We start from the raw sequence: 285302 nt of genomic DNA on the forward strand, positions 1-285302 counted from the left end.
ATTATAATTCATTTTAATGAACATCATCTTCTCCACATTTTCTGGATGTAACCTCGTACGCCGATTGCTGACAAGGTGAGCGGCGGCACTAAACACTCTTTCGGAGTACACACTTGTGGGAGGGCAACTTAGGTAGAATAAAGCCAGTTTGTGCAAGGGCCTCCAAATTGCCTCTTTTTCCTGCCAGTATAAGTACGGACTGTGTGACGTGCCTACTTGGATGCGGTCACTCATATAATCCTCCACCATTCTATCAATGTTGAGAGAATCATATGCAGTGACAGTAGACGACATGTCCGTAATCGTTGTCAGGTCCTTCAGTCCGGACCAGATGTCAGCATCAGCAGTCGCTCCAGACTGCCCTGCATCACCGCCAGCGGGTGGGCTCGGAATTCTGAGCCTTTTCCTCGCACCCCCAGTTGCGGGAGAATGTGAAGGAGGAGATGTTGACAGGTCGCGTTCCGCTTGACTTGACAATTTTGTCACCAGCAGGTCTTTCAACCCCAGCAGACCTGTGTCTGCCGGAAAGAGAGATCCAAGGTAGGCTTTAAATCTAGGATCGAGCACGGTGGCCAAAATGTAGTGCTCTGATTTCAACAGATTGACCACCCGTGAATCCTTGTTAAGCGAATTAAGGGCTGCATCCACAAGTCCCACATGCCTAGCGGAATCGCTCCGTGTTAGCTCCTTCTTCAATGCCTCCAGCTTCTTCTGCAAAAGCCTGATGAGGGGAATGACCTGACTCAGGCTGGCAGTGTCTGAACTGACTTCACGTGTGGCAAGTTCAAAGGGCATCAGAACCTTGCACAACGTTGAAATCATTCTCCACTGCACTTGAGACAGGTGCATTCCATCTCCTATATCGTGCTCAATTGTATAGGCTTGAATGGCCTTTTGCTGCTCCTCCAACCTCTGAAGCATATAGAGGGTTGAATTCCACCTCGTTACCACTTCTTGCTTCAGATGATGGCAGGGCAGGTTCAGTAGTTTTTGGTGGTGCTCCAGTCTTCTGTACGTGGTGCCTGTACGCCGAAAGTGTCCCGCAATTTTTCTGGCCACCGACAGCATCTCTTGCACGCCCCTGTCGTTTTTTAAAAAATTCTGCACCACCAAATTCAAGGTATGTGCAAAACATGGGACGTGCTGGAATTTGCCCATATTTAATGCACACACAATATTGCTGGCGTTGTCCGATGCCACAAATCCACAGGAGAGTCCAATTGGGGTAAGCCATTCCGCGATGATCTTCCTCAGTTGCCGTAAGAGGTTTTCAGCTGTGTGCGTATTCTGGAAAGCGGTGATACAAAGCGTAGCCTGCCTAGGAAAGAGTTGGCGTTTGCGAGATGCTGCTACTGGTGCCGCCGCTGCTGTTCTTGCGGCGGGAGTCCATACATCTACCCAGTGGGCTGTCACAGTCATATAGTCCTGACCCTGCCCTGCTCCACTTGTCCACATGTCCGTGGTTAAGTGGACATTGGGTACAACTGCATTTTTTAGGACACTGGTGAGTCTTTTTCTGACGTCCGTGTACATTCTCGGTATCGCCTGCCTAGAGAAGTGGAACCTAGATGGTATTTGGTAACGGGGGCACACTGCCTCAATAAATTGTCTAGTTCCCTGTGAACTAACGGCGGATACCGGACGCACGTCTAACACCAACATAGTTGTCAAGGACTCAGTTATCCGCTTTGCAGTAGGATGACTGCTGTGATATTTCATCTTCCTCGCAAAGGACTGTTGAACAGTCAATTGCTTACTGGAAGTAGTACAAGTGGGCTTACGACTTCCCCTCTGGGATGACCATCGACTCCCAGCGGCAACAACAGCAGCGCCAGCAGCAGTAGGCGTTACACGCAAGGATGCATCGGAGGAATCCCAGGCAGGAGAGGACTCGTCAGACTTGCCAGTGACATGGCCTGCAGGACTATTGGCATTCCTGGGGAAGGAGGAAATTGACACTGAGGGAGTTGGTGGGGTGGTTTGCGTGAGCTTGGTTACAAGAGGAAGGGATTTACTGGTCAGTGGACTGCTTCCGCTGTCACCCAAAGTTTTTGAACTTGTCACTGACTTATTATGAATGCGCTGCAGGTGACGTATAAGGGAGGATGTTCCGAGGTGGTTAACGTCCTTACCCCTACTTATTACAGCTTGACAAAGGGAACACACGGCTTGACACCTGTTGTCCGCATTTCTGGTGAAATACCTCCACACCGAAGAGCTGATTTTTTTGGTATATTCACCTGGCATGTCAACGGCCATATTCCTCCCACGGACAACAGGTGTCTCCCCGGGTGCCTGACTTAAACAAACCACCTCACCATCAGAATCCTCCTGGTCAATTTCCTCCCCAGCGCCAGCAACACCCATATCCTCCTCATCCTGGTGTACTTCAACACTGACATCTTCAATCTGACTATCAGGAACTGGACTGCGGGTGCTCCTTCCAGCACTTGCAGGGGGCATGCAAATAGTGGAAGGCGCATGCTCTTCACGTCCAGTGTTGGGAAGGTCAGGCATCGCAAACGACACAATTGGACTCTCCTTGTGGATTTGGGATTTCAAAGAACGCACAGTTCTTTGCGGTGCTTTTGCCAGCTTGAGTCTTTTCAGTTTTCTAGCGAGAGGCTGAGTGCTTCCATCCTCATGTGAAGCTGAACCACTAGCCATGAACATAGGCCAGGGCCTCAGCCGTTCCTTGCCACTCCGTGTGGTAAATGGCATATTGGCAAGTTTACGCTTCTCCTCCGACAATTTTATTTTAGGTTTTGGAGTCCTTTTTTTTCTGATATTTGGTGTTTTGGATTTGACATGCTCTGTACTATGACATTGGGCATCGGCCTTGGCAGACGACGTTGCTGGCATTTCATCGTCTCGGCCATGACTAGTGGCAGCAGCTTCAGCACGAGGTGGAAGTGGATCTTGATCTTTCCCTAATTTTGGAACCTCAACTTTTTTGTTCTCCATATTTTATAGGCAGAACTAAAAGGCACCTCAGGTAAACAATGGAGATGGATGGATTGGATACTAGTATACAATTATGGACGGACTGCCACGGTTAGGTGGTATAAAAAAACCACGGTTAGGTGGTATATATTATAATAATAATACAATTATGGATGGACGGACTGCCTGCCGACTGCCGACACAGAGGTAGCCACAGCCGTGAACTACCGCACTGTACACTGGTTGATAAAGAGATAGTAGTATACTCGTAACAACTAGTATGACACTATGACGACGGTATAAAGAATGAAAAAAAAACCACGGTTAGGTGGTATATATTATAATAATAATACAATTATGGATGGACGGACTGCCTGCCGACTGCCGACACAGAGGTAGCCACAGCCGTGAACTACCGCACTGTACACTGGTTGATAAAGAGATAGTAGTATACTCGTAACAACTAGTATGACACTATGACGACGGTATAAAGAATGCAAAAAAAACCACAGTTAGGTGGTATATATTATAATAATAATACAATTATGGATGGACGGACTGCCTGCCGACTGCCGACACAGAGGTAGCCACAGCCGTGAACTACCGCACTGTACACTGGTTGATAAAGAGATAGTAGTATACTCGTAACAACTAGTATGACACTATGACGGTATAAAGAATGAAAAAAAAACCACGGTTAGGTGGTATATATTATAATAATAATACAATTATGGATGGACGGACTGCCTGCCGACTGCCGACACAGAGGTAGCCACAGCCGTGAACTACCGCACTGTACACTGGTTGATAAAGAGATAGTAGTATACTCGTAACAATTAGGATGACACTATGACGGTATAAAGAATGAAAAAAAAACCACGGTTAGGTGGTAGGTATATAATAATAAATAATACAATTCTGGTCGGACGGACTGCCTGCCGTGTGCCGACACAGAGGTAGCCACAGCCGTGAACTACCGCACTGTACACTGGTTGATAAAGAGATAGTAGTATACTCGTAACAATTAGGATGACACTATGACGGTATAAAGAATGAAAAAAAAACCACGGTTAGGTGGTAGGTATATAATAATAAATAATACAATTCTGGTCGGACGGACTGCCTGCCGTGTGCCGACACAGAGGTAGCCACAGCCGTGAACTACCGCACTGTACACTGGTTGATAAAGAGATAGTAGTATACTCGTAACAATTAGGATGACACTATGACGGTATAAAGAATGAAAAAAAAACCACGGTTAGGTGGTAGGTATATAATAATAAATAATACAATTCTGGTCGGACGGACTGCCTGCCGTGTGCCGACACAGAGGTAGCCATAGCCGTGAACTACCGCACTGTACTGTGTCTGCTGCTAATATAGACTGGTTGATATTTAAAGAGATATTAGTAGTATACAACAATACTATACTGGTGGTCAGGCACTGGTCACCACTCCTGCAGCAAAAGTGTGCACTGTTAATTAATATAATTGTACTCCTGGCTCCTGCTAACAACCTGCAGTGCTCCCCAGTCTCCCCCACAATTAATTATAAGCTTTTAATTTATACATTGATGACTGTGCAGCACACTGGGCTGAGCTGAGTGCACACAGACTGAGTCACACTGTGTGACTGACTGTGCTGTGTATCGTTTTTTTTTTCAGGCAGAGAACGGATATAGCAGAGAGAAGTGAACGGATATATTATATTAAATAAAAGTTAACTAGCAACTGCACTGGTCACTGACTGTGGTAAACTAACTCTGTCTGCGACTCTGCACAATCTCTCTCTATCTAATCTATCTATCTCTATTCTAATGGAGAGGACGCCAGACACGTCCTCTCCCTATCAATCTCAATGCACGAGTGAAAATGGCGGCGACGCGCGGCTCCTTATATAGAATCCGAGTCTCGCGATAGAATCCGAGCCTCGCGAGAATCCGACAGCGTCATGATGACGTTCGGGCGCGCTCGGGTTAACCGAGCAAGGCGGGAAGATCCGAGTCGCTCGGACCCGTGGAAAAAAAAGTGAAGTTCGTGCGGGTTCGGATTCAAAGAAACCGAACCCGCTCATCTCTAGTCCCTACAGCGCATGCGCAAGTCTCCAAAAAAATGGCGCCGCTGACATTTTTCCGGAGATCTGTGCATGCGCTGTAGACTCTGGCACTGTGCCAGTGTCTCTAGTGCTCAGACAGCGTGCTAACAGCGCTGCTGCGGCTGCCGGCTACGGGACTCGGGAGAGGAGGGCACCTACACCTGGACACCAGAAAGGTAAGTTTATAAAAGAAATTGGTGCAGTGTGTGCGGTGTGGGCCCCCTCTGGACCCAGGGGTCCGTGTGCATCGCACACACTGCACCCATTATAGATACGCCACTGAGCTGGGTGGCTGGTACTTTATCTCCGTCCATCTCTATCCATCTCTATCCAAGACTTGGCAAATAGACCCCTGAGATAATTAACAATATTAATCTCCTCATAGGATACTAGTAGGGACTCACAGATCCCAACAAAGTTACCCTAAAAAGAGACCTGTTATTTCAAGCAGCCTTCAATAATAAAATATTGTACAGAAGGATTAAGACACCTCAGTCTGAAAGGTCATACAAACCTTTGTTAATTCAAAAATTAGAGTAGATCGACTCAGCTGCAAATCTAGCAATACACAACAAACTGGTCTGCAGGCGCTTGTATAAACTAGTGATGAGCGGGTTCGGTTTCTCTGAAACCGAACCCCCCTGAACTTCACCTTTTTTACACGGGTCCGAGGCAGGTTAGAACCTTCCCGCCTTGCTCGGCTAACCCGAGCGCGCCCGAACGTCATCATCCTGCTGTCGGATTCTCGCGAGATTCGGATTCTATATAAGCAGCCGCGCGTCGCCACCATTTTCACTCGTGCATTGGAGATGATAGGTAGAGGACGTGGCTGGCGTCCTCTCCGTTTATTGTAGAAGTTGATTGGTTTATTTCTTATTTGTGGGGAGGATTGGGGAGCAGCTGTTAGGAGGAGTACAGTGCAGAGTTTTGCTGATAAGTGACCACCAGTTTTTTTATCCGTTCTCTGCCTGAAAAAAACGCTCCATACCATATCTGTGCTCAGTGTGCTGCATAATATATCTGTGCTGAGTGCTCACATTGCTTAATTGTGGGGACTGGGGAGCAGCTATAGCAGGAGTACAGTGCAGAGTTTTGCTGACAGTGACCACCAGTGTACGCTGTCTGCCTGAAAAACACTCCATATCTGTGCTCAGTGTGCTGCTTTATTGTGGGGACTGGGGACCACCAGTATAATTAATATTATATAGGAGGAGTACAGTGCAGAGTGCACTGCTGTACCTACCTCTGTGTCGTCATCCATTAAGTATACTATCCATCTACATTCTATACCTGTGGTGCATTTTAGTTTTGCAGTTTGCTGACACAGTGTCCACCAGTATACTATATATACTATAGCAGTACGGTAGGCCACTCCTGTACCTACCTCTGTGTCGTCACTCGTCATCCATTAAGTATACTATCCATCTACATTCTATACCTGTGGTGCATTTTAGTTTTGCAGTTTGCTGACAGTGTCCACCAGTATACTATATATTAGTGATGTGCACCGGACATTTTTCGGGTTTTGTGTTTTGGTCTTGGGTTCGGTTCCGCCGCCGTGTTTTGGGTTCGAACGCGTTTTGGCAAAACCTCACCGAATTTTTTTTGTCGGATTCGGGTGTGTTTTGGATTCGGGTGTTTTTTTCAAAAAACCCTAAAAAACAGCTTAAATCATTGAATTTGGGGGTCATTTTGATCCCATAGTATTATTAACCTCTATAACCATAATTTACACTCATTTTCAGTCTATTCTGAACACCTCACACCTCACAATATTATTTTTAGTCCTAAAATTTGCACCGAGGTCGCTGGATGGCTAAGCTAAGCGACCCAAGTGGCCGACACAAACACCTGGCCCATCTAGGAGTGCACTGCAGTGTCACGCAGGATGGCCCTTCCAAAAAATACTCCCCTCCCCAAACAGCACATGACGCAAAGAAAAAAAGAGGCGCAATGAGGTAGCTGTGTGAGTAAGCTAAGCGACACAAGTGGCCGACACAAACACCTGGCCCATCCAGGAGTTGCACTGCAGTGTCAGGCAGGATGGCCCTTCCAAAAAATACTCCCCAAACAGCACATGACGCAAAGAAAAAAAGAGGCGCAATGAGGTAGCTGTGTGAGTAAGCTAAGCGACCCTAGTGGCCGACACAAACACCTGGCCCATCTAGGAGTGGCACTGCAGTGTCACGCAGGATGGCCCTTCCAAAAAATACTCCCTTCCCCAAACAGCACATGACGCAAAGAAAAAAAGAGGCGCAATGAGGTAGCTGTGTCAGTAAGCTAAGCGACCCTAGTGGCCGACACAAACACCAGGCCCATCAAGGAGTGGCACTGCAGTGTCACGCAGGATGGCCCTTCCAAAAAATACTCCACAAACAGCACATGATGCAAATAAAAATGAAAGAAAAAAGAGGTGCAAGATGAAATTGTCCTTGGGCACTCCCACCCACCCTTATGTTGTATAAACAGGACATGCACACTTTAACGAACCCATAATTTCAGTGACAGGGTCTGCCACACGACTGTGACTGAAATGACTGGTTGGTTTGGGCCCCCACCAAAAAAGAAGCAATCAATCTCTCCTTGCACAAACTGGCTCTACGGAGGCAAGATGTCCACCTTATCATCATCGTCTGATTCATCACCCCTTTCACTGTGTACATCCCCCTCCTCACAGATTATTAATTCGTCCCCACTGGAATCCACCATCTCAGATCCCCGTGTACTTTCTGGAGGCAATTGCTGCTGGTAAATGTCTCCATGGAGGAATTGATTATAATTCATTTTAATGTACATCATCTTCTCCACATTTTCTGGAAGTAACCTCGTACGCCGATTGCTGACAAGGTGAGCAGCGGCACTAAACACTCTTTCGGAGTACACACTGTAGGGAGGGCAACTTAGGTATAATAAAGCCAGTTTGTGCAAGGGCCTCCAAATTGCCTCTTTTTCCTGCCAGTATACGTACGGACTGTCTGACGTGCCTACTTGGATGCGGTCACTCATATAATCCTCCACCATTCTTTCAATGGTGAGAGAATCATATGCAGTGACAGTAGACGACATGTCAGTAATCGTTGGCAGGTCCTTCAGTCCGGACCAGATGTCAGCATCAGCAGTCGCTCCAGACTGCCCTGCATCACCGCCAGCGGGTGGGCTCGGAATTCTTAGCCTTTTCCTCGCACCCCCAGTTGCGGGAGAATGTGAAGGAGGAGATGTTGACAGGTCGCGTTCCGCTTGACTTGACAATTTTCTCACCAGCAGTTCTTTGAACCCCTGCAGACTTGTGTCTGCCGGAAAAAGAGATCCAACGTAGGTTTTAAATCTAGGATCGAGCACGGTGGCCAAAATGTAGTGCTCTGATTTCAACAGATTGACCACACGTGAATCCTGGTTAAGCGAATGAAGGGCTCCATCCACAAGTCCCACATGCCTAGCGGAATCGCTCTGTTTTAGCTCCTCCTTCAATGCCTCCAGCTTCTTCTGCAAAAGCCTGATGAGGGGAATGACCTGACTCAGGCTGGCAGTGTCTGAACTGACTTCACGTGTGGCAAGTTCAAAGGGCAGCAGAACCTTGCACAACGTTGAAATCATTCTCCACTGCGCTTGAGATAGGTGCATTCCACCTCCTTTGCCTATATCGTGGGCATATGTATAGGCTTGAATGGCCTTTTGCTGCTCCTCCATCCTCTGAAGCATATAGAGGGTTGAATTCCACCTCGTTACCACCTCTTGCTTCAGATGATGGCAGGGCAGGTTCAGGTTTTTTTGGTGGTGCTCCAGTCTTCTGTACACGGTGCCTGTACGCCGAAAGTGGCCCGCAATTCTTCTGGCCACCGACAGCATCTCTTGCACGCCCCTGTCGTTTTTTAAATAATTCTGCACCACCAAATTCAAGGTATGTGCAGAGCATGGGACGTGCTGGAATTTGCCCAGATGTAATGCACGCACAATATTGCTGGCGTTGTCCGATGCCACAAATCCCCAGGAGAGTCCAATTGGGGTAAGCCATTCTGCGATGATCTTCCTCAGTTGCCGTAAGAGGTTGTCAGCTGTGTGCGTATTCTGGAAAGCGGTGATACAAAGCGTAGCCTGCCTAGGAACGAGTTGGCGTTTGCGAGATGCTGCTACTGGTGCCGCCGCTGTTGTTCTTGCAGCGGGAGGCAATACATCTACCCAGTGGGCTGTCACAGTCATGTAGTCCTGAGTCTGCCCTGCTCCACTTGTCCACATGTCCGTGGTTAAGTGGACATTGGGTACAACTGCATTTATTAGGACACTGGTGACTCTTTTTCTGACGTCCGTGTACATTCTCGGTATCGCCTGCCTAGAGAAGTGGAACCTAGATGGTATTTGGTAACGGGGGCACACTACCTCAAGAAATTGTCTAGTTCCCTGTGAACTAACGGCGGATACCGGACGCACGTCTAACACCAACATAGTTGTCAAGGCCTCAGTTATCCGCTTTGCAACAGGATGACTGCTGTGATATTTCATCTTCCTCGCAAAGGACTGTTGGACAGTCAATTGCTTACTGGAAGTAGTACAAGTGGTCTTCCGACTTCCCCTCTGGGATGACGATCGACTCCCAGCAGCAACAACAGCAGCGCCAGCAGCAGTAGGCGTTACACTCAAGGATGCATCGGAGGAATCCCAGGCAGGAGAGGACTCGTCAGACATGCCAGTGACATGGCCTGCAGGACTATTGGCTTTCCTGGGTAAGGAGGAAATTGACACTGAGGGAGTTGGTGGTGTGGTTTGCGCGAGCTTGGTTACAAGAGGAAGGGATTTACTGGTCAGTGAACTGCTTCCGCTGTCGCCCAAAGTTTTTGAACTTGTCACTGACTTATTATGAATTCGCTGCAGGTGACGTATAAGGGAGGATGTTCCGAGGTGGTTAACGTCCTTACTCCTACTTATTACAGCTTGACAAAGGCAACACACGGCTTGACACCTGTTGTCCGCATTTCTGTTGAAATACTTCCACACTGAAGAGCTGATTTTTTTTGTATTTTCACCAGGCATGTCAATTGCCATATTCCTCCCACGGACAACAGGTGTCTCCCCGGGTGCCTGACTTAAACAAACCACCTCACCATCAGAATCCTCCTTGTCAATTTCCTCCCCAGCCCAAGCAACACCCATATCCTCATCCTGGTGTACTTCAACACTGACATCTTCAATTTCACTATCAGGAACTGGACTGCGGGTGCTCCTTTCAACACTTGCAGGGGGCGTGCAAATTGTGGAAGGCGCAAGCTCTTCCCGTCCAGTGTTGGGAAGGTCAGGCATCGCAACCGACACAATTGGACTCTCCTTTGGGATTTGTGATTTCGAAGAACGCACAGTTCTTTGCTGTGCTTTTGCCGCAAGTCTTTTCTTTTTTCTAGCGAGAGGATGAGTGCTTCCATCCTCATGTGAAGCTGAACCACTAGCCATGAACATAGGCCAGGGCCTCAGCCGTTCCTTGCCACTCCATGTCGTAAATGGCATATTGGCAAGTTTACGCTTCTCCTCAGATGCTTTAAATTTAGATTTTTGGGTCATTTTTTTACTGATCTTTTGTGTTTTGGATTTTACATGCTCTGTACTATGACATTGGGCATCGGCCTTGGCAGACGACGTTGATGGCATTTCATCGTCTCGGCCATGACTAGTGGCAGCAGCTTCAGCACGAGGTGGAAGTGGATCTTGATCTTTCCCTATTTTTTTAACCTCCACATTTTTGTTCTCCATATTTTGCGCACAACTAAAAGCCACCACAGGTATACAATGTAGATGGGTGGATAGTATACTATTATTACTTATACTTATGGACGACGAGTGACGACACAGAGGTAGGTACAGCCGTGGCCTACCGTACTGCTGCTTATATATATATAATATACTGTATAACGGACCTGGTGGACACTGTCAGCAGACTGCTAAACTAGTATGAAGAAAGAAAAAAAAACACCACAGGTATACAATGTATATGGATGGATAGTATAGTATTACTTATACTTATGGACGACGAGTGATGACACAGAGGTAGGTACAGCCGTGGCCTACCGTACTGCTGCTTATATATATATATATATATATATATATATATAATATACTGTATAACGGACCTGGTGGACACTGTCAGCAGACTGCTAAACTAGTATGAAGAAAGAAAAAAAAACACCACAGGTATACAATGTAGATGGGTGGATAGTATACTATTATTACTTATACTTATGGACGACGAGTGATGACACAGAGGTAGGTACAGCCGTGGCCTACCGTACTGCTGCTTATATATATATAATATACTGTATAACGGACCTGGTGGACACTGTCAGCAGACTGCTAAACTAGTATGAAGAAAGAAAAAACACCACAGGTATACAATGTAGATGGATGGATAGTATAGTATTACTTATACTTATGGACGACGAGTGACGACACAGAGGTAGGTACAGCCGTGGCATACCGTTCTGCTGCTTATATATATATATATAATATACTGTATAACGGACCTGGTGGACACTGTCAGCAGACAGCTAAACTAGTATGAAGAAAGAAAAAAAAAAACACCACAGGTATACAATGTAGATAGATGGATAGTATAGTATTATATTACTTATGGACGACGAGTGCACTGACGACACAGAGGTAGGTACAGCCGTGGCCTACCGTACTGCTGCTTATATAATATACTGTATAACGGACCTGGTGGACACTGTCAGCAGACTGCTAAACTAGTATGAAGAAAGAAAAAAAAAATACACCACAGGTATACAATGTAGATGGATGGATAGTATAGTATTATATTACTTATGGACGACGAGTGCACTGACGACACAGAGGTAGGTACAGCCGTGGCCTACCGTACTGCTGCTTATATAATATACTGTATAACGGACCTGGTGGACACTGTCAGCAGACTGCTAAACTAGTATGAAGAAAGAAAAAAAAACACCACAGGTATACAATGTAGATGGGTGGATAGTATACTATTATTACTTATACTTATGGACGACGAGTGACGACACAGAGGTAGGTACAGCCGTGGCCTACCGTACTGCTGCTTATATATATATATATAATATACTGTATAACGGACCTGGTGGACACTGTCAGCAGACTGCTAAACAAACTAGTATGAAGAAAAAAAAATACACAGGAGTGTTTTTCAGGCAGACAAACGTATACTGGACTGGTGGTCACTGTCAGCAAAACTGTGCACTGTACTCCTGCTATAACTGCTCCCCAGTCCCCACAATTAGGCAGTGTGAGCAGTGCACTCAGCACAGATATATCATGCAGCAGTGCAGCACACTGAGTGAGCACAGATATGGTGGTCGGAGCGTTTTTTTCAGGCAGAGAAACAAAGGATTAAACTCACTGGTGATATAATCAAAACCCTGCACTGTACTCCCTAACAGCTGCTCCCCGTCCCCAATCCTCCCCACAATTATAACAATGTCACTCTTAGTCTTTTCTATTACGGAGAGGACGCCAGCCACGTCCTCTCCCTATCAATCTCAATGCACGTGTGAAAATGGCGGCGACGCGCGGCTCCTTATATAGAATCCGAGTCTCGCGAGAATCCGACAGCGGGATGATGACGTTCGGGCGCGCTCGGTTTAACCGAGCAAGGCGGGAGGATCCGAGTCGTTCGGACCCGTGTAAAAAAAAGGTGAAGTTCGGGCGGGTTCGGATTCCGAGGAACCGAACCCGCTCATCACTACTATATATATACTTATAGCAGTACGGTAGGCCACTGCTGTACCTACCTCTGTGTCGTCACTCGTCATCCATTAAGTATACTATCCATCTACCTGTGGTGCATTTTAGTTTTGCAGTTTGCTGACAGTGTCCACCAGTATACTATATATATACTTATAGCAGTACGGTAGGCCACTGCTGTACCTACCTCTGTGTCGTCACTCGTCATCCATTAAGTATACTATCCATCTACCTGTGGTGCATTTTAGTTTTGCAGTTTGCTGACAGTGTCCACCAGTATACTATATATATACTTATAGCAGTACGGTAGGCCACTGCTGTACCTACCTCTGTGTCGTCACTCGTCATCCATTCAGTATACTATCCATCTACCTGTGGTGCATTTTAGTTTTGCAGTTTGCTGACAGTGTCCACCAGTATACTATATATATACTTATAGCAGTACGGTAGGCCACTGCTGTACCTACCTCTGTGTCGTCACTCGTCATCCATTAAGTATACTATCCATCTACCTGTGGTGCATTTTAGTTTTGCAGTTTGCTGACAGTGTCCACCAGTATACTATATATATACTTATAGCAGTACGGTAGACCACTGCTGTACCTACCTCTGTGTCGTCACTCGTCATCCATTAAGTATACTATCCATCTACCTGTGGTGCATTTTAGTTGTGCGAAGTAAATATAGTAGTAGGCCATTGCTATTGATACTGGCATATAATTCCACACATTAAAAAATGGAGAACAAAAATGTGGAGGTTAAAATAGGGAAAGATCAAGATCCACTTCCACCTCGTGCTGAAGCTGCTGCCACTAGTCATGGCCGAGACGATGAAATGCCATCAACGTCGTCTGCCAAGGCCGATGCCCAATGTCATAGTAGAGAGCATGTAAAATCCAAAACACAAAAGTTCAGTAAAATGACCCAAAAATCAAAATTAAAAGCGTCTGAGGAGAAGCGTAAACTTGCCAATATGCCATTTACGACACGGAGTGGCAAGGAACGGCTGAGGCCCTGGCCTATGTTCATGGCTAGTGGTTCAGCTTCACATGAGGATGGAAGCACTCATCCTCTCGCTAGAAAAAAGAAAAGACTTAAGCTGGCAAAAGCACAGCAAAGAACTGTGCGTTCTTCTAAATCACAAATCCCCAAGGAGAGTCCAATTGTGTCGGTTGCGATGCCTGACCTTCCCAACACTGGACGGGAAGAGCTTGTGCCTTCCACCATTTGCACGCCACCTGCAAGTGCTGGAAGGAGCACCCGCAGTCCAGTTCCTGATAGTCAAATTGAAGATGTCACTGTTGAAGTACACCAGGATGAGGATATGGGTGTTGCTGGCGCTGGGGAGGAAATTGACAAGGAGGATTCTGATGGTGAGGTGGTTTGTTTAAGTCAGGCACCCAGGGAGACACCTGTTGTCCGTGGGAGGAATATGGCCATTGACATGCCTGGTCAAAATACAAAAAAAATCAGCTCTTCGGTGTGGAATTATTTCAACACAAATGCGGACAACAGGTGTCAAGCCGTGTGTTGCCTTTGTCAAGCTGTAATAAGTAGGGGTAAGGACGTTAACCACCTCGGAACATCCTCCCGTATACGTCACCTGCAGCGCATTCATCATAAGTCAGTGACAAGTTCAAAAACTTTGGGTGACAGCGGAAGCAGTCCACTGACCACTAAATCCCTTCCTCTTGTAACCAAGCTTGCGCAAACCACACCACCAACTCCCTCAGTGTCAATTTCCTCCTTACCCAGGAAAGCCAATAGTCCTGCAGGCCATGTCACTGTCAAGTCTGACGAGTCCTCTCCTGCCTGGGATTCCTCCGATGCATCCTTGAGTGTAACGCCTACTGCTGCTGGCGCTGCTGTTGTTGCTGCTGGGAGTCGATCGTCATCCAAGAGGGGAAGTCGGAAGACCACTTGTACTACTTCCAGTAAGCAATTGACTGTCCAACAGTCCTTTGCGAGGAAGATGAAATTTCACAGCAGTCATCCTGCTGCAAAGCAGATAACTCAGGCCTTGGCAGCCTGGGCGGTGAGAAACATGGTTCCGGTATCCATCGTTAATTCAGAGGCAACTATAGACTTGATTGAGGTACTGTGTCCCCGGTACCAAATACCATCTAGGTTCCATTTCTCTAGGCAGGCGATACCGAAAATGTACACAGACCTCAGAAAAAGACTCACCAGTGTCCTAAAAAATGCAGTTGTACCCAATGTCCCCTTAACCACGGACATGTGGACAAGTGGAGCAGGGCAGACTCAGGACTATATGACTGTGACAGCCCACTGGGTAGATGTATTGCCTCCTGCAGCAAGAACAGCAGCGGCGGCACCAGTAGCAGCATCTCGCAAACGCCAACTCGTTCCTAGGCAGGCTACGCTTTGTATCACCGCTTTCCAGAATAGGCACACAGCTGACAACCTCTTACGGCAACTGAGGAAGATGATCGCAGAATGGCTTACCCCAATTGGACTCTCCTGGGGATTTGTGACATCGGACAACGCCATCAATATTGTGCGTGCATTACATCTGGGCAAATTCCAGCACGTCCCATGTTTTGCACATACATTGAATTTGGTGGTGCAGAATTATTTAAAAAACGACAGGGGCGTGCAGGAGATGCTGTCGGTGGCCCGAAGAATTGCGGGCCACTTTCGGCATTCAGGCACCGCGTACAGAAGACTGGAGCACCACCAAACATTCCTGAACCTGCCCTGCCATCATCTGAAGCAAGAGGTGGTAACAAGGTGGAATTCAACCCTCTATATGCTTCAGAGGATGGAGGAGCAGCAAAAGGCCATTCAAGCCTATACATCTGCCCACGATATAGGCAAAGGAGGGGGAATGCACCTGACTCAAGCGCAGTGGAGAATGATTTCAACGTTGTGCAAGGTTCTGCAACCCTTTGAACTTGCCACACGTGAAGTCAGTTCAGACACTGCCAGCCTGAGTCAGGTCATTCCCCTCATCAGGCTTTTGCAGAAGAAGCTGGAGACATTGAAGGAGGAGCTAAAACAGAGCGATTCCGCTAGGCATGTGGGACTTGTGGATGGAGCCCTTAATTCGCTTAACCAGGATTCATGGGTGGTCAATCTGTTGAAATCAGAGCACTACATTTTGGCCACCGTGCTCGATCCTAGATTTAAAACCTTCGTTGTATCTCTCTTTCTGGTAGACACAAGTCTGCAGAGGTTCAAAGACCTGCTGGTGAGAAAATTGTCAAGTCAAGCGGAACGTGACCCGTCAACATCTCTTCCTTCACATTCTCCCGCAACTGGGGGTGCGAGGAAAAGGCTAAGAATTCCGAGCCCACCCGCTGGTGGTGATGCAGGGCAGTCTGGAGCGAGTGCTGACATCTGGTCCGGACTGAAGGACCTGCCAATGATTACTGACATGTCGTCTACTGTCACTGCATATGATTCTCTCACCATGGAAAGAATGGTGGAGGATTATATGAGTGACCGCATCCAAGTAGGCACGTCAGACAGTCCGTACGTATACTGGCAGGAAAAAGAGGCAATTTGGAGGCCCTTGCACAAACTGGCTTTATTCTACCTAAGTTGCCCTCCCTCCAGTGTGTACTCCGAAAGAGTGTTTAGTGCAGCCGCTCACCTTGTCAGCAATCGGCGTACGAGGTTACTTCCAGAAAATGTGGAGAAGATGATGTTCATCAAAATTAATTATAATCAATTCCTCCGTGGAGACATTCACCAGCAGCAATTGCCTCCAGAAAGTACACGGGGACCTGAGATGGTGGATTCCAGTGGGGACGAATTAATAATCTGTGAGGAGGGGGATGTACACAGTGAAAGGGGTGAGGAATCGGAGGATGATGATGAGGAGGACATCTTGCCTCTGTAGAGCCAGTTTGTGCAAGGAGAGATTGATTGCTTCTTTTTTGGTGGGGGCACAAAGCAACCAGTCATTTCAGTCACAGTCGTGTGGCAGACCCTGTCGCTGAAATGATGGGTTCGTTAAAGTGTGCATGTCCTGTTTATACAACATAAGGGTGGGTGGGAGGGCCCAAGGACAATTCCATCTTGCACCTCTTTTTTTCTTTCATTTTTCTTTGCATCATGTGCTGTTTGGGGACAATTTTTTGGAAGTGCCATCCTGTCTTGATTGACACTGCAGTGCCACTCCTAGATGGGCCAGGTGTTTGTGTCGGCCACTTGTGTCGCTTAGCTTAGTCACACAGCCACCTTGGTGCGCCTCTTTTTTCTTTGCATCATGTGCTGTTTGGGGACAATTTTTTGGAAGTGCCATCCTGTCTTGATTGACACTGCAGTGCCACTCCTAGATGGGCCAGGTGTTTGTGTCGGCCACTTGTGTCGCTTAGCTTAGTCACACAGCCACCTTGGTGCGCCTCTTTTTTTCTTTGCATCATGTGCTGTTTGGGGACAATTTTTTGGAAGTGCCATCCTGCCTGACACTGCAGTGCCACTCCTAGATGGGCCAGGTGTTTGTGTCGGCCACTTGTGTCGCTTAGCTTAGTCACACAGCCACCTTGGTGCGCCTCTTTTTTTCTTTGCATCATGTGATGTTTGGGGACAATTTTTTGGAAGTGCCATCCTGTCTTGATTGACACTGCAGTGCCACTCCTAGATGGGCCAGGTGTTTGTGTCGGCCACTTGTGTCGCTTATCTTAGTCACACAGCCACCTTGGTGCGCCTCTTTTTTTCTTTGCATCATGTGCTGTTTGGGGACAATTTTTTGGAAGTGCCATCCTGCCTGACACTGCAGTGCCACTCCTAGATGGGCCAGGTGTTTGTGTCGGCCACTTGTGTCGCTTAGCTTAGTCACACAGCCACCTTGGTGCGCCTCTTTTTTTCTTTGCATCATGTGCTGTTTGGGGACAATTTTTTGGAAGTGCCATCCTGTCTTGATTGACACTGCAGTGCCACTCATAGATGGGCCAGGTGTTTGTGTCGGCCACTTGTGTCGCTTAGCTTAGTCAAACAGCCACCTTGGTGCGCCTCTTTTTTTCTTTGCATCATGTGCGGTTTGGGGACTATTTTTTAAATCGGCCATCCTGTCTGACACTGCAGTGCCACTCCTAGATGGGCCAGGTGTTTGTGTCGGCCACTTGGGTCGCTTAGCTTAGTCATCCAGCGACCTTGGTGCAAATTGTAGGACTAAAAATAATATTGTGAGGTGTGAGGTGTTCACAATAGACTGGAAATGAGTGGAAATTATGGTAATTGAGGTTAATAATACTATGGGATCAAAATGACCCCCGAATTCTATGATTTAAGCTGTTTTTTAGGGTTTTTTGAAAAAAACACCCGAATCCAAAACACACCCGAATCCGACAAAAAAATTTCGGTGAGGTTTTGCCAAAACGCGTCCGAATCCAAAACACAGCCGCGGAACCGAATCCAAAACCAAAACACAAAACCCGAAAAATTTCCGGTGCACATCACTAGTATAAACTGGAGCTCACTAAAAATATGCACTCCAGCAGAAAGGTATGCCAGCCTCTAACAAGAAACAAAAAAAAACAAATACCCAAATGACGCTAAAGGTGTGTACACGGTGAGACAAATCTGTAAGATTTTGACTATATAGTCAAAATCTTACGAAAAGTTAGTGCATATCTCAAGGTGTTAGGCAGCTTGCGATACAGATTCGATCCCGATGCTCGCTCCCAGGGGCGGATCCAGAAGAAAATGACAGGGGGGGCACCATGGAAGGGGCAAGTACCAGGGCCGGCTCCAGGCATGTTCGACTAGAGCGGCCGCGCGGGGCGCCACTCTTATAGGGCGCCGCACGCTGCGGCCGCTCTATTCCTGCCTGGAGCCAGCCTTCAATCTGTGTGTCCCAGCCGCTTGTGTGCGCGCTATGCAGCGCGCTGTGCGGCACCGGCGTCTGACGTTAGACGCCGGCGCCGCGCAGCGCGCATAGCGCGCAGACAGAATCGTTCATCCGTCCGCCCACCCCGCCCGCGTCCACAGCAGTACTCCCGGCTCCCAGCACCGCAGTGTCAGTGACATGTAAGTTAAAATCTGGCACTGTGGGGTCGTTTATGTTTCTGGCACTGTGGGGGCATATCTGCACTGTGGGGGCATTATGTTTCTGGCACTGTGGGGGCATATCTGCACTGTGGGGGCATTATGTTTCTGGCACTGTGGGGGCATATCTGCACTGTGGGGGCATTATGTTTCTGGCACTGTGGGGGCATATCTGCACTGTGGGGGCATTATGTTTCTGGTACTGTGGGGGCATATCTGCACTGTGGGGGCATTTATGTTTCTGGCACTGTGGGGGCATATCTGCACTGTGGGGGCATTTATGTTTCTGGCACTGTGGGGGCATATCTGCACTGTGGGGGCATTATGTTTCTTGCACTGTGGGGGCATATCTGCACTGTGGGGGCATTTATGTTTCTGGCACTGTGGGGGCATATCTGCACTGTGGGGGCATTTATGTTTCTGGCACTGTTGTGGCATATCTGCACTGTGGGGGCATTTATGTTTCTGGCACTGGGGGCATTTATGTATCTGGCACTGTGTGGGCATATCTGCACTGTGGGGGCTTTTATGTTTTGTGGCACGGCGGGCATTTATTTATCTGGCACTGTGGGGCTATTTATGTTTTGTGGCACTGGGGGCATTTATGTATCTGGCACTTATGTATCTGGCACTGTGGGGTCACTGATTTATCTGGCACTGTGGGGGCATTATGTTTCTGGCACTGTGGGGGCATATCTGCACTGTGGGGGCATTATGTTTCTGGCACTGTGGGGGCATATCTGCACTGTGGGGGCATTTATGTTTCTGGCACTGTGGGGGCATATCTGCACTGTGGGGGCATTTATGTTTCTGGCACTGTGGGGGCATATCTGCACTGTGGGGGCATTATGTATCTGGCACTGTGGGGGCATATCTGCACTGTGGGGGCATTATGTTTCTGGCACTGTGGGGGCATATCTGCACTGTGGGGGCATTTATGTTTCTGGCACTGTGGGGGCATATCTGCCCTGTGGGGGCATTTATGTTTCTGGCACTGTGGGGGCATATCTGCACTGTGGGGGCATTATGTTTCTTGCACTGTGGGGGCATATCTGCACTGTGGGGGCATTTATGTTTCTGGCACTGTGGGGGCATATCTGCACTGTGGGGGCATTTATGTTTCTGGCACTGTTGTGGCATATCTGCACTGTGGGGGCATTTATGTTTCTGGCACCGGGGGCATTTATGTATCTGGCACTGTGTGGGCATATCTGCACTGTGGGGGCTTTTATGTTTTGTGGCACGGCGGGCATTTATTTATCTGGCACTGTGGGGGTATTTATGTTTTGTGGCACTGGGGGCATTTATGTATCTGGCACTTATGTATCTGGCACTGTGGGGTCACTGATTTATCTGGCACTGTGGGGGCATTATGTTTCTGGCACTGTGGGGGCATATCTGCACTGTGGGGGCATTATGTTTCTGGCACTGTGGGGGCATATCTGCACTGTGGGGGCATTTATGTTTCTGGCACTGTGGGGGCATATCTGCACTGTGGGGGCATTTATGTTTCTGGCACTGTGGGGGCATATCTGCACTGTGGGGGCATTATGTATCTGGCACTGTGGGGGCATATCTGCACTGTGGGGGCATTATGTTTCTGGCACTGTGGGGGCATATCTGCACTGTGGGGGCATTTATGTTTCTGGCACTGTGGGGGCATATCTGCCCTGTGGGGGCATTTATGTTTCTGGCACTGTGGGGGCATATCTGCACTGTGGGGGCATTTATGTTTCTGGCACTGGGGGCATTTATGTATCTGGCACTGTGGGGGCATATCTGCACTGTGGGGGCTTTTATGTTTTGTGGCACGGCGGGCATTTATTTATCTGGCACTGTGGGGGCATTTATGTTTTGTGGCACTGGGGGCATTTATGTATCTGGCACTTATGTATCTGGCACTATGGGGTCACTGATTTATCTGGCACTGTGGGGTCATTGATGCATCTGGCACTGTGGGGGCACTTATGTATCTGGCATTGTGGGGGCATTTATGTATCTGGCACTGGGGGCATATCTGCACTGTGTGGCCATTTATGTATCTGGCACTGCTGGGGGGCATGTCACGTGTAGCTGGCACTGCTGGGGGGTATGTCACGTGTAGCTGGCACTGCTGGGGGGCATGTCACGTGTAGCTGGCACTGCTGGGGGGCATATCATGTAGTGGATCTACTAGGCGTCTGTGGCTAGGCAATGTGTCTAACGTGCTCTGCCTGGCGCAAAGTGTATAATGTGCTCTGCCTGGCGCAATGTGTCTAATGTGCTCTGCTTGGCGCAAAGTGTCTATCGTGCTTTGCCTGGCGCAAAGTGTCTAACGTGCTCTGCCTGGCGCAAAGTGTATAGGAGGTTCTACCTGGTGCAATGTGTATTAGCTGCACTACTATGTGGTGTAATGCGAATTGCCACTATTCTGTGGTCATGCACCTTCCCCACGAAGCAACGCCCCTAAATTTTTGCAGCGCGCTTTCGGCGCGCACTGTCCCTGCTTCAGCATGTGGGTGGAGGAGCACCAAGCATTACAGTATGTACATAATTTTGCCCTCCTTACTTAAAAATGTGCCCTCCTTGTGATCAGCACCCTGCCCTAAAACGTGAACACTATCATGTGTAGCTGGCACTGCTGGGGGGCCTATTGTGTGTAGCTGGCACTGTTGTGGGGCATGTCATGTGTAGCTGGCACTGCTGCGGGGCATGTCATGTGTAGCTGGCACTGCTGCGGGGCATGTCATGTGTAGCTGGCACTGCTGCGGGGCATGTCATGTGTTGCTGGCACTGCTGCGGGGCATGTCATGTGTAGCTGGCACTACACTGGAGACATTGTGTGTAAGGAACACTACTGTGGCTGTTCTGCATAAGGCTGCTAATTGTGTGCATAGAGGGGGTGTGAAAAAATATATTTATTTATAGTTTAATAATATGAAGTTACGAGGCCACACCCACTTTCCCAGGAGGCCACGCCCACTTTCCCCGAAGCGAGGGGTTGGGGGCGCTTTTACATTTTCTCGCTCAGGGTGCTAGTAGGCCTGGAGCCGGCCCTGGCAAGTACATTTGCGTGCGGCTTATGTGCATGTAAGGTGGCGCTTTTTATACAATGCCCACAGTTGTAGCACTCATTATGCAATGTCCACTCTACTGGTAGTGCCCCTTATATAGACCCCATAGTAGTGGTGCCCCTTATGCAATGCCCATATTGCCCCCAGTAGTAATGTTGCCTGTCGTAATGCCCCCAGTCATTATGCCCCCAGTGGTAATGCCCCTGCAGTTATGACCCCAGTAGTTTACCCCCCCCCCCTTTAGTTTAGCCTCCCAGTGGTAATGCCCCCAGTAGTTTAGCCACCAGTAGCAATGCCCCCCTGTAGTTTGCCCCATTGTAGTTTAGCCCCTGTAGTTATGCCCCCTTGTAGTTTAGCCCCCAGTAGTAATGCCCCCAGTAGTTTGGCCCCTGTAGTTATCCCCCAGTAGTTTGGCCCCTGTAGTTATGCCCTCAGTAGTTTCACCCCCCTGTAGTTTAGCCCCCAAGTAGTAATGGCCCTGTAGTTAAGCCACCAGTAGTAATGCCCCTGCAGTTACGCCGCCAGTAGTAATGCCCTCCTGTAGTATGCCCCCAGTAGTTAGCACCTTTGTAGTTGGCTCCCAGTAATAATGTCCCCCAGTAGTTTGCCCCCAGTAGATGCCCCCCAGTAATAATGTCTCCCAGCAGTTTGCCCCCAGTAGATGCCCCCCAGTAATAATGTCCCCCAGTAGATGCCCCCCAGTAATAATGTCCTCCAGTAGTTTGCCCCCAGTAGTAATGCCCCCTAGAAGTTTGCCCCCAATAGATGACCCCCAGTAGTAATGCCCCCAGTAGATGCCCCCCAGTAATAATGCCCCCAGTAGATGGCCCCCAGTAAAAATGTCCCCCAGTAGCTGCCCCCAATAGATGACCCCCCAGTAGTAATGCCCCCCAGTAGATGCCCCCCAGTAATAATGCCCCCAGTAGATGGCCCCCAGTAAAAATGTTCCCCAGTAGCTGCCCCCAATAGATGACCCCCCAGTAATAATGCCCCCTACGAGTTTACCCCCAATAGATTACCCCCCAGTAGTAATGCCCCCAGTAGATGCCCCCAATAGATGACACCCCCAGTAGTATTGCCCCCTACGAGTTTGCCCCCAATAGATGACCCCCCAGTAATAATGCCCCCAGTAGATGGCCCCCAATAAAAATGTCCCCCAGTAGATGCCCCCCAGTAATAATGTCCCCCAGCAGTTTGCTCCCAGTAGATGCCCCCCAGTAATAATGTCCTCCAGTAGTTTGCCCCCAGTAGTAATGCCCCCTAGGAGTTTGCCCCCAATAGATGACCCCCCAGTAGTAATGCCCCCAGTAGATGCCCCCCAGTAATAATACCCCCAGTAGATGCCCCCCCAGTAAAAATGCCCCCAGTAGATGCCCCCCAGTTATAAGGCCCCCAGTAGTTTGCCCCAGTAGTAATGCCCCCCCAGTAGTAATGCCCCTTGTTGATGCCCCCCAGTAGTAATGTCCCCCCATAGTTTGCCCCCAGTAGATGCCCCCGCTGCATTAAGGAAGAAAAAAACATCATACTTACCGAGCCCACGTTCCCGCTTCCAGACCGCAGCAGTCCTCCTCCCCCCTGGGCGTCCACTCCTCAGTCAGCGCTATGAGAGAGACGTCATGACTGACGTCTCTCCCATAGCGCACGCCGCACAGTGACAGCGCCGGAAGCCGGAGCTCAGTACTGAGCTCCTGCCTCCGGCTGCCGCTGTGCAGGGAGACGGGCGCCCGCTGGTAACACAATCTCACCCGTCATCTCCCCGTGCGGCGCCGGGGGGGACGGGGGAAAGAAGGCCACAAATGACAGGGGGGGCACGGGCCCGAGTGCCCCCCCCCCCTGGATCCGCCACTGCTCGCTCCCGTGGGGTCGGTATCGCAAGGCTAGATAGACTGTGCAGGCAATGTCAATCTTGACTATCTAGTGTACTATCTAGTACAAGGTATAGTCAAAATTGGCACTTAGTCAAAATAGTACATAGACAAAATAGACAAAATCTCAAGCACAGATAGTCAAAATCTGTACTATCTGTGCTATCTGGGCTCTGGGGGAGTTCAAGGGAAATCGCATAGTCAAAATCGAACATAGCAAGGATCTCACCGTGTATACACACCATTAGTAATGCATATGCCAGTTCATAAATAATAAAAATATATTTATTGTGCTTAGTAGTATAAGTATTCATACACCTCCCGGGGGTGTTTAAAGATCTGTACACTTAAAATTACATAAAAACACAATGTTACTATAGAATAAATATGACAATGATTGCATAAAATGTATCACATACATAAAGTAATCGGCTTATATCAGAATAGGCGGTTGGTGACTTAAATTATATTTTTGGCTCAAATGTGTGGCGGCACATATAATTACCAGGTATGTTATAGCTGATGAGACTCTTAGTTCATGATAGTCAGTCTCACCGCACTTGGGGGGTCATTCCGTCCCGTTTGCACGCAGCGTTTTCTCTAATGGGTCTGGAATGCGCATGCGCTGCGGCCGCACTGCGCACTCGCGGACAACAAATAAAGCGGTCACAGAGGTGACCGCAAGAATATTGACAGAAAGAAGGCGTTCTTGGGATTCACCAGACCGTTGCCTGCCGTTTTCGGGGAGTGGTAAAGAAAACGCAGGCGTGTCCAGGAGAACGGAGGGCGGATGTCTAACGTCAAAGTTGGCCCCAGCATCGCTGAGATCGTCGCACAGGGTAAGTATGTCCAGGGCTAGTCTTGTTCTGAATTAATTTTTTTTTGCTTAGCAGGGCTGCACAAGCGATCGCAGCCCTGAAAAGCTAAAATACACTCCCCCATAGGCGTGGACTAGCTGATTGCAGCAGCAGCAAAAAGTTGCTGGCTGCGATCAACTCGGAATGACCACCTTGGTACCAGATATGTTGTAGCTAATGAGACTCTCAGTTCATGACAGTCAGTCTCCCCGCACTTGGACTAACTTTTTATCACAGGCAAGAACTGCTGCTACTGGTGGCTGACATTGACTGTCTTTGACACAAACAACATCGTTTTCATCAACATTCTCATTAGCATCAGATACACAAATATCCCCCACGTTTTGTTGCACTTCAACATTAGCATCCTCAATTTATTTTATTTTTTAAAACACTGACGACGCTTATAGTAATGGTGGCTTACTGGCACCTAGTGAATGTTATCTTTGACAGTTTTATTTTAGTTTGGGTAATAGCCCTTCACAAGTCTGACACAGTCACAGCAGTAGTGCCACCGTAGTGCTTACACCCCACAGCCCTTCACTGACATGGTCCTTACTGCTGCACCACACAGCCAATCACAGTCTGACACAGCCACAGCAGTAGTGCCACCGTAGTGCTTCCACCCCACAGCCCTTTACTGACATGGTCCTTACTGCTGCACCACACAGCCAATCACAGTCTGACACAGCCACAGCAGTAGTGCCACCGTAGTGCTTCCACCCCACAGCCCTTTACTGACATGGTCCTTACTGCTGCACCACACAGCCAATCACAGTCTGACACAGCCACAGCAGTAGTGCCACCGTAGTGCTTACACCCCACAGCCCTTTACTGACATGGTCCTTACTGCTGCACCACACAGCCAATCACAGTCTGACACAGCCACAGCAGTAGTGCCACCGTAGTGCTTCCACCCCACATCCCTTCACTGACATGGTCCTTACTGCTGCACCACACAGCCAATCACAGTCTGACACAGTCACAGCAGTAGTGCCACAGTAGTGCTTCCACCCCACATCCCTTCACTGACATGGTCCTTACTGCTGCACCACACAGCCAATCACAGTCTGGCACAGCCACAGCAGTAGTGCCACAGTAGTGCTTACACCCCACAGCCCTTCACTGACATGGTCCTTACTGCTGCACCACACAGCCAATCACAGTCTGGCACAGCCACAGCAGTAGTGCCACCGTAGTGCTTCCACCCCACATCCCTTCACTGACATGGTCCTTACTGCTGCACCACACAGCCAATCACAGTCTGACACAGCCACAGCAGTAGTGCCACAGTAGTGCTTCCACCCCACATCCCTTCACTGACATGGTCCTTACTGCTGCACCACACAGCCAATCACAGTCTGGCACAGCCACAGCAGTAGTGCCACAGTAGTGCTTACACCCCACAGCCCTTCACTGACATGGTCCTTACTGCTGCACCACACAGCCAATCACAGTCTGGCACAGCCACAGCAGTAGTGCCACCGTAGTGCTTCCACCCCACATCCCTTCACTGACATGGTCCTTACTGCTGCACCACACAGCCAATCACAGTCTGACACAGCCACAGCAGTAGTGCCACAGTAGTGCTTCCACCCCACATCCCTTCACTGACATGGTCCTTACTGCTGCACCACACAGCCAATCACAGTCTGGCACAGCCACAGCAGTAGTGCCACAGTAGTGCTTACACCCCACAGCCCTTCACTGACATGGTCCTTACTGCTGCACCACACAGCCAATCACAGTCTGGCACAGCCACAGCAGTAGTGCCACCGTAGTGCTTCCACCCCACATCCCTTCACTGACATGGTCCTTACTGCTGCACCACACAGCCAATCACAGTCTGACACAGCCACAGCAGTAGTGCCACAGTAGTGCTTGAACCCACAGCCCTTCACTGATGCAGTTTTATTAGTGCTGCAGCCCATAGCCCTTCAGTCTGACACAGCCACAGTAGTGTTTGCACCCTGCAGCATCCTGTGTGAAATGGCACCCTAACCATGAGGGAGGGACTTTTATTGAATTCAAGGAGACCCAATGCCATTAAGATAGCATGTTGTCTCTTTTTGGATTCCAAGCATGACAGGAAAACCCGAACACGGGCTCCAAAGTACTCAGATAAGCAAAAATTGGGTGGTTTCGGTTTCAGAAAACCGAACCCGCACATCTCTTCTTAGTATATTCACAACCTCACAGTGATACAGTTTGGGAATTATACTTACATTTTCTATAATTATAAACAAGGCTGTAACCAAATGTTGACCAAGATGGCACAATCCCGGGATGAAGGTCGGAGGGGCACCATAGCAAAAATCACAGCAGTCCTTATGGCCTGACAACCAATGAGACTACTCACAGAGGGGATGCAGTTAATTTACCAGCTGTCAGGATCCCAGCAGTCAGGGGACTGATGCCGGAATCCCGACAGATGGTGAAATGTCGCCGATCGGAGTCTCGATCAAAGCCCCGAATTCACACTTTGGTGGTGCTCCACGCCACCACCCGAGGGGGAATATAAGTGAGGGGGAATATAAGTGAATGGACAGAAGTCAAGACTTTAGCTGCTGCTGCATTCATAACTATGATCAGCAAATTAGAAAAAATACTTATAAGGGAAGGGGGGTAGTGTGACATATAATAAGAAGACACTTGTGTGTCATAATGTGAATTAGGGGAGTACACAGTGTGGCATATACTGTGAATTGGCAGCATGTACTGTGTGACAAAGGGCGAGATGCATCAAAGTCTATTTTACAATCAAACCTTTGGAAATGCAGTTTTCTGAGGTTTGGCTGCTTACCACATATGCACCAAGCTCCGGAATGTACAGCATGCGGTGGGCAATGTCATTGTTACATAGTGTTACCCTATAGAAGCCTATGGGCTTCTTTCTGTGTTTCCACCTGAGGGGGATCCCTCCCAACACCTTACCGGGAGAGCTGTCTTTTCAGATTTTCTTCAAGTATATGGCGTTAGAAAATGCCGTCATGCTTGGGATAAGTGGCGGGATGCATCACATGGAAAATGCAATGATTAATGTATCCCGTCCATCTAATGTGGACTTTTTTAAGTATCCTCACATTCTCTCTCAGTGGCAGAAGTGTTATAAAAGCATCTAAAGTAAAAAGTACTTTGCAATATTAGAGTCACTAAATCCTATGGGCAGTGCTTAAAGTGGTCGTAGAGAGGTGGTGGAACTCACCCCCCACCCCACCCCCCGGCGCCCATGCAATAAAGGTATTGCGCGTGCCGTAGAGACACGGCCCAAAAGGGGGCATGGTCTAAAAAGGGGCTTGGTTACACAATAGTAATAATGCTCACATTAGTAGCACCCCAATACACATAATGCCGACAGTAGTAGCATCCCATAATACACAATGCCCACAGCAGTAGCGCCCTTTTTACAATGCCCACAGTAGTAGTGCTCCTTATGCAATGTGCACTGTACTGGTAGTGCCCACAGTGGTAGTGCCCCTTATATAGAGCCCATAGTAGTGGTGCCCCTTATGCAATGCCCCCAGTAGTAGTGCCCCTTAGGTCCCCAGGAGTGATGCCCCTTATGAAGTGCCCCCTTTACAATGCCCTCATTAGTAGTGCCCTCATTAGTAATGCCCTTAATGGTAATGCCTCTGTGTAGTATTGCCCCCAGTAGTAATGTCGCCTGTAGTAATGCCCCCAGTCGTGTAGCCCATGTAGTTTAGTCCCATGTAGTTTGCCCAAGTAGTAATGCCCCCAGTAGTAATGCACCCCTGTAGTTATGCCCCCAGTAGTAATGTGCCCCTGTAGTTGAGACCCATGTAGTTTGCCCCCAGTAGGTTGCGCCAAGTAGTAATGCCCCCAGTAGTTTAGTCCCCAGTAGTAATGCCCCTGTAGTTATACCCCCAGTAGTAATGCGCCCCAGTAGTTATGACCCCAGTAGTAATGTGCTCCTGTAGTTATGCCCTCAGTAGTAATGCACCCCTGTAGGTTTGCCCCATGTAGTTTGCCCCCTGTAGTAATGCCCCTAGTAGCTTGCCCCAAGTAGGAATGCCCCCAGTAGTTTAGCCCCTGTAGTTATGCCCCAGTAGTTTTGTCCCCAGTAATAATGCCCCTGTAGTTATATCCCCAGTAGTAATGCACTCCTGTAGTTATGCCCCCACTAGTAATGTGCCCCTGTAGTTATGCCCTCAGTAGTAATGCACCCCTGTAGGTTTGCCCCATGTAGTTTGCCCACAGTAGTAATGCCCCCAGTAGCTTGCCCCAAGTAGTAATGCCCCCAGTAGCTTACCCCGAGTAGTAATGCCCCCAGTAGTTAAGCCCCTGTAGTTATGCCGCCAGTAGTAATGCCCCCAGTTGTAATGCCCCTTTAGTTATACCCCCAGTAGTAATGCCCCTGTAGTTATACCCCCAGTAGTAATGCGCCCCTGTAGTTATGCCCCCACTAGTAATGTGCTCCTGTAGTTATGCCCTCAGTAGTAATGCGCCCCTGTAGGTTTGCCCCATGTAGTTTGCCCACAGTAGTAATGCCCCCAGTAGCTTGCCCCAAGTAGTAATGCCCCCAGTAGCTTACCCCGAGTAGTAATGCCCCCAGTAGTTTAGCCCCTGTAGTTATGCCGCCAGTAGTAATGCCCCTTTAGTTATACCCCCAGTAGTAATGCCCCTGTAGTTATACCCCCAGTAGTAATGCGCCCCTGTAGTTATGTCCCCACTAGTAATGTGCCCCTGTAATTATGCCCTCAGTAGTAATGCGCCCCATGTAGTTTGCCCCCAGTAGTTTGTCCCAAGTAGTAATGCCTCCAGTAGCTTGCCCCCTTGTAGTTAGCCCCTGTAATTTAGCTCCCCTGTAGTTATGCCCCCAGTAATAGTCACACGTTTAAAAAACTAACAAAAAAAAACATACTTACCAATCCCCGCTCCCACTGCGATCCTCCTGGCGTCCGCTTCACTCCGCTCCCCAGCACTATGAGAGAGACGTCATGACGTCTCTCTTCATAGCGTGCACTGAGCCGGGAGCCGGAAGCAGGAGCTCCCTGTACACATCAGGTTAGGTGAGCCGGAGGAGGCGGAACTGCGTTCCGTCTCCAAGTGGAACTGACGGAACGCAGTTCCGCCCCGTTCCAGCTCACTTTAACCCCTGCCTATGGGGGTCTAAGCTGCCAGCAGGACCCCAGCCATTCACTTCATATTTCCATGCAACTTTGACAATCATATTTATGAGGCTGATTCAATTAGCTACAACTTGGACAAAAGTTACTAAATGCAGCTAAAAAACCCAAGGCTGCAAGTGCTGCTACTCAGTTAGAGAATTCGTATTACGTTAACATGGGTCACAATGGGAGTTTATGGGGATATTAGTTAGTACTAGTAGCCTCTATCTATGTGAAAAGGTAATAATGTTTTAAGGTAATAATGTCAGAATTTAGGGCCTAATTCAGGTCGCATTGCGAAATGTAAGCCACAGGACCCCCACGCGCACATTTGGTCCGCATTAACTGCAAACGCCTTTGCCTGATTGACAGGCAGAGGTGTTTACAGAGTGGGCAGGGGGTGGTGACAGATTATTTTCGTGTGCATGCGTGCTGATGGTGGAGGGGGGTGAGGTTGTTGTGATGTCACCAGATACTGCTAGGTAGCCCAACAATAGGGTCTTTGTTATGTCAGCAGTTACTGCTGGGTAGCTCAGCAATAAGGCCTTAGTGAAGTCAGGAGTTACTGCTGGTTAGCCCAGCAATAGGGCCACCTTTGTGATGTACTGTAGTTCTGCAATATGGCCTTTGTAATGTCAGCAGTCCAGCAATAGGGCTTTTGTGATGTCAATAGAACCTTTGTGATGTCAGTCATGTCACTGCTGTGTAGCTCAGCAATATGGCCTTTTTGATGTCAGCAGTTACTGCTGGGTGGCCCAGCCAAAAGCAGCATTTATAGATGATACGAGCAAGTTAGTAAAAGATAAAAACAGGGAAGGAGAAGGGGTTAGTGCAGCCCCCCAAAAAAATCTGCCCCCCCTCACCCCAATTGCTATCAAAAAAGTGTAATAGCCCTTCACAAGTCTGACACAGTCACAGCAGTAGTGCCACAATAGTGCTTCCACCCCACAGCCTACACCACGCTAAATGGGGTGTAGCCTAACTAAAAGGGGTGTGGCTTCGCTGCAGGAAACAACTACCTTATACCCCAGTTTTTTGCAACCTGCACGCCCAGGCATTGGTCACCACAGGAAAAATATAATACTGATTCATGCCCCTTACATTATTTGTATTTTTTTTTCTCCTTATAGTAATACCCCTTACACATTATGCCACACACTGTAATGTCCATTACACAATACGTCAAACACTGTAATGCCTCGACACATTATGCCAAACAATGTAATGCCTATGACACATTATGCCGGACACCGCATTACCCATTAGACATTATACTAAATACTGCAATGCCCGTGATACAGTATGCCACACACCATAATGCCTGTGATACATTATGCCACACACCACAATGCTGTTATACATTATGCCACACACCACAATGTCCGTGATACATTATGCCACACACCACAATGTCCGTGATAAATTGTGCCCCACAGTAAGGCATCTAATTAATTTTAAATTCCTGCTCATTGCCAGGGGTATCATGCTCTTGGTTCCATGCTCGTTGCTAGGGGTTTTCATGCTCTGGTTGTCATACTCATTGCCAGGGGTGTGTAATGCTTGTTGGGAGGGGCTTTCATGCTGTCAGTGTCATGTATTGTGTTTATTTAATTTTTTTATGTGTGAGTGTAAGCGGCGCTGTTACTGGGGGCAAACTACATGCGGGCTAACTACGGGGGGTGACCAACATGGGGACTAACTACTGGGGGCTAACTACATGGGGCTAACTACTGGGGGCTTAACTACATGGGGGGCTAACTACTGGGAGCTAAACTACATAGGGATAACTAATGGGGGCTAAACTACAGGGGGTTGAACTACATGGGGGCGAAACTACACGGGGACAAACTACATGGGAGCTAACTACTGGGGGCAATCTACATGGGGATAGCATGGTTTCATGGGTCGACTCCTTCAAACTACATGGGGACAGCATGGTTTCGTGGGTCGACTCCTTCAAATTCCTAGGGTCAAAAATTTCCCAAGACCTCAAATGGGGACCCAACATAAGCACTGTCGTAAAGAAGGCCAAGCAGCGGATGTCCTTTCTGAGGCAACTCAAGAAATTCAACATCCCGCAAAAGCTGCTGCTCATCTTCTACACAGCGATCATAGAATCGGTACTATGTTCCTCGATCACAGTCTGGTATGGAGCTGCCAATGAGAGTGACAGACAGAGGCTGCAAAGGGTGGTGAGGACAGCTGAAAAGATTGTTGGGGCTGACCTCCCTCCCGTCCAGGAATTATACCAGTCAAGGGTCAGGAAGCGAGTGGAGAAAATCGTGGCAGATTTGCAGCACCCAGGTCACAAACTGTTTGAACCACTTCCATCAGGCAGACGCTATAGGTCCATTCCCGTGAAGTCGACCAGATCCATTAAAAGCTTCTTCCCACGAGCTGTTCACCAGCTGAACAATATATAAAAAGTCCAACATGTATAATATGTCTAATATGTCGAGTCTATTGTACAGTTGCAACGTGCAGTATGAACCCATACGTGTAATGTTTGTAATGTATGCTACGTTTTTCCCTTTCTTATGCTATGCATTCCCCTTCATGTTGCTGCTTGGAGATGCACTGTACCGCGAAAAATTCCTAGTGTACGAGAGTACACCTAGCCAATAAAGCTGATTCTGATTCTAACTACTAGGGGCAAACTACACAGGGGCTAACTACTGGGGGCAAACTACATGGGGGCTAAACTACAGGGGGCTAACTACTAGGGGCTAAACTACAGGGGGCATAACCACATGGGGGCATAACTACAGAGCATTACTACTGGGGGCACTACTACACAGGGGAATACTTCAGGGGCATTACTACTGGGGGAATTACTACTGGTAGCACTACTAATGAGGGCATTGTATAGTGGGCACTTCATAAGGGGCATCACTCTTGGGGACATAAGGTTAACTACTACTGGGGCACTGCATAAGGGGCACCATTAGTATGGACTCTACATAAGGGGCACTACATAAGGGGCACCACTACTATGGGCGCCACATAAGGGACACTACCACTGTGGGCACTACCAGTACAGTGAACATTGCATAAAGGCACTACTACTGTGGGCACTGTATAAGGGAAGCTACTGCTGTGGGCATTATGTGTATTAGGGGTGCTACTACTGTGGGCTTTGTGTATAAGGGGCACTAATGTGTGTCATAACATGAATAAGGGACATTACTATGTGGTGTAATGTGAATAAGATTGTGCTACTGTGCGGCATAATTTGAATTGGAGATACTATTGCGTGACCACGCCCTTTTTGAGACCATGCCTCTTTTTTTGCAGCGCACGCGCAATCCCTTTATATCTAAGGTGCTGGGGGGAAGGTGCATTACACTACCTCTCTAGGGCCACTTTAAGCACTGGACGAAAGTTACTTAATACAGCTAAAAAGCACAAGGTTGGAAGTTTTTGCTACTCAGTTGCGTGTTAAGTTAACTTGGGTCATAATGGGAGTTTATGAAGATTTTAGTTTGAAGGGTTTTTTTGCATATATCAGCAAAAATGATTAAAAAAGTATTAAATAACAATATGACGATATGTGACTCACTTGATGCAAAGTAGGTGGCAGAAGGTTTGTCTGCACACCCACTGGATTTTAAGCGAGTATTGATACGACGTTAATCAAAGCGAAAGTTTGAAAATTCTTGTTTTCTCTATCAACTTATGAATTGTTATACACCAGTACATCCATAAGAGAGAAGCAAGAAAAAACGTCTTTTACAACTCCGGACTCCTTCTAGAATAGTAAGCATGGGTAAGTATACTGCAAATGAATATTTGCGGTGGAATTTACTGATTAGTGAAGGGTATATCAACGGAAGGTATGTTCCTTGATACTACAGTACCCAGTATTCCCAGATTGTCACCCTTTCTGGTACTGACCAGGCCCTATGCTGCTTGGCTTCCAAGATCAGACGAGATCGGGCATGTCCAGCATGGTATGACTGTAGAAAGTCAAGTAGATACCTGTCAGCGTATAGGAATAACCAATGCTTGAGCAAGTTTAAACACAATTGATTAGCGGGTCCGAAAAAGGTGTAGAAGGAATGATATTCCAAATTCCTTCAATATAACCCGACAGTATATCACATTGCTCTTGGATGAAAATTGAAACCAAAAGGGGATTTCACATAGACAAGGGTGCAAATAAACATCAGAACCATATGGTGACTCGTACCATGATATTAATGCTGGGGTGATTAACTAAAAGATAACGTTATCAAATGGCCAATTGCTCGCCCAAGATGTAACTTTCAAGAAAAACCACAGTATTAATGTGTGAAAAAGAGGGCCTCAAAAGACCAGAGAGATTTGCACATGAGAAATTCCCCACAAAAGAATTGTGGTGATACCAATACAACCACATGAGAAATTCCCCACAAGAGAATTGTGGTATAATGATACAGAAAGGGGTATGCCCTAATTGCTGAGGTATATCATGTAATTGACAATACAATCAAGGTTTGACCAAGAAATGGATCCCTTTACATCGACTTATGGATAAACAATAAATGTGTCAAAACAAAAGAAAATAATAATAAACACTTGCATAATAAAGCCAAGTACAAGCAAATTGCCAGGCAATAATATAGCTTGAGTAAGTGATATGAAAATAACAGATTCCAAATTAGAAATGAGTTGCTAAATACTTTGCAGAAATACCTTATGCTGTCTCATAAAAAAACATGAAATTTCACATAGAAGATTTTAGTTTGCAGCCCTGTCTATGTGAAAAGAAAGGAAAAATATTTGAAATGAGTGTCGGACTCGGAACTCATCCCTCCCAATAGATAATCATGCACTTAATTAGTAATTTTTCTGTTTTTCGGAGAGTGTGTGGGGTGGGTGGGGTGTGTGGAAGGAGGGAAGTGCGGCAAGTCATTCAATTTGCCAGGGGCTCTCAGACTTCTTGTTACAGAACTGATTATAAATGTATGGGGCATATGTATCAAAGCTTGTACAGAAATAAAGTGGAGAGAGATAAAGTACCAACCAATCAGCTCCTGTCAGTTTGCAGGCTGTGTTTGAAAAATTACCGCTAGGAGCTGATTGGTTGGTACTTTAGCTCTCTCCAATGTTTGATACATATGCTTAATGTAATCAGTGTCGGACTGGGGTGTAAAGGGCCCACCAGGGGAATGTAGTGATAGGAGCCCATGCTCAGGGGTGTGGCCATCCACCACAGAGGCTTGGCTAACTATTAGATATTGTATGATGTGGGCCCTTTTTTAAAAAATATGTTTATTGAAGAAATATAAACAATGTAAATGGTAAAGTTACATTTACAGACAAACATCAACATATATATACAAATCAGGTTGGCAAGTATACATCAATAATAAATAAATGACATAGCTCCACAAAAGGATATTTGTCACAGTGGATTACTTGAGATTCAAGGAAACAAAGATGGTGCATATCTTTTTAAAAAGGTGGGGAACCGTTATCTAATAGATAGAGATTATACCAAGAAGTAAGACGTACCATACCCCTTAGAAAATCTTTCTCCCCATCTGGCAGTGTAAGAACGTAGGGTAACCAGATATTAAAAAAAGCTGTGGGCCCTAGCCTCCAAATCCAAAGCACATTCTATCCATTCCATCTTATATACATAAAATAATCTTGGTAGCATAAGAGATATGGAGATAGGTGTGGAGTGGATCCACTGGGATAAGATCGTTTTTTTTGTTACCGCTGCTATTTTAGCTAGTAAAAGAGTCATGCCCTTGGAGTGTCGTGGTGATAGGGGTGAAGTGTGGAGATTCCATAATGCCCAAGGCATTGTCACAGTGAAGGAAATATGAAGCGTATTATTTATGTAATTTTGTACAACGTTCCAAAAGGTCTGAACCATAGAACTGGACCAGAGGCAGTGAAGGATATCAGCATCTGGCAGGTGGCATTTAAAACAGTTTGAGTCTACAGCAACCCCAGTCAGGAATCTTAGCTTTGGAGTGTAGTAGGCACGATGTAAAATCTTAAATTGCATCTCAGTACATGAGGAGGAGAGTAATTGTTTATTTAATTTGGTCGAGGCCGTAACAATAGATTGTAAGGAATTATTAGGGAGGGATTCCCTCCACCTCGCCATGCCAGTTGATAAGGTGTTATGGTCAATGTTTTCCCTAACCTGTTCATACAATAGAGAGGTAGGAAATGGGGTACCTAAACGTGATTTTATGAGAACATCAAATCTCAAGGAGGAGTTCGTATGGGTCAGTTCAGATAACAGTCGTGCAACAAAGCTACGGGCCTAAAAGTATGCAAACATTGGGATCTGGGCATCAGGAAATAGCTCTTTTAATTTCTCTAGGGTACGGGTGGTGGAGAGACTATCATCCAACAAATGATATGTCAATCGGAGTCCATGGAGATGCCAACTCTCGAAAATCACTGGAGGATCACCCTGTTGAAAATCATTGTTATGCAAAAAGGGCGAAAATATTGTACGCTGAAAAGAGAGTCCCAAGCGTTTACGGGACCTACGCCATGCCACACATGGACTATACAGCAGTGGGTTGCTTTTAACCTCTATAGGTAAAGAGAGCGGGGAGGTATGTAGAATAGAAATCAAGGAGCCCCGAGCAAGAAAGTCTTGTTCTATATTCAAATTGACAAAGGCTGAGGTCTCACCTATCCAATCAAGCGCATATCTTAGATTGGAAGCTAGTGCATAGTCTTGCATGTTAGGTAAATTGATCCCTCCCAAAGAAATCGGTTGTTGTAATCTAAAAAGGGAAATGCGAGGGTGTTTTCCCGCCCAAATAAATTTTGATAAGGCTCTATTAATAATAGTAACATCATTTTTGGTCAGTAAAAATGGTAACATCTGGATTGGATACAAAAACCTAGGAAAAGAGACCATCTTGAACAAGTGACATCTACCAATATATGACAGCGGTAGATGTCTCCATCGTTCAAAATCCGCCAGCATTTGAGCAACCGAATGGGTGTAATTAATCGTATATAGGGTGGTGGGATCCCTTGGAAAACGGAGACCTAAATACAGTAGATGGTCCTGAGCCCAACGAAAGGGAAAGGAGTCCCCCCAACCAGATTTAGCCATATCATGTAACGCTAGAGCCTCTGTTTTTGCAAAATTAATCGTAAAACCAGATATCAACTGAAAGTCATTCAGGATATGCTTTAAGAAAGGGAGGGATTGTTTTGGATTACTGAAATGTAAAAGTATGTCATCTGCATAGGCAGACACCTTAATCTCTGAAGCACCTAATCCAATGCCCTTCCACGCTTTCTCTCTGCAAAATACTCTAAGTAATGGGTCAAGTGCCAAATTGAACAACAGTGGCGAAAGCGGGCATCCCTGACGAGTGCCCCTAGATAATTTAAAAGGGGATGAGTTCAGGCCATTAATAGTCAAATAGGCTACCGGATTGGAGTATAACATATTAAAGACATTAATGAATTTCGCGCCAAATTGTTGGTTATGGAGTATGCGTGAAATATGTGACCAGGAAACCCTATCAAAAGCCTTGTCAGCATCACAGCTAACAATTATGGCTTCTCTATCGTTTAGTTGGTGACAATGATGTAACGCCGCCACCAGCATGCGCACATTGTGAACCGAAGTTCTGCCTTTAACAAAGCCGTTTTGGGCAGGGTGCAATATCCTGGGAAGAAAGCTCTGCAGACGCTGCGCCAACAATTTAGTAAAAAGTTTTAGATCCTGGTTTAATAAAGAGATAGGTCGATACAATTGTACCTGTGCAGGATCCTTGCCCGGTTTCGGGATTACTATAATTCTAGCCTCAGTGAAGTTTGAGGGGGGGTTTCCACCAGAAAGCATAGAATTAAATAACTTAACTAGATGGGGCAACAACTTGTCTGAGAGGAGTTGGTAGTACTCAGTCCCAAAACCATCGGGCCGGGGGACTTGCCTTTAACCAATGATTTAATTAAAAAAGATAGTTCTACGTCTGTAACAGGTGCCGTCAATAAATCTCACTCACACTCCGTAAGAAGGGGGGACTCCGCCTTGGCAAGGAATTGGTCCCCCTCACACGGAGAGTCAGGTGGAGAGTCATATAACAGCCGGTAATAATCTCTGAAATGATTGGATATCTCCAACGGTTCAGTAATCACCGATCCGTGTGGAGAGTCCACTCGCAATATACGGGTAGGGGCATTATATGAGCATATCAAGTTGGCAAGCAGTCTCCCTCATTTATTGCACCCGTGAAAATACTTACTGCGTTGAACGTCATGAGCAAATTGGGCTCGTTTAGTGCATAAAGTATCATACGCATGTTCAGCCTCCGAGTAGCATTGACGAGAGGTCACTGAACTCGACTGTAACATGTCAGCGTAAGCCGCCGTCAACAATGTACTATGTTTTTCAATAATTTGTGATAGTCGTTTTCGTTTCCTGGCCACATATTCCATCACCTGACCTCTAACTACTGGCTTCGCTGCTGCCCAAAACAGCTGAATATTATCTAAATGACCTGCGTTATCTTGTGCATAGTTACTAAAGGCAGTCTCTAAATGACTACGAGACTCAGCCGACTTAGCTAGGTAGGCGGGGAATCTCCAATTATAGGAAGTGAGTAGCGGGTCTGTGAGTGACAAGGTCACCCAGACCGGAGCATGGTCTGAAAGAGCGATGGGGCCTATACCGGAGTCCACCACTCTATGATAGAGTGTATTGGAAAGCAACCAAAAATCAATGCGTGAGGAAGTATGGTGGGTGTGGGAGTAAAAGGTATATTCCCGTGCAACTGGATGCTGGCATCTCCATGGATCACACAGCTGTAATGAATCTCTTAGAAAGGTTAGGGAGGAGACCTCCCCCTCCATCCCCTGACCAGAGGAGCGATCTAGGCCTCTCGCAAGGACACAGTTAAAATCGCCTCCTATCAGTATGTCCCCTTCCGCCCAGTCCTGTAACTTCGAATAAATATTTGCAAAAAGGGGTTAGTCGCACCTGTTGGCGCGTAAAGCGCCGCCAATGTATATATAGAGCCTAGAAGCGACAGTAGTCATAAAAATAAAACATAGGCGTGTCCAGCCCGTCCCAGCGAGCGGGCGGGAACAACCATGTGGGTACCCAGAGTGTCTTGCCAAACCTGTGTACAAATGTCTCATAACTGAACCATTAAACCAAATAATTAATCTCCAAAACATCTTATAACTTTTTTGAACCCAGGAGGGCAATCTATCCGATTGCCAAAGACAAAGACAATAGTTTAAAGACCAGAGAAGAGGGGATAGGGGGGTAGAGAACCTGGCATGAAACAACACACCAACAGTAGTAATCCAACCGTGATAGTAATGAGACAACATAACATTGCAAAGCCACTGGAGTGGCAAAAACTGTTGTGATAAAAGGAAAAAAGAAAACAAGTATACATTATAACCACAATTTCTGGTCCGCCACTCTTTATCAAACCCGGAGGTAGAGGCAGAGCGGGCAATAAGATCAGGAATAGTACTGAAAGACCTGAATGTGAATTTAGTAGGAAAATTGCAATATAAACAACGTTACTCATCATCAATCCTCGTCTGATCTCCTTGGTGAGAATCTGAGGGACAAGGAGTCCACAAAGTTCTTAGCCGCCTGGAGTGAATCAAAGAAATGGGGTTTGCCATTATGAAAAACACGAAGTTTAGCAGGATACAATAATGAGAATCGGCATCCCAAATCAAATAATTTCTTGCAGGTCGGGGTGTATTCACGTCGCTTCATGGCTACCAAATATGAAAAGTCTTGGAATAGGAGGAGTCTTACACCCTGATAGCGCAGGTCAGCATGTTTACGATAAGCCTCCAGTAGCTTCACTTTGTCGGCATAATTTAAAACTCGCATTATGACAGGGCGGGGACAATCTCTATTAGGCATCCTATCTGGACCGATCCGATGCACCCTTTCCACCAACAACGATGAGCCAGTTGGAACACATCCCAATTCCTGCGGTAGCCACTCAGAGACCAACAACATCAAATCCGCATACTTGACTGTTTCCGGCAGCCCTATGATACGGACATTATTTCTACGATTCCTGTTCTCTAAATCTTCTAGCTTGTCCGCCATTGACGATACCGACTTGTCTTGATCAGCAAGAGTGGCCTTGGCCATTGTGAGCTCGTCCTCCAAATCTGATATGCGTTGTTCCGCTTCAGATAGATGTTGATCGTGTTTGGTGAGTTGCGTAAGCGCCGAGTCAATAGAATCTTTGATCGGTGCTAATTTTTGGTCAAAGAGTGAAGCCAGGAGGGCAGTTAATTCTTGAGAGGTGAGCACGGTAGCTATCGCACCAGAAGCAACTTCAGGGATTAATCCACTTGCGGCGTCACTCCTTCGAACACCGGGGGAAGCGGGTAAAGCAGGGGACGGTGTGTCCGTACCGCGACCCTTCCCCGTCTGGCCCCCCCTTGTGCCTTTGGCTTGTCTGGCCATGTATTTATCCATAGCTACCACGGTCATGGATCAAAAAAAAAAAAAACTAAATAAAATAAAATAAAGAAAACAGCAGAAGAGTGTCACTTTCCAATAAGTAACGTTAGGCAGCCTGGCCAGCCAACAACTGCCGTAAGATAAGATGAAATGTAAGAGCCCCCTCCACCTCTTTCTCCTTCTTGCAGTGTCCCAAGCAGACGAGTGTAGCAGTGTCTGCAGCAGTGATGGGAGACTGCTGGTAGTCGGTGAGGGTCTTGTGAGGGGCCTCAGCCGAGAACCCCTCCCTCTTCTTGATATAGGCAGCGTCTGGGGGCCCCTCAAGGTCCTGGTGCACCGCTGGACCTCTCCCTGTGCCGGCCGGCGCGTTTGCGGTGAGGACCGATTTCGGGCTCCAGGCTGTAGAAATCAAGGCCGCGGCCTCCGACAGCGGGGTAGGCCGCAGCCCGCGGGCACTGACCACGGTGTTCTCCGGTCTCTCGCTACCGCCGCCGGACGCCTCGGACCTCACTGGCCCTGATGGAATGCGGGTATGGTGTCGGGGACCGCCGTGACTCCGCTCCCAGGATGGAAAAGGGAGATGGATTCCGGAGCACAGCGGCGGCACGTCTTCTCCACAAGCCCGCTAGGCCACGCCCGATGTGGGCCCTTTTATAAATAAATATAGTAAATAATGCCAGTGCATGCATGATAATGTACCAGATTAATAACAGCAAAGTACTGTAGTGAATACACCATAATTCTGTGCAGTATAATATAACTTATGTATAAAGGAGAGCAAAAGGATGGAATAGGACAGGAGAGGGTTAAACCCCTTAGGCTGGGGGTGGACCAGGGAAAACATCAGGTTTTAGTGGCCTATGGGTGCAGAGGATTGGGGTTGTCCCTGAGTTGTAAAAGGGAGCTGGCAGACTGGTTAGCTCAGTTGGTAGAGTGCTGGTCTTTCACCATCAAAGCATGCCTGTCATAGGTTTGAATCCCAAGCTAAGCTTGATATTTTACAAGGGTGTCCCATGGCGGGCGCAGGCGGCAATTAGCAGGGAGAGGTCCTGCTACTTGCTCTATCCAGGCTGCTGTGGCTGAGAAGACTGGGCCCTCCTGCTCCTTAGGGGTGAGGGGGGGTGCTAGACGCGGGCCTGCTAAGAGTCACCCTAGCGGCCGGGCTGCTGTTGGGCCGGTAGGTGGGCAGCACAGGCGTGGAAACGACAGGGCTGACGTGGCTGCCTGCTCTGAGAGGGCTGCGTCAGGAGCCGCAGTGGTTCCGCCGGTCCCTAGCGTTGACCCCTCGGTGTTGGCATCGCCCATGGTGGCGATGGCCTCAGCTTTGTTGCCATTAGCGGCGGCCATAGCTCAGGTTGGTCCGTATGCATCGGCCGGCTCCAGTGACTCGGCCTCTCGGCCTGATGCTTCTGGGGACGCTGTGGCTCAGTTGCTGAGGGCTTGCCAGGACATCGGTGCGGCGATGCTTGGTTCCGGGGCACCCCCAGCTGCTCCGTCTGCTTTGTCTAACCCCTTGTTTTCTGCGAGCGGTGCTTCGGCTACGGTGTTTTTCTTCTCTGTTGCAGGTGGTTCGAGCAATGCCAGCGGAGACACCGAGGAAAATGCGCTCCTTTCGTCAGAGTCTGGGTCGATGCAGGGTGATCCCCCCAAGTCGGATGGTCTGTCCGGTGCAGTTTCTGTTACTAGTCGGGGTTCGTCGACGTCCAGTCATTCTTCCGGTAGATCTTCGTCGACGGCGTCGTCGTCTTTATTGCTGGCATCCAACAGTACTGTAACTAGGGCCAAGAAGCGGGTGGCGCACAACACGCGGTGTGAAGCCCACAGGAGAGACGGTAAGCAGCAACGTTTGTCCTCTAGTGCGCGTCGGGCTACTTGCCAGGCGTGGTACGTTGCGACTACACAAAGGTGCTGTGGGGTCTTCGGGATAGCTGTCGGTAGCGGATAGGCAGGGGCGAATATGTAGACATGTTCACCCTCACCGATGAGACTAAGAAGGCTTTTCGCGCGGCTAAGGCGAAGGGTGGTATTTTGGTTGAAGCCTTCCGGTCGTATGATAACTGGCTAGCAGGTTTCTACATGTTTGCGGCTTGATATTGGGAGGATCAGCCGGGTGAATAATTGAATATCATTAGATATATTAATTTAGTACATGAGATGCAGCGCAAGTACAAAGGTACTGAATGGAGGGTCTATGACGAGGAGTTCATGCGTAAACAGGATTGCTTGGAGGTGAAGGACATCGGCTGCAAGGATGTGGAAGTCTGGTTAGATATCACGAGGTCGGCGCAGGGAAGTAAGGAAGCACTGACGGTGGCACCTGAAGTGCAAGCGGCATCCTCGGGCGCATTGCGCTTGTTATCCGATAATCTGCCGGCGCGGCACGTGGGTGAAGCGGCGTGATCAAGTTTTTCGTCCCCGTCAAAAGGCAAGTGTTATGCCTTTAACGACGCCTCTTGCACTCTAGGACAACAGTGTAGTTTTCAACACCTCTGCTTGCATTGTAATGGAGCACATCCCGCTTCCAATTGCCCTCCGCTAAGGTAGGCAGGGTTCCAAGCACAGTAGTAGCGCAAAGCCCAAGCAGGCAGGCAGCATTGTCCCGAAATAGGGCCCCCACCCCTGTCTGTTTGGCAGCCGTGGCCAAATGGTTGGAGTGGTATCCGAACCGGGTTGATGCCGATTTCGGGTTTATGTTTTGGTTTTCGCCTGCCAGTTGAAAGGGAGGTGGTTGTTAGTTGCCCCAAAAATTTGCAGTCAGCTCGAATTTCCTGAGGTTCTTTGGGAGGTTAGGCTAGGGAGGATGGCGGGCCCTTTTTCACAAGCTCCTTTGGAGAAATTGATTGTCTCCCCCGTGCGGTTGTTCCCAAGAAAGCTACTGGCAAGTTTCGGCTGATTCAGCATCCGGGGGTCGGGGTATAGTCCACTATCTCGACGATTTTCTTTGTGTGGGCCCCACGGGTTCTATGCATTGCAGCAGACTGTTGTTTTCCTTGCACGCTCTCTTTTGGCATTTCGGGGTACCGATGGTGGAGGACAAGACCAAAGGGCCGCATACGTGACTGTCGTTTTTGGGTATCGAAATCAATACTGTTGCAGGGGCTTGTCGTTTGCCACGGGACAAGGTGGTGAAGGTTTGCGATACAATTGCTCTGTGCTCCGGTAGGATGAAGGTGACCCTTCGGCCCTTGTTGGGCCTGTTGAACTTTGCCTGTCGCGTTATTCCCATGGGGAGGGTATTTTGCCGCAAGCTCGAGTGTGCCACGGCCGGGGTTGCCAAGCCGCATCATTTTGTCCGCCTTTCTTCTGAGATACGGAGAGACCTGTCTGTTTGGGTTTAATTTTTAGCAGATTTTAATGATGTTCCGATTTGGTTGGCCCCCGTCCGTCGACAACTATGAGCTGCAGCTTTTCACCGTCGCCGCGGGATCTTCGGTTTTTGGATGTTACCTGAACGGTTCCTGGTGTGTTGCACCTTGGCCTGCAAGTTGGCAGCGAAGGGGTCTCACGAAGGACCTTTTGCTGCTCGAGTTGTTCCCTATATTAGTGGCTTTGGAAGTGCTGCGGATACTTGCGCGAGTAGTGTTGCTTTGCATGCAGCGCAATGTGGTGTTTCAGGCTCGGCACGTTCCCGGTGTGGATAACGTAATCGCCTACGCCTTATCTAGGGGTCAATGGGATTGGTTTCGTAGGTTGGCTCCAGAGGCTGATCCGGTTGGTTTGCCCTGCCCCTCTTCTGTTTGGCAGGTTATCGTGCCGGATTAGAAGGTTTGGCTGCAAATTCACTTGCCCCGGTCACTTTACAGATGTACCAATGGACCTGGATGGAGTTTTCCTGTGACCAAGGGCCTCAAGGTGAGACCGGTTGCTTGCTTTTGCTGTCATTTGTTTGGAAACTCTTTGTGGAGGGTCGGTCGAGAGCAACGGTTTCTCTTAACCTTGCGGGGATTTGCTTTTTCTCCAAATTGCGAGGTATTCTGGATTATCCTAAGAGTTTCCTTTTAACTAAGGCCATGCAGGGTTGGGCGTGGATGGCGCCCGTTCCTCCTGATAAAAGGCATCCCATTGATAGCTCTCTGCTATCTTCAATCTTGGGAGCGGTTGCAGATGTGGTAGTGTCCAGTTTTGAGGCACTTTTATTTCGATTGGCGTTTTCCATGGCATACCATGGAGCGTTTCGGGTGTCGGAATTGGTGGCTTCGTCCAAACGGACTAACGTGACCATGTTGCGTGCGGATGTTGTCACGGGAGAGAGGTCCTTGCTTTGCAGACTGCGCCAGTCCAAAACGGACCAATTGGGTCAAGGTCGTTGGGTCACGATGGTACCCTCGAGGGACGACCAAGTATGTCCGGTGGCTTTGGCCAACATGTATGTAGAAGTACGCCCATCCTCCGGGGAGTCATGGCTTCTACATGCGGATGGTTCACCGCTGACCAAATATTACTTTGGCTGGATGCTCCGGCACTGTCTGGCTGGTTTGGGTTTTCTCACGGGGACTTCGGCACTCACTCATTTAGGATTGGGGCTGCCACCTCTGCCGCTCTGTGGATAAAATTAAGGCTTTGGGCCAATGGCGGTCGGCCAGTTATAAGCGTTACATTCGACTACTCCCTCAGTAGTTGTGCTGCTTTTTGTTCATTTTTGTTAATGTTTCTTGCTTGGTTTTACCTGTTTTAGTCTGTGGTGTTCACGTCTTGTTAGTTTCCCCATGTCCTCCCTACTCGGGGATTAGCTACTCGCCACTGTTGGCAGTAGGGGTCTGCAGTTCTTTAACAATTTTTTACCTGTACTGATGGACTGAATCTGGTCTGCTCAATTTTAATCTGGATAATTGGCTTTTTAATCATAAGTTTCTCAGCAGGTTTTTAAATTTCACCTCCAGCCGAGTTCACCTGTGTTTTCCCATCCTCTCCCCCCCCTACACACACACACACACACACACACACACACACACACACACACACACGAACACACACACACACACACACACACACACACACACACACACACCCTCCTTCCCTTTATTTTTATTTTTTCATGGCTCTTCCTCGATTGACCTGAAGCTTATTTTATGGAAATTTCCATCTACGCTATTTTTCTTTTTGGCAGATCCTCTATTAAAGTTATTGCATGCCTTTCCGTTACCTAGGCTTTGACCTATATTTGTACCCCAGATTTTAACTTTTGTTCTATTTTACCCTCAATTATAGGTGTGGTAACTGATGTTTCGGAGGTCTGGGTGGTCGGACACTCCTTTGTGTATTGGGCAGCTGAATTGATGGTTTCAGACGGGGCTCCATCTTTGGTTGGGCATGCAGGCGTCTGTTGGATTGGTGTGCGGGGTATGTTGTGGCAGGATTTGAAGCCCAAGCTGCTTGGTCAGGTGCGATTTTTTGGGTTACCTAGGATTTTGGTAATTCATCTTGGTGATCATGATTTAGGGAAGGTGTCCACTTTGCAGCTGCGCTTTGACATCAAACATGACATACTGCGCTTTATGGGGGCTTGGCCATCCTGTATGGTGATTTGGTCTGAGATTGTACCTCGATTGTTTTGACGTGGAGTGGTAGATTGCAGAGCTTTAGATGAGGCTAGAAAGAAGCTGAATTCAGCTGTGTCCAAGGTGGTGATAGCCAATGGTGGGTTTGTGGTTAGGCATTCTAGGATCAGGTTTAGATATTTTTACCTGTTTAGGAGGGATGGGGTGCATCTGACTGAGGAAGGCTTGTCAATCTTTGTTGAGGATCTATTTTCGGTGATTGCCGGTTTAGTTTAGGGGTATGGTGGCGGTGCATGGTTTCTGTTGTCAGAACCTCGCTTGTTGGCAGGAAAGAACGGATTATTACCTGTTGTTGGTTGAGTTTGCTAATTGTTTTGGGTGTGCTCACCTTCAATGAATGTTATAATATCTGCTGGATCACCTTAATGGGGGCAGCCTCACCACCCGGACGGGTGGGTAGTCAAGTGGAGGTTGAGTGGATACCTGTGTTTAGTATTTTAGTGTTGTGACTTGGCTGGGTTTGAATGGAGCTTTTGGTGTGGACTGTTACTGCCGTTCTTTCTGGCCACCATACTCTTAATTTCTTTACTCTACTTTATTAGATGTATTAGTTTACTACTTATAAGTAAATAGCTGTCAAGTTTTTCTGCCAAATTCAAGTCTCCGAGTCTTTATTTTAGATGTTAAGTATAATTGCTTGTCACTGAATGAGTTTAACTGGACGGCCCTCAGTCGTTAAGGGGTTTTGTATAATTCATGTGCAATCTAAAACCTGATCCCCAGAGGAAAGGGTGGGCCATCAGGCAGCATGACGTATGGGCACAACGAACGATGCAGTTTTGCACGGGGTCTAGTGATGCATTTCAGTCGCACTGGTTGCCCGCAGAGTGATTGACATGAAGTGGGCGTTTCTGGGTGTCAACTGACCGTTTTCAGGAAGTGTTCGGAAAAACGCAGGCGTGCCAGGGAAAAATGCAGGCGTGGCTGGGCGAACGCTGGGCGGGTGTGTGATGTCACATCCGGAACTGAATAGTCTGAAGTGATCGCAAGCACTAAGTAGGTTTTGAGCAACTCTGAAACGACACAAACATTTTTTGCAGGCGCTCTGCGATCCAACTGTACGCACTTCTGCTAAGCTAAAATACACTCCCAGTGGGTGGCGGCTAAGCGTTTGCACGGCTGCTAAAAACTGCTAGCGAGCGATCAACTCAGAATGACCCTGTCACGATCCGGGTATCTGGACGCCATTACCTGCCGTTTAGGTGTCTTCTGAGACTGGCCCAGCGTTCCAAATCCGGATCTCATCTGTGTCAACACTCTGCACATCCCTCCTGTCATTCTGAGACACTACCACAGCGGCGCCATGTTTGAATCCAACATGGCGTCTCCCGTCCTCCGCGGCCTCCGCCGCCGTTACTGTGTTATTGCTGCAGGTTCTCAGAATCATGTATCATGCCTGCCGCGGCCTCTGCTGCCCTCCAAGTGTCTCAGCAGATAACTATCATCTGGCGTCTCCTGTCCTCCGCGGCCGGCGCCGCCATTATCACTATGTTTGCACATTTCATTCCAAACCAGGTTTTCCCTCCAGGTTCCAGCATGGGCGCAGCCATGTTGGATTTGATCACATGCTCCAAATCCTCCAATCCACCGTTGCTGGAATCTGCATAATTGCCCAGCCAATGCCTGCATAGCAGCAGGTATAAGTATCCTGGGTCTGGGCCAGATAGATGTCAGTGCTTTGAATGTCATACCTTGTTCCAGTCTCTCTCTCCTGTGGCTTGTTTTTCCAGGTTCCAGTTCCTGTCTCCAGCATCCACAAAGAGACCCGCACCTGCTTTCCATCTTGCAGTGCAGCCTGACTCTACAGCCTTCCGTGGCTGTCCAGTTTCCAGCTATCTACTATCTGCTTCCAAGCAGCCAGTTTTCAACTGATTCCAGCTTCTACCAAACACCGGTGCTGATCCAGCGGATCCTATCTTACCAGCAGTATCCACTACCACCGGTAATCATCTTTCAGCTATTCTGTTTCTACGCTCCCTAGCATCTCACATCATTCACTCTGTGTTTTATCACCTGGCTGGTTCCATCCAGCATCCACTCCGTGACTTTAGTACCTGGCTGATTCCATTCAGCATCCACTCTGCATTTCATCACCTGGCTGATTCCACTCAGCATCCACTCCGTGTCTTACCACCTGGCTGGTTCCATCCAGCTGATACAGCAGCATACTCAAGTTACAGATTCACCTGCTACAACTACTGGCATGTTCCTCGGCTATTTCTACAACTACAACCAGGCCTGGTAAGGTGATTCCATCAAAGGACTTTTACATCTGTTCTAAACCTACCAGTGCTCTGAGAAACCTTCTATGGTTATGTATTCCAGGAACTGTGTTATTTGCCACTGTCTTTGCTAAACTTGAATACTGCTTGTTATCACACGGAGTCTGTTAATAAACTTTTATTTTGAATTTTAAACTGGTTGTCATGGTCACACCTTCGGGTAATCATTCTGCACTTACATGTCCAGGGGTCTGATTAAACCTCCCAGGTTTAATTTCATCTCAGCCCCTACAACTGAGGCTTCCTCTCGTCAGCCTAAACCCTCAGTTGTGACAGTAAGCACTGACCATATGAATCCAGCCGGAGACCAGGATCAAGCGGCTAGACCTATGCAAGAACTGGCAGCCAGACTCGAACATCAGGAGGCTGCACAAGGTCACATCATCCGCTGTCTCCAGGATTTCTCTACTCGGCTGGATGGGATCCAGACGACCCTCCGTGGACCTGACACGTCTGATGCGTCCACCACAGTGACTCCAGCTGTAACCCCACCCACCTTACCCATTTCCATACCACGTCTTCATCTTCCAACGCCAGCAAAATTTGATGGATCTCCAAAGTTCTGCAGGGGCTTTCTCAACCAATGCGGAATCCATTTTGAGCTTCAACCTGGCAACTTCCCCAGTGACCGTACCAAAGTTGCTTATATTATTTCTCTCCTCAGTGGCTCAGCCCTTGATTGGGCATCACCGTTATGGGAGAAGTCTGATCCCCTGCTGTCCTCCTATACTGACTTTATAGCATCCTTCAGGCGCATCTTCGACGAGCCGGGCCGGGTTTCCTCTGCTTCATCTGAGATTCTCCGTCTACGCCAGGGAACACGTACTGTGGGACAGTATCTTATACAGTTCAAAATCCTGGCATCTGAACTGGCCTGGAACGACGAGGCCCTGTATGCTGCATTCTGGCATGGCTTGTCAGAACGCATTAAAGATGAGTTAGCTACCAGAGACTTACCTTCTAAGTTGGATGAGCTAATTTCACTATGCACGAAGGTTGATCTACGGTTCAGAGAGAGAGCAACCGAGCGAGGAAGATCATCCGTTCCTAAATCTTCTGCTCCTCCTCCTCGTCAACCATCTCCATCCAAGAATGAGCCTATGCAAATTGGTCATTCCCGTCTATCTCCCGCTGAGCGCCGAAGACGCCTCTCCGAGTCTCTATGTCTCTACTGTGCAGCTCCGTCGCACACTATCAACGCCTGTCCCAAACGTTCGGGACTCCAGATCCTAGCTCGCCAAGGAGAGGGCCGGCTAGGAGTAATGATCTCCTCTCCATCTCCTCATGATTGTAACCTCCCAGTGTCGCTCCAAATTGCTCAACGTTACAGGAACGTCATTGCCCTCCTTGATTCCGGAGCAGCTGGGAATTTCATAACCGAAGCTTATGTTAAACGGTGGTCCCTACCCACCGAGAGACTGTCCTCGTCCATCTCTTTGACTGCCGTGGATGGCAGCAAGATTTTTGACGCAGTCATTTCCTTAAGAACTCTTCCAGTTCGTCTGAGAGTGGGAGTTCTTCATTCTGAGTATATTTCTTTTCTAGTGATTCCAAGAGCCACACATCCAGTGGTTTTAGGCCTTCCATGGCTCCGTCTCCACAACCCATCGATTGACTGGACGACTACGCAAATACTGGCATGGGGTCCCTCCTGTGCTGAGACTTGTTTAGCCAAAGTTCTTCCTGTTTGTTCTTCCTTCCCCAGGTCATCTGATGTTCCACCTCCTCCATATCAAGACTTCACGGACGTGTTCAGTAAAGCCTCTGCTGATATCCTTCCTCCTCATAGAGAATGGGACTGCCCAATCGACCTCATTCCAGGGAAGGTTCCACCGCGAGGCCGAACTTATCCGTTGTCTCTGCCTGAGACACACTCCATGGAAGAGTACATCAAAGAGAACCTGGCGAAGGGTTTCATCCGACCATCTTCTTCTCCAGCCGGCGCAGGCTTCTTCTTCGTTAAGAAGAAAGACGGTGGTCTGCGTCCGTGCATCGACTACAGAGGTCTGAACGACATTACTGTCAAGAACCGATACCCTTTACCCCTGATTACAGAGCTCTTTGATAGAGTTAGTGGTGCAACCATTTTCACAAAGCTGGACTTGAGGGGTGCCTACAATCTCATCCGAATCCATGAGGGTGACGAGTGGAAGACCGCCTTTAACACCCGTGACGGACATTATGAGTACCTCGTCATGCCCTTCGGATTGAGCAACGCTCCAGCAGTCTTCCAGCACTTCGTGAATGAGATCTTCAGGGACATCTTATACTGCCATGTCGTGGTTTATCTAGATGACATCCTCATCTTTGCTAATAATCTAGAAGATCATCGTTTCTGGGTAAAGGAGGTCCTTTCCCGTCTCCGTGTCAACCACCTCTATTGTAAATTGGAGAAGTGCATGTTTGAAGTTAAAACCATTCCGTTTCTAGGTTACATTGTGTCCGGTTCCGGACTAGAGATGGATCCTGAGAAACTCCAAGCAATCCAGAATTGGCCTATACCCTTAACCCTCAAAGGGGTCCAGAGGTTCTTAGGGTTCGCCAATTATTATAGAAAGTTTATACGAGACTTTTCCACCATTGTGGCGCCTATCACTGCATTTACCAAGAAAGGTGCTAATCCGTCCAAGTGGTCCGAAGAAGCTACGCAGGCCTTTCACCTTCTGAAGGAACGGTTCATCTCTGCACCAGTTCTGAAACAGCCCGACACCGACTCTCCTTTTATCTTAGAGGTAGATGCCTCCTCCGTTGGAGTAGGAGCGGTGTTATCCCAGAGGGCCAAAGATGGACATCTACATCCTTGCAGTTTCTTCTCCCGGAAGTTCTCCCCAGCTGAGCGCAACTATGCCATTGGCGATCAGGAGTTGCTAGCCATCAAGCTCGCTCTGGAGGAGTGGAGATACCTGTTGGAGGGAGCTTCTCATTCAATCACCATACTTACCGACCACAAAAATCTTTTATATCTCAAAGGCGCACAATGTCTGAACCCTCGTCAGGCCAGATGGGCACTTTTCTTCTCTAGGTTTGACTTTAAACTCCAGTTCTGTCCGGGTTCTCAGAATCGTAAGGCCGATGCCCTTTCCCGCTCATGGGAGCAAGAAAATGAGTCCGAGTCTGCAGACAAGCATCCTATTATTAATCCGTTGGCATTCTCCACGGTAGCGATGGACTCTACGCCTCCACCAGGGAAAAGTTTTGTTAAGCCAGTTCTAAGGAAGAAGCTCATGCATTGGGCCCATGCTTCCCGTTTTGCTGGACATACAGGCATTCAGAAAACCCTTGAATTTATTTCTAGGTCCTACTGGTGGCCAACTCTGAAGAAGGACGTTATGGAATTTATTGCCTCCTGCCCAAAGTGTGCCCAACACAAAGTCTCCCGCCAGTCGCCTGCTGGGCAACTGGTTCCATTATCTGTTCCCCGTCGACCATGGACCCATTTGTCGATGGACTTTGTTTCCGATCTACCTATCTGCAACAAGTTTAATACCATCTGGGTGGTAGTTGACCGGTTCACCAAGATGGCACATTTCATCCCTCTCACCGGTCTCCCGTCAGCTTCCAAGTTGGCTCAAGTATTTATACAAGAGATCTTCTGACTTCATGGTCTTCCTGAAGAGATCATCTCGGATCGTGGAGTACAATTTGTAGCCAAATTTTGGCGAAGTTTGTGTCAAGCCCTCCAAGTCAAGTTAAAGTTTTCCACGGCTTACCATCCTCAGACCAATGGTCAAACTGAGAGGGTGAATCAGGACTTGGAGGCCTTCCTCCGTATATATGTGTCTTCCTCTCAAGATGACTGGGTTCAACTCCTTCCTTGGGCCGAGTTCAGCCACAACAATCAATACCATTCCTCATCTTCTTCTACACCATTCTTCATTAATTATGGATTCCACCCTAAAGTCCCAGAATTCCAACCGCTTCCCGCAACTTCTGTTCCAGCAGTGGATGTCACCTTGCGTCAGTTTTCAAATAACTGGAGGAACGTCCGCGCAGCCCTGCTTAAAGCCTCATCCAGGTATAAGAAGTTTGCCGATAGGAAGCGTAGAGCGGTTCCTGCTCTCAAGGTGGGTGATCGTGTGTGGTTGTCCACGAAGAATTTGAGGTTGAGAGTTCCCAGCATGAAATTTGCACCTCGCTACATCGGTCCCTTCAAGATTGAACAAGTCATCAATCCTGTTGCCTACAGATTACAGTTACCACCCTTCTTGAAAATACCCAGGACATTTCATGTTTCCTTGTTGAAACCGCTGATCCTAAATCGGTTTCATTCCGCACTTCCTCCAGCTCCCAAAGTTCAGACTCAACGGGGAGTCGAGTACGAGGTGGCCAAGATTTTGGACTCACGTTTCCGTTACGGTCAGCTACAGTATCTCATTGACTGGAAGGGCTATGGTCCTGAAGAACGCTCTTGGACCAATGCCTCAGACGTCCATGCTCCTGCCTTGGTCTGAAATTTCCACTCAAAGTTTCCTTTAAAGCCTAAGAAGTGTCCTGGGGCCACTCCTAAAGGGGGGGGTGCTGTCACGATCCGGGTATCTGGACGCCATTACCTGCCGTTTAGGTGTCTTCTGAGACTGGCCCAGCGTTCCAAATCCGGATCTCATCTGTGTCAACACTCTGCACATCCCTCCTGTCATTCTGAGACACTACCACAGCGGCGCCATGTTTGAATCCAACATGGCGTCTCCTGTCCTCTGCGGCCTCCGCCGCCGTTACTGTGTTATTGCTCCAGGTTCTCAGAATCATGTATCATGCCTGCCGCGGCCTCTGCTGCCCTCCAAGTGTCTCAGCAGATAACTGTCATCTGGCGTCTCCTGTCCTCCGCGGCCGGCGCCGCCATTATCACTATGTTTGCACATTTCATTCCAAACCAGGTTTTCCCTCCAGGTTCCAGCATGGGCGCAGCCATGTTGGATTTGATCACATGCTCCAAATCCTCCAATCCACCGTTGCTGGAATCTGCATAATTGCCCAGCCAATGCCTGCATAGCAGCAGGTATAAGTATCCTGGGTCTGGGCCAGATAGATGTCAGTGCTTTGAATGTCATACCTTGTTCCAGTCTCTCTCTCCTGTGGCTTGTTTTTCCAGGTTCCAGTTCCTGTCTCCAGCATCCACAAAGAGACCCGCACCTGCTTTCCATCTTGCAGTGCAGCCTGACTCTACAGCCTTCCGTGGCTGTCCAGTTTCCAGCTATCTACTATCTGCTTCCAAGCAGCCAGCTTTCAACTGATTCCAGCTTCTACCAAACACCGGTGCTGATCCAGCGGATCCTATCTTACCAGCAGTATCCACTACCACCGGTAATCATCTTTCAGCTATTCTGTTTCTACGCTCCCTAGCATCTCACATCATTCACTCTGTGTTTTATCACCTGGCTGGTTCCATCCAGCATCCACTCCGTGACTTTAGTACCTGGCTGATTCCATTCAGCATCCACTCTGCATTTCATCACCTGGCTGATTCCACTCAGCATCCACTCCGTGTCTTACCACCTGGCTGGTTCCATCCAGCTGATACAGCAGCATACTCAAGTTACAGATTCACCTGCTACAACTACTGGCATGTTCCTCGGCTATTTCTACAACTACAACCAGGCCTGGTAAGGTGATTCCATCAAAGGACTTTTACATCTGTTCTAAACCTACCAGTGCTCTGAGAAACCTTCTATGGTTATGTATTCCAGGAACTGTGTTATTTGCCACTGTCTTTGCTAAACTTGAATACTGCTTGTTATCACACGGAGTCTGTTAATAAACTTTTATTTTGAATTTTAAACTGGTTGTCATGGTCACACCTTCGGGTAATCATTCTGCACTTACATGTCCAGGGGTCTGATTAAACCTCCCAGGTTTAATTTCATCTCAGCCCCTACAACTGAGGCTTCCTCTCGTCAGCCTAAACCCTCAGTTGTGACAGTAAGCACTGACCATATGAATCCAGCCGGAGACCAGGATCAAGCGGCTAGACCTATGCAAGAACTGGCAGCCAGACTCGAACATCAGGAGGCTGCACAAGGTCACATCATCCGCTGTCTCCAGGATTTCTCTACTCGGCTGGATGGGATTCAGACGACCCTCCGTGGACCTGACACGTCTGATGCGTCCACCACAGTGACTCCAGCTGTAACCCCACCCACCTTACCCATTTCCAAACCACGTCTTCATCTTCCAACGCCAGCAAAATTTGATGGATCTCCAAAGTTCTGCAGGGGCTTTCTCAACCAATGCGGAATCCATTTTGAGCTTCAACCTGGCAACTTCCCCAGTGACCGTACCAAAGTTGCTTATATTATTTCTCTCCTCAGTGGCTCAGCCCTTGATTGGGCATCACCGTTATGGGAGAAGTCTGATCCCCTGCTGTCCTCCTATACTGACTTTATAGCATCCTTCAGGCGCATCTTCGACGAGCCGGGCCGGGTTTCCTCTGCTTCATCTGAGATTCTCCGTCTACGCCAGGGAACACGTACTGTGGAACAGTATCTTATACAGTTCAAAATCCTGGCATCTGAACTGGCCTGGAACGACGAGGCCCTGTATGCTGCATTCTGGCATGGCTTGTCAGAACGCATTAAAGATGAGTTAGCTACCAGAGACTTACCTTCTAAGTTGGATGAGCTAATTTCACTATGCACGAAGGTTGATCTACGGTTCAGAGAGAGAGCAACCGAGCGAGGAAGATCATCCGTTCCTAAATCTTCTGCTCCTCCTCCTCGTCAACCATCTCCATCCAAGAATGAGCCTATGCAAATTGGTCATTCCCGTCTATCTCCCGCTGAGCGCCGAAGACGCCTCTCCGAGTCTCTATGTCTCTACTGTGCAGCTCCGTCGCACACTATCAACGCCTGTCCCAAACGTTCGGGACTCCAGATCCTAGCTCGCCAAGGAGAGGGCCGGCTAGGAGTAATGATCTCCTCTCCATCTCCTCATGATTGTAACCTCCCAGTGTCGCTCCAAATTGCTCAACGTTACAGGAACGTCATTGCCCTCCTTGATTCCGGAGCAGCTGGGAATTTCATAACCGAAGCTTATGTTAAACGGTGGTCCCTACCCACCGAGAGACTGTCCTCGTCCATCTCTTTGACTGCCGTGGATGGCAGCAAGATTTTTGACGCAGTCATTTCCTTAAGAACTCTTCCAGTTCGTCTGAGAGTGGGAGTTCTTCATTCTGAGTATATTTCTTTTCTAGTGATTCCAAGAGCCACACATCCAGTGGTTTTAGGCCTTCCATGGCTCCGTCTCCACAACCCATCGATTGACTGGACGACTACGCAAATACTGGCATGGGGTCCCTCCTGTGCTGAGACTTGTTTAGCCAAAGTTCTTCCTGTTTGTTCTTCCTTCCCCAGGTCATCTGATGTTCCACCTCCTCCATATCAATACTTCACGGACGTGTTCAGTAAAGCCTCTGCTGATATCCTTCCTCCTCATAGAGAATGGGACTGCCCAATCGACCTCATTCCAGGGAAGGTTCCACCGCGAGGCCGAACTTATCCGTTGTCTCTGCCTGAGACACACTCCATGGAAGAGTACATCAAAGAGAACCTGGCGAAGGGTTTCATCCGACCATCTTCTTCTCCAGCCGGCGCAGGCTTCTTCTTCGTTAAGAAGAAAGACGGTGGTCTGCGTCCGTGCATCGACTACAGAGGTCTGAACGACATTACTGTCAAGAACCGATACCCTTTACCCCTGATTACAGAGCTCTTTGATAGAGTTAGTGGTGCAACCATTTTCACAAAGCTGGACTTGAGGGGTGCCTACAATCTCATCCGAATCCGTGAGGGTGACGAGTGGAAGACCGCCTTTAACACCCGTGACGGACATTATGAGTACCTCGTCATGCCCTTCGGATTGAGCAACGCTCCAGCAGTCTTCCAGCACTTCGTGAATGAGATCTTCAGGGACATCTTATACTGCCATGTCGTGGTTTATCTAGATGACATCCTCATCTTTGCCAATAATCTAGAAGATCATCGTTTCTGGGTAAAGGAGGTCCTTTCCCGTCTCCGTGTCAACCACCTCTATTGTAAATTGGAGAAGTGTATGTTTGAAGTTAAAACCATTCCGTTTCTAGGTTACATTGTGTCCGGTTCCGGACTAGAGATGGATCCTGAGAAACTCCAAGCAATCCAGAATTGGCCTATACCCTTAACCCTCAAAGGGGTCCAGAGGTTCTTAGGGTTCGCCAATTATTATAGAAAGTTTATACGAGACTTTTCCACCATTGTGGCGCCTATCACTGCATTTACCAAGAAAGGTGCTAATCCATCCAAGTGGTCCGAAGAAGCTACGCAGGCCTTTCACCTTCTGAAGGAACGGTTCATCTCTGCACCAGTTCTGAAACAGCCCGACACCGACTCTCCTTTTATCTTAGAGGTAGATGCCTCCTCCGTTGGAGTAGGAGCGGTGTTATCCCAGAGGGCCAAAGATGGACATCTACATCCTTGCAGTTTCTTCTCCCGGAAGTTCTCCCCAGCTGAGCGCAACTATGCCATTGGCGATCAGGAGTTGCTAGCCATCAAGCTCGCTCTGGAGGAGTGGAGATACCTGTTGGAGGGAGCTTCTCATTCAATCACCATACTTACCGACCACAAAAATCTTTTATATCTCAAAGGCGCACAATGTCTGAACCCTCGTCAGGCCAGATGGGCACTTTTCTTCTCTAGGTTTGACTTTAAACTCCAGTTCTGTCCGGGTTCTCAGAATCGTAAGGCCGATGCCCTTTCCCGCTCATGGGAGCAAGAAAATGAGTCCGAGTCTGCAGACAAGCATCCTATTATTAATCCGTTGGCATTCTCCACGGTAGGGATGGACTCTACGCCTCCACCAGGGAAAAGTTTTGTTAAGCCAGTTCTAAGGAAGAAGCTCATGCATTGGGCCCATGCTTCCCGTTTTGCTGGACATACAGGCATTCAGAAAACCCTTGAATTTATTTCTAGGTCCTACTGGTGGCCAACTCTGAAGAAGGACGTTATGGAATTTATTGCCTCCTGCCCAAAGTGTGCCCAACACAAAGTCTCCCGCCAGTCGCCTGCTGGGCAACTGGTTCCATTATCTGTTCCCCGTCGACCATGGACCCATTTGTCGATGGACTTTGTTTCCGATCTACCTATCTGCAACAAGTTTAATACCATCTGGGTGGTAGTTGACCGGTTCACCAAGATGGCACATTTCATCCCTCTCACCGGTCTCCCGTCAGCTTCCAAGTTGGCTCAAGTATTTATACAAGAGATCTTCTGACTTCATGGTCTTCCTGAAGAGATCATCTCGGATCGTGGAGTACAATTTGTAGCCAAATTTTGGCGAAGTTTGTGTCAAGCCCTCCAAGTCAAGTTAAAGTTTTCCACGGCTTACCATCCTCAGACCAATGGTCAAACCGAGAGGGTGAATCAGGACTTGGAGGCCTTCCTCCGTATATATGTGTCTTCCTCTCAAGATGACTGGGTTCAACTCCTTCCTTGGGCCGAGTTCAGCCACAACAATCAATACCATTCCTCATCTTCTTCTACACCATTCTTCATTAATTATGGATTCCACCCTAAAGTCCCAGAATTCCAACCGCTTCCCGCAACTTCTGTTCCAGCAGTGGATGTCACCTTGCGTCAGTTTTCAAATAACTGGAGGAACGTCCGCGCAGCCCTGCTTAAAGCCTCATCCAGGTATAAGAAGTTTGCCGATAGGAAGCGTAGAGCGGTTCCTGCTCTCAAGGTGGGTGATCGTGTGTGGTTGTCCACGAAGAATTTGAGGTTGAGAGTTCCCAGCATGAAATTTGCACCTCGCTACATCGGTCCCTTCAAGATTGAACAAGTCATCAATCCTGTTGCCTACAGATTACAGTTACCACTCTTCTTGAAAATACCCAGGACATTTCATGTTTCCTTGTTGAAACCGCTGATCCTAAATCGGTTTCATTCCGCACTTCCTCCAGCTCCCAAAGTTCAGACTCAACGGGGAGTCGAGTACGAGGTGGCCAAGATTTTGGACTCACGTTTCCGTTACGGTCAGCTACAGTATCTCATTGACTGGAAGGGCTATGGTCCTGAAGAACGCTCTTGGACCAATGCCTCAGACGTCCATGCTCCTGCCTTGGTCCGAAATTTCCACTCAAAGTTTCCTTTAAAGCCTAAGAAGTGTCCTGGGGCCACTCCTAAAGGGGGGGGTGCTGTCACGATCCGGGTATCTGGACGCCATTACCTGCCGTTTAGGTGTCTTCTGAGACTGGCCCAGCGTTCCAAATCCGGATCTCATCTGTGTCAACACTCTGCACATCCCTCCTGTCATTCTGAGACACTACCACAGCGGCGCCATGTTTGAATCCAACATGGCGTCTCCTGTCCTCCGCGGCCTCCGCCGCCGTTACTGTGTTATTGCTCCAGGTTCTCAGAATCATGTATCATGCCTGCCGCGGCCTCTGCTGCCCTCCAAGTGTCTCAGCAGATAACTGTCATCTGGTGTCTCCTGTCCTCCGCGGCCGGCGCCGCCATTATCACTATGTTTGCACATTTCATTCCAAACCAGGTTTTCCCTCCAGGTTCCAGCATGGGCGCAGCCATGTTGGATTTGATCACATGCTCCAAATCCTCCAATCCACCGTTGCTGGAATCTGCATAATTGCCCAGCCAATGCCTGCATAGCAGCAGGTATAAGTATCCTGGGTCTGGGCCAGAATAGATGTCAGTGCTTTGAATGTCATACCTTGTTCCAGTCTCTCTCTCCTGTGGCTTGTTTTTCCAGGTTCCAGTTCCTGTCTCCAGCATCCACAAAGAGACCCGCACCTGCTTTCCATCTTGCAGTGCAGCCTGACTCTACAGCCTTCCGTGGCTGTCCAGTTTCCAGCTATCTACTATCTGCTTCCAAGCAGCCAGCTTTCAACTGATTCCAGCTTCTACCAAACACCGGTGCTGATCCAGCAGATCCTATCTTACCAGCAGTATCCACTACCACCGGTAATCATCTTTCAGCTATTCTGTTTCTACGCTCCCTAGCATCTCACATCATTCACTCTGTGTTTTATCACCTGGCTGGTTCCATCCAGCATCCACTCCGTGACTTTAGTACCTGGCTGATTCCATTCAGCATCCACTCTGCATTTCATCACCTGGCTGATTCCACTCAGCATCCACTCCGTGTCTTACCACCTGGCTGGTTCCATCCAGCTGATACAGCAGCATACTCAAGTTACAGATTCACCTGCTACAACTACTGGCATGTTCCTCGGCTATTTCTACAACTACAACCAGGCCTGGTAAGGTGATTCCATCAAAGGACTTTTACATCTGTTCTAAACCTACCAGTGCTCTGAGAAACCTTCTATGGTTATGTATTCCAGGAACTGTGTTATTTGCCACTGTCTTTGCTAAACTTGAATACTGCTTGTTATCACACGGAGTCTGTTAATAAACTTTTATTTTGAATTTTAAACTGGTTGTCATGGTCACACCTTCGGGTAATCATTCTGCACTTACATGTCCAGGGGTCTGATTAAACCTCCCAGGTTTAATTTCATCTCAGCCCCTACAACTGAGGCTTCCTCTCGTCAGCCTAAACCCTCAGTTGTGACAGACCCCCATTGAGTAGAGATGTGCACCGGATACTTTTCGGGTTTTGTGTATTGGTTTTGGATCTGGATCTCCTTTCTTTTTGGATCTGGATTGGTTTTGCCAAAACCACCCTTTCGGGTTTCGGTTTTGGATCTGTATTTTTTTGAAAAAAGCATAAAAACAGCTAAAATCACAGAATTTGGGGGTGTTTTTGTTCCTACAGTATTATTAACCTCAATAACATTAATTTCCCCTAATTTCCAGTCAAGATTGATCACCTCACTGCTCACAATATTGTTCACCAACATAGGCTAAAGCCTGGCTGGTTAAACTAAGCAACAGAGCAGCGGCACAAACGCACGGCAGTCATTTACAAATTAGTACTGTATTAGCAATAACCAATCAAACCAACTCACAAGTACTATCAATAGAATACAATCCAACACAGAAATTTCCTGAGAATCGTGTGTAGAATATCATTGATCTAAAGTAGTTACCAAACAGCAAAGAAAAAAAAACGAAACCATGTGTAAATAAGCAACAGCAGACATTGATACCCCCTACACGAGTGCACATGCCCCCAGCACATGCCTATCCTCAGTGCCCAGTCTGTACCTCCCTCTTGGGGGCCCTGGGTAACTGATGACTGGCACTCTGTGCCCATGTAAAGCCCCGATCAATTAGCCATTTTGTCGAGCAGCTCCCCAAAATCTCCCCAATCACAAAAAAACAGCATTCCGTATCTGCGTAGTACAGTGCAGAATACTTTGGGACACACAGTTAAATATTGTCCAGGTTACAGCGCTGGTCGGATACAGTGCGGGTCAGACACAGTGCGGGTTACAGCGCAGGGTGGATACAAAGCATGAAATATACAAGTCAGATAAATGGCGCTCGTGTGTGCGGATATTTCGTGTGGGCTGCAACCTGTAAATGAAGTACCTCCAAAAGACTTCGCGTAAACAATATTATTAATGGGTTTTTACAAGTGCGCCTGAAAAAGATTATGCCTGAAAATAATTGTGTCCTTGTCTCTTCCTAATTGATTGTACATTCAATATGATGGTGCTGCTAGACAATGAAAGTTATAATATAAACACTGACAATAGACAATAATGCTGAAATAAGATCGTGTTTTTTATTTTATGTTAATACACTGAAATGTCTGAAGCTGCAGGATATGGGGGGGGGGAGTAAAAGATGGGTGGAGGGGCGGGTTCCACTGTTATGGATGAAGCAGTGATAAAGTTCTTGAATGAGCAAAAAAGAAGAATAAAAGTGCTGATATTCCACTTCAATAAAGGTGGCGTCCCACCTCTGAGTGGATACTGTCTTGAATGGATAATGTCCAGAGCTATTCTGGAAGGAAGGAGTACACACAGTGGCGGAAGTACCGGAGTCAATGGAGTCGGTTGCCGCCGGGCTCCAGCAGTGAAGGGGGCACCTTCTCCATTGCCTGTGGTGCACTTCCATCACTGTGCACCAGCAACTTCCACTGTATGAGAAAAGGGGATGTGGGGTTTGCTAGCGCCCGAACCGACCGACACCCCAGCTCCCGAGTCCCGCCCCCAGACTCTGCGTGTTGATGGGATCTCTCCTGCTGACTCCCATGCTGCCCGGCTCTCGCCCGTGACCCCGGCTCCCGCCCCGATACTGCGGCTGGCCGGCTCCCACCCACTGACACTCCAGCTCCCGTCCCGACACCGCGGCTGCCCGGCTTGCTTCCGCAGACACACAGGCTCCCGCTGACACCGCGGCTGCCCGGCTCCTTCCCGCAGACACACGGAACCAACTAACGCCGCTTCCTTCCCCTCCACTGTCCAGGAGCTGCTGCAATGTGGGGAGAAAGTTAACTGGTGAGAAGAAGGGACTGACGACTGGAGGGTCGGGACAATGGCTGTTAGCTTGTAAATGTATATGTATATGTGTGTGTGTGTGTGTGCATTTGTACAGTACATATGTGGCTGTGTGCATATATGTATATATGTGATTGGGGTGTATGTGTGTCTGTGTATTTGTGTGTGTGTATTTGTGTGTGGCTGTGTGCTGTGTGTATATATGGATGCTGTATGTGTATTTGTATACATGTGTGTACATGTGGCTGTGTTGGGGGGGGCACCATCATCTATTTCGCCTCAGGGCGTCTACTATAAACTTACGCCCCTGAGTACACACAAGGGTGGAGTTCACATAGTCTGTGCGGAGTTCTCATTACTTACAGCACCAGCCCTACCCTGACCCCATACCGCCAGCGGCAACTCGGGGGTAACCCTTATTCTTCTTCTTTTTCTGGATCCCACCTATACCAAAGACATTTCACAGTTTAATTATAAGCTCTGGACATTATCCATTCAAGATAGTATCCACTCAGAGGTGGGACGCCACCTTTTCTGAAGTGGAATATCAGCACTTTTATTCTTATTTCTTGCTCATTCAAGAACTTTATCACTGCTTCATCCATAACAGTGGAACCCGCCCCTCCCCCCATCTTTTACCCCCCCCCCCATATCCTGCAGCAGCAGACATTTCAGTGTATTAACATAAAATAAAAAACACGATCTTATTTCAGCATTATTGTCTATTGTCAGTGTTTATATTATAACTTTCATTGTCTAGCAGCACCATCATATTGAATGTGCAATCAATTAGGAAGAGACAAGGACACAATTATTTTCAGGCATAATCTTTTTCAGGCGCACTTGTAAAAACTAGTGATGAGCACCGGAAATTTTTCGGGTTTTGTGTTTTGGTTTTGGGTTCGGTTCCGCGGCCGTGTTTTGGGTTCGAACGCGTTTTGGCAAAACCTCACCGAATTTTTTTTGTCGGATTCGGGTGTGTTTTGGATTCGGGTGTTTTTTTCAAAAAACCCTAAAAAACAGCTTAAATCATAGAATTTGGGGGTCATTTTGATCCCAAAGTATTATTAACCTCAATAACCATAATTTCCACTCATTTTCAGTCTATTCTGAACACCTCACACCTCACAATATTATTTTTAGTCCTAAAATTTGCACCGAGGTTGCTGGATGACTAAGCTCAGCGACCCAAGTGGCAGACACAAACACCTGGCCCATCTAGGAGTGTCACTGCAGTGTCACGCAGGATGGCCCTTCAAAAAACTACTCCCCAAACAGCACATGACGCAAAGAAGAAAAAAAAGAGGCGCAATGAGGTAGCTGTGTGAGTAAGATAAGCGACCCTAGTGGCCGACACAAACACCTGGCCCATCTAGGAGTGGCACTGCAGTGTCACGCAGGATGGCCCTTCCAAAAAACACCCCCAAACAGCACATGACGCAAAGAAAAAAAGAGGCGCAATGAGGTAGCTGTGTGACTAAGCTAAGCGACCCTAGTGGCCGACACAAACACCTGGCCCATCTAGGAGTGGCACTGCAGTGTCACGCAGGATGGCCCTTCAAAAAACTACTCACCAAACGGCACATGACGCAAAGAAGAAAAAAAAGATGCGCAATGAGGTAGCTGTGTGACTAAGATAAGCGACCCTAGTGGCCGACACAAACACCTGGCCCATCTAGGAGTGGCACTGCAGTGTCACGCAGGATGGCCCTTCCAAAAACCCCCCCCAAACAGCACATGACGCAAAGAAAAAAAGAGGCGCAATGAGGTAGCTGTGTGACTAAGATAAGCGACCCAAGTGGCCGACACAAACACCTGGCCCATCTAGGAGTGGCACTGCAGTGTCACGCAGGATGGCCCTTCCAAAAACTACTCCCCAAACAGCACATGACGCAAAGAAAAATGAAAGAAAAAAGAGGTGCAAGATGGAATTGTCCTTGGGCCCTCCCACCCACCCTTATGTTGTATAAACAGGACATGCACACTTTAACCAACCCATCATTTCAGTGACAGGGTCTGCCACACGACTGTGACTGAAATGACGGGTTGGTTTGGACCCCCACCAAAAAAGAAGCAATTAATCTCTCCTTGCACAAACTGGCTCTACAGAGGCAAGATGTCCACCTCATCATCATCCTCCGATATATCACCGTGTACATCCCCCTCCTCACAGATTATCAATTCGTCCCCACTGGAATCCACCATCTCAGCTCCCTGTGTACTTTGTGGAGGCAATTGCTGCTGGTGAATGTCTCCACGGAGGAATTGATTATAATTCATTTTAATGAACATCATCTTCTCCACATTTTCTGGATGTAACCTCGTACGCCGATTGCTGACAAGGTGAGCGGCGGCACTAAACACTCTTTCGGAGTACACACTTGTGGGAGGGCAACTTAGGTAGAATAAAGCCAGTTTGTGCAAGGGCCTCCAAATTGCCTCTTTTTCCTGCCAGTATAAGTACGGACTGTCTGACGTGCCTACTTGGATGCGGTCACTCATATAATCCTCCACCATTCTTTCAATGGGGAGAGAATCATATGCAGTGACAGTAGACGACATGTCCGTAATCGTTGTCAGGTCCTTCAGTCCGGACCAGATGTCAGCATCAGCAGACGCTCCAGACTGCCCTGCATCACCGCCAGCGGGTGGGCTTGGAATTCTGAGCCTTTTCCTCGCACCCCCAGTTGCGGGAGAATGTGAAGGAGGAGATGTTGACAGGTCGCGTTCCGCTTGACTTGACAATTTTCTCACCAGCAGTTCTTTGAACCCCAGCAGACTTGTGTCTGCCGGAAAGAGAGATCCAAGGTAGGTTTTAAATCTAGGATCGAGCACGGTGGCCAAAATGTAGTGCTCTGATTTCAACAGATTGACCACCCGTGAATCCTTGTTAAGCGAATTAAGGGCTCCATCCACAAGTCCCACATGCCTAGCGGAATCGCTCTGTGTTAGCTCCTCCTTCAATGTCTCCAGCTTCTTCTGCAAAAGCCTGATGAGGGGAATGACCTGACTCAGGCTGGCAGTGTCTGAACTGACTTCACGTGTGGCAAGTTCAAAAGGTTGCAGAACCTTGCACAACGTTGAAATCATTCTCCACTGCGCTTGAGACAGGTGCATTCCACCTCCTATATCATGCTCAGTTGTATAGGCTTGAATGGCCTTTTGCTGCTCCTCCAACCTCTGAAGCATATAGAGGGTTGAATTCCACCTCGTTACCACTTCTTGCTTCAGATGATGGCAGGGCAGGTTCAGGCGTTTTTGGTGGTGCTCCAGTCTTCTGTACGTGGTGCCTGTACGCCGAAAGTGTCCCGCAATTCTTCTGGCCACCGACAGCATCTCTTGCACGCCCCTGTCGTTTTTTAAATAATTCTGCACCACCAAATTCAAGGTATGTGCAAAACATGGGACGTGCTGGAATTTGCCCAGATTTAATGCACACACAATATTGCTGGCGTTGTCCGATGCCACAAATCCACAGGAGAGTCCAATTGGGGTAAGCCATTCCGCGATGATCTTCCTCAGTTGCCGTAAGAGGTTTTCAGCTGTGTGCGTATTCTGGAAAGCGGTGATACAAAGCGTAGCCTGCCTAGGAAAGAGTTGGCGTTTGCGAGATGCTGCTACTGGTGCCGCCGCTGCTGTTCTTGCGGCGGGAGTCCATACATCTACCCAGTGGGCTGTCACAGTCATATAGTCCTGAGCCTGCCCTGCTCCACTTGTCCACATGTCCGTGGTTAAGTGGACATTGGGTACAACTGCATTTTTTAGGACACTGGTGAGTCTTTTTCTGAGGTCTGTGTACATTTTCGGTATCGTCTGCCTAGAGAAATGGAACCTAGATGGTATTTGGTACCGGGGACACAGTACCTCCAACAAGTCTCTAGTTGGCTCTGCAGTAATGATGGATACCGGAACCACGTTTCTCACCGCCCAGGATGCCAAGGCCTCAGTTATCCGCTTTGCAGCAGGATGACTGCTGTGATATTTCCTCTTCCTCGCAAAGGACTGTTGGACAGTCAATTGCTTGGTGGAAGTAGTAAAAGTGGTCTTACGACTTCCCCTCTGGGATGACCATCGACTCCCAGCAGCAACAACAGCAACGCCAGCAGCAGTAGGCGTTACACGCAAGGATGCATCGGAGGAATCCCAGGCAGGAGAGGACTCGTCAGAATTGCCAGTGACATGGCCTGCAGGACTATTGGCATTCCTGGGGAAGGAGGAAATTGACACTGAGGGAGTTGGTGGGGTGGTTTGCGTGAGCTTTGTTACAAGAGGAAGGGATTTACTGGTCAGTGGACTGCTTCCGCTGTCGCCCAAAGTTTTTGAACTTGTCACTGACTTATGATGAATGCGCTGCAGGTGACGTATAAGGGAGGATGTTCTGAGGTGGTTAACGTCCTTACCCCTACTTATTACAGCTTGACAAAGGCAACACACGGCTTGACAAATGTTGTCCGCATTTCTGTTGAAATACTTCCACACCGAAGAGCTGATTTTTTTGGTATTTTCACCAGGCATGTCAATGGCCATATTCCTCCCACGGACAACAGGTGTCTCCCCGGCTGCCTGACTTAAACAAACCACCTCACCATCAGAATCCTCCTTGTCAATTTCCTCCCCAGCGCCAGCGACACCCATATCCTCCTCATCCTGGTGTACTTCAACACTGACATCTTCAATCTGACTATCAGGAACTGGACTGCGGGTGCTCCTTCCAGCACTTGCAGGGGGCGTGCAAATGGTGGAAGGCGCATGCTCTTCACGTCCAGTGTTGGGAAGGTCAGGCATCGCAAACGACACAATTGGACTCTCCTTGTGGATTTGTGATTTCGAAGAACGCACAGTTCTTTGCTGTGCTTTTGCCAGCTTGAGTCTTTTCATTTTTCTAGCGAGAGGCTGAGTGCTTCCATCCTCATGTGAAGCTGAACCACTAGCCATGAACATAGGCCAGGGCCTCAGCCGTTCCTTGCCACTCCGTGTGGTAAATGGCATATTGGCAAGTTTACGCTTCTCCTCCGACAATTTTATTTTAGATTTTTGAGTCCTTTTTTTACTGATATTTGGTGTTTTGGATTTTACATGCTCTGTACTATGACATTGGGCATCGGCCTTGGCAGACGACGTTGATGGCATTTCATCGTCTCGGCCATGACTAGTGGCAGCAGCTTCAGCACGAGGTGGAAGTCGATCTTGATCTTTCCCTATTTTTGGAACCTCAACATTTTTGTTCTCCATATTTTAATAGGCACAACTAAAAGGCACCTCAGGTAAACAATGGAGATGGATGGATACTAGTATACTTATGGATGACGAGCGACTGCCGACACAGAGGTAGCTACAGCCGTGGACTACCGTACTGCGTCTGCTGCTAGTATAGACTGGATGATAATGATATAAAAAAAATATATATATATCACTACTGCAGGACAGGTATATATTATATAATGACGGACCTGCTGGACACTGTCAGCACTGCAGACTCCTAAAGTAAACTACTAGTATGAAGAAGATAGAAAAAAAAAAAAAACACCACAGGTAGGTATACAATTATGGATGGACGAGCGACTGCCGACACAGAGGTAGCTACAGCCGTGGACTACCGTACTGCGTCTGCTGCTAGTATAGACTGGATGATAATGATATAAAAAATATATATATATCACTACTGCAGGACAGGTATATATTATATAATGACGGACCTGCTGGACACTGTCAGCACTGCAGACTCCTAAAGTAAACTACTAGTATGAAGAAGATAGAAAAAAAAAAACCACCACAGGTAGGTATACAATTATGGATGGACGAGCAACTGCCGACACAGAGGTAGCTACAGCCGTGGACTACCGTACTGCCTCTGCTGCTAGTATAGCCTGGATGATAATGATATAAAAAATATATATATATCACTATTGCAGGACAGGTATATATTATATAATGACGGACCTGCTGGACACTGTCAGCACTGCAGACTCCTAAAGTAAACTACTAGTATGAAGAAGATAGAAAAAAAAAAACACCACAGGTAGGTATACAATTATGGATGGACGAGCGACTGCCGACACAGAGGTAGCTACAGCCGTGGAGTACCGTACTGCGTCTGCTGCTAGTATAGACTGGATGATAATGATATAAAAAATATATATATATCACTACTGCAGGACAGGTATATATTATATAATGACGGACCTGCTGGACACTGTCAGCACTGCAGACTCCTAAAGTAAACTACTAGTATGAAGAAGATAGAAAAAAAAAAACACCACAGGTAGGTATACAATTATGGATGGACGAGCGACTGCCGACACAGAGGTAGCTACAGCCGTGGACTACCGTACTGCGTCTGCTGCTAGTATAGACTGGATGATGATATAAAAAATATATATATATCACTACTGCAGGACAGGTATATATTATATAATGACGGACCTGCTGGACACTGTCAGCACTGCAGACTCCTAAAGTAAACTACTAGTATGAAGAAGATAGTAAGAAAAAAAAACCACCACAGGTAGGTATACAATTATGGATGGACGAGCGACTGCCGACACAGAGGTAGCTACAGCCGTGGACTACCATACTGCGTCTGCTGCTAGTATAGACTGGATGATAATGATATAAAAAATATATATATATCACTACTGCAGGACAGGTATATATTATATAATGACGGACCTGCTGGACACTGTCAGCAGAATGCGTTTATAGAATAAAAACACCACACGACGAGTGTTTAACTTTTTCAGGCAGACAATCACAATATACTGGTGGTCAGTGGTCACTGGTCAGTCACACTGGCAGTGGCACTCTGGCAGCAAAAGTGTGCACTGTTAAATATGTACTCCTGCTATAACTGCTCCCCAGTCTCCCCCACAATTAAGCTGTGTGAGCAGTGAGCACTCAGCACAGTCAGATATACATAGATGATGCAGCACACTGAGGCTGAGCACAGATATGGTATGTGACTGTGTATCGTTTTTTTTCAGGCAGAGAACGGATTATATTAAATAATAAAAATAAATAAAACTGCACTGGTGGTCAGTCACTAGTATAACTATCAGCAAAACTCTGCACTCTCTGAGTACTCCTCCTAATGCTCCACTAAATCAAGTGTCTCACTCTCTATCTATTCTAAACGGAGAGGACGCCAGCCACGTCCTCTCCCTATCAATCTCAATGCACGTGTGAAAATGGCGGCGACGCGCGGCTCCTTATATAGAATCCGAGTCTCGCTATAGAATCCGAGCCTCGCGAGAATCCGACAGCGGGATGATGACGTTCGGGCGCGCTCGGGTTAACCGAGCAAGGCGGGAGGATCCGAGTCGCTCGGACCCGTGTAAAAAAAGGTGAAGTTCGGGCGGGTTCGGATTCCGAGGAACCGAACCCGCTCATCACTAGTAAAAACCCATTAATAATATGGATACAAAGCATGTTGGATACAATGCAGGTTACAGTGTGGGTCAGATGCAGTGCAGGTGGATACAGGGCAGGTCGGATTCAGTGTAGGTGGAATTCATTGCTGGTTGTATATAGTGCAGATCGCATAGAGGTGGTCATTCCGAGTTGATTGCTCGCTAGCAGTTTTTAGCAGCCGTGCAAACGCTATGCCGCCGCCCACTGGGAGTATATTTTTAGCTTAGCAGAAGTGAGAATGAAAGGATCGCAGAGCGGCTCCAAAAAAAATTTGGGCAGTTTCAGAGTAGCTCAAAACCTACTCAGCGCTTGCGATCACTTCAGACTGTTCAGTTCTGGATTTGACGTCACAAACACGCCCTGCGTTCTCCCAGCCATGCCTGCGTTTTTCCTGGCACGCCTGCATTTTTCCGAACACTCCCTGAAAATGGTCAGTTGACACCCAGAAACGCCCAGTTCATGTCAATGACTCTGCGGCGGACATTGCGAATGAAAAGCCTTGCTTGATCTTGTGTAAAACATTGGCTGTTGTGAAAGTACGTCGCGCGTGCGCATTGCGCCACAAACACATGCGCAGAAGTGCCGCTTTTTTACTTAATCGCTGCGCTGCGAACATTTTTATCTAGCGATCAACTCGGAATGACCCCCACAGTGCGGGTTGGATACAGTGTGGGTTGGATACAGTGCAGGTTAGATACACCAATAGTGTACTTACTGTGACAGAGAGTCCTCAGTGCGGAGTTATCAGCAGTGTCTTCGGTGTGGTGGTGCCAGCAGTGTCGACAGTGCTGGGGTGCCAGTGGTGTCATTAGAGCGGTAGTGCCAGCAGTGCAGGGGTGTTAGCGGTGTCCTCAGTGCGGTGGTGCTGGCAGTATCAGCAGTGCAGGGGTGCCAGCGGTGTTCTTAGAGCGGTAGTGTCAGAAGTGTAGGGGTGTCAGTGGTGTCCTTAGTGCGGTGGTGCCAGCAGTGTCGGCAGTGCAAGGGTGCCAATGGTGTCCTCAGTGTGTTGGTGCTGGCAGTGTCAGCAGCACAGGGATGCCAGCGGTTTCCTCAGTGCGGTGGTGCCAGCAGTGTCGGCAGTGCAGGGTGCCAGCGGTGTCCTCAGTGCAGTGGTGCCAGCATTGTCGACAGTGCAGGGTACCGGCAGTGCTGGCAATTAGGGAGTGCCAGCAGTGTTGGCAGTGCGGGAGTGCCAGAGATGTCCTCAGTGTAGGGGTGCCAGCAGTGTCGGCAGTGCGGAAGGTGTCCTCAGTGTAGGGGTGCCAGCAGTGTTGGCATTGCTGGCAGTGGGGGTGCGGCAGTGTGGGAGTGTCGACAGTGCAGGTTACGGTGCTATTAGCATTGTGGGGGCATCCATCATGGCCATTGTAGCCTATAGGGACACGCTGATTGGCTGAGAGCCGTGACAGACGGCTCTCTCAGCCAATCAGCGGTCTTCCATAGGTTACTATGGAGACCGGCGTCCGAGGCAAAACCTCAGGTTCCGACAACGGATGCTGAGGTTTTGCCTCGATTGGGGATCCGGGGCAGGCAGGGAAATCCGAGCTGCGACTTCCATAGGTTCGGGAGGGGGCGTGGGGGGGAGTAAGCCACATCCCTAATATTAAGATATGAATATCTAAACAATAACTAAAATGTGTTGTTGCTTATCACACTACATACTGATCATTTGATTTATTTTTTAAAGTAATGGCCAGGGGTGCACTTTGATGGGGTTTCCAGTGGTCCAGAAATCCCTCCAATTGTGAGGAATGTACTTCTTGGCTGGCCTCTTCTGCGGGACCAGCTATCGTACTGTATGTGGCTCACAAATTCTGATCTGTTCCTCAACCCTTCCATTTCCTCGGTGTGTGCCTGTCTACACCTTCTCTATCCTGGTGACTGTATTTTACACATTGGTCATGCAACATTTGACATACAGACCGTTCCAAATATTTAGTCCACTGGAGAGAAAGGCTACCTTCATGTAATGTGGGTGGGGTGTTTTCTAATTAAATCATTGGATGAAGGTGAGCACTATTAAGTGGTTGGCGGGGCTGTTTAATAGTGGGGTCATGAGATGGAGTAATTTGACTTTTTTCTTTTATTTGTAAGAGGCATCACACGGGTTCCATAGCACCATTCATAAGGGATAACATAGAACAAAAAACTAAAGTACATTAGATATGAAACAGTTACAGACTAGTTTAAAAATTGTCAGAGTAGCAAAATCGCAAAGACGGCAAGTAAATAGTACATAGTAAATTATTAAATAGTAAATAGAGCCTACATTCTAGGGGGCTATTAATTTAATGTTGTTTTGTTTTAGGGGCTTTTACAATAACTGAATGTTATGCTGAGTTTGGGAATAAGGAAGGATATGTGAATTCTAATTATTACTATCAGGTTTGTTTGTTGGTAAAAGATCTTCTGAGTAAAGGGCTAATTCAGACCTGATCGCTGCTGTGCGTTTTTGCACAGCAGGCGATCAGGTCTGAACTGCGCATGCGTAGGCACTGCAATGCGCTGGCGCGATGGTCCGCAGCGATGGGGAGCGTCAGGCAACGATGAGAAGGTGCGATAAATCCGATCGCACCGGCGATCACAAGAAGATTAACAGGAAGAGGGTGTTTGTGGGTGGCAACTGACCATTTCTAGGGAGTGTCCAGAAAAACGCAGGAGGGACCAGGCGTTTTGTGGGAGGATTCGTTCCGTCAGCTCCGGCCCTGATCATCGCAGCAGCTGAGTAAGTCCTGGGCTGTGCAGAGACTGCACAAACTGCTGTTTGAGCAGCTCTCCTGCACATGCGATCGCACACCTGCACAGCGAATTCCCCCTCCACCTGTAGGCGGCGACTACCTGATCGCAGGGATGCAAAAAACGCACCCTAGTGATCAGGTCTGAATTACCACCTAAATGTATCATTTTTTTTTATTACCAGAGATGTTTGGAGAAGAATAAACCTATTTAACACTATTAGTTCAATATTGGGGCTGGCTGGGGAGAAATCAGCCTAAAATGTGAATACTATTAATTTAAAGTTAGGGCTTCAAATCTCACTGAAATGCAATTAAAATCATTAACAAAAAATAATACAGCACCAGTTTTTATACTTACTTTATTGTTATTTTTTCATTTATAATCTCTATTTCGTCAATACATGATATTTCCAATAGGAGCAATTTTAGTGCATATCAATAAAAATGAATTATTTGACACTAGTATACACAAAATATAATATAAGGTATCTTCAAACACCACATTAACAACTCTTCTTTTCTTATTTGTTTCTATTTATAATCATGTGTACAGTACTCCTCTCTCTTAAAATTATATGTGCTCCTCTCTCTTAAAATCATGTGTACTTAGGAAGCTAGAAGTGACAAGTAATAATAGCAATGGTATTTATACAGCACTCTTTCTTCAGTAGGAACTGGAAGTAGGTTGTATTTGTTTAGCAGCACTTTAATAACACTTTACTTGCCGGCCAGACAGTAGCTACTGATATTAAGCCTTATTAGTAAGTAAAAAATAGGTTCTAACCTAACCATATAGTAACATACAAGTACTGTGACTTCGCAGGCTGTACACTACTGTGTATCAATAACACACATGCACTGTGAATACTGTGTATCCATAACATACAAGTACTGTGACAATGCAAACCGTACCCCACTGTGTATCCATAGCATGCAAGTACTGTGACTCTGCAGTGAGTGGTGATTTTTTTCAAGAAAGGTTCAAGTAAATAAATAATGCTTTTAAACTATAGTTTTTGTACAACTTGAGTGTGTTCATCGATATGGATTACAACGATCAGTCAAGAAAAGAGCAGGATGCAAATACTAATACTGCAGCTGCTGCCACCAGTAATGATGATAACAGACCTTCAACATCATCTACTAAAGCCGATGCCCAAGGGCATAGAGGGTTTAAGTCAGGGCATCTGATCTAAAAAAAAAGCAATATTTTAGAGTAGTAAATCTGGGTACACCCGTAACAATTTGTAATATGATGTAGTCATTCCCAGGGCATTCCTGATTGATCGAGCTGTGCGTTTTCAGGATATCATGCATGGCACACTCCCATGGGGTCATCTGTCACTTCCCCTGATCTTTCTGCATGTTCAAAGGATATGGGGAAGTGGCTGACAGGGGACAGGGGGCAGTATAGCGAGCAGTCATTCACCGGATCACCCCTCACATTGTCCATCGCATTGCTGGGTACACATCGTACTGTTTGTACCCACCTTAAAGAAAATAAAATGAATAGTTTGTGTAGAAAAACATAAATTTGACAACATGAAATTCACCACATGTAGTGGCAATTAAAGACTCAGGCCTTGGCCTCTATTCATGAGTGGTGGTTCTGCAACTGTCAGTGAGACATCTTCTTCTACCTCTTATGATGATGCAAGACCTTTTAACTCAGTCTGTAGAAGAGGTTTAAAAAAAACAAAAAACAACAACTAAGGCAGTAGAACAAACTGTGTGTTCAGAACCATCACACATTCCAGAGGAGAGTCTAGGTGTGTCCACGTTACTTATGTGTGAGTTTAACATTTCTCACACTGTCCTCATAGAGAAGCATCTTTTGCCTCCTTCCATAATTTCTGCACAATCTCCTCCATGTGAGGAGCAGTACAACGAAAGATGGTGATAAGGACATAATAGAAATTGGGGATGCTTGTATGGAAGTGGAAAAGGATGAGGGAGATAAGTCTGTTCTACTACTATCTGATGCTGAAGATGAGGATGTTGATGGTGTTTTTTGTGTAAGTCAGCCACCAGTGGCTGCAGTTCTTGCCCATGATAAAAAGAAATCCAATGTGATGCCTGGGCATAAGACCAGAAAAGCCACCTCTTGGGTGTGGAATTATTTTTACCCAAATCCAGACAACATTTGTTAGGGCATTTTTTGCTCCATTTGTGAGGCCAAAGTTACTAAAGGTAGGACCATTAGCCATCTAGGCACCTCCTGCATCATTTGCATCATTTGCGGTGAGTTCATGGAATTTAATTACAAAATTATAATGTCATTAACACCTTCATCGTTATAAAATTGTTTTGTGGGGGTCCATACAAACCAAGCACGTCAACCACAAAAGTGTCAGTCTTTGTCGCTGAAGTGCTAGGCTTGTTAAACTGTACATGTCCTTTTTAATATCAAACATAAAAGTGGGTGGGAGGGCCCAAGGACAATTCCATCTTTCCTTTTCAAAATGGTCTGTAATTATGGGGGGCATTAGGGATGGTCTTTTTTGTATAGATATTTGTATTGGTTATGGCTCTATTTTCATTATGGGCTGCATTTTTGGGGGCATTGGTAACTGTCTTATTCTTTTATTGTCTGTTTGCTGCTAGGCCTCACCTCACAGAGAATATAGACCCAGTTGCCTACCACAATTAATCATTTAATTAAAAAAAAATAATGCTCTTTTTGCTGCTAGGCCTCACAGAGAAGCGTTAATTCACATCAGTATTTTCCCTAGTTGACCATACAGTTGCCAATGCCTACCAATATGAATCAATTAATCCATTTTTTTTGCATTCTTCCTTTAGTTTCTTTTTGCTGCTAGACCTCACAGAAAAAAGCTCATTCACATCAGTCTTCCTTGGGGACCATTCAGTTGCCAATGCTTACCACAATCAATCAATCAATCAATCAATCAATCTTTATATTATTCTTCTTTTATTGTTGATATAATAAATATAAGTGTGGTGAATCGCCGTTGTGTGTTGTCATTTGCAAAAAAAGTGAAAAGAAATTGCTGAATTCATCAATATGGATAACGTGGACCATACAGTAGCCTACTATAATCAATTAATCAATCAATCTTTTTTTAATTTGTCTTTTATTGTGATTTTTCTGCTAGGCCTCACCTCACTGTCACTTAGCTTACTCAGCTAGCTAGCTCATTGCAGCCACTTGGCCTAAACTGAATGAAAACAATATTGTGAGCTGTGAAGTGGTTAAAATTGAGAGGAAATTACTGGAAATCAATGTTATTGAGGTTAATTATACTGTAGGAACCAAGAATGACCCAAATTATGTAGTTTTAGCTTTTTTTGTTAATTTTTGAAGAAAAAAAAAAGCAAATCCAAAACCAGTCACAACATTTTTGCAAAACCAAAACTAAAACTGGATGACTAATTAGAGCCAAAACCAGCAAAAATGGTCTGGCTCACAGCTCTAATTCTAATCCTTTCCCATTACACTCAAAATTTCAGTTTCCTTTTATGTTTTATGTACCAGGTAATGGCATACTTAGGGGCAGATGTATTAAGCCTGTAGAAGTGATAAAGAAGTGGATAAAGAAGTGATAAGTGAAAAGTGATAACGCACCAATCAGCTCCTGTCAAGTTACAGGCTGGGTTTGAAAAATGACAGTTAGGAGCTGACTGACTGGTGCATTACCACCTTCCATTATCACTTCTTTGTCACTCCTCCCACTCCTCCAGGTGGGATCCCGCCGGTCACCATACTGATTACGGTATCCCGAGGGTTTAGAATACCGGTGGAGGGGGGTGCGCAATGATGCCCCTTGCGGGCTCGCTGCCGCTCACCACAGGTTCTATTCCCACTCTATGGGTGTCGTGGACACCGACGAGTGAGAATAGTCCCTGTTAGTCGGCATGCCGACTGTTGGGATTTTGAGGGGTCGGGATGCAGGCGTCAGTATTGTGACCGGCAGTCTCCTGAGCACTGCTCACATAAGTACATCCCCTCCAGGCTTAATACATCTGCCCTACAAGACCTAAAAGCTGGGTATTAGTACCTAAAATTACTTATTTTGACTGTTAGAGCCTAAAAAGACCTAATTCTGTTACTTAAGTTAAAACAATATAAATTTACTGCGGAAATGTGTGGCACAAATGTGTGGCATAGTTTTTATATGTAATTCATAAGCGTGACCGCCATCTACCAAGATTCGTCTCTATGGGAAAGCCATGGGTCGCAGCCGCCCACGGCATAGCACATCATGTATCACGGGAGCGCACATCATGTATCACGGGAGCAAACGCTGCAAGGAAGTAGCAGAACACGTCTGTAATAAAGGCACAGTGGTTCAAACATATTGATAAGTTGCATGGTTTGTTTTATTTTCATACAATGTATAACTCACTTTAAAAGCCCTACATGACCAGGGTACTTGAAGCAGCTTCTGATGCCTTACTGTCCCACTCGATTACTACGATCTGTAGATGAAGCTGTGACGTGCGGTGGGGTGAGGCAGGTGAGCCTTTCCTGTCATAGTAACATTTGCACCAGAGTTTTGACTGCAAAAAGTATATGAAAAATACAAAGAATATGTTAGAAATATCTTCTTTGTATTAGTCTAATCATTTTTATAGTCAAAAGAAACTGTGGAGTAAATAGTCTATGGCAGTGCCTCACCTGCTTATCTTTTCCGCACATATCTGATTAAAACTCAACAAATTTCCTGGAGTTTATATTGTTGCACCTGTGTATAATGTCACATGTACTCTTTGGCTCATATATTGTGTATAAATAAATCTGGCTCTGGTACTAGCCAGTGGCTCCTCAACAATTTACCTCACTGCACGTCCCTGAGATGAAGGACTACTAACAGTACCTAGAATCTCCCTGAATTCATCAGGGGGTAGAGCTTTCAACTTTGCGTCTCAGACTCTATGGAACTCTCTACCCCGCACAGTGCGAGAAGCCTCCACTCTAGAATTCTTCAAAAATAGACTAAAGCCTTACTTATTTACTCAGCATTTCACTAATATCTACTGTTAAGCTTGTTTTGTATTTTGAGCTGTAAAGACAATTGTAAAACACTTTGAGCCCTGTTAGGAGAAAAATGCTATATAATAATAATAATAATAATAATAATAATAATAATTATTATTATTATTATTATTATTATTATTACATTCCTAAACTGACATTTTTAAATCCTATAAAACCCTAAAACATGGATTGAAAAAAACTAATTTTAGGTTTTTTAGATCCTTAAAATTTGAGGCCTAGATGTCCATGTTAGGCCTCACTTGCATTTGTTTAGAGGACCATCTGTATGGTAATATAAATGCACTCAATATGAGTATTTCCAGCACAATAGAGATATGATATATTGGTTCACAGTATGATCAGATAATTTAAGCTTCCAGCCCAGCATCACGGGTGCCCGGTTCTCCTGAGTCACTAACTTAGATGCACAGAGGCGCAGTAAAAAACCACACCTAAATAATCCTTTATAGGATGGCCGGACAGTAGCCGCCAGATTAACATTTATACTGTACTTCTTGTAAAATATTTTATTGTACGGTTGCTGTAAGGACCACAATGCATGACAGATCTTCTTGACAATCTTTATTAAGGCAGTATGCCCATTTAACATTAAATAACTGAATTCATTAAGATGTTACCACAGACTGTGTAAAGTCACATAGGACTCATTCTATGAAGAATGTGCCCGTACTGTGTTTGGGTATGTTGCCAAACTACACCTAGTTTCCAAGTGTACTGTAAGGAATGTGGGTGTGTCTCACCTGAGACATACTGCAAGCAGGCATTGCACCTGTCACACTGCTACCTGCGACCTGAGAGAGGCACACACAGGGACCTGTCCTTGGGACTTGTACAGAAGGAATGTGTATTTGTTGCTGTAGGATTGTGGATTAACCAGCTAGGATTTGCCTCATTGCTTCTGTTTTAAGGTGAGCAGGCTGGTTCATTAGTGTTATATCTTTCATATCGTCTAACACATAGAATAACCCCCATGCTGTATAAATAACAGGAGCACAATATCTATCCATCAAGGACTGTAAGGAAGATTTCTGGTTTCACTTAAAAGACTTCTTTTATCGTCTCCCTAAACTATTCTAAAATGTCAATCTGCGTTCCTGACATGATTCCTTACCTTGCAATACTCTATATTTACTAATGACTTGCTTGTCTATTTTGGTAGTGATTTAATTAACTATTGATTTAATTACCTATAGCAGCTCAGATGTTTATGTTATTACATATAGACCTGTTTACAACTATATAGGTTGTCTACTATTTCAGTCAGATTTACGCAACCCATGGCTCTACAACACATGTGGAACTATAAGTCCCAGCACATCATATCAGAGCACGGCATTCTGGGAGTTGTAGTACCAAAACAGATAGAGAATAACAGGTTGCCTTTGTATGTATGCCTTATAATGATGTTTGGCACAGTGGTATGTTCTGCACCTTGGCTATTTGTGATCCTATTGTGTTACTTTATTTAAATGTTTCTCCTAATTTACATTAACCGTTCTGTTTAACCACCTATTACCCATGTGTGTAATCATGGTTACTGCAGTTAAAATAACTCATTTCATGGTTTGTGAACAGATAAGATTTTTGTTGCTGATAATAATTCTGGTCCTGTTGAGTATTTTAGCTGTGAATACAGAAAGGGATATTATTACTGCAATTTTATGGCTTGTAGCTATGCCTGTAAGTGAAAGAGCAGATCTGTCACATGCAGTGATCACTGCGCTCACACCTAGTTCTCTGGTCACTTTGTTTGATCATACAGGCGCAGTTTAGTGTGCCTCAGTGTCATTTCCAGCTGATTCATAAAGGAAATTAGAGTTTCTATATTTAAAAACTGAAAGGTTATTAGGTAACAGTATTATGATGCTGTGATTATGTGCAGTTATATAGTGAACCTGTTATTTGTGTAAAATATGCAAAATGACCAATTCCAAGCAACGTTTTCAGGTTATTACAAAGTACTTTCACACAGTACAGTGTATATCCACCACTTTGTATTGTTCATTGTCTTTTCCTTTTCCTGTTGCTATATCATATACAGTGTTTCCCAAACCTGGTCCGCCTGGAATCCTGACACTGACAGTGCATGTTTTCCAGAAAAATATAGAAATAGAAATATGCTGATAATTATTTAAAATGTGTACTTGTGTGTGTGTGTGTGTGTGTGTGTGTGTGTGTGTGTGTGTGTGTGTACGTGCGCTAGCGTGTAGTGTGATTTGTATTCGTCTGTTTTTTAATGTTGGCATGTTTATTTTGCTAGTGTTACAAATTATTGATATGTTTGAAAAAAGCCATTAGTAAGGCAAATTGCACAGGTCAGTGATTTGGACTAAGAACTGTTCTACAGGTCTTGTTTACAAAGCTTACAGGTAGGGCTGCCGAGAGCAGCGACAGGACAGATTAAGGGGTGGGGTGAGGGGCAGAGTGGAAATTGATGAGGCATGTCCTCTCCACAAATTTCTGTTAGAAAGTATTATGCTTTGCAGCGCTGCATGCTGAAAAGGGGTCTGATTTGTCCTCCTTAGACACTAGGCAGATCCAGGAGTGGGTGGGAGGAGTGATCAGTGCAATTGTTCCCCTTCTCCTGTATCACTTGCCGGGTAGAGAGAGGAGACTGCTGTGGTAGCAGCTTCCCTAGACCCTCTGCAGCACGCACACAGCAACAGCGTACTGTGCAGCAACAGTCTTTTCACCCTCTGCCTAAAGTGCTACCGACCTAGGCCCCTGCCTGGCCCCTACAGCTGGCAGGGTCTGGGTAAGTAGTATTCGCACTCCCCCCCCCCCCCCCCCCCCCCTTCCCTCTCTGTGCCCCTACTAACAGGTTGCACACCTCAAAATGCCTTGCCTGATGAGTCTGGAGATGCCAGAGGGAAGTTCAGAGTGTGCAAGATGCTTGGCATGAGTGAGCTGCCAGGTGCCATACAACTCTACTAACGTCAGGTGTCTTTTTTTTTGTTGCCGAAAATGCCTCTTAGTTGCAGCTAAGACACAAGTGGAGACTGTGCTGATTAAATTGATATATGACACTGTATACGGAGCACTATGGAACAAAGCTGTGGCTGCTATATTGTATCACTTCGTATACAGATTCAGAAACTCAGTCGCACACAGGTATACAGGTGTTATATATCAAATTAATCAGCAGTCTCCTTGTGCATCCTAGTCGCATTGCGTTGTGGCTAAGACACATTTTCAGCAAAAAAGAAGCAAAAAAGACGCCCAATGCTAGAAGATTCTCACGCAACCTGGCTTGGCAAGAGGGGCTGTTTGGCATGACGGCAGCACAGATGTATGTGGACAAATGTGTATCTTAGATTAAAGAGTCTATTTACTAAGCCTTGGATGGAGATAGAGTCGCTGTAGATAAAGTACCAGCCAATCGGCTCCTAACTGGCATCTTTCAAACAGTCTGTGGCATAGCAGTTAGGAGCCGAGGGTATGGATCATTAGGTCGACCACACTTAGGTCGACAGTCAGTAGGTCGACCACTATTGGTCGACATGCATTAGGTCAACATGGTCACAAGGTCGACATGCGTTTTCTGACTTTTTTTGGTGTTTTTTTCTTCGTAAAGTGACAGGGCACCCCAATTAGTGCTTCGTTCGCCATGCTTCGGGCAAGGTGCCACGCTCCACTACCGCTATGCTTGGCACAGTTTACTATTCCCAATCGTAGTCCACGTGGATCATAAAGTAGGAAAAAATTCAAGAAATGGAAAAAAGAATGTGAAAAACTCATGTTGACCTTTTTCCATGTCGACCTTGTTCATGTCAACCTAATGACCATGTCTACCTAGTGACCATATTGACCTAATGTATGTCGACCAATAGTGGTCGACTTAATGACTGTCGACCTAAGTGTAGTCGACCTAATGACTGTATCCCGGAGTCGATTGGCTGGTACTTTATCTCCAGCAACTTTATCTCCTTCCAAGGTTTAGTAAATAGACCCCTTAGTGAACTATACGGACACAGGGGTCTATTTACTAAGCTTGGGATGGAGATAAAGTGGACGTTGATAAAGTACCAACCAACCAGCTCCTAACTGACATATTACAGGCTGGGTTTGAAAAATGACAGGAGCTGATTGGCTGGTACTTTATCTCCGTCCACTTTATCTCCATCCAAGGCTTAGTAAATAGATCCCTCATTTAGGAAAACAGTCAGATATTGCTCTTTCAAAATTGAATGAAACAAGAGTAATCTAGCGGCTGTTTAGATGAGGAATAGTGAAAATTGTAAGTCAGCCCCAACCGTGGAAACTATTTGGAACACAGTCAGGCACTGGCTTGTAACTTTTAGCATACACACGCATGTGGCCCCAGTTTTTTTGCCAGCAAACTACGACGGAAAAAGTAGTGTACTAAAAATCATGCAGGGAGTAAATTATACGTAACGCCGAGTCGCCGACAAGAGATGACGTTTGTTTGAAGAAAAAGAGAAAAACTTCTCTTCACTTTATATAAATATCTTCAGTGATTTCTCCAGGATTTTTCACGCCACTTAAATATGGTGATGACCTAAATATCACATTCGCCACAAATCTTATCCACTCTCGTGAGAAAAACATTTTTCCAAAATCTGCCATCCCCTTATTGTTAGAAATTATAGCCCAAATCTGTGTCTATGCCTTCCCTCACTGCCAAGACCTAAAATATGCTGTCCCAGCTTAATAAATACAGGTTGAGTATCCCATATCCAAATATTCCGAAATACAGAATATTCCGAAATACGGACTTTTTTGAGTGAGAGTGAGATAGTGAAACCTTTGATTTTTGATGGCTCAATGTACACAAACTTTGTTTAATACACAAAGTTATTAAAAATATTGTATTAAATGGCCTTCAGTCTGTGTGTATATAAGGTGTATATGAAACATAAATGAATTGTGACTGTGAATGTAGACACTTTGTTTAATGCACAAAGTTATAATAAATATTGGCTAAAATGACCTTCAGGCTGTGTGTATAAGGTGTATATGAAACATAAATGCATTCTGTGCTTAGATTTAGGTCCCATCGCCATGATATCTCATTATGGTATGCAATTATTCCAAAATACGGAAAAATCCCATATCCAAAATACCTCTGGTCCCAAGCATTTTGGATAAGGGATACTCAACCTGTAATCAGATCCATGGGGTGAATCAACCATAGAACATACTCTACACTGCTGCCATCAGTTCCTCGCTGTCTCCGCTTGCAACCTTCTGAACTCTGATTGGGGGATAGCCAGGCATCCACCAATCAGTTTGAAGAGACATTGCACCACTTGGATTCATGGATGGCCAAAGCCATACATCAATCTTCATTTAGTCTAATAAAGTTGTTTGCTTAAGAACAGGTACAGTATGTGACAGGCGGCTGGGAGACTTATTGAAGCCGGGGAGCTTCTTCTTCCTGTCTCTCAGCCTAAAGGCATGCAATGTAGCACGTGGCTGCAACCAGATGGCAGCTTTACACTGTAAAGAAATTTTAGCCACAGGGGCCGGTGCCATCCAGCACCCCCGTCCCAGCCGCCCCTGAACACAGTATAAACACATTCTGACTAAATGTTCTCCTGATTGAGTCCTTATTGTACATTTAACATACTGTACTTGTGACTTGCAAGCTGTTATGAAACTGCAACTCAAAGCATACTTTGTGTCAGGAATCGACTCACCACTGTTATGTCGGTCCGCCGGAGCGGACTCCGTCTGGGGTCACTGCATGTTGCTGTCACCTGTCGCCCTGCTCATGGATGTCGCCGCGGGCCTGGAGGCGCCTCTGGAGTCAACGGGCGTGTGAGTGCGCCGCGTCCCTGCCGGGCCGCGGCATGGGCGCCGCCATGACAGTATTCCCCAGTGTAAGTGCGGCGGCCAATCCGGAGCTTGGCCGCACCCCCTTGTCTCACTCCAGCCAATGCCTGCCGGTCAGGGGGTATATCAGGAGCTGCTGGGTGAGTCAGAGGTTGTCCTGAACTTTGTGTCACTCCTGCGACTCGTGTGTTTGGACCTGTTATCCTGTTCCTCCGTGTTCCTGGATACTCCCCTATGTCTCCGTGTTCCTGGATATTCTCCTGTATCTGCTACTCCGTGGAACTACAAGCACCAGCACCACAGCAATACCTTTCTGGCTTCACACCTTCCACACCTGCAGTGTGCTCCAGCCATCAGCAGTAGAGACTCCCTATCCAGGTGCATTCTAACAACTCACCTGTGATTCAGCCCGCAAGCTGATTGTGCTTTCCACCAGCACAGTGGACATTAACACCACGTCTCCTGCATTGCTACCAGGTTTGCTACTACTATTCCTATCTCTGCTGGCTCCACGTTTTAACCATTCCGGTTTCATTTCCATGCTACAAACTCTGCCATAGACTTTCAGTTTCAAACCATACTATTCCATTGCCATTACCATTGCCGTTACCATTGTCATTTCCATTGCATTCGTTTGTTTACTTTCTGCTGCATTATTATCTGGACTTTTCTGTTATTAATAAATCTACATTGTGCACATGCGCAGAAACCCAGTACAGCCTCCTCACTTCATTCCACCTACCTCCACTGACCCACTAGCGCCCCCTCCGGGGACACAAACAAAACCGTCTCTGACAGTAAGTTCAGGACCGATGGACTCGGACGGTGGTCAGAGTGTGGGGTCAGGGGCCTTAAAAAATCTGGTCTCCCGTTTGGATGGACAAGAGGTTGTGCAGCAGCAGATATTCCAGTTTCTGCAAGGGATGTCTTCCCGGATTGATACGTTACAACAATCTCTGCTAAGTGCGCCTGCACCTCCAGTTCCTGTTACCCCTGCACATGCCAGTGTTGGGGGTTCTTCTTCTTCTCCGGCTGCATCTGCTCCTGTATCTCGTTTGCACTTGCCTGTGCCTAGCAGGTATGATGGCAGTCCGAAGTTATGCCGTGGGTTCCTCAACCAGTGTGAAGTCCAGTTTGAACTTTTACCTCATAATTTTCCCACGCCAAGATCCAAGGTTGCTTATATCATCTCACTGCTCTCTGGATCAGCCCTGAGCTGGGTGTCTCCTCTGTGGGAACGTGCCGACCCGTTGATGAACAACTATGCCGAGTTTGTTTCCATCTTCAGACGCATCTTCGATGAACCGGGTCGTGCAACTTCAGCCTCCGCAGATCTTCTCCAGCTCCGTCAAGGGACTCGCAGTATGGGTCAATACGTCATCCAGTTCCAGACGCTAGCCGCAGAGATCCAGTGGAATAACCAAGCCTTAGTAGCAGCCTTCTGGCATGGACTCTCAGAGAGGATAAAAGATGAACTGGCAACTCGTGATATTCCTGAGCAATTACCCGAGCTAATCTCCCTATGTATCAAGTTGGACTCTCGCATCCGCGAACGCAACAATGAGCGTGCTCGTGCTGAGTGTCGCAAACCAAGAATGGTACCTCCTGTACAGTTGCAGCCTCCACCTTCTGATGAGCCTATGCAAATTAATAGGTCCCGCTTAACTGCTGAGGAGCGGTCAAGGAGACTCCGTGAGAGACTGTGTCTTTACTGTGCGGCAGTAGGCCACCAAATAAGTTCTTGTCCAGTGCGTTCGGGAAACGCCAGATCCTGACTTGTAAGGGAGGAGTCAAGTTGGGATCTTTCAAGCAAGCTCCTTCAACCCAAGATCTCATTCTTCCTGTGACCTTAGAGACGGCGGCTGGACTCCAATCTGCAACTGCGTTGGTAGACTGTGGTGCAGCGGGGAATTTCATCACTCAAGCTGCGGTAGACAAGTTTCATCTGCCGGTCTGTGAACTTTCATGTCCCGTCTACATTACGGCAGTAGATGGTAGCCGTATCTCTAAGGGGTATATCACTCAACAAACCAGGCCAGTGATACTGGGGGTTGGGTTCCTACATTCTGAGTTAATTAAGTTTTTAGTTATTCCACAGGCAACTCAGGAGATTGTGTTAGGTATGCCCTGGCTCCAGCTACATAACCCACAGATTGACTGGTCTACATTACAACTAACTGCTTGGGGGTCACATTGCCGTCAGTCTTGTTTAGCCCAAGTTGTTCCTGTCAAGACTTCTGAAATCAAGACCCCGCCTACTCTTCCTACGGCCTACCAAGACTTCGCTGACGTCTTCAGCGAAAAGGCCGCTGATGTTCTACCGCCCCATAGAGAGTGGGATTGCCCCATCGACCTTGTTCCTGGCAAAAAACCACCTAGGGGGCGCACCTACCCGTTATCTGTTCCTGAAACCGAAGCGATGAGTAAATACATCCAAGAAAATCTACAGAAAGGATTCATCCGTCCCTCATCATCACCTGCTGGGGCAGGTTTCTTTTTTGTTAAAAAGAAAGATGGAGGACTACGTCCATGTATTGACTACCGGGGACTTAATGACATTACCATTAAGAACAGCTACCCGTTACCTCTTATTACCGAGTTATTTGATAGGGTCAAAGGAGCCCGCATCTTCACCAAGTTAGATCTCCGCGGTGCCTATAATCTCATCAGAATCCGCAGCGGTGATGAATGGAAGACGGCTTTCAATACTCGGGATGGCCATTACGAGTACCTGGTAATGCCATTCGGGTTGAGCAATGCCCCAGCAGTGTTCCAGCACTTTGTTAATGAAATCTTCCGTGACGTTCTGTACAAATATCTCGTAGTTTACCTGGACGATATCCTCATCTTCTCTCAAGACCTCTCCTCTCATCGTCTCCAAGTCCGTGAAGTTCTCCGACGTCTTCGTGAGAATCGTCTCTACGGCAAGTTGTCCAAGTGCACCTTCGAAGTTGCCTCCGTACCCTTCCTGGGGTATATAATTTCTGGATCGGATCTTCAGATGGACCCGGCAAAATTGGAAGCCATTGCCAATTGGTCCATTCCGAATACTCTCAAGTCAATTCAACGATTCCTGGGCTTCGACAATTATTATAGGAAATTCATCCGAGGCTTTTCAACTCTCATTGCTCCTATTACCAGCTTAACTCGAAAAGGGGCAGATCATTCCAACTGGTCAGAAGATGCCCTGGCTGCGTTTCAGAAAATCAAGATGGCTTTTATGACCGCACCAGTCTTGCTACAACCTGATGTTAATAAGCCATTCGAGTTGGAGGTGGATGCCTCCACAGTAGGAGTGGGAGCTGTTCTCTCTCAGATAGGAGCTGACGGGAAGATCCATCCCTGTGGATTCTTTTCCCGCAAATTTCTTCCTGCTGAAGTTAATTATTCCATCGGAGATCAAGAGCTTCTGGCGATTAAACTGGCCCTTGAGGAATGGAGGTATCTCCTGGAAGGGGCGAAGTTTCCATTTAACATCTATACGGATCATAAAAACCTGCTCTATCTGAAGGCAGCTCAGTGCCTTAATCCTCGCCAGTCCCGATGGGCTATGTTCTTCTCCCGTTTTAATTTTAAGCTCCATTTCCGCCCAGGTTCTCAGAATACCAAAGCAGATGCCCTGTCTCGATCCATGGAATCCGAGGACGAGATGTCCGATTCAGCACCACGCTCCATCCTGGATCCTGTGGCATTTGCCTCATCACAAGTTTCTCCAGCTCCGCCCCCTGGTAAGATTTTTGTTGCTCCTGAACTCCGTTCTAAGTTGCTGTCTTGGGCCCATCAGTCTAAGTTTACTGGGCATCCTGGTGTCCTAAAGACTTTTAAATTTCTCTCCGGGACATATTGGTGGCCAAAAATGAAAGTTGACATCAAGGACTTTGTAGCGTCTTGTCCTAAATGTGTGCAGCACAAGACTCCTCGTCAGTCTCCAGCAGGTCAACTACAGCCATTATCCATCCCCAGCCGTCCTTGGTCACATCTGTCGATGGATTTCGTCTCTGACCTTCCCTCCTCCCAAGGATACAACACCATCTGGGTAGTGGTCGACAGATTCACCAAAATGGCTCATTTTGTTCCACTCCAAGGACTTCCTTCAGCTCCAAAACTGGCTCAAATCTTCCTGCGGGAGATTTTCCGTTTACATGGACTACCCACTGAAATAATATCTGACCGTGGAGTCCAGTTTGTGGCAAGGTTTTGGAGAGCTCTCTGTTCTGCCATGCAGGTCCATCTCAAGTTCTCGTCAGCATATCATCCTCAGACGAATGGGCAGACAGAGAGGGTAAACCAGGAGTTGGAAACTTTCCTGAGACTGTACGTATCATCTTCCCAAGATGACTGGGTGGATTTGCTCCCGTGGGCCGAATTCGCTCACAATTTCCGCTACCACACAGCTACTGAAACCACTCCGTTCTTCGCTGTTTATGGGCAACATCCACGAGTTCCTGATTTTCAAGACCTTCCTAGCATCGATGTTCCTGCTGCCACTACTGTCCTCAGTCAGTTCTCAACCATCTGGAGGAAGATTCATACTTCACTCAAAAAGGCTTCTGCTCGGTACAAATTCTTTGCCGACCGCAAGAGACGTGCAGTTCCCAGCTTGAAACCTGGGGATAAAGTCTGGCTGTCAACACGGAATCTTCGTCTTAAAGTGCCTTCGATGAAGTTTGCACCACGCTTCATCGGTCCTTTCTCCATCGAAAGAGTTCTAAATCCTGTGGCTTACAAGCTCAAGTTACCCTCTTCTTTGCGTATTCCTAATGCTTTCCATGTCTCTCTCCTCAGACCATTAGTCCTGAATCGCTTCTAAAGAGCTCTTCCAGTTGGCCCCAGCATTCCAACTCAGCGGGGCATAGAGTTCGAGATAGAGAAGATCCTGGACTCCCGTCACCGGTATGGTCGTCTGCAATATCTTATCGACTGGGCCGGTTATGGTCCTGAGGAGAGGAGTTGGGTGAACTCTGCTGATGTCCACGCTCCCAGGTTGGTCCGTGTTTTCCACAGGTCTCATCCTTCCAAGCCACGTGGGTGTTCGGTGCCCACCCATAAAGGAGGGGGTACTGTCAGGAATCGACTCACCACTGTTATGTCGGTCCGCCGGAGCGGACTCCGTCTGGGGTCACTGCATGTTGCTGTCACCTGTCGCCCTGCTCATGGATGTCGCCGCGGGCCTGGAGGCGCCTCTGGAGTCAACGGGCGTGTGAGTGCGCCGCGTCCCTGCCGGGCCGCGGCATGGGCGCCGCCATGACAGTATTCCCCAGTGTAAGTGCGGCGGCCAATCCGGAGCTTGGCCGCACCCCCTTGTCTCACTCCAGCCAATGCCTGCCGGTCAGGGGGTATATCAGGAGCTGCTGGGTGAGTCAGAGGTTGTCCTGAACTTTGTGTCACTCCTGCGACTCGTGTGTTTGGACCTGTTATCCTGTTCCTCCGTGTTCCTGGATATTCACCTGATCCTCCGTGTTCCTGGATACTCCCCTATGTCTCCGTGTTCCTGGATATTCTCCTGTATCTGCTACTCCGTGGAACTACAAGCACCAGCACCACAGCAATACCTTTCTGGCTTCACACCTTCCACACCTGCAGTGTGCTCCAGCCATCAGCAGTAGAGACTCCCTATCCAGGTGCATTCTAACAACTCACCTGTGATTCAGCCTGCAAGCTGATTGTGCTTTCCACCAGCACAGTGGACATTAACACCACGTCTCCTGCATTGCTACCAGGTTTGCTACTACTATTCCTATCTCTGCTGGCTCCACGTTTTAACCATTCCGGTTTCATTTCCATGCTACAAACTCTGCCATAGACTTTCAGTTTCAAACCATACTATTCCATTGCCATTACCATTGCCGTTACCATTGTCATTTCCATTGCATTCGTTTGTTTACTTTCTGCTGCATTATTATCTGGACTTTTCTGTTATTAATAAATCTACATTGTGCACATGCGCAGAAACCCAGTACAGCCTCCTCACTTCATTCCACCTACCTCCACTGACCCACTAGCGCCCCCTCCGGGGACACAAACAAAACCGTCTCTGACACTTTGCCAACCAAAGACTGTCAGGACATGCTGGGACATGTAGTTCAAAAACAGTTGAAGTAACAAAGGTTACTTATGTCTGCTATAAACTAAATATCAAAGCATTTCAATAAAATATCCTAAACCAAACAAATATCATATGAGGTTGATGCTAAATAATTTAAATAACCTAGCACACCCAGTGATTTGGTATGTTTCCAGGTATTACACAAATGCAAACGCTGCCTTAAAATACATCATCTTTATTTATGTTTTTTTCTAGCAAAACAATAGATGGAAACTACTAGTGCTAAATTTAATTATTTTAATGAGTTTTCAGGGAGCTATTTCTTGTCATTTTCAGGTCGGGACTGTGTTGTGTGTTACATACGAGTATATACAGTATAACAATCTCATAGCAAAATAAAAATTATGTATTGGTCAACTTTAAAGGGATTTTCTATCATTAAAATCAGTTTTACTAAATACTGTCTGTAACTTGCCTTACTATTAATAGTACATTCGCTGTAGCTGAAAACCTGAGCTACGCTAATTGTTCCCACCAGCTAAAGAGAGAGCAGAGCAGTTCCAGAGGTGATTGGCAGATGTTCTTATTATATATGAGTGCCAGAACCTTGCTAAATACAGCAATTAGTGGGGAAGAAGCGACCATGAAAGTACTATTAAGGCCCCCATTTATCAAGCTCTGGAAAGTGATAAATAGCACGGTGATAAAGGGGTCTATTAATGAAACAGTGAAAAGAGTGGAGAAGTGACCTACTTAAGTTTAGATATGGGGCCTGGCAATACACTTTTCTGCCTTTCAAATTGCATTCTCTGAGAGAACGATTCAGACTCTTTTAAATATTAACCATTTGTCTGGTGTAGATGTGACCATCCCAAATTGCACTTTCCCTGACAAAGGGGGTAATTCAGAGTTGATCGTAGATGTGCTAAATTTGATGTCACGCAGCTGCCGCGTCCCACCCCTCCAACAGCCCAGACACGCCTCCGTTGTCTGGACCGTGCCCTGCCAACAGCGTTCTAACGCTGTTGGCACGCCCGCTCCCACCCTGCGACCACCTCTACCTGTCAATCAGGCAGAGGCGATCACACCAGTGATTTACACCACAATTTACATGCAATTATCACTATATATTGAGACTGTAAATAGTATTGGAAGATGGAGCAAATTTTTCTTCATGAGGTGTCAGGTGTTTAACATATAAATAAAACGCATGTGAGCTGCATTAGACTAGAGACATATTTGCCTACTTTTGAAAAAGCATTTCAGGGAGACTGTGAAAGTAACACCTATCAGCACGGGCGTGCACGGCTACATCTGAAAGGCGTGTTATAAAAATGACTTACATCCAAAGGTAAATGAGCCCCAAAATTTGTAAGATCTACTTGTTGAAGAAAAGACACTGATATTTTTCAGGAATTGTTTGTGTATTGTGTTTTACAAGAGGTTCCATATACTGTAGGTGGCTAAGAGAAACCTTATTTAAAATGCATGTAGCCATGGGGATCATTGTGCCTTATAACAATGCAGGGAAATGGCGCTGATGAACTCCTTTGAATGTATGTATCTGCGATTTATTTATTTTTATCCCAAGAATGTAAAGTAAAATCAGGGAGATTGCTGGTCTATTCAGGGAGTGAGGGAGATTGCTGCTATTTCAGGGAGTCTCCTGCAGAATGAGGGAGGGTAGGCAACTCTGCTAGAGATCACAGTTATTAACAGAGAATGCAGCAGCTCAGCAGCACTCCAGAGATGTGGCATCTTAGGTATAGGATTAGCAGGGCCAGCTCCACCATTAGGCAGCTTTGGGCAGCTGCCTAGGGCGACAGGATAATTTTTTGGGGGGGAGGGGGAAAGGGGCTGTCCTGAGTCTGCTTATAATAAAATGAAGGATAACTTTGAGTAAACTTAATGCAGACGGCTGCTGTTGAACGTCTAAGATGCTAGCTCCACACTTTCACCTGAGGCTGGGAAGTGGGTATTGGTGTGTGGGTTGTTTTTTTTTTTTGTTGTTTTTTTGGGGGGGGGAGTGTTTAGACCTAAGTTTTGCCTAGGGTGGCAAGAAACCTTGCATCGGCTCTGAGGAGGAGGCTTGCAGTTAGAGAAAAACAGTAGGCAGTGGATTATGATGGAGAGCACAGAGGAGATACTAGCAATATGTCAATATAGAGAGTTTGTGACGTTAGTAGAGAAGCAGATGCCAATTGCACAGTGCAAGTCAGTGGCAGAACAGAGGCTTTACTTTATTGCTCTGCAGCATGTGAGCTTTTACTGTCTGTATATTTATAGGTGTTATGGCTGTATATTTATAGGTGTTATGTGTTTATAGTTGTGTTTATTAAGGGAGGTACGTGTGTACAGACAGCTTTCTATATGCTTCATGATATATCTAGGACTATGAACAGGGGTACAGAGAGGGGGAGGGAGGCAGGATCTACCTGGGCCCTGGACTGTTGGAGAGACCTGCGGTGGCCCGGACCAGCTGATGATGAGGACAAATCACCTCCTTTGTAGTGTGTGAATCCTATTTTCATTTTGATTTTTGTTTCTGGAGAGGATGTAGACATGTCTCCTGGATTTGGGATGCTACCTTAAGTGCCCAGGTCCCTCAGCTGTCTCAACAGCCCTGACATACAGTATATATACCTCCCAACATTCAGACATCTGAAATTGGAACAGAGTAAGCCACAAGAGGGGTAAGTTCTGTTTTGATTCCCACTAATGGGTGGTTAGGGGCCCCAGTGCATTGCTTTGCCCAGGGCCTACAATACTGTTAAGATAGCCCTGGGACCTACTGGGTCCTGATTGCACACCCCTAGTTATGACCCTGATGTATACTTATATACACCTACTATGCAGTATATTTCTGCACTTTACTGATACACATGCATCTATTAGTTCTCCAGGAAAAATAATTGAAGGGACTTCTACTCAACACTTGCATAAAAATCTAAGATTTGGGAGAAAAAGTCCACAGGAAGTGGCTGTTACTTATTATACCCCTGTCATCCTTTACTCTGTTTCTTCATATACCTGAGACTGTAAGCTCTCATAAACAGGGCTCCCTCACCTTATGTGCTTTTCCAGGGCCGTAACTAGGGGCGTGCAAGCGGTGCAGCATCAGAGGTCTCCGCATCTGGCAAGTAGGGTGCATAGAATGGCACCCTGCAGTCAGGATCTCTGGTGCAGATCCGTCCGGAGCATATTTTGGATGCACCAGGTAGGCATCCTGCAGTCCCTGCAGCCACCCGGATTGTCCTGAGAACACTCCAGGCAACGCTGCAGTTACCTGCCCTGGTGGCCTCTTCATGAAGTCACTGGCCCTGGTGGACCCGCATCCTGTGTGATACTATTGGTCAGGGGGTGTGGTCAATGGCGTGGCTGGCACAGGGCGATATACAACTTTGTTACAGCACTGTGATTTTCTTTCCCTCACTTATACCATCATCTCCTCCTCACTACCTACAATTGCACCAAACCTGCTGCTGCTTTGGGTACTATGAGTGCTGCTGCAGCAAATGTTTATACACCTTGTCCATGTCCTGCGATGTTTTGTGCTATAAGTCCCCTTTTTCTTGTTTTATTCATACTATTTCTGTTTATGTACTGAGTAAGGCGCTGTGGACCCCTTGTGGCACCATATAAATAAAGAATAATAATCATAACAATAATAATTAGAATTCTGTACAGGTCTTGCATTCCTGCCCATTCATCCTCTCTTCTGGTATGATAGATGACTAAGGTTCTGTCTACAAATGTAAGAAAGGGTGTGTCTGTTTACACAAATCACAGGTGCCCCTCCCGGACCATTTAACGTGTGCACATACAGTATATGTATGTGCATTAGGAAAATGAGGACTGGGATGTCATGTTGTCTAACCCAGTATGTAGCGTTAGTCTCCTAAATGGGTCCCCAATGCCACAGAGGACATTGCTGCATTTAGTTTTTGGTCTAAAGTTAACACAATGTATAAAGTGATTTGGTTTTGGGGAGCCTCGTAATTATTTAAAAATAAACCTTTTTTTAATTATTATTATTATTATTATTATTATTATTATTATTACACAGCTCTGTACAAAACAATATTTGACATTCATATTAGTCCCTGTCCCCATTATAGCTTACAGTCTTAAGGCACCCATGCATCAGCAATCAATTGGTGCGATTTGGCATTTTGCAGATGATTGTGTAAATACAACATCTCAGATTCCAACCAAAAATCAACTGGAACTGTTAAATCAGGTTGTCAACATGTTTACTTTCACAGATCAATTGGGGTTGTAGATTGTTAATGTGTGGAAACAATCAGCAGATTTGCAGACAGTTTCTAGTAAACTGATAAGCCTTTCAAGTTTGCCAGATCTGTATTTGAAAGTCACTGAAAATATCTGTAATGTATGGGCGCAGATTGATGGATTGGGGTATCTATAAATTGGGGGGGGGGGGGGGGGGGATATCACAGAATCTATTAATTGATTTTTTGTAATTGCTGATGTATGGGGGCCTAAACTTCCCTAACATAAACAGGAGAAAAGAAAGAAGGCTTCTTTTTGGTTCACTCTTAATTAGATTTGTAAGAATATAAAAAAAAAATAACTTTTAATGGAATATAGTTTAAATATTGTCACCAAAATTCATCCGAAAGTGGGACTCTAGTGTGCTGATTAGTCATGTGTAAATATACTTGTTATGTCTTCCGATGTATGAGGTATGGAATTATAAGAATGATTCATACATTTTTTAATGAATATCTACTTCTTGAATTGGACTGTTACGAATTTTGGTGACAATATTTTAACTATATTACATTCAAAGTTATTTTTTTTAATCTTCTTACAAATCTAATTAAGAGTGCGCCAAAAATAAGTCTTCTTTCTTCTCTCTTGTTAATGTATATATAGTAAGCAATTACTGACTTCATGGTGCACCACCAACGGATATGATAGAGACAGTGGGTCCAAATATCAATGAATTGTTGATTTTTGTCTACTATTCCTTATGACACTTTCTATGACCAGTGCGGAATCATACCAGCTTTGTATAAACCTCCCTAACATTCAAGCACACACACTAGGGTCAGAATCCAATTAAGTGATCATTATGTTCTTTTACCACCTTGAAATACTGAAATGAAATTAAATGCTACTCTTACCAAATCCTAGTTATATTTATGTTTGCAACTTTGCATGTGAAATAGGAAACGAAAGGAGAAGTCGCACAATGTAAAGCATTGGTTTAACCTGTTGTGAAGCTCTTTTTATCATTACTTTTATCTTCCATGAAGAGCAATTTAGGCTGTCATAGCGGCATTGGAAGAGTTATGCCAAGTTTGGGTCACAAAGTCTAAGATTGCATCCCCTTTTCTAAAAATATAAGCCTCTTCAGCATTGCCAGTGATCAGTCTACTGCTAGCCAGAGGTTTCTGAAGATTTGGGATCTTTTTGAACAATATCTAAAGGTCATGTTGGTCAATGTTTTATTTTGTCCAAGGTAGCATGCATTTCACCAACACAAAGAACTCAGCCAAGCTTCCCATGTAAGTGAAATTTTTGTAGAAATAATGAATTCATGGACAGCTGTACTGTAATCTCCCCCGGAGAGTTGTAGACTTTGTTTTACAGATGTGAAAGGAATTTATATTTTAAATGTATACACAACCACCCCCACACCACCGTGTGTGGACTGGTGTGTATACCCCTGGGCGCTGGTTCCTACCAGAAAGATGGAGATCAAATATCAATGCGGACTGCTGCTCCTAATAAAGGATAATTGCAATCCTCACAAAAACCAAAAGAAAACACACTGACTACAGGGGTGTGACACCCTGTAGAAAATCAAGAGCGCTGTCCGCACTGATAAAGGAGACTATTTACTATACAATTAAAATATTTGACAATAACAAATTGTTAACAATTTTTATTAAAAATGAATAAAATTAATTAAGTAGTACAACCTGACTGGCCTTCAATCAGCCTATATAATGCGTACTTAATATCATGATATAGACAATTCATATACAACCATTATTATGGCTATGTGTTACTGAAATTATGAGGCTTAGAATTTGATGCAACTAAAATTCATAATGTCCACTTGTTGGAAGATGAAAAGGCTATAAATGGCGTTCCAAACACTGAGTGTGTTTGGAGGTCCTCAGTTCTTTAAATGTTCCAATTTGAACATGTGTGCACACATATAGCAATTTAATGAATAGTTACCATCCACGGATATTATGGGTTCACCTCCAGGATAATGAATTAATGCTGTGACAGTCCCGAATTCAGAAACTCCCTCTGCTGGTGCTTGACCGTCAATTGCAGAATATCTATGTAGTATATTCGAATAGATCCACACTCTCAGCTGGTCTTTATCAAGACTTGATAAAGACCAGCTGAGAGTGTGGATTCGGGACTGTCACAGCATTAATTCATTATCCTGGAGGTGAACCCATAATATCCGTGGATGGTAACTATTCATTAAATTGCTATATGTGTGCACACATGTTCAAATTGGAACATTTAAAGAACTGAGGACCTCCAAACACACTCAGTGTTTGGAACGCCATTTATAGCCTTTTCATCTTCCAACAAGTGGACATTATGAATTTTAGTTGCATCAAATTCTAAGCCTCATAATTTCAGTAACACATAGCCATAATAATGGTTGTATATGAATTGTCTATATCATGATATTAAGTACGCATTATATAGGCTGATTGAAGGCCAGTCAGGTTGTACTACTTAATTAATTTTATTCATTTTTAATAAAAATTGTTAACAATTTGTTATTGTCAAATATTTTAATTGTATAGTAAATAGTCTCCTTTATCAGTGCGGACAGCGCTCTTGATTTTCTACAGGGTGTCACACCCCTGTAGTCAGTGTGTTTTCTTTTGGAATTTATATTTAGCTATTCTTTTATTGCAGTGGTGCAGTATAATTGAAATAATTACAGTTGCTAGGTACTAGAGATGCATATGGCAGTAGTCTGGGTCATGCATTTAAGGTTACCAGTATTAACCCACCCCAACCCATCCCATGCAAGTGACCATATATATCTTCTATCAATGCAAAACAAAAATGTGGGGCTTCAGTGGGTAAAGGAGTTATGGACACTGGATGATTGGAGAGACCATGCCTTGTTTCACAGTGATAATAGGACCAAGAAATTATGAAAACCAGATGAGGCCACGAACTATCCTGTTGGATATAAACAGTACAAATCGGGGATGGTGGGGTCATGTGTGGATTACGTGTCCGTGACAAACAGTGGCTCTTTTGATTTCAGTTGAGCACTGTTTAAATTCTTCAGGATATCTGAACATTGTTGAAGCTCAAATACATTCCTTCCTGGCAGTAATATACTCAACAGCAAATGGTCTTTTATAGCAACATAAAGCTCAAATCCAGGAAGCTTGCATAGTCATGCAGTGATTCTAGGACTGTGGCAGTGAATGAAGATGAATGTGAGTAGTCATTTCTACAGTCAGCAGATTTCAGTTCAATAAAGAGGAGAGAGCAGAGATCCTTCAGCAAGCACTTTACAAGTAGATGAGATACCTTACTGAGTCCATGTACTGCCCACTTCAGGCTCTTCTGAGGACAAATGGAAGAATCATTTGCTGGTCGGAAGATGTAAACTGGCCGCTCAGCCTACAGTGTGCTGACATGAAATGATTGGAATGTGAAGACGCATATGATTAACAACTCATGTTTTATGTTAGTGAATTGACATGATGTATCTTCATTAATATTAGTTCAGCCCTCAGAACAGCTGAGTGACACGTAGGCTTTCACGTGATAATGAATATGTTGAAAAGCTATTAGTTGCCTCATATATTAGATAGGAAATTGCTACAGGTACATGTTTGTTTTTCACAGATCTCCGGTAAGCAAGGTGGTGATTTCACGTGATATGGACTCAAACTATTTGATAATAATGTTTATAATAATTTTATTTATATAGGTAGGGCTTTTCTCCAAAAGGTGTCAAAAAACATATCAGATGCACCTGTTCCATTGTAAGATATTTCAGGTTTATGCTCTCCCCCCTCTAACTGCTCCCTGGACCCCTCCCCTCCCATCTCCTCCGCTCCCTCTCCCCCATTGCCTGCTCCCACCTTTTTCACCTCTTCAACCTATCACTCTCTACTGGTATCTTTCCCTCACCATTCAAATATGCTTTTGTCTCACCTATTCTCAAAAAACCCAACCTTGACCCTTCCTCACCCGCTAGCTACCCATATGCCTCCAAACTACTTGAGCTGCTGGTATTCAGCCATCTCACCAGCTACCTCTCTGACCACTCCATCCTTGATCCTCTTCTATCTGTCTTTCACACACTCCACTCCACTGAAACTGCCCTGGTCATAGTCACCAATGATCTGCTTTTGCCCAAATCCAGGGGTCACCTCTCTCTGCTCATCCTCCTGGATCTCTCTGTGGCCTTCTCCACACCCTCCAGTCAATTGGCCTCTCTAGCACTGTCCTTGCCTGGTTCACCTCCTACCTTGCTAACCGCTCATTCTCAGTGTCTGCCTCTGGCTCCACCTCACCCCCTTCCACCCTCCCCATTGGTGTACCCCAGGATTTTGTCCTTGGCCCCCTTCTCCATGTACACCTCTTCCTTGGGTGCGCTCATAAGCCTCCAATACCACCTTGCAACTATACCTCTCCACTTCCAATCTCTGTCCTCAATCCAGCTGCCTCTCTGCCATCTCCTCCTGGATGTCTGAGCGCTCCCTGAAGCTCAACGAGCGGTGAGGTGAATGGCTTGGCAGCAGAGCTGGTTCTAGGCATAGGCAAACTAGGCAAATGCCTAGGGCATTTGGTATGCCAAAGGGGCACAAGAAGCTTCTGCTGATTAAAATTATATGTGACATGCCTATATTCTGTGTGTGACTGCAGCTGTATCTGCATACAAAATGCTATGTTAATAGTGTGTCGCTTATGTGTAAGGGACATTATGTGTATAAGGGCATTAATAAAGGTTGGCATAATGTGTAAGGTGCATTATGTTTATAAGGACATTAATAATGTGTGTCATATGTGTAAGGGGCATTACTGTGTGGTATTATGTGTATAAATGCATTACTAATGTGTGGCATTATGTGTATAAGGTGCTCTACTGTGTGGCGTAACGTATAGAAAGGGCACTACTGTGTGGTCTAATGTGAATAAAGAGCAATTCAGTGTGATGTAATGTGAATAAGGGGCACTACTGTGAGGAGTAACATATATAAGGTGAAGTGGTACTATTGTGTGATTTAATGTGAATAAGGGGCACTACTTTGAGGAGTAACATATATAAGGTAAAGTGGTACGATTGTGTGATGTAACATGACTAAGGGACACTTTCGCATGATAAAATGTGAATAAAGCTGCACTACTGTGTGGCAGAGTTTGTATTGGGGGTACTATTGTGTGGCCATGCCCCTTCCCAGCAAGAACACGCCCCTTTTTGGCCTGTGCCCTGAATGTGCTCACTGTTCCTATTTAAAATATAGGGGCTAGGAGCACCAAATTGAGGACTGCTATGGGTGAGGGGTGATGGTGCTGGGAAAGGGGTGCAGGGTCAGATATGGAACTAGCAGCGGTGCTAGGGGGCACCAGCCAAAATCATGCCTAGGGAAACATAATGGTTAGGGCCAGCTCTGCTTGGGAGTCAGAGACAGACTTATACACAATTATGGCAGAGCCAGATGTATACACACAATACAGGTATATGAGCCCAAGGGTACATGTGAGCATTTCACACAGATGCAGCAATATATACTGCTGTAAATTTGGTGAGTTCTGATCAGAGATGTGTGGACAAGGTAGGCAGGGGAAGCACTGCCTCACCTATCATAGACCAGTATTTACTATAAAAATGAGTCTTGACTATAAAAATTATTAGAATAATACAAAGAAAATATTTATAATATCTTCTTTGAAAATTTTCATAGTCAAAACTCTGGAGTATAGTGGAGTATGACAGGAGAGTCTCTGCCTCACCGGATCGCACATCACTGCCGCGTATGTACTTAGAAATGTGGTCAGTATCACAAAGGACAGCTCTTCCAATTAGCGCTTCCCTTTGCAATCACTGATTAGGACCCAGGAGTCCTTTTGGGCATGTGCACAGTGATATGGCGGCCACGGGGGTGCTGGGAGGGATCCGACTGGTTCTCACTCAGGGCAGAATGTGGAAATAACCTTATATGCCTCTATCGGGTAACGCTAGTTACAGATGGCATTATTCACTGGCTCAAAGCTCTAAAATGCATCCTATTCACAAGCTTGGTACATACGGGAATGCAGTAAGAACTAAAAAAATAGGACTTTCTGAGTTTTTACTGCATTTTCTGCTTTAGTACATCCCGTCATTTAAGAGATCACGTGCACAGAAGTTTCACATTTCTTTATTGTTGTAATAAATGTCCCATATATAGTACAAGGCTATCTTGAAAACGTTTCTTCCTTAAGACATAATTTGATCGTGAAATAGTGTCTGATCGAAAGTTAATATTTGCCCAAAAATGTAATCTGTAGGCAATTCCAGTAGCACTTTCCTGGCTTTGTATCTTTTCGAAACACAGGTTGCAATAATATCAGATCACTATGAGCAAAGACTGGGGGTAAACTACAACTCAAATAACTTATGGCAGACATGCATGAATAGCAGCACTAAATAGCGTCTTTCTCTGTATGTACCTCAATAATAATACTCTCTGGCATGCAACTTCTTCTAAACTAAACCTCATAGGTACCATGTTGAATTCTCAAATACGGTATGTATGTTTGAACCTAATATATTTCATGGAAGCCACTTGTTTGAAAGCGTAATAATCCTTTAATCTGAATGTTTTCTAAGTGATCACTGTACAGCAGTGTTATCAGGGGAGAGTATTTATAAACTGATCAGCGATATAATCTCTTTGTTACGCATTTGCATGTTTGGCAGGCCTTCAGTCAGGGCCGGTTCTTGCCCTTGTGGCGCCCCGGGCAAAAGATAGGGCGTGGCTTAATACGGGGCGTGGTCAGTCACGCCCCCATTTGTAGCGCCGCTGAAAAGAAATGAAAAAAAAACAAAACAAAGTATACTTACTATACCCCGCTCCTGATTCCAGACCTGCAGACCTCTGCCGGCGCCGCTCTTCTCCTCGGATCTTTGGGAGAGACGTCAGTCATGACGTCTCTCCCATAGCACAGCATAGGCACTAGAGGTCAATTATGACCCCTAGCACCTGTGCCACAATGCTGTGCGGTGCGCGATTACGTCATTGCGCACCACACAGCAAAGGTCCTCTCCATGAAGGGAAACTAGACGCTTAGCGTCTGATTCCCTTCACAGCGGGGGGGGGGACCAGCGCCACAAAGGAAACTAGACGCGTAGTGTCTGGTTCCCTTCGCACAGCGGGGGGGAGGGCACAGCGAGGGGGCACTGCTGGGGGGCACACTGCACAGTGGCAGATCATGCCATGGTGCGGCGCTCTCCGGAAGGCGGCGCCACGGGCAAAAGTCCTGCTTGCCCGTGGCAAGATCCGCCACTGCCTTCAGTGTCCCCAATCCCGCACCAGAGGTATCTGGATGGGTGATAGACAGTCAGTAGGTTAGTCAATGCTAGATGGTCAACAGTCAATAGGTCGACACGGTCAAAAGGTCAGTGGTTAAATGGTTAATGTGGACTTATCTGCAAAACCATGTGCAGTGCAGTAGGCTCAGATGTAACATGTGCAGAGAAAGTTACATGTCTTACTCTCTCTGCACATGTTACATCTGCCCCACCTGCACTGCACATGGTTTTGCCCATTAGAGAAAGATTTCGCTGCTGCGATCAGGTCTGAATTAGACCCTCAAGTTGGCAGGGTCAAACAGCCGACATGCAAATGGTTGACACAGAAAAGTTTGACACATGTTTATACCTGATTGTTAGGATCAGTTGTTAAGGTTAGGTAATTGAGGGAGCATTAGATATAGCCTCCTAGAGGGGACGGTTAGGGGTAGGCACTAGATGGAAGCTTACGGTTAAGCAATAGGGGGAGGGTAAGGCTTAGGGCTAAAATAACAAAAAAATAAGTGTCAACCTTTTGTGTGTCAACTATTTGCATGTTGACCTTTTGACCTTGTTGACCTAAGTCCATGTCGATCATTTAACTGTCAACGTATTCTTATAATACACACTCATTAATTGACCCTTGCCATTGAAGTCCCATTCGTATACTCTAATTTCCAGAAAATGATAAATTACAAATACATTACGGAATGGCAAAGCAATAGAAGCAACCAGCACCTCTATGTGTAATGATCTGTCCTGCCATGACATTCAATCTGCAGGAATTTTTCTGGGATTTCACCCAATTCTTATTATCACTATCTAGCTGAGCCTGAGCCAGGATAATTGAGATCAGGAGATATCTCAGACACAGAGGTATAACATTGCATATATTGTGAATACTGAATATGAAACTAATCTGAAGATTTAAGTGATGAGTGCAAGAACTTGATTTGGCAGTTGCCACAGTAATTCAAGTTAATTGTTAAAGATATAGCAGAGCTAATTATTCTCTTTCTCACTGCATATATAACCCCAAAATATACAGGCTGTGCTGTCACTAGACATTTGTGGGGCTTTAGCAAAAATTTCACCCAAAAAATAGCATATACATGCATGGCACAGAGGCCCATGTCAGTAGATCATCGTCAGAGTGTCAGTGCTCTCATCTTCTGGTCCCACTAACAAGCTCCTGGTACGCTGATCCTGTTACTCTTTCATCTTCATTCCCGTTCCACCATCTACTACTGTAAAGCACCCATGTGCACTGTACATACATCACTATGTAAAGATTAATGGGAAAACATACGATATCCGGGCGGATGGGATGCCGTCGGTCACAGGAACGACACTGGCACCACGAAGTAGAGAATCCTGACAGGGGTCGGGTAAGTATGTATACCCTCCCCCCAGAGCCCTAACCCTCCCTTACCACAGCCTAACCCTAACATCCCCCCCCCCCCCCCGCCATCTTAACCCTAACTGGGTATGGGTCGTTGGGTTGACACAACTTAGGTCGACAGTCATTAGGTCAAGCACTATTGATCGACATGCATTAGGTCAACAGGGTCACTAGGCCGGCATGGTGATAAGGTCGACAGGTCAAAAGGACGACATGATTTTTTCCCCTTTTTTCCGGTGTCGTGTTCTTCGTAAAGTGATAGGGCACCCCAATTAGTGCACCACGTCCCCTCGCATGACTCGCTTCGCTCGTCATGCTTCAGGCAAGTTGCCTCACTTCGCAACAGCTGCATTCGGCACAGGTTACTATTCCCAATTGTAGTCCACGTGGATCCTAAAGTATGAAAAAGTCCAAAAATTGAGAAAAAAAAAATGAAAAACACATGTCCTTTTGAACTGTCGACCTAGTACATGTCGACCTAATGACCCTGTCGACCTAATGCATGTCGATCAGTAGTGGTCGACCTAATGACTGTCGACCTAATGACCGTATCCCCCCTAACCTGTGGTGCCTAAACCCAATCTCCCCTTCCTGCATGCTAAACCTAACCCCTTCAACCCCCGCAGCCTAACCTTAAACTTCCCTCCGCACAGCCTAAACCCCCCCTACACACACACACACACACACACACACACACACACACACACACACACACACACACACACACACACACACACACCCCCCTAACCCTAATCCTGCTTACTCTCCTGGAAGTTTTGTGAGACTCCCCTGCACCCTGGAAGATTAGACAGCTCTACTGCATCCCATCCGCTTTCTAGTGAAGTGAGAAGATTGGGGAGAAAATCACCATATTGAGGAGGTGGAGCTTAACAGATTGTGTCATTAAGTCCTTTGTCTGCAGTCATGTGTATCGCAGCATTTTTCCTGTGGTGTGGGTGGGGCCTAATGACATGACAGCCCAGCCCCGTCCCCTGAAAAGGCCAGCAGGGTCTCCTCTCAGGAGACTAAAAAAGTAGGCAAGTATGATGTCAATAGTGAAAATGGCAACATTAGGGTGGCCTCAGAAATGGACTGTTGACATTATGAGTATGTTGATATGCTCAATGATGAACATGTTGTCATGATCCATTATTAGCATCACAGGTGTATTACACATTAAAGGTGTTTAGAGTCATTGCCCATAACTGGTGCAAGGATTTATTTGAGTTCATTGAGCATTGAGCTACTGTAGCTCAGCTACACGTCTAATAATTGTGATCAGATCATTATAGGGTGTTTTAGGGCTGCACATGGGTTCATGTCAGATATAATTGCCAAATATAAAATGTAATATGACAATATGTGGGACTAGTTTTAGACTTTGGGGTCTATTTACTAAGCCTTGAATGGAGATAAAGTGGACGAAGATAAAGTGCCAGCCAATCAGCTCCTAACGGTCATGTCACAGGCTGTATTTGAAAAATGAGAGTTAGGAGCTGATATTCTGGTACTTTTTCTCCGTCCACTTTATCTCCATCTAAGGCTTAGTAAGTAGACCCTTATTTGTAGTCACTTTTCACTGTGCTGCTAAACAAGAAGTAGTTATTTTACCATAATGCAGGGCTCTAGCAGAATTGGTCACAAAATAGGCAGAAATTACTCCGAAATCTGAGCAGACAAAAATAGTTTATTTGCACCGATACACATGTCAAGATGCATCCAGTCCTCATTATCGCATGTATTTGTACATTTCTACCAATCAAAGAGTGACAGAATTGTTCCCATGAATTCATTATGTCAGTGTGGTACACATGCTGAGGAGGTGTATGTCATTTGTCACTTCTTAAAGGCTGATTACATTTCTAAAGTGGATTGGTGCTTTCTTCATCGATCGTTCATATATTACTCATACCTCCCAAATGTCCCAATTTTAGTGGGATGGTCCCATTTTTCAGGCACTGTCCTGCTGTCCCATCCACGGCCGTAGTTCCCCCTCCCTCGTTGTTCTGCTTAGGAGAGCACGCGCACAGCATCTTTTCACCAGAAGAGAGGGACTGGGGACAAGGCCAGCAGCTCACAGAGTGCTGGGTATGTCCCACAGTGACGAAAGCGAGGGAGTGGCTCATGGTTGTGGCATTGCCACCAGGCCACGTCCCCTAGCCATGTGGCCATACGCATCTGTCACTCTTTACATCAGCACAAAGGTGGGAGGTATGTATTACAGGACTTTGTGGAGTATTTACAATAAATAGTTTGCTACGTTCAATAGTAAAGGAGAAGGAAGATTATACTTGCTGTATTATACAGGGTTTTTTTTGTTTTTAAATTGGACCTAATAGAAAATGATTTTCACTGTAAATGATGTCTGGGTGTGAATATGCCTGACCTAAAACCTGGGACATACGCACCACTTCCCTCTCATATTCTGCCTTCCTACGTGGGTCTATAGTGGCATTCCATGATTGGTGATAATGTCCAATAAAATGGTCATCACTGTGCAGTGGAATGTATGCGTGAGAATGCAATCTCTGCATTTTCTGTGGTCACCCATAGCCAGAATGATGGAAGTTTTGTATGCAAGGTGCTGATAGGAGGGGCTGGGACAGGTGGGCGCTGCCTGCCACGATGGGGCCTCCACGCCCCCACACACTTGATAAGTAGTCACTTTAGGTCAAGTTCTTAGTGAATCAGATTCTCAGCTATTGCTGTTAGGAGCAGGAACATTGGAATGTACAAGCACAGATCAAAGTCGTATAATTCCTTTTTTAACAGACATCTACCTAACGTATTTATTAGGCTGAATGAGGTGTGCCAACTAGAGTTTCCAACTATTTACTGACTCACAGATTATTTCCTAATCTATTGTGCCATTATCTCAGGAAGTAATTAATATGCTCTATTAATGCTATAAAATCCTTTGTCTTGTTTATCAGTACTCACTACTATATTGTTTTTATACACTTTATACCATCTACTTAGGAATTAAATAAATTTATTTAGAAATATATACTTTACAATTTCTTGTTTCGTTTTTCTCACATGCATAATCTGTTGTCATTGTAAACATGTATTTGTAACTATATTTGTAACTTGTAAGCGAATTAGAAGTCTATTCACAAGAGTGAATTTCTTTACCATTTTTCGTTAAAGTATGTGCATTGCTAGTGGAGGCAGCCATTTTGTGCACTTTCAAAAAATACAGCCTAAAAAATCTAAATTGCAGTGTAGAAATTAAGCAAACAGTATTTACCATGGACAGAAACATAATAACCCACCCAAATCTAACTCTCTGCACATGTTATATCTTCCAACGCCCCCTCCCACCCCACCCTATCTCTCCACCGCAGGGCAACATGGTTTTGCCCAATCGCTAACGTTTTTGGTTTGCAAACAGAGCTGAATAAGGCCCTGAAGCAATGTTCATGAGAATGTGACTAGTTCATTGGCTGCATTTAACAAAACAGAAAGTAGTTCAGCCCAAGAATTGGCCGAATTGGCACCCCTGGTGTGTATACAGCACTAATCCTATATAATAAAAGGCTAACACTGCTCCTCACCTCTATGGGGGTAATTAAAAATCCAGTTTAAAAAAGTTGGGTAAATGATCTTTGTTTTATACAGAAGTCTTCCTGCATCAGTTTGACAGGAGGCTCCCATCTCTACTCTGTGCTGCTGGGGGACCCTGCTCCCTGAACTATCTAAATCTTTGTGGCTTTTTTGCTTGCCTCCATAATTACTATAGCATTATGAAACTGCTCCTCTGACATGTATCTCTTTTGTCATTAACAATCTGAGTACTCTAATCTCCCAAAATATGATGTGCTGCTGTGAGCACTCTGATGAACTGATTGGCTGCTGGTCATCTAATGATTGTAAAGTGGTTAGACATGGATGAGCAGGAAATAAAACATACCTCCCAATAATTACACACACTAAACTTAGACAAACCAATCTAATTATTGGGAGGTATGTTTTATGTACTAAGCCTTGGAGAGTGATAAAGTGGAGAGAGATAAACTAAAAACTAATCAGCTCCTAGTCCTAACTCATGTTTTTAAACACAGCCTGTAACATGGCAGTTACTTTACCTCTCTCTACGGTAGCACTCTCTAATAGGCCCTACACACTGGGCGATAATTCTCAAAGATATGAACAATCTCATTCATTAATGAACAAGATACCGTTCATATCTTTGAGTGTGGAGGCACCAGCGATGAATGATGCGCAGCCCCGCCCTCGTTCATCGCTGGTGCCCCGTCGCCTGTGCATGCAGGCCAATATGGACGATCTCGTCCATATTTGCCTGCACTTCTATGGAGCCGGGTGACGGGGGGAGTGAAGAAACTTCACTGCCACCCTGCCGCCGGGTCGCCCGTCGGCCGTATCCACCGCCGGGCAGCTCAGCGGCGGATCGCCCAATGTGTAGGGCCCTTAAGGCTTAGTACATCTCTCCCTATAACTTACCTACAGTTCCACGTCCTCTCTCCGCATTTCCATACAGTGAATGGCTGTCATCACTCTGATTGGTGGATAACTCCATCCAACTAACAATCAGCATGATTAAAGCCTTTCACTGTCTGGCTGCAGGCTGGGAGGCATATAGAGAATGCTGTCTGACTGCTCTGAGTGTGTAAAACTTACAGTCAGAGCAGCAGGGCAGCGTTCTCTACCTGCCTCCCAAGAAGCTCCGGAGGCAACAGCCCACACCTGCTTGAAGGTCCCTAGAATCATGGGGCCCTTGGTAGCTGACCAGTGGAAGTCTGTTCTGGGTGCAGGGTGTTTGGCGCAGGGTACCCCCTTGACCCATGGACCCGTGTGTTCTGCACATGCTGCACCTATAATATAGATACACCACTGAGTTGCGAAATATGAATAAAAAAATAAAATCAAAAGGAAATGTGACCATAGTCAAATATCTGTTAAAAACTTCCACAAAGTCAGATTGTATAAGTAATTATTATTAAAGCAACCTGGTGGTATACAATTTATTTACCTTTGTTTATAACATTTTGGAATATGCTTTTTCTATATAAATAAATTCAGAGAAATGTGCGTCTTTTCTTATCTGATCTGCGATGGGATGATCTTGTAGGAAATGCATAATGCTATCTTAGATTTCAAGAAACATAAAATAAAGCAAACATAAGTAGGCATGTTTCCACAGTGCTGGATTAACAACAGGGCAGCCGGGACTGTCACCAGTGTGGGGGTACTATGGCATATGGGGTTTCTTTGGCTTAATGTCCACTGGGGGCACTACCAGTGCTTGGAGTATTTATACCTTTCACTATTGAATAACATCACCCGCATATCATATTGATAACTTTATAGGTAGGAGTGCCCACAAGTTAATTGCCCCAGGGTCCTCACAATCCTTAATCCAGTTCCAGTTTTCCATAATGAAATTGTATGTTCTGAATTCTGCACATGCCTAACTGAAGTGGGTCTGGAGCTATCTGATAGAGGGTTCAGTATGATTTACCGGCGGCCGGGATGCCGGCCGTCATTATACCGACAGTGGCATCCTGGCCGCCAGTATGCCGGCAGCGGGGCTAGCGCAAAAAGTCCCCTTGCGGGCTCAGTAGCTTGCTGCGCTCACAACAGGTTCTATTCCTACTCTATGGGTGTCGTGGACACCCACGAGTGGGAATAGTCCTGTTGCGCCGGTATTCCAGCTGCCGGCATTGCTAGCTGTCAGGATTCTGGCATCGGTATCCTGAACACTGAGATCCTGACAGCCGGCAAATTAAACCTATACCCTAATAGATTACGGTCTGAATAATAGCATGGATGTGGATATAAATAGCCTATTTTGTTAATCTGTATTGACAAGTAACCTCTGGAAAATCTGCCATGGTTCTAAGTATTCAGAGTCACTCTGTTAGAAACGTTTATACACTTTGAGACATGCCACCTATGAAAAGAGCTGTGTGTCTGTCTGTCTGTCTGTTTGTCTGCCTGCCTGTATGTCAGTCCCTCCAGCCTGCGTCACAGCTGAGCTCATATTATTTCTTAACACCTGATGCCAACGTAGCTCCAGCATTGAGCTGGAATTTAAAGTCTAACTTCACGAGGCATAAATCTTTAACAATACCCATACCTACCTTTAATCAAGGTCTTTCTTTATGAGATCATCTGTGTTTGCCTCACTAACTATACAGGTATTTTAATTTGACAGAATTACAATACCGGTATAGGTTGTTTTTCCACGGCATAATCTGTAAGACTGTCATTATTGCACAGTTACTACTTATATGTAAAGTGTAATATATTCCAACTATCTGTTGTATGTCAACTTTGCAATTTGTATTTAGTTTGCATGGTTTTAATTATATGTATTGATGTATTATGCATGCCAGCTCTTTTGTATCTTGCTCTTTGCTGAGAACTACATAGGAAAACGTAGGGTGCTTGTCCAGTTGCCCGGAATTCCCCCTTCTCTTGGCCAGAAGCTCAAATTATGAGAACAATAGCAATAATATATAATACGATTACTACAGCTACCCCCACATCATGCAGTTTAAGGGACAAAAGCAGAGCTGCTGCTCATGCCCAGTGCTAGCAGCTTCTTCTATCAAGTTTGCTGTGTGTGTGTGTGGATCTGAATAAGAAGCAGTGCTCAGTGTTGGGTAAGTGCACTGGACCAGAGAGCAGCTGCCAGGTAGAAGAGACAGGAGCCTTAACATGAGACAGAAGAATATGTGCTTAGAAAGTGCAGTTCTGTCTCCTACTGGTTCTATTTGTATATTTATTTATTTATTTATTTATTTATTTATTTATTATGGGATGTTTTACATCCAATGTTTAACCTTTTCCTGACCACCTATTTTATTTATATTAGATAAGAGTGTTTGATACAGCCTATAGACCTATGTAGTGTTAAATATTATCACTGTATGTCATTCAATATCCAGTGTATAAAAACTAAAAGACCAAGGGACTGATTTATAGTCGTACGATATTGCACAGCTGCAGGGCAGCGGCTGTGCTATACCATACAGCAAATATGCTAATGCAGCAGGAGGTGCCTGGTGTAAATTGACGCCTCCTGTCTCCTTCCATAAACCGCTGTTGCTTCTCTCAAGATGCACCACTGGATTACTCTGCGGGAGCCTTCAGGTTACTCAGATTTCCGATTCAGATCCGCAACCGGGGTCAGTAAATCTGCATCGCCATACACAGACACTGACTGAGGCAGCATTCTTAAATTAACGGCAGATTATTTTCTACTATGGCAATATATAGAAAATGTCACAGACAAGGCATTTTGTACACTCTATAAATATTTATTTCCTATAGATTTACTGTGTTAAAGTATTTATGACATACAAACGTGTCCTCATACATGTAGCGATATTGTGCCATGTCACATGAGATGCATGGTGCGACTTGGATGTTCCGCCATGGGAGGAAATTCTGTTAATTCCGTACTTTTACCCAAATTTTGTATCTTATGAACACGTACCCACACACATGTATATGGCTACAGTTTACTACGTAGGATAAATATTTATGTCACAGGTATTCGTATAAAGTCACAGAGGTTCTTAAACACAGTCCTCAGGGCACCCCAACAGTCCAGGTTTTAAGTTTATCCATGCTTTGCCAAAGGTGACCTAATTAGCACCTCAGTCAATTTGATTTAACCATCTGTGCTGAGCCATGTATATCCCTAAAACCTGGACTGTTGGGGTGCCTTGAGGACCGCATTAGAGAACCTCTGGATTATGCATAATGATGAGTGACGTGAGGCATGGCGTGGGTCACTTGTATTGGACTTATGCCTTTTGTCTTCTTACCAAGGTAGTATAGACGGTGTAATGGTTAGTAGTAGAATTACTACATCACAGCACTGAGGTCATGGTTCAATTCCCACTATGGCTCTAACTGTGTGGAGTTTGTATATTCTCCTGTGCTTCCATGGGTTTCCTCTGGGTACTCCAATTTCCAAAAAATATACTAGTAAGTTAATTGGCTTTCAACAAAAATGAACCCTAGTGTGTGTGTATACATGTGCTTAGGGCAGGCTAGATGGGCCAAGTGGTTTTTAGCTATCGTCAAAATTCTATGATTTTATGATTAACGAATGAAGTGCATAAAGAAGCTAATTGGAATGCCAGCATCAGTAGTCAGGGTGCCCATGCATTGTACTTTTATAACATTAGTGGTACAAATAAGACACATATTTAAAAAAAAATGCTCTGGCCTGACGCATGGCATGACTGTGTCGCAAAGTGTATTGTGCACCAAACCTGGCTATTTGGCATGATTTGAAGATAGGTGTATGTAGATACTTCTGTATTGAACAGAAATTGGGTACATGCTCTCCCGCATTATGTGTATGGGACAAAATGTGTATATTCACCCGTATGCAGACTTGCACATATCCTGATCCCCAGAGCCATGACTAGGGCGGAGCGGCCGGTGCCCCTTCACTGATGGCAGAATGACATGGGGGCAGATCCGGCTATAGCCATAATCTACATTTGCCGGATGCCCACTGCAATGTTGTTATAGAAGCTGTGCCCAAGGATCCCTCTGGTGCAGTACAGAGCTCGCTCCTCAGCTCCGTCTTCTGGCTCCCACAGTAGGAGGACAGGCAGAGCTAGGAGCCAGCGGGGGCAGCTTATCCTCATACCCAACACTGAGCACTGCTTCTCTATAATTAGGAGGGCACTGGAAGGAATCACTCTATGCAGGGTGCTCCCGGGACTGAGCGCAGCATTTCCCTCTCTCATCTCCTGCAGCCAGCCATCATCAGGGCACCTTGCATCAGATATGTCTGAAAACAGGCATATTTATGCTTACACCCTACTATTCCTAGCCTGCAGTTCCAGATACACACCCTCAATGAACTTTGCATATATGAGAATGACCCATTACAGGCCAGTGACACCTCTTTAGTCATACAGTAAGTGTAGAAAGCGCACAAGTTCAACTTAGCATCAGCCCCAATGTCTGAAAGACAAAGACCTTACCTAGCAGTTCTCAATATAGTGCTTAGCCCTGAGCCTGAGGTCTGTGGTTATTACTATGTTACAGGGTTTGATGAAATCCATTAGTGAAATGAGGAAGAGAAAACAATAAATGTAGCTGTATGGAAGCATACACAAACACCAAACTCATCTGATAGCTATCAGAAATAATGAATATACACAAACATATGGGAGCGATACTGTATACGGATACGGCTGACCTCAAATGGATTGGTCTTTTGTTAATTATTACATCATTAATTTGAATAGTGAACTGGATAAAGAACAATTAATATTCTAGAACAGTTCATACCTTGAGACTGACTGATTGATCATTCTGTACTACACCCCGGCATCGCCTACTAATTTTACAGTCATCACAAAATGATCTAGTAATTATATGAATTCAAAAGGTGTGATACAATCAAAATATTTTTCTAACATCGAAAAGGCAAGGTTTATGGCAGCAGGGGGCCAAGCATCAGTGTGCTACTGGATTTCTGCAGTTCCTGAATACATGTGGACTATAACAGGCTTGCTGCATTCCATATCGTCATGCAGCCGCTGTACCCACCCCCTGCACGGTCCAGCCACGCCTGTGTTGGCCGGACCGCGCCCCCATAAGGTGACCAAACGCCGCTGTGCCGCTCCCTCCCAGCCAGCGACCGCCTCTGCCTGTCAATCAGGCAGAGGCGATCACTAGGGAACGACGGCCTTCGGCCATCCAGCATACGCCGGCGCACTGCGGCGCTGGTGCATGCGCAGTTCCGACCCGATCGCTGCATTGCGATAAACTGCAGCAAGCAATCGGGTCGGAATGACCCCCAATGTGCGGGGGCGGCGCTTGGAGATCATGTGATCTCCAAGCGCCACCCCGTCGCGTCACCGGCAACGTCACCAACCCGGCAATATGCCGGGCTGGTGAGTCCGGTATGAAAGGAGGCTGACGCGGGTTGCAGCTGGGTAGCACCCATGTCAGGCTCGGTATCCGTTCACATGGTCGACCATGTTATGGTCGACAGTCATTAGGTCGACCACTATTGGTCGACATTGACATGGTCGACGTGGACACATGGTCGACACATGAAAATGGTCGACACATGAAAGGTCGACATATGAAAAGGTCGACATGAGTTTTTTAACTTTTTTTTTCTTTTGGGGAACTTTTCCATACTTTACGATCCACATGGACTACGATTGGAACGGTAAAGTGTGCCGAGCGAAGCGGTAGCGGAGCGAAGGCACCATGCCCGAAGCATGGAGAGTGAAGCGAGCCATGCGAGGGGACGCGGTGCACTAATTGGGGTTCCCAGTCACTTTACGCAAAAAACGACACCAAAAAAAGTTAAAAAACTCATGTCGACCTTTTCATATGTCGACCTTTCATGTGTCGACCATTTTCACGTGTCGACCATGTGTCCATGTCGACCATGTCAATGTCGACCAATAGTGGTCGACCTAATGACTGTCGACCATAACATGGTCGACCATTCATACCGGAACCGTCAGGCTCTCGGCTGCGATCCGCGATATTAGGTCTAAAAGCAGTATTAGTTATCTAGAACTTATTTTCACATCAGTAATCAATGTTAGTTGTGACTTTAAACAATGGATCATTGTTTCTTCTGAAAACCGAAGCACTGTCATGCCACTCAGAAGACATGTTTGATTGTTTTACTCAAAATACACATTGCTTGGGATCACTCACAAGGCTTTTTATCTGCTGTTTACCTGTCTATTTAGCCTTATTAATCACTTGGATTCTTAAGACAGCCACACACATGGGGGTGAACATGTACAAGTGTGGCTGTGTAGGTGCTCGGGTCCTGAGGGGAGGGGGGTTACTACAGTCGGGTGATGTCTGTGCACACATGCATGACCTAATAATGATCCTGTTGGCTTCCTGAGGATCATTATCAAGCAACTGGGTTTTTTGTTACTTTTTAATATCAAACAAATTGCCTAAATTGATGTGATATTGGTGTGATATTGCAGTGTGTATTGTCCTCATTGCACATAATGGGGGGTTACAAGCTATTTTAAAACTACTTTTACAGATTAATGCAGCGACATCACAGGTACTTCTATTTACTGTAGCTCACATGCATAATGCTTAGTACGCTGGTCCAGCCTGTTATGACAAGCTCTCTTTGACAAAATAAAGGCTTTTGGTTTTATTTATTCTGGCACATAGAAGCATCCACCCTGATATAGTTTTCATTTAATTATTTTGCACAGTTATTGGCTGTGTATTACAGCCTGTATGTTTTTTTACTATTATTAGTCTGGATCTGGAAGACTCACAGGCAGCCTCCTTATGACTTGCAATAGTCATTGATTAATCCTGCATTGTAAATGAAGAATAGTGTGTTGCCCCATTGTGTTGGTGAAGAGACCGTATATGGCGTCTACAAGTACAATGAAGTGTGGCACATTTCCACAGCTCGACAGCTTAAAACACAAACAACAACATTTGTATTTAGAAACTCTGTGAAACCAAACGGTTTACTTGTATGAGTTTTTGTAGACATTGAACAATGGATTTGACAGAACAGAACCGAGTTATTTCAGTGGTTGTATAACATTGATTAAAACACTGCAAACAAAGTTGTTTTAATGTATTTTAATTTACTGTCTTCTGTCTCTTTTGTCTGTATAACCTCTATTGTATATAGAGGTTGTAAAAACTCTATTGTCACTCAGGGATAATTGCCGGTGAATGGTGCGAATCCTTCATCTGGGTGATTCGCACAAAAGTACTCACTATCCTTTGGGGTAGCAGACACTTTTGTGCAAGATTCCAGTGCCGTAAAGTGCGGCGGGTACCGCACTGATTTGGCTGGATGATATGATCTCCGGGAATTTAATTCCTCCCTTAATCTAAATACTTTCTTCTCCCAAAGTATTCTTTACTGCAGTGAGCATTGTAATGATCTGATTAGCTGCTGATTGTTTTATCCCAGTCTGGTTTAATGCTGGCTGCACATGGATGAGCAGGAAATAAAATCTTACGGAGTAATCTAACCCAAGCAGTGTAAGGGCTAAAACACACGAGCCGCAATGTGTTGAGCGCAATGTGTCCTTGCACACGGCACGGTCCCGGCCCGGCTGCCGGGTTGCAGCCGGAACTATCCACTGGAAGGTCCGGCTGCCGGGCCGGCGCCGGGCCATCTTTGCAGCCAGTAAACCGTGTGTGTGAAGGGGAGCTTTCACACACAACGTTTTTTTCTGAAGCCGTGCCTAATGCTGCGCATGCGCACAGCATCACACACGGCTCAAAGCCGTCCTGTGTGACAGACTCTGCCGGTTTCTCCCGGATGGCAAAAAGCCGGACAAAGTTTGTCCGGCTTTTTGCCATCCAGGAAAAACCGGAGTGTGTGTTACAGCCCTTACCACCAGCAGTAACTCTATGATGTATAAGGTTAAGTGAAAGTAAACCCTATACCTGACAATAGGGTTTGCCACCATCCTAAATTTGCCTTACACTCTATAAATATTGCTAATCATAGATAAAACATAGAAGTGAAAGGTCTCTAGAGATCCTGCAGATAACATATTAAGCACGGATATAACTGTACAGTATGATGACAACCTCTTTTATCCTCAATTAGGAAGAAGACCGGAAGAGTAGAACAACAAGATGAGTGGCTCCCCTCGGTATGTACTATGAGATCACATGTACTTAAGATTCCATGCAGATATAGGGACTTCTCTGTAGACACAGCAACCAGTATGTCGTCAGTGTGCCACCGTGGGTTTGGGGCAGCCGATGATGACTTACTAGTTTAACTTTCTATAATTTTGCTGTGTAACTATAACCACATACATAATATTGCTCAATGTCTAGCAGCTGGTGTTATTGTTTGTTTTGCCTATTCACGCCGAGTGTTTACTGTGCTTATTCCTTGTTGTTTCATCAAGTTAACGTGATACAATTATCTCAAGTTTGGCAGCTGTTTTTACAGGCTATCTCCCTGGCTCTTATCTTGTCTTTAATGTGACCTAAAGCTGCATGACAGGTGTAATGAGAAAGGTATAAATCTCAGGAATGGGGAGTGGTGCTTGCTCTGAAGCCAAACCACTCCAGCTGGATTCTTTTTGGTTCACTTAAGACAACACTTCCCATTAGTTCAATAAAGTAGTCTATTCCTAAGTGTTCTCAAAGGACAAAACTACTGTTATACAAGTAACATAGAAATGTCTCAATTGCTAAGATTGGATTTAGGTGAAATATTTGCGCTACATCATGTCAGCCAATCAGTAACTAGGTTTTTTTTTTTGCTGCCTAGTTAGAACCCCCCCCCCCCCCCCAGCAATTTATTAAGCAAATACCTGATCAGTTGTTAGAATATTGTGCAAAAGTTATTCCTGTAATGATTTGTATTTTTTTTTTTTTTTAAAGGAATGGTGATCTGTACAGGACACGTTACTAGCACTTCTGTCTGGTGCTGGAAGTGTTGTGTCCTGTATAATTCATTATTTGCTCTCCCAATATACCCAAGACAAGAAACATGTAAAACATAGTGGGCGGGATGCAGCAAGCATCGCATCCCGCCACTCTCTGCATGGATAGCAGCTGTATGCATGAAGAAAATCACAAAGGCAGCTCTAGCTCTTGCAGCTAGCGCTGTCCTTTGCAATGATAAGATGGATAGAATTATAGGTTTAGGACCCGGAGTCCTATCTGCGCAAGCCTCGAGTGACGTGTTGGATCCGGTTGGATCCCTCTCAGAAGGGGCTGTGCGATAGAGCCCATAGGTTTCTATAGGACAATGCCATCTGAAGTTGGCATTGCCCACCGCATCCAAGCCCGGGAATCTATAGCATTCTGGGGCATGGTGCATATGTGGTACACGACCAAACATCCGGAAACTGCATTTTCTGAGGTTTGGCCGTTTTTTTACATTTTCTGCACCTTGCCCAGTGTACTGTACAGTATATACTCATTTCATTTCATGTAAGTCCTAAGTGTCATCTCTTTTATGCATACACATATGTACATCCCTTATCCAAAATGCTTGGGACCAGAAGTGTTTTGGATTTTGGATGTTTTTCCATATACATATGCAAACCATAATGAGATAACCTGGTTGTGGGAACTAAGTCTAAACATAAAATGCATTTATGTGTCATATATACCTTACACATAGTTTTATTCAGAGTTGTTAGCAAACCAAAAAAGTTAGCCATTGGGAAAAACCATGTGCACTGCAGGTGGGGCAGATATACTGTAACATGTGCCGATAGATTTAGATTTATGTGGGTTATATTGTTTCTGTACATGGCAAATACACTGGCTGCTTTATTTTTACACTGCATTTAGATTTCAGTTTGAACACACCCTTCCCAACTCTAACTCTCTCTGCACATGTTACATCTGCCCCACCTGCAGTGCACATGGGGCCTAATTCTGACCTGATTGTAGATGTGCTAAATTAAGCACATCTACGATCAGCTTCCCTGACATGCAGGGGGATGCCCAGCACAGGGCTAGTCCGCCCCACATGTCAGGCCCTATCCCACCGCACAAGTACAAAGCATTGCATGGCGACGATGCTTTTGTACTTGAAGAGTAGCTCCCTACAAGCGCAGCTCCTGCGCGTTGGCAGGGAGCTACTCGTCGCTGTCCGGGTCTCAGCGGGTGCGTGTGATGTCACGCAGCCACCACGGACGGCCCCCCACATGATCTGGGCATGCCTGCGTTGCACGGACTACACCCCTAAAATGGCAGCCAAACACCACCGGCCCGCCCCCTCCCACCCAGCGAACGCCTCTGTCTGTCAATCAGGCAGAGATGACCGCGTGGCTGAGACAGCCTTCGGCTGTCTGGCATGCGCCGGTGCTGCAGTTCAGACCTGATCGGTTGCTGTGCGTAAACGCACAGCAGCGATCAGGTCTGAATTAGGCCCTTGGTCTTGCCAAATTGCAAACTTTCTTGGTTTGCTAACAACTCTGAATAACCCCCATAGTCTGAAGGTCATTTCATGCAATATGTTTAATAATTAAATGTGCATGAAACAAAGTATGAGTACATTTAACCATCAGAAAGCAAAGGTGTCTCTACTGCATCTAACTTTCTACCTGCTAATTTTGAATGTCTATTAGTAAAATAACATTTGCTCATAGTTTTGCAGATTTATATTTGGTTTATACTGCTTAATATATATATATGATGTTTCCATTCTAATATTTAACTCTTTTATTTTAGCATGAACGGGGTTTCAAAACCCAATGCAAAATCTATATACGGTAAGTCTGATTTTACGACTGAGACTATAAAACAGCTATTATTGTCCATGCCTACATGTGTAACAGACAGTAGTATGCAGCAGATAAATTCAGTGGGAACGTATTGAGCACGGCACCAGAAGCTTCTTGTGAGGTTAACTTCTAACGATATGTTACATAAGCGGGCATGCACTCTCTGCAAATGCTGATTCCCAACTTTGATAGGCATTAGATGGAAAGCAATGTAAAGAAATGTAGATGGTCATGTGTTCCTGGCAACTGATCATATACCCCCCTCTAAGATACTGAGCACCCCTTCACCTTTCAGTGTTCTGACACCAATCCTTTTCAAAAATGGGTATTAGAATTAGAATTGACAAGTTGTATAAATCCCTTAGTATGTTTTAGTGGTGCCATCAGCTTGGACTGTGGTTATTGTTGTTTATGTGCAGACTATGTACAGACATTGAGGATCAAGTTATAAATAATGTGTCATTCATTTGCCTAATACTGTTTCCAGTATGCCAAGTTTTGACCATGTAGGACAAACAGTGATCTTTAAAGTAGAGGGTTGGTAACTAGAATATCCGGTCTATCTGGTCTTGTCTCATGCAATTATGGATGGACCAAGATAATCTCTGTTACATAAACTGGACTCTGGGAAACAAGTGTTTCACAGCTGATATAGGCACCATTATATACTATTAATTTCAATGCAGACAAACAAAATACAGTACTAGACTAAAAGCTTTATACTGTGACTCTACCTTTAGTAAAAGTAGAAGTTACATTTTAAGTATAAGAAACTCTTTCTTGTTTTAGAAGCAAGCACAAACTCCATATCTGTTGATGTCAGCCCACACTTACCAGACAGTAACAAAACACATAAAATAATCTTATGCATTGACACAAACAGGGGTCTATTTATTAAACCTTGGATGGAGATAAAGCGGGCAATTCAGAGTTGATCGCAGCCAGGGCCGTCTTAACGGCAGTGTAGGCCCCTGGGCACAGCAATGCATTGGGCCCCCTACCCATCCTCCAGCGGTAGGGGTGGGGTGTGCTATCAGTGGCAGGGAGAACACTAAACTGTAGAAGAGGGCATTGGGCTGAATGAAGGCGCCCTGGTACATGACTTCCGGGGTGGTAGGGGATGTTTAATATGCAGGGGAGGGGTGGATAGTGGAGTGGGCTTAATATTCATCATTTTCTGGTGGGAGGGCATCTTCCTTGACTGCAGATATCTCACGTTCCTGAAATATATGTCTCAGCTTTGAATGGGATAAAAAACTAGAGAGTCCTACCTTTCAGAAAGTTCTAGGGACTTGGGGATCAGAGGTCAGGAGCCAGAGCAATCCTCCAATGAATATATAAAACTGTATACCAGGCGTGTGGAGCTGGAGCAGGAACCAGCTGCTGGAAGGCTGATATCTCTGGTTCTGGGCATAGTAGAGACAAGCTGCCAGTGTCCAGCAAAAGGGGAGAGTCCCAGCTTTTGGATTATACCCTCAGAAAAACTCTGTGTCAGACAGAACCTGAGATATCTGACTGGGAAGATCAATTAACAGGCTCAGATGGGGACCACTGCTTTCACGTTGGATATCTCCGGTTCCCCAAGGCCGATTTTCAAAAATCTGGTACCCCTGGAAAGAGGGGACCCTTAGCTATCAGTCTAGGGCACTTATACTCCCGGGGCCCTTGGGCAAGAGCCCATTGAACCCATACGAAAAGACGGCCCTGATCGCAGCAGCAAATTTGTCAGCAGTTTGGCAAAACCATGTGCACTGCAGGGGAGGCAGATATAACATTTGCAGGGAGAGTTAGATTTGGGTGGGTTATTTTGTTTCTGTGCAGGGTAAATACTGGCTGCTTTATTTTTATACTGCAATTTAGATTTCAGTTTGAACACACCCCACCCAAATATAACTCTCTCTGCACATGATATATCTGCCCCCCCCCCCTGCAGTGCACATGGTTTTGCCCATCTGCTAACAAATTTGCTGCTGCAATCAACTTTGAATTAGGCCCAAAGTCGCTGGAGATAGCTTTTTATTGAAGCCGAGCGAACGGGTAACCACTGTACATGCGCCGGCGTATGCCAGACGGCCGAAGACCGTAGCTGGGCTGCGATCGCCTCTGCCTGTTTGACAGGCAGAGGCGGTCGCTGGGCGGGATGGGGAGAAACAGCGGCAATTGGCCGCCTATTTGTGGGCGCGGTCCGGCCAACGCAGGCATGGCCGAACTGTGCAGGGAGTGGCCCGCAGCGGCTGCGTGATGTCATGCGCAGCCGCTGCAGGCCAGGGAGCGACAAGTAGCTCCCGGCCAGCACGCTAAAGCTGCGCTGGTCGGGAGATATTCTTGAAGTGCAAAGGCATCACCGCTTTGCGATGCCTTGCACTTCTGCGGGGGGGGGGGGGGGGGGGGGGCGGCACTGACATGCTGGGCATCCCCCCGCATGTCAGTGTGAATGATCGTAGCTGTGCTAAATTTAGCACAGCTACGATCATCTTGGAATGAGGGCCAAAGTACCAGCTAATCGGCTCCTGTCATTTTTCAAACACAGCCTGTGGCATAGCAGTTGGGAACCGTTTAGCTGGTACTTTATATCCAGCGCCTTTATCTCCATCCAAGGCTTAGTAAATAGACCCCACAAAGGCAAAAAATTGGCAAGGAAAAATGGGCATAAAGTTTATGTTCAATTTCAATTAAAAGAAGTATGGTGATGGAGAAAAAACGGCCCTACTTACGGTATTACCATCTGCCATATCACCCCAGATATAGATGGGAGGGGTTGGGTATGATATGCCAGCTGCAACAAAGCCCCTGCACTCACCACACAGCGGGCTCAGTGGCTCGCTGTGCTCACCACAGGTTCTGTTCCCACTCTCGTGGACACCCACGAGTGGGAATAGACCCTGTGAGTCAGCATTCTGACTGCCGGCATTTTTAGCGTTCAGGATCCCAGCATCGGCATGCTGACCGCCGGGATCACGAGCACCAGTAACACAACCGCACCCCAATGGGAGGCCTTCTGTCAAGCCATCATACTCCATTCAAAGGGGTAAATTTACTAAAGCTTCTAAAACAGAGAATTGGTGATGCTGCCCATAGCAACCAATCAGGTGCTGTCTATCATTTTCTAAAAGGCAATAGAGAAATGGTAGACAGCATCTTATTGGTTGCTATGGACAACATCACCAATTCTCTGTTTTAGAAGCTATAGTAAATTTACCCCAAGGTATCCAACCCCTGTCTCAGTGATACAAAAACGTAAGGCCCTTCTGGACCGGTGGTGCAGCTGACTCTAGTATTGTAGAAATCAACCTACTATAACCCATGCATTGGTGGGAGGAGCACCTCAAGAACTGTCGCAAGACAGCCACTGTTACCGTCCTTTCTTACAAAACACAAGCTGACAAAGACTAGGAAGGGTGTGCGGGATTTCCAATAGGCAAGAAGAACTGGAACATTCCACATAGGATACACCTAGCCACATCACACCTCAGCTCCACCCCTTTTTACACTTAACCAATCACAAGCAATGTGAATCTAACTAAAATACAGTCATTTAACCCCGTGAGTCCCAAATCCTTCAATGGTCCTAACCATATTAGCTGAACCAGCTGAATGGGTTTAAACACTCGCCAAGCATATTAATTGCCTTCTGTCACTCTGATCTGATGTTGTGTTTTTTCTTAATGTATACAATATGAATTCTGTTTTCTTGTAGGTTTTTATTTGATTTTGTTCTAAAATTATTTTTAGAAGTTATTTAAATATGAATATGTTATGACCCTCATATCATCTCATGTTGCACAATATAACGTTAGCCTAGAGCTGGGTGGACAATGGATGGACTTTTCTGGAAAGTGGTTTCCCCATCCCACTGGAAGACATCTTATGCTAGTTATATACTATGCAATTATCTACAATTATCTGGATTATCCGTCTGATATCAGTGAATCAGCTGGATTATTTTACTGTGTATTCACACGATCATTCTTCAAAGATCAGACATGACAAATCGCCCAGCATGTCCGACAGATCCGATCATTGGTCGGCCACATTAGGCAGTGTACTGTATGCACAGCTGCGCTCAATCGCCTGACATTTCTCCTGTTCCTCTACAGGGGAAGAACACAGAAATATCTCCTCCTCAGGGGAGGAACCCAGATATTGTGGACCATGCACAGTGAGATATCTCCCAGCATGTGCCCATGATATCTGCCAGGTTAGAGGCTGCCAGATAAAATGTCTGTCCGTCTGACAGGCATTTTATCTGACCGTATATGCCCAGCATGGAGTTGTGTGCTGTGGTCTTCTTGCAGCCTGTGTAGGAGTATGATGACAGTAACAACTTCTTCCCCTGTGGTCAATATACAATATTAGAATTGTATTCAAGGTTGTTGTAGGTAGGTTCTGTATTTCTATGCAATAATGCCTTGTAAGCCTTGCATTAAAAAAGATCTTGTTTTCCAACAATGGTGAATCTTTGCATAACATGAATGATACAGTCTATGGGAATACAGGATCCATGTGATTCACAGTCAGAGTTCCCTGTTATTTGGTGCCATACTGTATGCATTCAGAGCTGGATTAAGGGAAGGGGCTCAGGGGACACTGTACCCCAGGCCCGTTCTGTTAGGGGGGCCACCCAGCTGGAACACGCTCTCCCTCTTGTGCAGCAGCAGAAGGAAGAACTAGCCAGAATGTGCGCAGTGCAGGCAGACACACAGGTTTATCAGGTTTCATGAGCTACCAGTGGGGCTTCCCGACCAGAGGAGAAATACAGTAGGAGAGGGAGAGGGCTATATTCCTTGTAACCTGTTATCTGATTAGATCAGTCGGTATTGGAGAAAGAGGCACACAGATAGTCCTCATGAGTCCTGTCCCAGTTTGTATACAGTACACCATTGGTTTAAATTTTATATACACAATCTAATATAACAACCCCCCCCTCGCTCCCCCCCCTGAACACACTGCTGCACTTGCATGACTATTGCCAGCACTATCTAGCCACTTCTAATTGGCTGATTACCGTTTCTCATCTGTACCTGATTTTGTGAATGTTGTTTTAGGAAGATTTTTTTTTTTTGCATTACTGTATTTGAGATTTTTTTTATTGATAATTATAATTATTATTATTTCAAGCTGAATAGATAGTATATGTTAAGCTATTGAAAACAAATTAGGTGTAATTGTACGTATGAATGCCTGACGTAAACCTGGTGCACATGCTACTGTTGCTGACATACATGTAATTTGTGATTTTTGTCATTTTGCATATGCTCAGAATTGCGTTGTTTTTTTTTACTGAGTAGAATGAAGTACAAATTGGCAAATACAGTAAATGCATTCATACAAGCCACTAAGGGGGACATGTACTAAGCAGTGATAAAATTGGAGAAGTGAGCCAGTGGAGAAGTTGCCCATGGCAACCAATCAGCAGTGACGTAACATTTATAATTTGCATACTATAAACACATAGGGCCAGATGTACTAAGCCTTGAAAAGTGATAAATATCACAGTGATAAAGTACCAGCCAATCGGCTCCTAACTGTCATTTTTCAAACACAGCCAGTGACATGGTAGTTAGGAGCTGATTGGCTGGCAGTTTATCACTGTGAAATGTATCACTTTTCAGGCTTAGTACATCTCCCCCATAGAGAGCAGCTGATTGATTGCCATGGGCTCACTACTCCACTTTTATCAATGCTTAGTACATGTCCCCCTAAATGGCTTAATATTAGCAAAACCGCATTGTATTAGTTATGTACACCCTCAATTAAGTGATAGGGTGCATTTTCAGAAATATTGGTTCCATGGACAAAATGGCTGCCCCCATGTGTATGCGACAGGTTATACTGAATCTTTAGTGAATAAAATGTCTAAAATGAAAGCAATTTTAGAGCCATAGCTGGCCATCCCATGTTATATATTAAACTACCCGCCACAGCTTGGTCTTCTCACTGGGCCTGACCATTCAGTGCTATATTTCTGTCAGATTCAGCCATGCATATATATATATTATATACACGTGTCGTGATCATGACAGATTCAACCTTTCAGTACTCAGGACTTGCTGGATTAAGCTGTGTATGGTCACTGCACGAGATACATGGCCTGATTTGGGCAGCGTCCAACCATATTTGCAGTCAGACCCAATCGGCAAAAGATAGACCCTAATTATATCTTGATCAGGATCCACAGACACTTTGGGTCCATGCAAACTGTGATTTGTGGCCAATGAGCAGCTTAACAGGCAGTCAAAGTCACATTAATAAGAACAATTAGAATAAACCAAAGGCAACGCCTATATGCTTTTCTTTGCACAATTGACATACAATATATTACTGTCTTCCATTTGCGTGCAAAAGAATCACATGGGTTGCTGCTATGAGTTGTGCCAGAAGAGATGCAGGAGCAGACAGGTCTACCTCGCGATAACCAGAGTGTTCTTGTTTCTAGAACAGAACTTCTTTCAGCACAAACAGCCACTTGGAATAAACTATACTTGTTGCCTTAACAAACATTTCCAGACATTGCAGCTTTAGCACATTCAGTGATTTAAAGTGGGCCTGTCACAATATAGACTCTATATTATGGAGTGGAAACAGCCAGAGATGGGACCAAATATTGGTGGGCACCAAACTGCAGCAAAAGTTTGTAAGGACCCCACTATACATCCCAAAGGTGAGAAAACAGATACACATTGTGATGTTAGTGTATTAGAATGCTTAATATTTGTAGACACTCCCTTACTAATCTGTGTAAGCCTAAATCTTCAGTGATGGTCCCTAGGATCAGGGGGATGCTGGGAAGTGGGTGGTCCAGTGTGCCTGGAGTTGGTGATGGAATAAACAGCACAGCAGTGAACTCACATGTGTATGTGTCCTTATGACTGGATTTACAAACATATGAACAAAACATGGTGTCAGAAGAAGTTTAACTTGGACTGCTAGTGCTCTCAGAGTGTGAAAGAATCCTGCAGCAGTCTGTCAGGCTGTGATACTCAGTGTCTGCAAAGCCTGCCATGTGCTCCTCTCTTCAAACCGTGAGTAGCCATGGATAAACTGGCTCCTCCAGCCGGCATGCTGATGTCTGGTAACTTGTCTGAAAACTGGAAAAGATTTAAGCAAAGGTTTAATATATATCTTGCTGCATGTGGAGCTGATAGAGAGGCTGACAAAACGAAGGCATCCATTTTCCTCCATGTGATAGGAGAGGATGTGCTGGACATTTATAATAGTTTTCAGTTTGATGAGGAGCAGAATATGGTGCTATCTTCTATAATGCAAAAGTTTGAAGATTACTTTGTGCCAAGGAAAAATGTGACATATGAAAGATATAAGTTTTTCACATGTGATCAGAAGTCTGCGGATGGATTTGATCAGTATGTTACAGAGCTGCAATCACTCAGTAAAACCTGTGAGTTTGGTGATTTAAAGGATTCACTGATTAGAGATCGTATTGTCTGTGGAATACCTGATAATGGACTCAGAGAGAGACTGCTGAGAGAGCAGACCTAACACTAGAAAAGGCAGTGACTATGTGCAGATCTGCAGAAATAACTAAATTTCAAGCCAAAAAGTTACACAAGGAAGTTGATGCTGCTGTCCATGTAGTGCAGAAAACAGAGCCAAGCAAACCTCCATTCTCAAGAATGAAGCAGTCTAAGCCACAGTCTAACAAGGAAATGTGTAGTAGATGTGGAAATGCTCACTAGTGCCGTAACTACCTATGTGCCAGGTGTGCCTGGCACACAGCGCAGTTACACTGAGGGCGCACGGCGAGCAGCATGTAATGAGTCAAATTGACTCATTACATGCCGCCTCTGCTGGGTGCCGTGCGCCGCGCTGGAGGGAGAGCAGCGCCGGAGGCAGAGAAAGAAGAGGAGGGAGGGGGACTTGAGCCACAGCAGCGCTATGTCATTGGTAGCGGCGCCGCTGCAGCACTCCCCTCTCCTTCTGTATTGGCTGCCCGGCGCTGCTGTGAATGCTGGTTCCCTCATCCCAGCATTCTCAGCAGCGGCCAGCCAATACGGAAGGAGAGGGGAGTGCTGCAGCGGCGCCGCTACCAATGACATAGCGCTGCTGCGGCTCAAGTCCCCCTCCCTCCTCCTCCTTCTCCACTGTGTCTGCCCGGGATCTCTGAGGAGCCTGAGAGATGGTAAGTATATAGCTCTCTCTCTCTTTCTGTCTCTCTCTCTTTTTCTCTCTCTCTTTCTCTCTCCCCTTCTGTCTGTCTCTCTCTCTCTCTCTGGTGTCTGTCTGCCGCAATGTGTAAAAAGGGGGACTGGCTGCCGCAATGTGTAAAAAGGGGGACTGGCTGCCGTAATGTGTAAAAAGGGGGACGCTGTCTGCCATAATGTGTACAAAAAGGGGACGCTGTCTGCCGTAATGTGTAATAAGGGGGATGCTGTCTGCCGTAATGTGTAATAAGGGGGACACTGTCTGCCGTAATGTGTAATAAGGGGGACACTGTCTGCTGTAATGTGTAATAAGGGGGATGCTGTCTGCCGTAATGTGTAATAAGGGGGACACTGTCTGCCGTAATGTGTAATAAGGGGGACACTGTCTGCCGTAATGTGTAATAAGGTGGACGCTGTCTGCCGTAATGTGTAATAAGAGGGACGTTGTCTGCAGTAATGTTTAAAAAAGGGGATGCCGTCTACCGTAATGTGTAATAAGGGGGACTCTGTCTGCCGTAATGTGTAATAAAGGGGACGTTGTCTGCCGTAATGTGTAAAAAGGGGGATGCTGTCTGCCGTAATGTGTAAAAAGGGGGATGCTGTCTGCCGTAATGTGTAATAAGGGGGACGTTGTCTGCCGTAATGTGTAAAAAAGGGGATGCCGTCTGCCGTAATGTGTAATTAGGGGGACTGTCTGCCGTAATGTGTAAAAAGGGGGACGCTGTCTGTCGTAATGTGTAATAAGGGGGACATTGTCTGCCGTAATGTGTAAAAAAGGGGATGCCGTCTGCCATAATGTGTAATAAGGGGGACTCTGTCTGCCGTATTGTGTAATAAGGGGGACTGTCTGCCGTAATGTGTAAAAAGAGGGACCTGTCTGCCGTAATGTGTAAAAAGGGGGACGCTGTCTGCCGTAATGTGTAAAAAGGGGGACGCTGTCTGCCATAATTTGTAAAAAGGGGCTCTACCCGGTGTAGTGGCTCTACTGTGCAGCGTAATTTGAATAATGGAGACTACTATGCACTGTAGTATGAATTGGCATTATTTTGTGGCCACGCCCCTATATATATTTTTGCGCGCCTGCGGCGCGCACTGCTCCTGTCTTGCGTAGGGGGGGCGCCAATGCCATTTCTTGCACACAGCGCCAAAATACCTAGTTACGGCACTGATGCTCACAATCCTAAAATGTGCCCTGCTTATGGTAAAACCTGCATGAAATGTGGTAGACCTAATCACTTTGCCAAATGCTGTAAAATTAAAAGGGAAACAACCAATGTGCATGCTGTTAAACAAACAGAGGAATTCTTTGTGGATTGCATTAAACTTTGCAGTGCAGATAAGAAAGAATGGATTGTCCCTTTAACTGTGAACGAGATTGTCATTCCCTTTAAGCTTGATACTGGCGCGCAGGTGAATTTAATATCATTTCAAGACTATAAGACTTTTAGAGTAAAACCTAAAATTCATCCAGCCAAAGTGAAAGTTACAGGGTACACTGGGGAGGAAATTCCTGTGAAAGGTACATGCTTAGTGACACTGAAATATAAGGGACAACAGTTTAAAACATCTCTACTGATTGTGGATAAAAATGTGCAACCGATTCTAGGATTAAGTTCCTAAAGAAAGTTTTTATGGTGACATCACAAGTAGAAGATGACTGCAAATCGATGTTTACAGTATACAGAGACTTGTTTGAATGTCTAGGTTGTTTGCCTGGAGAGCATAAAATAAATATAGACACGCAAGATTCTTCAGTGATACACCCCTGTAGAAAAGTGCCATTTGCGCTGAGAGAATAACTGAAATAAGAGTTAAATCGCATGGAAGCCTTGGGTGTGATACAGAAAGTTGATGAGCCTGCTGAATGGGTAAGCTCCTTAGTAATTGTTGAAAAGAAAAATGGACAACTCAGAATATGTCTAGACCCCAGAGATTTAAACAAAGCTATTAAACAAGAACATTTCAAACTACCAACCAGAGATGAAATCATGTCGCAATTTGCAGGAGCAAAATGGTTCAGTAAATTGGACGCATCTTCAGGATTCTGGCAAATGAAGCTAGATGAGGCCAGCTCAAAGCTATGTACATTTAATACACCAGAAGGTTGATACAGATTTCTTCGAATACCATATGGAATATTGTCTGCTCCAGAAGTATATCACAAAAAGATACACATGATTTTTGAACATATTCCAGGTGTTGAAACAATGATGGATGACATTATTGTCTTGGGATCTACAAAGGAAGAACATGATTCTAGATTGAGACAAGTAATGGAACTTGTCAAGAAAGTGAATCTAAAGCTAAACAAGGACAAATGTGAATTTGGTGTGAATACACTTACCTTTATGGGTGACGTGGTCTTGGATCAAGGTGTAAAACCAGACCCAAGGAAAATATCAGCCATAGTGAACATGGAACGTCCTAGCAACAAAGACAACGTCAGAAAATTCCTAGTAATGATTACTTACTTAGGAAAGTTTATTTCTCAACTCTCTGAACGAACAGCCTCTCTTAGATGGTTGTTGGACAAAGATAACGAGTGGATGTGGTCACGTGAACAAGAAGAAAGTTGGCAAAACTTGAAACAGATCATTACAGAGCAACCAGTGCTAAAATTCTTTGATCCTGCGAAAAGAATAAGAATTTCAGCAGATTCTTCGCAATTTGGCCTAGGCTCAGTGCTGTTACAGGAACATGAGGATACATGGCAACCAGTAATCTATGCATCAAGAGCACTGACAAGTGCTGAAACAAGGTATGCTCAGATAGAAAAAGAACTTCTAGCGATCATGTATGCATGTGAGCGATTTCATCAGTTTGTGTATGGTCAAACATTTACAGTGGAAACTGACCACAAGCCATTGGTAGCTATCATGACTAAATCATTACATGACTGTCCCATGAGAATTCAACGAATGCTTATCAGACTACAGAAATATGATGTACACTTGCTGTACTGTCCTGGCATATACATGTACATTGCTGATACACTTTCTCGTGCTGTGGACAAAAGTGAAGGTTCCAAAAGTCTGATGGATGAAGAGATAGAAGCCTATGTTAATTTGATCGTAGCTTCTCTACCAATGTCTCTTGCAAGACAAGAACAGATTAGGAAAGAAACTGAGACAGATGACACAATGAAAGTGTTGAAAGATATCATTCTGAAAGGTTGGCCAGCAGAAAAACATGCGTGCCCGCTGTCTATCCATGATTATTGGATGTACCGCAGTGACCTTACAGTTGTCGATGGTATTATTTACAAAGGCAATAGGTTTGTCATACCTGCACGACTAAGAAAAACTATGCTGTGCAAGATACATGAAGGCCACTTAGGAGAAGAAAAATGTAAGCAGAGAGCGCGTGAAGTTATGTATTGGCCAAGAATGAACCAAGACATAGCACAGACTACAGCTACATGTGAATTATGTCTTGCGTATAGACCGAAACAACAAGTCGAGCCACTGAGTTCTCACGCAGTGCCAGAGAGACCATACCAGAAAGTTGGCGCAGATTTGTTTGATTGTAATGGGAAAACGTACATTGTCGTGATTATTACTCTAACTACCCTGAGGTGAAGACACTACATACAACTACTAGTATAGCCGTAATCAATTGCATGAAGTCAATCTTTGCAAGGCATGGTGTTCCTATTGAAGTGTTCACTGACAATGGTCCTCAGTTTTCCAGTGCTGAATTTAGACAATTTGCTGATGAGTGGGAATTTGTCCATACTACGTCAAGCCCCCACTATCCACGCTCAAATGGGTTGGTGGAAAGTTCAGTAAAAACTGTCAAGAGTCTCATGAAAAAAGTTCAAGAAGGTAAAGAAAATTTCTACAAAAGTCTTTTAATCTACCGCAGTACACCTTTACAAAATGGACTTTCTCCTGCACAAATGCTGATGGAAAGGAGGATTAGAGCAAATCTTCCGATACATGATGAACTGCTTAATACACATAACTCAGCGTTGGTCAGACTGAGTAAGGAACGTCAACAGGTGAAACAGAAACTGTTCCATGACAGACGAACAAAAAGCTTATCTGATCTAAAATCGGGTGACCAAGTCCGTCTCAGAGATCACGAGAAAGGTATTTGGGTACAGAAAGGTATTGTGCAAGCACAAGTAGCACCAAGATCTTGTACTATACGTACAGAGCGTGGAACGGAAGTAAGAAGAAATCGGGTGGATTTAAGATCTCAACCTAACCATAATGAAGACAACATGACTGAAGAATACCCTTCATCTGACATGTATGATGATCCTGATAATGGTGAACCAACCACGATTCTTGAAAGGTCCAACATGGTCAATGAAACACATACTGTGTATGAAAGACCCAAAAGGGAAATACGCAGACCTGAGAGACTCATTGAAACGTGTTAGATGATGTTCTTAATATGACGTTGTTAATTGTTGCATTGAAGCGTATAGGGCTCATCTTTAAAGAAAAGAGGATGTGATGTTAGTGTATTAGAATGCTTAATATTTGTAGACACTACCTTACTAATCTGTGTAAGCCTGAATCTTCAGTGATGGTCCTTAGGACCAGGGGGATACTGGGAAGTGGGTGGTCCAGTGTGCAGTGTGCCTGGAGTTGGTGATGGAATAAACAGCACAGCAGTGAACTCACATGTCTCTGTGTCCTTATGACTGGATTTACAAACATATGAACAAAACACACATGGGGCCTTTTATATATGTCACGCCATTATTCATCCTATTGATTCAGTAGGCATTAAGAGACATTACTGAGGCATGGGGTACTGATCTTGCTCCATGAGGTCACAAGTTCCTATTGCACTACTCATGATGGTGTGTTGGTGATCAGTTCTACTTTAAAGGCAAACAAATTGTAAGTGTAACTGGGGTTGAAAATGATCAAGTGAATATTGTGAGAAGAGTAAGAGGTGTGCCCAGTGGTGTATGGGTGTGGTCAATGACATGTGGGCGTGTACACCCCTATGCTGTTAGCCCCAATGTCTTCCTAAAAAAGTACAATTAGCACAAATTGCAGACTTATGTGAGGAAAATAGACATACAATTTTAATACTGATGATTTATGACTGCCTGTGTGACCAGCTGGGTAGCTGGATACCATCTTGCTGTCATGATGATGGACCTGTAGTCATATCCACCCCATTGTCAATCTGTCCCTTTTGGCTCAAACACAGCCATGATGTGGCTGTTTTCAGGGCGTGTTTTAGCCTGCAACTGTGATCCAATATACAGTCTAAAGGGTTTCACCATTGTATTTCCTACATCCATGCTGTGCAACAATAGATCTAGTCAGAATTCTGCTAATTGAATTATCTGCATTGGATGCAGCATCTGCGATTTGCTGCGATCTGCGATTTGCGAGGCCTCGGCTGTGCGTCTCACTACACTTCCAGGTGACTGCAGCATTAGCCTATTTTTGCATATTAGCTGCGTACATCTCTGAGTCATACATATCTTTCTGATTCCCTGCTTGAATAATATAATACATCTAAATGTGCCACTGTCAGTGGAAACAACACTCACCTGGATATGACAAACATATGAGCAGCTGTGTAACCGGAGCAGTTAAGGCACAGAAACCTTTCTAATCAGTGAGTTCTGTTATCACTACCAGGGGCACAATAGATCCTCTGGCAGCTCTGATCACAAGTCATCTATTATAATGTAACCTTTGCCAGGTGTGTTGGACTAGGTGGGGTAAGAGGGCAGCTCACTCCCCTCAAACATGAGAGAGGCACCAATACCAGAAGATCACAGGAGTGGTGGGCAATCAGGTGAAATACCGCTGCCGCACTTTACAACTCCTCCGCAGCAGCAGGAGTGCAAGGGCAGTGCAGCAGGAGCCTTTTCATATAATGCACAGACCCTCCTGCTTACCAATGGTTCCGGTGGCCGAACTCACCTCTCCAATGGTGACCTGTGCCATAGTACCACTGCTGGCCACCTCCTCCCATCCTACCGCCTCCCAGTCTCTCCATCTCCGGTTGTCAGACTCCTGGTCTTCTCCACGGTGACGCCTTCTCCTCTGTAGTAGCCATACCCCCTCTGCAGTAACTCCTCCCCCAGGACTCCTCACAAGCCAAGCACCACAAGTGACCGTCTAAGGTGGCCGGAACCTAGGGTCGCCAAACTGAGATTTTATCTTGGCCCCCATAACCAAAAACCTTCTGACAACTATGACCTTTACCAATATTTATTTTATAGCTGTATTATTATTATTATTATTATATTAGCAGGGGTTCTCAACTCCAGTCCTCAAGTACCACCAACAGGTCATGTAGTGTGGACATAGACATTTCTATAATGGGTGCACATGGGCACCTGGGTCTGGGGGGGCCAAGCCGCAAACACTGCACCCATAGAGTATACTTACCTCTCTGTAGTCTCGCGGCGGCTGCTTTGCAGTGCGGGCACAATTCTCTTGGAAATGGCCACCGCGGCCATTTCCGAGTGATTTGCACTGGAGGTGTCCCCAGGAACAAGGCGCGGACGACATGTTCCCAGAGACCTGAGCATGCACAGTAGGCTCTGGCTTTAAGCCCAAGTCTACTAGCTGCTGGAGTGGAGGGGGCCCACGATGGAGGTTGCACGTGGGTCCCTCCTCTCTTAAAACACCCCTGAATGTGAATAAGAGTATCAGGATTGCTTTCAATTTCATATTAAGGTTTACACATCCAGTAGCGGATCTTGCTACTGGCACGCAGGAGTTTTGCCCAGGGCGTCACCTTCCGGGCAAAATGATTGACCTCTAGTGTCTATGCGGTGCTATGGGAGAGACGTCATGACGTCTCTCCCATAGATCAGAGGAGTGGTGCCGGCGGCCGGAGACGGAGGGCAGCAGTGGTCGGGAATCAGGAGCGGGGATTGTAAGTATTAATTTTTATTTATTTTTTTGTAAGTGGCACAACTCTACTGGGGGCAATACTGAGGGCAAAAACTAGGGGGCACAACTCTACTGGGGGCAATACTACTGTGGGCACAAACTAGGGGGCACAACAACTCTACTGGGGGCAATATTACTGGGGGCATAACTGACCACGCCCCTTCACGAAGCCACGCCCCTATTTTTCCGCCCGGGGCGCCACAGCGGCTAGATCCGGCCCTGTACACATCCCAGCATTCCCCTTACTCCAAAATGTTCTGGTTTCTTTCCCTTGCATACTTGCAAGTAGTACGTACATCAGTACTTCATATCTATATGTATAACATACCTGCCCATCCCCAATAGGCAGTTTGTCACACCTCATAAAAACGAATATAGTTATATGCAAGTGTCTACTGCACCCTGCCTTGTTCCATTCCTCTCATATTTCTCCATTCCACTGACAAAAGAAAATATATTCTTTTCTTATCTTGATGAGAATATTTTCGGTTCTGCCTCTGAAATACAGGTTGAGTATCCCATATCCAAATATTCCGAAATACGGAATATTCTGAAATACGGACTTTTTTGACTGAGAGTGAGATAGTGAAAACTTTGTTTTTTGATGGCTCAATGTACACAAACTTTGTTTGATACACAAAGTTTAAAAGATATTGTATTAAATGACCTTCAGGCTGTGTGTATAAGGTGTATATGAAACATAAATGAATTGTCTGAATGTTGACACACTTTGTTTAATGCACAAAGTTACAAAAAATATTGGCTAAAATGACCTTCAGGCTGTGTGTATAAGGTGTATATGAAACATAAATGCATTCAGTGCTTAGATTTAGGTCCCATCACCATGATATCTCATTATGGTATGCAATTATTCCAAAATACGGAAAAATCCGATATCCAAAATACCTCTGGTCCCAAGCATTTTGGATAAGGGATACTCAACCTGTATTGTCATCTTGCTGGCTAAAATGTGTAATATGCAAGTGTCAGTCACTAATTATGTAATGTTTACTACCTCTCTTGATGTGACTGATGTCATGCATTAGGTTGGATGAGAAAGGTAAAAATATAAAATAGTTTGAGGGACATTTTTTCTCTGTCCACTACCACTGGGCGCAGTATAGCAGCGCAGCGGCACATCCGGCAGGGAAAGACAGAGAGAGGAGAATGCGGCTGCAGACTCCCTCCCCAGCCCAGAACACGCTGCTGTGTACTGGGCTGCAGAGGGCTCAGAGAGAGTACTGCCATGGAGCAGCAGAGGTCTCCTCTCCCTGCTGGATGTGCCGCTGTGCCACTGTCCGCCGTGTCCATCCAATCGGTCCATGCCCGGGTAAGTAGTACCCACTCCCCCCCCCCCCCCAGTCACCCCTACATAAGTCACAAATGGATAACGTCATCTGAAGATGACATTAGCTAACAGGGCCAAGCCACAAGAAATATAATCTTTTCTGAGCTGGGTAAATTGCTCCAAAATTAAAATAACAGGAAATGTGGCAACCTATGTTACAATGGCGTATCTATAATGGGTCCAGGACAGCTCACACGCCGCACACCCTGCACTCATATAAATTATACTTATCACTCCATTTGCCCGGAGCTGGATGCAGAAATCAGCAGAAAATAGCCAGCGTGGTCATTTTCCTGGTGATTTGCGCAGTAGAGATGTCCCCCAGGAACTAGGTGTGGGTGCCATGTTTCCAGAGGCTTCCACATGTGCAGAAGGCTTTGGCATGATGCCGGAGTCTACTGCATTGCCGGAGAAGAGGGTCCTGATCAGAGCCTGCACACGGGCCCCCTCCTCTTTTAAACCACCTCTGCTATGTTACTCAACTGAACATAGGACATATCTTTGATATCTCATGCATTAAGCTCAGTGGTGTATTAATGCCTGAGGGGTCCTGTTTGCAGTGCTCCATACTATCTTTGATCCTAAGGTCCGTGGCCAGTGCCATCTTCCCAGTGATATACAGAAAGATAGAGCAGAATAGCGCAAAGGCTCCCGCACAGTGCTATGATGATATCACAAGGAAAATAGCACCACTGGTACTTCTTATAGTATACCCTGCACCTATTATATATATGCCTATGATTTAGCCTGTACCTGCTCCAGGTATTGATGGCTGTCTAACTGAGCTCCAGGAGTGGATGCGACTGAACTCTGATTACACAAAGGTCCTTATGATAAGTCAGTCACAGGACAAGACTGCAGCATAGCCAATCAACAGGACTTACACTTGGGGGGTCAGAACTCCAAAACACTGAACACGTGCAGAATCTTCGTGTTGTACTTGTCCTGGATGGTGTCTTGACACTTAAACATCAGATATCAGCCACAACCAAATCCTCATTCTTTTATCTGAGGAACATAGCCAGAATCAAGCACTTAATTTCCTCAAAAGAACTGCCTAAAGTCATACATGCATTTTTATCATCATGAATGGACAACTGCAATGCCCTCTACCTTAAATGCCCTCTACCAGTAAAGAAAATTGCACTGCTTGGTATGTTAGAAAATGCAACTGCCAGGCTGTTAATCAACCAGCCCCATTCCAGCCACATAACACCAATTCTCTACTCCCTCCACTGGCTACCTGTAAGATGGTGAATCGTTTTCAAGATTGGCTTACTCACTTTCAAAGCCCTACATGACCAGGGCCCAAGGTACTTGAAGCAGGTTCTGATTTTTTACTGTCCCACTTGAATACTGCAATTTGTAGATGTATCAGTACCTAGAATCTCCCTGAATTCATCTGGGGGTCGAGCTAACAGTTTTGTGCCTCCAACTCTCTTGGAGAGTTGCTCAGTTCGAGAAGCCTCCACTCTAGAATCCTTCAAGAATAGTCTAAAGACTTACCTGTTTACTCAAACATATCTCTAATTTCCGCTGTTAAGGTTGATTTGTATTTTCTCCTGTAAAGGCAAATGTAAAGCACTTTGAGTCCTATTAGGAGAAAAGTACTATATAAATAACATTGGCCCTCATTCCGAGTTGTTCGCTCGTTCTTTTTCATTGCATCTCAGCGATTTTCCGCAAACTGCGCATGCGCAATGTTCGCACTGCGACTGCGCCAAGTAAATTTGCTAAGAAGTTTGGTATTTTACTCACGGCATTACAAGGTTTTTTCTTCGTTCTGGTGATCGTTGTGTGATTGACAGGAAGTGGGTGTTTCTGGGCGGAAACTGACCGTTTTATGGGAGTGTATGAAAAAACGCTGCCGTTTCTGGGAAAAACGCGGGAGTGGCTGGAGAAACGGGGGAGTGTCTGGGCGAACGCTGGGTGTGTTTGTGACGTCAAACCAGGAACGAGACTGACTGAACTGCTCACAGTGGCAGAGTAAGTGTCGAGCTACTCAGAAACTGCTTAGAAATTTCTATTCGCAATTTTGAGAATCTTTCGTTCGCAATTTTGTAAACTAAGATTCACTCCCAGTAGGCGGCGGCTTAGCGTGTGCAATGCTGCTAAAAGCAGCTTGCGAGCGAACAACTCGGAATGAGGGCCATTATTATTATTATTATTATTATTATTATTATTATGATGATGTTTGGTAAATTCCAGGGGAACTTAAATCATATGAAAATTGCTGTTTCTGCATGATGTAATGAGAGATGAGCTGGATAAATAGCTCCCTTAGGATTAGAGATGTGCACCGGAAATTTTTCGGGTTTTGTGTTTTGGTTTTGGATTCGGTTCCGCGGTCGTGTTTTGGATTCAGATGCGTTTTGGCAAAACCTCCCTAAAAAAATGTTGTCGGATTCGGGTGTGTTTTTGATTTGAGTGTTTTTTTTCAAAAACTCCTCAAAAACAGCTTAAATCATAGATTTTGGGGGTAATTTTGATTCTATAGTATTATTAACCTCAATAACCATAATTTCCACTCATTTCCAGTCTATTCTGAACACCTCACATCTCACAATATTATTTTTATTCCTAAAATTTGCTCCGAGGTTGCTGGATGACTAAGCTAAGCGACCCAAGTGGCCGGCACAAACACCTGGCCCATCTAGGAGTGGCACTGCAGTGTCAGACAGGATGGCACTTAAAAAAATTGGCCCCAAACATCACATGATGCAAAGATAAAAAATAAAAAAAAAGAGGTGCAAGATGAAATTGTCCTTGGGCCCTCCCACCCACCCTTATGTTGTATAAACAGGACATGCACACTTTAACAAACCCATCATTTCAGCCACAGGGTCTGCCACACGACTGTGGCTGAAATGACTGGTTGGTTTGGGCCCCCACCAAAAAAGAAGCAATCAATCTCTCCTTGCTCAAACTGGCTCTACAGAGGCAAGATGTCCACCTCATCATCATCCTCTGATTCCTCACCCCTTTCACTGTGTACATCCCCCTCCTCACAGAGTATTAATTCGTCCCCACTGGAATGCACCATCTCAGGTCCCTGTGTACTTTCTGGAGTCAATTGAGGGTGAATGTCTCCACGGAGGAATTGATTATAATTCATTTTGATGAACATCATCTTCTCCACATTTTGTGGAAGTAACCTCGTACGCCGATCGCTGACAAGGTGACCGGCTGCACTAAACACTCTGTCGGAGTACACACTGGAGGGGGGGCAACTTAGGTAAAATAAAGCCAGTTTGTGCAAGGGCCTCCAAATTGCCTCTTTTTCCTGCCAGTATACGTACGGACTGTCTGACGTGCCTACTTGGATGCGGTCACTCATATAATCCTCCACCATTCTTTCAATGGTGAGAGAATCATATGCAGTGACAGTAGACGACATGTCAGTAATCGTTGGCAGGTCCTTCAGTCCGGACCAGATGTCAGCACTCGCTCCAGACTGCCCTACATCACCGCCAGCGGGTGGGCTCGGAATTCTTAGCCTTTTCCTCGCAGCCACAGTTGCGGGAGAATGTGAAGGAGGAGCTGTTGACGTGTGTCTCACATGTGTCTCACCAGCAGGTCTTTGAACCTCTGCAGACTTGTGTCTGCCGGAAAGAGAGATACAACGTAGGCTTTAAACCTAGGATCGAGCACGGTGGCCAAAATGTAGTGCTCTGATTTCAACAGATTGACCACCCGTGAATCCTGGTTAAGCGAATTAAGGGCTCCATCCACAAGTCCCACATGCCTAGCGGAATCGCTCCATTTTAGCTCCTCCTTCAATCTCTCCAGCTGCTTCTGCAAAAGACTGATGAGGGGAATGACCTAACTCAGGCTGGCAGTATCTGAACTGACTTTACGTGTGGCAAGTTCAAAGGGTTGCAGAACCTTGCACAACGTTGAAATCATTCTTCACTGCACTTGAGTCAGGTGCATTCCCCCTCCTTTGCCTATATCGTAGGCAGATGTATAGGCTTGAATGGCCTTTTGCTGCTCCTCCATCCTCTGAAGCATATAGAGGGTTGAATTCCACCTCGTTACCACCTCTTGCTTCAGATGATGGCGGGGCAGGTTCAGAAGTGTTTGCTGGTGCTCCAGTCTTCGGCACGCGGTGGCTGAATGCCGAAAGTGGCCCGCAATTCTTCGGGACACCGACAGCATCTCTTGCATGCCCCTGTCGTTTTTTTTTTAAATTCTGCACTTTTTGACTATCAGGAACTGGACTGCGGGTGCTCCTTCCAGCACTTGCAGGGGGCGTGCAAATGGTGGAAGGCGCCACCTCTTCCCATCCAGTGTTGGGAAGGTCAGGCATCGCAACCGAGACAATTGGACTCTCCTAAAGGATTTGTGATTTAGAAGAACGCACAGTTCTTTGCTGTGCTTTTGCCAGCTTAAGTCTTTTCATTTTTCTAGCGGGAGGATGAGTGCTTCCATCCTCATGTGAAGCTGAACCATTAGCCATGAACATAGGCCAGGGCCTCAGCCGTTCCTTGCCACTCCGTGTCGTAAGTGGCATATTGGCAAGTTTACGCTTCTCCTCAGACGCTTTTAATTTTTATTTTTGGGTCATTTTACTGAACTTTCGTTTTTTGGATTTTACATGCTCTCTACTATGACTTTGGGCATCGGTCTTGGCAGACGACGTTGATGGCATTTCATCGTCCTGGCCATGACTAGTGCCAGCAGCTTCACCACGAGGTGGAAGTGGATCTTGATCTTACCCTATTTTACCCTCCACATTTTTGTTCTCCATTTTTTAATGTGTGGAATTATATGCCAGTAATATATCAATAGCAATGGCCTACTGTATTGTACTATATGTATACTGCTGGTCACCAAAATGCTGCACTGTCCTACTATACACTGCTCACAATAATGCAGCACAGATATGAATAGTATACTTGACACAGAGCTGCAAGATACAGCAATGGCCTACTGTACTGTACTATATGTATACTGCTGGTCACCAAAATGCTGCACTGTCCTACTATATACTGCTCACAATAATGCAGCACAGATATGGATAGTATACTTGACACAGAGCTGCAAGATACAGCAATGGCCTACTGTACTGTACTATATGTATACTGCTGGTCACCAAAATGCTGCACTGTCCTACTATATACTGCTCACAATAATGCAGCACAGATATGAATAGTATACGTGACACAGAGCTGCAAGATACAGCAATGGCCTACTGTACTGTACTATATGTATACTGCTGGTCACCAAAATGCTGCACTGTCCTACTATATACTGCTCACAATAATGCAGCACAGATATGGATAGTATACTTGACACAGAGCTGCAAGATACAGCAATGGCCTACTGTACTGTACTATATGTATATTGCTGGTCACCAAAATGCTGCACTGTCCTACTATATACTGCTCACAATAATGCAGCACAGATATGGATAGTATACTTGACACAGAGCTGCAAGATACAGCAATGGCCTACTGTACTGTACTATATGTATATTGCTGGTCACCAAAATGCTGCACTGTCCTACTATATACTGCTCACAATAATGCAGCACAGATATGGATAGTATACTTGACACAGAGCTGCAAGATACAGCAATGGCCTACTGTAATGTACTACTATAATTATATACTGGTGGTCCCCACAATGCAGCACACTGAGCACAGATATTTGCAGCACACTGAGCACAGATATGGAGTGTTTTCAGGCAGAGAACGTTGATATTTTCAGCACACTGAGCACAGATATTTTCAGCACACTGAGCACAGATATTTGCAGCACACTGAGCACAGATACGGAGCTTTTCAGGGAGAGAACGCAGCCACATCCTCTCCGTTCAATCTCCAATGCACGAGTGAAAATGGCGGCGACACGCGGCTCTTTATATAGAATACGAATCTCGCGAGAATCCGACAGCAGGATGATGACGTTCGGGCGCGTTCGGGTTAACTGAGCAAGGTGGGAAGATCCGAGGCTGCCTCGGACCCGTGTAAAATAGGTGAAGTTCGGGGCTGTTTGGATCTCGGAGAACCGAACCCGCTCATCTCTACTTAGGATCTAACAAAAGATTAAAATAATATAATGAAGCTATGAAGAGTGTAAGCCAGTGGTTCCCAAACTGTGTGGCGTGGCACCCTGGGGTGCATCTGGGTTCTTGCAGTGGTGCCTTGTATTGGTGGTCCAGGACCAAATCAAATTATTTATGGTCAATGTAATAGGCAAAACCAATGCTTGTGGCTTCCAATCATTAAATATGTGGACAAACAGTAGTAAATCTTGACCCTAACCACAACATAGTTGTCATAAACCCAGAAGTCCTATCATCGCAAAGGACAGCTCTTATCGTAAGAGCCGTCCTTTGTGGTTTTTTTCAAACAAGTGCCATTAATAGACGCCATTATGCTTGCAAAGAGTGGCGGGTGCATCACAAAATGCGATGCTTGATGCGTCCTCCCACCCAATAAAACTAGAGATAGCATCAAGATTGGGCACGTTTAAATGTCAGCACAAGTCTGCCCTATTGCTGACTTCTGCATTGAGGAATACCCCTTATAGCAATGCATGAAACCTTATAGCAATGCATGAAACCTTACACATGTCTATGTTGCTGGGACGCTTTATGTTAAAGCAGCACTTTTACTGTAAAGTAGAAAATTTATATTTTCCAGCTTGCTGGAACATTACTTGAAATTAAGGGGGTAATTCCAAGTTGATCGCAGCAGGATTTTTGATAGCAGTTGGGCAAAACCATGTGCACTGCAGGGGAGGCAGATATAACATGTGCAGAGAGAGTTAGATTTGGGTGGGTTATTTTGTTTCTGTGCAGGGTAAATACTGGCTGCTTTATTTTTACACTGCAAATTAGATTGCAGATTGAACACACCCCACCCAAATCTAACTCTTTCTGCACATGTTATATCTGCTTCCCCTGCAGTGCACATGGTTTTGCCCAATTGCTATCAAAAATCCTGCTGCGATCAACTTGGAATTACCCCCTAAGCACAGGCATTTGTCACACAGTTGTCAAATATTTGCTAAGGGTGTCATCATCACTGGAAGTTCTGCATTAAAGCCCTGGGCTGAACAATGACATCACCTCAATGCAAAAGTCCTATTCAACATGGTCACTCATAGAGCTACTGCCTTGCCTATACTGTATGTTACCTTGACCCAATTAATCTGTATTAAGGATCAGTACATACCCCTTCAACCATCTCAGATATAGTAAAGCCTTCCCTGTATACTGGACATTGTACTAATATTGCCATTATATTTATAAATTATTAAATCTGTAGATTTTGTACAGTCAAGTTAGAAAACCTGCCATGCACGCAAAGGGGGAGATATATCAAACCTCTGAGAGAGATAAAGTGGAGGTTACCTTTAACAACCAATCACCTGCTAGCTATCATTTATCTAGCACAGTCTTTAAAATGACAGAAGCTGATGGGTTGCCATGGTCAATTTATCTCTTCTTACTGTTTGATACATCTCTCGCATGAAAAAGGCATGCCGTGGGCCACACATGTACTGTAGGTGCTCTTCCTGGCTGGGTAAAGTCATGAATGAGTTAAGCAATACTTTGTCTCCTTTGTCGCTATGCAAACACTAGAGAAGAAAATCTTGTGTCTCTTGTTTTCTCCTGGTTGGAAAGTGTTTCACCAACAAATTAAGAAGTTCTATAAATATTGGTGTCTTTCCAGCTCTTGCAATGGCTGTGACCGAGCAAAACCTTGCAAATGTGCGTTTCCACAGCAACATGGAAAGATGTGTAGTGGTTAGCCTGCAGGCCATAACATTGTGGTACTGTAGGTAATGAAAGCAATCAGACACATGACTCCTGCGAGGGTCAGGCCAGGATCACTGTGGTTATGCACATGCAGGACTGATTAATGATCAGAGGTCTCATTCCAAAATCTAGTGAAGTGTTCTGCTAAATAAAGAACAACATTATGTTCTTTATAGGAACTTCAGGCACCACAATTAGTACTTTGCAAATCATTAAAGCAATCAATTATTGTAAGAGTACAAAATATCGTGTATCAAATAATTTATGTCCCAAATAATAATAACCAGAATAATTGTCATGTGTATGTGTGTCTGTAGCTGGCGTTCATCTGATCCTGGATTCTACTCTAGATGACACTTACCGACCTTCCAGCCACCTCCTCCGGAAATGGGCAGCCAGGTCAGCACAACAGGGAACTTGATCACATCATCATGGCCCCAACCCTGCTATACAATGCCCAGATCAGCGGCATTGTATAGCGAGGGGGCGGGGCTATGGTGACACGATTCAGTGTGAATTGCGTAATCTCCCCCTGGATTTCCAACTTTCGCGGATGGCTGCAGGGGGGTGCCAGTGGGGGGGGGGGGGGGGCGATTGATGGAGGCCTGTTCAGGGAGACTTGACCACTTTTCCATCCATTTTTGGGAGCCTCCCGGCTGTTCTGGGACTGTAGGCACGTATGCTCTAGAATAGATTCACATTTTCAATATTAGCTTTATTATTATTTTATTCATGTTATTTGTACAGTGCTATAATGGTTCCATAGTGCAGTACATAGGCATGGAACATGGGTGTGGTATGGAAGGTCGACCACACTTAGGTCGACAGTGTCTAGGTCGACCTGTATTGGTCGACAGTAACTAGGTCGACAGGGATTCTAGGTCAACAGGGTTTCTAGGTCGACATGTTCTAGATCGACAGGTCAAAAAGTCGACATGATTTTTTTAAAAATTGTATCGTTTTTTCCGTACAGTGACCGGGAACCCCAATTAGTGCACCGGGTTTGCTCGCCATGCTTCAGGCAAGGTTACTGTTCCTAATCGTAGTCCAAGTGGATCGTAAAGTATGGAAAAGTAAAATAATGAAAAAAATTGTGAAAAGCTCATGTCGACCTTTTGACCTGTCAACCTAGAACATGTCGACCAAGAGACCCTATCAACCTGGAAACCCTGTCGACCTAGTTACTGTTGACCAATAGTGATCGACCTAGGCATTGTCGACTTAAGAGTGGTCGACCTAGAGACTGGATACCATGGAACATACAGGATTACATGAGTATAAGGTGAACTATTTAGACAGATTCAGACAGGTAGACAAATTAACATAAATACATAATTACATTTCACAAATTACTTGATTATATAATAATAAACACAAGAGTTTAGGTTCTAAAGAGAAAAGGATGAGCACAAAGAGTGCAGACTGTAATGAGCGGGACAGCGGGGTGCAGATTCAGGAGACTTAGGCGGACGTTAGGCGGACGGAACCAATTGAAAGATTAAGAGGGAGCTGTATCAAACCTTGAAGAGAGATGAAGTGGAGAGAGATAAAGTACCAGCCAATCACTTTCTGTCATTTCTCAAATCCAGCCTGCAAAATAACAGATATAAGTTGATTTTTTTTTGGTATTTTATCTCTCTCTACTTTATCTCTCTCCAATGTTTGATACATCTTATCACACTGACAAGAACAGAGTGTATAGTAACATACAAAAGTAACATAGTAACATAGTCGGTGAGGTTGAAAAAAAGACTAGTAGTCCATTGAGTTCAACTGGAATTATATTGCATTTCCTATTCTATTTAGGTTAAAGGTTATATCCTTGTATATCTTTTTCTGTTACAAATTTGTCTAACCCATTTTTAAACGCATTGACTGAGTCCGCCATTACAACCTTCTCTGGCAGTGTATTCCATATCGTATTGCCCTTACAGTGAAGAATCCCTTCCTGCGCTGAGTACGAAATTTCTTCTCCTCAAGCCTTAGCAGGTGTCCCTGTGTTTTGTGTAGAGGTCTCTTAGTAAACATCTCACATGATAGCTCCGCGTATTCCCCCTTTATATATTTGTAAATATTAATCATATCTCCTCTTAGTCATCTCATTTCTAGTGTGAACATATCTAACCTAGAAAGCCTCTCCTCATAGTCCAGTGTCTCCAACCCCTTTATCAGTTTGGTAGCTCGCCTCTGAACCTTTTCAAATTCTAATATGTCTCTTTTATAGTGTGGTGCCCAGAACTGTACACAATACTCAAGATGCGGCTGTACCAATGATTTGTACAGTGGCTGGATTACACTCTCATCCCTTGTCTCAGTTCCCCTTTTAATGCATGCTAACACTTTATTTGCCTTTGCTGCTGCACTTTGACTTTGTGTTTTGCTGCTAAATCTACTATCAATGAACACCCCCAAATCCTATTCTAATACAGTTTCCCCTATTTTTTCCCAATTTAATTAGTAGGTTGCATGTTTATTCTTAGTCCCAAAGTGTATAACTTTACATTATTCCACATTAAACCTCATACACCATTTCATTGCCCAAACTTCCAGTTTAAATAAATCGCTCTGAAGAGACTCCACATGCACTTCTGACTGATTACCTTACATACTTTAGTATCGTCTGCAAAAATTGACACTGTGCTTTCTAGTCCTTCTCCTAAATCATTAATAAATATATTAAACCATAGTGGCCCCATAACAGAACCCTGCACTAATTACTTTAGCCCAGGTGGAAAACATCCCATTAATCACCACTTGCAGTTCCCTGTTATCAAGCCATTTACTCACCCATGTAGAAATAGTGTCTCTTATACCGAGCTCCCTTAATTTGAAAGTCAGCCTCCTGTGAGGTACTGTGTCGAAAGCTTTTGCAAAATCCAGATAAACCACATTTACTGCGTTACCTTGGTCGAGATTGTCGCTTACTATCTCATAAAAGCTAATCAAATCAGTTTTGCATCATCATTGACACTAGTAATTGTATGTATGAATCACCAAGCTGCACCCATAAAACCACTGGAACTATATATATATATATATATATATATATATATATATATATATATATAGTCACTCGCTGCTGTAGTAAGTATTTCACTGTGCCCTCAGTGAAGTAGTAATAGCAGACGTGGAAACTGCGGCACTCGTGGTAGTTTTAGAAGAAAATGCTTTTTAATGAATCAAATCCATGCTAAAAATGCCCCACAAGGCAGGAATAAACCTTGAAAACGGTGCTTGTCACCGAAACGTTGGCCTTGTGGGGCATTTTAATCATGGATTTGATTCATTAAAAAGCACTTTCTTCTAAAACTGCTACGAGTGCCGCAGTTTCCACGTCTGCTCTCTCTCTATATATATATATATATATATATATATATATATATTTCAGTCCCATCCAGCATTGGGGGTCATTCTGAGTTGTTCGCTCGTTATTTTTTTCTCGCAACGGAGCGATTAGTCGCTAATGCGCATGCGCAATGTCCGCAGTGCGACTGCGCCAAGTAAATTTGCTATGCAGTCAGGTATTTTACTCACGGCATTACGAGGTTTTTTCTTCGTTCTGGTGATCGTAATGTGATTGACAGGAAGTGGGTGTTTCTGGGCGGAAACAGGCTGTTTTATGGGAGTGTGCGAAAAAATGCTACCGTTTCTGGGAAAAACGCGGGAGTGGCTGGAGAAACGGAGGAGTGTCTGGGCGAACGCTGGGAGTGTTTGTGACGTCAAACCAGGAACGAAACTGACTGAACTGATCGCAGATGCCGAGTAAGTGTGGAGCTACTCAGAAACTGCTAAGAAGTGTCTATTCGCAATTCTGCTAATCTTTTGTTCGCAATTTTAAAATGCTAAGATTCACTCCCAGTAGGCGGCGGCTTAGCGTGTGCAAAGCTGCTAAAAGCAGCTTGCGAGCGAACAACTCGGAATGACCCCCATTGTGCGTGGCTGGATTGGGACATTGTGTGTGGCTGCTGTGTTTAAGTCATGAAGGGGCGTGTATGCATCACAGAGTGGGTGTGGTCACATCCCTTTGGTATGCAAACAACCCCATACCGCCACTGTGTCCATTGCAATCACTTCTTTACTGTCACGTGTACCAATGGCAATTGTGTGTGCAGCAACCATTCACTACTGCTCTGCCTCTGCTATGCCCCAGTGAATCATGGGACATACCACCTAACTCCTGGGCAGATCGGTTGTGACCATGAGAAAAGAGCCTTCACATTGCGACTGTCATTTTAATATTGGGATAGTTGGGAGGTGTGCAGGCTTCAGAAATGTACTGTATCCATGCCATGGTAAAATCTCAGAAGTGTTATTATACTGCTGTATGTACTAAGGGACTGATTCAGCGATGGAAAGAAGATCAAAGATGCTTACAAGTGGCTTTCAATTACCGTCCGGTTTTGAAGGCTGGAACATGAAGGAGACGTCCCAGTAGAAGAGACACCTCCCGCATGTAGCTGCGATCCCAGCACTGCGACCGATGATTGTGATGTTCACGCAGACGGCCATTGAGTAAGCTTCAGTTTACGCAGCTGCCCAATGGAAGGGGGGTCTGCGAGGCCAGAAAGTCTGCATGGTGACACACAGACTCTTTGCTCTCCCCTCCTTGAAGACGGGGGCGACATGCTCCCTGTTTCCAGGAACACAGGTCTCCCTCACCCCCTCTACGCCGCTACCTTTCAATCAGGCAGCGGCAGAGAGGACCTACGAATGACATTGCAAGGCCCATTCTCCGCATGCACAGGACAGACCTTGCACATCCACAGATTATGATAATCAGAAATCTGCTTTCGGCGGGACTCCTGCGTTCATCTATGAATCCGGCCCTATTGCTGTGTGGCTCCCAATTCTGTTTTCTTTTCATGCAGGAAGTATGATGTATGGAACATCGTTCCCCAATGATTGACGTTTTCTATTAAATACTTCAAGTTCAAGGAAATATTTATATGGGTTGGGTACAGGATCACGGCAGTTGGAATGCCAGCGGTCAGTATAGGGACCCCAGCATCCCGCCTGTTTTTAAATGCTGACAGGGGTGCAGGAGATGGCTAAGCCTAATCCTCTCCCTGCAGCCTAAACTAACCCTCGGTTCCCGCAGCCTAACCCTAACCTCCCTTCTCAGCAGCCTAACCCTAACCATCTCTTCCCGCTGCCTAACCCTAACCCCCCCCCAGAGCTGGCCCTAACCAATATGATGCCCTAGGCAAGATTTTGGCTGGTGCCCCCTAGCACCACCACTGGTTCCGCCTCAGACCTTGCACCTCTTTCCCAGCACCATCACCCCTCACCCATAACAGTGACAGTCCTAATTTTGGTGTTTGTACCCCCTATATTTTAAATAGGAACAGTTCGCACATTTGGCGCACAGCCCAAAAAGGGGTGTATTTTTGCTGGCAAGGGGCATGGCCACACAATAGTAACCCCTATTCCAATTATACCACACAGTACTGCAACTTTATTCACATTTGACCATGCGATAGTGTCCATAATTCATATTACATCCCACAGTAGTATCACTTTCCTTATAAACGTTACTCCTCACAGTAGAGCTCCTTATTCACATTACATCACACTGAATTGCTCCTTATTTACATTACACCACACCCTATTGCTCTTTATTCACATTAGATGACACAGTAATGATCTTTCTATACGCAACGCCACATAGTAGAGCACCTTATACACATAATGCCACATATTAGTAATGCATTTATACACATAATTCCACACAGTAATGCCCCTTACACATATGAGACACATCATTAATCTCCTTATAAACATAATGCATCTTACACGTTATGACAACCTTTATTAATGCCCTTTTACACATAATGTCCCATACACATGCCACACATTAATGCCCTTATATACATAATGACACACATAGTGCCCCCTACACATTTGCTGCACATTATTAGTGCCCCATACACATAATGACACACATACAGTAGTACCCTGTCACACATATGCCGCACATTATTAATGCCCTTTTACACATAATGACACACACAGTGCCCCTTACACATATGTTGCACATTATTAATGCATTTTTACATGACACATATAATGCTCCTTACACATATTCTGAACACTACTGCACAACCAACCCACTCACATGCACACAGCACTCCCACTGCCACTAACGCTGTGACCTCTGCCTCGGCTTGGATACAGATGTGTCCTCATAAATCTTGCCTCAATGCTAACGTCGGGCACCTTTTTTTAATGAAAATGCATCTTATTTGCATTGATATGTCACTAGGATGCACAAGCAGCTTCTGCTGATTAAAATGATGTACAGCATGCCTATATACTGTGTGAGACTGTGGCTGTATCTGCATATGAAATGCTACACACAGAATATAGGCATGCTGCATATCATTTTAATCAGCAGAAGCTGCTGATGCCCCTAGGCATATCAAATGCCCTAGGCAATTGCCTAGTTTGCCTATGCCTATGGCCGGCTCTGCCCCCCCCCCCCCCCCCCGCCCCCCCCCGGATACTTATGTTCAGGCTTCCACCTAAAATATACAGACTACATGACTTCATTAAAAATGAACTCATGTACTATGGAAGCATTAAGTTTTGCACATTAATTAATTCGCCCTTGATATACTGTAGCTTTCACCACCATGGAGGGCTTGGTACATAAGTAGAGGACCTATCTGTAACCAAAACACCTGTTTTCACATGAGAAATGGGGTTTCTCTGTATAATAATAATCAGGCCAGTAAAACTCTCTGTACACTTTAAATTTGCCTTCCTGCTGTGCAACATGGTTGGATGTACTCCTCACTCCAAATAAGGCTGTAAATGTTCATATGCAGCCTAAGCTCATAACCACCCAGCGTGAACAGCGTTATCAGAGGGAGAAGACATCTGTCTACTCAGCCAGCAGGCCGCAAGTGAAATAATTAGCTTGTTATTATTATTATTTTTTTAAAGATTGTTTTTACTGTACCCTGAAATTCTCAGATGTATGCACTAACATAAAACCCTTAGCATGGGTGGATGCTTTTCAAATGAATAAACACATTTATGTAAACATCCTATATATATAGCAATATAGTTCAACTTGAGTAATCGTGTATGAGAAGGGTGGCAAAACCAGGCCTCTTCTGTCACAAGGCAAACTGGTTCTGCAGGGCAAACGTCAGCAATTCCTGATTCAGTTGCAAGATTCCAGACTCCAGAATGAAGTAGGAAAAAGAAAGCTGTGTTGTTCTTGTGGGATCCGGCACTGCACTTGTCCTCCTCCTTTCCCAGGTAAATAACTCTCTGTAGGAGAGCTGCGGAATAATGAGACATGTATGTTTTCTTTAGCTAAGATTGAAAACAATATAACAAAGTCTGTTTTGTTTCCAAACTTCCTACAAGTGAAGCCGTCTCATAAAGGTTAGCTCAAGGCTGTAATAAAGACAGCTCACCAGGAATGCATTGTTTTTACCAGCTATCTTATTTCCCAATATGCTTCCCTACCATTCATATGGGCATAAATGTATATTTTGAAAAAAATATATTTATAATATATTATTTGACTTAAGAAATAGTTATATCTATTATATGTGTATTTCATTTGTCCAATTGCACAGAATAGCTTTTACCTGTCGGACCAGGTGAGCCTGTCAGATCAACAAGTATTAAAAAAAAAAAAAATTATGTGGGACACTGTTTTACTTTGTGGGGCAAAGTTGTGTATGTTTGTGGGGGGGGGGGGGGGGGGGGAGGAGTGTTTCTACTTAGAAACTCCTGCACACTTGAAAGTAAAGTATTCTGGGTGTTGGCAGCAGATAAAATAGAAACTCAAACAACGAAGCAGCTAAACTGTGTACATGTAGCACACCTTAACCCTCAGAGGCGTTCCTGCAGGGCTGCAGCCTCTGTGTTTTGTTGTTCTGTTCACAACTTTAGCTGCATGGAAATTGCTCATTGTAAGTGGCAGCACGGCAAGGCAAATGGATAATAACAGGGGGATGGCTGGCTGGACAAAGCTAATTAGGCTTGAGGTTTCAGCCTGGAAAATTCAGCGGTGCTGACAGTGTTGGCATAAAGCAGAAAGATTTATGGGATTCACGCCCCCAGATGTGGACGCGCTTACACAGCTCCTCAGCGGCAGAGGTCGCTGCAGGGAGCTGATCCGGTCCGGCGTTCCGGAAACAGGTCCGGTACGGTTCGGTTTTCACCGAATCCCAAGATTTTTTTCCCAGTTCCATCATGGTATAATAGTCACTACTTGTATGAAGGATATTTCTGAACTAGATAAGCACCCACAGTGTGTGCATACCTTGGTTCTGCTTTTTCTGTTATTTTCCTAATGCAAATACCTGGATTACATTATGAACTCATGGTATTTTTAACATCAGTATTTGACAACAGTTTATGGGAAAATAAAGTAGAAATGCAGAAGCAGATTATTATATTAATGCTATGCAAAGGTGGCCGGCTGGCAGGTACGTTACTAAAAAGAGTTAATGTTTATTTTATCTAAACATAAATAAAGCACTATTTCTGCAGCAGAGTACACTGGTATTCCACAGGGAATAACATCGGGATGTAGAGTTGGATCTTGATCCGAGGCACTAACAGGCTAAAGCTTTGACTCTTCCCAGGATGCACTGCACCGCTTCCTCTATAGCCCTGCCTCCAGGCACTGGAGCTCAGTTTGTAAGTAGGTGCCTGCAGTGCAGGCAGTCAACCAACCGGTGGGGCTGCGCTAGGCAGCCCTGAAAAGAGCTTTTTTAGAAGACTTCAAGGGCCGCAGCACTCTCTATGTCATTCTGACATGCTGTGCTGCGGATTAAGGCCCCTGAGGTCTGGGGCACTAAAGAGCAGGGGGCCCCCATGGACTAAAATAAAGTGTATACATATATATAAATAGAAAGGAAATTGACGCCCAAAGGTTATTTTAACCTATAGATACAGGGAACCCAGTGGGTTTCACAATTAACATTGATTTTAAAACATAAACGTGAACTGTTCTTTCATAAAAAATGTATTAAAATGTACAGAAGCAATGAAGCAAGTCCATCATATTACACAGACAAAGTGATGTAATTTCTCTTCGAATGGAGTATTCGAAGAGAAATTACATCACTTTGTCTGTGTAATATGATGGACTTGCTTCATTGCTTCTGTACATTTTAATACATTTTTTATGAAAGAACAGTTCACGTTTATGTTTTAAAATCAATGTTAATTGTGAAACCCACTGGGTTCCCTGTATCTATAGGTTAAAATAACCTTTGGGCGTCAATTTCCTTTCTATTTATATTTTTTGTATCTAGTCCCTCCTAACAAGGGACTTAGTGAAATAGGCAGCCCCTCCCAAGGAGTACTGTATCTTATTGTATCTAATTAGCCTTAGAACAGCACAGAAGGAGAGCATTTGGTTGATATATATATATATATATATATATATATATATGTGTGTGTATATATATATATATATATATATATATATATATATAAATAAAACCAAGAATAAAATAAATTAAAATATGGCCAACCTTACATTTTTGTTTTTTTGGTTAGGTTACTGGCAGGCAGTACTGTACAATTGGAGACCGAGAGCTGGCTTCTCTCGGTCTCTCCTCCAAGGAAGCAAACACAGCCTGAGCCACAGCCTCCGGGGCTCCACACATCGCTAAGAATCCCTCCTCCTTCAGTGCAGTCTGCGGCGCGCCAATGACTGAGCCGCAGGCTTGCTGAGCTGGACAGCAATTGGACAGCTGAGCCGTCGCTCAGGTGCCCTGACTACAGCTGTTAGAGCACTCTTAGAGCTGTAGTCAGGGCAGCTGAGCGACGGCTCAGCTGTCCAATTGCTGTCCGGCTCAGCAAGCCCGCGGCTCAGTCATTGGCGCGCCGCACGCTGCACTGAAGAAGGAGGAGGGACAGGGCAGCAGGGAGCATGTTTGACAGGGCAGCGGGGAGCCGGGACTCGTGAGCGCAGCACCGCAGATTGTATCGAAGAGAGATCCGATCTGTGGTGTGGCAGGGGGCCCTTTTGGAAAGGGGGGCCCGGGGTACGTATCCCCGGGACCCCCACCCCCTTAATCCGGCTCTGGCTGCGGCTCTATCACCTCCATCAGCGGCGCTGCATACTCCCGCAGCTTGGTTCGCACCGGTTTCTAGGCACACCACCACTGCTGCTTTCCTGGATCGCGTGTCTGCATGACAGGGAGGAGGTAAGAGGGTCCCCCAGGTGGGCCCCGCCGGTAAATCGCGATCCGGTCGCGGTCCGAGGAGACGGACCGCGCCACTGGCGTGGACACTGTGGCCATACAGGGACCCCACTATATCCACCAGGGCAGGGAGCACAGGTTGGATTTACTAAAATCCATTTGTAATAGGCTCCACAGTACCTGGTGGTGAAGTCCAGCAGAGGGGATAAGGCGCTGACCTGTAGCCCCTCCCCCAGCTCCGGGCGCCATCTACTGCTTGTGTTCCCGCCCTGGAGCTGCATTTCTCTCCCCCTCACTCCCTGCTGAGATTTTGGCGCCATCTTCACTACTAGCTGGGCTGATCTCCGGGACTGATAAGCACTGTCTCCTCTGTAAAACCGCCTGCCTTGTCAGTGCTGTGTTTTTACAGACACTTAAGTATTCTACATGTCAGTTTAGACAGTGTTAGTTAGGAATAAGTGTACTGCTATATGAATATTTAGTACAAGTATTTTGTGATATACATCCAGTGTTTACTGGTAATATCTGTATACATACTAATCTGTTTGTAGATTTACTAGTCCAGTGCAGTTTTATTGTGTTATATGTGATAATTTATCCATTGTACTTGTGACTGAGTGTGCCTATAGCTGCTGTGTGGTTTCTATTCTGTGTATCACACGTTTTGCTATCACTATATTCTGTACCATGGGGGGCTACGTGCGTCAAGGTCTCATATAACATATAGTGTGCCGCAGGATATACTGTTTGGTATTTTTCACTGTATGTTTCAGTCACCTCACACCACTTAAATCCTCTGTTTGTGCTCTGCATTTGCTGTCACATAACACAGGTTTTTTTTTGCAGGTATTGTGTTTGTCTGGTTATATTGTACTGTTACGCCCTAAGGCTACATTCCCAATAATGTCTGCTACACAGGGCGGAAACTCCGCAGACGCTCCTGCATCATGCATTGCTGGCGCCTCGGATTTGACTGAGGAAAATGTTTCAACTGAGGGTTCAGGAACTGGGTGCCCTGTACCTTCCAGTTCGTCTGTAGCACCTGTGGTAAATCAAGACCCACCTTGGGCTGCATTTTCAAATATGCTGACTACTCTTGTAACAAGTCTTACGCCCCCTGTGGGCCCTCCTTTGCCATTACAGCCACGTATTGTCCCTGTAGTTAACCCGCCTTGGGCGGATACTCTGTCTACTCAGTTACAACAATTAAATCAGTCTTTGGTTAGACAGAAACCTACCCCTCGCCCTGCTGGGGCCAAGGGGTCATCTAAGCGGGCCATTTCTTCCTCACAATCCGCTAATATTTTGGATGATTCTTTCGATGAGGATGGGGATTATACTGATCCGTTAGACACTGATACAGTTGTTTCTGATGAGGAATCTTCAACTCAAGTTGATGTTCTTGATCTAGTGGAGGCTATCAAGATGATTCTTCAAATTGATGATGATATTGAGCACCCTGCTACGTCTATGAAACCGGATAAGTTCAAACATCAGAAGGTTGCTAAAGTAGTTTTGCCACATTCTGACCTTTTAATTGACATACGTTAGGAATCCTGGTCATCTCCAGGAAATAAGTTTTCCCTGTCTAAAAAGATGCTAGCCTGTTATCCTATCCCTGCGGAGTTGAGTAACAAGTGGGAAACCACCGCCGGTGGACTCTCATGTCGCCCGTCTTGCGGTGTCATCTACTCTGCCTGTCACCACTGTCACCTCACTGAAGGAACCAACAGATAAGCATGTGGAGGAATGCCTGAAGTCTATTTACACTCTTGCCGGTGCTGTACATAGACCCACTATGGCTGCCTCTTGGGTGGCAAAAGGAATTGAAGCATGGGTTCAGGCAATTGAGGATGAGCTGCCTCCGGATTTTTCTGACACTGCCAGACAGTATCTGTCATATATTACCACAGCCTCTTACTTTATTCTGGAGGCGGCCTCTGATGCAGGGGTCATGTTTGCCAAGGCACCTACTACGTCTATCCTGGCTCGCCGGATTCTGTGGTTAAGATCCTGGAAAGTGGACCTAGACTCTAAAAAGACCTTGGAGGTGCTTCCTTTCAAGGGAGACATACTATTTGGGGAGGATCTGAACAAGATTGTGACTGACTTGGCGACAGCCAAGACTGCGTTTCTCCCTAGTACTAATCCTTCTGCTCCGAAGGCTGAGTACAACTTTTTGTTCCTTTTGGCCTCCAGGTAAAGCAAAAGGTCAGGCGTACCCGTGACATGCTCGTACTTCCAAAACCACTAAGCCCAAATCTAAACAATCCTGGGCTGCCCACCAGCCTGCTGCCAAACAAGACACGCCTGCTGCATGATGGAAGGCCGACTTCTGCAGTTCCCCAGGCCTGGTTAAAGACCACTTCAGACGCCTGGGTGCGGGAAGTTGTCTCTCAAGGGTACGCAATCTCTTTCAAGTGACGTCCCCCTCACCAGCTCTGTTCAACGGTTATCCCCTTGGATCCATTGAAAGCACAAGCTCTACACCTGGTTGTACAATCCCTCCTGGAAACAGAAGTGGTGGTGCCGGTACCTCTGTCCCAGAGAGGCAGGGGTTAAAATTCGGCCCTGTTTCTTGTTCCGAAACCAAATGGGTCTTTCCTGGCCTATCCTCAAATCATTGAACAAGTTTGTGAGAGTGTCCAAATTCCTTATGGAAACCCTGTGCTCTATTGTGCTGGCCATGTAACCCGAGGACTATATGGTATCCCTGGACATACAGGATGCTTACCTGCACATACCTATTGCCATTTCGCATCAGCAATATCTGCGGTTTGCTATTGGCAACCTTCATTTTCAATTCCAAGTTCTACTGTTTGGACTGGCCACGGCACCTCAGATTTTCACCAAGGTCATGGCCGTGATGACGTCTATCCACCGTCGTCAGGGAATCAAGATCCAGCCATATCTGGACGACTTGCAGATTCTGGCAAACTCCCAAGAGGTCCTCCTCAGTCAACTGGAGATGTCGGTCCAATTCCTACAAGCCCACGGGTGGCTCATCAATTAGAAGAAGTCCTTGCTGATCACTGCTTGGAGCATGGTGCACCTGGGGGTGCTGCTGGACACACACAGCCAAAGACTGTTTCTGTCTCCGTTGAAGGTCCTGAAACTTCAGGACAAGATTAGACACTTCCTCTCTCGCCCGAGAGTGTCGATACACTCGGTGATGCAAGTACTAGGTCTCATGGTGTCAGCTTTCAACATGGTAGAGTACGCTCAATTTCATTCCCGCCCTCTGCAGAGGTTAATCCTTTCCAAGTGGGACGGCCTGCCTCATCGGATCAGGTCTCAAATGATCTCCTTGACTACGGAGGTCCGTCTGTCACTGAGCTGGTGGCTACAGGACCAACAATAGAGCAGGGGCCATCCTTTCTGGATCTCCAACTGGGTCCTCCTGACAACGGACGCCAGTCTGCGAGGTTGGGGCGCGGTGTTGGAGCAACACTCTTTCCAGGGTCGGTGGACCAGGGAGGAATCTCTCCTCCCCGATAAACATTCTGGAATTGCGGGCAGTGTTCAATGCGTTGACACTGGCCCTGCCTCTGGTACAGAACAGGCCTGTTCAAGTACAATCAGACAACGCCACCACGGTGCCGTACATAAATCATCAGGGCGGCACTCGAAGCCGCATGGCAATGATGAAAGTGTCAAAAATCCTCCAGTGGGCGGAACGCCATCTACCAGCTATATCGGCAGTGTTCATTCCGGGAGTCGTCAACTGGGAAGTGGACTTCCTCAGTCGTCACTCCGGAGAGTGGAGTCTTCATCCAAAAGTCTTTCAACTCCTAGTGGACAAGTGGGGCCTACCAGATGTAGATCTGATGGCATCTCGACACAATCACAAGGTTCCGGTCTACGGAGCAAGGACAAGGGATCCTCAAGCAGCGTTCATGGACGCACTGGCAATTCCATGGAACTTTCGGCTGCCATATGTGTTCCCTTTTTTGTCACTCCTGCCCAGGGTAATGCGGAAATTCAAGCAAGAAGGAAGAATACTACTTCTAGTCGCTCCAGCGTGGCCCAGATGGCATTGGTTCTCAGACCTGCAGGGTCTATCGATAGAGCATCCTCTTCTACTTCCTCAACACCCAGACCTCCTTGTTCAGGGTCCTTGTGTCTACCAAGACCTGACCAGACTGGCTTTGATGGCGTGGCTCTTGAAGCTTCACTCCTGAGAGCAAAAGGATTCTCTGAGGCGGTCATTCAATCTATATTGAAAGCCCGTAAACCAGCTTCAGCTCGGATTTATTACAGGGTCTGGAATTCTTCACCTGGTGTGCTGCTAAGAATTATGATGCATATACTTTCAGAACTTGCAGGCTTCTGGCTGTTCTACAACAAAGCCTAGACTTGGGCCTTCGTCTGGCCTCCCTCAATGTCCATATATCTGCCTTGTCGGTGTGGTTTCACAGAAAAATTGCGTCTCTTCCTGACGTTCACACTTTCACTCAGGGTGTGATATGGATTCAACCTCCCTATGTCCCTCCTGTGGCTCCATGGGATCTAAAAAACAAATTAACCAGCTGGTTAAAGGTCGGACGCTAGCTCAGGGCTGGTTCACTAATCAGCAGCTGCCGAAAGATAAAGTTAGTCACTCCTATAGGTTATAAACGTAAAAACAGAAAAGGAGGCAGCGCTAAAGAAATAGGATGGATTGTCTGTAAAAGTGCACACAATTTAATCAGAATAAAATACACACACATATATCACAGAACATTACATTTTTTTTAAAAAGTCACCCAAATATTATGCATTCACAAGTGTGCCAATTCTGATGCTGGAAATAACGTGAATGAAAGTGGATGATTCTTATTCCTATAGAACTGACAGCCCAGTCCAATATAACATGAATCCGACTGTATAACACCCGCTGGAGGATAGTCCCAAAGGTAAGTATTTCCAAGAGGGTCCTCACCAGAGCTACGGATGTCTTGAACGCTACAGTCTGCAGTGAAGCAGATGGTGGGAAATTGTCCGCATATGAATCAATGACCAATCCAAAAATGAGAAATGGCACATATAAAGGCCTCCAGGAAATTGGGGTGACGGGTGGCCCACCAACGCGCATTAGCCGCTAGTCCCTTCTCCTGTCGTGAGAATGTGGGTCTATGTGACTAACATCTACCATCTCTCTTACCTGCTACTACATTGGACTGGTTAACAAAACTGAGCTCCAGTGCCTGGAGGCGGGGCTATAGAGGAGGCAGTGCAGTGCATCCTGGGAACAGTCAAAGCTTTAGCCTGTTGGTACCTCGGATCAAGATCCAACTCTACACCCCAATGTTAATCCCTGTGGAATCCAGTGTACCTCGCAGAAAGAGATTTAACAATGGTAACTCTACCATAAATCTCCTTTTTGTTTCTGTAACATTGGTAATCCTCGAGGTGACGGTTTAGATGTGTTCCGGTTAGTGGGAATCAGATACTCGCATAGTAATGGTGGAGGGCAATTCTACGTTCCTTTCAGCACTAAATTGTCATCACAAATACATTCTCTTCCTGAGGAAGAGAGGTTACACAGCCATTTTCTGGCATCTATAATGGGCAAAATATTCTGAAATTCTGTCTACAGAGCACCTGTTGCCTAAACGCAGGTGAGGCAGCAGTTTTACAGGCTGAATCAGCTCATAACTACTGACGTACCAGAGTGGACAAAGAATGACTTACTAACCTATTAGGCCACTTGCCCACGGACAAATACACCCCAAAATCTTCTCAAAGCACACCCATTTTGGTGTATATATATATATATATATATATATACACATATAGGGATCCTGACTAAATTAAAGTGACAACTACAGAGATGCCAAATAGGAGTAAGATTCATTTATTAAGTCGCAGAATGCCACCGAAATATATCTGTATTGTGCATGCTCCAGCATATTATTCATAGTGGAAAGTACCCTGGCAAGTATACTACCACACGCATAGTGAGTGCCGTACATTATATTTATATTATTCATATTTAAATTGTTGTATTTGAATAACAATATATCATACTATAAATGTTTTCTTTGGAATAGTAATTGTTTCCTCTCTTATTTATTGGACATAAAGAGGTCTATTTACGAAGCCTTGGACGGAGATAAAGAACCAGCCAATCACTGTCTAACTGCCATGTCACAGGCTCGGTTTGAAAAATGACAGTTAGGATCTGATTGGCTGGTACTTTATATCCATCCACTTTATCTCCATCCAAGCCTTAGTAAATAGACCCCTAAGGCTTGCTAGCCAGATGCTGTAGTAATGTGTCAGACACTTTATATTGGCAGTTATTTTGCAGCAGTTATATTTTAGCAGTTCAGATAAATAATACATTATTAAGGGAGAAAATTAAATATCGGTAATAAAAATGAGTAATAAAAGAAATAAATCGAAGCCGTCTGGTTTCCATCTTAACGAAAATGTCATCCATCTGCCATCTATCCACCATCCATCCATCCATCCATCCATCCATCTATCCACCATCCATCCATCCATCCATCCATCCATCCATCCAATAAATACACTCATAAACAATGTGGAACTTAGGTTGAGTTAGACATACTGTAACCACAATTAATGTCTCCTTCTCAATCCTTACCCATAATGAGATGCAGCTCGTGCTTAGGACGGCTTAGGGGGACAGGGCAAAGATTGGAGGGGATTGTATAAGTAAGTACCGTAATGTTGTCCTGTGTTGACTAAATGAAAGACAGAGATGCGCCTGTTTGGAACCTGATCACAGTCTTGTCTGGGTCAAAACATGATTTGTTCAAGGTGATTATAAGCGAGCGCTTTTGATTGGTTGAATGCATATGAATACTTCCCACTTATTCTAATAGTTATGTTCCTGCTGTAGTCTACTGCATTTGCATTAATACACTGATATTAGCAATCAGGTCACAGCAATAAAGCAGATTTCCATTTGATATATTAAAGGGGAAGACAATGGATGATTGGTTTAAACTTAATAAAAAGTTTAATTTGCATCTTGGTCTGTCTGGCCATGTACTATAACCCAGCTACATTAACCACTGTGCTCTCCAGGAGTAAAGCAGACTGATATACAGGTTGAGTATCCCTTATCCAAAATGCTTGGGACCAGAGGTATTTTGGATATCGGATTTTTCCGTATTTTGGAATCATTGCATACCATAATGAGATATCATGGCGATGGGACCCAGGCCTAAGCACAGAATGCATTTACGTTTCATATACACCTTATACACACAGCCTGAAGGTAATTTTAGCCAGTATTTGTTATAACTTTGTGCATTAAACAAAGTGTGTCTACATTCACACAATTCATTTATGTTTCATATACACCTTATACACACAGCCTGAAGGTCATTTAATACAATATTTTTAATAACTTTGTGTATTAAACAAAGTTTGTGTACATTGAGCCATCAAAAAACAAAGGTTTCACTATCTCGCTCTCACTCAAAAAAGTCCGTATTTCGGAATATTCCGTATTTCGGAATATTTGGATATGGGATACTCAACCTGTATTACCACATTTTGCATAAGCAGCCAGCTCTACATGCTAAGCAAAATGCGCATTTCTTTGGGACGCATTTCACACTTGCAATGTAGATGCATTTTCCTCCCAGCTTGGTTATTCCATATGCTCTTTTTTATTGTGACCCAGATATTATTTCTGGAGCCAAAGGTCCCCTGAGGTTTTATGTTGAGCAGGATGTGACGCATTTCACTGTTAATTAATGGGATACACAGAGCCGAAAGATCCATTTCTAATTTTGGGTGGTCACATTAAACTGATATGGATGGTTGCCCAAATGAGGCACACAGAGGCAGACAATAATCATTTACTGACCGGTTTTACAAGCATGCCTAAATGTATTTACAGTGCAGGGCAACTAAGTACATGTCTAAGGCAGAGCCATGGTCATGGGGTGGTTTATTTTTTTTAACCATATTTATTTCTTAATTTAATTGAGTAATTATTAATTAGATTGCCAATAGTGCATGCCTCCCTTTAGAACTCCCTATGATAGTTACAATGGTTTGATGTTTATTAGGGAGTTACTTATACTATCACGTGTTTTTAAATGTACCATTGTGAATGGGCATGGTGCAATATCTGCAACAGCCCAGCCTTAGTGGTTTAAGGGTTCATTCCAACCTCTCTCTGCCCTCTGATTTCTTTGCATAGATTAATACATATCACACTATGATTGGTTGTATAACGGCATTTTCTCATTGCAATTACAGTAGTTTACATTTGTTGCTTTTCATGGGTTAGGTTTTTAATGACTTTGATATCAGTGCTTAATAAATAGGAATTGCGTCACAGATTTGACGCCACAAATTGTTTAGATAAGAGATTTTAAAACTCAGGCCTCAGGACCCCAAACAGTTCATGATTACCAGGCCAGCTCTGGATCATTAAAATGTGACAGTTAGGTATTGGATCCCTCGCAGCGTGGAAACGCGATAGATGCCCATAGGCTTCTATAGGGCATCTATCGTGTTGCATTGCAGGGCTTGGTGCTTATGCGGTACGGCGTGTCTCTAGGAAAATGGGGACATGCTGTGAGTCCAGGCCCCCTGACTCGTGGCACGCCCCCGTGAGCCACGTCTACGCGCTAACCCGCCCCCTGACCGAAGTGTGTGTTTCAAGGAAAATGGGGGAAATGCCCCCATGAGCCGTGTACAAGCGCCCCCTGTGTTGTGTGCACATCGCCGCGCTGTGTGCGCTCGCCGAGGCCATATAGTAGCCCCAGTCCGGCCTTAGCAGTCTCTTTTGAGTTTATGAGCCGTTCTGTTAGAGGTTATACAGGTTTTTCTAGATCTTGCCCTGACTTCAACACTTCCTCTTACTTTTCATTTCCTAATGATGTTTCTGTTAGTGGAAACTGTTACAAGTCGGAAACATTTATGTGTCTTTTGAGAACCGTAGTCCTCAGTAAACTGCTTGGCAGCTGAAAGTGAAAGGCACATCATTGTGAGGACCAGAGTAGTTATTCTGCTTTTTTTTTTACAGTATAATATGTCAATGGGGTTAGGGGGCATAAAAAAGTATTCATTAATCGACAGGAATAGTGACCTACTCACTGCATTATTTAGTTATTTTTCTCTCTCAATATAGTAAATTCAACAAGTAAATAGTAATTATACATCAAAACAGACATATACAGTACATGTTTATTCTTATACTATGTAGAGCTTGTGTTAGCTTATTTTACATAGAGATTCAATTAAACTTTAAGCCTGCATAATGTAAGTTTGTGTGTGTGTGTGTGTGTGTGTGTGTGTGTGTGTGTGTGTATATATATATATATATATATATATATATATATATATATATATATTACAAATTTGTAGTATGCCCAGTGGTTCATCTACCTGGTACGGCACTTAGGGGCAGATTTATCACTATCCGCATCCTCAGATGAGGCTGGGATGTGCTAAAATCGTCCAAACTTGCAACGCGATTATTGTATACATCGCATGGATGTATCAATAATTGCATGCAGGGACAGAGCTTGTGAGCAAGCTTCGTGCACCACCACATACCCACCCCCGTCGCTACTATTCCCCGCCCGCACAGAGCCCCCACCGGTAATTATACTTACTTACCAGTGCAAGGAGCCGGTGATTGGTGCTTCCGCAGGGCTGCCGGGCATTGGATCCTGTGCACGGCTGTGACCCCCAGTGCTGTAAACTGACCTGCCGCTGAAGCTGGCGAATTTATCACAAGGCTCATTGTTAATAAATAGGCCCCTTAAAGTGTCCTAGATCCCTTTTCTCCTCAGTAGTTTCCAGTATAGTGCCATTAATACTATATTTAGCTTTAGGATTTTTGAGACCCAAGTGCATGATTTTGCATTTTTTGGCATTAAACTGTAATTGCCAGACTCTTGACCATTCCTCTAGTCTACCTAGATCCTCAATCATTTGTTTTACCCCACCTGGTGTGTCTACCCTGTTGCATACCTTTGTGTCATCTGCAAAAAGGCATGCTTTCCCTTTAAATAGCATTAAAGGGAAAGCATGCCTTTTTGCCGATGACACAAAGGTATGCAACAGGGTAGACACACCAGGTGGGGTAAAACAAATGATTGAGGATCTAGGTAGACTAGAGGAATGGTCAAGAGTCTGGCAATTACAGTTTAATGCCAAAAAATGCAAAATAATGCACTTGGGTCTCAAAAATCCTAAAGCTAAATATAGTATTAATGGCACTATACTGGAAACTACTGAGGAGGAAAGGGATCTAGGAGTCACTATTTCAGATGACTTGAAGGCAGGTAAGCAATGTAACAAGGCAATGAGGAAGGCTAGTCAGATGCTTGGCTGCATTGGGAGAGGAATCAGCAGCAGAAAGAAAGAAGTAATAATGCCACTGTATAGGTCATTGGTACGGCCTCATCTAGAATACTGTATTCAGTTCTGGAGGCCATATCTTCAAAAGGATATTAATACATTAGAAACTGTACAAAGGAGGGCAACTAAAATGGTGCATGGCCTACATCACAAAACATACCCAGAAAGACTAAGAAATCTCAATATGTATAGTTTGGAGCAGAGAAGGGAAAGGGGGGACATGATAGAAACTTTCAAATATATCAAGGGTTTTAACAAAGTCCAGGAGGGAAACATTCTCCATATGAAGAGAAGCAATAGGACACGAGGACATGCACTGAGACTGGAGGGGGGGAGGTTCAGGGGAAATTTGCGGAAAAATTATTTCACAGAAAGGGTAGTGGATAAGTGGAATAGCCACCCATCAGAGGTGGTAGAGGCTAAGACAGTAGAGCAATTTAAACATGCATGGGATAGACATAAGGATATCCTTACAAAGAAATAAGGATCAAATAAGGTTAGAGATAAAAATAATGTAAAAAAAAAAAAAAAAAAAGGGGCAGACTAGATGGGCCAAGTGGTTCTTATCTGCCGACAAATTCTGTTTCTATGTTTCTATGTAACAGTACAGAAAACCCATACACAATTAAGAGCCCGATTCAGACGTGATCGCTGTTGTGCGAATTCGCACAGCAGCTGATAATCAGATGACTGCGCATGCACCGCAATGCGCAGGCGCGTCACCAAACAGCGTCAGGATGGTGTGAAATTTCAATCGCAAGGCATTCGCAAGGTGATTGACAAGAAGAGAACATTTGTGGGTGGTCACTGCCCATTTTCAGGGAGTATCAGGATAAAGGCAGGCGTTCCCAAACGTTTTCAGGGAGGGTGTGTGACGTCAGCTTCGGCACCGATCAGCCTGATTGTGTCGCACTGTAGGAGTATAAGTCTTGGGCTACGCACAGACTGCACAGACTGGAAAAATCATTAAATGGTGATTGAGTTGCGAATGGATTTGCAGCTGTCCGCTGTCTGGCGGAATTTTCGCACGGCGTACACATGCATTTGCACACTTGCACAGGGCGGGTTTTCACTCTCCCTGGGCGACGACTATCTGATTGCAGACCTCTGCAAATTTGCAGCACAGCGAGCAGGTCTGAATTAGGCCCTAAGCTCCTAAATAACTACAGGAAGCACAGTAAACACATAGTGGGGGTATCCAATTAGCCACGATAAAACATTTCCTAATGACTTAATGTTTCACTGATATTTTTTTACAGGCTATGCAATTTGGATCACCCGTAAAAAAAAAAAAAAGACACCATTTTTTTGGAAACACACACGTTCAGTGAAACCTGTATGCTTTCGCAGCACCACCCACATGAGGCAGGGGAAACAAAATCTCAGATAAGCCGTGACATACGCAGGCTTATCGGAGCTAAAGAAATAGCCCCCGATGATGCAGTTACTGGTGGGAAATAACCGTGGATAACTGGATACCTCCCATAGTATGGTTTATTTTAGAGTACAATAGTAGTGTCAAATAATCATAAATACAATCATAGGACAATAAGCAGTACAGCAACTGAGTTTTGTTAAAGGCTACAAATCATGAAAGTTTATAACTGTAGCATAAACTGCTTCAAATCAAAAGGTAAAATAGTTAAATAATGTACATTAACTCCAGTGCTGCCGTGTTCCTTCTGTTGGGACTCAGAGTGAGTTGGATATACACCTGTTTGTGGTGCTTATTTTATGTTTTTACGCACTGTGCAATCTCCAGAACCCAATGTACACAAGTGTGGGTGATGCAGAGTGTCAGACACATGTCATTCATATCTCTACTTGTGACTGTAGCTGGGGCATAACTGGTCTGTCATGACTGGTGAGGCATTCTCATGTGTTCTATGTGTGTGCTGATGGAAATGTGAGCTACGCAGGAAGTGTAAATATGCTTGTTTCCTGGTATATCTTTCGCACAAAGGATAGGCTGATGTACGTGTGCATTGATCTGCATAATGGTGAGTATCAAAATAAGCATACAATTAGGGGGGAGGTGTTTCACAAATCTGCATACCAACTAATATCCACTTTTGTCTGTGCACGCATTGCAAATGCAATTATAGCTGGCTAGGGACAATCTCAGCTTCAGGCCCACTATCTGCCCCCACTTACCCCTTGGAGTTTACAAGAAGAAAGGCTGAAGAGTACCTTCTGGAATTGCATAGATGTAGTTAGTGCTGGATTATTCTCTGATGGCAGGAGCTGAGTAGCTCAGGAAACTCCTAGCTAAATGCAGTCTGGCGCACTCATGTGCCTTCAGTTGTGATCACAGGTGGAAAATAACACATTTTGAAAGTTATTCAGGTTTGTTAGCAAACCAAAAAAGTTAGCAACTGGCCAAAACCATGTTGCACTGCAGGTGGGGCAGATATAACATGTGCAGAGAGAGTTAGATTTGGGTGGGTTATATTGTTTCTGTGCAGGGTAAATACTGGCTACTTTATTTTTACACTGCAGTTTAAATTTCAGTTTGAACAATCACCACCTAAATCTAACTCTCTCTGCACATGTTACATCTGCCCCACCTGCAGTGCAGCAAGGTTTTGCCCAGTTACTTGCTTTTTTTTTTTTTTCGCTAACAAACTTGAATAAGGACCTTTGTCTTGTGGGAAGAGATATTTGAAAGATTTGCAAAAGGTGAAGATAATATATTTATAGGACTTTCCCTTAGCAGGTGGCTATGTAGTTGCAAAAATACTTATGTCATAAACATATTCAATTTCAAACACATAAAATTATAACCACTCTGTTCATACATTAATATGTAAATGAACAAGCAGTATTTTTAGAGAAAAATAGAAATCATTCTTTAACTATTTATCTGGCACTAATGTATGGAATGCAACCGCAGTCAGCCGGGCTTTACCTGACACGGACACATCCCAAGCAGCCGTGCCATCCACTGTGTCCCCCGTCTGTCATGCAGAACGGATCTCCTCCACCTGCTCGGGCCCTGCGGGGGAGATGTTGCGGCCTGTGGTCGCCAATATCACTCCTGAAATAGCACTACACAGAATTAAAGGATTTTTAACAGGTATATACTGTACAGGTGAACTCAGAAAATTAGAATATCGTGCAAAAGTTCATTTGTTTAAGTAATTCAACTTAAAAGGTGAAACTAATATATTATATAGACTCATTACATGCAAAGTGAGACATTTCAAGCCTTTATTTGTTATAATTTTGATGATTGTGGCTTACAATTTACGAAAACCCCAAATCCAAAATCTCAGAAAATTAGAATATTACATAAAATCAATAAAAAAAGGATTTTAAATACAGAAATGTCGGCCCTCTGAAAAGTATAATCATGCATATGTACTCAGTACTTGGTTTGGGCCCCTTTTGCTTGAATTACTGCCTCAATGTGGCGTGGCATGGATTCTATCAGCCTGTGGCACTGTTGAGGTGTTATGGAAGACCAGGATGCTTCAATAGCGGCCTTCAGCTTTTCTGCATTGTTCGGGCTCATGTCTCTCATCTTTCTCTTGGCAATGCCCCATAGATTTTCTATGGGGTTCAGGTCATGCTTGCCTACCTGACCCTCTCCATGAGGGAGAAAATGCTCTGTTCCTGGACTTTCCTGGTAATGTATGATTGCCAACACCTGTGGTGAAACACCTTTCTTATCAATTAACAGGTGATGGCAATCATACATTACCAGGAAAGTCCAGGAACAGAGCATTTTCTCCCTCATGGAGAGGGTCAGGTAGGCAAGTATCAGGTTCAACATAAAATATTTAAATATATTTTTTAAACATACATTAAAAACATTAAATTAAAACAATGCAACAACTTCTGACTGGTTTTTGGGAAACAAATTGTCAGTTAAGTGGTTAATGATGTGATGATCCACAGTGTTATGCACTTAATATGCTCATACGTGACATGGCTTGCTGGTTTACATTTGCACAGTGCAAATGAGCCCAGACTTTCAGTTTCACTTTGTCAAAAAATAATAGTAATATTTAATTGCTAAAAAAATAATAAAATATGTAATATATTAGAGATAACTGAATAAGTGTGGTGGTTTATGCACCAACATAATGCTTGTTAGATAGACTACCCATGTTTTACAAACTTTAACGCCAGAAAAACCTATAGCTGGCAGTGACCCCTTGATATATAGGATGAAGTGCTATCATCTTTGATAACACCCATTTTCACCAGTCACAGGGCACTTGGCCAAATGATAAATATGCTCCTTAGTTTCAAGCCTATAGACAAGTCAGCTGTAGCTGTGTGTCTCAGGTTTTTATGTTTCAGTCTCATGAGGTAGTTGCCAAACTTGCTGTGTGCTTGAGCTGCCCTTGATAGGCCTAAGTATGAGATTACCAGATGACCAGGAAGTAGTAAGAGCACAAGTTTGCAATCATTAATATAACAATACCTTCTTATAGCTCAGCACTTGAATGTCAAACTCTGTCACTTGTGATTGCTGTAGTCATGCTTAGAGAGCTTACTGTATGTGTAACAGAGCCAGCATGCCCCATTTTCATACACTTATTGGCATAAGAGCTATTATTTACAGACATTGCCACCTTCATCCAGCCTAAGGCACAGGAACACATGCTGTGTCGAGGCACGTGTGCAACTTAGTACATCATCCATGTAATCCTATGGGCACACATACTTAGACGCACATGTGCATCCTAGTCACGAGCACACTTGACGCGCCTGGATTTCCATGAATACGGCAAACTGCAGGCTGGATGAGCGTAATCTGTATATGAGATTGCCTGAATCGTACAGAGCTTGACTTTTCTTTGTTCAAATTGGTTTTATTTGGGTTTTGAACATATTAATTACAACATTTGTAATAATACAATAGTGATCACAGTAATTAAAAGATATTAGTAATATAAAAATCAATTGATGAATTACTATTCACAAGTAAACAACATCGTCATAATAAGTTTATATAAAGTTTGAACGTATTGATCACAGAATTTGCAGTGATAACAAACAGCATGACTTTTCAAAGTTTAAGATTTTAATTGTGCTTAGTATTGTAACCCGCATCCAGATATCTGTTTCACTGCAGTCATAGGTGTGCGCAGGGGGGGTTCCTGGTGCGCACAGGCACCCCCTAATATCTGGCACCCCCATCTCACATGCCTGATGCAGCGATCGCCGAGCAGGCTGATTACTGTCCCCTCTGCGCTGCACCCTGTCAGGATTGCATTACTGACCGGACGCCTGGGTTAATGAAGGGTGCCACTGCCACCGGCTTTCAAACTCCATGTACAAAAACATGCTCGCACGCCCACCTGCCACATGCCCACCTCTCTCCTTCTATGCTATGCCAACGCCAGCCACTGATAAGGAGCAGCATGCAGCCAGCGTTCATCTTAGGTAGACAAATTCAATACTGGCAGGCGGTCAGCAGCAGCATTGACACGTCACTCGTTTTTCCAGCAGCAGCAGTACTAGTCTGCGACTGTCAGTGTCAGTGAGTGGCTGACTTGTAAGTAAGCTGCTGCAGCTTGCAGGGGAAAGAGAGAGGGAGCCAGACCAGGCTGAGGAGGAGCAGTGTAATTGCAGTGAGTGCCATCAGGGGTGTTTGTTTGGTGCACACCACAACATCTGACAATGTATCTGCTTTATTAGGATTGGTACAAGGGTGGATATTTTATATTGCGTTGACCGTCAATAGATGGTGCTAGACACGCCCATAATGCGGTGCTAGACACACCCCTCCGATGGTGCACCCCCTAATAAAATGTGCTGCGCACGCCTATGACTACAGTATATTAAAGAGAATACTGTCCTTTGCTAATAATTTTCTTTTTCATAAAACCAGCTCTTTATCTATACGTCTGTGGTAGACATCTTTGAAATAAATTCTAGAAAAACAACCCTTTATGGCTTTTATTAGATTTGAGCATGCACAAGTTACTTAATACAAAATATAATGTTCTCATGAGCTTTGTATTTGATAATCAAATAATTCTGCTAAAAATATTATGGTTTTTTTTCTTTCATATATTTATCTTTGTTAATTAATCCGTGTGCAGCTACTTTGTGCTTCTAAGTTACTCCAACCTTTTTTTTTTATTGAAGAATTGCTAATTATCTTATTATATTATTATATATTATATTATATTGCCTTCTAGTGGAAACAGCACTTACTAAAGCTGGTTAACCATTCTCTAGGACAGGCATGTCCAAACTGCGGCCCTCCAGCTGTTGAGAAACTACACATCCCAGCATGCCCTGACACAGCTTTTGCATTCTCTGACAACAAAACTGTCAGGGCATGCTGGGATATGTAGTTTCACAACAGCTGGAGGGCCGCAGTTTGGACATGCATGCTCTAGGACATAGGTTCTCAAACTCGGTCCTCAGGACCCCACGCAGTGCATGTTTTGCAGGTAACCCAGCAGGTGCACAGGTGTATTAATTACTCATTGACACATTTTAAAAGGTCCACATGTGGAGCTAATTATTTAACTTGTGATTCTGCGAGGAGACCTGCAAAACATGCACTGTGTGGGGTCCTGAGGACCGTGTTTGAGAACCTGTGCTCTAGGAGAATACAGTTAAATCCTGAGCTTTCACAGTAAAGAGTATATAGAAGGTATATTTCCCATTAATATATCTGGGCCCCGAAGGTTGAATATTGATTTCCTCAGCCTGAAAGGATATTGTTGTGTGAGTCCTGCACGTTGGCAGTGAAACCTCTATTTAACCTGCCTCGCTATGCACTGTTGCTTTCCTATAGTAAGGCTGGATCTGGTTTTACTTGTGATCCAGTACGACAGAATAAGAAAACAGAAAGTGGTGCCATCTGGAATGTCTTGGTGTATGTATCCCCTCTCCTCCCAGGATTCTCTCAGGACTTGTGGAAGACTGGCCATTTAGTTTCAGTTCTGTAGGTGAGCAGAGCAAATTTCTCCTTTGGCTGTGCCTGTTTTTGGAATTACTATATGTTCAGCTTCGTACTGTCTTACTGTATATATGTATTAAATATATTTATTTTTTATACAACATTTTACAATAAATTCCAGGAACACTGGATTCTAAACATGTCACATGCAATGATGCAATGCAGACATGATGTGTCTGAAAATGTTAATGTTAGACACATCATGTTATTGCCTGGGACAAGAAGGAAATGTGGTGCTCCTAAGTCCTCAATTGTAACCAAATTAACCTAAAATACTAATTCCTTGAGCCTGCCTTCTATATGTTAATTGAGCGACTGCCCTTTCTTACTTAATTACGTCTCTGGCCACAGGAACCAGGTATCTTCATTCGTCATGTTTACTAGTTGTGTTTATATATATTTTTGCCCGACTCTTTAATATTTACGACTTACTTTTAAACCTATCTCTTGTGCGTAATGACAATATACTCTTACTTTAAGACCACATGGGGCCCCTCTGTCTTAATCCAAATCTTCATGTACCATTTTAGTATTTATGCTCTATTAGCAGTTATTAGTATAGCACACATCGGACCCTATCCATCATCAGTTGCAGTTTTGGTAAATTAGCAAAACTGTAACTGCTTGTGATCACATGCTAGGGGCCACCCAGCACAGGGCAAGGCCGCCCAGCATGCTAATGGTGGGCAGTGATGCAATCGCAGTTCACTGTTGAAGGGAAGCCCCCCTGCCTGTGCAGCGTGGAAGCACCCCTATCTTCACAGTTGGGCTGCCGCCATTTTCCTCATTCCAGCGGCCGCATGTGATGTCACGTGGCCGCCCCAAACCCACACCCCACAGTGCCGAGTCGCCGCCCACGCAACACTGCCTTGCCACCCCCAACTACCCTGCGAACGCCTCTGCCTGTCAATCGGGAATAAGTGTGATACAAACGCATTGGCCAGCCTGCGCACGCAGAAATTGGGACGTGCGTTTTGGGACTGAAAATGGCAATATGCAATCGCATCGCTGATGTATCACATGCTGAATTAGGCCCACAAGATGTAGTCCTTCTTTTTTTTTTTTTTTTCTTTTTTTTTTTTGTATTATTATTAACGTCTTTTTGGAGATATGGACTCCGGAACTGTACACACTACTTGAAGTGAAGACTTATAAAGTATCAATATAACCTCCATCTTCCTGCTACTGTTTTTTGTTCGATGCTTATCATAGCACCATATGGAATTATAACCCCAATGTTCTTTTCCTCATTGTTGTTGACAATATTACCTCACAATTAAACTTGAAAAAACAATTTTAATTCAGATGCTTTTAAGAATGGATAATAATTGGATTATTTATTTGTAATGCAGCAGCAAAAGTAGCCAAGTTGTATCTGTGTACACTACACACAGCTATAAAGTGTAACTGATTGGTCCAGATGAAAAGGACCCATCAATTTCCCAAACACAGCTCCATTATTAAGGAATTCTGTGGTCAACTTACTAAGCCTGGGACAGAGATAAAGTTGCTGGAGATAAAGTACCAGCCAACCAGCTCCTAACTGTCATTTTTCAAACCCGGCCTGTGACATGACAGTTAGGAGCTGATTGGCTGGTACTTTATCTCCATCCACTTTATCTCCACCCATGGCTTAGTAAATAGACCCCTAAGTTGAAGATTTTTTTTTAATGTTTGTTTATTTTTACATTTTGAAGTTTTAAATGTCCCCTCTTGTCGGCGTTTCTGAGCATGGACAGTGAGAATTGCATTCAATATGCAGTATAATGGAATCGTACTGTGCAGTTGGCCAATATTAAAACCAAAGACATTTCCATGGAATAAGGGGTATATTCAGTAACTGTCGGAAGCTGCCGTCTTGTCGGAAAGACGGCAGTTTCCGACAGTTTTAGGTCGGAAGGGGTTCCGACCTATTCATTGCGGCCCCATTTATTCCGACAAGTTGGGAAACCCGACTTGTCAGAATGCTGTCGGAATGCACACTGATCGGCGGCTTCAGCCGCCGATCAGCGCGCATTGTCGGAAGTGGGACCAAACCCGACAGGTTTTAGCCCCGCTTCCGACAATCTCAATCCGACTTTAAAAAAAGTCGGATTGAGATGAGTGAGCTGAGAGCAGGAGACGGGGGAGCAGCAGGGAGAGCAGGGACCCAGCGTCAGTGTCCACCCGGCTCCAGCAAGCGACGTACCACTTGCTGGAGCTGGGTGGACGCTGCCGTGAGCCTCCGCTGCTGCAGCCGCTGCTCCCCTGTCTCCTCCTCTCCTCCCCCGTCTGCTCCGTCTCCTCCGTTGCTCCCCCCCCTGAGCGCTGCAGACATCACCTCCTCCTGGTGGCCGGCGCCACTGACAGCTCCCTTCCCCCGGCGCCGCTGACAGTTTTCCCCGCTGCTGACAGCAGCGGCAGGACAGGACACGTGGGAGCGGCCAAATCCGACAGACGGATTTGGCCGCACTTTTGAATAGGGGTTGTCGGGTCCATTCCGACAACTGCATGTCGGAATGGACCCGACTCTTATTGAATATACCCCAAAGTGTTAATACCTGGCTATGTACATGGGAATTAGGGACAACTGCTGTGGAGAACACAGATTTAAAAAAACAAAACAGTATTTTGTAACAGGTGACTTTCCCCATGATATAAGGGCAGTTTGTGATGTGATAATGAATAAGAAGTGTTAATTTGTATAGAGAGGCCTATTTAAAGTGCACCCTACACATACACAGACTAAAGGTGGTCATTTTGTAGACCAGACTAAAATTATGTAGGATGCAGTTTATCAGTTCATCAATGACATCACTGAGACACAAGGCAATTTTTCATGTTAGCTGCATTCTCATGATACTTGATCAACCCAAGTGGTCCTTCCCTCAGTAATGTCAAATGATCTGAGAGACCTCAATCTCATGAACTTTGGTCCTGCAAACAAAATGGCTGCCTTCACTGGGCATAGACAATGGTTACACCTTAACCGAAGGTGTAAAAAATGGCATGTTCTTTTGTGTTTATCAATATGTATTTCTTTTGCTTCACAGAACAAAGGAAGAAGTATTCAAATGTCATCATGGCGGATGTGTCACAATACCAAGTTAATGTAAGTATTTTGTCCTTACTAAATCACAGGGCAAGAATGTATACAATGTCATCCTTCTATTTATTGCCGGGTAACCTATTGTTACTGACAATAGAGTCACATGTATGTCTATGATCTTGTCACAAAGAAATGCCTTGCCGGCTATGCTGTTATTATAGGGTCTGATCACTGAATGTTACTTCTGACACGATCATCAAATATCTATGACTGTAACCCAGCTATTATCTCAATCTGCAGTCTTTCTAATGTGTAGGTTTGAAAGAATTCCAGGTAATTCAAGTTTCTCTCTGACTTAAATCAAGAGTAAAGTAGGAAACAATAAAACAGACATGCATGTTACTGGCTACCTTAGCTTGTTAAACTGCTGACATTCACGCTGTCTTCAGTTCTATCATTCTACAATTATGAATTTGTCTGTAAACTGTTTTGTTTGATGGTGTATTCCACTCCTTAGGTTCTCTATGTACTAAATGTCAAAAAGCCCTATTTCTGGTGAAAACAGACCTCTCTGGAGAAATCTTCCCTATGCATATCTAATAAAAATTGTGACAATACATGCAGGGCTGTAAAGAGCTGTGCGGTCCTGGGTACTATAGGTGACATGGCCTAATCATGCAAGTGTGGCCATGCCCCCAAAAGTATCCCAAAAAATTAGTTGTGGCACTGCAAAGCAGCACCGTGCGCTACACTGGGGGGCATCATGTACCCCTCAGCCAGGGCCATATCCAGGGAATGGGGGGGGGGGGGGGGTATATTCAGTGTGATCACTTCCTGTAGGCAGAGGAGTCTGCTGCCGCGCTCAGCTGCTGCAGCTTCCCTGGAGTACCACAGCGCTGTGAGCTGGGGAAAGAGGCTGCTGCTGCTGACAGGTAAGGGGAGAATGGGTGGACCTGGGCCCATACCAACAAGTCCAGGCCCAGGTAATTAGTCCCCTCTCCCCCTTCTTGGCATGACTGGCAAAGGCTTCTGTGACAGGACGGTACCGTACGAAAGCACTCGCCGCTTTCGCGTCCCGTTGACTGCGCACAGAATGGAAGGTCAAGTCACACGAGGCCTGACCACATAGGGGATTCCCGCTTACCGTCAGTAACCGCCTGTTACTGACTCCACCCACTGCGTTGTGGGTGGGTTTTGCTACCACCACCAAACTCCTAACCGGCCGTGGCGTTTGGAACCACGGTTCTGCTCTGTATGTGCCGACGCACTGCCTTACCACAGTTGTGTGGTGCTGACGAATCCCCACTAGCCACTTGCTAGGCCTCTACCGGTAGCTGGCGGAAGGCGGAGCTTGGAGACGTTAGTTGGTCACAAGATGAAGCAGTCTTCTTGAGGCAATGATGTTTATTTGCTCAATAACCTTTAAAAAGGCTCCTCCCTATTGCTAGGGGCAACAGCATACAATCAGATGTTTTCAGCAGAATAAGATGGTATAATACACAATCCTATGGGCCAACTGCCCTCCTTTTATCCCTCTCCAAGACCCCTTACCACAGGGGGTAAGCCCGCCCTGTGGTGCACAACCAATCAATGTTTACCCATGAGCTGTGCATGCCTTGGTCTCATGCACAGCTTACATTGTCCCCTATGGACAGTGGGGAGTGGTCGGTCTCCTTTGACTCTCCCATCTTGGAGGATCAGGATACGCCCCGGTGCCGTTCAGTCTGGCTGGGGGGAAGTTTTCCCTCCTAAATCTGACTTCCAGAAACCTGCCCGGGACCCAGCTCACTGCCTGCAGCCTGGATTTGGGCTCCACAGCTGGGCAGCCTGGCTCCCCGGTCCAGGTTTCTAGGCCACTACGGGTGATCTCCATGGAGCTCCAAGAAACCACTCAGCTTGTTTCATAGCTGAGCTGCTTCTCTCTCTCCCTGTGGCCCTTGGAAGTGTGAGGCTGGATGGGAAAGCATTCCGTTTTTGGGGAAAAGGTCTGGGAGAATCCATCAGCCTGCACAGCCATGGATTCCCCCCTCCTGGGACACACAACCAAGTAAGTGCAATTTACCTTTAAATACATTACATTTAAATCACACTGTACATGTTATACATTTAAATACACTCTGAGCCTGCACAGGCTCCACATACCTAGGCACTGCAGTGCCTTACAACACACTGTACTTTCTATTATTTTTTACACAATGTCTGGTTTGTGGAATACTGTGTCCTAGTCCTGCAGCCTGGCTGCTAGGACCCTGTCTGTGCTGGCTCCCCTAGCCCTGCAGCCTGGCTGCTAGGGCTTTCTCAGTGCTGGAGGTATGGGGCTGGCTTCCCCCACCCTCCAGCCTGCCTGCCTGCCACTGGGGTCCAGGGAGCTGGCTCTCCCTGTCCCCCCAGTGTGGCACTAACTTTGTGGCCTCGCCGCATGCAGCGGCGCACCCCCCTGTACCGAAGCCCGGCGGCCCGGGACACTTGTCCCGGCCGCCGTGACTCTGGCTCTATTGCAGTGCTGAGGTGCCGGGAGCGTAGCTCCCGGACCCCAGCGCTCATCATCCTGCTCACCAGCCTAATTGCACCCACGCCGCTAGGGAGCCGGCTAGCCCGGTCCCCCATGAGCGGCGCCTGTGGTGGCCTCGCCGCGCAGGGAGCCGGCTAGCCCGGTCCCCTGTATGCGGCGCTGAGTTCAGGTGCCCTCGCCGCAGCGTCCGGCGGGGAGCCGGGCTGCGGCGCACCCCCCTTGCCGGCCAGCAGCCCGGGACGTCCGTCCCGGCTGCCGCGGCTGGCCACCCGTGATGGGCTGAGTCGCCGGGAGCAGAGCTCCCGGTCCCAAGCGGCGGCTCTCCCTTCTCCCCGGCGCGCACATTCCAGTGCGCCCGGGGCTGCACCGATCGCTGCCGGGAGTGGAGCTCCCGGACTCCGGCGGTCAGCGGCTGCCCTCTCCCCCGGCGCGCACACTCTGCTGAGCGCGCCGGGGGCTGCTCTCACTACCGTGGTCTCCGGAGGGGTCCGGGACCACGGCACATCGTACAAACACATTTATCAAACATCAATGCACACATGGCGCCTAGCGCCCACAATATTTCAAATCTGGCGCCAAGCGCCCATTGTCTGTTAAAATGGTGCCCGGCACTAGGGGTTAACCCCTTCAGTGCCGCGGCGGGCATTTTCCGCGTGGCTGGAGCCTCCGGCCACACTCCTCCCCCCCCATTCAAGCAGGTCAACCAGGGACCCATGTCCCAACGATTTGGGTCCTGGTCCCGCAGTCCGTTGGGGTGAAGGGGACGCTACCTGGGGGGTGTAGGCTCTGGCCTAGACAGTTCATCCATAGTGTAGTGGGCCTCTCCTCGTGGGTGCACAATGTTCAAATAGTCCACCTGAAGTCCAAGTTCAAGGCTCCACCACAAAAGTCTGTCCAATTTCCCCAAGGTAGGTTGCAGCCACCTAACAGGTGGGTGGTAAGTCACCACGGTGGGGGTCTGGTTACAAACAAGTGCCACCCAAGGTGTCCCAATTGTGGCATACCCCACCTCCCACCATAGCAGTATACTGCTCAACCAGGCCACAGGGTGCTCCTGCCCATATGGCTCTTTCTGGCTCGGTACTGCTCCCAGTCCGTGCAGTGGCGCAATAGTTCGTAACACACAGTCCTGGTCAAGAATGTGCGCCATCAGCACTGGAGCGGGTACCCGAGCCTCCTTCAATGACTGGAATGCCAACTCGCAAGTTGGGAATGCCCTTCCTAGCCATCTCTGTCAAGGGGTTCACTACAGGACTAAAGTCAATGACAACATGTCCGTAGGGCCTTACAGGTTCTAAGGTCAGTACCGGTCTGGGTGATGTGGGTCGGGGACAGCCTCTGGTTGCCTCCACCCCCTCTGGTTTGGGCCTACCCCTGTCTCCTCCCACATGGTGCCCCAGGCACTGCACCTCCGTCATACCTAACTGGCAACTGTCTGCCCTAACCTTCAGACCTGCCCTCCCATCCTCCTCTGTCGACCTATGACTCGGGAAACCTACCCTGTCACCTAGGCCTACTCCTTCCTCCTCGTCCGCTACCTGTGCCACAGTGATGGCGGCCAGACCACCAGCCTCTGGATCCTGTGTGGCATCCACTACAGGGGGGCTGCGTGTCTTCCCCAATCTACTGCGCACAGGCAGGGGACCTGCTATGTCCACAGCAACTTGCTGCAAGGGTTCTCCTATGGGCAGAGGCCCAGAGACAACACAACCGCTGGAGTGCCCCAGCTGCCAACGCATGGCACCAGCCTTACAGTTGGTCTGGGTGTCATCCGACATTCCAGACCAGGGTAAGCTCTGTGTCAGGCACTTCAGGGTACGGTCTGTCTCCGGGTTACTGTCCAAAGGGGTTTCGCTGGCAATCGACACCGGTTGCGCAGGAACGTTCCCTGAGGGGACCAGTTGGACACATTCCCTATCTGGTCTATCCCCTCCCACTTTCCTGTCTACCCTGTACCTTAACCCTTCCCGCCAGGTCAAACTTCCTGCCCCAACCCTGTCAAGGCCGCTGCCAGAGTGGCGCCTCATGCCTTGCGGGGATGGGTCAGAGAGTTGAGCCTCCCTAAACTCCTGCCTGTGGCCCTCAATCTCTCCTAAATTGGGACACTCTACAGGGGGATCTAGGTGGGGACTACTAGGGTCAGTCTGGTAGGGGTCAGTCATGGAAAAGTCAGTGTGGTTTCTCATACTCACTGCCGGAGTTGGCAAACCACTTGGGTCAGGAGCATCATTGGGCACCCCCACAGGATCAAACGAGCTGGAACCGACATCCTCTGCGTCGCTAGGGGACGTAGGCATACCAGAGGCAAAAGGCATGCGGGGTCGATGTGCTGATCTAGCCGCTGTAATCTTTTCCTCTGGGCTGGTTGATGCTGTGGTTGGCTGTGCTGGCAGTTGTCTAGCAGCTGTAGTCTTTTCCTCTGGGCTGGGCTGTGCTGGAGTAGCTGATGTCAACGGTGGTTTTGGAACTTGACTCCGGGGAATGGTGCCAACAAATGTAGTGACGATCCCACCACCCAGATCATTTCCTAGGACCACATCAGTTGGGAGACCATCCATGACGGCAACTTCTCGCAACTCTGGTCCAGCTCCCCAGTCCAGGTAGACTCTTGCCATGGGAACCGCTTTCTCTGTTCCTTCTGCCAGGGTGACCGTGGCAGTGCGACCCTGCAATACTGCAGCAGGATCTATAAGGTGGGGGCTCACCACAGTGATTGAGGCCCCAGAGTCTCTTAGGCCTTCTCCCTGCAGGGGTCCCACGTGGACTGGCTGCAGGTGCTTCCTCATGTTGTGTAGGGGCTGTTTGGCCATGCAGGTGACTCTCTCCGCAGAGTGCACCTGTCTCTCGCCACACTCCATTGGACTGACTGGAGGGGGAACAGTCTCTGTAATCTCATCTCCTCTCGTCAAACAAGCAAGCCGGGCTCCAGCACTCGGATTTGGGGCACGAGTCTGGGGTGCTTGGGATGCAGGACAGTTCATCCTCAGATGTCCGATTTTCCCACAGCCGTAGCACTTCTTCTCCAGTCGTGGCACCGATGATCTCTGATCAGTTGCAGGGACGCTGCGGTGCGGTTGCTGGCCAAGAGCACCCGGGTTGGAAGATGCTTGTCTTTGGGGGTGATGAGCTGAAGAGGGGGGTCCCCTTGGTGGTGCAGTCTTTTGGAGCTGGCTGCTGGCTGGGCGCTTCTGCCCCTGTGGCCGAATTGCCACATACTTGTCTGCTAACTGGGCAGCCATCTTTAAAATGGGTGGCTCCCGATCTAGCACCCACTCCTTCACTTCTTGGGCGCACCTGCGGTAGAACTGCTCCCTGCAGATCAGGTCGATCAGTGCGTCCCATGTAGTGGCTTCCGAATCCTTCACCCACTTCACCACGTACTGCCGCAGCTGGGTGGCGAACTGCTCATGGGTGCTGCTAGGATTCTTGGGCAAGTCTCTGAACTTCTTCCTGTAAGACTCTGGAGTGATGAAGAATCGCTGGAGGAGGGCCTTCGCGACTTCATCGTAGTTCCCACAGTCCTCCGTGGCCACTCCTCGATAGGCCTCCAATGCCTCTCCATGCAGAGTGGGCACAAGGTGTCTCACCCACTCCGACTTGGGTAAATCATGTAGTTTACAAGTCCTTTCAAAAATTTGTAAATGTCCATCAATGTCCCCATCACTGTCTGCAAACTTGGCAAACTGAATGCGTCCCGATCTGTGTACAACAGCTGACAACGGCTCCCGGAGTACCACAGCCTGTGGTGCCCGCTCATCACGCCACATCTGGATGATGATCAAGCGCTCTTGCTCCGCTGCCCTTTCCCCCAATTCCGCTAGCCGATCTGCTAGGGTATCCGGGCCGCCCCCCCTGGTACGTTGGGATCCTGGCCCTGCTAGGGATCGCTGGGAAACATGGCTGCTGTGAGAGAGGGCGGGGCTTGTGGATCTCACCGATTCTGTACGAAGGTCCACTGGTGGGCCGTCCTCTGCGATGCTGACGCCGTCAGTGTTTTCCACCTCCACCCGATGGGACTCCTCCCAGCTCCTGAGCGCCGCCTGCATGACGCTTCTGGACGCGTTGAAAGGGATATCCACACCCTTCTCCTGGCATACGATCTCCAGATCATCCTTGGACATTCCGCTGAATTCCGCCATCTTGTGCGTTCTCCTGCGCTGCAGTTACTCCTCTCCTGAGTAACTCGGCTCCTCCAATCGGGTGATGAAAAGCCGCCTGGGAATATCCCACCACTATGCCACCAATTTCTGTGACAGGACGGTACCGTACGAAAGCACTCGCCGCTTTCGCGTCCCGTTGACTGCGCACAGAATGGAAGGTCAAGTCACACGAGGCCTGACCACATAGGGGATTCCCGCTTACCGTCAGTAACCGCCTGTTACTGACTCCACCCACTGCGTTTGGGCGGGTTTTGCTGCCACCACCAAACTCCTAATCGGCCGTGGCGTTTGGAACCACGGTTCTGCTCTGTATGTGCCGACGCACTGCCTTACCACAGTTGTGTGGTGCTGACGAATCCCCACTAGCCACTTGCTAGGCCTCTACCGGTAGCTGGCGGAAGGCGGAGCTTGGAGACGTTAGGTGCTTCCCTGGACAGCCGGAGGACGGGGCTAGGTTTGGCCTAACCCTGTTGGTCACAAGATGAAGCAGTCTTCTTGAGGCAATGATGTTTATTTGCTCAATAACCTTTAAAAAGGCTCCTCCCTATTGCTAGGGGCAACAGCATACAATCAGATGTTTTCAGCAGAATAAGATGGTATAATACACAATCCTATGGGCCAACTGCCCTCCTTTTATCCCTCTCCAAGACCCCTTACCACAGGGGGTAAGCCCGCCCTGTGGTGCACAACCAATCAATGTTTACCCATGAGCTGTGCATGCCTTGGTCTCATGCACAGCTTACATTGTCCCCTATGGACAGTGGGGAGTGGTCGGTCTCCTTTGACTCTCCCATCTTGGAGGATCAGGATACGCCCCGGTGCCGTTCAGTCTGGCTGGGGGGAAGTTTTCCCTCCTAAATCTGACTTCCAGAAACCTGCCCGGGACCCAGCTCACTGCCTGCAGCCTGGATTTGGGCTCCACAGCTGGCTGCCTGGCTCCCCGGTCCAGGTTTCTAGGCCACTACGGGTGATCTCCATGGAGCTCCAAGAAACCACTCAGCTTGTTTCATAGCTGAGTTGCTTCTCTCTCTCCCTGTGGCCCTTGGAAGTGTGAGGCTGGATGGGAAAGCATTCCGTTTTTGGGGAAAAGGTCTGGGAGAATCCATCAGCCTGCACAGCCATGGATTCCCCCCTCCTGGGACACACAACCAAGTAAGTGCAAGTTACCTTTTAAATACATTACATTTAAATCACACTGTACATGTTATACATTTAAATACACTCTGAGCCTGCACAGGCTCCACATACCTAGGCACTGCAGTGCCTTACAACACACTGTACTTTCTATTATTTTTTACACAATGTCTGGTTTGTGGAATACTGTGTCCTAGTCCTGCAGCCTGGCTGCTAGGACCCTGTCTGTGCTGGCTCCCCTAGCCCTGCAGCCTGGCTGCTAGGGCTTTCTCAGTGCTGGAGGTATGGGGCTGGCTTCCCCCACCCTCCAGCCTGCCTGCCTGCCACTGGGGTCCAGGGAGCTGGCTCTCCCTGACCCCCAGTGTGGCACTAACTTTGTGGCCTCGCCGCACGCAGCGGCGCACACCCCTGCACCGAAGCCCGGCGGCCCGGGACACTTGTCCTGGCCGCCGTGACTCTGGCTCTATTGCAGCGCTGAGGTGCCGGGAGCGTAGCTCCCGGACCCCAGCGCTCATCATCCTGCTCACCAGCCTAATTGCACCCACGCCGCAAGGGAGCCGGCTAGCCCGGTCCCCCATGAGCGGCGCCTGTGGTGGCCTCGCCGCGCAGGGAGCCGGCTAGCCCGGTCCCCTGTATGCGGCGCTGATTTCAGGTGCCCTCGCCGCAGCGTCCGGCGGGGAGCCGGGCTGCGGCGCACCCCCCTTGCCGGCCAGCAGCCCGGGACGTCCGTCCCGGCTGCCGCGGCTGGCCACCCGTGATGGGCTGAGGCGCCGGGAGCAGAGCTCCCGGCCCCCAGCGGCGGCTCTCCCTTCTCCCCGGCGCGCACACTCCAGTGCGCCCGGGGCTGCACCGATCGCTGCCGGGAGCGGAGCTCCCGGACTCCGGCGGTCAGCGGCTGCCCTCTCCCCCGGCGCGCACACTCTGCTGAGCGCGCCGGGGGCTGCCCTCACTGCCGTGGTCTCCGGAGGGGTCCGGGACCACGGCACATCGTACAAACACATTTATCAAACATTAATGCACACATGGCGCCTAGCGCCCACAATATTTCAAATCTGGCGCCAAGCGCCCATTGTCTGTTAAAATGGCACTGGGCACTAGTGGTTAACCCCTTCAGTGCCGTGGCGGCCATTCTCCGCGTGGCTGGAGCCTCTCCGGCCACAGCTTAATTACCATAAATTCAGAGAGTACAGCTGCTATGGGGCCCAGAGCTGGGAGGGGCCCACCTTCCATGTCACAGTTACATGACTTATATATATTTTTCACCATTGGATCCCTTACAAACTTTGCCTTGGGGCTGCAATATATCTAGTTAGGATCTGGAGGGCATCATAATGTTACATAATATGAAGTGGGTAACTGTAATGTGACACAATATGAAGTGGAGGCACTATAGTGTGGCAAAAAATTAACCGGGGGCACTGTAATGTGGCATAATATGAACTGGGGACACTGTATGTGAATTGGGGATACTGTGTGGCATAATGTGTACTGGCAGCCCTACAATGTGACATAATGTGAACTAGGGCACAACTATGGGTCAATCCAATTAGGTGGGAGTTGCGAGTTTGTATTATGAAACTTGCAGACTTCGCATGAATGCGCGCACCCTAGAATTTGTCAATCCAATTAAAAATAACTATACGTGCTACTCACAGCGGGTTGGGGGTGCATATTTTCTACAATAGGCAATGAGGGGGAGAAGTGCATGAAAAAGTGGGGAGACCTTCCTGGGAACCAGAAAAGTGACAATTCGTTAGCAGAATCATAGGATGTTAGTGGGCAAAAGGAAAATAATAGACACTTTTAACAGGTGTCAAATGGCTGATTTGTGCTTTAAAAAAAAAAAACAAGTAAAAATGAATGCGAAAATCTAACAAATTTAGTTTAATTACAAAGGATTTAAATGTTAAATGCAAAATAAAACAGAAAAAAAGGTACTTGCGGGGTAGTTTGCAGCTATTTTCAAGTTAAAAAATTGTAAAAAAAATGATCCAAATCAATTATTTTTGGCTTAAATAAATGATCTCATTAAATTTAAGGCGCATAATGTAACGAAAAGTGGATTTTGAGGTAATTTTTTTTTTGACTCCCAAAAATGACGTAATTAGTTTCCTAATTAAACTACTGTAACTGAAAACTTCCATATGCCTAATTAGTCATTGGGGAGGTGAGGGGGGGGGGGGGGGGGGGGGACGACAGTGTTCTGAACGTTGTGCTGACATTGTAATCTTACAATAAAGATTTTCCCTACCATCTCTCATCCTCAGTGAGGTGCGAATGGAAAAATGCAACTTGGATTGCAAAATTAATTTGCAATGCGAATTTGCGGGAATTTGCGGGGAAAACGTCAACTTGAGCCTAATTGGATTGACCCCCTAAGCTGAAACTAGGGCATTTTTATAAAGCATTAAATTAACTACAGCTGCAGAGAGGCGTCTATCTAGCAGCACTGGGACAGGGGCCCTTTCAAAATGTTGTGATGAGGTCCACAAAGTTTTGGCTACGCCCCTGACCACTGTATACATATACAACCACAATCCTTCTACTGGTAGCACTTTGTCAGAAAATCTGAATAATGAATATTTCAAGTATTGCATCACATAATCAGTTGTTGGACTGGTGCATGAAGTGCCCGCCTGCGGAATGCAGTGGTAGGGGCCATGTTTATGGGTGTGGCAAGTATTCGGAATGGGTGTAGCCAGCCACCACAGATTATTGTTTAACTATTACAGAGTGCATGGTCTGGCCCACTTGATACATATACTGTATAGTAGATACTACTAGTGCATGCATGATAATGTAGCAGGTTAATAACAGCAATGCACTGTAGAGAATACACAATAGTCCTGTGCAGTATAAGAGAACATGTATAATGTATAATTCAAGTGCACAGTCTGGAACCTGATCCCTAGAGTAGGAGGTGGGTGGGGCACACTAGGGGTTTCCCCTGTGGGCCAGTCCAACCATGTACATAGGATGGAATACTTAAAAAAAAAAAAAAAAAATGTTATGTCTCCTATGAACCGGCGAAGCAGTAAATTAACTCTTACCCACACTTGCCTACTTTTGTGAGATGCCAAAAGGGAGATGCATGGGGTATGGCAATTTGCGGCATCACACAGTAAATTTACTAATGTTTCTAGAAATGAAAAGTAATTGTGTTGCCCATACCAGCAGATTCTACCTATGATTTCTCTATTGCATTCTGAACATAATATCTGTTTAAGAAACTTTAGTAAATCTACCCCAGTGAGAGGTGGGATTAAAATTAAGTGATTTGCCACTAATTGTGTCAAGAAACGCTTGTCCTGCCCACTTCATTAGAGTACTAGGCAATATGCACAAAGGTACGCTCTCTCCCATGGAACTCTTGCCAGTCTGGGCTCAATGTTTCCCAGCAATGCTGTTATTCATACAATGAAAAAATGATTGATTTTACACTGCAGACATGTAAAACAGACTCCAGATTACAGTCATGTATGATTTAGTTTAGACTGGGACTCATCAGTGTAGGTGAGGGCTATTTTTAATTATTTATTAATTTATTATCACCGTAAAATATGTTTTTTTTTCTCAGTAAAACCAATTGCGGAGTTCACAAAATATACCACTTTTGATAATATGTTAATTTCCAGTGCAAATGGACTTATTTTACCTTAAAACCACTGGGGTTTATTCTATACGTGGGCTCATTTTTAGTGAGTCAGAGAGGACTAACTCTAGAGTGTCAGTGTTAGGGACACTGATGAATACTGGTAATTGTGATGCTGAGTTGTTATTGTTTTGTCAAATTAGTGTGACAAAGACATTAGAGAATGTTTAATGCTAGTATATTAATATAGAATCTTTTATCTGTGGAAACTAGTTATATAGGAAATAATTGCTGCTGCTGGGTGTTATGATGGGAGGCAATCACCAGATAGCCTGTCGAGATCCCGGCGGTCACAATGCCGACGCCAGTATCTCGACAGGCGGTGAAATTCCGCCACCAGAATCCCAACGCCACAGGCTTTTAGATCCTATAGAACGCGCAGCAAGCCACCATCCCCATAGCCTGGCTGCTGGCATACTAGTGGCCGGGATCTCTCTGTCGGGACAGGTATGTATTCCATTATGATGATCACCCAAGATTTCATTCATACTCGTGAAGAGAGCTGCTAAATGATGATGAGGGGATTGTCGGTAAGAAAGTTTGGGCAAAGATGGGAATTCTTCAACGAAAATGAGTGTATTTTGAGTTCGGTTTTTCAAATGACTGAAAAGTATCTTAGCTGGAAAACCAAACTATTCTGTTTAATAGAATAAATTACATCACAATAATAGTTTACTCATCTTTCCCATGGCAATTGTACAGTATGAAGACATTGAAGACAACTTACAAACTGCAAACAGTTTGGGCGCCTGAGTCTAGGGGGTCCAAACCACACAACCTGCACCCTTCAATACTTACCACTCCAGATTTCAGCAGCAGTGCTGCACAAATCGCTGGAAAAAAGTGTTCAAGAGGCCATTTTCCCGCCACAGTAGGAAAATTAGCAGGAATATGGCCACTGCACCATTTACCTGCACATACAGCTACACTTGGGCACAGCTCTAGGGTCTACTAGTGACCCTAGTGCTCAGAGTCTGCTGCCCTGCCAGATAAAGAGGAGGGGGCCTGGATAGAAACTGCGCACAGGCCCCCTCCTCTAGTAATATGCCCCTGACTGCAAAAGTCGCATGCCTCTATTCAAACGAGTTGCTCGTGTCCTACAGGGAATCTTTTGGATCTGTGGACCAAGATGGAAGCGTCTACTGTGTTACAAATGTTTACAGCAACTGATATGAGGATTAGGGAGTATCAGAGACATCCCTTACTAAGTACTATACTTACCTACTCTCCTGAAATATTTGGAGTGGACTCCTGAAAAAGTAGACCAACTTCCGGAGGCTTAATCACATGCTTTGCGGCCAATCACATCATCAAGGTTTTAACCCACACTTCACAATAGCAAGACTTAGGGCAGGGCTACAATGAGACAAATCATCTAACCACTGTTGGTACTGTATGTGTATACAATTAGTGGTGGAATATAGGTTAGAATAGTAACACCAGCATAGTCCAGATGCGCTAAACAACCCAAGTTCTTAACCAGGTGATGTTTTATTAAAGTGTAGCAGAAGTTGTTTTTACAGCTATAATCACAGTTATACACTTACAGTAGTATCTGGGGTGGAGTAGAGATTGAGCAGAACATACGGAGCTATGAGTGTAGCGGTGAAGCAATCTTGCAGTATTTGCAGGATATAACAGGATGCTTTTGCTGGGTCTCTGGAGCTAAGTGGAACATGTACATGTCCCACTGTGGTGCTCAAACACAGCACCAAGATGACGCAAACCATGTGCAGAAGACCAATGGCAGCCTCCAGGTAAAAGAGAATGCTTCAGTAACGGAGTATTCATGGAAACAGCGCACTCCATACTTCAACAACTGTACACCCCCTCCCCCACACTTCCCACTTGAACCTCCCCTCCAGGTCATCACTGACCAGCCCTGCTTACGTCACTGGGGAAGTGGGAGAGATCTGGGAGGAAGATCTAGGCAAGAGAGTAAGCAAGTACTGTAATAACTTGCGCACAGCAAGAAGGATTGTATGTTCGTAGATATTAGATCCTCATTCAGAGTCGTACGCAAGTCCATTTTGTGGATGGAGCTTGGGATGTTTTTCCACTTCGCATGCATCTATCTGAATATATGCAACTATGGGCAATCAGAGTCACAAGCATCGGAACTGCATCTTTACTTTCTTAAGTGTAATTGGGTGTTTGCATGTAGTATAAGTGTTCTGAGGGCATTTTGTAGATGTAATCAGGCCCTTAGTGGTCTATAAATCACCTTTATAAAGGGCACAGGTGCAAATTAGACTAAACACTAAGTAATATAAATGATATGTTTCTAGATAACAACACAGACCTACGCATTTCATTACTTTTCCATAACTCATCTCTGAATAGTTTCCCCATTTAGAACATGACATAGACATCTGCTTCTGTTTGGAGATGTAACTAACTGTGTGTCAGGGGTGTGACATTTATTTATATGTGATATGTTCAGCATTACGTCAGGGACTGCAGCCTTTAGGCAGGTCTCAAAGAAACAAAAATAATGTTCTCCTCGCCCCACCCAAACAATATGTTGTTTACATCAGGAATGCAAATATAAAATGAGTAATGTAATGCAGAATAAGAAGAAACACTGATTGTTCAGTATCTGTCATTGTGTAATGTTGGACACACCAATTACTATATGACTGTGCTCTGGGGCCTAATACCGTGTCATGCTCTGTGCAAACATTATTACAATGCACTTATTGCCAATAGTCACTTTGAGGTTTGCTATTCCTTTTTAATGAAAACTTCTCAGTAATAAGGATTCATTTAGTTGTCGTATCTGTATAAAACCAAATAATAATGTATGTCTATTATGCTCTGTGTAGACTGTCTAGATTGATCATGTTATACACAGAGCATAATACAAAGCTGTAGTAGCAGAATCCCTTTTAAATGAACGTATTTGTTTCCCAGGAGTTTCTACATTTTGCAGAGACTACCAGGGGTATAAATATACTTTCTGCTATACCAGTGGTTCTCAAACTGTGTGCAGTGGCACCCTGGGGTGCCTCGGGACACTTGCAGGGGTGCCTTGGATTGGTGGTTCAGGACCAACTCAGATTATTTATGGTCAATGTAATAGGCAAAACCTGTGCTGGTGGCTGCCAATCAAAAACGATTTAGATAAACAGAAGTGACTCCTGTCCCGCACCACATAACTGACCCTAAGGATGACCTTTAAACACAATTTAATTAATGTAACATTTTTATCTAAATTTATCAATAAGAAACTTTTGGCCTAGGGGTGGCGTGAAAAAAATTCTGATACTCAAGGGCGCCGTGATTCAAAAACATTTGGGAACCACTGTGCTATACATATACAGTACAAAGACGCATATCTTGTAGACTGTAATGTGTTGTATTTTTTTTGCAGCATTTGGTGACATTCAAAATTGATGAGGATGATGGTGTCCACACAGTGGAGGATGCCATTCGCAAACTTAATGTCATGGACGCTAAAGGCAAAGTCTGGATTCAGGAGATGATTCTGCAAGTGAACAGCTCCACTGTCAAGCTTCTAGATGTGGAGAGCAAGGTGAGCCTTTCAGCGCTGTACATCATTATCAGATGGGTCTTATTCCAGGTTGTATGTTTTGTAATAGATGGGTACTAAAATAGATGGGACTGATGGAGAGGGCTCACTCTGCCAGTCTGTGCAATGTGTCTAGGTTGAAATCGCACTACCTATGCACAGAAAGTGGAATCAGAATCAGAATCAACTTCATTGGCCAGGTATACAACTCTATACCTGGAATTTAACTTCCGGTCTGCTGCTACACCCAGTTCTCACATACATAAAACCTTACATACAAAGCACATGAAGCACACGTATGCGCTTGTGTGGAAAAGTATCATTCTGACATTGACACCCGCCTGCACCCGGTGCTGTGGGAAGCAGTGGCGTAGCCAGGAGGAAGCAGGGGGAGCGATACTCCTCCTAACATAAGTCTCGGCCTACGTGGCACCTTCTTGATTATCTGACTTTGAGCACTTTCAAAGCAGAAGACACAACCTTGAGTACAGCCACTTCCAGGCTTATCTGGGCCCAAGCTGGTGGCAAATCTGCTTGTGATTGTGGCAACAGCTCCTGCCTACGACTCCTGCTATAAGAATCTGTACCTCGTGATCACTAAATGGCTACTCAGTGGACTCTACTCACGTGACACAGTGCTACCTTGTGTGTACACATGCAAACCGGAACAGATGATTAGTCATCTGGGAGATCAATAATATTTGCAGGTGGACAAGGACAGGTACAAATAGCAGGTAACGATGATGATGGTTAACAGTACTAGTGAACTACTTGTCAGTTTGCAAATGCAGTTTACACTGACTGGTATTTTCCTTGTTGCTCTTGCACATACAGTACTATGCTTTAGTGCAGGGGCTCTCAAACTATTTTGCTTTAGGACCCCGCATGACTATAAAAAGTATCATAGACCCCAGCAAGTTACTAATGTGATCACTTCATTTCTTACACATTGCAAGGATGAACTCCTTTCAGAGCCCTTGTCCCTATATGTGTTTTTTGATACATTCATGCAAAATGTTAAGTTTATAACACTTGTGAAGTTTTTTTGGGTTGCAGAGAGAGACAGAGGGTGACGGGGGGGGGAGGCAGTGGGAGGCAGGGAGAGGCAGAGGATGGCAGTGGGAAACTGGGCAGGCAGTGGGAAGCAGATGGTGACAAGGAGATGCAGTGGGAGACAGGGAAAGACAGGGTGATAGAGATGCAGAGGGTGGCAGGGAGAGGCAGAGGGTGACTGGGGCAGGCAGTGGGATGCAGGGGTTTACAAAGAGTAGGCTCGTTTGGGTAGACAGGGACCAGGTGCACTGCTTGCTTATTAACCATGATGGCAGGCCGGGATGAGGCAGTGGCAGGGAGGACTGTGGGTCAGCACTGCCTCTTTAAGGTAAGGAGCAAGTCAACTCAAGGCAATGAGGTTGACCATACTCCCCGCTGACTGCCCAGACCAGCATTGAGTTTTGAGAAACATTGGACTGGCCCAGAGGAAAACTCATTGCTGCTCAGGGTAGCTGGCAGCCGCAGGCCCCTTGGGAGGAGGCAGGAGTGAAGAGTGGGCTGCGTCGAGGCACTGTGGTGCCTCAATCCTGCCTTTTCATGGCACGCACTCGCGTCCCCATGCTGAGATTGTCGGAACTCACTTGGGGGTCACAATCCACAGTTTGGGAACAATTGCTTTAGTGTGTTTGTTTAAGCAGATGTTTGTTTTTTTTCATACTGTATATGTGCCCAGGAGTTTCTGATGCTTTAAAGAACTATTGAAGATTTTTTGATGCCTTATAGAGAATGCATAATTTTTCAAAAATCAAATAAATGATTATAATCGCAAGTATAAGTGTATGAGACGTACTGTGTGTCTGGTTATATTAGGAAAAATCTGATATCTACTGTACTAAAAACCAAAAAACTCGTGCTATGTGCTTTTTAGTACAGGTATATGTTGATGTATGGCTAATGCCTTTCAGTTTATGTTATATATATATATATATATATATATATATATATATATATATATATATATATATATATATATATATTTATTTATTTATTTATTTTTCTAATTAATATGACAATACATTACTTCAGTAGAAAACTATTACATTTTACCCCTCCCTAATTTTTTATGTAACTAATTACTTTTTTTTAAATTATGTGTAATGGTGTTTAGCCAGAAGGAAAACATGATGCAATACACTCATTTAAATTACCATACACTTTGACTTATAAATCTTAAACTGAATGATTATTTTTCATATCATATTCCAAAGTCTGTGACATCCATACTATATTAAGCAGCTTTTCCTTTACTAAGAGTTGATGTTTTATAATTGTTTTGTAAAAGGCAGCAACCATCTATTGCACTTGTCCAATCCACCTGTCTGCTTCATGTACTCAAAAAACAACCCATCCACTTGGGAGGTCTCATACCTTTGTGAAAGTTGTTCACATACAACAGAATAATTGAAACCAAGTCACACGTACATAAATGGCATAATAATCCACATTTTTTTATTCTGTGTTTACAGGGGGATCTGGAAGTATATCCTGTCTCTGTTATCCAGCGTTGCGATACCGTTCTCCCAGAAAATAGGAATCGATCTCTGCTAGTGTTAGTATGCCAGGACAGATACCAACCCACAGCTGATGTTCATTTCTTCCAGTGTGATGATGTTGGGGTAAGACATTAGGATTCGGGGCTGTGAGGAAGGAACTAGTTACTAGGAAGTCTGCAGTTTCTCAATCATTTATTTTTACATTTTCTAGGCGGAGTTGATCCGTGAAGATATTAATAGTGCTGTGTCTGATTTCAAAACTGGTGATAATTCAAAGAGACCTGAAGCACTTCGGTAAGTTTTCTAGCTATAATCTATTACACTTTATCTACATAACTTAAGGCTGCTTTTTAAAATTCCATTTCTTATTAGTGTTTCCACAATATAAGAAAATGTGTAAAAGTATTGGATCTGGCATTGTAGAATTTGACGACACTTGGCCCATCTAGTCTTCCCCTTTTTTTTTACCATATTGTAGAAACATAGAATTTGACAGCAGATAAGTATGGTTCCGGTATGAATGGTCGACCATGTTATGGTCGACAGTCATTAGGTTAGCCACTATTGGTCGACATTGGCAATTTCGACAATGGTCGACACATGACACATGGTCGACATGAAAATGGTCAACACATGAAAGGTCGATGCATGAAAAGGTCGACATGAGTTTTTTTTACTTTTTTTGTGTTGTTTTCTGCATACAGTGACGGGGAACCCCAATTAGTGCACCGCGTCCCCTCGCATGCCATGCTTCGGGCAAGGTGCCTCACTCCACTACCGCTGCGCTCGGCACAGATTACCGTTCCCAATCGTAGTCCACGTGGATCGTAAAGTATGGAAAAGTTCCCCAAAAGAAAAGAAATGTGAAAAATTCATGTCGACCTTTTCATGTGTCGACCATTTTCATTTGTCGACCATGTGTCCATGTCAACCATGTCAATGTCGACCAATAGTTGTCGACCTAATGAATGTCGACCATAACATGGTCGACCATCCAAACGGATACCGATAAGTATGTAGGGATTATAGCTGTAGCAACTACTTAACTCTTACTTGCAGTTTATGAACATTTTCCACCATGCTTTCAAGTGGCCGGCCAGAGATTTTACTCAGATTTTTGGCAGCTGGAGGAGTGTTCATGTACAAGGGCACGCAGTCTTCGGAATGCAACCCTTTTTGAGGTTATGTCAAAGTAAGATTCCTTACCAAGCACAAATTCTGTGCCTGCACAAGGTTGCTGCAATTTCCAGGTTGATGACCGAAGCATATGTGTCCCCGGACGCATTTACACACTAGATTTAACAATGCATATATCGTAATAACATGTGTGTAACCCAACTTTAACTTTTTTTAGTTTTATCCTTTTTTAATTTTCCATAATATCAGTTGGCCAAGTTATTGGACTGTTTAGGGGGCCTATAGTATGGAGAGTTAGATTTGGGTGGGGTGTGTTCAAACTGAAATCTAAATTACAGTGTAAAAATAAAGCAGCCAGTATTTACTATTTACCCTGCACAGAAACAAAATATCCCACCCAAATCTAACTCTCTCTGCACATGTTATATCTGCGCCCCCCCCCCCCCCCCCCTGCAGTGCACATGGTTTTGCCCACCTGCTAACAAATTTACTTCTACGATCAGGTCTGAATTAGGCCCTTAGTAATTTCATGTTACATCCCTAAACTGTCTTGTTTTTTGCCTTTGATATTTTAAGGAACAACAAGGAGATGATAAGCCAACAGAGCTCCAATGTCCCTTATTCATTCACGCCACAGAGACAGTGGAAACAGCCACAGGCAAACTACGTGACCCCAGCACAGCTCCTGGAGAAAGAATCACAGCGAAGATCTCCCAGATCAACAATCAAACCACTGAGCCCTCAAGTGATAATTAAACCTGTTCCGCAGATGCAACAGACACAGGTATTTCATGTGTAATGCTTGATTCTGAAATGGAAATGGTTTTCATATGTATTTTATAGGATTTTCCTGTATCGATAAAGCCATTGCTAGTGTTAACTTAGTATATTCTTTAATCAGCGTAGTCAGTCTGCAGTGTAATGTATAGACAAAGGCAGGCATAAGACTAGGGGGAGCAAGCAAAATTAGCAAGGATTTCTTGCCAAGTAACCCGCGCTGTTTTATAGCACTACGGAGGACATAAGTGACAAATGCACTAGAATGAGCACAGTCTGACACTTATATCCTCAACATGTGTTAATGCAGTTACTGTAGAGAAAATCACTTTTTTTCTCTATGGTCTCTGCATACATGTAGGGGCTGATTTAGGGGTGAGGGCATCGCTGGGTACAACAGTAATGGCCGCTCTCTGCCTGCCTAATTTTATTATTTTTATTGATTGGTTATAAGCCCTCATTTAAGCCTCTAACAATTACATTTTTATAATTTAATTAGGTGTACATATTTACTAAGTAGGACAGCTTACAGGGGCAGTATGTGCATGTCCTACCCATTACCACTCCATTCAAGGTGACATATGTTACAGTACAGTGGAAATATTTTGCAGTTACTGGTACTTTTTGGGCTGACAGTACCAACACAAGCACCCATGTGCTGCCCCCAAACAAGTGCGCTCCCTAGGCGCGTGCCTCACATGCCTAATTAGAAATTCGCCACTGCATACATGTACCGATAAAGGAGAGGATATATATTTGTGATCGCAGACATATTTTCCTCTTTGGGATGGCAGATATATTTTGCTCCCCACAAAACAACTTGATTCATCAGTTGATTCAGTGGAGATCAGGTCTTGTCAGGTGTGGTATATTTTGTCGATGATCAGAATGACAACAGCATAATGTCCACAAATTCTGAATATCCAAATGTCAAAAATAGAATCTCACTTGACTTTTACCCTAACCCTAAAAGCAGCCTACCCCTAACACTTATCTAACCCTAACCCTAATCTAATCTTATATCTAAAATTGGGTGTCGACAATGTGTCTGCCGACATTATGACAATGTCGACATGTCAGTGTCAGCATTGTGAATGTTGACAAAGTGACTACATACAAATTTGTCTGTGTAGACACACAGAAATGCAGAATGTGATACAGTAGGGGAACATGCACAAATAAACATACATACATACATAGTAGCATAGTAACATAGTTTCTGAGGTTGAAAAAACACAATTTGTCCATTGAGTTCAACCTAATAGTTGTCTCCTAGGCTGTATTATTTTTAGGACTAAAATGATCTGTTGTGAATGTCGGCCGTTGTGTTTATTCCTCTTTTGTTGCATGATCTACCCACCATAACCCTGTATATCCTTAGCCTTATCCATTTAAACAAGATACAAGTGTCATTGGGCCTAATTCAGACCTGATTGTAGCCCTGCAAAATTTTGCAGGGCTACGATCTGGCACACTGACATGAGGGGGGACGCCCAGCACAGGGCATGTGAAGCTCCCAGCCAATGCAGCTTTTGCGTGCTGGCCAGGAGCTACTCGTCACTGCCCGGGTCGCAGCGGCTGTGTGTGACATCACGCAGCCGCTGCGGCCCGCCCCCAACATGGTCCAGCCACGCCTGCGTTGACCGGACCACGGCCACAAAACGGCCGCCGTGCCGCCCCCTCCCGCCCAGCGAATGCCTCTGCCTGTCAATCAGGCAGAGGCGATCACTAGGCAATGACAGCCTTCGGCTGTCAGCCATGCGCCAACACACTGCGGCGCATGCGCACTTCTGACCTGATCGCTGCGCTGCGATGAACGGCAGCATGTGATCAGGTCAGAATAACCTCCCATATTGTTTGCAATTAGCAAATCAGTTTTTCTTTAAGGTAATTAAGTTACTTGAAAAGGCTAGGAAAATACACATTACTAAATTCTGGAAACCTGACCCCTTTAATCCAAAAGTAACAAATGTGAATTTATAATACCAAGTACACCACCGATAATCCGGCACCCTCGGTTCCAGCACTGTGCCGGATTATCAATTTTGCCAGATTATCGGTGGTATCATTTACGGTGGTGTCGGCAGCATCCTGACCATCCCCTCTGCAGCCTAATTCTATCCAGTGTGTACCCTAACGCCAAATTTTGGCCACGCAGCCTGATTTCCCACCTGCAGCCCGTCTCCCCACTGCAGTCTGACTACCCGCCCGCAGCCAGACTCCCCACCCGCAGACTAACTAAGCCTCCCGCTGCTAATCTAAGACCTCCCGCAGCCTATCTAAGTGCCTCCTGCAGCCTAACTCCCACCCACAGCATAACTTCCCTCGCCACCTGATGTGTCCGAATTAAAAGAGGTGCAGGACCATCAGGTGCCGGATAGTCGATGGTGTACCTGTATAATGAATTGTTATTCGGTCTCTAGGTCGACCAGACTTAGGTCGACAGTCATTAGGTTGACCACTATTTGTCGACATGCATTAGGTTGACAGGGTTTCTAGGTCGACATGGTCACTAGGTCAACATGTTCTAGGTCAACATGACAAAAGGTCGACATAAGTTTTTCACAATTTTTTCCATTATTTTTTCACTTTTTCATACTTTACGATCCACGTGGACTACAATTGGGAACGGTAACCTTGTCCGAAGCATGGCGAGCTAAGCGAGCCATGCGAGGGGACACGGTGCACTAATTGGGGTTCCCGGTCACTCTACGAAGAAAACAACACATTTTTTTTTTAAAAACCTCATGTCGACCTCTTGTCATGTCGACCTCATGCTTGTGTTGACCTATTTTGGGTGTCGACTTACTGTCGACCAACAGTGGTCGACCTAGACACTATCGACTGAAGTGTGGTATACCCTATGAACCACACCCAATGAATTATAGTTCTCATAATATAAAATTAAAATTCAATATTGTTAGAATTAAATAATAATTTATACTTGGTAGGTGGTTTAACTTAATTTATAGTTTATGGTATATGGTTTAACTATAGATTCCACAGGCTAGATTTACAAAGGGACAGCCTTTGCAAGATACTGCTTCTTGCTGGGTGTGACCTAGAAATATAAAACAGCAATAATATTAAATGTACACACCTACTTAATATTATAACTGCTTTACATTTCCAGGTCAAACCTGCTGAGAAGCAGTGGCTTGCAAAGTTCCTGAACCCGAGGTCCCGGAACATGCTTCTGTCTGGGTGTAATCAGGAAGCTATCAGATAGCTCTTGAAACTAAGGCACTGGGGGCACTGCCTGGTCATAGCAAGTACTCAGCCTCACCCTTTTCTTCGCCAATGTACCCTCTACACACATGCGTGCACAATGGTTTGCTCTTGTGGTTCTGCAGTGCTATTGGAACAAGTCTTTGTCCACCGTTTGGTCACCCATGAGAAGTAGAAAATGCATCCACTGATCTACTGGCCTGTGACTGAAATTTTTTTGTCTTGTCCATTGATCCTATGCCTTAGATAGCCACTTTGATGGGGAAAGCTACTGCTTAAAGCAGAACTACAGTACTATAGCAATAGTTTCAGGAAGGGCGGGGATAGTAGACCCACGTAGTCAAAGACCTCCCAGGTAGAATTTCTGTGACCATATATAGGCAGTACTTTTATACAGATTTAAATGCAAGTTTTAATATCTGTAATCATTTACAGCAAGTGGTGCATTACTGCTTATAATACACATTACTTCCTAATAAATGCTAAAGTGATAAAACTAGATCTCAAAGTTTATACTGATACTATTTACAGGAGTTTATAAATATATTAACATCACTTACGTATAATACATATATTATTTCCCCTGAAGAGCTATTTGTTAGGTTCCTGATTACAGCAGACAGAAGCATGGTCTGGGACTTCAGGATCTCTTAGAATTATACAGAAAATATAGCTAACTTGTAGCAATGCCCTTGACATTTAACTACCTGGGTGAACTTAGAATTGTGGTAATAATCTTTGGTATAGACTCTAGACTATAAAATTTTGAAGTGCCAGGTGTGAGAAAAATAATTTCAATTTGAGTAATTGTAACATATTAATATCTCACTATATAACAGGCTGCACCTTGTATTTCTGTGTATTGCATATAGTGACTGTTTAACTATATTTAATGTGTGACTAGGATGCGCTATATGGACAAGTGATAAAAAATGGCAACAACCTGGGGAGTCCACAGATGCAGCAGAAAGTCAGAACACCCAGTCACATTGGTGGTAAGTCATTGTCAGTATTAAATATTTTAATAAAAACTACATTTATTATGGAGTCCTGCTAATCCATCAAGCAGACCTATTTCTAACAACGATGGACTAGTCAATAATTTTATTTTATAAGAGAGTAGTAAGAGAAGGCCTCTACGAAAGTCACATGGTATTGGATTTCATTGTTCCTGGTGGAAACATCACAGGAAGGCGATTGGAGTTACTGAAGCTGGACACACATAGGGCCTAAATCAGACCTGATCAGTGCTGTGCGTTTTTGCACAGCAGCCGATCAGGTCTGAACTGTTCATGTGCCGGATCCGCAGTCCGTCGGCGCATGCCAGACAGCCGACGGCCGTCTCAGCCCTGCGAACACCTCTGCCTGATTGACAGGTAGAGGTGTTCGCAGGGTAGGAGGTGGCGTGCCGGCGGCGCTTGGCCGTCGTTTAGGGGGCGCAGACCATGGGGGGGGGGGAAGCGGGCCGCGGCAGCTGCGTTACGTCACACGCAGCCGCCAAGACCCTCACAGCAACAAGGCAGCTACTGCTAAAGTGCAAAAGCAGCGATGCTTTTGTACTTGTGTGGGGGGGTCGGGCCTGACATGCGGGGCGGATTAGCCCTGTGCTGGGTGCCCCCCCGCATGTCTGTGTGACTGATCGTAGATGTGCTGATCGTAGATGTGCTAATTTTAGCACATCTACGATCGGGTCTGAATTAGGCCCACAGTGCGAGCTGATTTTTAATTTTTTTGTCTGGAACAACAAAAGAACAGGGGGGTACATTTACTAAGCTGCTCTTTCTCTAGGGGTGTGAGCTGGACATTTATAACGGCAATACTACTCAAAGCAAATCATGGTGCGTGCTACTTTGAATATTATTGCTGTTTTAAATTTCCTGTAAGCAGCATCGATGTTTGCTAGCTGCCGCTTAGTAAATTAACCCTGAGATCTGCAGCCAGTCAGTATGCTTGTGCTAATCTGGTTGTTTCTGTCTGAGTGGGCTGAACTACCGGGTGACAAAGAGCACTTGCATTACAGTGTCTAATCCAAAGCAAGTATTGGACCAACCTAATTTTGTAACCAGCCCAGTCAAAATCCAATCAGGTCTGAAAATTCGCTTGACCCTAGATTCTATTATTTTATTATTGAAACACAACTGATAACATATAGTATTCCCAAATTATGGCATACTGTATATACAGTATGTACTAATGCAATGTAGTTATGTGACCGGCGGCGTACTAATCACATACCTGAAACAGAGAACACCCATTATATCATACATTAGAATCACCAATTGCTTATCTCAGGGTATTAACGGCAGTAAATGGTCATAGGATCTCATCCTTGCTATTTGTAATGTGTATGCATCTGAACTGTATTTATAAAGCACATACTGATAACAGGTGGTATAATCTCACAGCCACATACAGGATTTATATATACTATCTTTGTTATATGTCATGTGTGGAAAATAATTTTTTCAATAACTGTTTTTTTCAGCCGATGAGGACACACAGGACCCAATGACCGCCCGGGCTGGACTGGAGGTGGTAAGTACCAACAGTAGAATGCCTATTATGTAATGGTGAATTAATAAAAGTGCTACAATCTTCTTATATAAATGTACATAAATGTGTTTCTCATATGTCTTAACATAAATAGATGGCAACCATATTTAGTTGTCTTTGCTGATCATAAATTGGGCAAATTCAACAAAATTCAACTAAAATCTGTATGTATTTGTTTTGCAATAGGTCAAAATAATTTGTGATGTATCAAAAATTAGCAATGCAACATAAAATGAACTATTAGCAGGAATTGTGCACCAGGAAATATTAAACTCAATAGCAGGATTTCCCATTATAAGTATGGTGAATGCGATCTGATTACTAGAAAATAGTGAATTAAGGGGTTTGGAGGAGTATTTCATGAAAATTGCTCCAAAAGCCCTTTAATACATTTGAGTGATACTAAAATAATGTGAAAAGGGTGTGAAAACACCCTTATTCACATTTCTTTAGTAAATATAATGTTAATAAATAGGCCCCTAAGTATCTGTGATCAAATCCACACTAACCTTCTTAAATCGGTAAGAGCCAAAGATCTCTCTTCGCGGCAGAACAGCTTTCATTCAAATTTACAACATCGCATAACAAAGTAGTAACTCATTATAGCCTGCTACTTTTTCATATGTGAACAATGTTTTCACCCCAACTAGCTAGTTGGGGTATGTTGGCAGTAGAGACAATGGATATAACACTAAAAATAATGGTTTCTATGTTTTACACTTTTACTTCCATTTTAATAGCTTTAAAGACATCAGTGGATATAAGACTTATTGCTGCAGTTTTCAGAATGTTTTATTACTGATTAACTTAGTAGGAAATTTATGCTGCACACAGCACGTTGAGTTGTAAATGTGTACCATTCCGAATCACAAGGAACTTTTTGTTTACAGTAAATTACACTACATCTGCATTATGGCACTACTGTCGGCTGATTGCTAACAATAAACGTGATCTCCTGTTATCTATACCCACCTATATATATATCACTTGGATATATTTCATATCATCACATTTCAGTTCTCTTCAGTGACGTGCGGTGAGGTGAATGGCTGCGGAAGGGCACACATGGGGATGGGTCTGAATGTAGGGAGCCTGTCTCACCCCCTACTCACTATAACTCTCCCCTCACTATACTAAGCTACAGGGTCCATTGAGTCTCCTACCTGCATCCCTGTGTCTTATCTTGTTGCTGCTGACTGAGCACCGACTACAGTTCACTTTCTGGTCACATGACAGATCCAGGTGTCCATCAGTGCACAAGGCACACAGGCATGCCTCTATTAGGAATGGCCATCGGTGGACTTCCTTTTGATAGTTGCCCTTGATGGTGCCATTGGTGATAACCATTGGTGACACTTAAACTATCTATGGTGAACCATCGATAATTTGCACTCCATGGTCACTGCTGGTATGTGCTGGCCGGGTCGTGGGCCAATTTAAAAAAATGGGGACTGGTAACCAGGTTTGGGGCTATGCTCCATGTGGGTGAAAAAAAATAATTTGGTTCTACTCAGCTGTCAATGTGTGGCAACTATCAATGGTCGATGGCCATCCCTAGCCTTTATTAGCTCCCTTTCTGTGGAGCTTTACTGCCCGTGGTGTGGTCCCGCCCGCAGCTCTGCAAAGCAGTTTCTGACTGTAGAACTGAGGCAGAGCTGTTGCTGTCTCATCTCTCCTCTCCCTGCATTCTCAGGAATCTCCATAAAGCTTGTGAGTGTTAGTTATAAAAAGGATTACAATAAACAAAGAAGATGTTTATGTTATAAATATCATCTTTTTGTTATTCTGATCGTTTTTTATATAAAATCTCAGGAGTTTGACAGAGAGTATGACACGGGAGGCTCTGCCCTAACTGCATGGCCCTGGTTCTCTTCTCTGCCTCTCTCGGGGTCTCTTGTGTTCCTGTTCTGGTTTGTAGTCTCACAGATACTTGTATAGAGTGTACATGCCATTTTTTGGACATTTATGTAGTAGCTCCAATCACAACATGTCACTTGCCAAGAGACAGGGACTGAGGTGAAATATGCCAGGCCTGATCTGGATTGTACTGTCCAAAACCTGATTTTCCAGCACACACGTCTGACTAGGTTACACACACAAGTCTTGCATAATTGTTTCCTTTCTATCAGTGTTTTGTCCTCATCGTTGTTATATTGGCAAGGCTTGTAATTGGTTTTATGAAGCATACAGGATTGAATCAGTTAAGAAATTATACCTATGAATACTGAATGTATGGTCACTGTAATTGCTGTCTGCATGGGAGGTAGCACGGCAAGGAACGGGCAGTAGAAATAAAATGTATAGAACTGTGTCATAGTATATATCATATTCTGCTGTTTGCTCTGGGGCTTCCACTTCCACTTGTTCGGCTAACTGTAAGATTTACCATGGTAGCACTATAGCAAACATATTAAAAATCTAATTGTATAAATATGAACAAATATTCAGTGCTCTTTAAACTATAAGCATAAATTAGATGTTAATGAAAAATGCCCATGTAGAAGGGAATATAGGGCGAGATTCAATTGTTTCTTCCCCCTCCCGCAACCATTCGTAGACGCTGCTAGTTATTCAATTGTCTCTGCCGACGGGTACGATAACCTCATTTCAGCTCGCTAACCCCGGGGGTGACAAGCTGAAATGCGTGAAAAGTGACCCGTTTGGACGCCCAAACAGGATTTTTTTTCACGATCGTGATTAGTTTAGTTGGGTTTTGCTGCTTTACGTGGCTAAACCCAACTGCTATGGGTGCGATAGGGGCAATAAAACAGCTCAATTGAATATCGCCCCACAATGTCCGTCACTTTAGACAGGAGATTGGGCGCGGTATGACAATTGTATCTCGCCCATAGATTGTAAACTTCACTGCGGCAGAGACTGATGTGAATGACTAAATATTTTCTTAAATACAGTATGTGTGCACAATATAAATAGCTGTTGTTATTATTATTAATTTATATAATGCCACTAATTTATGCAGTGTTATACAGAGAATGTCTGTTGTTGATAGTCTACTGCACATGTGCAGGTCTCCAGGAACTTGGAGCTCTATGTTCCTGGTGTGTTTTTTTTACTGCCCATGCACAAATCACCAGGAAAATGGTCGCCGTTCCATTTTCCCAGTTATTTGTGCAGCACCGCTGTCATGGGACTCCATAGAGCTGAATATTAAACATGGGTGTAGGATGTGCAGTGTTGCTCCCCCTGAACCCATAATAGGTATGCTATGCATATACACTACTGTCATTTTATCAGAGTATATTTAACCTGCCAGTATGTTTTTTCAGAATGTGGGAGCAAACCGTAGTACTTTGAGGAAACCAAAGCAAACATGGGGAGACCATACAAACTGTACATAAATGAGCTATGAATAGGAAGATAACTCAGTGCTGTGAGGCAGTAATGCTAACCACTACACCACGGGGGTGGTCTTCAGGTTGCCGGCGGCCGGACTCCCGACGACTACCATACCGGCGCCGGAATCCCAACCGACGGCATACCAACATCTTTTCTCCCTCTTGGGGGTCCACGACCCCCCTGGAGGGAGAATAGATAGCATGGCTCGCATAGCGCGCTCGCCCAGGTGTCGGTATGCAGGCGGTCGGGACTCTGGTGCCGGTATGCTGGTCGCCGGGACCCCGACCGCCGGCAAACCATACTACACCCCACCATGGGAAAAACATAATTATTATAATAGTAAAATAAATAAATATAACCAACTAAAGATAGAAGACAATATATAATAAATTGATTCGGAATACAACACATTTTTTGTTGGCTGCACAATATTAAAATATACATAGGTGTGTGACTTTATAATATATTACAGAAGCATGGTTATGTATTATACAGGATCTGCTGAATCGCTGTTTTGATGATATTGAGTTCTTCATGGGAAACCTCCAGAAATCAGCGGAAGCATTTAAAATCCTGAACCAAAGAAAAAAGTCCAGAAGGAGCAAGAAACCAGAAGCTGGAGGTAACATTGATTACTAAGGGAACAAAGTTCCACGGCCCTCATTCAGATGTGGTTCAAGTAGCTATACAGTAGGGGCTACTTACATGGAAGCAGCAGCTATAGCTCTAGGCCTCCTGCTGCATTAATGATCCAGACTGCGTCCTAGGATGCAGTGTCGGATCTTCTGTGACACCACTGGCCTGCTGCGTGACCCATGGAGTTATGCAAGCCGTCCACCGCAGCTGCTACTGTACCTAGAGGTCAGGAAATCCCCATCCTCTGACGAAGATACTGGCCTCTTCTCTCCCCTGAAATGGCAGCGGCATGCCTCCGTTTGGAGAAACAGAGACCGTCGCCGCCCCCAAACCGCATCAGACTGTCAATCACCTTCTGTCCGTCGTCACAGGACCCGTTCGCTCATGCGCAGAACGAGTCCTGCACATGCACAAAGTATGGATAATCTGAACTTTGCTGAATGCAATGCTACTCCAACCACATCTCAATTACCCGCCTTCTGTGACTGGTTGATGGGTGAACCCAACCCAGCATAAAGTATAGTATCACATACTGTAGAGCAAGACATAAATATTATTGCAATGGCCAGTTTAAGCAATTGAATCAGTCACCGGGCATCCAGCTAAAATATCCATTTTCCTTATAAGTAATTTAATTGCCTCCAAAAAGCAATACCGATACATATAGAAAGGTCTACTCACATATGTTTCTATGGCCCTGTAATGTAATATTGTTCTATGTTTTTGCAGAGGGACTGCTAACTCTCCGAGCTAAACCCCCTGGGCTAGACGACTATGAAGACGCTACACAGAAATTCAAATACTGCTTCTGCCTCCTGGTATAACCGTAGAACATATATACTAAACCACAGATATGGTAACAATATTAAAATTGAATCATTAGACTTATCATCCCTCTATTTTTCTATATAGGCAAGGCTTAAAAATAACATTATGAATCCCGGCTCAGTTGAACTTGTTCACTTCTTATTTGGACCACTTAAAACGGTAAGACTAGAACAAAGGTGACTTTTCTTTTGTTTACCAAACAAGTCATACTTACTATAAGTGTTACCATACCATACAATATACATTAAGTAGCAATTATTTGAGCTGAATTTCTTGCAGCTGGAAAATAAAATGAGGTAAAAATTATTATCACAGTGGTAGAAATTGGCTCTGTTTGGACAGTCATAGCTAATATATTCTAGAGTGGACTCTGGCATTGGGAAATAACAAACTTATCTGTAAGATATTGGGCGTGATGTAATGCCATCTGAGTTTGGCAGGTGTGCGGGATGCTGGCCGAACTCAGACATATTGCTTAAAGGGGCAATCTCTTACAAGGCAAAACCATGGCCAGCATCCCGCACATCCGCCAAACTCTGTTGGCATTACATAGAAACATAGAATTTGCCGGCAGATAAGAACCACTTGTCCCATCTAGTCTGCCCTTTTTTTTTTATCCTTTAGGCCGGTGTTTTTCAACCAATGTGCCATGGCAAACTTGTGGTTGAAAAACACTGGCACACCTGGAGACTGCTCAGGCACTGGCACACCTGGAGACTGCGGCACACCTGGAAACTGCTCAGGGAACACTAGTGTGCCATGGCACACTAGTGTGCTCTGAGCAGTCTCCAGGTGTGCCGCCATAGAAGCACAGCCAGGTCCGTCAGTGTTTTGCCGCTACTGAGGCCCTGGAACGATCAATACTGGTGGGTTTAGTGGTTGCAGAGCCAGTTCTAATTTTGGGCCCGGGCAGTGTTGGGCTCTTCTGGCTTTCTCAGATGTTGCTCCATAGGCACTACCTATGGAGAAGCTGCGATATGACATCCTAGGACACGCAACTGCACCATGCATCACCATTATATTTGAATGTGCCTTGACAATATTTAAATCTTGTTCAGTGTGCCGTGAGTTGTAAAAGGTTGAAAATCTCTGCTTTAGGCAATCTCAACCCTCTTTAAACCTTAATTCTTAATTATTTGTAAGGATATTCATATTCCTATCCCAAGCATGTTTAAATTGCTTTACAGTCTTAGCCTCTACCACCTCTGATGGAAGGCTATTCCACTTATCCACTACCCTTTCTGTGAAGTAATTTTTCCTTACATTTTCCCTGAACCTCCCCCCCTCCAGTCTCATTGTATGTCCTTGAGTTCTAATACTTCTTTTCCTTTGAAGAATGTTTCCCTCCTGAACTTTGTTAAGACCCTTAATATATTTGAAAGTTTCTATCATGTCCCCCCTTTCCCTTCTCTCTTCCAAACTATACATGTTAAGATCTTTTAGCCTTTCCAGGTAAGTTTTGTGATGTAGGCCATGCACCATTTTAGTTGCCCTTCTTTGTACACTCTCTAATGTATTTATATCCTTCTGGAGATATGGTCTCCAGAACTGGACACAGTATTCCAGATGGGGCCGTACCAATGACCTATACAGTGGCATTATCACTTCTTTTTTCCTGCTACTGATTCCTCTCCCTATACAACCAAGCATCTGACTTGCCTTTCTCATTGCTTTGTTGCATTGCTTTCCTGCCTTCAAGTCACTTGAAATAGTGACTCCTAAATCCCTTTCCTCCTCAGTAGTTTCCATTATAGTACCCATGATACTATATTTTGCCTTTGGGTTTTTGAGACCCAAGTGCATAATTTTGCATTTTTTAGCATTAAACTGTAGTTGCCATGTTCTTGACCATTTCTCAAGCCTACCTAGGTCATCAATCATTAGTTTTACCCCTCCCGGTGTGTCTACCCTGTTGCCTATCTTTGTATCATCTGCAAAAAGGCATACTTTCCCTTCAATACCATTTGCAATGTCACCAGCAAAGATATTAAAGAGAACTGGACCAAGTACAGATCCCTGGGGTACTCCACTGGTAACATTTACCTCCATAGATTGCACTCCATGTACTACAATTGTCTGTTTCCTATCCTGCAATCAGGTTCTTATCCATTTAACTGTTTTATAATCTACCCCCACGCTTTCAAGTTTATTTAGCAGTCTGCGATGTGGGACAGAATCAAATGCTTTACTAAAGTCTAGATATGCTACATCTACAGCTCCCCTTGATCTATTATGTTTTTCACAGAGTCAAAAAAGTCAATAAGATTTGTTTGGCATGATCACCCACCAGTAAATCCATGCTGTTTTGGATCCTGTAAATTGTTTGATTTAAGATATTCCACAACTCTTTCTTTTAATAGTTTTTCCATTACTTTCCCTACTATTGATGTAAGGCTTACTGGTCTGTAGTTACTTGCTTCTTCCTTGCTTCCACTTTTGTGCAGTGGAACTACATTTGCTCTTTTCCAGTCCTCTGGAATGGCACCTGTATTTAGTGAATGGTTAAATAATTCTGTTAAAGGTGTAACCAGCACATCTTTTAGCTCTTTGAGTATCTTTGCGTGTATCCCATCTGGCCCCATTGATTTATCCACTTTTAGTTTTGAAAGTTCTGTTAGGACCTTCTCCTCTGTAAATGTACTTTCATCTACCTTATTTTTATGAATGAATGTCCTTGCAACTTAACTGTGGCCCCTTCCCTTCTCCTTCTGTAGTAAATACTGAGCAAAAATAATTATTTAGGTGATCTGCTATTGCCTTGTCTACCTCCACCAAATGCTCACTCTCTGTCTTAAGTCTTATTATTCCTCCATTTGATTTTCTCCTTTCACTTATATACTTAAAAAAAGTTTTGCCCCATTACATCTCGCCTTAGGAATTTAGATTCCCAGAGCCTATAGCTCAGATGTGGCAGTAATTTGCTGTGAGCCACATATAATAGTTATACACAGTCTGTGGCAGCGGAGCCTGATGATAATATAGTAATTTGTACAAACTGTATTTGTGAACATAAAACTAGTCTAGCATACAGTACCCCTAATACTCACAATATACACAAGGGGATATTTATTAAAGCTTCTAATAGGGAAAAGTTGAGGTGTTGCTCAAACCAACACATTTAATTTTAACTATCATTTAGTACATTCTAGAAAATGATAGCCAAAGCCCGATTGATTGATATAGAAAACACCTCCACTTTTACAATTAAGATGTTTAAGTGAATCTACCCCACAGTGTAAATACTGTAAATATATACATTGCGTTTACAAATACTAAGCTACAGATTAGACCACAAGGGGAAGAGTTGTGAAAGAGAGAAAGCTCAGAAGTCCAAGACAGAAGTTCCCCATAAGAAGTGCAGCTAGGTAATACATTTCACATTGAATTTATCAGTTGTTTAGGTTTGTCAAGCTTAATAATTACACCCGACATATACTGTTTTTATCTTAAGTGGTCATTTTAATGTAGAATGGATTTCTTGGAATTAGAACTGACTGGCATGTGTTTATCTAATGCATGAACTGTGTGCTGTGTACTAGAAGAACATTCATATGATGTGTTCCTCTCCTGGAATCAGATCTGACTGCCCTATGTTTTGCTAATGTACTGTACGTATTTTGTACTGAAATAACAGATTGTTCATTAATAAAGATGCAATAAGTGGGTTGATACGTGGACTAAGTTTACGCTATACTGTAATGCCACTTTATTGCTATGAATTTACACCTGAAGCTGTTACTCTAATAACACGGGACTTAACATTTCAAAAGAGCAAGCCCTGTAATATTGTACATCGCAGTACTTGGTCCTGTCACACTGAGCTCATTAAACAAGAAAGCATAGTTAAATGAAGATGTTTTTATCTTCTTTAATAGAGTGCAGTGGTGTCTTCATGTGCTCTCTATGTGATGTTGGAATTACTCCTATATTATTTGTAATAATAATATAGTAGTGTAATGAAAGGTTCCCTATTGCATGAATTACTAACAGTCCCTGGGCACTAGTAGTTTAAGGTGGTCTAGTGACTGGAGATATACTGTATACTGTATATGCCTCCACCCAACACACAAGTCTCAGCTAATTATGAAACATACATTATGCAGAGTCATTTTGTGGACCATCACTTGTTGCATGTTTCCCATATAGTGCAGATTAGTTGTGTAGCAGCATGCTTCTCTCTCCTGGCCCTGGGTTATACTATGCCCCATACCCCTTCCATATAACAGTTTATGTCCCCAACCCTCCTTTCTCGTCTCATATACAGTATGCCTCCTCCAGTCTTCCCTTGTCACATGAAGACACTCCTGGTGTCACAAATGCCCCAGCCACCCTCACTACATATGTCAACAATGGATTGGGACTGAAATGCTGGTGGTTGGGATGCTGGTGGTCAAAATACCGACCACAGCTTTCTGATTGTTAGAATGCCGAATGCAAATGCAAACTATCCCCCCCAACCCCTTAACCCTTCCTGCAGCCTAAACCTCCCCTCCCACAGTCTAACCCTAAACCTCCCCGATGGTGCCTAACCCTAAACCCCCTTCCCACAGCCTAAACCTAACCTTCGCCCCCGTGGCTTACCTCTCCGGCAGCCCGTCAATCGGGATCCTCCTGGTTGTCAGGATGCCAGTGCTGGCATTTTGATACATGCCGGGATTCCAGCATTGGTATTTTGACAGGCGGGATCCCGATCATCGGGATCTTGATCGGAACCCATCAAAAATGCCATACCACTTTCTTCTTGTTATTTATTCATCTCATATTGCATGAATTCCCAGCATAGTACATTCAAGACCCACTCTGTGGTGTGTTAATGCAGTGGGGGATAGACTCCCCTGTCTCACTCCTACACGTGCTCACAATGGAGGGTAGCTGACCCACCCCCAAACCAGGACACATTTATTAATGATCCTATTCCATCCAAGTGATGCTCCCAGCTGACCCACAAAAAGCAAGACTGTTGGAGGATGTGCAGTACAGGTTGAGTATCCCTTATCCAAAATGCTTGGGACCAGAACTATTTTGGATATCAGATTTTTCCGTATTTTGGAATAATTGCTTACCATAATGAGATATCATGGCGATGGGACAGACTTCTAAGCACACAATTCATTTATGTTTCGTATACACCTTATACACACAGCCTGAAGGTAATTTAATACAATATTTTTAATAACTTTGTGTATTAAACAAAGTGTGTCTACATTCACACAATTCATTTATGTTTCATATACACCTTATACACACAGCCTGAATGTAATTTAATACAATATTTTTAATAACTTTGTGTGTTAAATAAAGTTTGTGTACATTGAGCCATCAGAAAACAAAGGTTTTACTATCTCACTCTCACTCAAAATATTCTGCATTTTGGAATATTCTGTATTTCGGAATATTTGAATATGGAGAGATACTCAACCTGTAATAATAAATACTACAGTACTAAAATGTAAGAGGAGGCTAGATTGTAGCTATTCTGAGATCCCTGTTGTCTAACATGAAAGATAAGTAAAAAGTCTTCAAAATGTTGTAATATCTACTTATTTATTTGAATGGAATCAGCTGGTGGACAGTTCTGGAGGTGTGGAGATGGCTGCCGAAATCACAAAACCCATGCTAACCAAAGAAGCTGTAACTCTGCTGAGAGAATGTTTAGATGACAAAGAATCAGAATTATGGAATTCTCTGGGACCAAACTGGACAAAACCAAGGTATGAGGTGGTTGTAGTATTAGGGCTCATGCAGTTTTGGAACAAAGATACCCATGTAATATGTTTTTCTTCTATATATGCCTCTCTATTTGGTTTTCACATTGCAAGAATAAATAAAAATTATAATTAGAAAACAATTTTTAATAAAAATATAAATAAATTTCTAATCAGAAAACAGTGTTTAATTATCATTTTTATTTAGAATTTTTATTGAAGTGAAAAATGTTTTTTTTTTTACTGTGCTAGATAATCAGAACAATTATAATAAACTCTGTAATTTATCATAGAGTAAAATTGAGGGTTTTAGCATCATTTTGTCCAAAAATATGGGCCCACCTACCATGACCATGTTAAATTGCATAGTTTATTATAAATATTCTGATTAGCAGTGTTCTTAGTACTTAGCGTGTGTACCTGCATTTTCTCTCTATGAAGGGTTGCCAACAACATACAGTATTATCACAAATCACAGGGATATTTTTGATTTTCATTAGAAAATCACTGGTATCCCTCAAAAAGCTGGGTAATTTTCATACAATTAGTTGCAGAAAACTGGCCACAAATTGTACGAAAAGCTGCAATATAGATCCCTATGCTGATATAATCGGACGACCGGGCAGGTCCTTTAAGGGATTATGGGCCTTTCGGTAACATATACAAAAAGGACACTTTGGCTACTCAACAGTTAAAAAGATGCAATAGCCTGATCAAGCCAATCATTCTGTAATACTGTAGTTATACTGTAGTAATACTGTAGTTATACATGAGTTCACCATGGGGCAGATTTATCAATGAGTGATGTTCATGTTATCACTCATTACATATGGTAAATGGTGCTCCAGCCAATCAGCTCCTGTTGTGTTTGAAAAATGACAGTTAGGAACTGATTGGCTGGAGCACCAAGGAACTGATTGGCTGGGGCACCATTTATCATTTGTAACGAGTGGTAACAAGAATATTACTCATTGATAAATCTGCCCCCATGTTCTTAATCATATGCAGTACTGTGCAAAAGTTTTAGGCAGATTAGGAAAAAATATTGTGTTAATACAGTAGTTTACTTTTATCAATGAATAAATGCAAAGTGAATGAACAGAGGAGAAATCTAAATTAAATCGATATTTGGTGTTCACCTAATCTAGCTCAAAGAGGTTCCTACAGTTTCCCTGTCAACACTAAAACCAAGCACACTGCAATGCTCTCCTAGTTCTGGTCTGTTAGTAAGAAACCATGTTGGTAATAAAGTACTGTATACAATTATTCATAGAAGTATACAGTATTCATTTAATTCATATTTTTTTATTTGTCAAGGAAGATGAAGTGTGGTATGATCAGCATACATTTTTTTGTAGTCTCTTTTGTTGGTAAGAGAGCTCAATGATGACTATAATTGTTGCATCATACAGCTGCATGCATGTAATGGTGTTACTCATGTTTAGACATTTTCCATGTCTATTATAGAATGTGTGAAATAATAACAGCTTTTACTATAAGGAGAAAAGAATTATAGTACTGTATAAATTCTTCCTTCCACCAACCAGTCTTTCCATCTGAACCAGTGGAGTTGATGGGTTATTTACCCACCTAGGATCCTCCTGTCACTGTACTCTTTAGGGATAGACTGTTTTTTGAGTGTTGGCAAGTCATACATCAGGAGGATACAGAGAGAAATTGGGTCATCAGTCAGATTGACAGCTTCAGATTGGTATTAGTGCACTCCTCCATCCAATCCCTGGCAGGCTGTAACATGAATGGAGGCACCTGATTGGATTGTTACAGCAATATCACCAATTATTTGCCACCTTTCATTTTACAGTGTGTCTATTGCAGTGCTTGTTTTATTTGTACATTAGCTGTGGATATTATTATTATTATTATTATTATTATTATTATTTTTTTTTTTTAATAGAGACATTTTTATTCATAATCAAATTTTATGTACTTATATCGCATAACACACATAAAACACAGGTAACACACATTTGCAGCACAACAAAATAAAATATATAAAAAAGAATATTATCAAGCACGTAGAACCACATACAATGTAATGTAATACGTCTGTAACAGAGAGTTTGTATCACATTAATACAACAGAAAACACAGTATGTTAAGTGCACAAGTAAATAGACAAATACACACACTGGGAAAAAAAATAGCGAAATCCTTAAACAGTATAATGACCATCATTAAACTTTTTTTGTTTTCCCCTAACAATTTATATTTGTAAATAACCAAGTAACCTTTTATGTAAGTGAAGGAAAGGGCGCCATCTAGTGTCTAATACAATTATATGAGGTGTATACCCAGTGTGAATAGGAACAGGACACTACTTATCTGGTATATAAAAGACTTTTCTTTCAGTCATAAGACCAATATAAGTACATTAAAAAAGATAAGAACAGAGTAACATAGCGCGTACAGTTTTTAACGCAGTTTTCTTTCCACAAATAAAACCAATTGTATATAAAAAACTTCGTGGGTATAAGCAAATCCCACAATTTAAAATCCACAGCCAGGGATTTTTTTAAAGTTTTTCACAAAGTTTAATACAACACATATAGTACACAAAATGGAAGAAATGCAAGCGTACAGGATAAAAAGGTGTAACAAGCTTATCTCTCCATATCGGAGATCGAATACATCTGATTTTCCATAGGTATCCAAATTAATGGTAAAAATTCAAACGTGCAGGAAATAAATATTAAAAAGGCTTATCTGTCCATAAAAGAAGCTCAGGTACATCAGACCCAACGCGTTTCGTCAGTAGTTAGACTTCATCATGATGAAGTCTTACTACTGATGAAACGTGTTGGGACTGATGTACCTATGGAAAATCAGATGTATTCGATCTCCGATATGGAGAGATAAGCTTGTTACACCTTTTTATCCTGTACGCTTGCATTTCTTCCATTTTGTGTACTATATGTGTTGTATTAAACTTTGTGAAAAACTTTAAAAAAATCCCTGGCTGTGGATTTTAAATTGTGGGATTTGCTTATACCCACAAAGTTTTTTATATACAATTGGTTTTATTTGTGGAAAGAAAACTGCGTTAAAACTGTACGCGCTATGTTACTCTGTTCTTATCTTTTTCATGTACCTATATTGGTCTTATGACTGAAAGAAAAGTCTTTTATATACCAGATAAGTAGTGTCCTGTTCCTATTCACACTGGGTATACACCTCATATAATTGTATTAGACACTAGAAGGCGCCCTTTCCTCCACTTACATAAATTCTATTTAAGTGTTCTCCAAGCACATATCTTATTGCTTAAGGCTGCAGCCACTCTCACCCTAGAGGAAGTGTCATTTATTGTTTTTTTATTCTGTATTTTTTTTATTCTGTAGTTATTTATTTTTTTACGTGCACTAGTAGTGCATTGTGTCACCTGAGCTCCCCCGTTTCTATTTGTTCGAACTAAGCAACCTATTAAACATTCTAACAAAAAAGAGGAAAAAAAAGAAGAAAAAAAGGGAAAAGCGGGAAGTGAAAGTACAATTATAAAGTACTCAAAGCACGGCATCCACCCAGGGCCCAGTGACACCTAGATCTCTGATACCTTCTACATCAGAAGATTGGGGGAGGAGTATGTAGATTCGAGCGGGAAGGGGACCAGATTAGCGTTATGTTTCATATATAAAAAGCGGTCCTTGAAAGAGTGTCATTCACCAAGACCTTGAACACAGGAAGGGAAGGACTATTAGGAGCCATCCAGAATCTCGCAAGGCATACCTTGGCCAAGGCACACATACTGCCAGCATACAGGCTCTCCCAGCTGGACTCAAAAGCAGACCCACCCATTCCCAAAAGACAAAACTGTGGGGTGAGCAAGTTCCCAGAAACTCCTGCTCCCTCCAGAATCGACCTGATCCCAGACCAAAACACTCGCACCAACGGACAATCCCACACTAGACGCCAGAAGGAGCCTACAGCAACAGCACAAGCTGTGGATATTATTAAGGTTTATGCAAACTTTATAATTTATCAAATATAGAAGGCCTATACTAGAACCTTGAGCTTAATGTTTAACCTCTGAATGACATATAGTTTTGAACTTGCTGTTACAGTAAATAGGTTACAGGTCTCTCGTAGCCAATATTTTCGCACATAGAAATAAGTTTGTCTGTTTTTACTAATGATATTTGTTTTCAAAAGATTGGAATTCCCTCGGGACTATTGCCAACCTTATACTCCCACTTTTAAGAGTGGATGGGTGCCCACTAATATCGATGGACGACCCTGGGATGATCCCATTGAGCTTCAGCATCGCCATGAAGAATTAAGGTCACAGGTGGGCAGATCTCTTTTCTTGAAGTCAATCATCCAGCAACATTATAAGTCATATAAGAGATGTTTTTCATCTTTGTGCAACTCTTCCTCTTGGACCCTGGTCCAGTTTCTTCAATGATCCAGCCTGCCATAGTCACTAGAGCTCATACTGACACTGCATAGATATTTGCCTTCAGTTTCACTATCCAATCAGCAATTGGATATCATCTAGAGCAAGTTAGACAATAAAGGATTATATTTGACTGGAGGTTGTGGTTTAGTGCAAATGTTGCGCCTAACTGCAATGTTAGTAAATAAACCATAAGGTTTAAATTATAGGAATTTCATTATTGAGTTTTGTTATGTTATTGTATAGTAAGCTGTTTTCCATTTTGCTACTCTGAATCTTTAAGTCTTTGCCTCACACCATTATAAGTTGGAGACTAGGGACAGTGAATTCTCATTACAGCTGAGCACCAGGAGGCAGGGCACCCCTCTTGCACTGGCTACTTGGGAGGTATGTTAAGTCTAATCCCAGTGTGTAAATTTACTAAGAAACATGTTTGCCAGTGGTTTCAAACTGACGGGTTTATCATTCAGCGGTTTGGAAAGTGATCTGCATTATTTAATAATAATAATAATAATAATAATAATAATAATAATTTATGAACAATGAGGCATAACATATGTCTAGGGTTACCACCTCATCCCTTTAATTATGGACACATTAATTACACAGGTTCTGTGGCTGATTAAAACCAGGTGAAATGGAGTCTTGAAGTCAGACAGCCACAGAACCTGTATAATTAATATGTGTCCATAATTAATGGGATGAGGTGGTAACCCTACTTATGTCATGTCACTATAAATGTTATATAGATCACACATATCAGGACAGCTGCAGAATGTATATTGTGGTTTTTGTAAAATGAAAGATTTCCAGTGGTTTTTCCTTTTAGTATATCTGGTGGTTTGAAATCTGCCAGAAAAACAGGATGAAATCATCCGTCTTATAAATCCGCTGTTTGCTAAATTTACCACTACATGTATGGCTATTTACCATTTGGAAAGATAGCATAGTATCTATTTTAATATAACTTTGCAGGCTGGCTATTAATAAAGCTTCACTAACATTTCTTAATGACTGTATTTGTAGTTATTTGGTGTATTTATTCATTATAAATGTGTATTTGTCTTTCTGTAGCAATCCGGCCCTCAGGTTCATCAGCCATCACCTCCTCCTGCTCTGAATGGGTAAGCCTAGCTACTCCACATACCTGCTTTTACCTGAGTGTGTGCAGTGATTGCATGTTGCTTACATCTTAAACCCCTGTATTGATCATAGACTGCACAAAAAGGACATTAAAGTAATGTCCATTAACACCCCTAAACTAGAACCAAATTAATCACAGGAAAATATTCCCTAGAAGTAATTGATTCTCTTCCACCACCTCAGACACTTCTTTTTCCTACACAAATGAGGTTTATTATACCCCAAGAAATACATGTGGCAGTGGTATATGCAGTGCTTAAAGTGGTCCTGTAGAGGTGGTGCATCTCCCCCCACCCTAAAGAGACTGTGCGCGCCATAGACGCGTGCCGCAAAAAGGGGAGTGGCCTCAAAAAAGAAAGGGGCGTGGTCACCCAATAGTATCCCCAATTTAAATTATGTAGAGCTGCCCCCAGTACAGATGGCCCCCTGTAGAGATAACCCCTGTACTTATGCCCGCAGTACAGATGTCCCCAGTACAGATGCATCCTGTAGATATGCCCCTTGTAGGTATGCCCCCAGTACAAGCTGCCCCCTGTAGTTATGCCCCCAGTACAGATACCCCCTGTAGTTATGCCCCCAGTACAGATGCCACCAGTAGTTATGCTCTCCCAGTAGTGATGCCCCCAGTATAGATGCCCCATAGTAGAAGATGCCCCCTGTATAATCTGCCACCAGTAGAAGCTGCCCCCCAAGTAGCGCCGCTTCACATACACAAAAAACAAAAACAAAAAAACACACACAACACTCACCAACCCCGCTCCTGCTTCCGGATTGCTGACCTCCGCCTGGCCGCCCGCTCCTCGGATCTATGGGAGAGACATCATGACACACAGCGGAAGCCGGAACTCAACAGTGAGCTCTGGCTGCCGCTGAGGGGAAGGTGACGGCGCCCACTGGTAACACAACCTCAGCGGGCGCCCGGCATCCCCATGCGGCTCCATGCTCACATTCTTGGTTAGGTGAACCGAAGGAGGCGCAACTGCGTTCCGTCTCCAATTGGAACTGACGGAACGCAGTTCCGCCCAGTTCTAGCCCACTTTAACCTCTGGGTATATGACTATTCGATGAAGAGTAGCTTATTATCTATGGGCTACAACTTACTTGCCAACTCTGGGCCTGATTCAGGACCCGTGAAAAACTGTGCTGCATGTTGCAAAGTGCCGTTGTTCGTTGCTTTGTGCATGCGCCTGACCCGTACTGGGGATATGCAGTACAGATCCTGCATCGCTGGACACACTATGACTGCAGACTGTCAGTGATTGACAGTCTGCAGCCATATGGGGATGGGGAGGCTGCGGCAATGGCTGCCAATACCCAAAATGGAGGCGTGTCGCTTGTATTTTGGCGGAGTGTTGAGGTCAGTATCTCCTTCAGAAGACTGAGATTTCCTGGCCTCTTTGTAGGAACTGGAGCCGCCTATAGGTCATGCAGCCAGCCGATGTGTCACAGGTGATCCAATGCTGCATCCTAGGATGCAGCAGGGATTACTAATGCAAGCAGGAGGCATCTACTTATATCAGACTCCTCCTGCTGCTGCATCACCATATTACTGCTATCACTGCTGCTTCCAAGTAAGCAGCAGCGATACAACCTCAAACCACATCTGAATTAGGCCCCCTGTCTGGCAGACTCACTTATTTTAGGGAGTCCCTCCGCATTCCAGATGGAGAAGACTAGCATTCCAGATCCCTCCTACTTTCCTAGGGAAATGGGCTTTCTGGGGACCAAATGCTTTGATTCTAAGCAAATTGCAACATTGTAGTCCGCCTCCCACTGAGCAAACTACAGTATTGCACAGTGGAGGGTGGGGCCACAATGAACACGTGCCCTGCATCCCTACTACTGCTTCCCCTCCACAGTCTTGTGGAGGGTCTTCATTTAAAGTAAACAAGTATGATAGCTCTGCACCAGGGCCACTTCGATAAAATAAATCTATCATTGTAAGAGAGAAGTGTATGTAACACCATATATATATTTTTACTATTTTGCAGCCACCAAGAGACGAACAGCAAGTGTGTGAGCTGCACATATGATTTTGTTGCCAGAAATAGCAGTGAGCTGTCAGTATTACATGGAGAAGAGCTTGAGGTATGTATTGCGCATGTTAATACTGTTTGCATTTAGCTTTCCTGGTCTGACAACATTAGGCTAGCTAGCTCTCTCCTGAGTAACTCAATGACAGCACAGACATGTATTGATTTTTATTTTTCATCCCTTATAAGGTTTTGGATGATTCCAAGAAATGGTGGAAAGTGCAGAATCGCTTTGGACAGATTGGTTATGTCCCCTATAATATACTTGCTCCAATCACAGCAGCAGACCATAACAAAGCAAAACAAAATGGAGTCCAGCAACCTGCAAGTCCAGTTAAGGTATGGCGAGCTGCTTGCATTATCTTATCAACATTTTAAGTAGATTTGTCACCTACACAAAGTGTTCTTTTTGTCGACAAAAATTTTGGCTAAAAGTATTACATAGTTAGTGAGGTTGAAAAAAGGCAAACTGCCCATCGGGTTCAACCTGTATCCGTATTAAGCAGTGCAGATTATAATGCACCAGCCAAAATAATGGTTTCGTACCTATTGACAACTATATTTCGTATCACTCCTATATACATAATGTCAATATATTAAATGCTATAGCCTTGGATGCCTTTTTCAGCTCGAAAACTGTCCAGTCCATTTTTAAATGCATTTAAAGAGTCTGCCATTATTATCTTCTCTGGCAGGGAGTTCCAAATCCTTATTGCCTTTACGGTGAAGAACTCTTTCCTACGTTGTGTACGGAATTTTCTCTCCTCTAGCCTCAGTGAGTGTCCACGTGTCCTATACAGAGTTTTATTAATAAACAAATCCCCTGCTAACTCTTTGTATTGGCCCTTTACATATTTGAAGATATTAATAATGTCTCCTCTTAGTCTCCTCTTTTCAAGGGAATACAAATTTAACCCAGTAAGCCTTTCCTCATATTCCAGTGTCTCTAACCCTTTAATCAGTTTAGTAGCGCACCTTTGAACTCTTTCGAGCTCCCCGATATCTTTTTTATAATATGGTGCGCAAAATTTAACACAATATTCCAGATGCGGACGTACCAATGATTTATACAGAGGCAGGATTACATCTGCGTCCCTTGACTCAATACCCCGTTTTATGTACGCAAGGACTTTACTTGCCTTCTTTGCCTATTGTCTATTCATTGACTAGTTTATTTCAGGACTAAAATGAGACTAAAATGAAAACTGAGATCCATTGACTAAATCTTAACTAAAACAAAAGAAAAAAAAACAACTAAGACATTAAATTTAAAATCCTTGTCAAAATTACACTGGAAGTAGGGTTTAAAATTTTTAGAGAGCAATTATGTATTCTAGATATTTCCAGAAAATAAATACAACGTACTGTGAAGGAAATAGGATTGTGTATTGCACTTGTTTGTTCTAAGAAACTTAATTCATTAATTTGTATATGATATATGGGAGCACTGGGGTAAGTCACACTCAGTATGTAACACATTCTCAGTAGAGATGAGCGGATTCGGTTTTACTCGGTTTTACTCGGTTCTCAAAACCGAATCTTATTGGCTATCCAAAACACGTGACATCCGTGAGCCAATTAGATGCCGTTTTGAGAACCGAGTAAAACCGAGTAAAACCGAACCCGCTCATCTCTAATTCTCAGCCTACTGAGACTAGATTAATAAACACATAGTTAAAAGTATGCTAATTCAAGACTAAAATGTGACTTTAAACAAATTACAATTCTAAGTAAGTGACTAAGGGATTATTCAGGTTTGTTAGCCAACTAGAAAAGTTAGCAATTGGTCAAAACCATGTTGCACTGCAGGCGGGGCATATGTAACATGTGCAGAGAGATTTAGACTTGGGTGGGTTATATTGTTTCTGTGCATGTTAAATACTGCCTGCTTAATTTTTACACAGCCATTTAGATTTCAGTTTGAGCACACCCCACCCAAATCTAAATCTCTCTGCACATGTTACATCTGCCTCACCTGCAGTGCAACATGGTTTTACCCAACTGATAACTTTTTTTGGTTTGCAAACAAACCTGAATAAGGCCCTAAAACTAAGTTGAAAATCCTTGTCAAAATGAACACTGCCTACATATTGTAAATGCTGCCTTTTTACTAAGGCTTTTTGGTCAGAAGAACATCTTGTCTCATGGATGTTACTGGTTTGTAGTTAATCCACACACATAATAGCTGCATCATCTACAGTATGTGTACATGTGGTCACACTTTAAAACAAGAAAGTTTAAACATTTAAATAAAAAATCATCACAAATTACAAATTCTGACAGAACTTTGTAAGAAAATTCTTTACGCATCTCTGCAGCTGTGTTGCCCCTGTCTGTATGCTTAGTTTGATACCTGTCACTGCAACCAGTGCAAACCTGCACCAGACATATCCTTGGCGCATAAGATCTGTATGGAAATAGGCATATTTACTCTTCCGCACACCTCTGCACTGTCCGCAATTTCATTGATGCGCCCTCAGTGAACACTGGCTATGTGAAAGTGCCCCGTTACAGCCCAAATACACCCCTTCATCGTTTTGTAGCTTTGCTTCCAGATCATGCGCAAGCTAATAACGCAAGATTTGTGCAGTATATGGAATTGCGTTTAACTCTGCATAAACTCAAACTGGGGCGATTCCGTTCTCGGTGATGTGTCGCAGACTGTCTCTGACACAGACATAAAGGGGGAGATTCAAATGTTTGAAAAGTCGGTTGGGTGTCTGTTTTTTCCTGTCTATTAGATAGGAAAAAGCAGACTCCCAACTGACTTTTTAAACATTTGAATCTCCCCCAAAGAGCCTCTGTAGTGATGTGTCTGCACTCATACTATATAGAGGTGGGCACAGAAATGAGCAAAGATTCTCTAGAGTAATAACCAGTAATGTGTACTGCCGTTGCACATTCCCAAACATTTAATTGCTCCCCATGTTTATTACACTACATTACATTCACATCTACAGCTGACACTTTCACGTGTCCTTTTTCAGAAATCTCTACCACCAACTCCTCCCAAAAAACCATCAAAACAAGGCCAGGTGCAGTGGGACGAAGTAGACATCCAACATCCAGAACAGAACCACGTGCAGCAAGGTAAGAACTGGGTTGAATTAGATGAAGTGTGTTTGTACAATTGCTAAACGGTAATGACATGGTAAATAAAATGTCCTTTTCTCCCAGTAAAAAATTATTTGGTTATGTATCAAAATGTATCACAACCTATATGACTCTACTGAATAAGTAATTTTATATAAAATTATTGTAAAGTACTGTATATTAACCATTTATAAAACAAAAAAACACAAATAAGGGTCTAATTCAGATCCCAAAGGATCTGAGGCACATAGCCCAAAGTACCGGTCTTATGTACTTTGCGCATGCGCCGGACACTTACTACAGCTGCAGACATCAAGAGACTGACAGTCTGCAGACGTTTGGGGGCAGGGAGGGGGCGGCGATGAGCTCCATTGCCCTAAACAGAGGCATGTCGCCTTCATTCTGCGGGAGCAGTGTTGGACTGGAGCATGAAGGGCCCACCGGGGGCATGCAGTGGTAGGGGCCCATGCTTAGAGGTGTGGCCAGCCTCCAAAGGGGGTGTGGCCAGCCACCACAGAGGTTTGGCTAGCCATTATAATAATAATATTATATATATAGTGCTCTTTCTCCAATAGGACTCAAGGCGCATTAGAGAGTACCTGGTCTGGACTCCTTGATAATTTATATAGTAATTAATGCTAGTGCATGCATGATAATGTGCCAGATTTATGACAGCAATGTACTGTAGAGAATACATCATAGTCCTGTTCAGTACAAAGTAACATATGTATAATATATAATTCAAGTGCACAGTCTAGAACCTGTTCCCTAGAGGAGGAGGGCCCACCAGGCAGTGGGGCCTACCGGTGGTTTCCCATGTACCCCTGTGGGCCAGTCCGACCCTGTGCGGGAGTGCAGAGGCCAGGATATCCATTGGAAGACAGAGATTTCCTGGCCCCTTGGTCAGAGCTGCGGCAGTCGGCTTGCACAACCACATGAGTCACACAGCCGGCTGATGGTGTCACAGGTGATCCGATGCTACGTTTTAGGATGCAACACGCATCACTAATGCAAGCAGGATCTGTCTACTTATACCAGACTCGTCCTGCTGCATTAACATGTTAGTGATATCGCTGTTTCTTCCAAGGTAGCAGCGGCGATACCACCTCCAACCACATCTGAATTAGGCCCAATATGAATTAGTTACTTCAGGACAGAATACATAAAAAAAATACAAATGGCAACTTCCTACTGAAACAATATTTAAAGGGATTATTATCAGGCAATAATAGGGGTGGGATGTACCAAAGGAGTGCGGTACATCCCGCCACTTGTCGCACTGATACTAATCACGTGTACTAACATATGCAATTAGTATCGCAAAGGACAGCTCTCCCGATAAGAGTTGTCCTTTGCTCTGCGGCTGCTGGACTTTCGGGGCTATGACTCGGGAGTTCATCTGCGAATGTGCACACCAGTAACGGCTGCGGGGATGCTGGGAGGCACGGAACCCTCTCCACATTGCATTGCGGTAGAAGAACCATAGGCTTTTGCAGGGTTACCCTGCACGGCGGAGACCTGGTGGACAGAGGTATGTACATACGTAAATGTGGTAAGAACCCAGAAATCAGTGGTTCTAAAGCATTTCACTTTAGTACAGCCTGCCCTATGAGTTTATTAAATACTGAGTATATAAGGGCCTAATGAAAATAAATAACATTTATCAATTATGGGTTTTTTTCTCAGAAAAATTTGACAGAATAAACAGCATGAACGAAGAGTTGCTGCTCAGACTGGCAAATGGGCGAACGGTACCACAGAAGACCCTGGCCATACAGAGGACGCTCGACACATCTATTCCTTTGACTGATGAGTCCAGCCCCAGGGATGTCACTGCCTGGTTACAGGCCAAGGGTTTTAACACAATGTGAGTGATCATCTATGGAATCTCTTATTTCTGCTCCTTGAAGTTCTGCTAAGCTGTTATTTGGTACTAGCAGAGCCAGGTTTGGAGAAACAACACCATAGTGCCAGAACTTGAGAGGGTAGTAGATATAGATAATAGAAAAAAGTCCACCTGCAAAGGGCATGGACACCTCCTTCAATGGAGGCAACCAACACCAGACTATGTAAGACTGGGCTGGACACACTTTAACAGGGAGACCCACAGCATGGGATCACTATACCGGACTGTGAACCAAGGCTAGATTGGTCTGCAAGTGATGTCTTATAAAATTATGTTTCCTTCCACAGAATGGGGTCCATTATCCACATTATACACATTCAGATGTTTTTTGTGCAAACACCAAACATACTGTACCCACTGACGTTACTGTGTATCTGTCGCCTACATGTACTGGAGGTAGATGTTTTGGTTGGAGTTCAATTGAATATGATGTTCAATAGCTATTCAGTTGGTCGTTCCGTAAACCTGCGAATAGAGGTTTTCTGCTTACACCCTTCTGAGGTGCAAGCAGAAATCCAACTAAACTAGTGCAGCATTATCTATTTGCAGACTTACTGTGTGGGCTAACAGCATCATGCCCTGCAATTAAGTTGGAAAATTCTGTTTACCGCATTATACCTTGGCAATGAGACGAGTGACCAAATTGATTAAAGGGATGGAGACGCTACAATACGAGGAAAGGCTTGCTAATCTAGGCATGTTTACCCTGGGAGAGGAGATTAAGAGGGGACATGATAAACATTTACAAATATATAAGGGGACAATACACATAGCTTGCAGGGGATTTGTTTTTGGTAAGATCAACACAGAGGACACGTGGACATCCACTTAGGTTAGAGGAGAGGAGATTTTGCACACAGAGACATAAAGGTTTCTTCACGGTAAGGAAAATACGTATTTGGAAAATACGTATTTGGAATTCCCTGACTGAGAGAGTAGAAATGGCGAACTCGGTCATTACTTATAAGAATGGGCTAGATAAACTCCTAATGGATAAGGATATGCAGGGTTATGGTGGGTAGATCACGCACTAGAGTTAAAAAGAAAAAAGAGGAATAATCGTCCTAAAAATAATACAGTGTAGGAGACCACTAATAGGTTGAACTCCATGGACAAATTGTCTTTTTTCAACCTCAGAAACTATGTTAAAAAATGCACGGTGATCTGCATCTCCCAATTTAAGTGCTACGGGCAGTGCAGACAATTGAATAGCTCTGGGCACTCATTCCCATAGCTAAACACTGCATTCAATTGAATACCCTCATTTGTTATGTATTTTTCTCTTACGTCCTAGAGGATGCTGAAACCTTTGTTTTGCATCTGTGAAGGAACTGTGCCTCCACCAGCTTCTGTCTGTAGGGTAGCCCTGTCTGCCGGCAAAGCTGGCAAGCCTTATTTGAAGAACCGGTGAGGAGGGAGATCTTGAAATTCCAGCGGGTGGGACACAGTATCTAGAACCCAGGGATCCAGGCCGGACGACACCCAGACTTGACTGAAATGTCTGAGTCTCGCCCCCACCGGCCCTACCTCCAGGCCGCGCTGTCCACGTCATGCTGAGGACTTTGGTGTACAAGAAGCAGGTTTCTGTTCCTGGGAACCTGCAGCAGCAGGCTTCTTGGATTTTTTGGCCGACCTCCTCTAAAGAAGGTGTTGGACGGTTTGGCCTTTCTTGTTTTAGCAACATGAAAGGACTGTGATACCGCTGAAGGAAAAGGTTTCTTCACAGCAGGTGTAGCTGAGGGAAGAAAATGTGACTTACCCACTGTAGCCGTGGAGCAGCAGCCTCCCTGTAAAATAAAAAACTCTAAAATAACTTTTACTAAAGAAGCTCGCTCCCCTAGCTGTGACCGGCTCCTCCGGGCACATTTTCTAAACTGAGTCTGGTAGGAGGGGCATAGAGGGAGAAGCCAGCCCACACTCTCAAACTCAAAGTGCCAATGGCTCCTAGCGGACCCGTCTATACACCATGGTACTAATGTGGACCCCAGCATCCTCTACGGACTACGAGAAAATGATTTACCGGTAGGTATTAAAATCCTATTATCACAGGAACACTGAATTTATTATTAGATTTTTTTGCAGCTAATGCCCCTTTCAGACTGAAGCCCTGGCTCCAACCCACGTCCGACCTGGAAAACTGAACACTGTTTCAACCCATGTTACAGCTCTTCACTCTGCACTTTGGACATGGGTTATTCTAAGTTAGACTCCTTTCACACTGAACCTGTTTCTGACCTGTAAAATGTGTGAGAGTGGACTTTTTTCGGCACACAAAGATGAGTTCATGAAAAGTGGGTGGTGACCAATGGCAGCTCCTGATGTGGCCATCGCTGGCTGGGGCTCACTGGCAGTTGGTGTGGCTTCCATATTTGAAATTTGGACTTCCATCTGCCAGCATCCATGATTAGCCATCCTACTCCTTTAATCACAACCCAGTTCAAATAACTCAGGTAGCACCTTTCACACTGGTTGGGCCGGGAATAGCCCTGGACACACAACCCAGGTTAAGTCCTTCACACTGAGAGAGGAGCTGGGTCGCCTCGGCTTGACTTGGCAATATCCTGGGTCAGAGACTCAGAGGGAAAGAAGTATTAGACTGAGAGAAATATGAATGTATTATTCTTCTATTACTTCCATGTACCCATTGTTTTCAATTCTACAATAAAAAGACATGAACACGGGGGGCGTGGCCACGGCGGCAAGGGACTAGGAAGCAGGACAGAGGAGCTCCCTGGATATCAATCCTGAATCTATCCTGGGGCTCTCTCTGTGACCTTCCCTCGGCTCATACCTCGTCAAGCGGCACTGGGGAGGCGGTGGACACTGTCCGAGGACCTGTGCGAGCGCTCCCGGCTCGCGCCAGCGGCCGCCCAGACTCCGGGCCTAGGCCGCAAACAAATTCCCGGCCTCGATTTTGGAAGCTCCGCCGGGCGCGTGTGCGCGCGTGCGCGGTCGCGCGCCCGAGACTGCCACAGCGGCCTACGGCACCGGAGGGGAGCGGCACCCCACTCCTGCACCCCCAGACCTCCACACAGACGCAATCCAGCTCCCCAGAAGACTGATGTAGGGAGTGAGGAGGGGGGAATTAGTGTGCTGGGCGGCCATCTTGCCTGCAGCTTCCTGTGTCTCTCCTCACTGCATGGTGCAGTGTATATGAAAATTGAACTGGCCTGGATGCGTTGTGCTGGTCCCTGTTGCCCTGTCTTTTGCTGGACTATCATATACTAAACATATATATACAATTGGATCCTCCTGGTCCCCCCTTCTCCCTTCTCCTTTCAATATTACAACTGGATCTCCTGGTCCCTAGTGGGCAGCTGCTATTGCATCCATCACCCACTGTTATACTCCTCAACATTGAATACTGGGACTGTGAGTATTGCTGGGCCTTGATAAGATGGTGAGGGGCGGCCAGAGTGTGGCCGCGGCTAAATTGGAGAAATACGCTCGACAGCCTGCACCCCAGCCGACACACTCATCTCCCAAGCCCTCCCCCTCTGCCAGAATGGATCCCCCGGCCGGGGCCGACTCAGGGGTGAATGTACAGCCATCTGCTCCCTCCATCCAGCAGGTCTTGGAGGCCATAGCGGCCAGTGAACAACGTCTGTCGGACAAAATGGAGAAGGTGCAGTGTGATTTATCACTGCTGCGACAGGACGTCCAGCGAGTGCGGGAGAGGGTGGGCGAAACTGAGACGAGGGTCTCCAACCTGGAGGACCTCAGCGGCCCTTTGCGGCGCTCAGTATCTGCAGTTACACAACAAGTCACGACATTGCAAAGCAAACTCCTGGACATGGAGGGCAGGCTCCGCAGAAATAACGTGAGATTCGTGGGCCTACCTGAAAAGGAAGAGGGGGCACACCCCGAGGATTTCCTGGAGGCCTGGCTGAAAGAGGCGTATGGCGTTGAATCCTTTACCTCTCAGTTTGCGGTGGAGCGGGCTCACCGGGTGCCCTTCCGGCCTTTGCCCCCAGGCGCCCCGCCACGAACGTTTATAGCAAAGTTCCTGCACTATAAGGACCGGGACTCTGTCCTGCGCCTGGGACGCGTGAAGGGCCCCCTGCTCCGGAATGGAGTCCGGGTATCGGCATTTCCGGACTTTGCAGCAGACGTTCAGAAGGACCGGGCCCAGTTTCTTCCCATTAAGAGACGTCTTCATGACCTGAACCTACCTTACTCGATGCTGTTCCCCTCCAGGTTGCGTGTGGTGGCTGACGGGGAGACCAAATTCTTCAGCTCGCCGAGGGAGGCGGCTTCATGGTTGGACAGATATGCTCCTGGGGTCCGCCAGCTGGCACCAGACTGATACCGGGATTCCCTCCTCAGTGGGCCTGCAATCCGCAAGTATGAATCCAGGGAGCTCCCTCTGGTTTAGTGATTCTGGACTTTGCTGAAAAGCGATATAAAGTATACAGGTTTTTTTTGTATTGGGGTTGTTTTTGATCTGTACGCCTGGTACAGAGCCGCCGTAGGCTTTGGGATCTCCAGGGCTAGAGTTTGGTTAGGGATATGGGTATGCCACAGTTCGGGGAGGTATACGGGGTGGGGGGATGTTTGAGGGCCGCTGTTGGCCTCTCAGCAGTTTTTCTGTTGTGTGTTTTGATTTCAAGAAGTCTACATAATTGTCAATCAGAAGGTGCGGTGGGGTTGCACTGTTTTATGGGGTTCGGCTCGGGGTCCGGGGCCTGCGGAAGATGTGACTACGTGAACGGAACGTCGGGTGGGCGGGCGGTTGCCCGGAGGGCATTGATGATGGTATTTCCTCTCTGCCTTCTGGTGTTTAGGAGCGCTGTGCCCCTGTTGATACCTTGGCCGACATGCCTCCCTTAAAAATCTTGGCGTGGAACGTCCGGGGCATCAACAACAAAGTTAAGAGATCCTTAGTATTTCAAATGATCAAGAAATATGGCCCAGATATCATTTGTCTAAGCGAAACACATTTGGAAGGGAACAGGCTGTTGTCACTCCGCAGGCCTTGGGTGGGATGGGCGTACCATTCCTCACACTCCTCTTATTCCCGAGGGGTGTCAGTAATGATAAAGAGGACGGTACAGTTCGAGATGATCAGGGTAAATACAGATCCATATGGTAGATACGTGTTCCTAGAATGCAAACTGTACTCACGTAACTTTTTCCTGTTGTCTGTATATGTCCCCCCCCCGTTTTCATATGATGTCCTGCAGAAGGCCGCCTCATTTGTTGCTTCCTCCCCCCACACCCCTGTCATCTGCCTGGGGGACTTCAACAATGTGTTGGACGCCTCCTTGGACAGATGGAAATCTCCTCGGGATCAAGGGGCGGGGGGCGACTCGATTTCACCTAGATCTAAATTTGCAGACTTCCTGGATAGTATGCAGTGGGTAGATGTCTGGAGGGCTCGGTATCCTACGCTTAGGCAATACTCCTGCTTCTCTGGTACACATGGCTCCTTTTCCAGAATCGACCTGGCCCTGGTCTCGCCTGAGCTTCTGCCGGGCGTGGCGGATGTTCATTACGAGGCACGGGGGGTATCCGACCACTCGCCCCTGGTGCTGTCCTTGGATGGGGACTGTCAGAAGGGACAGTCATACTGGAGGTTGCACCCATCTTGGTTGGCCCAGCTGGGCGATTGCCCGGATTTAGCGCCCACGTGGGAGGGATTTTTTGCGGATAATATGGGCACGGCACCGATCCCAGTAGTTTGGGATGCATTCAAGGCGTACTTGCGTGGTACTTTAATTGGTAAAATTGCTGCCTGCAAGGTAGCTCGTAGGACGACGGAAAGACAGCTTGAGACTGAGTGTAGGGACTTGGAGACACGATACCTGACTGAGGGCACCCCCGCGCTGAAGGCCCGCTGGCTGACAGCTCAGGAGGCCTGGCTGGCTCATCTTTCAGACAAAAATGCACGTTCCCTTTTGTTTAGGGCCACTAATATATACATGCAGGCGGACAGACCAGGTAGCTTGCTGGCCCATTTAGTGCACTACGACCGACCTGGGACCACGGTAGCGCAGCTGCTTGGCCCCGACGGTTCCACGGTAGATAACACCCCAGACATTGCACAGATGTTCCTCCTTTACTTTAAGGAGGTCTTTGATAGTCAGCTGACATGCTCCATGGAGGATTTAGACTTGTACCTGACAAATATACCCCTTTCTAAACTTTCCCCTGAGGCTAGGGACGCTTTGGACGCGCCTCTGACTCTGGAGGAGGTGACGTCGGCGGTGGAGATGTCACCTAATGGTAAATCCCCAGGTAGTGACGGTATTCCCACGGAACTGTATAAACAATACATTAAATTCTTTGGTCCTCAGCTGCTTGCTACATATGTTGATATGCTTGCCGCTAACTGCCTTCCTCCCTCAATGTCCGAGGCTATTCTTATAATGCTCCCAAAACCTGGTAAGGACCCTAAACTTTTGGAGTCTTACAGGCCGATTTCCCTCATTCCCACCGATGCCAAGATCCTGGCGAAAATCCTCGCGGTCCGGCTCAATCTAGTCATTGAATCCATAATCCATCCGGATCAAACCGGCTTCATGCCTGGGAAATCCACATCTATCAATTTGCGCAGGCTGTACACTATTTTGCAAGCTCCTCATGACTTCCCCTCGGACGCGGCTGTGGTCTCTCTGGATGCGGCCAAGGCATTCGATAGCGTTGAGTGGCCATACCTGTGGGGAGTCATGAGGATCATGGGCTTTGGCCCTAACTTTATACAATGGATCAAATTGTTATACCAGGATCCACGCGTCAGGGTCTTGGTGAACGGCTACATCTCCTCCTCCTTCCCTTTGACACGGGGCACCCGACAGGGTTGCCCCCTCTCTCCCGCCCTGTTTGCCATAGCCATCGAGCCCCTGGCCTGTTTGATTAGGTCGCACCCGGACATTGGGGGAATTGATACGGGTTCATGCACTGATAAAATAGCCCTATATGCGGACGACTTGTTGTTATTCCTCCGAGACTACGCGGTGGATATGCCCAATGTGTTGCGGGTCATAGAGATCTTTGGTGGGTTTTCAGGTCTCCGCATAAACTGGTCCAAATCATTTATTATGCCCGTTATAGGCTCCCCCCCCCCCAGGTCCCGAAAATATCCCTACCACTGCGTTGGACGGCCCAGTTTAAGTACCTCGGGATCCTAGTAACCAACGATCCATCAGACTTTGTGCCCTTAAACCTTGATCCTCTGGTTCAGACATTTGTGCGCAAGTCAAGAGCTTGGTGCAAGCTCCCGCTGACAGTGACGGGTAGGATCGGCCTCGTCAAAATGGTAGTTCTGCCTAAACTACTGTATGTTCTCTTGCAGTCCCCCGTATACATCTTTCCAGCCTTTTTCAGGAAATTAAACAGTGTCATAACGTCCTTGATATGGGCCAATAAAAGATCTAGAATAAAACTATCCACTCTTACCAGACAAAAAAGGGACGGCGGCTTGGCCTTGCCCCACTTCCAATTGTATTACTACGCCACTCAATTATCACATATCGGTATTTGGCTCCGGGGAGGGGAGGAGGCTGGACTGGGCTGGGCGTTCCTTAGGTGCTATTACCCAGATCTCTCCCCGGCGCAGGTCCTGGTTGGGGGAAAACCTTCTAGATTCTCACCCCCTATTGTTTTTCAGGCTATGAAGATATGGCTAGCGTTGAGGAGCCTGCTTGGGTATGTGGGTATGGACCCGGATACCCCTCTGTGGCACTCCACAGTGCTCAGTGAGCTGGGGTCTCTTGAGGGCGGGGAGGTGTGGGCTCCGTACTCGATAAATTCAATGTCTCAACTATATAACGATGGCGCATTGAAATCATTTCAGCAGTTAAAAGAGGAGTTTGGACTTCCGAACTCTCACTTTTACAGATTCTTACAGCTCAGGCACGCCTTGCAGGCACAATTCGGAGATTCCCCCCCCCCGGCACTCCTCCCCTTCCCCATTAAAACATTTCTACTCTCACTGGGTCGAGTCAAGGTGATCTCCTTCACCTACTCGTACCTTATTCAAACAATACATGCAGACCCACTCTCGAATCTTCGGGAGAGCTGGGAGTGCGATCTGGGTCCCATAGACGGGGAGGACTGGGAGGACGCTCTGTGTAACCCGAGTCAGGTCACCAAATCGCTGCGGTTTCAACAGATGCAGCTCTTCATTCTGCATAGAGCATACATGACGCCAAGCAGGCTGGCCAAATTTAGGACCGATAGCGTTGATATTTGTCCTAAGTGCGGGGCTGCCGGAGGCACATTCTGGCATCTTGCATGGGAATGCCCGCTGCTGCAGACGTTCTGGGCAGGGGTCGGGTCGATTCTGGAACATACGGGGATACCGAGAGGCTTACTGACTCCGAGATTCTGTATTTTGGGGGTGGGTGGTCCCGATTCTGGGTCCCGCTGGGGGGCATGTATGCCCGCAGTATGTGCGCTCTGGCTAAGGTGTGTATTGCGTGGGCGTGGATGGCCCCACGGCCTCCCACGGTGCCTGCCTTCATGGGTTTAGTAAACGATACCCTCTTAAAAGAACGATATGTATATATGAAATATAATGCCCTTGCCAAGTACGAGAAGATATGGTCCCCTTGGATTAATTCCACGTACTCATCCCTCGCCCTTCAGATTTAGAGGGCGCCGACTGCCGCCACGGTGGATCATTTGGGCCCGGGGGCGCCGGGCCGGACCTATACCTCTCCTTAAAAGTAGATTGTTCACTATTTAGCTGTCGCACCGCACCATACACACCATGGGTTGACTAGATTTGAGTTTGTTTCAGGGGGTTTGTTTTGGGGTAGAGGGGTTTTGGGCTACACTTGGCCTGTTAGACGGGGTAATTACAATAAAGGTTTGGGGAGTAAATATCTAAATGGTTAAGTATGAGAATTATAATTTGGTTACAGACCTCAGACACTATGTATTATGTGGGAAATATACACAGGAACAGCAATAAGGGAAATGTATTTTATATATGAATATTCTTGGAGACAACCATGTCTCAGTATAACGTGTAACAATGAATATGCTTCCTAGTGTACACTGAAATGTCTGTATCATTATTTATACTGTTGAATAAAACACGTTGTAGGTACCAGCAAGATCAGGATGCCCTGTGTAATCCTGCACACTTTATAATGTCAGTGTGAATGTGTGATTGATGCATACCAGCACATGGTAGCATATTATTTACACATGATCAAGATAAGAATTTTCATAAATAACCTTTGACTGGTACTTGCAGGGCCCATCAATAAATCCAATTACACAGAAATGTAAAATAGAATGTATTTAATCGATTCTGGTTTAATGCAATGTATTCTTCTGTCATTCTAGGACTGTAAAATCACTTGGGGTGTTAAATGGAGCTCAGCTTTTTTCTCTCAGAAAAGACGAGTTTAAAGCCGTGAGTGCTGAAGAAGGTGCCAGGGTATATAGCCAGGTTATGGTTCAGAAAGCTCTGCTTGAGGTACGTTTGCAACTTTTAATTCATAGGCGTGTTTGTCAGAGTTTCTGTGTCCATAAATGAATCTTATCTTTCATGAACTGGTACACAGGCATCACTGACAGCAGTGGAACACATATGGCCCACAGATAGCAGAGGCAGCTATTTTGTGGTAATGAAACCAGAACCCAATGCATATTACTCATTAAGTGCCTCAGTGATGTCACTGGCTTCTATGGTATACCACAAAATGGCTGCTTTCAATATGTGCACTGCAGGTGGCAGATCCTACTTCTATGATGATAAGTGTAATTAAACATTACCTACTGTATATGATTGAGACACTGTAACCTGAGTCAGCAAAGCTTGAAAACATGTATGGATTAATAGTTTTGGAGAACCAGCAATCTTTTTATTATTGTAATAAAATTGCCATTCTTCAGTATTTTTCAGCAATTCCTAATATATGTGTGGTGCATAAATTTGATATCCATATACTATGTATATTTTGCTAACATATGTTCAAATCCCTATAAATATTAACCTTATACATGCTACTTAGTGAACAAACACATTGGGTGGTATTCAAATTATATATCATACCCAAGGTCTTTTCTAAAGTGATCCCCGTTATCGCGCATATTGTTTAGCTGCGTAAAGGGTTGGGCGCCCTCGCTACCCTGGGGATAGCGAGATGAAATGATCATACCACGGGATGCAGTCAAGATTCCGCCGGACGGAATCCTGGCAGTCGAAATACCGACACCAGGATCACGACCGGCACAATCCCGACATATTCTCCCTCTGTGGGTGTCCACGACACCCATAGAGGGAGAATAAATGAATGTGCCGAATGTAGCGAGGCATCGTGCCCGCAGCGTGGCGAGCCCGCAAGGGACTGTGTTGTGCTCGCCCCCCTGTCGGGATTGTGCCAGTTGGGATCCCGGTGTCGGTATTCCGACCGCCGGGACCCCATCCGGCGGGATTTCGTACTGATCCTCATACCACACCTGTCAGCAGAAACAGAACGGGTGTGGAAGGGGGTTAAAAGAATTGAATGCCGTATGGCAGCTCTGGTTAGCAATGCATCACTTGGATTACAAAGCAAACTGTCTGCTAAATTTCAGATTGCTCTTTCTAATTATTTTTTTTGCCTATTCCTGCTTATTGTCTAATTTATAGCTATATATTTATTTGTGATTTATTAATTTGTTTTTAGGATTCTAAAAAGATTTCTGAGTTGGAGGCTGTGATGGAGAGGCAAAAGAAAAAGGTGGACAGTGAACTTGAGCAAGACAGCCTTTAGAGACAAACTTCTGTCTACTTGGACTTTACAGACTCTATTTAATTTGTTCCAAAGAATATATAAATATAAATATATATATATATATATATATATATATATATATATAAAAACTTTAATACATAAATATACCAAAGACTGTTCCAATCACAACTGCTGGAGAATCTAATTTTTTGGAGGTACTAGTCTTCCTGGTGAAAGAAGTGCTTCATTTATATACTGTATCTTGAAATCTGATTGCATAAAATGGTATTTGGCTTGTTAACGAAAGGATGGGAACTTTGCCTTATCTTCACATTCTAAGAATGAAGACTTTATACAAAGCACAAGACAATCGTGACCAGTTCTGCCCTTGTTTCTCCATCTAACACGTTCCAGCGGCTCGGTTTATTTGGTTGGGATACAGTGTTCTATTTTATTCCTCTTCTTTATTAATCTCCATAGTTGAAAGTTCTAATGCACGTTTCTCCATGTTACTAATATTTAGTCTACTTTTCAGGCACTGGACTATTGTGATATTTCTCTTTTGTAATTATTATTATTATTATTATTATTATTGTTTGCCAGAATTGTGCATCTCTGTAATTTTATAAGTGGGTGGCTCAGAGCATATATTTTGTACCTGTACTTTAGGCAAATAGCAGATGTGCTGCAATGCATGTATAGACTATAAAACTGTAATGACAAGCAAAACATCCATTCCTATATTGCTAGCTTGGTTCTTCCTGGCTGCAGTAGACCATGTTATGTTATAGAATGGGAAACAATGGAGAGTGGACAGGTGAAATATATAAAATCTTCTAAAGAGTGCAGAAGTAGACAAGTGAAGAAGTTGCCCATAGCAACCAATTAGCTTATACCTATAATTTTATAGAATGTACTTGATAAATGCTATCCAGAAGTGTATTGGCTGCAATGGACAACTTTTCTGCTTGCTCACTTTCCCACTCTTTAAACATTTGATACATTCCTTTATGAGCTCTTGTATTCCTCTTTTATTTTTCATTTGTATTATTTTATGTCTACCTATTTAAATATCTGAAAATGAAATTAAAGGATGATATATTTCTGTATTTAAAAAAAAACACAAAAAAAGAAGCATTTAATGGCATGGCTATGTAGAATTGTACATTGGATCTTTTGCTGTTTTAAATTTTGTAGAAATTAACAATACATGCAACATGAAATCTTTCTAATTACTCATATAGCCAAGCCCAAATAACCACGTGCAATATTTAAGAGAGATTTTGTTTTGTGTAAGCTGCGCCTGTATAGGGACACTTTTATGTCAGTATACTGGGCTGTGTTGTAGGAAATTTACAGTAGGCAGATGGAGATCACATACCGGTAAGTCATGTTTAGTCTACCTCCTTCTTTTCTCTTCTCCATTTCTGCTGCATAGAACCAAAGAAAAACATCTTGCCTTTTAGCAAAGACTCTTTGGAATTCTAAAATTTCAGCCAGAAATTAGATATTTGTATAAATGAAAGTCACCGCTTAAATTTGTCATTTTTCTCCATCATGTGTCTTACAGCTTCATCTAGGTCAGTACGTGAGTATTAAGAATTTCTGCTTACGTACAGTAAATCTATTCAAGTAGCACATATGTTCCCAAAGATCCAGAAAAGGCGCATACTGTATGCTCCTTGAGGTCTTAGATTATAACATAATGCCCACATTATCCCTTTGACTAATATGTACTTATGTGTGCATTAATCGTGACAATAAAATAATGACAGCAGTTACAGGTAACAAGGCCTCAGAATGTATTTATTTACTATCTTACAGGATTTTGTTTATATTTGCATATATACTGTTATACTGATCTTCAAGACAACATCACTAAGAAATTGCAAATTCTAAATAATAAATGTTAAACCTAAAAATAACTGGTGTCTCATAAATCGATCATCTACATTTCCTTAAAGACAAGATGTAAATCTATTATAACTTGTAAGGCTCTTAAGTTCTGTCTCCGAAGTTGAACACTAGAGCTGAGGGGTGGCCCCTCTCCCTTGCGAACTCTTAGTGGCACCGACTTCTGAGCCACCTTTCCCCACCACACTCGAGAATTGTCCCACCTCAACCTGGTTTGAACTACGGATACTCGGAAAGGCGGTAAAAAGAGGTCTGGAAAGAAGGAAAATTCTGTCTCGGGGCCGGACTCATATGGGGTGGTGAATCTTTTCTTTTTTATAGGATGCCTTTTAATATTTCTAAAAGTTTCTCATGCTACAGACTCCAGATTTTAGCAGGTTGCAGGGCCACTTCTTCTTGGTTTGGACTATTAATTTTCTGTATGTACCCTTTAAATATATAACATATACATGAGCCACACACCGACATCTACACAATTATTTTGTAAATACATTGATGCTCATATTGCATAATCCTTTTGACATTTATTTTGTCATAATTTGTTAGCTTATTTTAGCTCAACAGATTTGTCTCATTTTATCGAACATAAGCAAATGTTAGACTGGTATGGTTTACATGCATCAATGTTGTTGGTTAGTTTGAAGTCAAAATAGCTCACTAGTATTGAAATATAGTTAATTTGTCCTTTATCAACATTAAATATGTGAATAGTTAGTGCTTTGTATTATGTTAATATATATTCCTACAGAGCATGTAGTTATTTAGAAAAAATATTGACCAATGGTTCACAATAATTTATCTTCAAGGTTGTAAAGAGATTACAGGGGGCCCCAGTAAAAGCCAGGGCCATGTCCTAATTGTGGATATGTTGCCATGCCCCCTTTTACAAAATGCAAAAAACCCTACTATTTGTGCACCACGGAGTGGCACTGCCTTGAAATGGAGGGTGCCGTGAGCTCCTCAGCAAGAGGTACAGCAGATCATGATGTGTGGGTGGGTGGGGGGCTTGATCTGTGTGATCGCTACTCCCCCCCTCTTTCCCCCCAACACCACCTGTAGGAAGAGGCAGCAGCTTCCCTGGACCCACCGCAGCCAAGCACACAACAGTGTGTGCTGGGCTAGGGAGAGATGCTGCGGCTGCCAGGTAAGTGGGATAGGGTAAGGAGATAACACGGACCTCAGCCCCCACTGGGCCCCTCCATGAAGCCTGGGCCCAGGTAATTAGTAACCACTCCAATCAAGCAATTAATAGCATGGTCTAGTCTAAAATAATGTTTCTCTAACAGCCACTAGGGGACACTGGAGAGACATCTTCTACACTGGGGATAAGACGGTGGCTACAGGGAGCTGGGCACGTTAAATAAATTAACAAGTGTAACAGGCTCCTCCCCCTCTATCCCCAATCATCCCTCAGTTTAGAATTTGTACCGAGGAGCCGTTCACGCTGGCTGAGCTCCAGCTTCATTCCATTATTACTTAATTTTTATTTATCTTTTATTTTACTTTTACATTTTCACTGCCTCAGGAGCCCTTCACCACTTATCAAGAGAAGTGGGGTCTGGGCTATTTTAGCTCCTGCAGCACACTGCAGCTGAGACATAGCGCTTATCTCCACCGAGCGGCCGCATTTCCTGAGGCTCCACTATATGGAATGGTGAGTGTCACTCTAATTCTGGTACCCGCGCTAGGGCGGAGGATAATGCGGCCATCCCCCTCACAGCAGTGTGGCTCCCCACTTCTAATAAGCGGCAGTGAGGGAGTGCACACTGCGGGCAGTCTGTGAGCCGTGGCGCCACAGTATTTCCTATACCTAAGCCGCCAGAGCTATTGTATTAGCAGCGCTGGGCAGCAGTAGTATGCAAAGTAGATTGCTCTATCCAATACACCCTTGCATGGTACACTCTATATTATACACAGCGCTGGGTGACATTTTATATGCTGCTGAGGAAAGACAGGGGGAGGAGTTGGTGGGCTTTTTAACCTGTCAATCAAAAAAGGCAGGCTCCTCAGCTACTGCTCTGTATAATGGCAACACTGTTTCTTTGTCTCCACAGACACAGGTGCCTTTTTTTCTACACAGAGACGGCAACATACAGTGTACAGCTGGTAGCTAAGGTGAGCTTCTTCACTTAGGGGAGAACAATTTATATAGAGAAATTTGTACCTCCCTCCATCCTCCTACTGCTCTCATTATTTACTCTCTCTACTTCTATATTGCTTGATAGTGTACGTTGGTGTGTGTGTGTGTGTGTGTGTGTGTCCTTCCTATGCAATGGCGGGCAAGGCACCAGCAGCTAAGGCGTCACAAAAGCTTTTTGTCTGTGCAAAATGTAATAAAAAAGCTCACACCAGAGGCGTAGCTAGGGTTTTCGGAGCCCAGGGCAAGATGGAAAATGCCCCCCCCCCCCCCCCCCAAAAAAAAAAGAAAACAGCAAAAGAAGCATGCGTGCGCACCCAAGGCGCGCGTGGCAAAAAAATGGGCGTGGCCACACACCAGAAGGGGTGTGGCCACTGAAAATGGCCCGCAGTGCCAGTTACATTGCCCCACAGTGCCAGATACAATGCCCCACAGTGCCAGTTACATTGCCCCATAGTGCCAGATACATGCCCCACAGTGCCAGATACATTGTTCCACAGTGCCAGATACAATGCCCCACAGTGCCAGATACAATGCCCCACAGTGCCAGTTACATTGCCCCACAGTGCCAGATACATTGCCCCACAGTGCCAGTTGCATGCCCCACAGTGCCAGTTACATTGCCCCACAGTGCCAGATACAATGCCCCACAGTGCCAGTTACATTGTCCCACAGTGCCAGATACAATGCCCCACAGTGCCAGAAATAATGCCCCACAGTGCCAGTTACATTGCCCCACAGTGCCAGATACATTGCCCCACAGTGCCAGTTACATGCCCCACAGTGCCAGTTACATTGCCCCACAGTGCCAGATACAATGCCCCACAGTGCCAGTTACATTGCCCCACAGTGCCAAATACAATGCCCCACAGTGCCAGATACAATGCCCCACAGTGCCAGTTACATTGCCCCACAGTGCCAGATACATTGCCCCACAGTGCCAGGTACATGCCCCACAGTGCCAGTTACATTGCCCAACAGTGCCAGATACATTGCCCCACAGTGCCAGTTACATGCCCCACAGTGCCAGATACAATGCCCCACAGTGCCAGTTACATTGCCCCACAGTGCCGGATACAATGCCCCACAGTGCCGGATACATGCCCCACAGTGCCAGATACATTCCCCACAGTGCCAGTTACATGCCCCACAGTGCCAGTTACATGCCCCACAGTGCTAGATACATGCCCCACAGTGCCAGTTACATTGCCCCACAGTGCCAGTTACATTGCCCCACAGTGCCAGATACAATGCCCCACAGTGCCAGTTACATTGCCCCACAGTGCCAGATACAATGCCCCACAGTGCCAGTAACATTGCCCCACAGTGCCAGATACATTGCCCCACAGTGCCAGTTACATGCCCCACAGTGCCAGTTACATTGCCCCACTGTGCCAGATACATTGCCCCACTGTGCCAGTTACATGCCCCACTGTGCCAGATACATGCCCCACACTGTGCCTGATACATGCCCCACTGTGCCAGTTACATGCCCCACTGTGCTCTCTCTCTCCCCCCCCCCTCCCCCCGGTCACTCACCGCTTGCTCTGATATGTGAGGGGAGGAGAGCGCAGCGCCTCTCCTTCCCCTCACCGCTCCAGCTCTCCGGCGGCTGTGTGGCGCCGGTTCGCTAGCCAATCAGAGCTCGCGGACCGGCAGCCAATCAGGAGCCGGTCCGCAAGCTCTGATTGGCTAACGGCGCCGGAGACCGGACACAGCAGCGCTGCTGGCAGCGGCGGTGAGGGGAGGGAGAGACGCTGCGCTCTCCTCCCCTCACATTTCGGCGTGACGGAGGCAAGTGGGGCATGATGCCCTGGCCGCCGGCGGCACCCCCCTCTTCTGGTCCTGCCAAGGCGCCCAGGGCACGTGCCCCACTCGCCCTACCCTAGATACGCCTCTGGCTCACACAGATGACTCATCCCTCTGCGAGACATGTTCTTCACAGGTTATATCTGCTGGTCCTTCACAGGACACCAGTCTTCTCCCCTAGGCGGCAGCTCTTACAGGAACTATGTCACAATTACATACTGAATTGGTGGCTTTACGCAAGACTCGTGAATCCGTTAGGGAGGATCATCAGCAGAGCTCTATTCCCTTCTCTCTATTCCTACAGAACCACTGTGGGTAGTGGGGCTATCCAAGTCTGTAGACTGTCTCACTAAACGTTTGGACTCTTCTAGGAGGCATTCTCAACCTTCAATACACACTAAGAGCCGTCCATTACCACACATTCTTCAGTCGGATGATTCTGATGAGGAACATCCATCACATGCGGAAATTAATTAAGAGGACCGTGAGTTGGGTGAGATCTCGACTCCTTGGAGATTGATCCTACAGAGTCAACTCAAGGGGTGGAACCTCTTATTCTAGCTGTTCAACAGGTGCTGAATATTTGCGAAACAATGCCTCCAGATTCACTGGACAATACTTTATTTGGCAAAAGACAGCAATCATCAGTCAAATATCCTTTCTCAAGGAAACTTGATTATCAACTTTCAGAGCCATGGAAGAACCTGGACAAAAGGTTTCAAATACCAAAAAGATTTCTGACAAATTACCCATTCCCAACTTCGATGACGAATAAATGGGAAAAGTCCCCTCAAGTGGAAATCAATTTTTACAGCAGCAGGTGTTTCGCTTAGGCCAACCTTGGCTAGCTCCTGGGTTAACAAGGCAGTGGAACACTGGGCCACAAAGTTGATTTGCAGGACGGAGTTCCAGTGAAGGATGTGATCATTCTAACACATCAAGGAATCGGCCATGTATTTAGGAGAGGCCGTTAGAGACATTGGTCAGGTCAATTCAAGAATTTCAGCGTCGGCAATTGGGGCTCAAGTGCTTTGGTTACACTCATGGCAGGTGGAAGCATATTCTAAAAGGGCAGCTGAGACTATCCCTTTCACAGGTGACTTCCTATTCGGAAAGGAATTGAATACTTTAATTTCTCAGGCAACGGGGGGAAAATCTACCTTTCTGCCAACCCTTCCACCTTTGACAAAACGTTCCTATTCCGGAACATCCTTTCTTACAGCCCAGTCCTTTCGAGGACATATAAGAGCCACTCCTCGAAGAGGTCAGGGTCGTGGCAAACTGCCAGCAGTTGCTCGTCGTCAAGGCCCAAAGCCGTCAGAAAAGACAGTGGCGTGACGGCTCAGATACAGTGGGTGCGTGTCTTCGGAATTTTCAGACTGCCTGGTTTCTTATATACAAGGATGTGTGGGTTCGAAATATAATACAAAGAGGTACAAACTAGATTTCGAAGTTTTACCACCCAGTAATTTTTCACCACAGGTCTTCCTACCTTACCGGACAAACATCTAGCCCTTCAGGGTGCAATACAGACGTTAGTGGTTTCAGCGGTTTTGATACCTTTTCCAACCCACCAAAGAAATCGGGGTTATTATTCCAATCTTTTTGTAGTCCCAAAGCCGGACGGTATGGTAAGACCAATTTTAAACCTGCAATCGCTGAATCAATTGCTTGCATACTATTGATTCAAGATGAAAGGAACCCCAGGAGTTTATGATATCTGTGGACATCAAGGATGCATATTTACACATCCCGATATGGGAATCACATTATTATTATTATTATTATTATTATTATTATTATTATTATTATTATTATTATTATTGTTACATTTTATTTACAGGTTGAGTATCCCATATCCAAAGTGCTTGGGACCAGAAGCATTTTGGATATCGGATTTTTCCGTATTTTGGAATAATTGCATACCATAATGAGATATCATGGTGATGGGACCCAAGTCTAAGAACATAATGCATTTATGTTTCATATACACCTTATACACATAGCCTGAAGGTAATTTTAGCCAATATGTTTAATAACTTAGTGCATTAAACAAAGTTTGTGTACATACACACAATTCATTTATGTTTCATATACACCTTATACACACAGCCTGAAGGTCATTTAATACAATATTTAGAATAATTTTGTGTATTATTGAGCCTTCAGAAAACAAAGGTTTCACTATCTCAGTATCACTCCACAAATTCTGTATTTCGGAATATTCCGTATTTCAGACTATTTGGATATGGGATACTCAACCTGTATAAGGCGCCACAAGTGTTTCGCAGCGCCGTACAAAGGCCAGTACAGGTAAACAAAACTTAACATCACAGTAAATAAATAACAAAAATAGAGTACAGGTAACAAAGAGCACCACAATTCTCAAAACATAAAACACCGTAGATGTAAGTAGTGAGTGAGTGATCAGCGCACTACTAGTAGCTGGTGGCCATAGATAGAGATGAGCCTTTGCCAGCAGGAGAAAAAGCGGGTAAAGATGGTTGCTGAGTAGGAGAGGGCTGTGAGTGAAATGTGTCGAGAAGAGGGTTTTGACAACAAGAGGAAAGAGGGTCTTGCTCTGAGGAGCTAACAATCTAGTAGGAAGGGGTGACAGACAGATGACATGAGGTGCAATCAGGCGGGAGGTAGCCTGATGGCAGGGTGTAAGAAAAGCAGAGATGGTCAACGCATGAGGCAGGGGGATGGAGGAGCAGCCTCAGGACTAGGTTATGCATCGGAAGGGTACGCTTTGATGAATACAGTGGGTGGGTTTTCAGTGCCCGTTTGAAGCTTTGCAAGGTTGGTGAGAGTCTAATGGAGTGGGGGAGTGCGTTCCACTGAAGGGGTGCAGCACGGGCAAAATCTTGTACTCAAGTAGGGTAAGCAGTGACCAGGGTAGAGGAGAGGCAACGGTCATTGACCGGTAGGAGGCGGGAGGGAGTATGAAGGAAGAGGAGGTTGGAGATGTTGGGAGCAGTGGAATTAGAGATGGCCGTGGTGAGGAGTTTGAAGAGGATTCTGTATGGGAATAGGAGCCAGTGCAGATTTGTCGAAGGGGAGTGGCAGATGTGGAGCTACGGGAGAGGAAGATAAGTGTAGCTTCGGAGTTGAGGACAGATTGGAGGGGAGTAAGATGGGAGCAAGTGAGGCAAGTGAGGAGAACGTTGCAGTAGTCAAGCCGTGAGATGACCAGTGAGTGGAAGATAAGTTTAGTTGCACACTGGGAGAGAAATGGCCTGATGCGAGCAATGTTGCGTAGCTGGAGCTGACAGGATTGTGCCAGAGCTTGTATGTGTGGTGCAAAGGAGAGGGAGGAGTCAAGAGTGACGCCCAATCAGCGGAGTTGGGGAACGGGGGAGATGATGGTGTTGTCAACAGTTATAGAGATATTGGTAGGGGGTCTTACTCTGGCTGGGGGAAAGATAATGAGTTCAGTTTTGTCCATGTTGAGCTTCAGAGAGCGCTCAGCCATCCAGGAGGAGGCTGAGGGGGACAGATCATGAGAGGAGAGGTAGAGTTGTGTGTCATCAGCATAGAGATGGTATTGAAGGCCAAAGGAATTAATGAGCACACCCAGGGAAGATGTGTACAGGGAGAACAGAAAGGTACCGAGGACAGAACCCTGAGGGACACCAACAGGCAGGATGGAAGGGTGTGAGGTGGTGCCAGAGGCAGACACAGAGGAGGAGCGTTTAGTGAGGTAAGAGGTAAACCAGTCAAGGACAGTGCTAGAGAGGCCAATGTTTTGGAGTGTGCAGAGGAGGAGAGGATGAGCCATGGTGTCAAAGGCAACAGAGAGGCCCAGAAGGATAAGCAGAGAGAAGTGGACCCTGGATTTGGCCGAAAGCAGGTCATTGGTGACTTTCAGCAGGGCAGTCTCAGTGGAATGAAGTGGAGTGGGCGAAAGCCAGATTGTAGTGGATCAAGGATGGAGTTGTCAGAGAGGTAACTTGTGAGATGGCTGTAGACCAGTCGTTCAAGTAGTTTGGAGATGAATGGGAGAAGAGAGATGGGGCTGTAGCTAGTGGGTGATGAAGGGTCGAGGTTGGGTTTTGAAAATAGTTGAGACCAGAGCATGTTTGAATGGTGAGGGAAAGATGCCGGTAGAGAGTGATAGGTTGAAGAGGTGAGCAAGTTGGGAGCAGGCAGTGGGGTAGAGGGAGCATAGAAGATGGGAGGGGAGGTGGTCCAGGGGGCAGGTTGAGGGGGGGAGATAAGATGAGGGAGTGGACTTCCTTGTCTGTAGTGGGACAGAAGGAGGACAGGGTGGGATAGATGGAGGGGAAGGATGATGGGGGCAGGGGGGCAGCAGAGGCTTTCCTCAGATTTGCAATACAACAAGATCATTTACAGTTCAGAGCCTTACCTTTTGGCCTCTCCACAGCGCCCAGAGTTTTTACCAAGATCATGTCAGTAATGATCGCTCACCTCAGGTCATTGGGGGTTACGAGTACTCCTTACCTGGACGAACTCCTACTCCTGGCTCCATCCTATCTGATTCTTCAGGAGCATGCACTGTTGACGTACAACACCGTAATTCACTACTGATGAATAATCCATTTTTAAAAATCCAACCTTTAACTGTCTCAGCGCATCCAGTTTCTTGGAATGATACTGGACACCAATGCGCAGAGGATCTTTATGCCAGAAGTCATTCTCTTGGCAGTGTCCATTCCTGGAGTGGAGAATTGGGAGGCTGACTATCTCGGTCGTCAAGATATCCATCCAGTAGAATGGGCTCTTCATCCGGAAGTATTCGAGGCTCTAATGCACAGGTGGGGTCATCCTCAGGTGGACCTCATGGCATCCAGGAACAATCATCAGCTTCCTCGATACATAACCAGAGCTCGAGATTCTATCTGTTTCCTCAATTCTCACTTCTTGCCCGGGTTCTAAAACGAAAAAAGCACGAACACACCACAGTGATTCTGGTAGCACCGGATTGGCCTTGGAGGGCTTGGTTTTCAGACCTACAATCTCTGCTAATAGACAATCCGTGACCTTTTCCTCTAAATTAGGATATGTTGCAGCAAGGGCCTTTCGTTCATCTAGATTTAGTACGGCTACATTTAACGGGATGGCTGTTGAAGCAGACATTCTAAAATGGAAAGGCGTTCCGGGATCCTTTATTCCCACAATGTTGCGAGCTCATAAGCCAGTTACATTGTCCCATTACCACCACATTTGGCGGTCCTATGTGTCTTGGTGTGAATGCATGAGTATCCATTCTCACTCTTTTCGTCTGTCTAGATTATTGCTTTTTCTTCAGGCAGGGTTGGATTCAGGCCTCAGTCTGGGATCCCTAAAGGTACAGGTGTCTGCACTTGGCCTTTTTGCCGGAAGTACAAATGTTCTTGCAGGGAGTCCTCAGAGTCCAGCCTCTGTTTGATCCACCTATGGCACCTTGGGACTTAAATCTCGTGCTGGATTTCCGCCAATCTAATAACTTTGAACCCTTGGAGGAGGTGGATTTGAAATATCTGGTTTGGAAAACGTTTTTTCTCCTGGCCCTGGCATTAGCAAGAAGGGTGTCGGAGTTGAGTGCATTGTCCTGTCAATCTCCGTACCTTATTTTCCATGACGATATAGTGGAATTGAGAAAGCATTCTTCATTTCTACCAAAAGTGGTCTCGTCTTTTTCTATCAATCAGCCTCTTGTGGTTCCTTCCTTAAGGGACGACTCTGGAACACCTTCCACTTTAGATGTAGTTCGGGCTTTGAAGACTTATGTTGCTAGAATGGCAACGTTACGGATGACTGATGCCCTTTTCATATTGTATGATGTTCCCCATCGGGGATGGCCAGCTTCTAAGCAAACCTTAGCTCATTGAAACAGGTTAACAATCCGTCAGACTTATATTCAGATGGGTCGAAGGCCTTTGGTATCCATTTTGGCTCTCTCTTCCCGTGCCGTGGATGCTTCTTGGGCTGCTAGTCGTGGAACCACCATGACTCAACTCTGTCGGGCAGCCACTTGGTCTCACATTCATACCTTTTACAAGTTTGATACTTTTGCGGCTTCTGCTTCTAGAGTTGGCCGTTTAGTTCTTCAGGTTTCTCAGTGCTCTCCTCCCAGTGTAGAAGATGTCTCTCCAGTGTTCCCTAGTGGCTATTAGAGAAAATTGTATTTTGGCACTCACCGATAAGTCCTTTTCTTGTAGGCTACAGGGGATACTAGACGCCCAGCCGGCACTGTTCTCTTGCCTTGATTGTTGTTCAGGTTGTTTGTTCTAATTGTTATGTTATGTTTCCCTTGTTCTAGTTCTATCTCTTAGTTCTGTAAATACCAAATTGCTTTCTAACAAATATTTAAAATGCCCGCTCTAATATATATTATAGACGCCTGCACATCTTATTACCATGTGCCATGAATGTGCGCTATACATCGCAAAACACTGCATCCCATAAGAGAAAACAATACACCCACACATTATCTGAGTTCCAAAGCTCATTGATGTATATATTTGTTATTAAAAAGATATGTATTCAGTATATCACAATGTACAGTATACATATAGTTACATGGTTACAATTTATACAGTAAGCAGTTAATATATACAGTTACAGTTCAGCAAATACATCACCATATCTTTCTCGTATAAAAGTCTTCCCTCCATATCACTCTCTCTCTCTGTAAATAAATACAGGAACTGGTCTAGAAGCACCTCCATCATCGTCTGGGACAAAACAGCAACTAACAACTGTGTGTCTCTGTAATGTGTTATCTAGTTTAAGGGAGGGAACTTTCTCATTCATGATGAGTCACTGGTATGTTCGTATGCTAAACAGGTTCAGCCTTGAAGACATCCAAAGGGCTGGCCTGAGTTTCCTGTCCACCACCTGTTTGGAATGTCTATTGTCCTAATAACAGTGACTTTAGCTTTCATACATTTAATCCTAACTATTTGTTGCAATGTCCTACAACTTAATAACAAGTATCAAATGAATCTACACATTAATCTGCTTGCTTTAATACCAAATACGACAGGTCTATCTTGCTTCGTTCCAATAATACACATACATGACATTACTCCATTATATAATTTTAAATCATTATGATGTCTGGCGCTTGATATTATTATAATTATGTGCTGTATGAAATAAGTGTCGAATCCATCTCTGTGGCATGTCCGTGTAAATGTGTGTTACCATATATTGCTGTGCTCGCTGCGCGTATTTGCAAGTATAGCAACTTATATGTGTGTAGTCTGTATGTTCTTTCTATGTAATATTTTTTACTTTGACAGTCCACCCTTTGGCAGTAAACAATACCTGCCATCAATTATTAACATAAGAAAAAAAAATATTTCAGACAATAATCGGTGACCTAGACACAAGTATGTATTCATTTTGCAAATCAGATGTTTGACCATATTTGGGGAAGACAGGGAGGAGGACGAGACATCCTCTATATGTACTCGGCGGTCACAGAACCACTGGTTGGGTGTGAGACAACATTCAACCTATAGAGTATGCTGGGACAGTGCTTTGGTCTATAATGTCTGATTTGCAATGAACATTTCACACATACATGTACCTACGTCTTTGTACACTGATGTTTGGATTCGATTGAGGTTCTGCTTGGTAGATGAAGAAGACACAAACAAATCGTGAAAGTGACATAAAATTTTCATGATCTACATATTCCTATCATTTTCTGAACATTGTTTCCATTTCTGGATCGTATGCTAGGTCTGTTTAATAATTGAACAAGGGTTATAAGTAGTGTCCTTCCTAAATAACATAAACCTTCGGAGTTCAGGGAGAGCCACTCATAAATCTTTCTTCCACATATATTAATGAGCTCTTTATCTGCAATGTGTGAATAGCCATTGTCTGATTGTTCCTGATTACCTCCGAACCCCATAACTACTAGACCTTTGATTTTTCTCTGACTTTAACAAACTGATCGGCTAATCCTGGGATCCTATAAGGAAATCACTCCTTCCTCCAGAACCAGTTCCAGTCCCACACTCGACTCCTCATAAAAAAAACCCTCGCAAAAATAGAATGTCCTGAAAAAAAATGTTTGTCAGCGGGAAAGAGGGAAAAGAGAAATAGAACAAAACAACTCTTGTTCATAACAAATCAATTACAATGACTGGTCTTTCTGCAATCCTTTAGTACGCTCAGGTAGTGTTCAACAGTGCCGCCTCTCAGTCTTCACGGAATAGAGTCTCTGGTGACACTTTTGCGATCTCACTCCATTTACGAGTTCCTTCCGGACTACCGACTTTCCTGCAATGGGAATCGTGGACCTAAGTCTCTCTCTCGGCTACTTTCACTGGGATAGTGCTGTCAACAAAACTTGGTATGGTCCTTCCAACCTGTCTATTAGGCAACCTGAGCGTAAGAACAATCACACAGTCTCTTGGTTCACAATCAAAACAGTTAGTATTTGGCATACCAGCAATCAACAGTTTCAAGTTCTTTTGTCAAGTTCTCAAATGCTGGCTCATCTCGATAAAGTACTGTACTGTCACCTCATTGGTGTATTTCTGATCATTGTGCGGATCAATCATGACATGAGGTTGTATTCCAAAAACAACAAAAAAGACACAAATACCAAAACAAAAACAAATAAAAATTTCGAAGAGGGTGATTCGTTAAGTGAAGATCTGGGAGTGGTTCCGATGCTACATAATACTAGTGGCAGTATCTATGATCACAATAGTACAATTTCAAGCTTTGCTCCTACTTCTAGGGGTACCATTATCTACACACAAATTTCTGCGCAATTTTTCTTTGCGGTAAACACAGCAGCATCTGTGGTGGCAGGAAATGCTTTTGAGAAAACATCAGTGCACACCAATACATACAATAATTCCTAAAGGGTGTTAACTGTACGAAGTCATTGTGTGTTTGCAACGTAGAGTACCATGAGCATAACTTAAAAAAACATCTCTAGAGGAGAGAAAGAAGAAGAAAATGAAAAAGAAAATGTCAGGTTTGCCATTCACCAACAGGCATTTCAGTGCCTATACAACATTTCCCTTCACCAGTATTCTCATCCTTCCTCCACCCTTTGTGCATGACAAGGCACACTGCAGTAATACTGGTGTTATCATGCTGTTGGGATATACTGGGTTCAGGCAGAACTCTGAAGGACCTAGGCATGTGGAGTTTGAACTGTAATTGGGTCCATGTATTGTACCACCCTGTGTGAACGCAAAAGATGAAAAGGAAACTGTAGAGAAACAGAATAGAGGTTGGTGACAGGTGAGTTTGTAGAGGTGGAGAAGATTTTGTAAAAAGTTGACAACTGGATTGGGCACTACGGGGAAGTGATTCTCTACTTGGTATTCTCCCCTTAAAAAAAATTCTGTGTTTATCGTATCGCTAATGGGACTATCCCAGCCATCAATCCAGTGTCCTGTCCATCCTAAGTTCATAGGGAACCCGGTGTCTGTGAGATAATTTCCTCTACCTGTGATGGACATGCATCTAGAACAGTGAAATGTAACATTAGTCTTCGTGGGTGTCTAACATACTTTGTACTTCCTGAGCGGGAGCACATTATATGTATGTCATATCTAACAAAGCTCCTGTTAAGTTAATCAGGGGCCATTTCTGCTAGGAAAAAAAGAAGCAAAAGTTTAGAGGCCCCATCTTAACCCCAGCAAGTTTTGTCAAAGGGTAATGTTGCATTTATTTTGTTCTTCCCATTAGCCGAATCTGTGTTTTCTATATGGCTTATGATTCCTTACTATATGTCCCCTGGTCCCGTCTATGTGTTTAATAATGTGGCTTGTGTTTTCTGTCTAGGGGGTCTATATTGACTATGTGTCCTACTACTCCTACAATCTCTGGCAAAATGCCCTTCCTTCCTACAAGTGTAACATATTATTGACCATTAGGGATCTGGGGTTTGGACTGATGGGTCTTTCCTGTATGTGCTAGTATACTTACTGTCCTCAACCTCTCCACCTGTTATTCTCTGCGCCTAGCACTATTCTTGTGATGTTCAATAGCACACTCTCTAAGATTAGCTACTGTGACCCCTTTCCAATTTTGCAAAGAAGTCTGCACCCTGCCCTCAATGCCTTATTGAGCCCATCCATTAGCACAGAGACAGCCACCTCCCATTTGCCGAATTAGTGTTTACCATTGATCTTATCCAGATGGAGAGTTTTCTATTACTGCAAAAGTAAAAAAGAAAAAGTTTAACAAGCTTCTAGGTCATGCAAAGTATTCATTCAATCCTTCTCATCCCGTATTTAGGGTCTGTACATGGTCCAACAAACATTTCCGAGCTCATCTTGACTAGGGGCATTACTAGGAATGAATACTTCTTATTTGGTAATTGAAAGAAATACCCGGGGGTTACCTTTTCTCTGTCCGCTTTCCTACTGGCAAATACTAATGTGCGGACAGGTTTTTCTCCATTTCTGACGTTACTTTCTTTCTTTTTTTTATTTTTTGGGGGGGTTTTACTATATATGTACACGAATGATACAATACTTACCAGTTCCACTGGTCTCAGCCACTTCCCCCGCAGGCTACTGCTCTTCTTTTACCGGTTGGATACTCCTCTGAGTGCATGAGAAATGGCTGAAAACAATAAGGTCACCTTCTCCTCCTAAATAAAACTTCAACATTCATTAGTACATATATAGGTTTCAGTCATATTTTTCATATTTGTATTATTTTCTATAGTTTGTATGCTGGCCGTAACTGCTTCCACATCTACATAAGGCGGTGTACTTGCATTCTCTTTTTTTCTTCCTACTTGTTTATTGTTGCTACAAGTTCAAACAGTTCTTATATTTCCATTCTTGTCTTATGTGACTTTGGTTAGACATACCACCTGCAATACCTTAGGATAAAACTCACCAACCCCTCTTGCTGCCACAGGTTTTAACAATTTGTATGTCTGACCCTTTGTTTTCTGGATTTAATCAGACATATTTTAATACCTACATTCTGCAGTACCTCTGGCTCAAAGCTGCCCACCCTAGGGAATGATACCCTATCTTTGTCAGTCATACGTACCCATTCAGACAAAAAGTCTGTATGTATCGCACCCACAAACATGCGATCCAATCGCACGACGTATAGGTACTTGTTACCTAGCTGCTGTACGACCACGAGTCGATGTACAAACTGCGACCCTCAGCCGGAGCGTAACAAAAAATCTCCTCATGATTTGCGTATTTTAATTTATACTAACGTGAGTCAGCCGCCTCACGCCGCCAAGCCTCCACTCACTTGGTGTACCACACGACGGGATCCCAAATTCCTGGGGTTCAGTACGTTCACTCCTACTTCCACTCACTCAAATATGCTTTGTTTTTCTGTACAGAAAATTTTCACTCGTTCTGATCGGCAGCTTTACCCCCAGAGGCAATACAGTTTTTAAACTAAATTTAGAGTAACCTGCTTTTGAAATTGGATAGTTATGTGCTATTGTATTAAATGTCTACTATCCCACCTTAATTGAACAAATATTGTGTGGTTTTATTATGCGCACACAACCCTATGCAAGCTTGCGTAATTACGCAACCGTGCGTAGCCGTATGCCACGTGTGCGGCCTTTCGCCACATGCACCTTTTTGTACGCTGTCCTCACGTTCCGTACCACGTGTACCAATGTGCGTACGCAATAAAACAAATCACACAACTCTATAAATGTGAGCAATACTAACTATAATCGCTCACTTAATACAACACCCAGTATTTTTTTCTGTATAAACCCTAACATCCAGGCCAGAACTGCATTTGTGTCTTTACACTTACTTCCTTAAATACTGTTATTTCAAATTTACCTATATAGCAACAAATGTATCCGATTTCACACAGATCTATAATGATTGCAATAATCTATAATTTAAATGATATGATTCAGATTGGATAGCTATCTTGCAGAACATACACTGATATAAATATACACATAATTAAAATAATACATTATATATATATATATATATAATTTACTGGCCTCCTATGAGACTCATTCACCCATTCAGTGCTTCTAATTTGCATATCAAAGATGTTTTGTCTGCCTGTACTAGTGGTTGAACCAGTTAATTATCATTTGAATGCCTATCTTATAGCAAACAGAGAATTAACTAAATCCTGGGAAAGAAGAAAAAAAAAGTATTTTTTTTCTTTTTTTTCTGTGTGCAATTTCTTACACCAAGCCAAGCATTTATCTCACCATTTCTCTCTCACTAGGCCCAATTGAAACTATTTGTAATTGACTATGGCATGGGTTAAATAAATTCATTGGTAACTCATAAATGGTGCTTGATGTGACAAAGGAAACTGATTGTTCTGAGCAGACTGAAAATCAGCTATTTAGAAAGTGACCTTCCTAAAATGGCCACTGCTCCTCCCCCTTCCACATCCATAAGGTTTACACAAGATGGTGGACAGGCCATGTGGTTAGCCCAAAATGGAGGGCAGACCATGCGGCTTCCTTTGTCACAAAGAAATCACAAATTATACAAGCACCAGGAGTTATTTTAGGCCTGAGTTTAAAAAAAAACTATATCAAGGCTATGCAGCAACTTTTAAATGTACTTTTAAATCTACTTAACAGATAAACAATCCAATCTGAATCAAACACAATATGACTTATTTGAACTTTGTTTTGCCACAATAAAAATACATTTTAGCATTTTAAATATTAGGAGAAACACATTGTCCCTTGAATTTTCATATCATCGGCTTACTGATAACACAACAGAACACACGGATATGATTTTCTCAGTGTCACGATGCGTCCACCACAAGCTGATCGACCACAGCGTCGCGTTTGTAATGTACAGTGCATCATTAAGACCGTGATATCGCGGACGAGCCCTCATCTGTGAATACCAAATTGCTTTCTAACAAATATTTAAAATGCCCGTTCTAATATATATTATAGACGCCTGCACATCTTATTACCATGTGCCATGAATGTGCGCTATACATCGCAAAACACTGCATCCCATAAGAGAAAACAATACACCCACACATTATCTGAGTTCCAAAGCTCATTGATGTATTTATTTGTTATTAAAAGGATATGTATTCAATATATCACAATGTACAGTATACATATAGTTACATGGTTACAATTTATACAGTAAGCAGTTAATACATACAGTTACAGTTACAGTTCAGCAAATACATCACCATATCTTCCTCGTATAAAAGTCTTCCCTCCATATAACTCTCTCTCTCTCTCTGTAAATAAATATAGGAACTGGTGTAGAAGCACCTCCATCATCGTCTGGGACAAAACAGCAACTAACAACTTGTGTTTCTGTAATGTGTTATCTAGTTTAAGGGAGGGAACTTTCTCATTTATGATGAGTCACTGGTCTGTTCGTATGCTAAACAGTTCAGCCTTGAAGACATCTAAAGGGCTGGCCTGAGTTTCCTGTCCACTACCTGTTTGGAATGTCTATTGTCCTAATAACAGTGACTTTAGCTTTCATACATTTAATCATAACTATTTGTTGCAATGTCCTACAACTTAATAACAAGTATCAAAAGAATCTACACATTAATCTGCTTGCTTTAATACCAAATACGACAGGTCTATCTTGCTTTGTTCCAATAATACACATACATGACATTACTCCATTATATAATTTTAAATCATTATGATGTCTGGTGCTTGATATTATTATAATTATGTGCTGTATGAAATAATTGTAGAATCCATCTCTGTGGCATGTCCGTGTAAATGCGTGTGTTACCATATATTGCTGTGCTCGCTGCGCGTATTTGCAAGTATAGCGACTTATATGTGTGGAGTCTGTATGTTCTTTCTATGTAATATTTTTGACTTTGACAGTTCCCATCTCCTCTCGGCTCATTCTTAACTGAGGGATGATGGGGGATAGAGGGGAGGAGTCTGTTACACTTGTTAATTTATTTGAAGTACCCAAACTCCTTATAGCCACCATCTTATCCCCAGTGTAGAAAATGTATCTCCAGTGTCCCCTGTGGCCAACGAGAAAAGGTTTTATTGGTCAGTACCAAAATCCCCTTTTTTTAAGATTGTGGGCCTATTTATTAAGCAGTTTTTGTGGTAAATTCAGAGAATTTCCACAAAATTTCATACAGTATGTGTCTAATTTAACAAGAGGATATTAGAGAATACTGCTGCAGCCCATCTATTAATGATCACAAAAGCATTTCTAATTTACAGGTGCCTAAGGGCACATATTACTAAATAGACCACTAAATCACAATTTTATATATGTAATTACCAAGGCAGACGACACTGAAATAACACCATTGGTGAAAGTCTGAGACATCTGATAAATAAGAAAATACAGTACTACAATGATTACTAATAAAATAGAATATCATTGGAGACAGTGATCATATTAACCTTTGTACAGTCATTGCAAAATACTCTTGATGCATATTTCTATGAATGATACAAAGTTATATCCCACTTGAAAAGAGGCTGAATGTATGGTATATAACATCTCTTCATCTCCTCTGTTAGTATGAGGAAGTTGTCACAACTGCTTTTCTTACAGGAAAATGTAGCTGCGAAGGCAGGCGGAGGGCTGTCATCTTTTGAGTCACATCAGCTGCTTGTGACATCATGCAGCCGCCACGGCCTGCCCCACAAATGGTACGGACACGCCTGTATTGTCCAGACCGCACAGGGTTAGGCCGCAGGAGGGGAGGGTGCAGGTTAGGCTGCGGTGGAGTGGTGGGTTAGGGTTAGTTTAGTTAAGTGCCCCTGTCGGGATATTAGGCAGTCTGGATGTCGGTGTCCCGACTGCTGGTATCCCATACTCAACACTAATGAAGTACCCATGTGATTATATAAGTCCCCTAGAGTAACAAAAGCAAGTTTTTCTGCCAATAGCAGTCGCTTGTTGTTTCCTTAGAGTATGACACACTCACTGGTACTTAGGATGCCACCTGGTCTTATACTTGGAACAATAGGGGCTTATACAATCGTCAGGTGATCACTAGACAATAGCAGGAGAATCTGTAATTGTAACTAGGGTGTGGGCACAAAACAGGGGTCACCCTGCTAATAGTATTTCAACAGCCATTAGTAGAGAACAGGGCAGCAAAGGAGACTGTAGTCCAGGGGGTACATTTACTAAAATTAAATTTTGGAATCATCTTTATGAATCCTCAAAATTGCTTGAAATCGATTCTTTTAAATCAAATTTGATGTGGATTCATGTTTGGAAGGGATTTTGAGTTGAATTTATGAAATTCTTTCCAAAATCAAATGTCAAATCCCCATTAAAATTCCCAGCAAAATGCAAAATGAAATGCAAAATGAAATAGAACTTCCTCATTGCTTCCTATTGGTCCAAATGTATCACATGCACACTAATTAAATGGGGAGCTTTCGCTTTACACTGTTTTATACATGAAAACCTAGCTGATGATTACATTTTTATTTTTAAATACTTACACCTGAAATAGCTGGCAATAAGCTTAGCCCTAATCTGCCTTCTACTTTCTGTGCACACATAGTCAGTTGTTGGTAAAAAAAAAAAAAAACCCTCTGCCTGCTCACTGTTTATTGCATAATTTGTGGGAGTGGTTTATTTAATGCACGATTATGCAAAATACGGCAGCAGAGCACAATATCAAACACGTTTGTAAATTATATAATAATATGCCTTCCTAATATTTTTTAAAATAAACCAAAGATGCATTCTCTCATGGATTAGGTGGCTATATGTGCCTCTTTATACTTATGCTCAGCAGGACTTTGTAGATTTGACAATGGAGTCAGAAGCCAGGAGCAACAGCCATTGCCTAAATAACATTTTTTGGTGGAAGGGGAACAAATTAGAACAGTATAGTAACAATTATTATTAGCTGCTTTATTAGCACATACTGGAATCTTACACAACAACCATCCCTCTGGAATTTGTCCCACAAGATTTTTTGCAGACAGGGATGAATTACTGAGGATGTAGGCATCATGGGATGAACCAGGATAGCCAAATACAAAACTCATGGTTTTAAAATTCATTATATCATCCTGCCAAATTGCCAAATATTGTGCTCTGGTGCTGTATATTGCATATCCATGGAAAAAGTATGATGTCTTTAAGTATAAATATGTGCACTATTCATCTCATGAAGCTGCTGATGGTGCTCTGATTAATTCTCCAGGGTTATCTCAGTCAGGTGGTGATTTGCATTGTGCAACAACATACCATAACCTTGGACAGCCATTATTACTACTTCCACACTGCCCTACATACTTTTGGGTACTTAAAAGGTCATCACTATCAATTTCCTATCAGAATGGTGTTTTGAAGTCAAACTCGAATGTCTAACATCATTCTAAACATTTGGGGATTCTAGGTTCGATTTTGAGTTCGATTTCAAATAAATTTGCAAATCGAATGTTAGTAAATTAGGTTATTCTATGTTGGACTATGGGAAAACATTGATGTTTTTCAGAAATTTGATTTCTATTGGGATGTGAGTTGAATTTGGCTTTAGAATAGATTTGACATTTGATTTGGTCTTTAGTAAATGTCTTCAATCCAAAACAAATGGAAATCAAAATGGAAATCGAATGCCATATCCCTGTAAACTCCAAAATCGAATTTTAGTAAATATGCCCCCAGGTGACAGAGACTGGAAATTATACGGGAATAATCAAGGTTCCTATATCTGAGCTGGAACACTGAGACAAGTCACAGACAAGACAAATCCAAGAGAGTAGTTCTCGAACATCCACGCAAGCAGCGGATCATGGTTTCAGGACACAGAGCAGGGCCAGATAGCATACACCACAGCAACAGACTGGTAGTATAAAGCTATTACCGGCAAGGTGGTACAGGGCTGGCTGCCTTTTTCCAGGAGCAGGGACCAATGGGAAAGCACCAGTCAGACCAGCCCCTTAATGAAAAACTTCATGCGGCTGACAAGCTAGGTCCCAAATCATGAAGAAATATGGATTTTTTATCTACATGAGGATATCCTTCTGCTTTTCATTTACAATTATATATTTTTGTGTACATCTGCATTATACTAAAGTGTTTTACTTCATTCTCTATTCATAGTCTTCTGGGGGGGGTTATGGGACATATTTGTTATTATGGAGATACAAAACCATTGCTACTATAGAATCTGTAAGGTGGTTTATTTAAGAGCTAATTTGTCTTGTAACAAGCAAGTTATTTTTGTCAAATAAAGTGATTTCATTTGTAAATGTACAATCAGTTTTGTCAAACTGGTTTTTATTATTATGACTAAGAGAGAATAAAAATGGAGAGTGCTACTAAAAGAGTAAGCACTTTGTTTATGAGAGAGAGAGAAAAGTAGAGACACTGGAGATAAAAGATTTGGAGCATAAAAGGAATAGGGAAATGGGATATGCTCTGCACCAGCTAAATAATTAGTAGTATTAAATTGAAAGAGGAAGAGAAAACCCCGGTTAGTATCCGTCATTGAGTCAATCGCTTATTACTGGATATTCGGGGGTGCTACCAGAGACAATTATATTGTACAGAAAGAAGAAGAGAAAGACTGTCTCTTAGTTAGCGCACATGAAATATTTAAAATTTAACTTTTAATAAATCCATTAAGATTGTCCAAGATTATTTGGACAATCTTAATGGATTTATTAAAAGTTACATTTTAAATATTTCATGTGCGCCAACAAAGAGACATTCTTTCTCTTCTTCTTATTGATAAAAGATTTGGGAAAGAGAAAATGAGGGAGGGAGAGAAAAGAGGGAGAGAAAGAGAGATAAATCAGAAGAGACAGGGAAAAAATAGGGGAGGAGAGACAGGAGAGAGACATGAGAGAGAGATAGACACACAGAGGGAGAGGTAGTGAGACATAGAGAGGTTAAGGGTGAGAGATAGATGAGGGAGGACAAAAGAGATTTAATAAGATAGGTGGAGAGGAAGAGAGGGAGAAAGATGGTGAAAGTAATTACTGTATTTGGCATGATATTTGTGACAACCAGGTCAATCTGCAAAGCATTTGAGTGTGCTTTGTGCTGACCATGGTGCAAGTGATGTAGGAGCAGGTGCGTAGCACTTCCCTGGCTTTATTACTGAGGCCATGCAATTGGGGTTTGAATTAGGGTTCCGTATTTAAACTCCATTCTGGCTGCAGATGGCTACTAGAGTATTCTCTATTACTCTCTTACTCCAGCTTTCTCTGATTACTACTGTGCATGCTCCTGTGTTTGACCCAGCTTTTATCTGACTCCTCCTTGCTGTGTCTCTGTGGCCTATCCATGACCTTCCAGTGTTCTGACTCAGGCTTTGCCAGTGACTCCTCTCTGTGTTATTTCTGTGGCTTATCCATGACCACTTAGTGTATTGACCTTGACATTTTTCATACTCTCTGTGGCCTATACAGATGCATCCTCCTACATTCTTGCTGCAGTCACATTAAACCACAGTCGCAGTCTCTCTCCTCCCGATTTTCGTCTGTCTAGAGACAGTGACGCAGGATGGCAATGCGGTTCTGGGTTCCAAAGCTAGTACAGGGGTCCAATATTCTGCTTCTGACGCGTTTCGCTCCTCTCACGGGGGCTTTAGAATCTTTGATAAAGCACCCGTGAGAGGAGCGAAACGCGTCAGAGCAGAATATTGGACCCCTGTACCAGCTTTGGAACCCAGAACCGCATTGCCATCCTGCGTCACTGTCTCTAGACAGACGAAAATCGGGAGGAGAGAGACTGCGACTGTGGTGCTTGCAGACGGCACATAGAGGTGTGGACTCACAGAGCTTGGAAGTCGGGTAATTAATCAGCACAGCAGGCGCCAGCGCAGGTGCCGGTTCCCGCAGCCCAAGACCGCCTCGTCTGTCATTGGGACTCTCCCGTGCTAATACTACAGGTGGAAGCCACACGTAAGGCTCCAGTGTGGAGCGGTTTCTTTTAACATTATTATTCTTCTTTGCTGAGCGGCAACTTATTGAGGAACTCTAATAAAAAGTAACTCTCAAGAATACTATTTGTTACATGGGTATAAATTACAGCTGGTATTTGATTTTTTGAATTCAATATACGGACAGAGTTTTACCTTTACCATTATAATATTATATTTTTCTGTGCACAGAGTATGCCTAGATCCACCTCCTTAGGAAGTTTATAATATTATATATGAATATACAGTGTTAGTGATTTTATTGACCGGTCAAGCTGTTTATCTGTGAAATATATATATATATATACTAGGCGATTCATCGCGCCCTACGGGCGCTCTTCACACCGTCGAAAGGGGCTACGCCCCCTTAACCCCTGCACGCCTTGCTGGGGTTCAATATTTGTATGAGTATTACCTGCATTCCTAGGTTTGTCAGTGGTCAAATATTGCACGACGAAAGGGCTTGAGATGGTGAAGGGGGTGTAGGCCCTTGCGACGGCGTTAACGGTGCCTGCAGGGCACGATGTACAGAATGTAGCGGGTTCGGGGGGGGGGGGCGGATGAGGCAGGGAGTATGTAGATGCTGCGGGTGGAGGGGGAGGTGGATGCAGGTGGGGGGTGGGTGCAGGACCTATAACTATATGATTGTATGTGTAACAATATATAGGACACGGATAAGGATGTATGTGATATAGACATACCCGCATGAAGAGGTATACGGTGTCATTAGACACAGAGAAGAGTGCTGGTACAATGCGGAACAGAGGCAGCTGTGTCCTCTCTCTACACCGTACCATCCTTCAGGTGTAGCAACGCGGACATGTTGCGCACGCAATGTCTGCACGCGGCCGCAGGTGCACCAGTCCCCTCTGCATGCGCTATGTGCGTGCCCCCCTCAGGTGCAGTAGGAGGAGGGTGCGCAGGCTGGTGCTGCTCCCAGGACCAATGGGCATGAACAGCACGGTCATGTGCTCGGTGCTGGGCTTGCGCCCTGCGCTTGCCGAGTGAGGGATAGGGAGGAGGCGGCACAGCGGAGCATCACCAATATACCGGTAACTATGGGGGGCACCGCAGGGGGTTATGGCTCCTGTCCTCCTGGTGAGGGTTTGTCAGGGAGGTATCAAGGAGCCGGTGGTATGGACCGTGTATGGGACGCAGAGGGGTAGGGAGAGGATACAGAGACGCAGGGCGGTAGGGAGAGGATACAGAGACGCGGGACGGTACGGAGGGGACAGAGACGCAGGGCGGTAGGGAGGGGTTACAGAGACGCGGGGCGGTAGGGAGGGGATACAGAGATGCGGGGCGGTAGGGAGGGTATAGAGAGACGCGGGGCGATAGGGAGGGGATACAGAGACGCGGGGTGGTAGGGAGGGGATACAGAGACGCGGGGCAGTAGGGAGGGGATACAGAGACGCGGGCGGTAGGGAGGGGATAGAGAGACACGGGTGGTAGGGAGGGGATAGAGAAACGCAGGGCGGTAGGGAGGGGATAGAGAGAAGCGGGGCGGTAAGGTGGGGATACAGAGGCGTAGGGAGGAGGGGATACAGAGACATGGGGCGGTAGGGAGGGGATACAGAGACGCGGGCGGTAGGGAGGGGAAAGAGAGACGCGGGGCGGTAGGGAGGGGAAAGAGAGACGCGGGGCGGTAGGGAGGGGAAAGAGAGACGCGGGGCGTTATGGAGGGGACAGAGAAACACGGGGCGGTAGGGATGGGACAGAGAGACGCAGGGCGGTAGGGAGGGGACAGAGAGACGCGGGGCGGTAGGGAGTGGATACAGAGATGTGGGGCGGTAGGGAGGGGACAGAGAGATGTGGGGCGGTAGGGAGGGGACAGAGAGACGCGGGGTGGTAGAGGCGGGGCGGTAGGGAGGGGATATAGAGACGCGGGGCGGTAGGGAGGGGACAGAGAGACGCGGGGCGGTAGGGAGGGGACAGAGAGACGCGGGCGGTAGGGAGGGTACAGAGAGACACGGGGCGGTTGGGAGGGGATAGAGAGACGCGGGGCGGTAGGGAGGGGACAGAGAGACGCGGCCGGTAGGGAGGGGACAGGGAGATGCGGGGCGGTAGGGAGGGGACAGAGAGACGCGGGCGGTAGGGAGGGGACAGAGAGACGCGGGGCGGTTGGGAGGGGATAGAGAGACGCGGGGCGGTAGGGAGGGGAAAGAGACGCGGGGCGGTTGGGAGGGAATAGAGAGACGCGGGGCGGTAGGGAGGGGAAAGAGACGGGGGCGGTTGGGAGGGGATAGAGAGACGCGGGGCGGTAGGTAGGGGAAAGAGACGCGGGGCGGTTGGGAGGGGATAGAGAAACGCGGGGCGGTAGGGAGGGGATACAGAGACGCGGGGCGGTAGGGAGGGGACAGAGAGACGCGGGCGGTAGGGAGGGTACAGAGAGACACGGGGCGGTTGGGAGGAGATAGAGAGACGCGGGGCGGTAGGGAGGGGACAGAGAGACGCGGCCGGTAGGGAGGGGACAGGGAGACGCGGGCGGTAGGGAGGGGACAGAGACGCGGGGCGGTAGGGAGGGGACAGAGAGACGCGGGCGGTAGGGAGGGGACAGAGAGACGCGGGGCGGTTGGGAGGGGATAGAGAGACGCGGGGCGGTAGAGAGGGGAAAGAGACGCGGGGCGGTTGGGAGGGGATAGAGAGACGCGGGGCGGTAGGTAGGGGAAAGAGACGCGGGGCGGTTGGGAGGGGATAGAGAGACGCGGGGCGGTAGGTAGGGGAAAGAGACGCGGGGCGGTAGGGAGGGGATAGAGAGACGCGGGCGGTAGGGAGGGGACAGAGAGACACGGGGCGGTTGGGAGGGGATAGAGAGACGCGGGGCGGTAGGGAGGGGACAGAGAGACGCGGCCGGTAGGGAGGGGACAGGGAGACGTGGGGCGGTAGGGAGGGGACAGAGACGCAGGGCGGTAGGGAGGGGACAGAGAGACGCGGGCGGTAGGGAGGGGACAGAGAGACGCGGGGCGGTTGGGAGGGGATAGAGAGACGCGGGGCGGTAGGTAGGGGAAAGAGACGCGGGGCGGTTGGGAGGGGATAGAGAGACGCGGGGCGGTAGGGAGGGGATACAGAGACGCGGGGCGGTAGGGAGGGTCCCCAGTGAGGAAGCTGATGAAGAAAGGGGGGGAAGTAGTGGAGGGGGTGGAGTTGTGTAAAGTGGTGACCAGACATACAGTGGCTAGGATGGGCGTAGGGACTCACCGTTGGGGCTGTGGGTGGCTGCTGCAGGCTGTGAAATAGTTCAGTATCCAGAGGCGTCACCAGGTGTGGGAGATCAGTCTGTACTATGACATTTCCTCCCCCAGGGCCCCCCCTTGCACGGCGAAATGGGGGCGTGGCCTAGAGTAAAAGGGGCGTGGCCTCTTGGGTCTTTTCTCTCTCGCTCCGGGGGTGTTTCCAGCTTGCCTGTAGATGCTGGCAGCCCCCGGAGACTGCAGAGTGTGTGTGCCGGCTGTGTGACCGGAGGAGAGTGCTGCAGGAGATGACGTCACTGCAGCACTCGGCTCCTGACAGCGGGATGTGTGCGGAGGAGGCGGCGGGTCTGTGTACGCAGGGCAGGGAGGGCTATGAGAGCCTTCTCCTGCGCCACCCGTCCCTCCTAATGTGTATGCCGGGGGCAGCAGTTGTTGTTGTTCTGCGCGCCGTGGCTGGTTAGTCAGATTTGCTGGGGGGGGAGGGGAAGGGGTGTGACATGGACAGGCAGCAGGAGCAGAGACTTGCTGCACATGTGGTGGGCGGGCTCTGTGACTCCGCCCACCGCTGTGACTCCGCCCAGCGTTACGGGCACAGAGTCACAGACTTGAGCAAATATATTGGAGATATTTTTTATGTATTAAAATATATAAAATATATGGAATAATAAGTTTGATTTATTGAACTCTTAGCCATACCATATCATTTATAGCGCAAGAGGGGATTTGTTAAGTGTTCTCTGGTTATTGGTACTTGGGATTTCCAAGTGCTGGTTCTTTTTGACTTGTTCTACTCCAAGTCAAGCTCTCTCCTGCAGCATAAATATAAAATAATTTTTATTTTTTAATACTAATATTTGATCACCAGGACATGGTGATGATTTACTAGCGCATGGGTTCTCAAACTCGGTCCTCAGGACCCCACACGGTGCATGTTTTGCAGGTAACCCAGCAGGTGCACAGGTGTATCAATTACTCACTGACACATTTTAAAAGGTCTACAGGTGGAACTAATTATTTCACTTGTGATTTTGTTAGGAGACCTGCAAAACATGCACTGTGTGGGGTCCTGAGGACCGAGTTTGAGAACCTGTGTACTAGCGTCTGGTTATATTTCTTTTTACTGTTGCAGTGTTTTCCTGTGTTACACACAGAATATACACGATGCATATCATTTTAATCAGCAGAGTCTGTCTGTGCATCTTATTCACATAGCAATGTGAATAAGATGAATTTTCGGGGAAAAAGATGCCCAATGTTGGAAGAGCTGCCTGGGAACTGCTGGCTCGCTCACGCCAGGCATCTTGTGGTGCACGGTGTATTGAGGCTAGATGTATGAGGACACATCTGTAGATCTCAAGTGTTTCAGATCATGATTTGTTCACTTCTTGGTATACTAACCATTCATCTATTATGCCTTTTATTTAAAAATATATTTATTGGATTTTTTCCAGAGAGGCAAACAAGACAAAATATATAACACAGAGTCCACATAAAGAAACCAATCAAGCATGACGGCCATAAAAATGTAAAGAACAACAGTCAACCAAACATGCAATAATAACATTAGCGTATTTCCATGGAAAATAACACCTGTGTATCAATAGTAATGGTCAGCAGTAAGAATCATGTCTCGTCTCTCTGGTCATTTTTTACTGAAAACATTAACACCATAACACAGATGAAACTTGGAGGGGAAAGATAGGATAAGGAGAAGGGGCTGTGGAATGGTCCGGCAGTAACTGATGCCTAGCAAAAAACATAGTACATACTAGTGTCTTGCAGAAAGATAAGTATATACAAAAGCATCATATCCAAGGAATAGACATCAGGAATAACTATAATGACATTTCAAAAAATATTAGGCAATTGTACAATAGTATATTAAAGAAGGCCAGCGTATCATGACAATATTAAGCACACATTCCCCAATCTACACATCCGTATGTCCACCAATTTGTTTTATGAAAGTTTATAAACCTGTGATTGTACAGTAAATCATTGTGTAATGTTTCTATGTAAGGACCCCATTTCCTTTTCCTATAAAACGAAACAGACCCTTTTTCCAAATCTGGCAGTGCAGTCTGCCTATCCGCTTATAAATTTTTCAAAAGTAAAGTTTTAACCTCAGATAATGAGGGAGTATGTCTAGTAATCCAATGGGTCAAGAGAACTTAGTAACTATATTTATTAGTATCGGCACAAGATCCTTTTGTAAACCTTCAGTCAACCCTTCCGTAAGATTAGCACATAGAAATGGGAGGGGCAGTAAAGATAATCATAAATTGAAGGTATCATTTATAAATACCAAAACCTTGTTCCAGAATATTTTAATAACACCGCACTCCTAGAATTGATCTATATAAGTAGGGGTTGATCCTTTACACTTCATACAAGTAGCCGTGGAATCAGGGTGGAATTTGTTGTATATTACATGTGATGTATAAGCCATATGGACTGTTTTAAAATGAATTTCTTGCAAATAAGATGATTTCAAAAATCTTAAAGCTGTATCATAGTGATGAAAAATTTGCATATGGATATCAGTTACCGAGAGGTCTTGTTGCCAAGATCTCTCCAAGCTACACCACATCTTATTTGGAGTAGAACGTAGTAGGTCTGCATATAAATAACACGTTTTATATGGAATGGTTTTAAATACGTTCACCAATTTCGATAGCGGATCTGGGGTAGAATCAGATGGGCAAGGTTTAGGTAAAGAATTAATATAGTGCCTAAGGGGTATATGCAATTCCGGGCGCATTGCGGCACTTTTTCGCCCGTTTTTAAATTCGACACAATTTGACCGTCGAATTCCGGCAGGTGGGTGCCGGAATTCGACATATTCAATAAAAAACGGATTCGACAGTCCCGCTGTCGAAAAACGGCTGAATTGACGTGTTTTGATTCGATTTTTAAAAATGTTAAAAAAACGTTAAAAACCCCAAAAATTTTTTGCGTGGGGTCCCCCCTCCTAAGCATAACCAGCCTCTTTTTGTCCCCCGTATTTTTTGCACCAGGACCAGGCTTTGAGCCGGTCCTGGTTGCCAAAATACGGGGAAAAAAATGACAGGGGATCCCCCGTATTTTAACAACCATCACCGGGCTCTGCGCCTGGTCCTGGTGCAAAAAATACGGGGGACAAAAAGAGTCCCCCATATTTTTTGTACCAGCACCGGGCTCCACTAGCTGGACAGATAATGCCACAGCCGGGGGACACTTTTATACCGCTCCCTGCGGCCGTGGCATTAAATACCCAACTAGTCACCCCTGGCCGGGGTACCCTGGAGGAGTGGGGACCCCTTCAATCAAGGGGTCCCCCCCCAGCCACCCAAGGGCCAGGGGTGAAGCCCGAGGCTGTCCCCCCCCATCCAAGGGCTGCGGATGGGGGGCTGATAGCCATGTGTACAAATAAAAGAATATTGTTTTTTTGCAGGAGAACTACAAGTCCCAGCAAGCCTCCCCCGCAAGCTGGTACTTGGAGAACCACAAGTACCAGCATGCGGGGGGGAAACGGGCCCGTTGGTACCTGTAGTTCTTCTGCAAAAAAAATACCCAAATAAAAACAGGACACACACCTTGAAAGTAAAACTTTATTACATACATGCCAACACATACATACTTACCTATGTTGACACGCCGACTCTGGCCACGTCTCCGTCTGTCGACGTCCGGGGTACCTGAAAATAAAATTATATACTCACCTGATCCAGTGTCCGGTTCTTTTATTGTAATCCTCGTACTTGGCAAAAAAAAAAAACGCATAGCCGATCCAGACGGACTGAAAGGGGTCCCATGTTTACACATGGGACCCCTTTCCCCGAATGCAGAGACCCCCCGTGACTGCTGTCACAGAAGGTCCCTTCAGCCAATCAGGGAGCGCCACGTCGTGGCACTCTCCTGATTGGCTGAATGCGCGTCGGAGCTGTGAGACGCGCATCGCACAGCCCCCTCCATTATCTTCAATGGTGGGAACTTAGCGGTCAGCGGTGAGGTCACCCGCGGTCAGCGGCTGACCGCGGGTAACCCCACCGCTGACCGCAAAGTTCCCACCATTGAAACTAATGGAGGTGCTATGCGATGCGCTGTCTGCCAGCTCAGACGCGCATAGGGAATCAGGAGAGTGCCAGGACGTGGCGCTACCTGATTGCCTGAAGGGACCTTCTGTGACAGCAGTCACGGGGGGTCTCTGCATTCGGGGAAAGGGGTCCCATGTGTAAACATGGGACCCCTTTCAGTCCGTCTGGTTCGGGTAAATGCGTTTTTTTATTTTGCCAAGTACGAGGATTACAAATATCACTGGACACTGGATTTAGGTGAGTATAATTTTATTTTCAGGTACACCCTGTGGATTCTACTTGGACAAGTGGACCGAACGTCGTGTCAACATAGGTAAGTATGTGTGTGTGTCGACATGTTTGTAATAAAGTTGTACTTACAAGGTGTGCGTGTCCTGTTTTTATTTGGGTATTTTTTTTGCAGTAGAACTACAGGTACCAGTGGGCCTGTTTCCCCCCGCATGCTGGTACTTGTGGTTCTCCAAGTACCAGCTTGCGGGGGAGGCTTGCTGGGACTTGTAGTTCTGCTGCAAAAACCAATATTTTTTCATTTCACAAAAGGCTCTCAGCCTCCCATCCGCAGCCCATGGATGGGGGGGACAGCCTCGGGCTTCACCCCTGGCCCTTGGGTGGCTGGAGGGGGGGACACCCCTTTATTGAAGGGGTCCCCACTCCTCCAGGGTACCCCGGCCAGGGGTGACTAGTTGGGGTTTTAATGGCACGGCCGCAGGGACCGATATCAAAGTGTCCCCCGGCTGTGGCATTATCTCCCCAGCTAGTGGAGCCCGGTGCTGGTTCCAAAAATACGGGGGACCCCTACGATTTTTGTCCCCCGTATTTTTGGCACCAGGACCAGACGCAGAGCCCGGTGCTGGTTCTAAAAATACGGGGGATCCCCTGTCATTTCCCCCCCCCCGTATTTTTACAACCAGGACCGGCTCAAAGAGCCCGAGGCTGGTTATGCTTAGGAGGGGGGATTTTGATTTTTAACCCATTCCATTTAAAAAAAAATAATTAAAAAATATATAAAAAATACTTGTGCCTCCTAAATAGACAAACCAAGTACCTAATCCCTTCTAATATAAATAGATATGCTATTACCAATAAAAAAAAAACACAAAAAAACCCATGTTTTTAAAAAATTTTATTAGATTCCGCCAGCAAAGTGAGGCGGATTGAAAATGACGAATTTACTGTCTAAAAGCACTGTTGTCGAATTTACAATCTTCAATTGAATATACTTTTGTTGAAATGCCACATTTGTACCATTGCAGAAATGTCGAATTTGTCAAATGTATTTCAAAAAGTCGAAGTTGGAAAGTCCATTTTTTTGACGAAAAGTACTGAATTGCATTGTCGATTTTTTTTTTCCGAAAAAATTTCCCGTTTTTCGACATTTTTGGGAATTCGACCGCAATTGCATATACCCCTAAGTTGGAAATATGCAAAAGAGGCTGAGTGTGGAAGGGCAAATTTTTCCTTGACTTCCAAGTAACTATATAGTCAACCCCCAGGGTCGAATACATCATCCGTTGCGCGGATGCCATGGTGACGTAAGAAATATAGTTTCAGACATTCCTGGCAAAAACATTGGGTTACCCCACAACGAGATGTGTTTTATATATCCAGAATGTCTCTGGAATCGTTTGTTGATTAAGTGCCATGTCCGATACGTGTCTCTGAATAAAGGATTCAATAAACAATGGGGGGGCAGATTAGATCGAGGAGTATGTAAAAGGGCATTCGGAGAAAAAGGAGCCAACAGAGCACAATCCAAATCATAGAGTACAAAATTATCTCTTTCAAATAGCCAATCAGTGCTGTATCTAAAGAAAAAAGGATGGAAGTAGAGTTTAAGATCAGGTAAATTTAGTCCGCCTAGTTTACGAGGTGCACACATCTTAGCCCTGGCTACTGTAGGTTTACCACCCCTCCAAAGAAATTTGTTGATCATAGAGTCAAGTCGTTTGATATCAGGATTGGACAACATTATTGGTAACATCTGCATTGTATAGGAGAGTTTAGAAAAAAACACAGACTTAACCACCGCCACTCTACCTAACAGCGAGAGCGGAAGCAAATGCCAATCATCTAGCAATTTGGATATAGCCACAATTAAGGGAGTAAAATTCACTGTATATAAGGAAGCTGGGTCAACCAGAATGTGTATCCCTAAATATTTAAAGTGTGATCTAACCACTTTAATAGATTGAAAAACAGTACTGGTGGATAAGAATGAAGAATCTCCAGAGATTGGCCTAATTTCCGACTTATCAATATTAATCGTACAACCAGAAATTTTGCCAAAGACATCAATAATATCCAAAACAACTGGTAAAGAATGGGAAGGATCAGAAAGAAACAGCAGCGTATCATCTGCAAATAGCGCTACACGAAGGTCAACTTTACCTATCAATATACCTTGAAGCAAGGGAGACTTGCGAATGGCTAAAGCGAGAGGTTCTAATGCTATTGCAAATAAAAGAGATAATGGGCATCCTTGTCTGGTACCCCTTTGTATTTTAATTGGTTGAGTTAAATATCCATTACATGAAATTTGGGTGTGGGGATCAGTATACAGTGTAATTAGAAAATCAATAAATTTAGAAGGAAATCCAAATCTCGACATGGTGTTGTAGAGGTGTTTCCCCAACACCATGTCGAAAGCTTTCTCGGCATCTAGAGACAATATTGCTCTATTAGTACGTCTGGAATCCCTACAGGTATCATATATAGCAGACTATATCTTCTTAAATTAGTAATGGAATTTCTCCTCATAATGAAGCCTGTTTGATCGGGATGTATGATAGTTGGGAGGATCTTTTTCAATTGATTAGCTAGAATCTTTGTGAGCAACTTATAATCAGTGTTAAGAAGGGAGATGGGTCTAAAGAACCAGGCTTACTAAGATCACGGCCAGGCTTCGTGAGAACTTTAATTATAGCTGAGTTAAAATGTAGGGGCATCTGTCCCAATTCCAGAATATTATTATATAATACTGTTAACACTGGTGAGGCGTTTATCAAGAAGTTTGTAATATTCTGCGGTGAGTACATCTAGACCAATTACTTTGCCTTTTTTTAAAAAATTTTATCGCCTGTTGAACTTCACATTCAGTAATTAGGGAAACTAAAGCAGTCATTGAAGAAGACGATAACTGTGGTAAAGACAATCCCTCCCAAAAATGATTAGTAGAAGCATCAGGGATGTGCGGGTCAGTATGTGCATAAAGGTTTTCATAGAAATCTTTCATTACATCCGCAATTTGTACACTAGAAGTACTAATAGTACCTCCCGGCATTACCAGAGGATGAATTAGCATAGAGGGGTTCTGACCTTTCAATAAGTTAGACAACAATTTGCCAGACTTATTACCAAATCTGAAAAATCTAGCATCTTTATTAAAAGAAAAGGTAATTTCCAATTTCGTTAGAAGGGCGTCAAAGTGTATTTTGGCAGCAAGGTATGATTGTTTCGTATCAGAGTTAGGGCGGCTATGATTTTCTGATATGTATCAGTTAACTGTTGTTGTGCAGCTATATAATCATGGGATATCAACTTTTTATGTGCAGCTGTATATGATATGATAGAACCCCTGATGACAGCCTTGGAAGCCTGCCAGAAAATGGCCGGTTTATCATCCATCATGTCACTGTTATGCATTTTATAATTTTCCCAAGACTCCTCAACCTTCTCTCGAAAGCTGGTCGACATAGTCAGGTCTGAAGGGTACCTCCACTGTCTATAAGAGGCTGTATCCACATTGGTCATGAACGTAGCCCAAATTAAGGCATGGTACGATAAGCAAATCGGTTCAATTTCTACCCTCTTAAATTTCATGAGCAAAGTAGAGGATATCATGTTATAGTCTATCCTAGAAAGAGTATGATGTGCTGCAGATAAACAGGAAAAAACTTTATCAGTTGGGTGAAATGACCTCCATGAATCCAATAAGTGCAATTGACTAAATTTGTATATGGCTGTATTCTTGCTATTAAAGTTTGGACAAAATCCTTTGAATAGGTATTGGGTGCATATACATTTCCCAACAAATATTGAGTCACAGCTATTTTAATATCACAGAATAGATAACGACCCTCAGAATCCGCAGTCACAGTATACAACTCATAAGGGATATTCTTCTTAATTAAAATGGCTACCCCCCATTTTTTTTGAGGAATGGGAAGCTGAACCAATCACACCCCATCCCAATATTGCTAGTCTATGTACATGCATGGCAACTAAGTGCGTCTCTTGGAGGAAAATAAGATCAATCTCTAATTTATTCAGATATAACAGGATTTGACGTCTTTTTTGTGGAGTGTTGGCACCCCCTATATTCCAGGACCCCAATTTAAGGACGGACGTGGCACAAGATCAAAAAGATGTAAAATAAGGACAGATAAATGTTTAGAATATAACATTTTGTATGCACAGTTAATTTGTTGCTCACCGCCGGACCAAGGGGAATGTGGGAAGAGAGATAAGGGAGAAAAAGGGTAAACATATTTAGTGTAACATAAAGGGAAAAACATAAACTAGATATAGTATCGTAGCACCTCCCAAGAGGGGAGAGGAGAAAACCACAGGGAGCCAAATGCAACCCCTGTAACAAGTTAAAGCAGACTTCCCAGGATTGTCAACACTAAAGCCAACAATACTCAGCTACTTGGGACTCCTAACAGTGGCGTAAGTTCGTCCCAGTCGCCCGGAGGCATGATAAATGTTGGTGCCCCCCTACATATACACACACATACCATATGTAGCTATCCGGCACTAAGGGTGAACAGTAGCAGCGTGCTCAGGTACCTTTCCCAATAGTAATATAGATACACATACAAAGTGGACGCACACCAAGTCAGTCATTACAATAAAACAGACACCAGCATACCTTTATAGTACACCTATAGTGCTCCCTCACCCAGTCAGCGGGTCTCGATGGAGATGCTTTGGCGCAGCGGTGTGCCGATATAACTAGTGTTCACTCTAGGATTTTTTTAGGGCAGGGTGCTGATCACAGGGAGGGCACATTTTTCCATTCGGGAGGGCACATTTTTAAGTTAGATGGGCAAACTTAGGTACATACTATAATGCTTGGTGCTCCCATTCCTATAGGCCAAAACATGGACAGTGCGCACCGAAGGCGCGCAGCAAAAATCTAGGGGCGTTGTTTTGTGGGGGAAGGGGCGTGGCCACATAATAGTGGCAATTCACATTACACCACATGGTAGTGCACCTAATACACATTGCACCAGGTAGAACCTCCTATACACACTGCACCAGGTAGAGCACGTTATACATATTGCGCCAGATAGAGCACATTATACACACTGCACCAGGTAGAGAGCACTGAGGCACACTGCACCAGGTAGAGAGCACTGAGGCACACTGCACCAGGTAGAGAGCACTGAGGCACACTGCACCAGGTAGAGAGCACTGAGGCACACTGCACCAGGTAGAGAGCACTGAGATTGAAGTTTACAGCTGCAAAATACTTACAAGGTTAATTTAGCCCAGGGGGACTCTCATGTGCTTACCGGGTCCTGCGGCGCGCGGCTGGGTCCAGCGGCATGGCGGGGTCCGGCAGGCAGCAAACGGCAGGGCGCACAAAAACGGGCAGGGCGGGATTCAGCTGTCTAAGGGGCAGGGCGCAGCGCCCTGTGAAAGACACCTAGCGTGAACACTAGATATATATAAAAAAACCACACAAACGCCTCATTCACTTAAACACACACACACACACGTCTCTTTCACTTAAACACACACACCGCTTTAACACACACACCTCCTTTACTTAAAAACACACACGCCGCTTTTACTTAAACACCCACACATGCCTTTCACTTACACACACACACCTCTCACACACGTGCCTCTCACTTACATACACATGCCTCTCACACACACATGCCTCTCACTTACATACACACATGCCTCTCACTTACACACACACATGCCTCTCATTTACACACACATACATGCCTCTCACTTACACACACACACATGCCTCTCACTTACACACACATACATGCCTCTCACTTACACACACACACACACACACACACACATACACACACATACACACACACACACACACATACATGCCTCTCACACACATGCCACTCACATCACTCACACACACACACACACACACACACACACACACACACACACACACGCCTTTTTTACTTGAATGCACAACTTTCCTTAAAAACACACACACACACCTCACTTAAAAACAAACACACACAAAACACAGTGCTTCCCCCCAAATCCACCTCTCCCCCACCCCCCACACAGTGCCTACCTTTGTCTATCATCAGGCTCACGGAGCACGGAGGAGCAGAGAGCTTCCCTCGGCTGGCTTACTTAACTAGAAGGGCCCAGGAGGAGCTGTGCTCTGGAGCTCCCCCTAGCTGCAGCCAGTGCCATCTCTCTGTAAATACAGGAGGCAGCTTCCGTGTCACTGACACAGCTCCTCCGTCTGCAATAGCAGCGCGGTCCTCGGGCAGCGGGAGACAGTGGAGGAGATGTGCCCCCTTGCGGCCAGGAGCCCGGCGGCAGCTGACTCCACTGCCTCCCACAGTTCCGCCACTGACTCCTAACCATCCACTGCAAATTCCTCTGAAAGCAATGGTATAAACCAGGTCTAACACCAAAACAATAATATTATTAAAACAGGTAATCACTTAGCTCTCTGAACATGGAGGGAGAAAGAAAGAAGGAAGGAGGGGGGTGATGAATGTATTTGAGGAGGCTTGGGAAATATCCGAACATAGCAAAGCGTCCATATCCCGGTGCGGATAGGGATCCAGTATTATAATATCCAGAATCAGGAAGAAATAAATGAGATTAGAATGTTAATCTGAACCTGCAGTCTGAGAAGCTGGGCATAGGCTTTGCAGATAATTCAATAACATATTACAACTAGTAATATGAAGGTGTTAGGCAAGTTCAGTCATTCGGCATATCAGTAGACATAGCGGCATCGGGATCATCTTCATCCGCTTGATTAATGTAAGCATCCGCATCCTGGACTGTATTAAAATCAATATGTTTGTCGCCCTCATATATACGTAAACGTGCAGGATATAATAGAGCGAATTTGCAACCTTTCGCCACCAGTTGTGAACAGAGAGGTGAGAACTCTTTTCTCGCCCTAGTCAGCTCGGCTGAGTAATCTTGAAAAAGGATGAGCTTTTGACTCTGCCAAGTAAGGCCTCATTGGCGACGTGATGCCGACCAGAGCAGTTCTTTATGTAAGTAGTTAAGCATCTTAAAAATTACCACCCTAGGTCGCGAGTCATGTTTCCGCTTCGGGCCAATTCTATGTGCACATTCAATCACCATATCGGTGCATGCAGCAGAAGTGTTAAGTAAAGACGGCAGGGTAAGTTTGATAAAATCCACCAATTCTGTGCCTTTAATAGCTTCCATCAGCCCTACCTATTTTCAAGGTCGTCCAATTTCAGCCATAGCTGCTGCTGTGATTTAGCTTGTTTAGCATGGGACACTTGTAATTTAGAAACATGCCCAAATAAAGCACCCACTTGACATTCAGATTTCTGAATCCTTTTTGTAAGGGAGTCAATCTGCCTTGCTATATCAGCGGTTTGTGCAGCCAGAAGGGGGGCTATGTCTGCCCTCACAGCTGCCACCATATCACCATATGTGACTGGGGTGTTAGGTGCTGGCAGGGAGGATTCTGAGTGTATAGGGAGCACAGTGTGGGTAGGAGTAACATACTCACTGCTGGATGCTACAGCAGGGCATTCTGTGCCCTGTGATGAGGCACAGGCAGAGTCCCTAGTCCGAGGGGAGGCAGGTGCAGCTGTCCCACGCGTCTCCTTTGTGGGCGCCATCTTGGATTGCCCCTTCCCATTTTTTGAGCTCCAATTGTGGGGCATGGAAGCACTTAAATATTTCTCCATGCAGGTCCCCACTGTCACCGGGGGATCCGCTGCAGGTGTAGTGTTATGTTGAGGCTCTAGGAGCCGTGAAATTGCTGTAATCGGCGGCGTGTGGCAGGACCTGTCCCGCTGAGCTGCTCACATGCCGGAAAGTTTGTGAACCCTTCAGAATTTTCTATATTTCTGCTGAAATTTGGTTTAAAACTTCCTCAGATTTCATACAAGTCCTAAAAGTAGATACAGAGAACCAAATCAAACAAATGAGACAAAAAAAAAGTAGACATGATCATTTTTATGAGGAAAATTATCCAATATCACATATCTGTGAGTGGCAAAAGTATGTGAACCTTTAGGCTTAGCTGATATTTTGAAGGTGAAATTAGAGACAAGCATTTTCAATCTATGGGGTGTCACTCAGGTGTGAGTGGAAGACCATTCTATTTAAAAGAACAGGGATCTATCAAAGTCTGATGTTCACAACACATTTGTGGAAGTGTATCATGCCACGAACAAAGGATATTTCTGAGGACCTCAGAAGAAGAGTTGTTGATGCTCACCAGACATGAAAAGGTTACAAAACCATCTCTAAAGAGTTTGGACTACACCAATCAACAGACAGATTGTGTACAAATGGTGGAAATTGCAGAAAATTATTACCCTACCCAGAAGTGGACGACCAACAAAGATCACGCCAACAGCAAGGCATCTAATAGTTTGCAAGGTCACAAAGGAACGCAAGGTAACCTCTAAGCAACTGAAGGTTTTTCTTACATTAGCTAATGTTAATCTTCATGAGTCCACCATCAGGAGGACACTGAACAACAATGGTGTGCATGGCAGGATTGCAAGGAGAAAGCCGCTGCGCTCCAAAAAAAACTCTGTCAGTTTGCAGTTTGCTAAAGATCCCCTGGACAAGCCAGAAGGCTATTGGAACAATGTTTTGTGGACATACTGTATGAGTCCAAAATAGAGCTTTTTGGTTTAAATGAGAAGCTCTATGTTTGGAGAAAGGAGAACACTGCATTCCAGCATAAAAACCTCATACCATCTGTGAAATACGGTGGTGGTAGTATATTGGGGGGGGTAATTCTGAGTTGATTGCAGCAGCAAATTTGTTAGCACATGTTATATCTGCCCCCCGTGCAGGGCACATGGTTTTGCCCAACTGCTAACAAATTTGCAGCTGCAATCAACTCTGAATTACCCCCTTGGTTTGGGCCTGTATTGCTGCCTCTGGCCCAGGACGACTTGTCATCATTGATGGGACAATGAATTCTGAATTATAACAAAACATTCTAAAGGAAAATGTCAGCACATCTGTCCATGAGCTGCATCTCAAGAGAACATAGGTCATGCAGCAAGACAACGACCCAAAGCACACAATTCAGTTGACCAAAAAATAGTTAAAGAATAAATTTAGGTTTTGGAATGGCCAAGTCAAAGTCCTGACCTTAATTAAATCAAAATGTTGTGAAGGACCTGAAGAGAGCAGTTCATGGGAGGAAACCCACCAATATAACACAGTTAAAGCTGTTTTGTATGGAGCAATGGGGTAAAATTCCTCCAAGCCAAAGTTCAGGACTAATCAACAATTACCAGAAATGTTTACAAGGTTTACAACGTTTATTGCTGCACAAGGGGGTCATACCAGATACTGAAAGCAAAGGTTCACACACTTTTGCCCATCACAGATATGTGATATTGAATAATTTTCCTCAATAAAAAAATTAGCATGTATATTTTCTTTTTTTGCCTCATTTGTTTTTATCTACTATTAGGACTATAAAAATCTGAGGTAGTTTTTGGCCAAATTTCAGCAGAAATATAGAAAATGTAAAAGGGTTCACAAACTTTCAAGCACCACTATACTTTGTGCATTAAATTCCAATAGTACGTTTGGGGTTTTCAAAACCGTTACAAGAAGGCATTTGCTTGATTAGTCTGTAATCCATATGCAGCAACATTTTTCAGCACAAACTGCTGACATGCGGAGATCTAGTACCAATTTGAGGGGGACATTTACTAAGCAGTGATAAGAACAGAGAAGTGAGCCAGTGGAGAAATTGCCCCATCAACCAATCAGCAGCTCTGTATCATTTATAGTATGCAAATTATAGATGTTACTTCAGTGCTGATTGGTTGCCATGGGCAACTTCTCCACTGGCTCACTTCTCCGCTCTTATCACTGCTTAGTAAATGTACCCCTAAGTAGCTAATACTTCCGAATTACTAGGTGGGAGCAGATCATTACTTTGAAGCCCTAGACTTTTTGGTGCCCTGTGCCAGAGAGAGAATTGGCTCCCCCCCATTTTACCATAAAGAAATAAGGCGTATGCCTCGTGAGGAAGGGGCATGACAAGACTGAACCCGGAGAAAGTCCATGCTATGATGCCCCTATCCACATTATATATGTATATATATATGTATATATATATAGATAGATAGATAGATAGATAGATAGATAGATAGATAGATAGATAGATAGATAGATAAATTGCAGCAGGTTCGGCACTCCCAAAGCTTGGTATAGCAACTTAGCCGGTGCCTTCATAAAAAATTGTATATACTTGCAGATGTGGCACTCATAGCATGAATGAAAATTCTCAATGCATGTTGTAAAGTTCAAACAACGTTTCAGTTGTCTCTCCAACTGACGACAGTTGGAGAGACAACAGAAACGTTGTTGGAACTTTACAACATGCATTGAGAGTTTTCATTCATGCTATGAGTGCCACATCTGCAAGTATATATATATATATATATATATATAAAAATATATATACAGTGCTCAAAGTGGGCCAGTGTACACCGGTATGGCATACCGGCACTTCGAGCACTGAAGACCCCCGCCGCTGCCGCCGCCTTTCAAATTCCACGCTGTTCATGTGCCAATTGGAGCTCTGGAACCGGCAGCTAATCAGGAGCGGCCGCTCCTGACTGGCTGCCAGTCTGCAGCAGATTTCAAATGGTGGCAGTCATAGGGACATCACCTTACTGCATCAAATGCCTCCTCTCCACACCGCCGTTAACAGATTCTGCCTCTGCACCACAGCTGCCCATGGCCTTCTCCTCCACACTGCCGCCGCTCACGGCCTCCTCATCACCACCGCCGACTACAGCCTCTGCACCACCACGGACCACAGCCCCCTCCGCACGTCTGCTGCTCATTAGGTAATGTTACCCTGCTTCCCTATGTCCCTCTGTCACTCTTTCTGTCCCTCTGTCACTCTCCCTGTCATTGCTGTCACTCTCCCTGTCACTGCTCACTGCTGTCACTCTCTCTGTCCCTCTGTCACTCTTTCTGTCCCTCTGTCACGTCTGTCACTCTCTCTGTCACTGCTGTTACACTCTCTGTCACTCTTCCTGTCCCTGCTGTCACTCTCTCTGTCACTCTTCCTGTCCCTGAATTTTGGCTCATTCTGTGTGGCATAATGTGAATTTTGCTTCATTCCGTGTCAATTTTGGCTCATACTGTGTGGCATAATGTGTAAAGGGCACAGTACTAGATAGTATAAGGGGTCCTACTAGTGTGGTGCATAATGTGCATAAGTGGTATATGGTGTGGTACACTCACTTAAGGACACGCTCCCTTTTGAGTGGCCACACCCCCTTTTCCAGGACCACGTGCATAATTAGATCCTTCACTTTTCCATACCCCTACTTCAAAATTTCCACTTCGACCACTGTATTTATATATATATATATATATATATATATATATATGTGTGTGTGTATATATATATATATATATATATATACCACAGCAAGAAAATCGGGATGGTCTTCAGTGTACCGGCTGTTGGGATCCCGGCACACAATATACCGGTGCCGGTATCCCGACACCCGGTATACCGACACCTTTTCTCCCTCTTGTGGGTCCACGACCCCCCTGGAGGGAGAATAGATAGCATGGCGAGCGTGGCCACAGCGTGGTGAGCGCAGCGAGCCCGCAAGGGGCTTATTTGCGCTCACCCAGTTGTTGGTATGCTGGTGTTCAGGATTCCAGCACCGGTATGCTGGCCACCAGAAGCCCGGCCGCCGGCATACCATACTACACCCAGAAAATCAATGTTATTTATTATTATTTCTTAACAGTTTCTTATATAGCGCAGCATATTCCGTTGTGCTTTACAATTAGAACAACAGTAATAGAACAAAACTGGGTAAAAACAGACAGACAGAGGTAGGAAGGCCCTGCTCGCAAGCTTACAATCTATAGCTTACAATGTGGACACAAATCCTCTTTACACCACATTCATGCACTTACTGTAACTTGAGAGCTTGTTGTTATTCAGTTGCAATACCCTTTATTAAGTAAAACATTTCAATATACTGCCATACCCAGGATTCCAACCTATAACCTGTTGAATTCTATTCAAACACCCTACTCATTGCGCTGTTTGATTCTGCATAAAATCTATGAACACTATATGTAGCTACTGGTACTTTGTAAAAAAAAAAAAAAAATCAGCATTTCAATTGAACAGATCTATGTAGTGTGTAGCCACACATCCAATCTCTTGCAGCCACACACTAAACAGATCTGCTTAGCTGCAATGCTGATCATTTTTTCACAAAGTACAAGGTGAGCTTCAAGTAGTTAGAATTTTCTAGCTTTGAAATATCTATCTTTCTTTGCAAGGGCAGATACTGTAGCTCAATTAATAGATTGTCTGACTGCAATGCCACAGTCAATGGGTTCGAATTCCGGGTATGCCAGCATCTTGAAATGTAATAAAGGACACTGTGACTGTATAACAAAGAAATCTCAAGTTGAGTTCATGAATGTTGTATACGGATTAGCGACAGAAGGGGTCAGGGTAAGAGACAGGGGTGGTCAGGAAATCCTGGGCTTCAAAAAGGGGGGAAGCTGCAAGTGAAAGTGATTAAAACAGATAATTGACAAGTGCCGCCAACAGCACCCCCTAGCTTGCAGCACTATGTGCTGTGCCCCCTCCGCACACACCTTTTTACGCCCAGTTTGAATCGTAGAATAAAGGATCAACTAGGATAAAGTGTGCAATTTGCATCATTTTCGTATTGTGGCAATAGGGAGTTAAATATTTACTGAGTAACTTTTTACAATACCAATATTTTGGGTAATAATTTGCAATAGATAGCATTGTGGCCCAACTACGAGACACATAAGAGACACTATTCAGCCAAGATTGTGAGGCTCCATAAGCGACAATTCTAGAATTGTTCTCAAGCAGACACGTCGTAAATACTGACTTTTGAAAAATGTTTAAATAATATTTTGGGGATTTGCATTGCAGTCAGTGCAACATTGTGTGGATCATACTCTGATGGGTTACCTACTGTAGGTACAGTAACACCACCTCAACATATCTATGTAGAACTCAGGGGTTGACTATTCAATAGAACTCATTTTACTACTGGTGCAAATGTTTGTTTTGGGATTTTTTTTGCTTTGTTTTTCAAGTATATTAAAACAGATATGTTGCTGTATGACAGAAGAGGGATGATCACTAAAAGAAACATCAAGGAAAGTAAAAGCAGAGCAAATAAAAAAATAAATGAGGATAATAAAATTATAGAATGTATGTGTGCTACAATTGTGCTGATATAAGTATCTACTGTATGTATTTTGGCAGTGCCCTAGGTTTGTTGGGTAGGTTGTTATTTTTTTCCTGGATATAGAATAGAATTTTGTAGAAAAAAAGCACTTTAGTAACAAAACGGGGGCAGGAACACTAAAATTGGTATAATTAGTAATTCACTTAAAATAAAAAGTCTCAATATATATATTTTACCCAATATATATATTTTACCAGCTATACCAATTAGCAATGTTTCCACTGTTTGTTGTAACTGTTGTTTAAAAGGTTAGCATTGTCCTTCAGTAAGCACTGAGCTGGCAGCCGGGGAGTAAAATGAAAACCTAATTTATTCCATGCTGGCAGTGCGTGTGGATACATGTCAGTGTCACATGTCAACTGAATAGCCTTTGTTACCTGCAAATGTGCACTTTGAATGGTGATTTGCCTGACAAGCACATTATGCATTATGCTTTGTGTTTAGCGGCTGTGTAGGAAGCTGTCTCTCAGGATTTCTGCAGTTACCCAAGACCTTAATCAGGTCCTATATTGCAAATTATCTTCTGGAACAGAAATAGTTAAGAATACAATTGAAATGAGCACTGGGGACTATGAGGGCCACCCCAACAGATAAGACATGAAAGTTCAGCTAGTCTCTGTACAGTATATCAGTTCAAGAGTAGGAATAAAAGACATACCCTTCCTTTAGGTTATTTCCCCCCCCCCCCATATAGTAATGGAAACCTGAGCAGATGGAAAGGATGGTACATCCCAATAAGTAACCCCAATACAGATGGGCCTTCATGGATACTTGTTGTAAGATAGCATCCTTCAAAAATAGGGCTATTTCAAGAAACCGTATCCCACTCTTCTTGGTGCATCCGGCTTCACAATTTTCCTTTTAAACCACATCCTGGGCATCTGTCAGTTTTCAGCCTTGAACTGGGTGTTTGGAAGATGAGCTGCAGTCAGGAAACCAGGGCACAGAGAAGCCCCCTTGGGGCTTGGTTTCCGGGGTCTGTGTTGGACTTAGAGTTACCGTGAAGTGGTGGGTAAGCCTGTCATTTTGGCCAAGATTATGCAAAAAAATAAGATTTTACTCACCGGTAAATCTATTTCTCGTAGTCCGTAGTGGATGCTGGGGACTCCGTAAGGACCATGGGGAATAGACGGCTCCACAGGAGACTGGGCACTCTAAAAGAAAGATTAGGTACTATCTGGTGTGCACTGGCTCCTCCCCCTATGACCCTCCTCCAAGCCTCAGTTAGGAACTGTGCCCGGAAGAGCTGACACAATAAGGAAGGATTTTGAATCCCGGGTAAGACTCATACCAGCCACACCAATCACACCATATAACACGTGATAGGAACCCCGGTTAACAGTATGATAACAATTGGAGCCTCTGAAGAGATGGCTCACAACAAAACCCGATTTTTGTAACACTAACTATGTACAAGTATTGCAGACAATCCGCACTTGGGATGGGCGCCCAGCATCCACTACGGACTACGAGAAATAGATTTACCGGTGAGTAAAATCTTATTTTCTCTGACGTCCTAGTGGATGCTGGGGACTCCGTAAGGACCATGGGGATTATACCAAAGCTCCCAAACGGGCGGGAGAGTGCGGATGACTCTGCAGCACCGAATGAGAGAACTCCAGGTCCTCCTCAGCCAGGGAATCAAATTTGTAGAATTTAGCAAACGTGTTTGCCCCTGACCAAGTAGCTGCTCGGCAAAGTTGTAAAGCCGAGACCCCTCGGGCAGCCGCCCAAGATGAGCCCACCTTCCTTGTGGAATGGGCTTTTATTGATTTAGGCTGCGGTAATCCTACCGCAGAATGCGCCAGCTGAATAGTGCTACAAATCCAGCGCGCAATAGACTGCTTAGAAGCAGGAGCACCCAGCTTGTTGGGTGCATACAGGATAAACAGCGAGTCAGTTTTTCTGACTCCAGCCGTCCTGGAAACATAAATTTTCAGGGCCCTGACTACGTCCAGCAACTTGGAATCCTCCAAGTCCCTAGTAGCCGCAGGCACCACAATAGGTTGGTTCAAGTGAAATAAAGGTAATACAGCTGTGCGCTCGGTGAGTAGTAATGTATGTGACTGTCAGCAGCGATTTGGAGAGGGAATGCCAATCCCTCCAAAAAGCATAAAATACAAACAAAAACCAAATTGCGCTCAACAGTCAAAATATATGTATTTATTATAAAATATATAAAATACAGCAATTCTCCCGGGAGTGCAATAATTATAAATGAATAATCATAAAATGTATACGGTACAGAATCACTGTGTCCTGATATGTTACTAATTAGCAGATATTATGAAATAATTGCAACAATATGGCCACAAACAATATGATGTATTGAGCAGTGATGGTAATAATAATACTCTTTTATACACCATATAGGTCTGTATGCTGGTAACAACTAACTTGTTGTATAAAGGTCCCCAGACAGTCCTTGTTCCGTGCAAGCATCTATTGGTTTGCAAAAAGGTTACCTTGTAAAGGATTATTATGGATGGGCACTCAAGTGCATGTAACGGTGAAAGGATGAATTGTGTCCACTGAACAAAGTTCGCTGTGGCGGTGTTTTGGCAGGGAGAGCCCGGAGTAATGTTTCTATAGCCAGCCGTTTTACCCCCGCACGGGGGAGGGGAGAACGGTGTCTGAGAAAGCCGTCGGGTTTGGAATGGAATGTAGCCGTGCACAGGCTGTGAAACCCAGATGGCTAGATGTACTCTGTGACACGGTGTACTTGCGTTCTCACCCACAAAAGGCTGTGCTTACCTCCCACGGGCAGCTCCGACTGAGCCTCCCTCTGATTCACCTGATGTAGACACGGGACTGTTGGAGCCACAGATATGTTCCCCTGGCCGTATGTGCGAAGTTGCCACACTCTAGATGGTGTTATCGGAGTTGCGTCTCCTGGCTCAGCTTCAATACGGACTCGCTTAGGTAATCCACCGGCTGTGTCAGAAAGGCACCGGAGCCCCGGCGCTTGATCGTCAGTACGGTGATGTAGCTGTGCAGTGTAGCGGCCGTCAGGAACCAAACTCCTGTGTGGGCTGATATTGTCTGGACTTCAATGAATGAAGGGTACACCTGTATCCTTAACGCGTTTCAACACCATCTAGAGTGTGGCAACTTCGCACATACGGCCAGGGGAACATATCTGTGGCTCCAACAGTCCCGTGTCTACATCAGGTGAATCGGAGGGAGGCTCAGTCGGAGCTGCCCGTGGGAGGTAAGCACAGCCTTTTGTGGGTGAGAACGCAAGTACACCGTGTCACAGAGTACATCTAGCCATCTGGGTTTCACAGCCTGTGCACGGCTACATTCCATTCCAAACCCGACGGCTTTCTCAGACACCGTTCTCCCCTCCCCCGTGCGGGGGTAAAACGGCTGGCTATAGAAACATTACTCCGGGCTCTCCCTGCCAAAACACCGCCACAGCGAACTTTGTTCAGTGGACACAATTCATCCTTTCACCGTTACATGCACTTGAGTGCCCATCCATAATAATCCTTTACAAGGTAACCTTTTTGCAAACCAATAGATGCTTGCACGGAACAAGGACTGTCTGGGGACCTTTATACAACAAGTTAGTTGTTACCAGCATACAGACCTATATGGTGTATAAAAGAGTATTATTATTACCATCACTGCTCAATACATCATATTGTTTGTGGCCATATTGTTGCAATTATTTCATAATATCTGCTAATTAGTAACATATCAGGACACAGTGATTCTGTACCGTATACATTTTATGATTATTCATTTATAATTATTGCACTCCCGGGAGAATTGCTGTATTTTATATATTTTATAATAAATACATATATTTTGACTGTTGAGCGCAATTTGGTTTTGGTTCAAGTGAAAAGCTGAGACCACCTTCGGGAGAAACTGAGGACGAGTCCTCAATTCTGCCCTATCCATCTGGAAAATCAGATAAGGGCTTTTACAAGACAAAGCCGCCAATTCTGAAACCCGCCTGGCCGAAGCCAGGGCCAACAGTATGACCACTTTCCACGTGAGATATTTTAATTCCACAGTCTTAAGTGGTTCGAACCAATGTGATTTCAGGAATGCCAAAACCACATTGAGATCCCAAGGTGCCACTGGGGGCACAAAAGGAGGCTGAATATGCAGAACTCCTTTGACAAAAGTCTGAACTTCAAGCAGTGAAGCCAGTTCTTTCTGGAAGAAAATCGACAGAGCCGAAATCTGGACCTTGATGGACCCCAATTTGAGGCCCAACGTCACCCCTGCTTGCAGGAAGTGTAGGAATTGACCCAGTTGAAATTCCTCCTTCGGGGCCTTCATGGCCTCACACCAAGCAACATATTTCCGCCAAATGCGGTAATAATGTTTGCGGTGACATCCTTCCTGGCTTTGATCAGGGTAGGGATGACTTCCTCCGGAATACCCTTTTCCTTTAGGATCCGGTGTTCAACCGCCATGCCGTCAACGCAGCCGCGGCAAGTCTTGGAACAGACAGGGTCCCTGCTGCAGCAGGTCTTGTCTGAGCGGCAGAGGCCAAGGGTCCTCTGCCAGCATCTCTTGAAGTTCCGGGTACCACGCTCTTCTTGGCCAATCCGGAACCACGAGTATGGTTTTCACTCCTCGCATTCTTATTATTCTCAGTACCTAGGGTATGAGAGGTAGAGGAAAAAAACACATAAACCGACTGGTACACCCACGGTGTCACTAGAGCGTCCACAGCGATCGCCTGAGGGTCCCTTGACCTGGCGCAATATCTTTTCAACTTTTTGTTGAGGTGGGACGCCATCATGTCCACCCGTGGTCATCCCCAACGGTTTACCCGCATTTGGAAAACTTCTGGAAGAAGTCCCCATTCTCCCGGGTGTAGGTCACCCATCGGAGAATCCTTGTGGCTTCTGCCATCGCCATCCTGCTTCTTGTGCCGCCCTGTCTGTTTACATGGGCGACCGCCGTGATGTTGTCTGATTGGATCAGTACCGGCTGGTTCTGAAGCAGGGGCCTTGCTTGGCTTAGGGCATTGTAAATGGCCCTTAGCTCCAGAATTTCTATGTGAAGTGAAATCTCCTTGGAAATTTCTTCCCTGTGTGACTGCACCCCAGCCCCGAAGGCTGGCCTCCGTGGTCACCAGGACCCAGTCCTGTATTACGAATCTGCGGCCCTCTAGTAGATGAGCCCTCTGCAGCCACCACAGCAGCGACACCCTGTTTCTTGCCGACAGGGTTATCCGCTGTTGTATCTGTAGATGGGACCCGGACCATTTGTCCCACAGGTCCCACTGGAACGTCCTTGCGTGGAACCTTCCGAATGGAATTATGCTTCGTACGAAGCTACCATTTTTTCCAGGACTCGTGTGCTTCCACTGGAAGAAACACTCTTTTCTGGTCTGTGTCCAGAATCATTCCCAGGAACAGAAGACGTGTCGTCGGGACCAGCTGTGACTTTGGAATATTGAGAATCCAGTCGTGCTTTTGTAGCACTTCCCGAGAGAGTGCTACCCCCACTACCAACTGTTCTTTGGACCTCGCCTTTATCAGGAGATCGTCCAAGTACGGGATAATAAAAACTTCCTTCTTGCGAAGGAGTATCATCATTTCAGCCATTACCTTGGTAAAGACCTTCGGTACCGTGGACAACTCCAACGGCCGCGTCTGGAACTGATAGTGACAGTCCTGTACCACACATCTGAGGTACTCCTGGTGAGGAGGGTAAATGGGGACATGCAGGTACGCATCCTTGATGTCCAGGGAGACCCTGTAATCCCCCTCGTCCAGGCTCGTAATAACCGCCCTGAGCGATTCCATCTTGAACTTGAATCTTCTGATATAAAAGTTCAAGTATTTTAATTTTAAGATGGGTCTCACCGAACCGTTCTGTTTCGGTACCACAACCATTGTGGAATAGTAACCCCTTCCTTGCTGAAGGAGGGGCACCTTGACAATCACTTGTTGTGATTATAGTGTTGAATAGCCACCAACACCGCCTCCCTGGCAGAGGGAGGTGCCGGTAAGGCAGATTTTAGGAAACGGCGGGGGGAAGAACGTCTCGAACTCCAGCCTGTACCCCTGAGATACTACTTGAAGGACCCAGGGATCCATGTGAGAGAGCCCACTGGGCGCTGAAATTTCTGAGACGGGCCCCCACCTTACCCGGGTCCGCCTGAGCAGCCCCAGCGTCATGCTGTGGACTTACCGGACGCAGGGAGGACTTCTGCTCTTGGGAACTAGCTGTGTGCTGCAGCTTTTTCCTCTACCTTTGCCTCTCGGCAGAAAGGATGAGCCTCTAGCCCTCTTGCTTTTCTGGGGCCGAAAGGACTGTACTTGATGATACGGTGCTTTCTTTTGTTGTGGGGTAGCCTGTGGCAAAAAAGTCGATTTCCCAGCAGTAGCTGTGGAAACGAGGTCTGAAAGACCATCCCCAAACAGTTCTACCCCCTTATAGGGCAAAACTTCCATGTGCCGATTCGAGTCGGCATCGCCTGACCATTGCCGAGTCCATAACCCCCGTCTGGCGGCAATGGACCTAGCGCTTATTTTTTATGCAAGCCGGCAAATATCCCTCTGTGCATCACGCATGTATAAGACCACGTCTTTTATATGCTCTATTGTCAGCAAAATATTGTCCCTATCCATAGTTCTTTTCCGACAGGGAATCTGACCACGCAGCGGGAGCACTGCACATCCATGCCGAAGCAATGGCTGGTCGCAATATAATGCCCAAGTGTGTGACTATATCTTTCAGGGTAACCCCCTGCTTTTTATCAGCAGGTTCCTTCAGGGCGGCCGTATCCGGAGACGGTAGTGCCACCTTTTCTGATAAGCGTGTAAGCGCTGTATCTACCCTATGGGGTGTTTCCCAACGTGACCTATCCTCTGGCGGGAAAGGGTACGCTGCCAATAACCGTTTAGAAATTATCAATTTCTTACCGGGGGAAGACCACGCTTCCTCACACACCTCATTTAATTTCTCAGATGCAGGAAAAACTACTGGTAGTTTTCTCTCACCAAACATAATACCCTTTTATGTGGTACCTGGGGTATTATCATAAATGTGTAACACATTTTTCATTGCCTCAATCATGTAACGGGTGGACCTATTTGGAGGGTACACTAGTCTCATCGTCGTCGACACTGGAGTCGTTATCCGTGTCGACATCTGTTTCTGCCATCTGAGGTAGCGGGCGTTTTTAGAGCCCCCCATGACATTTGAGACGCTGGAACAGGCACAAGCTGAGTAGCCGGCTGTTCTGTGTCGTCGACCTTTTGTGTAAGGAGTTGACACTTTCACGTAATCCTTCCATAAGTCCAACCACACCGGTGTCGATCCCGCAGGGGGTGACATCACATTTACAGGCATTCGCTCCGCCTCCACCTCATTATCCTCCTCATACATGTCGACACAGACGTACCGACACACAGCACACACACAGGGAATGCTCTGACAGAGGACAGGACCCCACAAAGCCCTTTGGGGAGACAGAGGGAGAGTATGCCAGCACACACCAGGGCGCTATATATCACAGGGATATCACATATAAAGAGTGTTTTCCCTTATAGCTGCCTATATATATTGTATACTGCGCCTAATTTGTGCCCCCCCTCTCTTTTTAACCCTTTCTGTAGTGTATTGACTGCAGGGGAGAGCCAGGGAGCTTCCCTCCAACGGAGCTGTGAGGGAAAAATGGCGCCAGTGTGCTGAAGGAGATAGCTCCGCCCCTTTTTTGCGGACTTTCTCCCGCATTTTTATGGATTCTGGCAGGGGTTAAAAAGCACCTATATAGCCTCTGGGGCTATATATGGTGCCAGTTTGCCAGCCAAGGTGTCAGTATTGCTGCTCAGGGCGCCCCCCCCCCCCAGCGCCCTGCACCCATCAGTGACCGGAGTGTGAGGTGTGCATGAGGAGCAATGGCGCACAGCTGCTGTGCTGTGCGCTACCTTGGAGAAGACCGAAGTCTTCAGCCGCCGATTTTCCGGACCACCTTCTTGCTTCTGGCTCTGTAAGGGGGACGGGGGCGCGGCTCCGGGAACGGACGACGAGGTCGGATCCTGTGTTCGATCCCTCTGGAGCTAATGGTGTCCAGTAGCCTAAGAAGCCCAAGCTACCACCACTTAGGTAGGTTCGCTTCTTCTCCCCTTAGTCCCTCGATGCAGTGAGCCTGTTGCCAGCAGGTCTCACTGAAAATAAAAAACCTAACAAACACTTTCTTCCTAGGAGCTCAGGAGAGCCCCTAGTGTGCATCCAGCTCAGCCGGGCACAGAAATCTAACTGAGGCTTGGAGGAGGGTCATAGGGGGAGGAGCCAGTGCACACCAGATAGTACCTAATCTTTCTTTTAGAGTGCCCAGTCTCCTGCGGAGCCGTCTATTCCCCATGGTCCTTACGGAGTCCCCAGCATCCACTAGGACGTCAGAGAAACCTCAGATTGCAAAATTTATTGCAAAATGTATTACAATTCCAATTAGTAATGTTTGAATAGTGCACCTGCTTTCTTTCTCTTTGTGTGTGGCACTACAGGTCTCAGCAAGGTAGCACCTCTTGTTACTTGCAGTTTGGCTGTGCAGTCTAGGGCCCTTGTGTGTGTGTGTACTGTATCTTTGTGTATGTGTGACTGTGCGGGCATAATATGTTTAAGCGGCACTACTAAGGGGTCATTTTGTGTAAGCGGTACTACTACTTAGGGGGCATTTTGTGTAAGCGGCACTACAACAGGGGTCATTTTGTATAAGCAGCTCTACTACAGGGGGCATTTTGTGTAAGCTGCACTACTAAGGGGGCATTTTATGTAAGCGGTACTACTTAGGGGGCATTTTGTGTAAGCGGCACTACAACAGGGGTCATTTTGTATAAGCAGCTCTACTACAGGGGGCATTTTGTGTAAGCTGCACTACTGAGGGGGCATTTTGTATAAGCGTCACTACTACAGGGGGGATTTTGTGTAAGCGGCACTACTACAGGGGGCATTTTGTGTAAGCGGCACTACTACGGGGGGGATTTTGTGTAAGCGGCACTACTACAGGGGGGATTTCGTGTAAGGGACACTACTAAGAGGGCATTTTGTGTAAGTGGCACTACTACAGGGGGGATTTTGTTTAAGCAGAACTACTGAGGGGGCATTTTGTGTAAGCGGTACTACTACAGGGGGATTTTGTGTAAGCGGCACTACTACAGGGGAGATTTTGTGTAAGCGGCACTACTACAGGGGGCATTTTGTATAAGCGGCACTACTACAGAGGGGATTTTGTGTAAGCGGCACTACTACAGGGGGCATTTTGTGTAAGGGGCACCACTACAAATGGCATTATGAATATAAGAAGCACTACTACGTGCAGTGTTATGTGAATAAGATAAGATACCCTTTCCTTGTAAGACTACACCCCTTTTTGGTGTGCACCAAAGGCACGCGCTGTCCCTTTGTAAAGTATGGGAGGGTGCAAATTTATAGTTTGCAAGGGGCTCCGAACACCCTAGCACCGGCCCTGGCTGAGGTAATTTCTATTCCACAAGATTTACAGAAGATCAGATTAACATTTTTTTCTCCTCCATTTCTATTGTGACTCACTCTAAACAGTATACTGATGTGTCCATTCAAGAACCTTGTCGCAAGGACACCCACCTGGGCATTCTCAACCAGATGTATGGCAGATGTCATAGAGGAGTAAGTGGTCCCATCGGGGGAGACTCTGAAGAAAGCTATAAATAAACTGCTCCATTCC

General features: G+C 45.1%; 1 protein-coding gene and 1 pseudogene across 4 annotated transcripts; one reads left to right on the plus strand and one right to left on the minus strand.

Moving 5' to 3' along the window:
- Positions 1 to 33518: 33518 nt before the first annotated feature.
- Positions 33519 to 33637, minus strand: LOC134967580 (5S ribosomal RNA; annotated as a pseudogene).
- A 43651-nt stretch (positions 33638 to 77288) lies between these two features.
- On the plus strand, positions 77289 to 230318 carry EPS8L1 (EPS8 signaling adaptor L1). Of its 4 annotated transcripts, XM_063942841.1 has the most exons (22): positions 77289 to 77405; positions 113861 to 113906; positions 116458 to 116498; positions 171158 to 171216; positions 185985 to 186146; positions 188663 to 188812; positions 188901 to 188983; positions 190403 to 190610; positions 194736 to 194826; positions 196317 to 196366; positions 200237 to 200363; positions 201107 to 201195; positions 201290 to 201364; positions 206768 to 206916; positions 211078 to 211213; positions 212396 to 212445; positions 214456 to 214552; positions 214687 to 214836; positions 217485 to 217587; positions 219277 to 219457; positions 228794 to 228926; positions 230122 to 230318. In XM_063942841.1, the coding sequence occupies exons 2-22, from the start codon at positions 113890 to 113892 to the stop codon at positions 230206 to 230208; spliced, it is 2238 nt and encodes a 745-aa protein (XP_063798911.1). In that variant the 5' UTR covers positions 77289 to 77405; positions 113861 to 113889; the 3' UTR covers positions 230209 to 230318. The 4 variants fall into 4 exon arrangements, with proteins under 4 accessions (XP_063798911.1, XP_063798914.1, XP_063798913.1 ...); XM_063942843.1 differs by lacking the exons at positions 77289 to 77405; positions 113861 to 113906; positions 116458 to 116498 and adding exons at positions 167715 to 167816; positions 167961 to 168114; XM_063942844.1 differs by lacking the exons at positions 77289 to 77405; positions 113861 to 113906; positions 116458 to 116498 and adding an exon at positions 147866 to 147938.
- The last annotated feature ends 54984 nt before the right edge of the window (positions 230319 to 285302 follow it).

Source organism: Pseudophryne corroboree, chromosome 10 (genome assembly GCF_028390025.1).
Source record: "Pseudophryne corroboree isolate aPseCor3 chromosome 10, aPseCor3.hap2, whole genome shotgun sequence".
Lineage (NCBI taxonomy): Eukaryota > Metazoa > Chordata > Amphibia > Anura > Myobatrachidae > Pseudophryne > Pseudophryne corroboree.

Coding starts and splice junctions, on each gene's coding strand:
- EPS8L1 (XM_063942841.1), top strand. Junction 194,827..196,316: donor AACACCCAGTCACATTGGTG/GTAAGTCATTGT, acceptor TGTTTTTTTCAG/CCGATGAGGACACACAGGAC. Junction 214,553..214,686: donor TACATGGAGAAGAGCTTGAG/GTATGTATTGCG, acceptor ATCCCTTATAAG/GTTTTGGATGATTCCAAGAA.